The sequence below is a fragment of the Hoplias malabaricus genome, chromosome 11 (assembly GCF_029633855.1).
Source record: "Hoplias malabaricus isolate fHopMal1 chromosome 11, fHopMal1.hap1, whole genome shotgun sequence".
Classification (NCBI taxonomy): Eukaryota; Metazoa; Chordata; class Actinopteri; order Characiformes; family Erythrinidae; genus Hoplias; species Hoplias malabaricus.
This window is the reverse complement of record NC_089810.1, coordinates 10,863,372-11,136,125: the sequence shown is the minus strand read 5'-3', so window position 1 is coordinate 11,136,125 and position 272,754 is coordinate 10,863,372. Positions and strand designations below refer to the sequence as shown.

The 272,754-nt window shown below is 41.1% G+C and overlaps 1 protein-coding gene across 1 annotated transcript; it reads left to right on the top strand.

Annotated features, from left to right (window-relative positions):
- Positions 1-29,487: 29,487 nt before the first annotated feature.
- Positions 29,488-269,414, top strand: si:cabz01090165.1 (uncharacterized protein LOC100333421 homolog). Its single transcript, XM_066685074.1, has 6 exons — positions 29,488-30,182; positions 153,650-153,812; positions 248,134-248,581; positions 250,203-251,140; positions 263,094-263,795; positions 268,360-269,414. The coding sequence occupies exons 3-5, from the start codon at positions 248,144-248,146 to the stop codon at positions 263,647-263,649; spliced, it is 1,932 nt and encodes a 643-aa protein (XP_066541171.1). The 5' UTR covers positions 29,488-30,182; positions 153,650-153,812; positions 248,134-248,143; the 3' UTR covers positions 263,650-263,795; positions 268,360-269,414.
- Positions 269,415-272,754: the final 3,340 nt, after the last annotated feature.

The following is a 272,754-nucleotide window of genomic DNA, read 5'->3' as shown; positions in this document are numbered from 1 at the left end:
TTCAGGCTTAGAGACAAATTATCTCTTCATACAATGCTTTAGGTCACATGGGCATCTTTTAATGAGTGAGCTGAGATTGTTCTGAATGTTTTGATATGAAACATGTGGGCAATATAATTATAATCCATGTATTTTAATGGTGAATTTCAGAAAATTTGCAAAAAGTTGAGAAAATTTCCTTAGACCCCAGAGGGTTAAAGTCAATGCTTCCAAGCATTATCATCTTTTCCTATGAATTGATTATTAAAAATATATATATTGAAAATCTTAACCTCAATTGGGAGAATTGGTTTGATTTGGTCAATGACCTGCTCAGTGTCACGCCCTCGTCCCGTCTGGTCTGTTTTCTCAGCACATGGCTTTGTTTTGTTGTTGCTTTACTGTAACACTCAGTAAATTGTTCACCGATGCCAACCATTCAAAAATGTCAGTATTGTACATGCCTCAGTTTTTGATTTCCGGATTTTATTTATTTATTTTTTTTTATGTCCATAAAGTCTCCAGCCTGAAGAATATTGAGTATTGTTTGTAGAGACAAATCATTACCTTTGAAGATCTTTTCAAGCTTCTCCATCCTTGTTGTAGTGTCAGCGTGTGTTCTTCCTGACTGTTTCCTGTTAATAATTGATCCAGTGTTTCCCATTGTCATGACTTGCTTCCTAAAGTGCTCGGCAAACGTCTTGAGTGGTGATGTCTTGTTATGATATGTTCTGTGACAACTGTAATTCCAAACGCTATATTGATGTACAAGTAATTGGAAACATAATCAAATGCTAGAAGAAGAGGATGAAGTTGTTTTTTTGTTGTTTTTTTGCTGCTCTCAGTTAACTGATTTGTCACAGAGATTTATTGCCTATTTTAGATTCATAGCTCACCTCCTTTGCAGCATCTGATCCAAGACTTGCTCTGTGATGGACTGGTGCATGTGGGGTTAGGTTCAGGAATATTAGAGTTGTGGAGCAGGATTAAGGCTGATTCAGGATGGATAGAAATCTGCATTTTGCAAACATTGTACTAATCCCAGGAATTGTCTTTTTGTTAAAGAGGTAGTGCATTCAACCGTGGAATTCACCCAGCTGCTGTGTGTGTGTGAGACAGGGTGAGCAATGCCTCTGTGTAATGTCTGCAGTTCTCTTTCTTTCCAATTATTTCATTTTGCCTGCTGAAGTCAAACAAGCATCACCTCTGTAAGATGATGTATGCTGAAGATTTCAGGAGGGCCTTCAGGTCTTCCCGCCTTTCTTCCTACTGCAAATTTCTAAAAATATCTGATTTGAAAGGCTACTGTTTTATCCAACAACCAATCCTGAATCCCTGGTCATTTTTCTCTAGCTCTGTTTCTCTTATTGTTTGTAACAATGTATAATCAGCATGCAGGTTAAACAGGCATGGAGACAGAGGGCAGCCTTGCCTTAACCAGGCCTTTGTTATGAGTCAGTGTTATTTGCTTGGTGTTGATGAGTGTTGCTTGGTGATCTGTGTAGAAGTTCCTCATTCGAACAAACACATGTTCTGCTGTCGTCAATGAAGTGCTTGGAGTTTCTGAATTTTTAAGATAATTTAGCATGCATCAATGATGATGGTTTTTGTTATTTACAGGTTTTTTCTTGCTTGCACATCTGGAAGTTCCCGGTCAATATAATGGTATTTTTTTATTATTATTACTGCATGGTATCTACTCGACTTGGCTTGACTCAACTTTTTTTTCCATTAGGGTAATCTGGAGAGGTACCTGGAGAGGCAGGTAGTGTCGCAGTCACACATCTCCAGGGACCTGGAGTTTGTGGGTTCACGTCCCACTTCAAGTGGCTGTCTCTGAGGAGTTTGGTGTGTTCTCCCCCTGTCAGCATGGTTTCCTCCAACGGTCCAAAAACACACATCGATATGTAGATTGGCGACTCAAAAAAGTGCCCGTAGGTGTGAGTGAATGTGTGTGTGATGCCCTGCGATGGACTGGCGCCCCCTCCAGGGTGTGTTCCTGCCTTGTGCTCAATGATTCTGGGTGGGACCCACTGCGACCCTGAACTGGATAAGTGGTTACAGACAATGAATGAAAGAATGAAGGTGGAAACGGGTACTAATTTAGTTCCTGTGTGCTAGTGGTTTCAACAAGGCAGACATCAAGCAAAAATAGGCATTTGTAAAATCTCCAGTATTTATTAATGATCAATATTTTTGCCATTATCTGAAGAGGTTTAAATGTTCCTTGGATTAGTAGAATACAAAATCTCCAGTGAGAGCCATGAGAATGAAAAGCTACACTGATCTGGAGTGCAGAACCCTGTTCAATCCCACACAAAAACAACAACATGTGGATGCACTGTGAGTAAACAATTCTTAACATTGGCACCACCATTTTTGTAGATTTCAAAGCAGTTCCTATATATTTTTTTATTTATATTTTATTTATATTAATGAGTAACTTATCCATCCATTTTCATTTCACTCTGTCCACAAATTAGTTCTATTTTTCTCTTCTTGTTTGTTTTTAAATATTTTAATCGAAGCCTGCCAAGGACTTTTGGAAAGTTCAGATGGCGAGGATGTGCTCATTACGGCTTTGTTTTCCCTTTGTTTTTCAGTTGAAAGGAGAAATTTGTTGAGCTGTAGACCCTATTGTTTTTCTGCAATCTCTTTGGCACTGGGGTAAAATATAAGGATTTGGGAGGAGAGAGGATGGAGAGGGGTACAGATGTCTTTGTCTGGGGCACAATGGCTTTGTCCAGCAACAGTGGACTCCTCTGGGCCCGGGGTGAGTGTGTGATGATTAGAAGGAAAGATGTGGTCAGTGGAGGGAACAGAGGAGTAGCCCTATCAAACCTGCACAGGCCACACACTGCCTCCTTTGATGAGCCACACAGTGAATGCCCGCAAAACAAAACAGCAAAAGCCTGGCTGAACACACAGCTGTTATCGAACACACCACACACACACACACACACACACACACAAACAGACACATACACGCAAACACACACATACACAAACACAGACACAGACACACACATGAACTGCTCTCAAGTAGGTTCTGCAGACAATGGACATCACTGCCTCTAATGACGTCCTGAGAGAGGAGAGAAGCTAAAGAGTGTGTGTGTGTGTGTGTGTGTGTGTGTGTTTCTTTTCCAGTTTCAGAAAATATAAAATTCATCACAGCTTATGATTACATCTCAAGAGACCTAAAGAATGAAAATGTAGGTTTGGGTTTGTGTATAATTATCTCTTCTAAAGTTCACAAAAATACAGACATGCGCAAATTCATCAAACACTGATGATATATCCACCATCACCCAACGAACAAAGAAACAAACAAGAGGTTTTGAGAATGTTCTCCTTTAGTTTGGTTCTGCTCTTAATTGCTGGCTCTGGTTCACTTTGTATCATGGTTCTTATTGGAAAAATCTGAAGCCATTGGAAAATCAGCTTTTTTTTTTTATTAATGAATCAAAATTTAATGGAGTGTGTGCTAAACACAAAGCAGAACTCATAATGAAGTTATCTTATTTACAATTTTGTTGCCACACCATATGCAAAACCCAGTAAACATTTAGCCGTTGATTCAACGTTGAAATAACGTAACGACTGCCGTCTAATCAACGTTCTCTTAAGGTTGAAAATGAAAGTTGAAAAGACGTCCAAACACAGACATTGAAAAGACGACTATTTGACGTATTTTGGACATCCATTGATGTTATTAATTGGTCCCGAAATAAATTACTTGTATAAAACGCATTTTGGATGATCGATTTGTCACCACTTGATAACTAACTTATTAAGATGGGTGTTGGACGTCCATTGACATTTAAAATATGTCCTTGATGGACAGACTACTATTAGACCTATTTTGAACGTCCAGGGACATTCCTTGTTTACTGGGAAGTTGGTAAAACCGCAGGAATAACAATCCATTTTAATAGGATTTCAGTAGGAATCTGTAGGAGTGCAGGTTTGCAAATATAGGGCGTTTGCACAAGTAATTCATTCAAGTTTGTCAGGTGTGTTCTCCCCGTGTCCATGTGGGTTTCCTCCTGGTGCTCTGGTTTCCTCCCACAGTCCAACAACACACGTTGGTAGGTGGATTGGCGACTCAAAAGTGTCCGTAGGTGTGAGTGTGTGTATGATGCACTGTGAAAGACTGGCACCCCCTCCAGGGTGTGTTCCTGCCTTGTGCCCAGTGATTCCGGGTGGGCTCTGGATCCACCGCAATCCTGAACTCGATAAGCGGTTGCAGACAATGAATGAATGAATGGTTTTACATTGTGGTCATTGTGTATTGATTGGTCATAAATGTTGCAGTTATATTTCTGAATGTAATTTTCCCAAGTGAATGGAAATGGAGATAGGTCTAAGTATCTGAATCAAAGTTAAAAGAATATCAAAAGTGTTCCTACCATTGTGAGATATTCAAGGCCAGTAATCCACAAGAGGATACCTGGTCTCACGCTCTCTGGGGAGGATGGCCTTGCTTCTGCCTTGATCAGAAGGACAGTGTATGCCAATGCATGTGACTATTAGTTGGTTTAACATATCTGCACATGAGCTTTCTCCTCCATGTGTGTTGAGCTATCCAGCTATCCAGTGTTCCAATTCCCATGTGCATTATGTGCTATAATTTAAACAAATTTACCATGAACCAAAACAATTAGAACAAAACTCTGCTTTGTTAAAGTAAGGTTGAAAGGGAAGCAACTGAAACGGGCTCAGTCCCTATGTGTTCACATTGTAAGCACAGGTGCTGGTCATAAAATTAGAATATCATGATTTATTTCAGTAATTCAATTCAAAAAGTGAATCTTTCTTATTATATTAATATTATACTCGTTCATTACACACAGACTGATATATTTTTCAAGTGTTTATTTCTTTAAATTTGATGACGTTGCTGCAGTAATTCAGGCAAAAGGAGCCCCAACTATATATTGAGTGCTGTACATGCTCATACTTTTCATGTTCAGTTGGCCAGCATTTCTAAAAATCCTTTTTATTTTGTACTGGTCTTAAGTAATATTTTAATTCACTGATTTTGGGGTTTTCGTTAGTTGTCAGTTATAATCATCAAATTAAAAGAAATAAACACTTGAAAAATATCAGTCATATAATACATCACTAGTGCTTCACTGTGATCTGTATAAAAAGAGTGATATATGGGAGGATGTAATGACCCAATTTGGTAAAATGGTTATTTAATGTAAAAAAAAAAAAAAAGAATGTTTTTAATTCCTGTGTATGTTAATGTGTTAATATTGATGATAACATCATTGCTGTCCATACTGCGGGCAAGAGTTAAAATTCATTTTATGTGTTACATGGGTTAAATTCCTTGGCTCCTCATTCTCTACATGTAAGTGTCCTTGGGCAAGATTCCTAATTTTATGATAGGCTTCTTTTAAAATTGCTCAGCATACGTTTGTCAAATGGCATGCCAATGTAACTAATAAGCCTTTAGAAACATCTATATTTATCTATATCAGTTGTCATGAAAGTCTTATGTGGGTGCCATGTAGCCATATAAACACTGCCCTAACTTATGGTCATTGCATATGGTCACTCATACTTGTATTTTTAATCTAATCTGAAAACCAAATTTCTGCTCATGTGTGCTGGGCCATGTGTAAATGTCCATGTAAATCACTAGCAGGACAGCATCAGATCTATTGGAGAGCATTAGTCCTGCCAGTACAGCTCCACCCCCTCCACTCCCACTGTAATTGATTGACCCCTGTAGCACTAATTTATACCCATTTCTGGCTCATCAATGGAGGGCCAATATGGTGGTTTTCCACCACTGTGTTTCATGCTGATACTATCTGCAATTATGGCCCTGAGGAGTTCAAGGCTCATCTAATCAGCACAAGAAGGAGCTGCTCCTTCTTGGTGAACTATGAAGTGTAATTACAGCTGAAAGCAATGGCGAGTGAAAGACAACACAGCTGCCATGCTAACCTACTAATGAACGCCCATAATTACCCCCGGTGCCTCACCGAAAAACAGGTGAGCCCGGCGCTGCTTTGGTAATGAGGTGAGGAAGACTCGGGGAGAGGAAACATGGAGAAACATGGAGGCCTCTGACCATCGCAACATGAACAAAGGCTCAAAGAGCACTTCCTAGTCCCTAGCAACATAATTGGCAGCATATTAGTGGTCTTCCCAAGCTTGGCACAAGGATGCAGGCTTCGAAGAACAATGCTGAGGTTGGCAGCACTTGGCGGAAAGTGCTTCAACACATGCTTTCTCCAAAGTATGGCCTGCCTAGTTACCTTAATTGATCTTGTCTCTCCAAGTCTGATGACTAGAAAGAAAAAATAGGATATCACCATTGCCTCATTATGGCCATCTGTCCCAAATCCAACATCCCACACCCGTCTCTTTCACTGGAAGCCGCTTCAAAGCAGCGGTTGGCGACTTTTCCCTAACAACTCGCTCGCCAACGCTAGGCCTCTTCACACTTCAGCAAATGCTGTCTTCTACAAGCAAATGTTGTGAGATGTCTATTTTTTCATGACAGCCAAATTTTTCTCTCCCCCCCACTTTGCACTACGACTTCTCTGGCAAACCGAGCTCGCGTTACGTTCTATTCAGAAGTGACAAAATGTCACAAGAAGAATGGAAGGAAAAATGGCAGTGAAATCGTTATGACAACAATCTGTTGTTTTCGGCCACTGATCACAAGACGAGCTTTGCTAACCGACGCACTTGTACAAGTGTTTAATTAAAGTTTCCGAATTGTGCCAGCAGAATCTTTGTAAGGTTGACAATTTCTTTTCACACTTTTCTCGTGCGCTGTTTTTTTTTTTTTTTTGTTGTGTTTTTTTTTTTCTTTTTTTTTATATACGATTTTAATGTCATCAGTTATGAGTGTCTCATTCTTACTCCAGGCTTTAACAAACCTTCGCCTGCAAGACATTTCTCCTGTAACTACTCTGAGAGGATTGCAGCAGTCCGAGTTCAGAGGAAAGTCCTTCAGTGCTTTGCAGTGTGTTATTGATTACACCAACATATTTCCACAGGATTGTTTTACTTCTCATGTTTACAAACAGATCTGAAAGACCATAGTCAGAATTAAATATTTATTAGACAAAGGGAAATGTTACGAGGGAAGTATGGTGAAAATGTAAAGAAATATTCAGAGCATTGTATTAAATGGCATTTTTATCATCTTACTAGTTCATTACCCCTATGATATTAGGCATTACTCATCATTAATTCATGTTGTTACCATGATACAAAAATAATATTAATAGGTTTATGTATAAACCCTGTCTCACATATATATATGTTTTTCTGTTAAATTCGGATCAACATTGTTTACTTTTGATTATTTATATTTAAACTTTTTAATTTCATCACCACAAATTGGCTAAGACTACGATCCCAGCTTCGGTGAGAAATAAGATATGTGGAGCTTGCCATGGCTTCTTTTTGAGCTACCGCTAACACAATGGGGCGGCACGGTGGCTTAGTGGTTAGCACGTTTGCCTCCCAGTGCTGGGATCTTGGGTTCAAGTCCCATCTGGGTGGCGTTTCCATGTTCTCCCTGTGTCTGCTTGGGTTTCCTCCGGGGTCTCCGGTTTCCTCCCACAGTCCAAAAACATGGAGGGTAGGTGAATTGGCTTCTGTCTAATAACTGTCCTGCTGTTGGATTGGATTGGCACTCTGTCCTGGGTGAAATCCTAGTGCCCGATGCAGTCCTCCAGGTGGACGGTCGTTCCTGGTCGAGAGTACACTGTGCAGTTTGGCTGCCGCTTCTCGCCAGTGTGTGGATTGAGTGTTCTGAGCGTTCTGAGCAGTGTGGATTGTAAAGCGTCCTTGGGTATCTAGAAAGGCGCTATATAAGTGTAACGATAGATAGAATGATATTGAACAGCAAAACATGCTGCCCAGATTTGTCATGTTAGCTAGGAGACACCTGCATTGGTTAGCATGATGTTGTTTGATGGGGGATTAAGAAGTCCCCCCTACCCTCCCAGAGAGATTGTGGCCAACTCTGCCCTCTTATGAACACTCTGCCACTGATGACTAAGGAATCCTGGTGTTCAAACAGCAAACAGCCATGTGTATAACTTGTGCACTTTAGCTGCTGCGGTGTAAAATATGCTAACCTATGAGAAAGATATGCCAACACTACAAGAAGCTAAACATGCAGAAAGATACTAAAAAATGAACTCACTAGACACTTGCTGAATGGTATAAATATACTTAATTATTTATATTATATACTTCTGATGATAAATATTACATTTTGTCATGCCTACTTATACAACTGCATAGGTGTTGACAATGGTTATTTGTACACTACAATTTGCCGAAACATGACAGTTCCTAACACTTTGAGGATTGCTTTGACTTATTAAGAATAAACAAATACATCATTTGACCCTGGGTTTCCTCAGGCCTGTATATTAAGATGGTATTATATAAGAGTTCATCATAATGCTCAAATATTGATGGACGATACCCACACAGCACTCCTGACCATTAGTCTATAATAAGGGTCCACTCCTTAAGCCCCCTTGTGCTGAGTCAGGCACTAGGTGATAAAGGTAAAGCTCTGAATGTTCCACAGTATCTGTCAGCAAGCAGCTCTAACACAGCATTAGTCACAGTGGAAATGGCATGAGAAAGTGGAGATTCTGTTTCTATTAACCTCAAAAATGCCAGCAACATACACATACACACACACATACACGCCCACACACACACACACACACACACACATTCAGCTGCTGTTGTTCTAAACGCTCACCCACTCAAATCCAGGATCCACTGATAAACGGCAGACTTCAATAGCACCCAGATGCTGTGCTTTGAACTGAGAGCAGGCATTTGAGATGGTCATTCAGAACCGGCCCTCATTCAGCCGGCCTTAGATTGGAAATTCTTCTTTTCTTCTCTCTCTCTTTTTTTTATTTTGTGTTTATTTTCATCTCAGTACTGCTTCTCAAAATCAATCTGACAGCCTCTTCTTCTGTTCTTCCCCACAATGAGATGCTGAAGGAGAGCTCGTAAAAAACAACAAAAAAAAAGAAAACAGTCAGATGAAACAGCTTGTTAGTGAGCTTCTTTACAAGACCCATATTATAAAAAAAATAAATAAAAAATCCTGGTGTGGCATGTCAAAGCAGTTAGAACACATGCCGTTCATCCTCTGATTCATACACGGAAGCTTCAGACACTACCTTTTTTTTTGTTTAATTCATTGTTTACTGGAGCAAACACATTCACGTGTATTCAGCTTATAACAGTTAAACCCTGCCCATTCACACTGACTTTTTCTTATCGTTCTTATTTGAGCATTCATTCATTCATTCATTCATTCATTATCTATAACCACTTTTCTTATTCATTTTATATTATTATTTTTTTGTATTTACTGTGATTATATATACATTTTTACAAGCACCACACTGACTGAGAAGGCATTAATTTAAATATATATAATTATCTTTGGTGCCTAAGACCTCTGCACAGTACTGTGTATATGTATGTGTATATATATTCAGTATATAAATGTATGTGTGTGTGTGTGTGTGTGTGTGTGTGTGTGTGTGTGTTGATGCTAAAAATAAGGTTAAGTTTGAGTGAGGTGTTGCTTTGAGGTTTGTTCGAAAAACTCTCTGCTTGAAAGGGAGGCATTTTTATCAATAAACATGATGACAAAGGCAAAAAAGAACAATTTGTAATAAAAAATAAAAAGGGAAAAAGTGCCAGCATAATGAGGAAGAAAGTAATTCTCCAGGGGTAAGATTGCTCTTCTCTGCCTGAAATTTTATTATTCATTTTCTTCTTTTTTTTTCTTCAGTTTTAGTAATTCACCACTTTTTTAAGGTCAGGACATTCCTTCATTCATTCATTGTCTGTAACCACATATCCAGTTCAGGGTCACTGAGGGGTCTGGAGCCTACCCAGAATTACTGGGCGCAAAGCAGGAACACACCCTGGAAGGGGCAACCGTCCTTCACAGGGCGACACATTCACTCACACCTATGGACACTTTTGAGTTGCCAATCCACCTACCAATGTGTGTTTTTGGACCATGGGAGGATACCGGAGCACCCGGAGGAAACCCATGCAGACAGGGTAAGAACACACCAATAGTCAGGACAATAAATAAATAAATAAATAAATAAATAAATAAATGCTGTTAAAATAGTTAAAACCAATGCCTTCGTATGATAAATATACAGCACCATGTAACTCCTAAGCTCATAAAATTATTATTATTTAAAATCATTTATTTTTAGATGTGAGCAGCACGGTGGCACAGCAGGTAGGTGTCCCAGTCACACAGCTCCAGGGACCTGGAGGTTGTGGGTTCAATTCCCGCTCCGGGTGACTGTCTGTGAGGAGTTTGGTGTGTTCTCCCTGTGTCCATGTGGGTTTCCTCCAGGTGACTGTCTGTGAGGAGTGTGGTGTGTTCTCCCTGTGTCTGCGTGGGTTTCCTCCGGGTGACTGTCTGTGAGGAGTTGGTGTGTTCTCCCTGTGTCTGCGTGGGTTTCCTCCGGGTGCTCCGGTTTCCTCCCACAGTCCAAAAACACAAATTGCAGGTGGATTGGTGACTCAAAAGGGACCGTAGGTGTGAGTGAATGTGTGTGTGTTGCCCTGTGAAGGACTGGAGCCCCCTCCAGGGTGTATTCCTGCCTTGTGCCCAATGATTCCAGGTAGGCTCTGGACCCACCACGACCCTGAATTGGATAAGCGCTTACAGATGGATGGATGGATGGATTTATTTTTAGATACCACCACCACAAACAATATGATGATATATTCTTTACCATCTAAATGTTTTCCTGAATATGAGATGATCTATAATTTCAAGGACAACGAACACAAAGATCATTAAAATTAGACCAATTATACAAAGTCTACATTACTAAAAAGTAGTAGAAGTGTTGTGAGCTGGTGTCATGAACAAAGCTTGGTTTTCCAGATGTTCTCCTTGATCGTATGAATTTGTTAAATCAGCAGCACACTTCATTTAACATAATGAAGTGTTTATTTACTGGTAAAATTAAGTATTTGATAATATCCTCAGATATTACTGGACTGCCATGAGGGGAGATTTGGAAAAGTTTAAACCAATATATTCACTCACATAATATTACTACTTACTGAAATAGTGGTGTATGTTTTTATTTGGTTGTTGTTTTGTTTGTTTGTTTAGGGTAAACATATTTGTATTTTTCAGATAACTAAAGACTTTTCAGACTTTTTTTAAACTCGTTTGTCCAGGGGCCTAAAACGTTTGCACAAACAGCTGATATCTTCCATTTGGTAAAGAATATATGCTGTCTGCTGAGCATTTATAGCAGACCTTCAGAAGATGGACAGAAGTCCTAGCATATGAGATAAGCCACTAGCACAGTTAGAAATGAAAAAAGAAATCAACCAGTGTTTAATACAATGGTTAAAACCAATGCATTTATATTTAAGAGTTAATATGAAAAAGAAGAACAAAGAAAAGCTTTTGGAATTCTCCCCATATTTGGAAATGTGCTATGATGATGCTGCTCTGAAAATGCTCATGCTGGTAGAATATTCACTGTCTGCTCAGCATTTATTTTTCCTCTCTGTGTGGTCATATATTTGAGGTGATAGACTGGAAGCTGCATGAATAAACTGACTTCATCTGAATCTTCATGCATTCCTCACTGACTTTCCCATTACTGTCATGAATGCATGTTACAGCATAATGATATGGAGGCTAGGGTTTGAGTCCAGGGCCAAAAAGGATTCTGGCAGCAAATGTACTGAGAGAAACAGCCTCTACACATTATACACTTCTGTGAGTGTAACTAATTATACAAGCAGTAAACAAACTTAGCTGTTTGATTTATAACAAGTGATACAGCGAGGCCAGATGCATGGGCAGGAGACGATTTTAATGAAGGCGAGGTCAGAAATACGAGTTTAGAAATGACATAAACAAGCAACTGTCAATAACACAAGAGAAACAGAATGGCTCAGACAGTGCTATATTTCTGAGAAAAACATTTCAGTCAATATATTTTATTATTAAAACCTTATTGCATAGCCGTTACACTAACAACAGCCAACTTTGAAATCTTGGATTTCAAAATGTGTCCATACTTCTGTCCATGTATGAATCATGAATCTCCTGTAGGTTGATTTGCAGGTCCTTTATAGGCCTTCAGGGGTTCAACAGAAGGCCTCACATGTCGGATCATCCTTTGGCATAACTGCGGAATAGCAAAAGAAATTAGCAAACCATGTTTTGGTTTGCAAATTTGCTTACTTAATTTGAAACACCTCGTGGTTCTGTAGGTACTAGATACATCACTGCAAACGTTAACTATCAGTCAATCGTTATATATAAAAAAAACTGAAGTAGTTATACTGGATAATATCATTTCATAGAAACATTCAGAGCATGTTAAATTAACTTTAATCCTGTTCCACCTTTTAACAGTAAAAAGAGCTTTGTTTCCCAAACAGATCTTAACTGATCAATAAGGGTTTCTTTGGCAGAAATATCACTTTAAATGTACTTGAAAATTTGAAAACATATTAAACAGATTTGGCACTATTCCACTTCACGGTACTGACACTCTTTTCATTAGGTAAATTTGGTACATGAAACCATGGCTCTGATTGAGCTAATTAGAGACTAAAATATGACATGTGAACCTTGCAGAGCGCTGACTGACAATCTAAGCAGTCTAAATCTCTAAAATACATTTTTACCCGAATCACAAGGACAGCTTGTAAAACTACACCATGATATTTTGAAGAGGGTCAAATGCTCCTTGGAATTGGCAGACAGACAAAAGATTCCAGCAGGAGCTGGACAGTGCACCAAGGACAAAAATCTATACTTATTTGTCTGAACTGCCCTTAAGCTTTGTTCAATCCCAAAACACAACAATAACACACAAATACACAATGCTTGCCATTGTTGTGTTTTTTCCGAAGCTCACTCTTCCTGTTAGTGATGGTATTTTTAAACACAATAAGCTATATTTTGGGGTGTGCTGTATTAAACCCACCAGGTACAGAATACCAACAAGCAAGTAGAGTCGAGTAGTATTGTAGGTACCATAGGGTGGAAAAGCACCAGGAAGCTGTAATATTTAGGTTCACTGGTAATCAGTCTTAGAGTGATGCAGAATACACTCCTTTAAATCAAGCCCCACTGTCAGTTATTGAGCACTATTTTGAGCTCCAGTCAGCATGGCTGCTTACTCGTAGGCAAACACAGTCACATTCAATCATTAACTCACCTAGCGCAGAGTTTTCTCCCAGTGTAATTAAAGTGGAGGTTGAGTAAAGAGGGTTTTGAGCATGTGCAGTCAAACTGCCAGTCAGCACTGCTGTGCTTACCTGGGCCTCCACAGCCCCCTTTTATTCATAAGCCATCAAACCATGAGAAGCATTTTTTTTTTCTATTTTCAAGAACTGTATTCCCTGATGGTAGAAATGTGTGGATTAGTCTAGATGTAACTCAATCTACGCTTGGCTGCCTGTGAGCTGTGGCAGAGGGAGGTTTACTTTATCTTCTTTACTTTCTGCAGGAGCAAAAAATAAACAAGCTGCACCAATCAAACCACTTCACAGCAATGTTTCTGTTATATAAACTCTCAGCATCCAGACTTGACCACTCAAACATGTGCTGACATGCAGAAATGCATTAGTAGTTTTTTTCCTCCAATCGTTACTGCACCAACACCACTCCAGCACACACCCCACCCTCTCTTTTCTCAGAATGAGCTCACGCCATCCCATCACCCATAATGGACAAGATCGCCTTAAAAGACTTCACAGAATGGAGAGCTGACGAGTCTGTAAGTAATCTCCTGGGAGGCCATGTTGCTGAAGCACATTTTCAAGGGCAGAGTGGGGAACTTGTTAAACAGTAGTATGATGAACAAGAGCCGGCATGCGGTGGAAATTATTTGTCTGCTGTGCTCGGTTTTGTGGAGTGGACATAGTTTTTCCTTCCACCTTTGCAATGATTTCAGATAGTCCCCAAGGCCCAGCTAACAGGAGGTGTAATTAACTCATGGTGGGGGAAGCACCGTTGATCAATGGGAGTGATGGATTTTTAATGATTTCTGTGCGAGTGTGAATGGAAAACAAGGCAGAGTACGTTTTTATTAATGAACTCAGACTCAAACAGGTCAGGTATCACCTCGATCTAGCACCTTGAAATGCAGAACAAATGAAAGCAGGGGTGGGGGGGTTTAATTTAGCTTTTGGTGAGCTAGCCACTTTTCTCTGCTAATGAGACCCCATTCCCAAATGATCTGACTTTTCTGTTGTGAGAAATCAATGGCTTTGTCCTACAGTTTTCTACTCAGACAATTCTGCAATTAATATTACAATAGACTGATTTCAAATTACTTTCATAATCTCTCCCTATCCCTCTATTATTATTGCCCGCATGGACATAAATTCTCTTTGTGTTTTCCCCACCAGGTTTCATTGAGTGGGACACAATATGTCAATGTAATCTTTACACAGATTAAGACATGCCTCAGAGGGCACCCTGTAACCCTGAAACTGAGCCTGCTTCATTCATAACGTTCTTCATGTGAACAAGTCTTTCCTCATGCTTCCCTCATGCTGTCAGGTATGACTGTCTTAGACTGTGTTTCCCCAGCGGTGGCCATTTGCTAAAGTGGCTCTGCAGACACCAACAAACATCTGCCACACCTTGCAGAAAAGTGGCGACTAAGGGAATTGCAATTACGCTGAGAGCTGTCAAGAAATCAAGGAAGAAAATTGAATGGAAAGAAAGGGACTTCAGGGGTAATTTTACTGACGTTCACTTTAATCTAATGGCCAAAGCCTTGTGAATAATTGGTTGCTCCTTCATCTCTTTCGATTTCATTAGCAGGAAAAGAAAACTAAGTAACTGTTTTTTTTTTGTAGCTAATAATGGGTAGCGGGGCAGAAAACAAAACAACATTTTTGTTTCTACCTTAATTAAAACCACACTTTGGAACGGTGAGAAGGTCTAAGGTGAGGCATACTTAGCCTGTTTAATGACGTTATCTAAAAATGCACAAACTTGGCCTGGAGCGACCAATTATTCTAGAGACTTCATGAAATGGGGGACTTGAATTAACATACTGTGGATGGTGGTGGTGCATATTAAAAAAGGAGGGTAACCGTTAAATGCTATGGGAATGCTGATGATACAGGATATTTGTGTGAACATATGTGCTTTACATGTCATAATAAGAAAATGATTTAGGCCCTTGGAGGCTAAAGTTCTGCCAAGTCCTAGGAGACTAATTCATTTGTTATATGTTTAGTAAAAATGCTGCAACCAAAATGAAAGATGTGCAAGAGGTAAGTTATCCCCAAGCTTGCTGCACTGTGGGCTGACGGCAATGTCCAAGCCAGGCTTGGATCAGTATCGCAAAAGGAGGAGACAGTAAAGCACAGATCGCTGTCCAAAAATGGAGATAGATGAAGAATTGGTGTTTTTCTTTGGACAGTGATGATGTGCTTGAGTCATAAACTAAAATTTAATCAAGTTCTCACAATGGGAAGGACACAGACGCCATGCTCTAAATCTGTTTTTGCTGCTTGCTGTATGTAACACCAACAGTCTGCCATTTCTTTTCCCATTCCAGCTCAACTGACTGATATGCCAAGATCAAAACGTTAAAAGCAGCCTGATAAACACTACTCTTCTTGTGATTCTTAGCATGATGATGTTCAAGAAGTTTTGCTCTATATATTGCCCCAGGAATGTTCTTTAACAGAGCAAAAATAGTTAATTTCATGGCTTCATTCCATCTATTTCCATTGCAACTTTCTGAAAATGCCAGCTGCCCTTTACATTGTGATGAATGGACCAATAGAAACTGTCCAAAATGACTTGGTATAAATCCTGTTACATTAGCGCACATAATGATATTTCCCTGCTCCTATAAAGCCACATTTTGGAGGAAGATGATTTTTTATGACGACAGCGGTACGAGACGCGCTGAATGCTGTAAGGGGGGATGGTTTGAAGTGAAAGTCTGAAAAGTTTGACCTTTTAACAACTTAACGGCCTGGCAGGGAGCTCAGGAGATTACGGCAGGCCGAAGAGGGGAGAAGGAGCGAGCGAGCGAGGGTGAGGGAGAGCGAGAGAGAGAGGGATCATCCCTCTCTTTAAGGTCCCCCACTTCATCCAATCTGTAATCCTCACAGTGCTCTCTCTCCCTCCACTTCACTAGCTCTGGGCCTTTAGCCCAAGCATGGCCAAGACCCCTGCGTCCAATAGTGTCAGAGGGGCAGCCTGCAGATGCTGAGTCTTTGCACAGTCCAGAGTGCTCCCTTTAAAGCAGCTATATGAGGGCCTTCTACCCTTCTAACGCTGGGCATGGAGCTGAAGACTAAAAGAGTCTTATAGGATGTCACTGGGGATTGGACAGAGGAATTGGCAGCAGCCCCAGAGCTGACCAGCAATGACTGAAGGAAGTAAGTATAGCTGATTATGGCTTCTCCAGACTTTTTCAAGCACCATCACTGCCCAATTTAAGGATAAACCAATATAAACTGAGCTGGATACTGACATACATAATGGCTTGCAGTGCCAGTATTGTGTGACTTAATAATGTCAGGGTCTATAATGTATGACAGCATGTATAAAATGGCATAGTTAGCATTATAAAACACTACAACACAGTTCTGAACTATAATTTTCTCCTGCTCATGTTATAAAATGTTATGAAACCTGCTTTTAAAAGCCCATATGCCTTGTTTTATGAAGTGTTATGCAATGTGACCTGCAGCACAACTGGAGAGGTTTGAAAGAACTGTGTGACTGCAGGCATCCAGCAACCTAAGAATCTACTGGCACCCTCTAATCAAGATACTCATTCAGCCATAATGACAGCTGAACCATCAAACAAACTGGAAGACCAAATTATAAAGCGAAGTGGCTCTACACATAGCACAAAAGGCTTACTTTTACTTACTTTTCTTTTGCAGCAGGAGGATTCAACATTATCAGAGCGTGTTTGATGGAAATGTGGGAGGTATTTCCTTTACTTTACAGAAGAGTTTATTAAAAGTAAGAGAACACCCAAGGTCTTGTGTCACTGTGAATAAGATCACGATTGAGATGATCTTACATTTGAATTGTATCTGTGGCAGAATCATTTTTGTGATGATTTTTGATGTTCTAAGGGTTAAAAGGCAACCTACATTTGTGCTCAGTAGGTTACTTGTGGTATCCTATGTATAACCTATGTATGTAGATAAATTCATGGTTGACCTAAATGTCCTGAAGTGCTCTTACTTAGGCACCTAACCCCCAGCTGGTCCCCTGGTGCCATGGCTAGGTCTGCCCGCTCCGGACAGGTGTGCTCAATGCCCCCTAGTGTTCACTATTGTTTGTGCAAATGTGTATTTCACTGCACGGATTGGGTTAAATGCGGAGAAGAAATTCCACTGTGTGCAAGCACTGTGGCCAATAAAGTGAGTCTGATTCTGATTCTAATCATGTCTGTTATAACATGAGAATGTATTACATTTTCAAATTGTGTGTTTATTACTGGTCTTAATATATATAATACTGCATATTAATAAATCAGTAACCAAAAATCTTCCATTACCTGCAAATAACTCACAGCTCACTGATGATTCATGTTTTGATTTTTCACTACTGGTTGCCAAGTACAGACATTTCATGGTGTTTGTTTTTAGGCAGGGGGTTGCACTTTGAGGCCAGAAAGGCAGAGACGTCTGAAACAGATTCATACCTTTTTCATGTTTTAATAGAGAAAACGTTCCAGAGTCCTAACCTTTCTCTCACCTTCCATCAGGGGTAACCTTCTATCGACCGTGTGGACCTCAACCTCCATATAAGAAAAAATAAAAATAAAAATCCATTCGCCCTTCCAACAACTTTCCCTTCAGAAAACGGCAGCTATCGTCCCACTGCTCGGCCTTCAATCTCAGCGCTATTAAAGGGAAGGGAGCGTGGGTTTGCCGCACTGAGCCGCAGAAAGCAGTGGGCTCAGCGACTGTTACCTGACATTTTTGTTTGCCCTCAGCTTGGAGCGGGAAAAGAGGGAAATATCATTAAGGTCACATTTGAGCACTGATGCAGAGCTCGTGGGTTTAAGCCTACCTGGCTCGCTTTGAGGAAGCCCAGAGGGGCAGGAAAGTGCTGACGGCTTCAGTGAAGAGGCAGAAGTGAAGAAGGGCCAGCTTCAGAAACCTGCCAGAACTTGCACATAGTGAGGCATAGACTCTTATATGGGATCAGATTGGGATTCTAGTCATATGAGTGGGGCTTCCATCAGAAGAGTCATTATAGGGTTATTATATTGCTTGATTGAACAGGACATTTCTGAAAATTAAGTTTTTTTTGTTGTTTTTTTAAGTGAATTCAGTCAATTCTGGATTTTCCAAAGGTTCCCAATAATGAAACATAAAAGACCAGTGATTGAATGTCTTTTATATTTAATATTGATAACATATGGTGGTAAAGCTGTAACAAAAAGCTTATTCTTGGAATCATTTAGCTTAAGAATGCCTAGTCTCCCAGTACCTGACATGAACTTGTAACAAAAACATCTATCCGATAACAGTCATTCATTAGCTTGCTGATTTTGCTTTTGCTTTTAGAAGAGCTGAGGTTAGAAGAACCTGGGGATGAGGTGTCAAAAGAGAGGCACCCACACTTCGGCCAGGTTTCGCCTCAGTCCAGCACGGGAAGTTTAACAAGTTGTCCCAACAAGCTGATCTATTATGGAAAACAGACATGGCGTCCTGGCATTTGAGAAAGAGAGGCTTTAGAGTATTATGTAGTGCTTTTTAAGGCATGGCCCTTCATCCTGTGTATTTGCAGAATAAGCAGAGTATGTTATCATGCTGTAATGGCTGACTATGTGAAAATGTTATGCTGAGTTGACTTTACAGGAGGGGCTCTGCTGGCACTGGTAAATGGTAGAACAAAAAAAAGAAAAGAAAACAATGCTCTCATTTCACCCCTTCCCCCCCTCCTTTTTTTTAAGCTAACCTTTTATTGTCTGAGTGAAGAAGCCGATCTGTTTCATCTCACCTTTCAAGGCCCGAACAAGAGCTCCCTCTGAAATGCCAGGTGCACTCCTCTCGCTATGAGCCAATGGAGTTTGACATTTCTAACCACACTTCCTGTGCTAGACTGCCTCCAGTGCAGGAGTTTAATTCAAGACTTAACTGTGTATATAGAGTTTAGAGTGTGGTCCCTCAACTGAGAAGTGAACCCACTATTTACTCCTATGTTTACGTGTTGTAAGAAGATGGTCAGTGGCAAAACTGATGTTCCATTTTTCTCACTCATAGCAATATATAGCTTTGAACATTGATTACAGTGGACATCATATATATCTGAATATCTATGTATTTATCTTTTATTATATTTATTTATTTTCTGGATATACACAAATGCTTAGAAATGCTTAGCACAACAGTGATCCAATTCCAACAAAAGCTGGTTTAAATCATTAAAAATGAACTATTCAAAATATTTTAGTATAAAATAGTAGCTGAAAGCAGGCACTAAAGCCGTATTTGCACAGGGTTAAATTTTCCCAAGCCCCTCAGTCTTTACTCCCATCAGGTTGAGTTATTAACTCTTTCTTTACAAACTCAGCAGTACTCAGTGATTCTAGTCCTGTCTGAAAACACACCCCTGTGTTTTACCTGTGGAAATTATTTTGTGCTCATGATGAAAGACATTGTCACTGATGGCTCCTCTGAAAATGAATCCTGTCCACCATGGCACCGTTTACAGGGCTGCATGCCACTGCTGGCTGTGTACGGTCTTGAATCCTACTGTGAGCTGTGTAATAGCATTTTTACCCATGGAAACATGGAGACCCCGTTTAAAGCATGCATCAACATCTGCAGCAGCACCTCCTCAGTCTCTGGTCATCTCATTTAGAGGGAGCGCCCAGCTGCTGGCCCCATTAACTCCTTGCTCTTCCCCCCATCTGTCAAACCTCGCAGAGTCACTGGGCACAAATATTCAGAGTTTATAGTGACAGCTGCACTTGCCCGGCCTGCTGCTAACCTCAGTTTAACCTTGGGCTCACCTCTTATCTCCAGTGCTCTGCCTTGTCACAGCTAAGAGGCCTTCACTCGCTCACTTTCCCATTTTCTCCCGCTGTGTATTCACCTCACTCGACCGTTCCCCACCTCTGTCCAGCTACACTGTCCTTAAGGCAATGCTCTTAAAAATACAAAGGTGACCAAAGGCTCTGCTGGAATGATGCCACAGAACTGGCATGGGGAACTTTTATAAAAGTGAATTTCAGCAGGTTTCCAAAACATCTGTTATGTCAGAAAAGCAAGCAAAGTCATTCAGAGTTTTGTTGTGAGTGTGTGAGTGAATGTGTGTCACCCTGCCAAGGACTGGCACCCCCTCTAGGTTCCTGCCTTGCTCCCAGTGATTCCAGGTAGGACTCTGAAGTGTATAAAAGCTTGCAGACAATTAATGAATGAATTTCTGCGCTTTAGACTCAAAAAAGACCCCAAAAGACATCATATGACCGACTGATACCGTGGAGATATCTTTTCTTGCAGTGCATTGCTTTAAGTAAGTATCAATTGAAAGGTTTTATAGTGAACCATAGGTGGCTCTCCTCTGGCATCACTTCAGAAAAAAAACTTCTAGGCACCATTCCTGGGTAAAGTGGATCAGTCACTGCAAAGTGAATTCCTCTCATTACACACTGAGGCGTTTTGCAGGACGACAGAATGAAAGTGTGGTGTCAGCGTTAAGATCGGGCCGCTGTGGTCAGGAAGAGACTTAGTGATTGCTTCAAAAGCCCCTGTTTTATATTCTTAAGTAAAGAATGAGATGTGAGAAAGAGATGTGTTCTGTCTGTGTCAGCACACTTTCATTATCTCTCTGTTTCTATCTCCCTTATTCTTTATCTATCTTGCATTTCAGTTCTCTCTCTTTCTCTCTTTCACACATACACACACTCTTTCATACATTCTCTCTTCCACATTTCCCCTCTTTATCTCCCACTATCTCTCCCTCTCTCTCTCTCTCTCTCTCTCTCTCTGGTGTCAGGTTACAGGACTCTGCCCTGTGTGTCTCTCCTTTGCTCTCTCCGATAACTCCTCAGCTCCAGTGTGGTGAGGGGAAGAAGATTAGTCAGCCATATCTCTGAACGCTGTAATTACCCATCATCGGCTACTGTAACACTTTCTTTATCACTTCTGCACTTCGAAAAGGGACTTTTATTATGTTAAGTGTGATATAATTTCACATGGGACAAGGGTATGATATTAATTATAATATAAACTGAAGACAGCTAAGGGAGTACCTGCTATAGTGCTTTAATAAGACTTTAGACTTTGGTCCAAACCTGAACACAGCTCACAATTTTTTGTTTTACTGAGCCCAACCCAACCGGTACCACACTCACACAAGTCCAATCTGACCTGGGCCTGTCAGTTCTGACCAAGCTTGACCCAAGCTAAACCACAGTCTCACATTTTGCCTCTGAATCTGATCTGAGTCTCACAAGATTCAGTCAGTTCTGGAATCCGATCAAACCGAAACAACACTGTCGAGTCCCAAGCAGACCTGAGCTCATTATAATTCTGTGTGAATTTGACCCAGCCTAACCACATTATTAGTTTGGAACCCAAAAATGAACAAACTCGTTATAATTCCGTCCAAAACTGAAGTAAGCTCATCTAAATTCTGACCCGTAGTCCCAGTACAAACATGTGAGACATCCAAACATGTAAGAAATTAATTCTAGGCATGCTCTTTGCAATTTGAGTCTGTCACATTTGAGCAAACATTTCAAGCTCTTACTTTCTGGAATGTGTAAGTGTGGAAGGGGGGTGTTCATTTAGTATGTTAATATAGGTCAGTGATGGTCAGTACTGAGTGGTAAGATGTGCAGTTTGATTAGCCCAATACCACTTCAACCCAGTGTATTGTATTCAGGACTTGTAGTAAAACATGAAGACATATAAAATCAATGTAAATTTCAGCATGGGATCAAGAGAATTTGACCTGGATGTCACTTTATTTTATACCCAAGTGAAACATGGCATCTTTCAGTCATTAGACAATGTTCATTTATTTGTTCTTAAGACAAACTAAGGGTATTGTTTGCCAGTTTACATTGATCTGAAAAAGAGACTAATTTAATACTTTCAAAAACCAAATAAAACCTCACTGAAAGCTTGGTTTTATCACAAATTTTCACAGCTTGTTTACCATAGATGGCAATAATACCAGAGGGCAATGTTTTGGGTTCATAAGCCCTATGTGCCATAGTTTAACTGACATACAGTTTTAGAAGAGACAGTTTGCCCAAAAGAGACAAAAACTGTTTAAAAATGCATAGAGCGGTTTACCCTTGGGGGTATTCAGAAATTCAAATCAAGGGAATATATTAAAATATATATTTCACTTGGTGAAGAAGTCATACTTTTTTCACTATTGCAAAAAAACCGAGAGTAATGTCTGAGGGTAATGTCCAAGTTCTGGAAGCTGTTGGAACGAGATTTTGATAATGAGGGGTCTTTCTGCCGGTGAGAAATTTGACATTTTAATTTGTTAACCTTTACAGCAGAGCAGCGGAGCAGTCTGGATATTTTTGAATGGTGTTATATTAGTGTATGATGTAATGGGGAAGTCTGGGTGTATGAGCTGAAATTTCTAGGTTCCCAAATAGCAAGTAGATTTAGTATGAAGGGCACTCAGGTTCTTTGTTCAAGGGCACAGCAGCAGCTGTTTGAATCAGAGGGTCTCAGTCCTGGGGGCTTGGGCTCCACAAATATTTGTCTTTTCCATACTCCAGTGCACCTGATAGAACTCATTATCAAATGCTTCATGAGCTGGGTCAGGTCAAAGCAGTGCAAAGCACCAAAAGCGTGAAGAGCGTACAGTCACCGAGGCTGGAAAAACTCTGTTTATTATGTCAAGGTGTAATTTATGACCAGATGATTGTGGTCATCCCAAATGTCTTCTAAGATCAGGGGTGTTAATTGTTTGTTGTCCCCTTTATCTTCTGAGGTAGCTTTACACTAGATTTTGAAGCATTTCTGTGAGAACTTTATGGCGTTAATAAGACCAGGTGATGCTGCATGATTAGTTCTGGATCAGAAAATCTACTCAAGCTCCCCCTATAGAGACGGAATGGTGCTCCATCACTCCGGTGAATGCAGTCAAAGAGACCAGTGCTAGGAGGACTAACACCCCTTTAACTAATGTTTGGCATTGAGTCTGTGACCAGAAGCCCATGTGTGGCTGCTGCCCAGCAACCCATATCACTTATGATTTACTATGGGCATTAACAGTTGAACATTTGTGTGTGTAACACTAAAATAGCTTTAGTCAAGGCAGGTGTTTAGTGATCATTCAGATTATAGATAAGCGTTTAATCTTTGTGGAAATGATACATGTAACAACAAATGTGAATGCAGTTTCCAGCGTGTAAAGGAGCCAGTTTACATTTCCTCAGCAGATTATATCAATAAATAGATTTTCCCTGATGTTTGCCTGCGATACACAAATCATTAACTGAAAGCAAAAGTGCTTATAGGCTTGGATTAACCACGTTCTGCATTAAACCTGTTAATGAAGTCAAGTGGCCTGTTTCTGTTAGCACTGGCGTTCAGTACAGTGTCCCAAGAGCTCTAGCTCACACTTCCACTGTTTTTTAACAAAGACTTTTTTTCACAGGCGATTTTTGGATCCCGGTGTGGCTCCCTGGAGAGTTTGTGAGAGTTCTACTGAACAGAGTTGGCAACCCTCCTTTCCGAGATGGGCTCAAAAAATACAAATATATATATAAAACATTTAATATTTCCTCAACGTAGGCCATTGTACCACTGCCCACTTCTTCAGCCCTAAATCCCAGATTATTCCTTGTCCTCAACAGATGGCGAGATTCAGTTAGGCATGTTTGCCCATTGGTGAATTGCGAGGCTTTTATCAGCAGTTCAGTCTGTAACATGCTCTGATTTTACGCTACCACAAAAAGCCCAGAGATGCTATAGTTTTGAAAATCATTTCACACTCTCCATTACAAGCTCTAGTTTTAATTAATCTGTTAAAGAGAAATTCGATAGAATTGTTTGAAATAATATGCACAATATTCTGCACAAATCAATCATCGGGTTTATTTCGAGTGGTGAGTCAGAGTGGCCCAACTGTTTAACTCTTCTCCCTATTACCAGGAGACTGCAAGTTCAACATTGATGAAGCCTCACCATCTGAGGCCACGAGCCCAAGAGTCTCTCTCTCTGTGTGGAAAGGCTGGTCCTCCCTTTTCCAGCACTCAGCTGTTAGCCAAAATGGTTGTACAGTATCCAAAGCCAGCTTCTGTTCACTGCTAGTTAGATGCTATAAAGATAACATAACTATCCCAATAGAGTTCTTATCCAAGCATGTTAAGCTGTCAGTTAGGGGTGTAAAGGTGGGTAAAGGGAGGTAAAAACAAGCCGTCTTTTGGAGGAGGGTAAGAAACAACCCCCCATGAATTCAGAACAGTGCCAAATCTTACCTAGTGTTGCTTTAAGTAGAATATTTGGACAAGCAAGTGTTTGGAAGCATTTGACCATCTTAAGGAGGCTATATAACAGTAGAACCAACTGTATTCTACACACTGCTCTTTTTGAATTAAATGAAAAGAAACCTAGGTTACTCTTGTGTTGTTGTTGTTGGTTTTGTTCCCGTTGTACTAAACTGGTGCAAACCTGAATCAATAGAAATAACTTTGTTTATTGGAATATACAAGAATATAAAGTGGAAATAGTTGATGTAGTTGAATAGTTCTTTACAGAACCAAAATGGCTCTCTCTAATCTTTTAGAGAGTTTCTCACACCATGTTCCTTCAGTGACTTAATGGATGTCTAAAATAAGGACATTTGGATGAACTCACGCCTTCTATTATTCAAAGTTATGCTGTACACTGAAAAAAATAAAATCATTTTCCTTTCTTAGGCTGGTAAACCATCTGTGGCAGCACTAGGATGAAAATAATGTACATGTAGATTTCAGGTGAAAATGTTGACAAGTTATAGACACTGTCTTTTCTGTAGATATTTATGATTTTTTTATTTATTTATTGATTTATTTTTTTGTTAATTTGTGCCTGACAGTCTAACTTCCAATTTGCCTCACTCCAAAGACAGGGATAAGGATGCGAGTCACGTTTAAAAAAGAAAGAAAAAAACAAAAAAAACAAGGATCCATTCCATTCACGCACTGTATTGGCACTAATTTAAATTCAAGAACACCACCTCTCCTAACACATGCACACACACACATACACACACACACACATGCACACTTTACACACAGTGAGCCATCCCCTTCTCTCTTTCTCTCTCTCCCATCTCTTTTTCACTCTCCTTCTCTCACTTTTTTGTCTTTACCCTTCTCCATATCTCCCTTTCCAGCCTCTCTCTCTCTCTCTCTCTCTCTCTCTCTCTCTCTCTCTCTCTCTCTCTCTCTCAGATGTGGGCACAATGAAGTTTTTAATGAGTTTGTGACCGTAGGCCACAGTACTCTGGTGCTAGCTGATACTAGAATATACTGGTTAAACAGTTTACTCATGAACATGTTCAGACATAAACTAAGCTTTTATATATGGAAGATAAAGTGGCAGTGAATGTGCATCTCTCTCTCTCTCTCTCCCCCCATCTCTCTTGCTCGCTCTTTCTGTAAATATCCAAGTTTGGAGCCTCAGCTGAAGCTCGTTTATGGTTTGCACTTATAGAATTTCTGCGCCTGAATGAGCGTTTCGAAATGAAACCGGTTTCACTGACACAGTGAGCCGCACAGCTCCCTCCACACTGTCGCTGGGCAGAGCTTAGGCTCCGCCCCCTGCGCTGCGATTGGCCGGTAGAGTTTCCTTTCTGCTCTATGATTGTTTTTGTGTCACACTTCTGCTTGACTATTGGCTAATAGCTGATACTCACCCGTGCGTGCATTTGAACTACTGGCCAATCGTAGCGCAGGAAATGAGACCTTTCTAGCCAACGACAGCTCAGCAAGGGGCACCACATGAAGGGAAACACATAACAGCAACAAATAAGTTACAATTAAATTAATTAAAAATAAATTACTGTACAAAAAAGATTGCTTGAACGCTCTTGTTCGTGTACGTTTTCACTGTCATTTTTATTAAAGGAATACTTTGTAAATATTATTATTTTTTTTTTATTCTGGACCTCCCCCTAGTGTAATTCATTTCTACCTCACTGTACTAAAAGGGAAGGGAAGGGGAGTTCCATAGTGCAGGTTCTGCTATGCTGAAGCCAGAATAGCAACAACAGAGGCTGTTTTCAGATTACAGGTCAGTGAAGCATCAGAATGAATATGAAACATTTTAATTTTTAACTACCAAAAATATCACAATGAAATGAAGTCTTGCTTTAATCAAAGGTAAATAATATTTCATTAAGTTTTAAGAGTAATACATTGGACATAGTGTATAATTTAATTCTACAGCATCCTGTAGTGTGTTTAGTTTGAGAATAAGTTTAATGTTAAAACAATAATCATTCATTTATTCATTGTCTGTCCAGTTCAGAGTTGCGGTGGATCTGGAGTCCACCCGGAATTATTGGGTACAAGGCAGGAACACACCCTGAAGGGGTCGCCAGCTCTTCACAGTGCGACACATACACATTCACACCTGTGGACACTTTTGAGTAGCCAGTCCTTCTACCAACGTTTGTTTTTGGATTGTAGGAGGAAACCAGGACATCCGGAGGAAACTCACACGGACACTGAGACACTACCTGCTGTGATATATATATATATATATATATATATATATATATATATATATATATATATATATATATATATATATATATATATATATATATATATATATATATATATATATAAGACCATGAGTTCACCAGAAGCATACTTCTGTAAAAATTATATATATATATATATATATATATATATATATATATATATTTCACTACTCTCTCCTGCTTCTTGTTTTGTTACTCTTAGCTGCCTCTCAGATTTCCTGCTCTTCCTGAATCAAAAGGTTTGGCATTATTCTGAGTTTCAGCCTCCTCTCTCCTACTCTCTTAGAATCCCACATGAAATTTAGACCTCCCATGCTGCACTCTTTCATTCTAGCAACATCTTCAGCATCATTTTACACTTTGAAGCAATGTTCCCATATCTCTCAATTTCTCAGTCTCTCTCTCTCTCTCTCTCTCTCTCTCTCTCTCTCTCTCTCTCTCTCTCTCTCAGGGCTCAAAATATTATTATTCTTTTACAAAATCACACAAACAGTTCAGTGACATCACATCCATGGGTTTATTACTTTTATTTACTACTCTGTCTGCATCCTACATACTCCCACACGCACCACACTCCCTACATAGTGCACCTCACAGATAATTAAACTAATAATACTGCACTCAGACAGTAATGAGACACTAATGTGACAGGGAAATGTGGACCATATATCAGACCAAAAAACATTTTTGACAAAAACACACAATGTAAGTGCACAAACCTTTATTTTATGACTGTTATTGTGCCCTACGAAGGGTGGAATTTGGTCTTGGCTTCACTGAGGCCTGGACACATCTCTTGCTGATCACTCATAATTTCAGAAAAGGAAAAAGACTTTATTAAACTTTAGACAAAAACAGAGAAATAATTTAGACAGACAGTTGTGATGAAATATCTTCCTCTAATAATCTGTTCTATTTTCAGGAAGCGGAGGCCAAAAGAAAAAAAATAAAATAAATAAATGTATTTATCATCTGTAACCGCTTATCCAGTTCAGGGTCATGGTGGGTCTGGAGCCTACACGGAATCACTGGGCGCAAGGCAGGAATCACAGGGTCACACATGCACTCACACCGTGGGAGGAAACACACCGAACTCCTCACAGACAGTCACCCGGAGCTGGACTCGAACTCCCAACCCCTAGATCCCTGGAGCTGTGACTGTGACACAACCTGCTGCACCAACATTTATATATATATATATATATATGTGTGTGTGTGTGTGTGTGTGTGTGTGTGTGTGTGTGTGTGTGTGTGTGTGTGTGTGTGTGTGTGTGCATACTAACACCCAGTACATCTGAGCTCAGACAGTGTCAGACCAAACTGACATTTCCAGCTCCGCTCGTGGCAAAGAGTGTGTAACTGAACCGTATTGCTGCTAAAAAAAAAGAGTGATTCCGGGTAGACTCCAGACCCACCGCAACTTGAAATGGATACGCACTTCCAGACAATGAATGAACAAATAATATTCAAAATAATATTTTAAAGTATGTCCAATATTTATAGGAAATTGAAAAAGTCATTGTTAAAAATATTTCATTTCAAGTCATTTTAGAGCATTTCCATTGGTCCATTCCTGATGACATTTACACACAGTGTGAAGGACAGCTGCTGATTTCAGATGATGTAATAAACTAAAAATAGACCAAAATGGACATGCATATTTTTCTTTGGACAGCAACAAAATGAATACTTATTGTTGTAATGAGGGGTGTATGCACTCTAACCCTTCTGTAATATCACTGTGTGGAACTGTGGATGGATTATTCATGCTGACAATGTCTGCTGACAGTCTTATACTGAGCATAGACTTTCCCAGACACTGCTCACATAATGCCCTGCTGTCTGTCAAACTCATGCTACATCCTAATTTATCCGCACTAAATAAAGCCTATAATCACTGTACTTTCTGTACTGTTCTCCTTTTAAAACATCAGTGAACTGAGCAGGTTTACATTTCTGTTTATGCATGGAATAGTGCATTTAAAAAAGATACTGAGTAATTATAAGCACTGTTTTTCGTCAATTAGTTTCCCAATATTAAGGTGGGATTTGAGCAACACAAGGTGTTCTAAATGTGTGTTGTTATGGCTTTTCTGTCAGTGTTATTGCTATCTCAGTCATTATAAAATCACCTAGCCTTCCCAAGGGCAGAGTAGCATCATATAGAAAAGACAAATGCTCGTCGACACCTGCTCACCCAAGCTTTCTACTAAAAGTAACACTAGGTAAGATTTGAATTTTTTGCTCCTGGGCTCCCCCTACAGTTGCAGAGTGTATTTTGTTTTACAACACTTTCCTGAAAGCAAGGGAATGGGGTGGTTTCCGGTCCGTCTCCAAAAGTCACATTTGGAGTGTAGTTTCTGCAGTGCTGAGCCTGGAGTTGCAGCGGCAGAGGCTCTGTTCTCCCAGGTCAGTGGAGCATCACAATGATTTTAAAGCTATAGTTTAAATGAACGAATACGTCCTAGTGTTATACACCTTTAATGTATATCTCTAACTTTTTGGAGGTCTGGAGTTGAAGCACCAGCCAATCGTAGCGCAGCAGGTGAGAAACTACCAGCCAATCCTGGCGTGGGTAGGCAGCAAACTCCTAGCCAATGCTAGCGTAGGAGGTGCCAAAACTACCATCCAATCCCGGCGAGGGAGGGCGGGGTTTTCTGGATTCTGAACCTGGAGCAGAAGCGCTGCAGCCCCGCAGAGGAACCGTGGGTGTGTGTGTGTGTTTTTTAGCGTGTTCCGCGCCCTCACAGCGGAATCACTGCGGACTGTCTGTTCAGCGCGAGCCCGGTCTGCGCCCCTGCTCTGGAGGTTATTTCGGGCGCACGTGAAGGCGCGTGGACATGCGACCACTGGACTCCGTCTGGTTCCGTGCGGCTGAGCGGCGCACGTGCGCGGATGTGTGTGCTCCGGACCGCGTCGTCTAGGAGCTTTCCTCCGTCTGATGCTGTGGATTCTCGTCAAGGGCGTCGTGCGGGTGCGCGCGGGGCTGTGAGCGTGTGAGATTGTGGAAGAGGGTGTGAGTGTGTCTGTGTGTGTGCGCGTGCATGTGTGTGTGAGTGTTTGAGAGCCGTTCAGCCTTCAGCAATGACTCAGAGCTAGCTTAGCTCGTGCTCACTTCAGCAACACACTTTTTCCTTCACATATATTTTTTTTTTGACAGACGTCGCTTGCTCGTGCGCGTCTTTGTGTGTGCGTGTGCGCGTGAGAGTGATTTCGGGTGCGTGTGAGTGTGTGTGTATAAGTGGCAGACTTGGGGCTGGTGAATCTGCTACACGGTGTGTGTGCGTGCGTGTGTGTCTGTGTGTGTGTGCGTGTGTGTGTGTGTGTTGGGACGGGAACTAGCTGAACAAGAGGAAAGTTACCACAAAAACCTCGAACATCGTGGAAACGTAGGGGAAACGCTAAGAAAACGCAAAGCAAGGTAAGAAAACGGTTGCGGTTTTTTTTCCGTGTTCCTGTTTTGTCATCATTTGCTAGTTCTGCATGCCAGATGATGCACTTGTCAGCATCCCCAGGTGTGTGTGTGTGTGTGTATGAGTGTGTCTTCGTGGCTCGTGCCAATGGGTGGGTGCGCGCGCGTGCATGTGCGAATAATTTTGCGACTTATTCTTATCACTGACACCCTCTTTTTTCTTTTTAGCGGCGGTACAGTTCAGTTACACGCTCTTAGCCACGAGCGGAGCTGGAAATGTCCGTTTGGTCTGACACTGTCTGAGCTCAGATGTACTGGGTGTTAGTAGGCGCGCGCACACACACACACACACTATCATGAAATATCTGTGGAAATCGCGCGGATTAACGAAGGGACGTGACTGAAGAAACGATGACAGAGCCGTTTGCCTGCAGTCTTGACTGCACTGACCATAACCAATGCCCTGTTTAACGTTTTATTACGCGCTGGACTTGTATTTCAAGATGATTGGGCGCTGTTTCAGCACTGCCTCAGTAAGTAATGGGATTCAGCACCATGGACAGCTCCCAATCCTCTCTCTCTCTCTCTCTCTCTCTCTCTCTCTCTCTCTCTCTCTGTGTGTGTGTGTGTCTCTATGTGTCTCTCTGTCTCTCTCTCTCTTCTTGGGGTGCGTGTTCTTGTTCAGAAAGTAGCTGCTTGGACCTCCTAGGGATTTTGTTCCACTTTTGCCGTTTGCCCCCCCAAGGTATTACTTAAGAAGTGCTGCTGCTGATAGTGGGATATATATTGAGCAGGTGAATGGTAATACATTACTGCTGGCTGCTGGCATTAATAAATGCTCTACCTATAGGACATAGATCATTTTAATGTAGGGATACACCATCTCTGTATTAATCTCTTTTATTGCCTTGTAAGCCCTCTCTCTCTCTCTCTCTCTCTCTCTCTCTCTCTCTCTCTCTCTCTCTCTCTCTCTCTCTGTATGTTGTATGTAGGCACAGGGAGGAGATCTCATGTGGCCTTCAGCATGAAATAAAAAAGCCCAGCAATTCAATTTAAAGTGGACAGCACTAGACACATTAGGAAATATGAGTTAATGATTAAATTATATTTCGCTCAGTGCTTCGACGCTAAATAAACCTCTCTCTCGTGGCAGCCGATATTCTGAATTCAATACGAAAATCTGGATTCTACTGCACACGATTAAGGGACTATGATGACACATTGAAGGTCATATCCGGTGGAAATCTGACAGCCTTTTACATATACGCCCGTGCTGCAAACAGCCAGCAATTAGCTGTGTTGTCAGGAGCATGACGGCCTCTCTACTGAGACGCTCAATAGTGGGATGGGTTGCCAAATATTGACAGACTGGCACATGGAGAAAAAGCAAAGGGAGGCTACATTTGTTAGGGCACAGCATGGAGTGTAACACATTAGGGATCTGTGTCTTTGTGCTTGAGTGGTTTGGATTCCTTCAAGTGTGGACTGGGTAGATTAGTGCCACACCCGTATGTGTCTGTGTCAAATTGAACATTCAGAAAGGAGTGATGACGAAAATGGGAACATCTACTGGTGCTAGTCGTAATAACCCTAATGAATGGTTTAACTGAACTGCTGTGTCTGATGGTCATAGTTAGCTGGGTGTAAGCAGTTGTATCGGTCTCAGTAGTGCTGATTTGAAATGAAATACTATGCCATTCAGGACTTTTGAGTCACATGATGTATACAGTGCAAAGTAATAACAGACACCAGTCCAGCTGACAGTCTGGGGACCTTATCCTCACCTGGACAGGTAAGAGTTCTTCAACTGAGTTGGCTTTAGCTCCAAATGTTGCCAAAGTCAGAGGTGAGCACCCTGGAGGACCCTTTACCACGAGTACTGAGCAGACACTTTCAGCACTGCATCAATGACCAGGGGGAAAGAGCCCAGCTCTAGCTTCAGGTGCTATGTGTGCAGTGGAAAGATGCTGTACACAGCTGTGTCTGTGTCTCAGAGACTTAACTAGTTCACTTCATTTCAGATGTCCACAGCCAGTTGGGTTTTACTGCTCTCTCTCTCTCTCTCTCTCTCTCTCTCTCTCTCTCTCTCTCTCTCTATCTCTCTGTCTGTCTGTGTGTGTCTGTGTGCCTTAAAGCAGAACATTTTTGGGGTTTGTGCTGGAGGTAGCATATTTGAAGAAGCCCTTAGATTTACCACTCTTTTTGCCCCTATAATGAGTTTTTGAGCTTTCAGCATCTTTCTTTCTTTCTTTCTTTCTTTCTTTCTTTCTTTCTCTCTCTCTCTCTCTCTCTCTCTCTCTCTCTCTCTCTCTCTCTCTCTCTCTCTCTCTCTCTGTGTGTTTGTGTGTAGTATTTCATTCTTCTTATTTCTGTTTTTTTCATTTTCTTTCTATATTATTCTTTTTCTATTTTTTTTCCAGATTTCTCTCTGTGTGTCTGTGTATCTCTCTTTGTGTATTGTTGTATTGTTCTGTTGTTCTCTCACTCTCTGACTCTCTCTCTGTTTTCCTGATTTCTCTTTCTCTCTGGCTCTTTCTTCTCTCTCAGTGAGCTCTCTTTCTCTCTCTCCCATTTCTGTTTCACTCTCCTTCTCTCACTTTTTTGATTTTCCCCTTCTCCATATCTCCCTTTCCAGCCTCTCTCTCTCTCTCTCTCTCTCTCTCTCTCTCTCTCTCTCTCTCTCTCTCTCTCTCAGTATGACCCATCCCTTCAGACAGCACACAGGGAATTAGAAAGTGGGAGTCAATTACTGAGCATGTGGTGACCACGAGGCACAGTCGCCAGCACAATCTCCCACTGTCTCCCGACAACGCCACAGCATCCGCTCCAGCGTGTCGGCCCGGCGCAGACGGTTACGCAGCCGCCCTGGCCTCGTCCTGCTGAGAGCTGATGATATATTGTCACTGTCATAACAAAACCTAGCATTTACCAAATAGCAGCTTCATAGGAGGAAATATATTCTTAAACCCTTAAACCCTAGGGGTCCGTATACAAACCCACACTTCAGTTTCTCACAACATACCTTACACACTATATGTTCAGAGCTTTGTGTATACAAGCCGTATCATGTATATTTAATGAACTCCACAGTTGTAAGATGCACCTATTTTGAACGCAGATGTATAATAATAATACAAAAGCACAATGCAATATATGATGACAATTATCAGTTAGAGAAGTGTAAAAACAACCAACGTTTTGGGTGGATACTTATGTGTTAGAGTTTGTGATGCAGAACTAACCCTGAGAAATCAGTACTGGAGCTCAATAGGCCCCATGTGGCTGAATACCTTCAAATGCTCACAGCAATGTAAGGTTTTTGACCCATATCTTCCATCGAGCTGCACATTTTGCACATTTAAAAAATAAATACATCAAAGTGAACACCTCAGAGCAATGCTGCAGAATAATATTATTTTTTTCCAATATATACTAAAGTAATCAATTATAATAAAAAATAGTGCTTTTTTTTACAAACAATGAACTCAAAGTCATTCATGGAAAATGGGAACAAACTGAACAATGGGAATAATTAGAAATGGCTGTAGGAGTCAAATGCTACAGTCAGTAGATCATATTAATGGTATTTGATTATTGGCTTTTTAGGAAAGAGTAGTTTCCAATCACATCACGGACCAATCAGAATCATTTCCCAAATAAATGACCACAGGTTAATGGGCGTTGAGAAATTCAGGGGTGAAACGGCACCATGTGCCTTAAGAAACACATAAAACCTCGTAAGCAGAAAGTGAGAGAAATCAATCATTTGAAATTGGGTTTTGGGCTAAGCTTCAGCTTCAGAGCTTCAGTTTTTGACAGCGGCCAAATACCACATACACATTTCGTTTGGGAGAAAAACTCAGAGCTCTCCTGAAGACATTTTACACAGCTCAGGAGGAGGATAAATCTTTTTACCACCAAAAATAGCCAACCGTATTTAGTTATGAATGTGATTATGGTTTGAGTTTGTTTATTAAGCGCAGATACCATTAGCAAAGTCACTACTTTAAACTAGTTAGTCACATATTGAAGTAGATTATGGTCCATAGAATGGGTCCCTCACATGTGAATGGCAAGGGGACATATTATACCCTTTTTCCCATAGGGTTATACAATAGGTTCTTAATGAAATGTCAGTGACTTGCTTTGGTCAAAACAGCACAAGCACATTTCTCCCCTGACTTAACAGCCCTGTTCAGAACAGTTTCTGCACTTATTCCTTTACATGAGAATGAGCCTCTGTTTAATCAAAGCATAAGGCACCCAGGAGAAGCTAGGAGCAGGTGTGCTGTTTTTCAGTCTTTTTCCGTTTGTTCTCTATACTCATTTTAAATATTTTATCAAAATACAACTATTCTTTGCAATCGTTGCCCTTGTTTTGCTCTGTTTTATATAAATGTGAGGCCAGCGCTGTGATTGGAAATACTCACACATGGAGGTTGGACAATGTTGAAGTGTCTGCTGTTTACATCAGCTAATACACAGCACAAAATCTGAACGACTTTTCAGACCACAAAACAAAGAAACTGACCGAACGATTTTATTTCACAGTCTGAGGTTTTGTAGGATTTCCACATCTAGAACTCGGTGGGGAAATGCACACAAAAGTAATGCTTTTTATAACATGCTTCACCAGATCTCAGACCCAGATAGTTTACACATGAAAGAAATTCAATGCCATGGCTAACACAAGCACAAGGTCATGCTGCAGAAACCTCAAACAAGTGACAGAGAACCCCAGGGTGAGGTCCTGCTGTTCATAATGTCCATCTTCGTGAGTATGCCATAAATAAATATTGAAGAATCCTGGTGTTCATGGGAGGTCACTCCAGAGGTGTCCAGTGAGAGGTTGCTGCACTGCCTCAAGGCCTGGATGGCTTGCAATCATTCTCTTTGTAGCAAGACCCTCTACTCTCTATAATTTGATGCCCAGACAAAAACCATAACCCTGGCTGTGAAACAAAATAGTCCTGAACTATCACAGTATAACTCTATGGCAAATGAAATACCCACCCACCAAAACATAGTAGTTTGTCAAAATGTATATTAGAAGCTGGTTATAAAAAAAAAGTATATTTTACTTACTATAGTATAGTTTGCTTACCAGACACTTTTAGCCAGAGTGATATCAGTTCTTATATATTTTAATCCAAAGATGTAGGCGAATATAATTTTTGGAGTTTTGCAGAAGGACTTTTATTTGTATAATATTGTGTAGTTACCTGAGGAAAAAAATTGAAATGCATTCTTCTGCAATCAGGCAGCAGTATATTCTATATTTTTTTTAATCTTAAATACTATACTAAAACACAAGTTATTGATAAGATAAATTTTAAATGTAATTTTTTTGCATTTTGGTATAATAAACTCCATCCAGACAATGTTTATGAGCAGATGAACGACCTCTGTAGTGATCTGAGTTGGTCTGATCTTCTCAGTCAGTGATTGGACAAATGGAGTTCAAATGGATTGGCTTTCAGAACCGGCGAGTGGAGCTTATTATCTTATGGCGCTTTTAACGCCATTAGTTTGGCTTTGGATCGGCTTAAATACGGCGTCCTGGAGGTTCAAAATGACGTTTTTTACGGTGGTATTTTAACGGCGTAAAAACAGCGGTATTTATACATCTACGGCGTAATTAATGGCGCCACACCGGAAAAACCCTGTATTTTTCGACATTTTAAAACGTAAATGCTTCTTTTAGATGCCAGTTTTGACCCTTTTGGCGTTCCATACATTTGTCCACCCAACCACGGAAAGTAAGAAGAACACCACAGGATTTGAATTCACGATGACTTTACGTCAGGATCGAAACGTTGGTTACTGTGACGTGGTGAACGAGTGATTACGGAGCTTTGCAGATGATTTAGGAGCTTTTTACCGGGGCAGTACCTCTCACGTGATGGTAAATCATTTTTAAATATGAAGTCTTAAGTGATCTTTTGTCTTTATGATGTTTTAGAAGGGCGAGTTTTAAAGGACGGTGTCCTCCAGAAGTGAGCACTCAAGACAGAGTAGTGAGTGTTGAGTGTTTACCGAGCCAGGGCTGCATACAAACACTGGAGTTTTTTTTTTTCCAACATGCAGACAGACCAGAGAGGCACCAAATGGCAAGGAAACATCCTTGAACTGTTTTAGAATAAAATCCCCCAAATTGCTTTTAATGTCTGTTTTGACAGGAACCTGAACGCACAAAGAGCTCCGTACACATTGCACTGTATTTTGAAGTAAGTTAGTAGTATAGCGAGAGGGAGTTCTTCACATAAACTAGCATCTTCCAGCAGGCGTGATAATGGAGCTGGGCGAGGATTGTGTGTTGCGTAATTAGAGGTTTGGGAAGTCGTATTCTGACCACATGAGGCTGAGTTGCAGCAGGATTTCGCAGGTAATTTAGTCGACACATCACATGTGTGTCTCAGCTCATTTCATCCAGACTGGGAACAGATTCTCAGCAGAGTGAGTGAGACATGCACTAATCAGATTTGGAGGAATTAGATCCTCCTTCAGAGACGGAAATGTCAGTCTTTGTACTCATATTAGCTCAATCGCCTTACCTTGTTTTAAGCCAGAAGTTTGTAGACACCCGCTCGCCCCAAATATTCTTCTTAAATTAAAGGTGTTGACTGACAGTTTGTTCCACTTTGATTTAATAAGAGTTTTTACCCTTGTTTAGTTATTAGCAGCATAAACCACACACCACAAACTGTGTGAACAACTGAACACATGCTTCAGCAATGTGTGCACATTTAAAGCCCCTGAATTCAGTCATTAGGAGTGTCCCTAAATGTTTGTAAAAGTATTCCTTTTCTGTAGAGGAACCAATCATATTTATTAGCATTACAGTGAAATGAGGAACCATTATGACATATCAACATTGTTCTAAATATAATCTTATGTGGGAGTCTAAAGACTAGAGGACCTCAAACGCCGAGCTTAAACAGCGATTTGACACCGACTGAAATACTTCACTCAGCCCTCACACTTCAGCCTTTCCCTCTTTTCTCATCACACCTCTGCTCTCCTCCTCTCTCCTCTCACCCATATCAAGCTACATCTTGCCTAATGTGCTTTTTTGACCTTTTTCAATTTTCTCTGTCCCTTATTCATCCTCTTTTTCATCTGAATTACGAGTTTCATTACGCTCCCTCCCTTCCATTTTACCTCCCTCTTGCCTCCTAACTTTACTGATTCTCTCTCTCTCTCTCTCTCTCTCTCTCTCTCTCTCTCTCTCTCTCATACGGCTTTTTACTCTCAAACACACTCTAATCTCCATACATCAGCAACATAAACACACAGTCCATATTTCAGAGAGGCTTAGTTTTTCTCTCTGAGAGTGTGAACGTTCAGCAGCTAATGTCCGTGGATGGAACCCCCTAGTGTTTCCTAATGCCAGTGGGGCACAAGACAAGGCCATGTGAAGAGTGGCAGGCTTTTGAATGACTCCTCAGCTAAACACACGCCAAATTATCTCAATCACTGTTGTGTGAACAGTGGGGAGGGCTGTTTGTTGGCAGGATGTAAAAATAGAGCCGTCTCCTAGCGCAAGAGACAACTGTGGACCCGCTTTGTAATTGGTTTGTGTGTTTTTGATACCTCTGCCTCATGCTCGTGTGTTAGAATGCCGAGGATGTCTCACACAGACTTGAAGATAAAAAAACAAAATAAAGTGAGGAAAAATGCAGTGATCACAGAGAGGTAGGTTAAAGAATGCGTCGCTGTTTTCGTAGTTACATGGTTTCTCTTTGGATAATTTGTTCCTAAGTAAGGCACAAAATGTAATATATTGAAAGTTCTACAATGTATTCACTGTAGTGTTTGGAAGATTAGGACTGAACTGATTAGATCTAGTCTTACGCCTGTTTACCCAACTTCCATCTGTTTATTCTAGAGGTTATATCCAGACAGATATTATCCAGTTGTGAATATAAATAAAGCTCACTTTTAAAAAAGATTACAGTTATTTAAGGCTATAAATATATAATATATAAAGATTCTGAAGTTTCAGCTGGATGTTACACAAGTGTAAAATCCATCTCTCCAATCTACAGTCAGTCACCAAAAGCCTTTCACAAGGTTGTGAGGGTAGCATAGTGGATAACAGTTTCCCTCTAAACAGCAGCCATTGCTGGTTCAAAACACTGACCGTTTGATTGATGTTTTCTGTGCTTTTAGTCTTATTCAGTCTTACCACAATACATTAGCACACATTATATGATGGCAGTGACTATTATGGGAGTAATTCAAACAGTCATCTTCTGGTAAGCACTGACTGCAGCTGTAAGGAAACTTGAATAAATATGTAATGTTGGCCTCATTCATCGTTTGAAGAAGAGTACAATAACAAGCCAGATAATATTTTGGATTGTTTTTTGCATGTGAGTGGAATATACACCGTACAGCAGTCATTTAGGCTTAGTGTCCTCATGAAGCCCATGTGCCGTTTAAACCCACTTTCAGATTTAAAGTTCAATTAAATAAAGAGATTAACAATTAGTGATATTCATTGTTTTAAACCAATCCAGTAATATGATTCTTTCATGTCAGTTTTTAAACACCAATCACGTTTGAACAATGTTGAATTAGAAATTCAACAGTTTTTTTTTTCTCCCCCACAATTAGTCACTGTGGAGCAATTTAAACCATAGGCACTCAGTATAATCCAAACTCTGTTTCAGTGAGGAGTTCCAATCAGTTATAATTTTCAGAATTGGCCCAGAGATTCCGGGTTGGCTCCGGACCCACCGCGACCCTGAATTGGATGAGTTGTTACAGACAATTAATGAAAGGATTCGTAATTTCACCGCACTCGTCTGTGACAGTAATCTTTTATATTCTTTTATGTTACTGACCTTGTTTACAACTATAATTACATACATATAACATAAACTACACAATGTTTTGAACCATTATATTAGCCTCAGCACATCTGCAACTTTGGTTTTCAATTAGAAAAACGACAACAACAAGACTATAGGAAAAACCTTAGACCAACTGAAATAGTTAAGTAATAAAATATCTGCATGAAATGAAATTACATTAATACTTTGTTCATGAGAGGTTCTGTGTGAGTCATTGGTACAGATGATGGAATAGACCACCGCAACCTTGTCCAACCCCCCAACTATATATATATATATATATATATATATATATATATATATATATATATAGTTTTATTTTGTAAATAAATCACGATGAGGGTTTATTTGGAACACACATGGTGCCACAGTACCAATTAAGACCATATCAGACTTTGACATATTTTATAAAAACATTTCTTGTATACTGAAATGTACATGCATACAACTCTTGCATACATTTTCAAATGAGATATTAATCTTGCATTTTTTCAACAAATATACTTTATAAATGAGCCTTCTTTACCGCCTATCTCCTTTCTTTTTGTGTAGCCATAGTACGTGCACTTTTCTCTGCCATATGCATGGGGCAGAGTGTCGTAGACAGGCAGGTAATTCATCCAGTCATTTCATTCATTTTGTGTGTTTTTACAGTCCTGTGGTCTATACAGAGAATATATTTGTCATCAGAGCATTTTATTTACTGATTGCTATTGAGCTGTAAAGTGTATTCCAAGAAATATGGCAAAGTATTTTTAAGACAAATCACCTACTCCACATTTAAATCCTACAGGCAAATGGAAATGCTGTGTAAAATACAATCAGATCACAACCGTATTGTCTGCTAAAAGGACATCTACGAATTGCTGTGCCATTGGACATAATTTAACTGGTTTGTGACATTTACTGCAACATTGTTTTTACTTTCACATGGTAATTTTTTATGGCAGAGTTTTCAGTGGAAATTTAAAGCCCAAAAGATACTAGCATTTTAAAGAGCAATGATGGATGATAATGCACTGTAGTGTGAGTGCTGGGTTTTGGAGTCATTTGGAGCTACTGACCGTTCTTCTGCAAGGATGCATGTATAACATTTCCAACATACATCTCCACATTCACGGGCAACACATGGCTCATTCATTATGGAAAGCTGTCTGTTAATCATTTGCAGATCCCACAGATGTACGTGGGAAAGCTTATAAGCATGGACTCCTCCAGGGACGTAGGGGCTGGTTGACACAGCGGTTGGTGTCAAGGGGGATGATGTTCTGGAGCTTGGTTTTCACACTGCAATCTTCTGTTACACCCAGGAGGGAGGTCCAGAAATGCTGTTATTGAAATATGAAATCAAGTCCTATACCCATGCATATTTGGTTGATCTGACAGAGATTATATCACATATGAATGTTTTGTTTTTTCACATCACAGCATAAAATCTTTGATTAAAAATGTATTGTGAACAAAAATGTATTCTAAATTTCCAATATAAATGCAAAGGGTAGAGTTGTTGTTCTCTCGCTCTCTCTCTCATGTTATTATAGTTATTGTCACTGTTGTTATTATTAAGTTTTAGAACTTTTTAATACTGATTTTGGTAAATTACATGTAATGTGTACAAATTAAATGAAATGGCCTTGAAATGCTCTTTTTATTATCTGCTCTTTAATGGAAAACTAAATTCGGCATGCCCTAGGTTTCGGGTCCAGACCAAAGTAGATAATGATTATATTATGGTAAATAAATCTGGGTTGGTTTAGGTTTCACACTGACATGCCAGACATTGACATGTGGAACTGAGCACAGTTGGGCATCCATATTTAAAATTACTCTAATCTCAAACCTTCCAGGTGTGAACATTCCTTAAAATGCAGTGTTAAAGTAAGGGTTGTATGGACATGAACCATTCAGAAGCTGATATTCTTGTCTGCACAATGTATATTTAAAAATATCTAATCGCACTAAAGAAATTGTTGCATAGTGCTTCACTGATTTCATGCAGGTCACCTTCTGGCTTAAATCGCTTGTTTATATTTTGGAGGGAAAAAAAATGAAAGTATGACAACCGACTATTGTGGTTTCCCTCAGCCCTCATGTTATCAGTCGGCAGAGACGGACAGCTCATTAACCAAAAGCAATGCACATTTAGCTCGCAGGTAGGGAACAGTGTGATGCCACGTTTTATTAAATGAATATGTCATTGTATATATTCAGCAACCGAAGTCTCACAGTTTTTCCCCCCACACTTCAGTAACTCCAAATTCCCATCGCTCTGAAATATTCCTCTTTCAGCTGAAGGCAAATGCTGCCTGGTGTAAATAGACTGGCTTAAATTATTGGGTCTGTCTGAGTCTCTGGCCTGAAGTAATGAGATGCTGTATAAGGGTGTTACGGGGAGACATTTACAATGCATGACAAACCAGTCCCTAAACGGAAGGTTTTCATGGTACCAAAGTTTTAAACAAGTAACTTTTATTTAAATGTTGAAGAATGTGTGTAAAATGGAAGATGTACTCAGAAAATGTGAACATACACATGATTTTAATATTGTGGCCCTTTTGAAGATCATCCATTATTCTTGATTTATGAGAAATGTTCACTTCTTGTGCAGAGTACAGATACTATTGTGTGTAAATGTGTGTAAAACAAACTAAAGGAAATAAAGACACCATCCTACTTTATAATGTAGTTACCTGAAACTACAGATAGTAACTCTCAACAGGACTTGCTCTTCTGTAGACTTGATTTTGGAACTTAAATATGATGACCTTCAGCCACAAGTACATTTACTGAGGTCAGGACCTGATGTTGCAGGATCACGAATGCTGGTCCAGCTCATTACAAAGCTATTGGATGGTGCTACATGACTCCAGAAAATGCAGAACAACTGGTACACAGACCAGAACTGCAGGACTGTATACTCCCTTAGCTGATGTTTGGCATTGAGCATGAGGGCCTTATGCAGTTTCTCAAATAAAGACAATGGTTTGTTTTGAATAGAACCCTTTCCTAGGTGGTTGTTTCTTCTCATGGTAGATTGGTTGGAGAATGTTTGCTATATAATTGTTTATAACACATTTCTGAAAATGATTCTATGTAGTTGTAAAAAGTATTAAACTGTGATGATGTTAAGATCGTTACCACAGAGGAACCCTTCTAATGCTTTTATAGAACTATTTTAAAATAAGTTGCTTTATAGGAACATATCTTCTTCGCCTTTCAGCTGCTCCCCCGTGGGGTCGCCGCAGCAGACCAACCGCGATCCACACACTGATCTGGCACAGTTTTTACGCTGGATGCCCTTCCTGATGCAACCCTCCCTATTTTTTTATCCGGGCTTTGGGACCGGCACTGAAGCGCAATGCATTCCAGTGCTTTATAGGAACATATAAAACACATTAATAGTTAATCTGTAGAAACGGATGAATCAAGAATCATTTCATCATTGCTTCAGCTCTGTCCTAATACTTCACTCTCCTGCAACTGAGAGGCAGAGTTACTAGAGTAGGTGAAGTGCAGAGGTTAGTTTAGCTGGAACTGATTGAGTGTAATCCGGATGATTGCTAAGGAGAGATGTTTTTGATGTTAAAGTGCAATGGTGCGTCCTACAGTGAGTAGCTGACTAAACTGGAGCTGGGTGATGGACAGGTCTATTTGGAGAAACAGTATATCCATCCCCTCACACCTCTGTAGTCCATCATGGTGACATCTGGGAGCAGCTTGGGAAGTAGTCTTGCGTGGCCAGATGCTGTATTTTGGAGTCTTCTAGTGCCTGGAGTTCTTTGATTTTTTTTCCATTTGGAGATTCAATGCGGTCCAAGTGCTTTATGTAAATTTAACAAATTCCTGCCAATTTCTTTGGCCCAAATGTTTATTCAGAGGCCACTTTTTCCACTTCAGAAAATCTGCAAAAATCCAATCTGTGTGGATGTAACGGCATCTTCCTCTGGCTGATCAGAGAGTTTTACAGGCTTATGGCTCTGGCATGCTGTTTGATACTGGTTGCTTTCAAAAACATTTAAAAAACATCTTAGTAAATGGCCTGAGTTCTTCCAGGTTATTAGAGAGACCTTGAACGCTGGCCAGCAAAATGATAAATGAAGCGACACCTCAAAGCACCACCTCATTATGAAACTATAATTAGTGGCTGCTAGTCACCGTGCAGTCCATTTATTAAATATAATGCATAAGTAAATGGACACGCTCACTTATCTTATGGAAGCATAATATAAGCCTCTCTAAGGCGTCCAGAATGAACACCATTTTGTTTATTGTGGACTCATTGTTGTTTACAGGTGAAGCTGCATATGTAAATATCACTTTACCATATGTTTCCCCCTTGAGCACCATTCTTTCTGCATTAATTATAATTCAGCACATATGCACTATTTTAAAACGCCACGCTCTCATTAATTTGTCACATTCACCTGGGTCTTTATTACAGAATTTTAACTTTGGTCCTGTTGGTTCTTAAAAGCTGTGTGAAAGGTTCAAACACAAATGTTCAAACACATTTTGTTTTACTCAAGAAAACAAAGTGGAATGAGTTGTATGTCTTTGTTTATCCAATTTTGTTTTAAAAACAATATATACATTGAAATTTTTATGTTTGATATGGCTGACCTCATGAATCTGTTTATTTATTTATTTATTTATTGTTCTTTTCTTTATCTTATTTAGTTGTTTGCTTGTCTACCTTTTCCTTTCTCTTTTTTTCATTATTATTGATGTATGTTTGGAAGAAAATACAATAAAATAAGTAATAAAAAAAATGTTCAAACACAAACAAATCACCAAAAAACAATTGTCTTAGGAATAATTAACTCTTGGTTGCACACACTACTCCAACTCATCCCTTGGTTGCTCACACTACTCCAAGTTAGCCTAGACTGCCTTAAAATTTAAACTCCTTTGAGCTCAAATGATAAACTGAGAATAAGAATGTGGGGTTCTTCACCTTTAGTAGTTCATTTAATGTAAAATTTGAAAGAAGCGCAGTAGTTTTGACATAAAGCATATATTATTATTTGTTTGTTTCAGTGTGTCATAACCCCTGACCCCTAATAATCTCTGTATCCTGCGAACAGCCCCTCGCTCACTGTTGTGTAATTAGTTTGCGTGAACTGTTGATGTAAATAAGCAGTTAATCTTGTCATCCCCTTCAGTGACCTCACGTCCCGTCTTAGTGGCTGACTGATGAAATCACTCTTCTGCTCAGACTTTTTTCATCTCCTTCAACTCTGACCCTGTCGCCACATGAAGCCTCTGCTGCTGGGTTACAGCCAAATACCAATCTGTCAATCTGTGTGGATGTGTGTATGTGTGTGTGTCCCTTTTTCTCACTTTCATACTTTAATATCTCCCATTCCTCTGTCATCTCCTCTCCTGCTCTCATCTTTCTTTTTAAGGGATACACTTTAGAGATGCTCTGTCAAGTATGACTCATCTTTTCATATTAGTGTTTAACCTTATTGTGCTTAACATTGTGTGTGATGACATCACCAGCTTGAAAAGCCAGAGTTTTTTTTTTTTCCTAAACATTTTGCTGCCACTTTAAACTATTATTAATAAGCTGCTGACACAACAAAGTAAGGGAAGCTTTCTAAAATGCATTTTTTTAACCTAAACCTTAATTTTACCAACAAAAGCACAAATGTTTTTCAGTTTTAAGAACTAACTAACCCTACCTTTATTCTGTTTGTTTAAAAAGTTGGAAAGTCATTGAACATTTGTCACTTTTCTGAAGCATTAACATTGCGAGGCGTTTAAAAGGAAAATGCATCTGTCCAAGAAAAATGAGGTCTTTGCTCATCACTGTATGCCAAATATTTTTGACACCATTGTCAGTCAGTTACAACAAACCTTTTCAATGCAAGGTTCCAAATAATTTAGTTCTTTCCCAATCTGCAGTTCATTATATAATGAAATGATTCAGGGAGTCCTCAGTTGGTACTGTTTGAGAGACCATCATGCTACGGTGATGGATGGTCTGCCAGGCATGCCAAAGATGAAAAAGACCATCCAGATTGTTTCCAATAAAAGTTGCAAAAAAAATGGCCTCCGTGATGGCATCCATTTTTAGTGCATTTTGGGGTGTGTCTAACTGGAGTACACATCTACAGATGTAAAACAGCTGCATAGTTACGTTTGTGTTTTTGTTTTTTTCTTCTCCCCTTTCCATCTCATATGTCTGAGACTGGCTCAAAGATTACATTGCCCATCTGTCAGTTGTAGGCCAAATCTGCCCCAGACCAGTTGGACTGCAGGATGCTTTTATTGTTTAACTCTGAGCAAGGGCACACACATTCAGAACCAAATTACATGGCCATGAACATGCTTTTCACTGATTTATTTGATCAGATTAACAGTAGAAGTGTCTATGTTCATTTGTTAGACAAAATAATAATAATAATAATGATGATAATAATTATAATGTTCAAACTTTGGGTCATGTATTTTACATATCCAATCAAATCCAGTGGTACATTGGGATATCTTGCTATTAAAGCACTCGAGTAGATTAACAGGCAGAAATAGGCCATTTCTTTGGATCAGAATTAAAAAGGTTAATGAGAGAACACCTTTCTATTGCACAGGGAGGAAAACAATGCTGTAAAAGATGATGAGGATGTAAACAGTTACGATGTGATAGCCATTGGCTTGTGGTAATGAGGATTCTTATGAGAACATGGAGGATGTTTGGAATCGTTGCAGAGAAAGAAAGGTGACTGTGTAAATCTTTATGATGTTGATAGTTAACATGATGAATAAGATAACGATCATAGAGGCAATAAATCTTTTATATCTAATTTGTTTCTGTCTTTTAGTAGTCCAGTGATTTTGCTTGAGTGTTTGTCCTTGACTCAAAGACCTCTCAAGGTAGATAGGAAATTTGACACTCCACTCCAAATTATTGCTGCGTTTAGAATTGTTTGGAAGCCATGTTCACATTACCAGATGGAAGTGTGTCAAATCAGATTTTTTTTTCCTCCCTCCTTCAAGATCAGATTTATTTTAATTGCTGTATGTCAATTTTTTTTTAATATGTGAACATGTGAAAATTGATAGATCAGGTTTAAGATCAGGTTTTTTTTTGGCCTGTACGCATGTGCTTAGTGCTGTCGTCATCAGCCAGCACTGGCACTGACATGAAGGCTGTGTCCCAAATAACTCTGTGCTTCCTACATTGTGAGTTATTTTGGTGCAGTAGTCATAGTTTCATCACATGCAGAGTGCACCAAATCCAAAGGAACCATGCATGAGATGGCTGAAAAATAGAAATGGGTTTTGGTCAGACATATTGTGCAGTACTTTGGCGTAGAAGCTGTTATTTAAGGGCACTACACAGGCAAAATCAGACTTTTATTGTGAACTAGAGTGGTTGTGATCCAGAACTAACCACCCATCATCAGTACCTGGACCTCACTAATCTTCAAGTGTCTAATTGCAGTTAAATCCTCAAAGCAATGTTCTAGTATCTAATGCAAAGATTTCTCAGAAGAGTAGGAGCTGTTGCTGCAGCATGAGGATGAAATTAATATCCTTCATTTCAGTAGAAATGCTAGATGAACAGCTGCTCCACAGTGACCCCCATTTCATTTCACGCTTTTCTATGGAGATTATACAAGCTTTACACAAGTGAACATCTGTGTCTACAATGGATTATACAACCAAACCCTTTCTTGATTGCACCTGGATGAGACAGATTTGTATTTGTAGAAAGGTTCAGGAGAAAAACAGTGCTTCGACCAACTCTTAAGTGAGGTGTAACCAAAAATCAAATCCTCAGTCTTCATGAAGAAAAGTTCAGAGCTCACTCTATACCATGGGAAGTGTCTTTACTTAATTTAAAACATAATGTTTCAGCCCAGGCTTCAAGGAATTCTTCATGAAGGCTTTGAAGCATGGGATGAATCATCATGGTATAGCATGCATTGGTAGAAAAGTTCCCAGAGAAACACATGGCACAATGACAACCACAAACTGACTGTAGTTCATCTGTAGCTCTGGATACTTTGTTAGCCTCCTTTGCCCCTGTCCTCCAGTAGTCAGCATGATGACAAGAGCAGGTATGATTTGGGTGGTGGATCATTCTCAGCACTGCAGTGACACTGATGTGGTAGTGTATGCTGTGCTGTTATGAGTGGATCAGACACAGCAGTGCTGCTAGAGGCCTCAGTGTCACTCCCAAACTGAGTCCAATAAAATGGCAATATGTGCTGGATTAGTGGTAGTAGGAATTGGGGGGAGGGGGGGGACCTAACTCTTACAAAGATCAAGAGGCTCTTCCAGATTAGAGTTTGTAACAAGTCATTCAGATAGCTATTAATAACTATTATAATTTAAGACAGAGGGCATCAAATCTTGGCCTTTGATCCAAGTTCCAGGCCAAGATTTTAAAAGGGTTGACTGGTATGACACTATAGTTGCAACTATTAATACATCTGACTGGCAAGGTATAGCTAGTCATACCAGCTGGCCACTGTCAAATCTCAGCCTGGATCAAAGTTCCTATTTGATGACCTCCTTAGGTAGGACATGAATACAAAAGGGAATCTTGAGATTTGTTTTAAATATTTTTTTTGTTTTTATAACGTTAGATCATCACTGATTTCACTGACTAGTGTTTATGTGAAGTAAGCTATTGTCGTCATGCTCCTCATCATAATCTTTTGTTCTGCTTAGTTCATTTCAGGGTCATGGTGGCAGTGGCTAAGCGTATATACTCTCCAGGGTGTCTATAACTCACCCGAATGGGGAAAATCCTCCACCCTATAGTTTCTGCATCACTGGACCAGGGATCTTTTAAAAGCACCCAAGCACAGAGCATACATCTTCAGAGAGTACCTTAAAGGAGCTGAGTTGACTTGTTATTAGGGGTGTCTATAAACATGTCTTACATTGTATCATAGAAGCTAAGGTCAATGCTTGGAGTGTTTTTTTTTTTTTTTTTTTTTAATCACCACAGTAATACGCAAGGATGACTCTCAAAATCAACATGAGTGTGTGGGGGGTGGGTAAGGATTATATTTGTTGAAAGGTTGCCAGATTACACAAGGCTCAACAAATAAGGAGGCGAGATTTACATGTCATTAGCATGTGCTGAGTGAAAAGGGGCAGTAAACAGAATGATGTGGGATGCGCCTGAGCTTTAAGTTTCTCTCCACTTGCTCTTTATTCTGGGATGTTTCGAGAGGATGTCTCGCTGGCAGATGCGTGACTAGCAAATATCCTCAAGCTTGAGTTACTGTAGACTGCAAACATTTGTGTTCCAGCTGAGTTTGCTGGGCTTGGACTCACTCAGGATTGGAAAATGGCATAGGAAGATTTATTGATTTACTTTTTAATAACATAATCCGAGGTGGACAGTAACTAGATGCATTTAATTATGTACAGGGTGGGCCATTTATATGGATACACCTTAATAAAATGGGAATGGTTGGTGATGTTAACTTCCTGTTTGTGGCACATTAGTTTATGGGAGGGGGAAAAATTTTCAAGATGTGTGGTGACCATGGTGGCCATTTTGAAGTCAGCCATTTTGGATCCAACTTTTGGTTTTTCAATGGGAAGAGGGTCATGTGACACATCAAACTTATTGGGAATTTCACAAGAAAAACTTAATTCTTTCATGTGTTATTTACAAGTTTCTGACCACTTTTATAATGTGTTCAAAGTGCTGCCCATTGTGTTGGATTGTCAATGCAACCCTCTTCTCCCACTCTTCACACACTGATAGCAACACTGCAGGAGAAATGCTAACACAGGCTTCCAGTATCCATAGTTCAGGTGCTGCACATCTTGATGGTATGGTGTGGTATATGGGGTACAGAGATAGTGGGGCCATTCTTCATCAATGGAAACCTGAAGGCCACTAATGCACTGAAGCTGGCACGTTCCCTGAGTTTTTCCAGCAAGATGGTGCACCACCGCATTATGGGTGTCATGTCCAAACATTCCTAGATGAATAGTTTCCTGAAAAGTGGATTGGTCGTCGTGGGCCAGTTGAATGGCCCCCAAGGGCTCCCGATCTGACCCCCTTAGACTTTTATCTTTGAGGTCATCTGAAGGTGTGAAGAATGATGTGAAGATACGAGATGTGCAGCACCTGAAACTACGGATACTGGAAGCCTGTGTTAGCATTTCTCCTGCTGTGTTGATTTCAGTGTGTGAAGAGTGGGAGAAGATGGTTGCATTGACAATCCAACACAATGGGCAGCACTTTGAACACATTACAAAAGTGGTCAGAAACTTGTAAATAACACATGAAAGAATAAAGTTATGTTAAAATGACAAGCACACCATTGTTTTTCTTGTGAAATTCCCAATATGTTTGATGTGTCACATGACCCTCTTCCCACTGAAAAAACAAAAGTTGGATCCAAAATGGCCGCCATGGTCACCACGCATCTTGAAAGTTTCCCCCCTCCAATATACTAATGTGCCACAAACAGGAAGTTAACATCACCAACCATTCCCATTTTATTAAGGTGTATCCATAAGTGGCCCACCCTGTACATTATATGAACATCTGCTTATCCAACTTTTTTTTTTCTGAAAGCAAGGATACCTATACACTAGGACTTTGGATTATGTGTTGGAATATTTCAGTGAGGATTTGATGGCAGTCAGTCAGGAGAGAATGTGTGAGCATTAGTCAAATAATGATGTTGGATGATGATTTCTGGATCACAGACACTATTCATCCCAGAGCTATTGGATAGAGCTTCAGAGAACATAGTTCCTCAGCCAGGTGCTGGGAATTTATACTGCTCTAGAGCTGACACTTGGCATTTGACATGGTCGCCTCAGCAGCTTGTCACATTTCATTTCACACCCCCACCCACCTACACTTTTCTTCTTTTGTGTGTGTGTGTGTGTGTGTGTGCACAGATTGACACGATTTAATGCTTTGCTGCACTATTTAACTGAGTATGTTTTTTGGCTTGTCTACCCACCTCTGGCTATAACTGCCCCTGGTTCAAAGGCTCGTGTTTGAACTAATCTGGGCAATATTTCTGTAAGATGATTTTGGGTTGAGGTGTCCTAATTGAGCTAACCTGTGCTAATGATCCTTTTTACCCCAGTCACTTTATGGTCGCTGCCTGTGCAGAGGTCAAACGGGTCCATGTAGAAATATAGCCAATTAAATACAAGCTCTGCTTAAAATATTATATTATTTATGCGTGTTTTTTTTTTTTTCTTTTTTTTTTTAATCTTTTTTTTTCCCACCCAACCTGTCCATACAACCTGTTCGTAAACATCATTAGCATTTTAACTGTGCTGGTGACGCAGAGAGACAAATGCTCACATTAATTATCCAGTTGTACATTGCTTTTCTGAAACAGCTGCTGTGTCAGCAGCATTTGCTCCTCATTGAACACAAGTCTAATAAGAGTGTATAAATATCAAATGATTTTAATGCAGTCCTTTTGAGGCTGGTTTGGAAGTTACAGGTGCTGTGAATGCATTCTCTTTTTTTTTTTTTTTTTTTTTTTGATGATGACACATTTTAAAGACACGTTATGCAAGTTGCTTTTAAAAATGCATGTAATTACATAAAAACGACATGTGTATTACAGAGGTGTATGATTTTATATTGAAATCATATTACCATCAAACACTTGATGTCCTAAATTTAATGATTATATATACATTTCTGTTTAGTCTTTAAAAACAAGGCCAGAGTTAATTCAGGTGCATTTTAGAGAGCCAAATGGTGGGGGCGCTGTGGGAGCTCACTGAATCTTGATGTCACAGTCTGAAAACGAGTGAAGAAAAAACACAAGCCCGACAGCTCGATGCAGTTGTGAGTTTAGCACCAAGTTTGGGTTAAAAGAGAAAGAAATGTAGCTGAGAACAGACAAATTACTCAGAAGACCCTTCACTCGCCCTTGTGCTCTCAGGTATGAGGCTTTATCCTTTAAATATTTATGATTTGAACTGGAGTTCATTGAAAAACAAAACGCACATGCCTGTTAGCTGCTGAGCTCTGCTTCTAAACAGTGTTAGAACCACCTTATTTCTTATTTCCGAAGTTGTTTGTTCTCTCCAGCATCTGTCGCTGAACTTTGCTCTCTCAAACAGGGTTTTATTGTCTGTGTGCACTGTTGGGTGCTGGAACCCTTCACTTGACCCACACCCTTAGATGAGGATCACGCATCCGAACAGTGCACAACCCTCCCACCCCACACACAGTAAAACTGTATACAGTGATGATATAAAAAAATGTGGATACCTCCCATTCCTATTAACACTCCAGGCCAGCACCTCACTGGCCCAGCCCACCATGCCCAGTGCCAATTGTTGGCCTGTTGGAGGTGTCTATAGTTGCCCAGCATTTGGATTTGGTGCATCGTGCTCGAGGATAGGAGAATCGACCCGACCCTTGCAGTGAGGGAGGCCATTTTGTGTTTTATCTCCTCATGACAAGACTGATTCATAGCTGGAGATTTTTCCCCTCTTTTTAAATATATATTAAATTCAACTTAGTTAAATAAAGTGAAAGTTAGTTGAACACTTTCTGTGGCTTGTTCTTGTTCATCCTAAAACCACATTACAAGGATGACTCCCTGCAGCTGCACAGATGACAACAGTGCTTCTATAATGATATACTGTAAAAGGCAAAGATTGCTTGGAGACATATTTCACAAACCTAGCCACATTCAGGGAGCACTCATGTTAATAAGCAGCTCTGGCCACCTGTGGGTTTTTTTTTTCCTGCTCCATCATTATTAACGCTGGAAGAATTACACACGGGTGGATCTGGCTTCTGCTGACAAGCCACTTTTGAAAAATTCAGAGAAGTCTCTTCTCAGCTGGAGATAAAGGTGCTGGTTCTCTCCCTTGTGAATGAAGTGGTTAATGGCCTCCTCTCGTCTGCCTCTGGTGTTAAACGTGTAAGAGCATTGAATGGCGAGCAGATAGAAGGGTCTCTAGCTAGAGTTTTTTTTTTTCTCTCGCTCTGAAATCATCACCACTAATTCAGCCTTTCATCACTTTTTCTCCCTTTGTAGCTCTTCTCACTGCCAAATGGCCCTAGATTGCGCCACATTTCATAACCCTGTAATTCTGCTCCAACACAAAAGGGGAAAGCAGACAGGCCAAGAGAAAAAAAGATACAAGATGCAGTAGGTTCTTAGAATCCTTCATTAAAGTTCTGCCTCCATTAAAAAGTATAGCCCAGACTTTACCCATATCCTTTGCACATAAAAATCATTTTTTTTTAATCTAGCAGATTCATAATACAGTTATTAAACCTCTAATGCACCCTGTAGGAAATTATTATTGGTTTAATTACCCTCCGTATCAATTTACGCATTCCCCTAATAACAGTGAGTACCCCTCAGAATGCCTGTCCGCCATAATATGCCCAAAGTAATTAAGAATGACTTTTCCTTGGCCTTCCATGCTAATGAAATGTTGAACTCTGAATGGAGTACAAGCCTTTACTTACCCCACCCCTTCTATTAGGGCTGAACTGAGGGATCCACGTGACACTGGAAAGCAGATGAAGCCAAAAACATGTATATAATATTTGTGTGTGTGTGTGTGTGTGTGTGTGTGTGTCCATGTATAGGAGTGTTTCTGTTATTTAGCTGCTGATGCATTCCCTCAGAAGGAGATCTTCATGCATTTTTCATCCAAGATGAACTAGCGCATGCTGGGGGATGATGTCAGGGGGAGAGTGCTGGCATGGTGCAGCTGAACCCATTTGGCACTAATTGCTGAGATTGATCAAAGGATTGATCTGTTATCAGTAAATTTTCAGAACCTCAATAAGCCTGAGGCCATTTCTATAGCTCGTTTCCATTGCCCCATTAGACCGTAGTGTTATCACGCAGCGCTCTCCTACTGCACACACAGTATGTGTCATATATAATCAGATCTAACTGGAGTTGTCCTCACACTCAATGTTTTGAAAGAGTACTGCAAACAATATTAATACAGAAAATTACTCTAAAATGATCTATAAAGGATAAGACACTGAAGGAACTAATACGAAAACGACAGACATCAGAAAGGTAAGTAACCTTAAAACTACAAAAGAACAGAGTCAGAAACTACCAGAGACTACAGATATCCAGGCAAAGAGACAGACTGAAGAAGCTAAGAAACACAAACTATAAATGAGTGACACATTTAAGGACTAGGGAGAGGGTTTATAAACACTTGGTCAAAACAGGAACACTAGTGAGAATAACATGAAGGGCAAAGGGTAACGTGGATCAGAGACATGGACAAGAACATGCAGAGATAAACAAAACCTTTTTTGTGGTCTGTTCTGAAAGACTATTGATAGTCTATTGAGCTTGATAATGGCTACACTACCTGTCTAATGTTATTGAGAACAGTAACACATTTCTCAACTAGACAACAAACTCACAAACCTCAAACACAAACACGCTACATATTCTTCCTGTAGTTTAATAAAACGTAAACCCACCATACTTCTAGCCTCCACTCTGTGGACCCTGTGAAATAGTTCCTTTGTTGCTGCAAGCACGTACAGAGGACATGCACACATGTTCACACTCTTTTCATCGATCAGGTGAATTGCAGCAGTGGCTGGGCTGGGGGTCTGTTGGCCTGAAGAGATTGAACACATGCTTGTATTGCTCCAGTGATTAGATTGCTTTGGGCTTTTTAGCTGCCCCACTTTACCCTTTGCCAACTAAGACAAATGTACCCCTGGGCCCATCATGGGAGGGCCAAAAAAATAATCACACTATAAAAGCCACCAATGCTTATACAGTTATAGAGCTTAGAGGTTCAGCATTTTTGCCCATTGCAGTGCTTTCATAACCACAGTCCTCTTCAGGGAATGATGAATGAACCATAACCCAGTAAACTACCAAAATTTGGGAATCAATACCTCTTCTACACTATATATTTAGGCTATGTCCAGTCAGAATAAATCTGAGTTTACCTCAGGTTTAGTTGTCATCCTTCTAAAGTACTGGGAGTTTGCTGTTTGTGTTAATAATTTATAATTAGATTTTGAAAAATGCCACAGGCTGAAGCTGGTTGTTTCAGTGTTGAAACTGAAAGTGTAAATGCAGGGTTTGAATCCCAAACATCATCCATGAGACTGGCTGTGTCTAATCCCATTGGCGGGACAAAATTGCCACAGGTGAACCCCTTAAGAATGAATGGAATCAGTAGAATACTGTGGGGAATCAACAAGAAAATGTCACATTTTATGGAAATGTAATGAATGAGTTGAACTGAGTTTGTGGTGGAACTGTCTAATATTAAGAAAATATAAAAATACTTGAAATCACTGAATCCAAGATATTAGAATAGTTTTTCTTTGCTGTATGGCAACCTTCACAGGAACCAAGGACACTTTAAAATTTGTGAGGAGAGAAAAAAAAACATTCATTACATGAAATAGGGAAAATGTCAGAAAAAAAAGAGTAAAGAAAAAAGGGATTGGTTGGAGGGAGGGAGCTCCAAAGGGAAGGGACAACCACACTAAGCCCCAATGGAGAGCCTGAACAGATGAACCTCTAAAAGACCTGAATCAGAGGACTACATTCCATGAAATTGCATGATGGGAAGTGAGGATGAAGTAGAGAAGATGGTTATAAAGGTACAAGGCCATGCAAGGTTTTGAATTTATGAAGAGCTTTAGGCAAAAGGCCAAATAATAAACAATTACAATAAACGTATCTAGAAGTGAAAGTAGGAATGAGGACCTCTACAGCTTTAGGGGTGAGTATGGCACTTAGTCAGGCGATATTCTGAGTGTGAAGGAATTCAGATTTCTTCAGAGGTTTAATATGAGAAGCAAAGGAGAGGCTGGAGTCAAATATGACACCACAATTGCACACAGAAGAGGGTGGGCTGAGTAGTGTTATCGACTGTAAGGATGTGGTTCAGAAAGGGAGAGGTGGTTTGGTGCCAACAATGAACAATCAATCAATATATATATATATAAAAAATTACACACCAGTCCTTTGCAGGGTGACATACACTCACTCACACAACCCCATGAACACTCTTTGTAGCCAATCCAACTACCAATGTGTGTTGTTTGAACCGTGGGAGAAAACCAGAGCACCTGGAGGAGACCCATGCCAACAAGGGGAAAACACACCAAACTTCTCACAGTCAGTCTCACGGAGCAGGGCTTGAGCCCATAAGGACAGGACCCTGGCGCTATGCAACAGCGGCACTGCCTGTAGTTTTAAAAGGATCTCCATTAAAAACACAGTCCCACTGCTCCACAGTTTTACGGCCTAATGCTGGTGGGCTTTAGACCCCTTCAGCCAAAACGTTGCACTGGACATGATGACCTTAGGCTCTGATTCTATTGGCAAAGCTGCTGAATGGAGATTATTCAAAGTGAGTGTAGCTGTAGTGACTAATTCTGTGCAAAAAAACACTGATTCCCAGTTTGTGGATGGTGGTGTGTATGTATGTGATTACGTTGTGGATGTATCAGTATTCTAATCTCGGTTCCCTCAAAACCACCAAAGACTAAATAATCAATGTGGTGAGAGGCTGAAGCACTAATGCTATTGTTTGCTTGTCTGCTATGGATTAGGAAAAGGCTTTAAATGACTGGACCCAGGGGACCAGGTGTTTGTGTACAGTCAAATTAACACCATGCCCTGTTTGGGTTTATTTTTTCCTAAAGCCTGACATTTTAGCCACAAAAATAACACCAGGTGGAAAATTGTTTACTTGTGCATTAGCTTTCATGGGAAAGCCGCTAAAACATTCACAAAATCGGCAAATCTGATTTTCACCACAAAATGACATTACTCAAGGTTGACGCCTTTCGTTTCATCCTCTGAAATTATGCATGACGATACTGCAGTGACTGCCACGTAAACAGAGCAATAAGCGTCCCCTGCTAATGTGGCTTATTGTGCCTTTTAATTTAGCACGCCTTGTGTTTGTTTCAAGGAAGAAAAAAAAATAACGACCCTGTTTTTCAAGAGGTCTGACGATTTGAAATCTGATCCACACATACAGAGGCAGACCTTTTACAAAAGAGCTGACGATTCTTCATTTGATCCAGACTTCCGATAATTCTCTACCTCTACACCGCTCTCTCTCCCTCTCCCTTTAGCTCAGGTTCATCTGAGCGTTTTTCACACATGGAAATCAATTTCAATGTACCTCGTGATGAAAAACAATATGAGTTCTCCTTGTCATGGTCATATTCTCCTCTCTTCACTGTGTAGGTGAGAGCATGGGGACTTCTGGATTTCTAACAATTATTATATATATATATATTTTTTTTTTAAACTAGCATTCAAAAGTTCTGAGGTCAGTGGTGAGGAACTACTTTGCTAAATTAATTATGAATCTATTTTTACATCAAATATTTACTAAAGGTTTTTTGGCAAAAAAGCTTTACTAATCCTTTTTTCATTCATTATCTGTAAGCGCTTATCCAGTTCAGGGTCGCAGTGTGTCCAGAGGCTACCTGGAATCATTGGGCGCAAGGCGGGAATACACCCTGGAGGGGGCACCAGTCCTTCACAGGGCAACACACACACTCACACATTCACTCACACATTAGGTCACATTTTGAGTCGCCAATCCACCTACCGACATGTGTTTTTGGAAAGTGGGAGGAACCCGGAGCACCCAGAGGAAACCCATGCGGACACAGGGAGAACACATCACACTCCTCACAGACAGTCACCCGGAGCGGGAATCAAACCCACAACCTCCTGGTCCCTGGAGCTGTGTGACTGCGACACTACCTGCTGCGCCACCGTGCCGCCACTTTACTAATCCAACTGACATTATAAACTGTTTACCAGTAACTTACTGAGTCAGACACATGTTCATCACACGTATGGGGGCTACCTACATCTATTAGCAACATCCCTCCTTTTTTTTAGGTTGTTTTGTGGATTTAAATGCAGCATGTCATCCAGCAGCTGAGTTTAACTTGTACATGAACCATACATAGCATCATTTAACAACACCTCCAGCTCCTCCATTCTCGAGAAAACCCACTAAAAACTCCTTTACCCTGGGGTATGATGGTATGCTTGGGGGATTATTTACCCACATCAATTGGGACAGGATTAATATCACCTGAGGTCATTTTTACTGTAGTTAGATGGCTCCAGAATCTTTCCTGAAATGAGAACGTGCACTATGGAACATTTACTGAAAAAACGTCTGTTTGGACACGATTAAAACTGCTGGGATACTCCGGAAATAAATATTTTACCCCATGTCCACAAGCAAAACTAATCCTGTCCAAATTGTATATATTTTGTACAACAATCGACATCTAATATACGCCCAGCAACCTTTAGACATTTTAATGACTGACTTATTTTATTGTAAGGGGCAAATATCATTAACACATGCTCAGCAAAATTGACCTCACGCACCACTGCTTCAAAGCTATGTTCAGGGCCCAACACTAAATATTGTTTACAGGGTTATAAAGACCCCCAATAATGGGCTGGTATACAGTGGAACAGCAGAGAATGGAGACAAGCTTCGTTTCAGTTCCCTTGATTTCAGGAGAAACATTTTGAGTGTTGGTGTTTTATTTAAAGCCGGCTATGCTCCCAAATCTTGAAATCAAGAGCAATTAAGAGCAAGAGTTAAGAGTTTTATGTATTAGCGTCGAAGAAGCCTGCAGTCCTGGGGTTCTGATGACAGCGAAAGTGAATTCACAGTGAGATGTTTTTTCTTCTTCTCTACGTGAAGGATCATGGATTTTGAGGCAGTTAGAGTAGCTCTTATTTATTTATTTCTTTATTCACTCTGAGCTGTGAGCCATGCAGCACTCACTTTTAATGCCTATGCATGCGTGAAAGTTCATTGCACTGGGTGCAATCAATCTACCTGACAGCACTGTAAAAATCCCCCTATAGCTCAGCCCAGGACCTGAAAACTCATTGGGGAGTTCTATTACCGCAAGTTTCTCAGGCCAGGCTTCTGATTATGAGCTGATACTTCTGATTCGGTCGCTCTAGTCGCTCAGAGTTTCCAAGAACTAGAAGAGGCCTTTTGACTGACATGAAAATTAAATGGAACCAAAACATTAACACTAATGGGAAAATCTAACAGAGGTTAGACGTGTTTGAGGCTACATTGTCAGATATATTTAAAGTATTAAAGTTAAGATTTCCATTTTCTTAATGCGCAAAGTCTGTTTAAGAGTTCACTAATCCACAAGCTCTAATCTATCTTTTGAAAAGAAGTATGACTGAAATAACTGTGATTGAATGGCCTTATTGTTTAGTCAGTTTGATTTCAAAATTGATTGACTATTATCAAACATGTCCCGCAGCCTTTTTCACAACTCTCGGGATCAGTACAAAGTCCTTAATACTGAAATAGCACTACTGGCATTCGATACTGATTAGTTTTATAGGCAATTTTCAAAATGGTGCTGCAAGCAAAACACACCCACAGGAAGCAAAGCACTATGCCTGCTGGCATCACACAGCAACATCTCATTAATGTTCTGAATAACATTTGGAAACATGGTTTTGATGTGTATCATTCTGTTTATCACATTGCTTTATCCCAAAAATAAACATTTTACTACTTTCTGTGGTTATTGTTGATGCTTATGGCATTTGTGGAAAGCTCCATGTGCAATAAATATCTGATGGTCATTGTGTGTGTGTGTGTGTGTGTGTGTAGAGTCTTAGGCCATTACTTTATTTACATTGTTGCTGTCAGAAGAAAGCTTCTTATCTTCTTAAAACAACGACTGTAAAGCAGTAGATAAAACAAATAAACACACACCTGATACCACTTTTAAAATTAAACTCCGCTTATAAATGTTTATAGTGTGCTTTTAGTGTGTTTATGACACAATAACCAGAATTTTCCCAAGAATAAAACTTCAAGTGTAGTTTATTAATAATATATTTGTTGTAATGTGAATTGAAGTTAATATTTACAACTTAAAAGAACATCAAATGAGAAATCTGATGATGTAAGGAATTATCCAGAGAAACTGTATCAGTATATTGATCCCTTGACCTTGCATGGCTCTATGATGATGAGGCCAGGAGAACATTACTGTGTTAGTCTGTGTAATGCTGCATTACGCTGGGGAATGTATTGCTGTATTATGATAGTATCACTGAAATTGGAGTAAAGGGCAGGTATTTATAGTAGTGCACTACTTTGTTTAGGGTCATATTGAATAGTAAGCTGCTTTGGCTCTTAGCATTCTGCGGAAAGGCTCACTCCTCCGACTGAAGGTTTGAGTTGTGTTTCTGTCTGATGCTAAATGAGCCATTCACGCCGATTATTTCAGACACTCCATGATACCGCAAGCCTCAGATTTTTTTTTTTTCCAATTTGTTCTTTTTTTGAACTTGTTTTGTTTCAAAGAGCCATGAATCAGAGCTGTCAGAATGACACACACACACACACACACACATACTCATACATACATGCGAACACACTTCAGATCAGTCGTCAATGTCTCAGAGATTGGGTGCAAAAATTGCCCAGGGTTTTTGCATGCACTTCATTTGCATACTTGCAGAGATTGCAATAGGGGGCTGATATGAGAGGTTATGACAAGTCTTAAGCAAATAGTGGTTGATGCAAACTAGTCGGAGCTACTTGAGCATGGTATCTGAAGCGTTAATGCCTCTCCTAAATATGATCCCTTGCCCAATCAGATACAGTGGTGCTGCCTTTGCTGATAATAAGAAGGGGTCATTACTTCAGATGCACTGTAAAATTACTAGTAAAAATGAAACGTTTCGGAAGCTAGAGATCGCAGCACAATCTGTTAATAAAGTGAAAGCACATAAATACTGAAAATATACTGTATTTTTAGATTTATGTATTTATTCACAGTACATATTGTCTCTGTACAAAGAAAATATTTCTATTTGTTTTCCATTTTTGTGGATTGTAGCTTACTAAATTGTGTCTGTGTGTCCTTCATGTTGAATGGTCCAATAAAAATATTCCAAAATTACTTTGATGATGTTTTTACATCAGCTTCCATTCAAAATTAAGCAGGTTTTTCCCTTCTCCAGTTACTAAGTTACTATTCTTAAGATGCATGTTTTCTTTGTACAGCGACGATATTTAGATTCTATATTTAGTTCTTATCAAAGCATAATATTACTCTTTTTAGTAAATTTGATATTTATGTGCTGTTTTCTGGTAAATATGGTAAATGTTTTTTTTTTTTTTTTTTTCCTCTCCCCCACAAGTCGCACCTCTTGGGTCCAGCTTGTTGCTGAAGTGTAGCTCGCCTCCGGGAGGACTAAGGTCAGTAGAGAAAGGATTTAAAGCAGCTCCTCAAAGATGTGGCCGATAAAATCAACAGCACATTAATCTAGAGCTCCGTCAGACGAGTGCATTTTGCTCGGGGCCTGATAGACTGAACCCCCTGGGTACCATTCTCCATTAATGCGTTTTCTGTGTCGCTACCGTGCTGCAGGAGCCTGAATGGAAAGATATCCCTCCTGTTATTCTCGGCACTCTCTCCTTTTATAACACACGCTTTTTATGAGCTGTGATTTCTGGATGAGGAAAATGTTACACATGGAAGTGTGCACCTGACTCCACTGATGGCAAACTGCCACACTGCCTCACCATGCTTTCCATCAGGACCGCGAGAGCCATGCCCCAGCTAAGAACATGGTTGGCTTTATTTTTTTTTTTTAAGTACACATCACTATCCATCCTTCTTGGGCTGAAAAAAATGTAAGGATGGCACTTCTCCACTGTCAAGGCATATCATGTCATGTCATGCCAGCCAATGCCAATGTACCTTAGCTAACATAGCAGACCTGGGCACTCATTCTTCTCCTCTATACGTAATGAGCTGCCTTATAATGTTAGTGTCTTAGTGGCAGTTCAAAATTGGTGGTTAGTTTCAAATGTGTCAATGGAAGCATGAGTTAGTCTCACACTTGTCATACAGGTGCAAAATGGGTGGGAAAGTAACTTTCCTTCATCAAATCATCTCTTTTAAATCAGAACATGAAAGAAACAGTGTTTATGGTCTCCAAGCCAAGTTTAGCTCCTGATTTTTGATGATTGGCATTGGATCACAAACTCCAACTCCAAAGGAAATGGCTCTGATGTGGAGGAATTTGCTCCAAAAAAAAGGGGGAGTGACTTCAGTCGAGTAGAGGTGATTTATTTACAAAATATCAGATGTACAATAAACCATGGTATTTTGTGAGAAATGAAAGGAGCCATTAATATTATTAATATATATCAAATATATTACATTTATTTAAAAGAAAAAAAGACAAAAAAGATGTACCTGAGGCATTCAGAATTGTTGGCTTCTTATAAAAGCAAGTACCACACCATAATGTGCCATAAAAAATGACAAAATGATGCTTAATTAAAAAAAAATGAACAATCATTATTTAGTAAAATAGACAGCAGTTGGTTTATTATAAGGGAAACATATAATGTTATGTTAGCCCACCAAGAGGTTAATACATTTGGAGGGTTTATCGTATTTGAAGCTGAAGTTGAACTGCGGTAAAGGGGAGAAAGTATTTGTAGTGCTCATATTTAATCTACTACAGATTTTGAACTGTGTCCACACTAGGAGTTTTTTGACATTCTGTGGTACAGCGCAGTTTTTTTGGCTTTGCTCATCAGTGTTTGGTGCTTTTGAAGGACAGAGGCAAATGAACAGTACGTTCAGTAAAAGAAAACATTGCTTACTTTTATTTGGACCTTTCTCTTACAGTTTTAACTGTATTTAACAGTGCATCTCCCCCATCTCTCCCCAATTTTGGAACATTTGCTATTAGCATTTGATTGCATTCAACAGCATAATTATTAGTGAGGTCAGTTGATGTTGGATGATTAATTTCAAATCACAAGCACCACTATATTGGATGGCATTCCACTGCCCCGAAAACAGTGCGAGTGCTCCACGCTTCTGTTCTGGGTGGCTGTGCATCCCTCTAGTTGACACTTGACATTGGGTATGGTGATCTAAGTTTTCTATTAAGAAATTACAAGCTCGGCTGACACTGGTATTCTGCTGAGCACAAAATGGCCGTCCTTTAAAGTTAACTGGAAATATTCATTACGTGCAGTATTGGGGTGTTTACTCAAAAAAATAAAAAGTAATCCATTACTGATTACTCAACACTTAACTAAAATTGTAATGGGATTCCTTTACTAATTACATCCTGGAAAAATGTAATCTCAAACCTCATTCCTTTTACTTTTAAGTTGCATTCTAAAACCCACACAAGCACAATCAATAAAATCGTTTCCAGATCAAACAAATCTGGAAAGTGCAAAAATTATAGTGAATATGTATTTCCATTGTTTATTTAGGAACATATAGCAGTAGCAGCAACATTATATTACACAAAAAAATGACATAGGAAATTATAATAATCTTATTAAAATTATACTTTTTAGCAAAATCAGAGAAACTAAGTAATTTGGAACTGTAATGTGACTACAGAAAAAAGTAATCACATTATTGTAAAGCGTTACCCCCAACATTGATTATGAAATGTTTGGACATGTGCCCGCATTCTCCTCCACAAACTGTATCCTCTAGACACATCAGAGAAAATCCTGTCCCTTAGAAATGTCAAAACCAGGAAAGTGAAGGGGTCCTTGTTGTTCAAAGTGAAGCTAAGCCAGTGTTCTCCCCCTCCCTTCTCTTTCAAGTGAGTAGAGGTGAGAGAACCCCATGTAGCCTGTGGATCAATACCCAAGGCTACATTCTAAATCACATCTCCGGCATCTGGCCAGGCTCCACCATGTAGTAAAGGAGGTTTAGTCTTAACCACTGTCCTTGAGAAAATACTGCCCAAATAGTGGTCGAACAAGGGCAGTTCTGCCCTTTTTTATTATTCCCTGTCAGCTTTGTGTGTTTTTCATGACCGTCTAGTGATTTGATAAAGAAATTTGCTGCCATTAGGTGGGTTCCCAGTTAGAAATAAGACGATCTCTCAGTCCCTCTTGTGCTTGGGCGAAACAACATTAGCAATGCAAATTAGGAAACATCAGGGTTACGGCTGCTGTCATTGAAAAAGAAAAATTAAAAGCTTGTTTAACCTATCAACATTTCTAAGTGCTGCACTAAGCTTGAGTTTGGCTTTGTTTTCTGAGGCTGTGCATTGCATGATGCCTCATTTTTGTGTTAATACTTCCCTCTGACAACATCATTAATCACATTGATCAAACGTGGCGTTTCTCTAATCAAACTGCACTCACATCCCCCTAATGCCCTCTCTCTCTGGATCCTCAGTGTAGCATTTTGGCGTGCTTGCTCTATTTAAGGAGGACCCCCCAACCCCCCCCCCACCCCTACCTGCAGCAAGACCACTCAACTCCACCACACCAACACTGGACAAAAATAACAATGAGGCAGTGGTTAGAGTAACCTGAATCCAGACTCAAATAAAATATTTTTATCCCTCTCCCACCCTCACTGTGTGACGCTAGCCTGTGGAGACACCTCTTAGCTCATGGTCTCAACATGAATACATATATATTTGACTAAAAGAGCATTCCTAGGATTCATACACTGGCTTCATACACAATTATAGTATGCCTTTTGTGTATATACGTTTCTGACAATTACCTAATGTTTAAAAAAAACAGGTTAAACTTTGTCTTTAAACCTATGACTTTAAACCTTTGAGCTCCAGTGACGTTAAGTCAACAGCAGTTTGCAAAGAGACAATGACTGCCTTCACATTCCTCAGAGGAAGCATGCGCTATTCTTAACCCTCCTGCAATGACAATAACTGGGCCATCCCTTTAACCCCCTCCAGATATGTAAATGAGATATGAGTGTGAAGTGCCTTTTTAACATTTGAAAAGCCTCACAATATAAATGTTCTAGGATGAACTAATAAATTGGGTTTATGCTGGGTTTATGTAAAAAATGTGTATGATTTTAAGGCTCTTCACTCATATCATATACTGATTGATTGTTTTATAATCACTCTAAAATCATAACTCTTATCACTGTCCAAAGAAAAGCATGCAGAAAAAAAAAAAAGAATGGGTTTGGACCTGGCAAGGCCAGTAATATCACTGCATGGTCTCGGCTGTTTTGACTAACAGCTAGTGATGTTCAGAATGATGTCTTTTGGCTCAGAGCTGTGGAAAAGCAGTGGAACAGTGGAATGCTTCAGTGTTGTCAGTGCTGCTGACTACTTTCTGCATTAGAATCTCCCCAGAGAATTGATATGGGAGTTGTACCTTCGTGTTTCCTGATGACTGCAACTGCTGCAACTTTGAAAGAATCAATAATTTATTTCAGCAATTTGCATTTACATTGGCCAGACCTTGTAATGCCAAAGAAGCTTGAAAAAGTGCCAACAAGTGAGAATGTAACAGAATAAAGGTGTGTTGTGTTCTGCTGAACAATTCAAATACACACACACACACACACACACACACACTGAAATTAACTACGTTTCCTTCTGTTGTATTAAAAATGCTGTGATAGCATATCCTATGTGTATTATGTATGTAATGATCTGTATGTGTTTCTGTGTCAAATATGTGTTGCATACATTGGTGGTAGAACCCTGGGTAGTGTACAGTTTGAAAAAAATGGTGCCACTAATCAATTAATTATTTTCAAACCACTTTTAGTTCTTTAAATGAATGGGTGTATGATTTTGTTCATTTTTGCTGAAGCATTTTATGTTAATGACATATTAACTGATGTGGTGGTGATCTGTTAGTGTGTGTTGTGCTGGTACAAGTGTATCAGACACAGCAATGCTGCAGCAGTTTTTAAAAACTTGTCTGGCTGAATATTTTTGGCTGGTGACTATTTTCAATCAAGCAGTGACACTGAGGTTTTTAACTCCAGCAGCACTGCTGTGTCAGAGCCATCCGTACCAGCTGAACACAGTTGTGTTCTGACACCCAGATCACACCTGCTCTGTGGACGTCCTGTGGGGGTCCTGATCACTTTAGAACTGGGTGAAATGAGGATAAAGCAGGAAGCGTAATAGAAGGACTACAGTCTGTATGTGTAGAACTACAGAGTGCTAATGTATGGACAGTGGAGCTCCAAAAATAAAAAAAAGACAATGAATGCAGATAAAAGGTGGGTGTTCCTAATCCAGTGATCATTCCGTGTATAAAGTAAGCACTTTGCATGGGACATTACTTCATCTTTTGGTTCTTTTGTTCTTTTCTCTGGTGATTTGAAGACAGGCAGACATTATCCTGGATTGATAAGAAACAAACCACACAGACTATTTTAAATACACAAGGCCATGTCATATTTCTATTTCCAATCCACTGCATTCTGTCACTGTATATTTTAATCAGCAGCTATTCAGAGTTCTGTATGAATACCTCATTTGTGGGATGTGCTGAAGTTCTTGATTTCTGCAGAACACAAGAAGAGTGATGTATCCTTCCAGTAGATTTCTTTATTCCCAGGCCCCTCTGAGTTAGATGATGGATGGTGCTGTGCTGTTTTAAAGAAAACAGTTCAGTGTATTTAAAAAATCCACACATTATTCGGTGCTTGACACAGTGTTTTGAAGCTGAGCAGATGCTAACCTTTTGCAGAGCTTTGGGCTGAAGAAGAGCTGTATTTGTATTAGCTCTTTGTGGATGTGATCTCCTCCAGGTTCCTCAGGCTCTCTCCCAGTGCTTCTCTGAAATGCTAATGAATTCAACCTTTGGGAGCATCAGCATTTTTGCTGTTTTGGAAAATTGGAGGCGTGTGTGTGTGCATGTGATGATGGTTGGAGGTGGGGGGAACTTATTTTCTGCACTTTTAAAAACCAATGATTCCTTGTTAATAAAGGCATAGGTTCTCTGTAGATCCCAGTTCCGTTAAAGGCCTATTTGAATATATAAATGGTTCTTTGCTTTAGTGAAATATTCTGAAGATGAAATAATATTTTGAATTAAACCCTTGCCCTGTGAAGAACTGGCGCCCCCTCCAGGGTGTATTCCTGCATTGCGCCCAATGATCCCAGGTAGGCTCTGGACCCACCGCAACCCTGAATTGGATAAGCGCTTACAGATAATGAATGAATGAATGAATGAATGAATTAAACCCTTGATAATGAATTTGTCTCCTAGATGTTTAGGACATGTATTTAAACAGAAATGACTTCACAACCTTTTTTAAAATACCAGTAAACGTCAATTTCTACTTTAATGTCATAAAGCCATGGTCGCTTTGTTTGTTGGTATGCATTATATAACCCTCTGAAATCCCAGGACAGATCTACACTGCTGTAGGTGGGTTTGGCGTTGGTGGTTAGCTGGTTTATTGCCTTCTAGTTCATGCTTGGCAGAGTACAATGTCTGCATTTATAATGAAAGCACCTTTAAAATAAGAGATGTCCACAAATGTATGTCCAGGAAGCCACTAGTTAAAGAACGTCGGTAACATGGTTCTTAAAGAGAACCAAAAAGAGTTCTAGGAGGTTTTTTTTCCCCCTCCCCTCCCCTCTCCCCCTCCCCCCCTCCCCTTCCACATATGGAAAGTATATATCCCTTAAGGCTGTACATTGCTATGTAGCTGGAAATAGTGTGTCCTAGTTCTGCAGACTACACCATCTCCTTTTATTTGGCTGTAATGATGGCACTTCCGTTGACAAGCACATGTATGGCAGCCTTTTTTTTCTCTCTGGGTGTCTGACGAGATTACATCCTGTTGTACAGTGAATTTGCATCAAATTAAAGCTATGATGACTGGTAGGGAGAAAGGACTGATACACACAGCTACTGGCAGCTCGTTAAAACCGACATGACAAAAAACGGCAGATCAAAGGTTGGCTGAGGTTTTTAATACCTCCAGTAGAGAGGGGGAGAGGGTGAGAGATGGAGGATGACTCTTTTTGATAAAATGCAGTGGTGTCAAAGATTTGTGCATCACTGGGTTCTGCAGCCACAAGCTCAAGGAACCAGGATTCATCCAAAACGAAAACCTATGGATAGGAATTCACACTTTTATATTTTTAGCCACTCAAAATTCACCACCACCAATGGGCAGCATTCAAGCTACATAATTGAGGCCAGAAGTGGCCACAGTGTCCAGTCGCACACTAAGGTAACACACCATCCTTTTTCTGAGGAAATGTCCCGGGATCTTTTAATACCTCAAAGTCAGGACCTCCTTTTTGTCTCCGCTAAAGCACAGTGCCATTTATTCAGTACAGTGTCCCTGTCACTGCAGTCGGACTTTGGGTTCCACACAGACCACAGGGATGGTGCCCAAGGCGACCCCAACAGCGCTACCTCCGGTAGCCGCCTAAGATTTTCTAGGTGTCCCATGGGAATACAGGCCTGGCCCAAACTTGCTTAGTCTCACCGGATTTGCATATTCTGATGTTCAGGTGCAAACCACAGTCCATTCCTTCCCACCTGAAACAACAACTCAAGACAAGCAGTCAAATAAGCAATTGGAGCAGTCACAGTATTTACTTTTTATTTATATGGAGTATTTCATATTTACTTCTGTTCTTCAAAGTACTGTGCCGGAAAAGTAGATGATATTCCAGAAATATTAATATATTAACAAGACAGAATACACACACAAAATAAACACCAACTATCCTAATATAAAGGTGCCAGAAAGATGTATTTTCCTTAGAATTTAAAAATATTATTTTTCATTTTCGGTTGCCTAAAAAACCCTTTCTATGCAAATTTATTTTAAATACATATTTTTTTGCTTTTTCCTTAATATAATCTATTTGTGCTCTTTTTGTGCCTTTTGAAAGCTACTGTGAAGAGTGTAAAACCCTCATTCCCCACACAAATAGGCGGACCATGGTCCAAGTCTGGACCCAGACCCTGTCCTATTTGGACCTGGACCTTTAACTGATAAGCTATTAAGAGTTGTTTAATTTTGAACAGTGTGTTTGGAAATGGTGTGACTCTTCTAGTCATTAGGGTTTAGTGCTCCAGGAAACTGGACTAATCATATGTGTTTCTGCATATCACATGTTGAGCCAATCAGATTTAGAGGACATTATGATGAGCACTGTGACTCAGATCAGGGTTAGTAAAAATAGCCCAAGAGATATGATACAAGCTCTTTTGGTACATTTTTGCAACAGAGTTAGTGTGTGAAGAAGTGTGAAGTTAAAAAAAAAAATTAAAGAAACTTTAATAAGAAGGGAACGATTACCAGGTAAAATTCTCATAACCCTGAACATGGATTCCCGTCCTTGCTGTTAACAGATGAAGTCCTACCCTTCAGCAATAAGGAAAAGCAGTAAAGTCAACTTCAATGGCTAAAATCATTAGGGACTTTATTTAAAATATGCATTTTAAACCACATTAATATAGCCTTATAGCAACATTTTATGTACAGGATATGGCATTGTTCATAATGTCATAATCATAAAGTTATACATTACGTTCCGGAACTTGGCTTTAGAACATTGTGTTATAATAAATGACCCCTGTGCTAGAGAAACAAGTGTTGGGGTGAAGGTTAAGGGGTGTGGTCACTATCCAAATCTAAACAGCTCAGTAATAACTGGAGCTTGGGAGAGTGTAGAGAGGTTATTCAAGTTATTAATGCTTGTTTACTCTAAGTGCCAGAAAGAGCAGGAACTCATTATACAACAGCATTCAAGGCAGAAACCTTGAAATTCCTTTTCTAAGCAGCTTGTGTTCAACTGGTAAACTAATGCTAACCCCCACTAGCCTGCTAAAGTTTTTGTCTTTGTTACATTAGCACCAATTCAACCAGGCAAATTTGCACATTCTTGCAGTTCTTCACATAAAACCCAGACTCTAATACTTTTAATATATTCAGGTTTTAAAGTATTTCCTAGAGCTGTTTTCATTACCCCCAGTAGTTTATCTGTGTACTTTCTTTTTGGGATGTTCGTATTCATGAGTTGCAAGTGATATCAATATGTATTGTAGCCTACATATTGCGGAGTGTGATGTGAATTCAGAGTGTGATGTTTAAATTGTTTTATTGTTTCAACATTTCAACATCCTTCAACATTTTTAGTCTTTTTAAAGGCCAAATATGGATCCCCGACAGTAGAGGATCTTGGGATTTGTCCCAGTTAGCACCATACTCCCTATATAGTGCACATCACAGATAATACAATTCAAAATACTGCACTTTGCAATTTGACAGGGAAGCCTCAACCTTACTAGCAAACAAAAATGTAGTTTTCAACATACAAAATGCTATATGAGTGCAGAAACTGTTATTTCATTACAGACACTATGCCCTACAGAGGGTGTAGAGAGATATTTTGGGGTTTGGTCTCAGATTCGCTGTGTCATGGGAGCATCTCTTACTGGTCACTCACACTTTCAGACAAGAAGAACTATTTTATTAAACTTAATTTAAGCTAAACCAGAAAGATTATTTAGGCAGACAATCAAGATAAACCATCTCAGGGACAGCAGGTCAGATTTAACCTGTAAACAAGGGTAAAACAATGAGACAAAAGAACACATAGCTTGTGCTTGTAGTCTCTTAAACACAAGGGAAAAACACAATTAATGAAGCTTGTTAATGATCTGTGTATGAATAAAACACTCAGATTGTGACAGAAGAACAGAAAAAATGCATTGGAGTCTGAGAGAGCTAACAGTTTTCTTTAAGATGAAAATGCTAATATGGCTACCAAATGATAATGGTTCTTCTCTTTGAATTATGTAGCAATGTGGGACATTTTAAACGGTGGACTTTAGCGTTTTAAAATGTTGTGAGACTCTTTCCAGAGAGAGGAGCTATGTATGAGACAAATGTATCTCATATTCACACCATATTTCTCATGTCATCATTAGGCCTGCCCATGCCAAAAAAATGTATACTTATATATAAATATATATATATATATATATATATATATATATATATATATATATATATATATATTCATCCAAGCCAACATCCATATAGAATTTTTTATTATTGAGAGTGTAGCAGCTGCAGTTTGCTCCACACACTGTCAATGAGGTTTTTTTTAGTGTGGTACTAAAAAAAAGGGATAAAGCTTTGTAGCAGAAGCATATATCCAAGCTTGGAAGCATTTATGAATCTTCATTTTACACCAGAGCTCAAACAGCGCTGTTTCTATAACATTCAGTAGCTTTTCATTACCTTTATCTCTGTACTTTTCATTAGCTGCCCACAAACAGGTTCTAGACAAGATTTCTTTCTCACACATTTATACACTGATGGGCCATAACTTTACAGCCACATCCTTGTTTCTACACTCTCTGTACACTGTAATTGTACAATTACAAATTGCTTGTGTACAGCCAGACCGTACCTGTTGCTCCACCCTCTTGTTCTTCAAATGTCAGGACCCCCACAAGACCACAACAGAAAAGGTATTATTTGGGTTGTATATATGCTTGGTTGCTCAAAGATTCTCAGTCCAGTACTGACAATGGGGTGTTTAAAACCTTCAGCAGCACTGCTGTGTCTGATCCACTTGTGCCAACACAATACACACTAACAATACCACCACATCAGTGTCACGGCAGTGCTGAGAACGATCCACCACCCAAATCATACCTGCTTTTGTGGTCTTGACCATTTAGAGAACAGGGTGAAATGGGGCAAATAAAGTATGCAGAGCAACAGGTGTACTACAGTCTGTTGTAGAGTTACAAGGTCAGTGGAGCTGAGAACAAAGACAGGGAGTGTAGAAACAAGGAGGTGGTAGTAATGTTATGGTTGATTAATGTACATCCAAGCAAAGAACCATATGGTACATTTTTTTTTTATGAGCATGTTGTGACAGAAACATTCCTCGAACTGAGCTGCTTGCATTTTCTTTGGAGCTAGGTCTGCGCTCCTCTTTAACTGCTGTTATAACAGCACTCACAAAGGTAACAATTCCTCTTGAGAGAGAGAGAGAGAGTGGTCTGCAGTTTTGAAGTTCACCAGTGTTTTGATGCAGAGGGAGAACACTGAGGTCTATGGTAAAATGAGTAGGAGGAGAAAAGGCTGCGAAAACCATGCACACTTTTTATAACCCCAACCCAGCTTTATTTTTTCGTGCTGTTTTTGTTAGTCCGTCTTATGAACTTTAAAATAAACAGGTATCAAGAGGCACTTATGAAAAGCCGCTTTCAAAGAAAGCCTGAGCCCTGGAAATAAATGTCATTCTTTGACTCTCGTAATGATTACAGCTGATTTGTTGTGACTTCTTAAGAGGTTTTTGAAAATCCTGACCTCCTTCACCCAAGAGTATAAAGCATTCATTAACACTGCAGTACAAATGTAAATCCAATTTGTTTGATAGAGAAAAATGTGTATTATTTAATGGTGGTATGGAAGATGTGTGCTGTCATAATTAGAGCTGTATTGTTATGGATTTGAAAATGCAGGATATATTGCTGATATCTGTGTACATCTCTCAGTAAAGGCTATCTAAACAGGTTATGCTAATGTTGATAATGTAATGATTGTGACCTTTGGGGGATGGAGGGGAGGTTTGTGTAAAAAGGGATCATTAAGAACATTTCTGCATTTCAAACTGAAAATATGAGAAATGGCTCATATATCATCATAGTAATATACATGTAAAAATGTAGATATTTTTTTCATTCATTCATTATCTGTAAGCCCTTGTTCAGTTCAGGGTCACGGTGGGTCCAGAGCCTACCTGGAATCATTGGGCACAAGGCGGGAATACACCCTGGAGGGGGCGCCAGTCCTCCAGAACACACACTCACACATTCACTCACACACTCACACCTATGGACACTTTTGAGTCGCCAATCCACCTACCAACATGTGTTTTTGGACACTCACACAGGGAGAACACACCACACTCCTCACAGTCACCCGGAGGAAACCCACGCAGACACAGGGAGAACACACCACACTCCTCACAGACAGTCACCCGGAGGAAACCCACGCAGACACAGAGAGAACACACCACACTCCTCACAGACAGTCACCTGGAGGAAACCCACACAGGGAGAACACACCACACTCCTCACAGACAGTCACGCGGAGCAGGAACTGAACCCACAACTTCCAGGCCCCTGGAGCTGTGTGACTGCGACACTACCTGCTGCGCCACTGGGCCGCCCTGTAGATATTTTTTCTTAAGAATAAATGGTGCTATGTTAAGATAAGATAAAATAAGATAGCCTTTTATTATCCCACAAAGGGGGTGGAGGTTGTATTGTCAAAAGTCAATAAGGGGCAGTAGTAGACAAAGTGAACATTATACAAATATGATACGGTGTAGAAATAAATAATATATAAATAAACATCTATTAGAAGGATAATAATATAGAAACCAAACAAATACACAAGTTTACAAGTTTCTTAAACTGATACTGACTGGCTATTGCACATACATTGTAGAATAAGATATGGGTCCCTATAGTCCATTTGTGATGAGGTAAGATGTAGGTCCACAGTGTTTGGGCCATGTTGTTGTTGTTATATCTGTTATTATGGCTTATTGCTAGCTCAAGTGTTCAGTTCGTCACACAGTGACAGGTTCTAGAATATGGACCTGCTCTGGAGCAGCTGCACATGAGACTGGTGTTACAATGCTCAAGGTCAACTAAGGTTTAGATACGGGGGTTGTATGTGGTTTTAGACACAGCCATGGGGAATGTCATTTCATATTTATACCCTAGAGAAATAGAAAGACGTGGATAACGGCTTAGCTTTTGAAAATATTGATATTTTATTTATTTAGATGGTGATTTAATTTTAGATATTAAAAAAAATGTTAGATATGTTTTCAGAAAGAAATTGAGCTAAAAGACAAAAAGCCCACATTTAGGAAGCTAATAAACTCCTTATTACTGTTTTAAATATGGAAGTCACTATCTGTACTGTCAGTCTCATAGAAGCCCTAAATTATCCCGTCTCTGTTTATAGATTTAATTGTAAGCTTTTAAGACATTTCACACAGTGTTGATAAGACAAATGGTAAAAGCAGAGCTAATGCTAGAGATTTTTCATGTTGTAAACAGTCTAAAACTAAGATAAAGCCCTGAGTTACAGAGGATAGGAAAACAGCAGGGAATGGCAGTCACTGGCTGACTACTGCTTTGGCATGGTCGCGTGTGAGATTTATAGGTACCTGGATGCATTTTCCTCACCAATGCATTAGTCACAGTACTGTAACTAATCTTTGATATGGTGTGGGATTTCAATTTTACTAGAATAAAAATAATACAGGGTACCAGTTGCATACTAAATCAGCGCCCAGCTGGGGTTATAGCAGTGGGTCGGTGGAGGGAGGGGTGGGGGGGGCTGGTCCTTGTTTCAAACCTGCATCTTTTTCCACTTCATTCTATCACAGCTGCCTTGAAAAGAGGCAATCCTTCTCAAAGGTTCTTCCATGACTGAAAAATAAATAAATAAAAAAAACGAAGAAGGAAAAAAGAGAAAAGGAGCGACCGATAGAGCCGAAAGCCTTTAATCAAACAGCTATAATCCATGTCCAAATGGTGGGGGAGGCGTCAGTGCCACAAATTAATTTTCCACAAATTACAACGTTTCCAAGGCCGCTCGTATTCAAGAGTCTTGACTAGATGCATCCAGGAGGAGCCTGGGACAAAACAAATAAAACCAAAAGCATATATAGCTTTTTGTGAGCGGCAAGCTGATTTCACGAGCCATGAAAGGCATGAGAGAGAGGAAGGCAGAGAGAGAGAGTGAGAGAGAGATGGCAGGGAATTTAATGAAGCTGTAGGGCTGACCTTCAGCCATCTTCCCTACAGAAGCACAGAAGGCTCGGCTCGCAGCAGAGAACAAAGCCCTAATGCTCCTGTGGTGATTGTGGGAGGGACGGGGGAGCCTCGCTGGTTTTGTTACTGCAAAACAATCCTCCCCTATGCTACCATCCAGCTGAATCTCATGTTTATGAATACCTTGTCAGGGATTACTCTATCTTACACCTAGCGTGTAACGTATTACTCTTCACATTCTGAGATTCAGTTTGTTGGAGGTAAGTGTGTCCTTGTTTTTGGTCATTTTCCAATGAAGTTACACAAATTATAGAAGTAAAGTTTTATTTATTCATTTATTTATTTATTTATTTATTTATTTATTTATTTCCCATTGTTTCATATGAAGTGTTCAATCTCAAGGAACGATTCATTCTTTGGGCAAACAAACACAGCACACAACAATGCCTTTTCCTTTACAGTCCTCATAAAATATACATTCATACTTGCAATATCTCCAAATGTTTATATGTTGATAGTAATCTTATTAAGGTGCACACATTTTGGAAACAGTTGGCAAGCAGCTGCACCTAGTTTAATTTCGACATGTTCAGTGCTCTGTGTACAAACATACTCTGACACGCTTGAATCTGGTGAGGTTTCTGCAGCATTACTCTTTCAGTGAGTTCTGAGTGATAACTAGCTTCTAAAGTTTAACCTCCAAAACAATGGAGCATATTTCAACTCTGGAAGTTTCAGTAGGAAATCTGTTGATGAGCCACTCACCCTGTTATTTCATAGGAACTCTACTCTCCTTTCTTTTGAGAGCAGTATTAGTATTCACCTCTGCATTGTAAATCTACCACACACGTCTACTGGTCTCCAAGGTGCAACCCACACCAGTGATTATCCTCCCACTAATTAATAATTACCATACATATCCCTTTGCTGAGGAATAACCTTCTTCAGGCTGAACACTCAAACCTGCAATTCTCCAGTGCACACCTCTCTCAGGTGGACTGATTTCAGACCTTTATGCAACAATGTTATTCATAATTCATGGCCAAACAGTAGAGATTTTTTCCCTGGCAATGGCACACAAACAAAGATCATGTGGCTTTATTAGTACCACATTATCTCAGCCTCAAAGATAAAGCTTGTGCATATGAGCAGCTCATTTGTAATTTTGTTTTCATTCCAGATGATTTAAGAGGTGACTCAGATGGAGAAATTAACCATAATTCATACAGCTTCTTGTTTATTGGGGTAGTAGGAAAAAGGACAAGCCTGTTACTTAACTAATTGTCTGTCAGCAGTAAGTGGTCAGTATGAGTGCTATGGTTTTAAACGGTGCAGTGATGGAAGCATGGTGACAAGATTCACGTGCAGATTAGCCATATTGTGGGCTTAAAAACCATTTATCCAAATTCTAAAATCAGAAAAAGTCTGAACTTGTAACCAGATCGAATTAAAACCAAGAACAAGATAACTACAAAACTCATAACTCATAAAAGACACTGACAAACCGAGGGATATTTGTAGGGGTGAGTTAATGAGGCCAGGCCAACTGCAGGTGTGTGGGGAGGGAGTGAGTGTCCTAGTCTAAACCCTCTAGAGAGGAGAGTTAATCACACAAGATAGAACTATTAAGAGAATGTAGATAAGATAATAAATAGACAAACTAATATTAGCTATTAATCCTAGTATTACACTGTAACAACTAACGTACATGATGTTTATTTTACTGAACTGTTCAACAAATGGTTTCTTGGAGTTCAAACAGCTATTAACCATCTACTTTTGGGAGCTTACCTTGTCTCATGTTCCGCTGCACCAGAAGATGAAAAGGTGTTTGTTCTTTCTTCCTTCTGGAACTAACATTGTGCAGTGGACCAGTAAACTGCTGGGTGGAGGCTAACTTTGTTGGTATATGAAGCCGAATCACAGTCTGTTGTACAAAAATGACTGCTGCACTGAATGATATTCCTGTGTTTCCAGCTTGTCCTGTATATTGATGACTGCAAATATTGTGTGTTAGCTTTCAGTAATACAGCAAATTTACTGTTTGGGCCACTTCCAGCTCACCTGTTTTCTGAGGGAAATATGTCTCTCTCACTCCCCACTCTGTACATTGTTGAAAGCCTGGTTTGTGGTTTCATTTCAGCCAGGGCTTCACCGCTAACAACTCCCAACCACACATTTATAACAACTGACTACTGATAAACAACGTATCATGACAGAGCCTGGTGTAAATTAGAAAACCAAATTTGAAGGTATAAAATGGAGAACTTATGTATGAAATTCTGTATTAACTTTTGTACAGGTTTCCTCCAGGTTTCTCCCACAGTCCAAAAACACACATTGGTAGGAGGATTGGCTACGTAAGTATCCATAGTTGTGAGTGTGTGTCGTCCTGTGAAGGACTGGCACCCCCTGCAGGGTGTGTTCCCGCCTAGCACCCAGTGATTCCAGGTAGGCTCCGGACCCACCATGACCCTGAACTGGATGAGCAGTTACAGACAATGAATGAAAGAGTGGATTACATGTAATGTAATGTAACGTAACGTAATATAACATTTTGTAGTGCACTCTGTCCAACACATGGAGGCTTAATCCTGTTAATTCTATTAGAGTTCATGTTGTTGATCTGATTTATCGGCAAACACCACTACCCTCCACACTACAGGCTAGAGTGTGATTCCCAGCTCATGCAGGAACTCTATTACATTAATGCGTATCCTTGGGCAAGACTCCGAATCTCTAATAGGATTTACAAACTGTCACTGTGAAAAAGGTTGTCTGCCAAATGCCATGAACATGGATCTAAATCTCACTCTCCAAACTCTACATTGTGTTGCATGAACACAGTGTATATTTGTGTGAGGGTGTGTGTGTTTTAGATAGCTGTGGCTCACCTGTACCCGTGCATGCACTTTTGTCCAGGTGAGCCAATGCCAGGGAGAGAGATAGTAATTTATCCTTGCTGTAATATTACCAGCCGTGGCACTAGGAGCTCACTCTGTTTCTAATTTCCATCACTGTCACACATTCCATTTGTGTGATAATACACCCTTCATAATTTATGAGGGGCCGATTCTCTGGCCATGTTGCGGATAGAGGGGCTGATAGGGGCTGATAAAGCCAGACAATCCTCTTTTTTTTTTTGGCCTCGTACGTGGCTCAGCTCTGCTCGGCTCATCGGTTATTGCCCGCGCCCATCATTTTCAAATACCTGAGAAGCGAGGATCAGGCGGCTGCGAGAGAGCGGGAGTCGCTTCGTGAGGAATTAGGAACCATTAGGCTGAGGCTCAGATGCAGCCGGGATTAAAAAAGCATTTCGAGCACACGAGGCATGGAGCCACAAATTGCTGTAATTCAGCTGAAAAGTCAAGAAAGGAGAGGCCTCCCCATTCAGGAGATGACAGGCCAGCCCATTGCTTGTCTGACAAATATTTGTGCGGCAAGATGATATTTGATGACTGCCAAGGCCCCGGGACGTGGGAGGTGTTTGCCTGTAATAAGAGTTAATGGGAGCAGACGGGCCGTACAAATGGTAGGGAAAATACCCAGTGTCTAACCCCCTCCTCCACCTAGGTACCCTTCATCTGGAAGAAACCTTATCTCCCAGCCTCCGCAGTGTCAAGATAAGCATGACAAGCGTAATGACGACATGACGGCAATGAAGCCAGGCAGCTCACAAACGCTCAGCTAATTGAAAGAAAGAGGAGATAATTAGGCAGGTTGGAGCCTGAAGGATGGCACAAGGAGGTCTCCACTCACCTGGAGACATCTATGTGGCTCAGGTGTTTATTTGCAGGTTATTAATTTCCTGCCTTATGCCCGCGTTTAGGGTGAAACATTAGCCACCTTTTCAGAGTGAGAATGATGACTTCCCGATAAGTTAACGACTCCAGATCCTGAGCGCTTTAATTATGTTATGCGTCAGTTTTATGAGCTAGGCACGCTTCTCCTGCTGAACCGGGCCTGAACCGTAAACACGTGGAATGAGGTCATTACCTATAGAGGGTGTGTGTGGGCTGCGCTCCATCAGAGGGTTTTCAAGCCTCGTTTGTTGTGATCATTACTGAAATCTACCAGCATTTGGGATTTGCCAATTGCCCAGCATTTCATCTGAAGATGACTAAAAAGTCTGAGGAGAACTGGAAAAGCTGTTTATCACTTAAGGTATGGCTCAGTGAATTCCTTAATCCCTTAAAGTGATCGTTATGGCAAAATATGGAGCGCACATTATTTTTCACTTTAACCCAAGTGTGTTACTTTTTTCTAAATGTGGACGCGCATACAAAAAGGCTTTAAGATGCCGGCTTCTATGTTCAGATATAGACCTGTGCTAAAATCACACAGTCCGTGTGTGTGTGTGTATTTAGTCAAAATGGCTGTTCATCAGAAAGAAAGCAGATGCTGGAGTAGGTGGTTAGTGTCTCAAAGGTCTGAGACAGTGCATAGAACTGAGAGACAACCCTAAATACACAATTTTACGACCGTACATGGACGTTGTCGTAAAACATGACAAAGACAGGGTGTGAAATAAATTCCCCTATCCTAGAGATGACCATCTGTCTGACAGACACTATTTAGATGTGAGGTTAGGGAGTGTGTGATGCTCCAAACTGTGTTAGATGTTAAGAGGAGTGGTTTAATCTAACTAAAGAAATAAAAATCATTTACAACACTATGTACTCTGGCTTTGCTCAACAACAAACATGGCAATAGTGGATGATGTGGTGACTAATGTTACTTATTATAAAAAAATTAGATGCAGTGGTGTAAAACAGCAGCGGTCTGAGGCTGTTAAATACTTCTTAGCAGGTTGACAGGTTTTTTTAAACCAGAGGTTGTATTTCACTTGAACTATCGGCTGCACCGCCCCTACAGCTTCCAGTGGTGCTTCTCTATTCCATTCACATCCTTAAACTTTCACAGAATGTGTACAAATGTGGGTGAAATGAATGCAGAGTACAGACCGAATGCTTCATGAATATCCGTATATGTATTTGCTATTGAGAATAAGCCTTTACATGAGTAAGACATGATGTAGGTGGATGGTATTGAAAGGTGAAGCATTGTGCTCCTCTCTGTGTGACTTATCAAGCCATGCGCATGCTCTTGTTTTAGAGGAGTTGGTTTGGAATGAGGGCTGATATGTTGGTGGGACATTTTCTGTTGGATTTTTTTCAAAAACTGGTTTAAACACAATCACCTTTTCCTGATTTAACTTAATATTACAGATGAGTCACAAAACCATTGTTTCTGTTTTACTTTGATTCCCCAAACACCCCCCCCCCCCCCCACACACACACACACACACACTTTTCTGAAGCAAGTAGATGATCTCATAATTATTATTATTATTAAAAAATATCTTCTGAAATACGTGACTTGTGACTTGTAACTCGGTCCACTTTATAGATGTGTCACTCAGTTTGAGAAGCCACATAAGCAAGTCTATTAGCAAATACTAAACAACCTGATGAGGTAAATGTGTAATGACAGGCATGCTAATTGGTGGGGAATAATCTTACATTACCCCTACAGCTCAAAAAGGAATATGCTAAACTAAAAGTGCTAAACATCTGATAGCATTTGCACTAGTTTATCTGATCACAAAGGTCTCTCAAAGGTCATGTACGGTGGTTATAGTTATGAGTTATGTACATAGACAAAGCCCTATAACTGTGTATGCACTTGGCTATTGACATGGAACTGCCAATAAATACACTTTCCATCCCCTCCCCTCTCCTGCTCTGTCCCTGTCACTCTTTCAGTGAGCAGTGATGGATAGAGGTAGGTACAGTGGCCATGTGAATGTTAAACGTGTGAAAAAGCACCACAGCCATGTTGGATGCGGTGTGCTGTCAGGAATCATGGCTTTCTGCCTCAGTGACAAGCGCTGCCTCGGTCCTCTGAGCCTCTGGGTGCCTTGCACTCTGTTAATGTTTATTGTTGGAGTCAAACACCCTGAGTCAGCTCCGATTAGACATGCTTGCATTACTCCATACCCACGTTTCCATACCAGTGCTCACTGCTCATCCCCTGCCTCTACCTGTCATCCCAGCAGGAGTGTGTCATTCAACAGCCGAGAGGAGACGTCCACCAAAGCCCCGCAGCAGCTCTGACGGCTGGAATTAAAAGATGTATTAATTGCATTTTACAATTTATTTATTGTAGTGACGTTATCCTATAGAAAAGGAAAAGTGTATGCAGCTAATTTCAAACTTTACACACTAAATAGCTGGTGTTTTTTCAATCCTTTTGTTGTCAAATTAAACTATGAAAGCTTTAAACCCCCCAAAGAGATGATAAATCTTAGGATAACTTTCTCATGTTTAGATTTATTGCTCCAATAAATTTATAAAATGTAATTCAATTTGAATCCAATAGCTTTAATAACTAACCAATTAATTGATTGATTTTTTTTTTTTTTTTTTCCCTTGAGCAAGGATAGCACCATTCAACTCACTGCTGTGTGGCTTGGATGGATGTTTCCGGGCCCTTGCTCAGCAGGTGTGGAGGTCAGCACAGCTCGTGGCTCAGACTTGACTTTTTCAGAAATGAATCTTGATTGTGATCTAAAAGCTCCTGTTTGGCTCAGCCAGTTGTTGACTTGTGAATTCGTCTGAGAATTTATTGACAATAAACTCAACAGAGCTATGCTCTTGCGAGGAGAGAGACTTGGAGTAATTGGGGGGGACAGAGATGTTACCAGGTCACCATTTCTTTCAAGCTCTTGCACCGTGAGTGGGAGTGTACACAGATTATAGCAAGTTTATCACCCTCAATTTTTCCAAAAACAACCTCCCCCTGCCCCACCCCAAAGCGTCAAGGTTATAAACCAGTGATGAACAGCAGAGAAGAGACAAACAGCTCCACTTTCTAAATCCATTATCCGTTTATACAGTAAGTAGTGACTTGATCTATATGCAAATTAGTTTGGTTTAGTTTAACCCTTTCCAAATCCTTGTGGTAGTCCTGTATTTGAGATTATCATTCATTTATTCATCATCTGTTATCCAGTTCAGGGTCACGGTGGGTCCAGAGCCTACCTGGAATCTTTGGGCGCAAGGCGGGAAAACACCCTGTAGGGGGTGCCATTCCTTCAAAGGGCAACACACACACTCACTCCTACGGACACACTTTTGGGTGTGTTTTTAGAGCAGCATGTAGTGCATCATGTAGTGTCGCAGTCTCACAGCTCCAGGGACCTGGAGGTTGTGGGTTCAAGTCCCGCTCCGGGTGACTGTCTGTGAGGAGTTGGTGTGTTCTCCCTGTGTCTGCGTGGGTTTCCTCCGGGTGCTCCAGTTTGTTGGTAGGTGGATTGGTGACTCAAAAGTGTCCATAGGTATGTGTGAGTGTGTGTTTTGCCCTGTGAAGTACTGGCACCCCCTCCAGTGTGTATTCTTGCTTTGCGCCCAATGATTCCAGGTAGGCTCTGGACCCACTGCGACCCTGAACTGGATAAGCGCTTACAGATAATGAATGAATGAATGATCATCATCATCATAGGTGCCTAAAAACATTGCACAGTACACTACATGCAGTAGACATAAATGTAGTTACTGAAGTACCTGAACAAGTCTTATTATTTAACTGATTACCCACCTGTATTATGACGAAGCATTTTGTTTAATTGATGTTGGAGTTTTTGGTTTTGTAACCATTGCAAGGTCTTGTGTGCAGGTCTTGTTTGTTTCAAGGCCTTGAAAGTGTTCTAAATGTGTTCTTACTCCAATGAGTCAATAGTGTAGCTGTGGCGTCCCTCAGAACTGACAAGTTTGGCAATGCACAGAAAGAAGAAAGCACCGGTAAAGTGTTAAATCTGTATTCAGGGTGTACATTGGATGCTCCTTATTTCAGATCCTGCATGGGCTCCTCTTGGTTTGTGGTGTCTTCAGAACTCTGCTGGTAGGCCGATCAGGCCCGGGGCCTTACTGAGATTATTTTGTTAGATTGCACGATCGATTCTCTGCCTGAAAGAATGACTCAGTGCACATTTTGATGTTTGGGGAGCTTGATGCAGACTTCAGAAGGTTTAGACAGGAGACTTGAAGCACATGAAGATTTTCATTCCAGGCTTCCAAATACCTGGAGGACAATAAATAAATAAATAAATAAATACAATAAAATAAATAAATCCCAACGGTTGCTGTATTTATTGGTGGGTTTTTACTGTTCTTCATTAGAATTCATAGTTAGTCCTGTGTTTCCATGACAAATATGTGCATGGGTGTTTCCTGCTGAATCAGAGGCAGTTTTTCATGCGCAATAAACCTCCACCCAGCCTTTTAACAGAAGGATATTATTTACTCGGAGCAATCAAGGTGAAAAACACTGTTTGTCAATAATGGACACTAGTTTTACATCCCTGCTTGCTGAAGGAGTCAATTTAATATTTTATGATTGTTTTTTATGACTGTCCATTTAAGAAGTCCCCATATTGTCATAGGCGCAAATTCATGTCTGTCAATCAGTTATAAAAAGCTCATTGCCCAGTGTAGTCAGATCAAATAACCAGAGCCAAAAGACGCGCTGAATGCATTTTCTTACTGGTAATTAGCCGGCGTGTATCATACCTCTTTAACACTGCCGTGCTGAGTGTTTAATGGAGGCTTTCGCCAAGATTAAAACGTCCTTCAACGTCTGCTTGTTGCGTGCATGTCTGAAAGCGTTCTTAATTACTAAAAGCCTCTTGCTTCTATTTGTGGCGAATCAGACAGCAATGAGGCTAATGCTCTGTTTAATTGTCTGGTGACAAAACCCAGCACAGGGCTTGCCCCTAAGTCGCAGGATAAGGGCGGCACATCGCTGATGGCAGAGCACTGGGGCCTGCTGGAAACCCAGCAGTGATTTCAAGTCTGCATTTTAACTAGGCTACCAAATAGACCTATTTGTGCTCAGTGAGCTACACTTAGTATCAGTTGGGAGACTATTTGACTTTAATCAGTTTACGACCCTGCCTCTCCGTAGCTTCCAGCAGAGAGGCCAGGGGGTGTTGCCGTTTAAGAGTTTATGCCGCAGGAAGCCCACTGCCAGCTCAATTATGCAGCGGTCAATTGAATTCCACCACTCCTCAGCACCCTGCTTGTGCTACACCACCATTATTCATGTTTGGAGTGACCTAGTTTTGGTAAAGCTTGTGACATGGCCACTTTCTTCCCATTGAATGTTACAAAATAGTCAACCTTTATCAACCGTCACCTGGCCGCTACGCAAACGCAGTGCATCACCCCGTCCCAAAGGCTTCTCCTCAAAAGGTCAGTCAGCTCCCCGCACCTCTGAATCATTGACGAGCATTGTGGCTGGCTCAAAGTTGTTCAGCTCCCCAAACTAAAAATAAAAGCAGTTGTCTCTGGGAAGACAATAAAAGGACGACACTCACTGAGAAGGCTGTTAATGTTTTATTTTGCCCGAGTCTGTTAGGACGGAGGGAAGATTCACTGGGCTTTATTTTTACCACCTGAATCAAAGGCAGAATTCAGAGAGCAGCATCTATCTATGTTTATCCTTTTTTTTTGTTCCCAATTTTGTCTCGCTCTAATTTCACACCGATGCTCTTGTTTGAGGAAATGGTGAAGAACAATAAACTTATGGATCGCAATGTTTGTCACAGTCTGCTTTATTGATGATGCTTATTGTAATGCTGGGTGCAAGTTTGTAGACACCTGCAAGCTCAATCAACATTTCAACTATTCTGCTTCTTTTTTTTCATCCTGAGTGAATGCAAGCCTCCTCTTTAATCTTGGAGCGCTGAACATCAATTACTTGATGAATTGCCCTAATATTAGGATGGACTTGCAGTACATTCCGCATGATTGTTCATTTTCATTTTGTAATAAAACCATGCCATGGTAGCTCTCGGAGCCTGTGCATAACACTGCAAACACATCAGCCTGTCCTTAATGACTAATTCTGTTTGTTTGTTTGATTGCTCTGACAATCACTGCGCAGTGACTGAGATGGAGCACGCTAAAGCCTCTGAGGCATGTTCGGTAAATGGGTGGCTATTAGACCGTCGCTGTCCTCATTGCCTCTTTTAGGGAGAATGGCCGGCTTTGGAGGAGACAGCATAAACAGGCAACTGCTGGAGGAAGAATAGACTTCAGTCCAGGGTGAAGGGGGTGAAGAAGAAGGGAAGACAACCATTCATTAAGGTCAGGAAGGTCAAGACGGTCCTCATCCCTGAGAATTACCATAGCTTTTCTCTGCTCGCACCTACAATGGTGGGATCACCATCACAGATTCTATACGTGCTGTCCTTGCTGTTAGAAATGTACTACTTGCCTTATGCACTAAAGGCCAATTTTTGCTTCTGCATCGAATCTACATTGTAAGCAACATGTAGGTCCCACATAGACATGATCACTACACCATAGCCTGAACTGCACCTCCCAGAAATGTAAACGTGTCTCATCAATTCAGATCAAACCAATCCCATTCGGAAGAACATGAATGCTTCCATACTACAGGGACATGACGAGAGCTTTCTTCAGACCCTGGCTTGGACGTCAAAGTCCAAAAAAAAGTGGAACAACGGAAAAAAATGGATTTCTCTAGCGAAGAATCTCATTACTACATAGAGTTCAGGACGATATTTGTAATTCAGGCCTAGTAGTTTGGTGGTGTCACTGCAGAGTGACGCAGACATTAATGCACAAGTATAGATGCCCACTAAGGTGTAGGGCACTTGCGCAGGTTATGGCATAGGTGCTGCGCTAAGTCAATGCAGAAGCATAAAACAGCCTTTAGTGGAGACGAGCTACTAGACTTGCTCATCCAGGACTACTGAAATCCACGATATTAATTAATAGTTTGCTCCTTATTTGCCATGGTAAAAACCTATCTGTTTCCATTCAGCTACCTAAAAAAGAATCCAGACAGGTAGATAGAGATGAACTGGACGGCGCTGCATCACTCCAGAAAGTGCAGTTGCACTGCTCCACAGCCCAATGATAAGGGGTAAAATACTTAGGAAGCTGAAGCTTGGCATTGATTTGTGTGGCTGCTCCACAGTGACCTATTCTGTTGATTGGACCACACATTGTGCATCAATAAATGAGCTACGTCCTCTAGCTGTACACGAGCAAGGTGGGTGATACTGCTTCTGTCCAATACACTGACCATTGGGAATGTGTTGTTGACAAAAATGACATGCTTTCGGTTTCAACGTTCCTAATAATTATAATGGAATGTGTTGTGCTGTCTTGTAATACAACGGATGCAGCTATGAAGGCCAAATTGTTTGGTCACTAACAGCTTGAAACCTAGCGTTTACTGCTGTGTGCTTAGATGCCTACTGTTTCATTAGCAATGAATGAAATGCTGTAAGGGTACTCGGCTGAATCCATCCACGACCGCACTGTCCACAAATATTAGTTCCTACCATGCACCACAACACCACAACACCCCACTAATTAGGTTCTCCTCGTCTCTGCTAAAGGGAGGAAGCTCATTAGACGGCTCCACCAGTGATGTGCAGGTTTTGGTAAAAGAACCGTGGACAGGGCTGAGGTTTACAGCAAAAGAAATTAACGGCCTTCACCGAGCCATGAGTAGAGGCAGCGTCTACTCCATCACGATACAACAGATGCTGTTTATTTTACTCTGCGCCGATCACCAGGCATCCAAGCACAATCCCAATAGCTCACTGTAATGGGCCATTTAACGGGGGGGCTTTTTATTTTCTCTTCCAGCAACTCTTTTCCCTGTGAAATAATGATTACACAGGCAGTGAAGCTTGGGTATAGGCCTCTGCCAGGGTTGATGGACTGCTTGACAGATTGACCATCCTCAGACAAATGGCAGTCCAGAATTTCTGTGAGCAAAGTAGGGGTAAGGGACAGCAATATAAAGAGCAGGATTGCTGGAGTTGAGGATGATCGTTATTCACCTTCTCTTTTTATTTCCTCCAGTGTCTTGCGCTCGGGTGCCTATCAGAGAGATTGATGAGACCTCAGACACGGATGTAGATGTCCAAAGGTTGGTAGACATCATCTCGCTCTGTGCTGCTGAAATAGTAGTTTCAATTCTTCTGGACAAGTTTTACATTCGATTTTGGCACAGTGAGGTGAGGAACATTATGGTCAGGTGCTGATGTTGGATGATATGACCTTGGATTCAATGTCTTACAAAAGTACTGGATAATAGGCCTGTCCCAAATGGCAATTCTAGGGCTTTGGATCTTCAGCTGTGATGCTCCAATATTTGGAGGTGTGTTTGCAGTGTTAGGGGGAGCCCGTGGGGTGGATTCCAGAGTTTGATTGTTTGTTTATTTATTTATTTTTAAACCACTGGAGTGTCTGAATACAACTGGAGTGGAGTGTTGCATTTATTCATCGAATACATTTATCTGAATCTGAAAATTTAAAACCCAATACCTGCCCAAAGAATGAATATTTGGGGTTAGCCCTAAAGGACAGTAATAGATGGACCTTTTTCTCTGTCATGTAGTGGCTGCTACTGCATCAAAAAAAGAAGATACCATTTTTTTTTAGGACGAAACATTGACTAAACATTTGTCTCCAAGCTTTCATACATCTTCATCCATGTTTAGGCTTCTATCATATTGAGAGACACAGAAAGGGAAAGAGCCACTAGAGTGAGTGCACTCCAGAACCCCTTTCACTCCACTCCAGAACCTACTGTCACAAATAAGTTGTGCAACAACATGATTATAGTCATGTTTCATCGTTCAGATTTATTCAGATTGTGAACTTTCTGAATCATTAACCAGTTATTGTGAACTGAATCAATTTGTACTGTCAGTAAGTGGAGGAAAAAATACAATATACAGGTGATGTAAAACATCCAAAAATAAAGTTTCCATTGAATTCTAAACTGATTTACTCTTGATTTTAAAAGGGTTTGTGGAAGACGTGAACCATCAGTAGAACATTTACGTTTAGCAAATTCTCCTATTCAGAGAGAATTAAAATGCTTTGTCAACCACTTCTATAGTGGATCTAACCAGTGCCAATAGTTTAACTTCAAAAAACCCTTCAGCTGAGATAAAGAATACTGTGCTGATGCAGAGAGAGAGAGAGAGAGAAGCATTACAGTCAAACAGTAGTCAGTGCTGATACCTGTGTTAGGGAAATGCAGCTGTAAAATTTCAAGATATTTTCTGTATTTCATTTATATACTGCCCAAAGAGATCTGTATTTAAACACACTGATGGACAGTAAAGGCCAGTGGAAATGGGTTCCAACATCCAGGATTCAGGACAGAAGAATCTTGAAGATTTTCTTTCACACAACATGAAGGATTTCAATTCAAAGCGCATGCCACACTTGAAATGTGAAGGGTTTGAAGCAGAGTTTAGGGTTAGGCCATTGCCATCCAGTAGGGTGAGACCGGCCCATTTTTGGTATGGGATCACCAAGGCTTTAAATCTGATGTGAGCAGTAGTAATGTCAACATTGTGAAGTTTCAAGACTTGAAGGAAATACATCAAGGTACAACTATATTCAAAATGTGCTCCTCTTGTATGATTTAAGTGAGTAATATATAGAAAAAGAACACACCAGGAGGTTAGCAATAAAACCTGCAGTTAGCACACTTGGAGTAATAAATTCTCCAAAGGTCATCAGGTAGGCTGTTTGTGCTACACAAACCTGGACTGAAGAAAAAAGAAATAATGAAAATGTCAATATTTGACCTGGACTTTGCCTTTAATCGATTTTGGTGTTAATAAAATTGCGTGATATTGTAAATGTTAAGGGTTAGGCACCAGAAACAGGGGATGCCAAGATACCCAGGGGAGTTATTGATATTAATGATTCAAGGCTTATCTGTTTACCAATAATAGCTTCTATTTAATTTTATTAACCTCATCGTCATGGGTCAATATTTCCTTTACCTGTCACCACCTGTTGTGTATCTCTGGATCTATTAAAATCATGCCTTGTGTAAGACCTCTTTTTGGTGACTTTCCTTTCAGTTAAAGATTAATAGAATGGATCCCATATGGGGGCAGACAGTTTAAAATTAAGTCTTTTAATTATTGTTTCTTTAAAACACAGAATCTCTGATACATCTAGACCAGGCCAGTTTGTTTTATAACCTGAAGATGAATCACTGGAGAAGATGACTCACTGAACCTTTGAGGTACTCTTCTTTTAAAGTTACACTTAATCATGATCATTATTCACACAGCATATGCATTGAGTCTGGGGATTAGGTGAAAGTGAAGAAGGAGAGAAAGGGTGAAAGTGTATCTACATCAGTAGAATATGTGGTAGAGGAATGAAATAATCCCCTGCTGTGTGAAGTGACGGCCCACTTCTCTGTCAGGTTTTTGGGAGACAAGCTTGAACCGGCGACGTTAAGCCCTTTCCTCATATGTGTTATTACATTAGCATATTACCAGGGATTTCTGATCCCAACTTTTATTCTGATGACTATCTTTCTCGGCGTCGTATAGATTAGTTCCAGAGTGGCATGAACTGACTTATATAATGGAGCAAGTGGGTGTCGTGTTTAGATATTTGGTGCCACTGGAACTGTTATATATGGAGACTGCAAAGATCAAAAATATGACTTGAGTGTACTGGTACCCCAAATTATACTGGCAGCTTAAAACAAACATTCTGTAAATAGGTCCTTATTAAAAATACCCCAACAGTCATGAAAACAGTGGTTGGAAACCAAGCAAAGTATCACTGTAGAGACTGTTACACTATGTGTTCTGAAAATGGAACTATACTGTAATATAATATCCATTTAATTATGCACAAAAAAGTTAAAAATGATTCTACTGCATCATTTAAGATAATTCAGTATAAAAAATTTAACTGTTTTTAGTTGGATTTTGAAAATATTTTAAAGTCAACTGACCTGATGTCACAATGCTAGAAATTTAGTGGTCAGTACCAATACCATTTAATTCCTACAATTGTTGATACCAATTCCAATACTACAATTTAAAAAAAAGCATATTTAAATGCATTTATGCAAAATATTTTTTTCAGCCACAGAAGTGTGATTTGGTTAAACAAAAGTGATTTTTTTTTTCAATTAATTAAATCTATTCCTTTTGTCTGTGCCCTGCTGCCTCAAATATAAAGACATTAATACAAACGTATAGCCTTATTTAATAAAGAAGACAATATTAATATTGTAAAATCAGTGTATTTAAAACAAACTACTGTGTTAAGGAATGCACTTAACTGGTGTTAGAGTCTGGACATTACAAACAGAGAAGTAAACATCCATCCATCCATCCATTATCCACCGCTTATCCGGGTCCGGGTCGCGGGGGAAGCAGTCGGAGCAAAGAAACCCAGACCTCCCTCTCCCCAGCCACCGACTCTAGCTCCTCCGGGGGTATACCGAGGCGTTCCCAGGCCAGTCGAGACATATAGTCTCTCCAGCGTGTTCTTGGTCTGCCCCGGGGCCTCCTCCCCGTTGGACATGCCCGGAACACCTCTCCAGGAAGGCGTCCAGGAGGCATCCGAACCAGATGCCCGAACCATCTCAGCTGGCTCCTCTCGACGTGGAGGAGCAGCGGCTCCACTCCGAGTCTCTCCCGGATGTCCGAGCTCCTAACCCTGTCTCTAAGGGAGAGTCCAGACATCCTGCGGAGAAAACTCATTTCAGCCGCTTGTACCCACGATCTCGTTCTTTCGGTCACTACCCAAAGCTCGTGACCATAGGTGAGGGTTGGGACGTAGATTGAACGGTAAATCGAGAGCTTTGCTTTTCTGCTCAGCTCTCTCTTCACCACAACGGACCGGTACAGAGCCCGCATTACTGCTGACGCTGCACCGATCCGCCTGTTAATCTCACGCTCCATCTTTCCCTCACTCGTGAACAAGACCCCGAGGTATTTAAACTCCTCCACTTGAGGCAGGATCTCACTTCCAACCTGGAGAGAGCACTCCACCCTTTTCCGGCTGAGTACCATGGACTCGGACTTAGAGGTGCTGATCCTCATCCCTACCGCTTCACACTCGGCTGCAAACTGGTCCAGCAAGAGCTGGAGGTCCCGGCATCATCCACATCATCTGCAAAAAGCAGACATGGAATCCTGAGACCACCAAACCGGACACCCTCCGCCACTTGGCCTACGCCGAGAAATTCTGTCCATAAAAATTATGAACAGAACCGGTGACAACGGGCAGCCCTGACGGAGTCCAACTCTGACTGGAAACCAGTCGGATTTACTGCCAGCCATACGAACCAGTAACAAAGAGCCCAGTACCCCATACTCCCTGAGCACCCCCCACAGAATACCCCGAGGGACACGGTCGAATGCCTTCTCCAGATCCACAAAACACATGTAGACTGGTTGAGCAAACTCCCATGCACCCTCCAGGATCCTAGCGAGGGTAAAGAGCTGGTCCTGTGTTCCACGACCGGGGCGGAATCCGCATTGTTCCTCCTGGATCCGAGGTTCAACTATCAGTCGGACTCTCTTCTCCAGTACCCCCGCATAGACCTTACCGGGGAGGCTGAGGAGTGTGATCCCCCTATAGTTGGAACACACCCTCCGATCCCCCTTTTTGAAAAGGGGAACCACCACCCCAGTCTGCCAGTCCAGAGGCACTGCCCCCGATGTCCACACGATGTTGCAAAGACGTGTCAACCAGGACAGCCCCACAACATCCAGAGCCTTGAGGAACCCGGGGTGAACCTCATCCACCCCCGGGGCCCTACCGCCAGGGAGTTTCCCTACCACCTTGGCCACCTTGGAGAAGTAAACATTTTGATTAGAACAAGGCCACTTATTTCTAGAAAATGTTCAGCATTGACATAGAGCAATACAACTCATAAAGTCCAACTATATGTTTATTAACAACAATTCTGAGGAGAGTTTCTTGAATTATTTTAGAATTAGTATGGAATTATTTTTGTTGCTTTTTGTGTTGTATTCTTTACCATTTGAGCACATTCCATGTTTTCCATGGTTTCCTATCCGAAGACTATTGGTTACTCAAATTATTTAACCACTTGAGGTTTAAATGCTAACTGATGTTTGATACATTTGTGAAACTGGCTGAATTATTTATATATTTATTTATTTATTTATTTATTGTGATATTCTCAGCTCTAGTGTTCAAGACTGATAGTCACAGCAGGCCAAGCCTTTGAGTATGGCCAAAAACCCAACTAATAAAAACTGTTAGATATATGCTGTCAGCTGCTTATTATAGTAACATATTATTATGAGTCTTTTCAAAATATGGTGAAATAAATACTTTATTTAGAAAACACACGGAGAGAAAGTCCTCAAGCTTTTCATTTTATATTTGGTGATTAAATATTATTTGATTTGAAACCTTTTACAAGTGTTTAAGAAACAGGACGTATATAATAGTAGACTAAATAAAGAGAAATGCACATTTTTTATGCTGAAGAACCTGTTATTTTCAATCCGTTAACTCAAAATGAAGCTGAAAGTAAACAAGTTGATCATGTGTTTTGAGAAAAACATTGTTGTAATAGCACAATGTAAGATGCTTTTTAAAGTAGACTATGACTTTAAAGTGACTATGATTTTAGGTGCTTTTTTCCACACTGGATTACTCCTAGAGGCTTCACACCTCGATGACAATGCAATCTTTAGAAACAGTTTGCATATTGACTTTACGCTGTTGATTACCTGACCTGGTCTTCAGACTCAAACCCAAAATATTTCCAAACATGGCTTTTGGGATTTTTTTTTTTTCCTCCAAATTGCTGCAACTGACCTGTTGCTTCTCCTGCTTTAGCTAACGACATTCCTTGTTTAGTAGTTGCAGCGTTCTTATTCTCTTTGCATGTACATGTGTACCATTATGCTGCCCTCCTGTGGTCTGTAAGACCTGTGAAACCTTTGATACCACATGGAAAATAACCATAATTGTCTGAAATTTGCAATCGACTTGACACCCAAATATCAGTTCTTGTAATGTCTCTGACATGACCTCAGTTATTTAAGCTGACCATTGACCGTTACTTTCATTGTAACTAACAATGGGAATCGAGTGTGTTAATTGGTTTGGCAAATGCCTGTAAACTAAGAAATAATTGCAAAATGCAATTAAACAGGAGCTTTAACATGGTACTTTTGCTGTGTTACTTTTAGAGGGCAGTATGGAGTAGTTTTTGTTTATTTGAAGTTGAGTAGCGAATGTCGTTTGAGTGCTACAAATATTAAAATAATTCAGCCTGTTTGCCCAGTTTCGATGTGTATATTAATAGTTGCATAAAACTAAAAATATAATCATACAATTCAATTGTTAATTTCAGATATTTATATGCGAATCATGCCTCAGTTTCAGGATTCCGATAGACCTACATAAAGCACGCGCTGGATAAAGGCTGGATCGTCATGGAAGCTTGAGACATGATCTCTAAATCAAACTTTTCATAGTTTGAAGCTGAAGGTGCAGAGTGATGGGGATCCGGTGCAGAACTCTTGGACTGCAGGACTTTTGTTAAAAGAGTCTGTCCAAGAACTCCAGCGGCATTGTTCTCATTCAGTTCCAAGAGAATACAGGCAGAGTTTCACCTGATAGCATGTGACAGGTGTCCTGTTCCTGCTCCTCACTGTCTGACACTCTCCACAAAGGAGCATCAGTCCGATTGGCAGCGATGAAAAATCTGTAGTGGGACCAAGTCCCATTGCTGCAGCCCCGAACAGTTGTTTAAACAGACAAGTAATGTGAGATGACATGAATATGTTTAAGCAAATGTGCTCCATCAGCTTAGGACTCCAGGCTCTTTTACAGTGACACTTTGTGTTTTCCGTTTGTTTTGTCCAAATTGGGATGTCACACAATTATGCCCCATAATGTTGCTCTGTGCATTAACACAGATGGATGGGATATTAAAGCAGGAATTAAGCTCTAAACAACTGAGATTGTATATTTATTTATTTATTTTGGTCTGAAATGGAAACATTAGTTGCTCTGCACGGTTGAAAGCCAGTTTTTTCTCTTTCAATGGCTTTAATGATCTTACTTCAGTTGTGTCCTGAAAAATTTAAAAGTGCTGAATGTCCAATGATGTAACTCAGACTCTCACTAAAATCCAATAAAAAAAGATTCTAAAATTAACCATCCATTATGAAATCAATTTGTATTAGAGCTGTGTGTGGATTGTTGGAGATCTGCGAGGCTGCCCATGCAGAAAAATAGGGGGATTGAAGATTGGATGAGGTAAAAGAAAAAAAAAACTGGGGGAAAAGTAAAGTGGCAGGGGAGGTTAAGGATGGCAGGATGTCTCCTCTTGTATCCTTGTATCCCGCCCACAGACCACGAAACAGGTTCTTGTAAAGTCAGCTTAAGGGAGGCTACTCTAAAGAGAAATGTGCTGTGTCATAGTGAAAGAGCTGGTCTAGAAGAAAAACCCTCCAAGATGTAGCTTATGACAGTACACTGGAGGCTTATTAATATTTAGCCAGTCTATGCACACCAAGCCTACACACTGTGAATCACAATGCAAGTAACGCTATCATAAAGGCAGTGGATTCTATTTACCAAGTAATAACTGTCACCAGCCCTGATTTGAATATCATGAACTGCCTTGTTTCTTTGGGTGGAAATGAGCTTCAGCTCAATTGGAGCTTTTTCATAAAAGTGCTTTCATCAATTCTTTGCGTACAGTTGCATAAATTTGAGTGCAGATGATTTCCATTGTCCTCTTAGGTTCTTTAAGATGGTGTATTTGAAAAATCAATTCTGCTTCCCTTATGGCTCCTTCAGTGGGTGGTTCTGTAAAGAACCATTCTTGTGAAAGAGATTTTGAAGAACCTCCACGTTATATAAAGTAGGGTCCAACGAAATTACTTCATTTGGGGAAATGTTACTGCCACAAAAATGTCCTTTTTTGAAATGATGGTCTTTTATTCAAAAGCAGGCATGAATTGTAATTATACACAAGATAAGATATATACAAGATCAAATATCCTATGACAGTCCATTAGTTTTTCACTTTGGGCCCAGCCCATTCTCTTCCTACCATCCACCACAATATTTCTGTTAGCCTCTAATATTTAAATGTAATAGTATCCTACACCTAACCACTAAGGTTTCTGTGGCCATGTTTGACCTGATCAGCAACCAGCTACACCTAAAAACTAAGGTTTCTCTTTGGGCCAAGATCATTCTTTTCATCCATATTTAAAACACTGACTACATTGCTAGCTCTGTACAGGGGTCATCAGGATGTCATGTCCACAGTTCAGTGTATTGTTGAATTAAGCCCACAACACCTCCAGAAGGCTCTAGAGTAAAGTGTCATCTACAGCCCTACTATACTCTTATGTAGAACAACACTGGCCTCCCTGGTGACTTTGGCTGTACCAAGCCCAATGGCACCGTTAATGCATACTCAGTGCCACCAGTTCCATGTAAACTTTACACACTATATCAACGGCCTGCACTTACCTCAACTATAAATTCCAGTTTTAAATATGTGGTCCTAAATCAGGTATCTATCGGATTCGTGAGCATGTGATTTGAATGTGAACAGCCAGATCTGAATACATGTGCATTTTTTGTCTGTATGCATGCATCTTGAGCTTGAGCTCAGCCAGCACTGGCAACACAGCAAAACAAAGAAGACACAGGGTGCTTACATTTATTAATGTGAAGACAGCCAAATCCAATCTGAGAAAAAATCAGAATTGATGAATTAGGCTTATAATGTGTGTGCATCGCCTAAGGCTGTACCTAACCCCATGGGCACTGTTAGTGTGTGCAGTTGCTGAACACTTTATTAGAAACACTTGTGCACTTACACATTCCCTCAATTATCTGAATTATCTCTTAAGCCAATACAAGAAATCATACAAGTATGGCCCAGCAACTTTGAGTAATGTTCAAATTACTGGTGCATTTCAGGTTCATCAGTGTAGAGATTACTTGACAGTTATATAATAAATATAATAGTAATAAACTGACTTATTGAAGAGAGGTCAACAGAGACTATGGTAACTCAGACAACTGTCCAGCACTGCTGGGGTAAACAAAAAAAAGCATCTTAGAATGCACAAGACATTGAACCATGTGCAGGATGGGATACAACAGCAGAAGACCACATCAGGTTTCACTTCTGTCAGCCAAGACCAAAAAGCTGAGGTCACAGTGGACACAGGCTCACCAAAACTGGACAGCTGAAGACAGGAAAAAATGTAGTCTGGCCTGAATCTTTTGTTTCTGCTGAGGCACACTGATGATAGGGTCAGAATTTGCAGCAGACAGCATGAAGACATTATACAACAGTTGAGCTGTACCATGAAAGTGCACCTGAAAAAATCTGCAGGAATCTGAATCTCAAAAAATGTTTCCAATATCTCATGCAATAGAATGCCAAGAACAATTGAGGCTGTTTTTCATCACTGAAAAATGCAAATATCACCAGACTAGGTTAAATAACTCAGTGCAGTAAAACACTACTGAGAGATTGATTATAAAACAAGGATAAGCATTCATTGTGCCGTCTCTCAAAAATTCTTAGCCAGCTGATCTGCATTTAAACAGTCACTAGCATAAAATCACATAGTGGTACTAATCATGGTTCATGTTACCCCTGTCACAGGCTCTGCAGTACATTTTGGAAACATAAATACTCTGTAGTAGCAGCATGTATCTTCTATTGTGCTTATACATTCCAGTACCAGCAGATGTTGACTGTAGAACAATGTTTTAAGGTTTGTGTTTTTTTACTTCACATCATTTGAATAGAACTGAAAAATACATTTTGAGGGTGAGGGGAAACTTGCTTAAGGGCCGGATCTGACCCTCATGCTATTTAATGATGCCAAATGAAAAAGAATCCATTATAATTTAAGTTTTCTCTACAGCTTTATGCCCAAGACAAGAACCATTTGGGAACTATTTTTGAGAGTAACCTTAAAGCTCAGAGTTCAGCTATTACGTTGCCCTAGAAATTCTCTGAAGAAAATTGCTTGCACTTCGGTTTTGTGGCTCCAAACCAAGCGAACCTTTTCATGGAAGAGGCTTTCTCCTGAAAGCAATGAATCATATCAGTCTGTAGCTGGAGGCTGCAAGTCGTCAAAGTGATAAGAGATAAGGTGATAAGAGGGAAGACACGAGCATTGAGTGGAGTCACACTAGCCGCCAGTGTGTCATCCTTCCTGCTGTTGATAGTGTCTAAGGGGCCTTTTTTACATTTCGATGAGTGCATCATCCAAACACACTTCTTCTAAATTCAGGCTCTGATTGATCTTCCAAATATCGGTATGTCTTTGGCTCTCTTTATCTCTCTGTCTCTCCCCTCTCTCCTCCTCCTCTTGTTTGTCAGAAGATCCATTTATAGATCTTTCCCTCCATGCCTCGGCTGTTATCTGAAGCGCAGCTTCAGGAGCGTTGAAGATGTACCGGAGAAGGCACAACTCCCAGGTGCCGCTCAGCACTCCTGTTAGACTCTTGTCGTCTCCCATCAAAGCTTGAATAATCCCAAACAATTACTCCACCAAGGTTCACCCAAAGCTTGAAATAGTCCCTCCATTGTATTAGAGAACAAAGCCATGAAGGGGAGCAAACCCAAAAACCCCTCTACTTAACTTACGAGGTGCTGCTCATTTCACAGTACGTATGTGAACATTATGTTCCTACCAAGGGTATAATGAGTAATCGACACAAAGCAGTGGATGGTTTTGGTGATGTGATCTGATGTGATGTGTGGAAACAGTATTATTTCCTACATTTTAATAGAACACTCCGGGCCAGAGGTACACACTTCTGAAGGCACAAACTGTGCCCTGATGTGCTACAGCTAAAGCTAACAATGCTTCTGGTAAGAACGTTCAATTAACTGAGGCTGGAGCTAATCATGCAGACTACACCTACTAATTGCACTTCTGTTGTGTGGTGATTATGTTGTGCAGAGTTTAATAGCTGCAGCGGAACAGTGGAAAATCTCAGGACAACAAACAAAATGCAGTTCAGTAATGAGGAGGAAGAGGTGCTAATAAAGTTCTTACATTGTCCAAAATTAAAGCTTTTGGTTTCAGCTTCTTGGTTACTTTGTTATAGGCAAAACTCCTGATCATTTCTGAGAGGTGTAGTAGTATGTTGAAACTGATAAATATCCAGTTGGTATCCATGGGTTACAGGCACATGTTTTATATAATTATTCTTTAGCACCATATTGGGGACCGATTATCTGGGTTCAGAGCACAGTGCTAATGTAAACAGGTGGGAGAGATGGATACATTTATTTCACTGCGGAGAAAGTCTCACAACTATAAAGCTTACGACGTGTGTTTGTCAGGGGCGTAAACTATCCCACAGTGTAGAATAATGTGAAGACAGTTATCATCTGTTAGCCACATTAGCATTATTGCCAGAGGATCTAATGGAAAACTGTTAGCAAGTCAGACTTGAAAACATTTCTCTGCTCCTCCGTCCAAATCGGAGTGAGTTATTTATACACAGATGATATTCAAGCTTCGGTAATTATTTCCCTCGTGTTTGTTTTTGTGTGTAAGAAGCTACAAATGCATGCCATGTGTTATTTGTCTAATTCGTTTCTGCCTGTTTACAGGGTAAATTATGTGATCCCTGTCTCCATGTGTAAAAAGATTTTTGCATTGTAATGTTTTATCATGACTGTCTGCCTAAATAATTTCTCTGATTTGGCTTAAAGCTTAATAAAGTAGTTCTCCTTGTCTGACCTTTGTTAAGGGCATGAAATAATCAAATGAGAGAATCTCAAGAAAAATTCAGTTGTTTCCTGTATTCTTTAATCAAGACATTTATATAGATCACCTCTAAAATGTCCTTTGATTTTTAATTATATATTGGACCATAGGCTAGGGAGTTAAATATAAACCAATAATAAAATCCTTACCCTCCCTGCTTGTGAATAATAGAAGGCACTTGTCTAGGTCAGAGATGCTCTCTGATATGGGGCTTTTCTTAGAAAGACATCATGCATATAACGAAAACATCTATTGATTAACATTAGTTAATCACAATGCATTACATTACAATTCATTTAATTCCAAAAAAGCAAATTATGTGCAAAAGCCATTGTAGTTTGAATGGAATAAATGGACTATGGAGAGCTTAATTTCCAATATATTCAGCCATTTTCTGCATGAACTTCCCTATAGAAATGCATATGGGTTATGCAGATATGCACATAGCCTTTTTAATGTAAATGAAACATGAATTCATTGCATGCCAAATTCATCCTTAATGCGTGGGCAGATTGTGTCCTGTTTGCTCGTGAAAGTGCCTCAAAAAGGCTCCACTCATCTGGGGCTGTGTTAGTGGCTCTCCGCTGTGGCATGCTCTTTCAGTATTTACCTAAGTAAACACACAGAGGCTCGCGATCTTCTGCACAGCTTGTAAATACTTCATACAGAAACACAGGTCACAATAGGCATCTCTAAATATAGAAGCCGGGAGCCTATATATCTACAGAACTTTCATAGCTTACTGACAATATACTGTGATGAATAATAAAACAATGCTAAGCAAGAATAACACAGGCTTACAGTGTACCCCATGTCTACACTAAAAGAATGCTTTGTCCCTGGGGTGGAACATAAAAGTTCAGATGGATTGAAGTTCAGATTCAGATCTCAAAATCCAAATATGTATTTTTTGGGCGCTATAGTTTTACTCTGTTCTAAAGAGTGTGAAGCAAAGCTTATTAAACAGACACCAGCTTTAACTTAGAGCTGCTTTAACCAATGGGAAATTACTTAGCAGCACACTCCTGCTATTGTCCCTTGCAATGAGTATAGTGTGAAAGTAGAAAAGTTTCATATTCTCCTAAGAAAGTGGGGATTCAGTCTCGTTGTTCATTCTGCTTCATGTAATTGTTGTTTTTTGGTCTAGTTTCTCCTTATTCACTTGTTTCCTATTCAATTTTTAGTTATATGAATAAATAAAGGGGATCATGTTGTCAATTTCAGCTTAATCAAATTTAAACTTGGTTAGCAGAATGTTTCTGTTGTCCTTTCATTTGTTCATTCATTCATTTATTTCATGTAACTGCTTTATCCAGTTTATGGACAACTGGAATTCACTGGAGCCGACCTTGGAAGGGCCACCAGTCTTTCCTGACTCTTTCAGCTTTTATAGGTTTGGAGACTTGTAATGTCATATAGAATCCAAAAAAACACTTATGTATACTCCAGCAGCAAAGCACGATGCTAATGCTCATCTGTTTAGTTATTACTCATAATGGTGTAGTTTTTTATAGGGATTGCAACAATAATGATCAAAATGCACTGATGTATTTTTGATATATCCACAGATATAAAATTATCTTCATACAGAGAACTTAATGAATGCCTCACACACACACACACACACATTTGAAGTATACCCTGGCCTGTTCGTAGCTTAAACAGAATTAATCTCAGGACAAATATAAATGTAACGTACCTTCATTCTGACCTTTTTCAGAACAGGAATACTGGTAAGTGTTATTTACCTTGACTGAGATAGGGCTGGGGATTATGTGTCATTTGTTACCTTTTGACATGATATTTACTTTCACAATGGCACTAAGTTGAGTAATCCATTTGTTTGATAACAGCTCTTGACTTCTTACGGTTGCACTTTTCTTCGTAATGCACTGATTCTTCTTTTCTATGTATTTAATAATTTTATTATTTTTTGTATTTCACTTATTCCTTGGCTATATATCAAACAATTACAACAAGCAAAAACCGCTCAGCACCGGTTCTTCGTCACAAAATGAGTCACTGTGAACACGTCCAAAATAATATAAGCGCAATAGATTTTGAACGCTTTAATATGGAGGTTTTAAGGGTCAACTGGGAAAAGAAAAGAAAAAAGCAGGTGAAAAAAAGCAGTGCCACCACTTTAGACTTTTCACCAATGAGAATTTATTGCCGATGCCCTTTTCTTCTTAACCTTAAAATCTTAGGCGTCACTTCGAATGCAATTATAATAGCAGCAAGAAAGGAGCTCTGCAATTTGTCATGAAATAATACAGTGATTAATATCGTACAGTGTGCCGTAGGTGGCTATTCAGCAGTATGGAAATATCACGTAGTTGATGATGGCAACAGCTGCTCTCCCCCTTTCTGGAACTGTGTAATATCTTGACCTGACCTGGAATTTAAGACAGCTCCATTGTGCTTCTAAGGAAAGTGGCATGGGTAGAAGATTGTAGAGGTTAACTTTTAGTCGATTTCATTTCCATTGTCTGCCAGTACTGGTGAGTCAAAGAACATATTGTGCAGATCACGGTTTTCTGCATTTAATTAAAACTTAATGAAATTATGACTGGGCTTTTTTGATTGCGAGCTGTGAGCCACCAATTAAATCCAAATCACCCAGAATTACTTTAACCTTTTGAATGCTGTGTGTTTGACTGTCTTTGGCTCTTCCCCTTAAAGATAGCAATCCATACTCAGCCACTCTAATCACGCTTCTGGACAAGAAGTCAGTCGAGGAGTCTGTCACACTTAATTAAGCCATGATAGACCATATTATCATTAGTCAAAAAATTCTAATCCGCTGTGTGTGTCTGATTGTGTATACTATGGTTAATCAGCTATCATGATAAGCTGCCTGTTAGCTGTTATCACAGTACTATCCTTTGCAGTTTTGTTATCAATACTAAATGAGAATCATGATGTGAAGAATGCTTTTTTTGCAGCTTTTAAGATCTCTATCATACACACACACAGAGCAAGAGCGAAAACAGCCACTTTATTAGGAACACCTACCTTGTATCTAAAGCTCTGCTGGCCATACAGGAGCACCTAGTAGTTCTGCAGTTACAGACCACCATGTTCTTTAATGGTCAGCAGGTATGTTTTATGATGTCAGTGTCTGCTCCAGGTGGGTCCTGTGGATAATATATGTTCATCCCATTCAGGGTCATGGTGTGTCTGGAGGAGAAAACCTGGTTGTGTGTGTAAAGTTCTCATGCTACAGTGGGATTCTCACTGCAGGTTCATTTGCGCGTGGCTGAATTTGGATGCACACCTATTTATAGATCACGTTTAGTATCATGCCAACTTACAACTTATATATGCTCCTTTTATCTGCTTCTCTTTCTGGCTCAAGGATTTTGTGCCTTCAAAAAAAAAAAATGCTTCTCACCATTAGCTGAGAGCAGAACATAAGGGTGCAGCGAGCACGATATATTTAGACGGCTCAAATAGCTCGTGTGTATTGGCACGCTCAAATGTCTTCTCTTTCCCTCTAATAAGGCTTTTTTTTTTTTTCCAGGAAAATCAATCGATACTGTTTTTCCGCAGACACACTTCACACAGGGCCATGTGTTCTGAGCCTCCTGCACGACATGCCTTTGTAAAGCAACACCTCTGCTCCGGGGTTAATTGCCAATAACTATGATGGAATCGTCACAGCGTAATAACAAAGCACATACATCAGACATGAAGGATGCTGCGAATTCAGCGCCTAATTATTTTAGGCATGGGGGGAAAATGGGGTATTAGTCATGCTCTTCTACAGCATTCAAAGTTCAGGAACCTTGGCAGGGAATTGAAGGCTATTTTCAGCAAAATTTGTCACATTAGTCACCATGGATTATCCACCAGACTACTGTAGATAACATCCAAACAGACAGAATGATCTGTTTCAGGCACAAGATTGGTAATATTGAGAGAAAAGAGAAATATAACCTTTGTCCTGTATTGTAGTGCCAGAGTGTTGATTTTCTACCAGGGCTTCACAATATACATTATGAGCAAACATGTAGATCCCTGATCATCCAAAAGTTCTTCTGTAATACTGTGGTATTGCACAGTAGTTTTCCACGTTTTACTGCTGTAACTGGTCCTGGAATACTTTACACCAGATTTGTGGACACTGATGTGGGGATTTAAATGCATTGGAGTGAAGGGGACACTGGAGAATTCAGGTATTGATGTTGGAAGGTCAGTTCTGGATCATACTCCAGAAGTCCACTCCACTCCAGAGAACACAGTTCCAATGGCAGATCCTTCAAGCCAAAGCTTGGCTTTGAGCACTGCTCATACGCACCTGCTCCAGGCCATTAGTAGACAGCTTAACATACTTAGAGGAGAACCCTAACTTCCAATTCTGCTCATTCAAATGTGAGAGAGAGATGGATAGATATAAATTTGAAAGTGGCCATGAGCTCCAAGGCTTGGATGCAAAACATGCACATATTAAAATTAAATTGTCATGCAGTTGGATGGTAAACATGAGCAGAAATTTACAATTCTAATTCTATGTGCCGTAAGAGAGTTGCTCAAAAAATGGTTAGTGACCTCTAAAAAGAAGTTTAAAACCAGTAAAAGGAATAATGAAAGCAGCAAATTTAGAAAAGGTAATTAGTGTAATCCCATTATTGATTTGGCAAACAGTGATGAAGTATGAAAGACCATTTTGTTTGTTTGTTTGTATCTGAACATAATGAGAAAAGCCATGTGTTAGTGGTATTCCCACAGCGAAGGCAAGATCTACAGCAGAGTAAAACCACTGTAATGCACAGCCAAAAATATATTACTACTTTCATAAATGGACACAAAATGGGCTCTGGTAAATTACACTGTGGCAATGACCTTCAGGCCAATTATTCACAGGCATGCATCAAACTTTATATAATAAGCCTGTTGGCTCAGCAAACAGTCCTCCTTTCTTCAATCACAGCTCTGTCCAGCTCTTTATACCCATTAATGTGTGTTGGCCAGGTGTTTCTTACTGAGCCTGTACCAACGGTTATTGAATGAGAGTCATGTGGCCACAGACTCTACTCAGTCCATGTTGTTCATGGCTTGGATCCAAGCTCCAGCTCATCCCAAATACTAATGCCAGTGCACCACACCTCCAGTGATTGTGGTGGTGGTGGTGTGTGGGAGTTCGTGGATGTGATTTTGAAGATTGTGCACTTGTTCCAGAACAGGTTTTTTTTAAATCTGTGTTTTTCTATAGCAAATACACAAGCTAAGAGTGCACAGCTGAATGCATGCACTCATACAGGGAGTCTAAGAACATTTGTGTATGCCAGTCAATGTTCAAAGAATGAGGAGATTCTGTACCAGACTTGGCACTATGGAACTTAATGTCCTAGTCAAGAACCCTTCAGGAAGTTTTTCTTTTTAATGGTGTACGCTGCACCGGCTCTGTGAGGGTTTTAAGGCAGTGGAGAGACTTGGCTGCTGGAGGCTCCTATCACCTTCAACCTTAGGTGCCCCTTTCTGAGCTGCACATATGATGAATTTGCTGTGGGCTGCTTCAGCCTCTCGGGCAGTGAGCAAACGCGGTGCTTAATTAAGCTATAAAACTGCTAGTGTTGAATAATTCACATCTTTCTAACCTGCACTGTGCACAATCTGCAGTCAGGAGTTGCCCTGGAGTTCTGGCCGAAAGAGTAGCAGGGATATTCTCCCATATTAGTGATGGTGTTAAGAGACCCAGCAAATAAATAAATGCAGTGAATGTAAAAAATAAACAGCGAATCTCTTCAATCGGCCTTAGAATCTACTACTAAAACACGTCACTTCAGAGACAATCCACTTTAAAAAGGAAGGTAGGTGTAAAGAAAAGTGGTACGTTTGTGAACAGCAACACACAGGGGAATAGAATGAAATTACACAAAGAAGTGCAATTATATTAAATGAGGATCTAGCTGAGTGTAAGAATGCCTCTCTGATGAACAGTGTCGTGATGGCAGAGCAACAGAATGCACCATAAAAGCCTGCAGTTACTAAGGAGATTCTGTTCTCTGTAGCAGTTTGCCTCTCTAGTAACTGTCCTCCAAGAAGAACCCAGCCACTGGCAGCATGTGCTCACTCCCTGTGATTTATTACAGACTCTTTACATGTTAACTCTAAAAAGATGGTTCCATATGAGTGGAGCTTTGAATCATAGATTTTTTTTCTTTCACAATTCACCATCTATGTATCCCTTTATTCATTCATCCATCTTCTGTGACCATTCCTCACCAGTCTGCCCTAGGGCGTTATACACTCACACATTACCTCACGTGTGTACACACCTACCATCATGTGTTATTGGATTGAGAGAGGACCCTGATGCACCTGGAGGAAACCCATGCAGACACTGGGAAACTCATCAGAGAGTGACCTGAGGCAAGGCATAAACCCACAACCCTCTAGGCCCTGGAGCTGTATTTGCCATTGTTTTGTAGCCACTGGTAAAATGGGGGATGACGAAGAGTAGTTTTATAACTTAAAACACTGGTTTCCAAAATTGCCCCCATTTTGTAAATGAGAACATTTTCGAGCACCCCACTCCAACAAACATACAAAACATGTACATATCTTTGGCTTCCAAACTCTACTAACATTTTATTTTAAATATTGTATTTCATACAAAATGGCACATTTTTATTGAACAAAACAAATGAAGAGAGAACTCACCTTTATGTTGGAAAGTCAGAAGAGTTGCTGTGGTGGTATGCTCAGAGGTGCATTTTCAGTCCTATTTTTAGGGAACATAATGAGATTTCTAACTTGTTTTAATTTCATACGGCCCATTTAATCTCCGTTCATATCTTATATATATATATATGAACTCTGTTAGGGGTTGGTGTGTTCTCCCTGTGTCCGCGTGGGTTTCCTCTGGGTGCTCCGGTTTCCTCCCACAGTCCAAAAACACACGTTGGTAGGTGGATTGGTGACTCCAAAGTGTCCATAGGTGTGAGTGTGTGAGTGAATGTGTGAGTGTGTGTTGCCCTGTGAAGGACTGGCGCCCCCTCCAGGGTGTATTCCTGCCTTGCGCCCAATGATTCCAGGTAGGCTCTGGACCAACCGCGACCCTGAACTGGATAAGCGGTTACAGATAATGAATGAATGAATGGTTTTAAACTCCAGCTGTGTTATCTAGTAGGGAACACAAACAGACTTTTAAAAACACTGTTGTACCTTCTAAAGCTACATTTACACTGGTTGTACCTTTGGTGACAATAATGTACTGGTACGGTATCTTTTTTCTGACAGTATACTTATTCAATTGCCTTGCTGCACACCCCCCACCCCCCACCCCCAGTAAAAAGCTCCCTCATTTTCTGAACCACTGCCCTAAAATATGATGTTTGCTGTGGTGCAGAGCAGAGAGAGGTTTGAGTATTGCAAAGATAAGAATGGATTTGAAATTGAAAAATCAGAGGATGACTGATGCAAGATTTCTCTTGGAAGGAAGCTGACGATGGGGCGAGTGAGGGCTCTGTATAAAAACTTGTTATTTTTGTGTTGCTGTTTCAGGTAATGTCTTGTAGCTGTATGTTGATTTGTTCATGGTGATGTTTACATCATGTTTGTCTTAAAGCTATATGTGTCATGAATGGTCCTGTTCAGTGTATTTCTGCCTCGTCCCTTGCTTATCATTGCTTAGGAGCACATGGCTCTTTGTTTCGTTTTGTTTTGTTCTTGTTCTCATCCCTTGTCTCTGCTTTAGCCCCACCTTGGTCCTTAGCTCTACCCTCTTGTCAGTGTCTCCACCTGTGTCCCCTTTTTCCACCTGTGCCCTCTTCTTTCCCCTCACAGGTGTTCCTTGTCTGTGTTATAGTTTAAGCCCTGCCCTGAGTGTTAGCATTCGGCCACCATTTGACATTCCAGGTCCCTCAGTCTAATGTATCTCTCTGTATAAAGCATCTCTGCCTAGGTTTGGCTTTAGCTTTCCTGGTCTCAGTGTTTAGCTTTAGCTTTCCTGGTCTCAGTGTTTAGCTTTAGTTTTCTTGGTCTCTCTGTTTAACTGTATATCTGTGTTTAGGTTTGGATTTAGCTCTCTGCGTTTAGACTTAGATTTGGCTATCTGTGTTTAGTTCAGCTAGCCAGGTCTCTGTGTTTGTCTAGTCTTGAAATTCTGAGTTTGGTTTAGGTCTACATAGTGTCTTAGTCTTCAGGTCTGTATCTAATGTTTTGTTAATGTTTTACGTTCTTTTGATTAGTCGTTTGTAGTTAGTTTATTCTTTGTTTGTTTCCCTTTTGTCCTTTTCATTGAATAAATACATTCTCAACTTCCTGTGACAATAGCCCACGATTATAATAAAAAAAAAAACACTTCTTATAAAATTCAGATGTTTCACAACCATTTGCTGCTCTCCAGTCTGTTGGTGTCTGTAAATGCGTATAAAAACAAAATGGCTCAGTCCGTTATGCTAGGCTTTCTCCACCGAAAGTGCTACAAAACTAAATAACACAAGTTACAAATGAGTTTTTGTGGTAATTCAAACAGTGAATGCAAACTTACAAGTTAAACTTCATCCACATGCAAACAACTGTCATTAAAAAAAAAAAAAAAAGCTTAGAACTGCACTGCCCCACAATTGTAGATGTTCCCTTTAAACCAATGCAGAAATATGGCTTAGCTTTCACATTTAAAGAACTCTACTCTTAGGAGTGATATACTGTTGTCTTACCTACTTAGGGAAACAATGTCAAGTAAAGCAATGGTGGCCTTTAGAATTAGTGACATTGCCTCTTTCTGCCTGTGTGGTCTTTATCAGTCAGAGGTAATGGAGATTGGATAGTGCACTGATGCTCTTGCAGGAGTGAAAATCCATCTAGATGCCAGTTGAAGCTGAAGGGATACTTTGTTTGCATGTGGTGGACTATTTTTCCCGCCCACAGTGTGTCTGAAGTGCGGCACTAATTAAGTAGTGTTTCTCCTTGTTCTTGGACAGAACACAACCTCACTATCTTCATTGTCATACATGCAGATGTCTGCCTTTTTTCCCCCTATACCACAGGTTTTTTGCTTCAGGCTTGGAACAAACGAACCTGATTCAGCTAATCAGCGTCCAGATGAACATCTGTTTAATAAAATTAAGTGTGTTGGATTAGGCCTGGTTGGAGTATCAGCAGGTTGGGAGCTTTCCAAAGGGAGGGATTTTGCAACCCTAATTTAGAGGATGAAAAATGTTAACTGGGTTTAAATGCTATTTAAAAGGGCTTAAGGACTTTATATGACCCTCACTGCACTTGAGTCTGCCTCTGTCCAGCTTAAGTCAGTGTGAATAATTATGTGTAAGAAGCAGAGCACTGTGTCATACTCCATCCGACTCTTCCAGACATCTGCCCTTCTCCTGTCGAGAGATTCCTGGCCTTCCTGCTCCACTGGAACACCTGTTTACACTCGGCTAATCTGGATCAGGTGGGCCCTACCTGTGGGGTACACCTGTCACATCTCTGATGGACCCTGGAAGTACTGTCGACAAAGCAATACATGATATTAGTGTATGAAATAAAGTTCAGCCGTAATAATGGGCTCATTTTGAACTGGACTTAACAAACCATGATCCAGGGCTTAAATGAAATAAGATGGGATGCTTTGAAGCACCTGCACATGTGTAATAGTTCTGCTCAATGCCAAGTGTGGACTAGAGGAATATAAAGCCCCAGGTATTGGATACTGTACAAAGGAGTGGCTGAGCTTCATTTATTACCTTTCAGGTCAGTTTTAGTGGTGTCTGTAAATGAGAATTAAACACACAACATTAGTAACTAACCTTAGAGCCAGTCACTCTCACGCTCACATCTGCGGACACTGTTGGATGTCAAAATGCTTTAAAATAATCCTCACGCTATACACTATGTATAAATTTTGCAAAGCTCGAATGGCTAGTATCAAAACATAAGAAAAATAAAGAAAAACTGTTCTGTTTGCCATTGTCATGTAAGTGTAGAGTTATAATGAGTGATGGTTACTTCTTTAATCACTAAATATAGATATATCATGCATGGCTTTTCATTTTTTCTCCATTAAATCATTCATTTTCTGTAAGTGCCTCGGCCTGATCAGGGTCGCGGTGCGTCCGGAGCCTACTCTGAATCATAGAGTGCAATGCAGGACCACCCCCTGGACAGAGCCCTAGTACATCACATTAATTTTTGCTACTCTAAATTGTGCCCCATTTTCTGAACATGATTTTCATGGTTGCTGTTACTTGCATTGTATAAAAAATGAGTGCACTGCCCTTCTTCTATGTCCTTTCCATTTTTATTTTGTTTTTATTTAGATGTAAAGTGGGTCTAGGCTCCCGAGAAACACTTAAATAACCTTGCAGTTGGAAATAGATGTTTGGAAATAGAACTGAATACTGAGAGGACAATGAAAAGCCTTTATAATACAACAGCAGAATAGGAACACTCCTGTACAAATCAGCATCTAATCCTTTACTGTTTATTTCTCTATCCATTTCTTTCTTTATTTTTTACAAGATTCTTCCTAATGATCTTCTGGAAACAAGCAATGTGCATTATGCAAACTAAACTCGGTGTACTCACAAACAACCGAGCAAATTAGGATTTTTGGAGCAAACATACCATGTTTTTTGCTCATTTGAAGATTTATGTTCAAAATAAATTCCATAAATTCTGAAAGAGTTCAAAAGGAAGCTGTAGGATCTGAAACATCACAGATAACTCAACATGTGGCATCTGCTTCATCTCTGAAAGTTAAAGAAAAGTGTTCCTTGGCCTCCCGGAATTGGGCAGTGCTGTCTGATGAGGGATTACCACTATCAAATCCTCAGTGCAATGTTCCAATGCGTAATGAGTTCCCAGAATAGTTTAGGCTGTAACTTATGTGAAACAGGAACACACTACATATTAATGGTCTTGATTTCAGAATAATTTTGGGGGGAGTTGGAGTCAGCAAACTTGTGTGTGTGTAGTGAAAATGTAGTTATTGAAGCTCCCTCCTGCAGCGATTTGCTTCTTGCCCTCGGGAGGTTTGCCCATCGGTGTGGGGGGGATTGTGCCTCCTGACATTCTTTTGATGCTTGTGCCAGCACATTCCGAATAATTGCCTATGAATCAACACCCATCTGTGTGTGAGGCTCAAACTGAGGCTCCAGGTCTGTCAGTCTGTAACTGAAAAGGAATGGAGGGATGGGGTAAAGGAGGCGAGCAAATGAGAGGACTGATGGTTATAATGCCGGCAACATTATGCATTCTTTCTCATTTCAAAAAGTCATCCTTGATTTGCAAATAAAAGGCTCGGCTTTGACGTAGGAATGAGGGCTTTTCTCGTTCCGTGTCAGGAACATGGCGTTCTTTTTCTCTCCCTCCGCTCAAGTGGATCATGTTTCTTAGTCTTTGTGACACAGGGCCTCATCAATATGTCCTAATATGATTACATGCTATTAGAATGTTTACTGGAAGCCTTGTATGAAACCAGGCACCATTAAAAACGTATCAACATTTGTCTTTCTGCCTTCATAATACCATCAAAGGCCTCTCTGAGGAACAGGGGAGGGTTGTTGCTAGATGACACTTATGACCGATGAACAGCAACATGCTGATTTTGACTGAGTGCCTTTCATTTCTCTTGTTGCACATGCTGCTGTTTCCTTTCACCTCACTCTATCTCTCTGCTCTGCGGTTTATGACATTAGTCTGGAAGGCTGAGTCAGGGTTGGCATGCACAAAGGGCATGAATGAATGAATGAATAAATGAGTGAGTGAATGTATTAACAAACTTCTGTAGACAGTGCCAGGCCTGTATGGAATATTTAGATGGTGATGTATGTCTACAAGTGTGGAGAAGTGTGCTGTCTCTTGTTTGTTTACTTTCAGAAACAACAGATCTTTTAAGGTGGAACGTTATTGGGGTGGGAAGGGGATTTATGCTGTCTCTAAGTGGCTGAAATTTAACTTGTCTAAGTTTTATTCACTGTTTAATAAGTAATTTGTAACTTGAGGAGCTGTTTTATAGTACATTCTGTCTATGTTTACTTTAATGAAGTTAGCGTTCTTCTGAATTTAGAGTCAGTTCCATCTACAGCAAAAATAGGTCAATTTTACCCACCTATGGAGCAGGAATAGGGCAATATCCTCATGTCAGTTAATGCATTTCAACATTTGGAATTATCTTCATTGTCTAATAGCGCCATTTCTGTGCCATGTTCAAAGAGAGATCTCAAAACAGTGTTCATTCATTCATTCATTATCTGTAACCGCTTATCCAATTCACGGTGGGTCCAGAGCCTACCTGGAATCATTGGGTGCAAGGTGGGAATACACCCTGGAGGGGGCGCCAATCCTTCACAGGGCAACACAGACACACACACAGATTCACTCACACCTACGGACACTTTTTGAGTCGCCAATCCACCTACCACTGTGTTTTTGGACTGTGGGAGGAAACCGGAGCACCCGGAGGAAACCCACGCGGACACGGGGAGAACACACCAACTCCTCACAGACAGTCACCCGGAGCGGGAATCGACCCCACAACCTCCAGGCCCCTGGAGCTGTATGATTGTGACACTACCTGCTGCACTACCGTGCCGCCCTCAAAACAGTATTGTGCAGCTTAATTTTTATTTATGACTTAAGGTAAGGGATCAAGGTTTAGCAATGTTTATAACCAAAATAATATTCTTTTATTTCTATAAAATGGGAGACATCTAAGTTCAGACCTCTAAAACTCTTATCACAAGAGCCCTGAAATGTGCACAACTCTGGTTAATGAATGCCTTATATTTGGACCATGATGCTAAATTCATCTGATTTGTCACAGCTGCTGGCCTTCAGTGGCAGTGGAAAAATTAGCAGGCCATCTAAGCACAAATAAACGCTGCTGTAACAGTGAGTTAATTTGAGTCTTTGTCACAACAAAAATTCCACTCAGTGTTTTGCCATTTATAGGCGTAGGGGTTACTTTTTATTGTGTGTCTCCAGTTGTTTGTAAATCATGTAAATCATTAATTTCAGCAACCTGTCATTTAACAGTGTACAAAAGTATCTAATAATTAAAAAACAAATCCTTATAGTTTTACTGTATTGGTGTATTTTTCTTATATTGCAATGATATATTGATTTTATACAAGCACCAGAGTATAAAGTACTTTAAATTATAATATGTTTAGACAGTACTGTATAGTATCCAGTCTTTTGATGATACTTTCCATTTTTCAAAGTAATCTGCTGTAATAATTTTCCACACCTCCAAAGTTTTTATTCTTTTCCTGATGCATGTATTAATAACTGCTCAGGGGCGGACAGACAGGTAGTTAGCATTCTCGTTTTCTCTATATCTTCATGTCTTTTTTTGGAACTCCTTATCATTCATCTTCCTAATGCAAGTGAATTATTTTATATCTGATCTCCTCAGAAACATCTTTTGAATATGAATGACTATCTTGTATGTCTTGGTCACTTTGACTGGAAATAAAATAAATGAAGGGTGACCTCTGACTTTTGCACAATGCTTTACAATACTGGGTTCTCTTTGGCAGGCAGCCTGGGAACGATCTGACGAGACAAGTTGATTGCCTTTGTTTCGGCTTAAAAGCATTTTACAAAAAGAATAATGGCTTTGGGAAACTGACAGACACACATTTGCATGGCATGCATTACTTTTTTCCTCTGAAAACCAAGAAAGGAGGAGAGGGAGGGGAACGCTGGCCCTCAGTGTCGGTGGGTCCGACACCAGAGTGCCGAGGAGAAAACAGAGTAATGAAATTCATCCCGTGTGGTTCCATAAATAGATGAGCAGCAGGGAGTCACCAGAAAGAGAGAGAGAAAATCTGAATTAGCCATGCGGTATTAGCATACAGCTAATGGTGCTTCTCTCCACTGAGGATCCCTGAGAACATTTACAGTGTGATTAAAGACACTGAGCAATGAGATTCAAGAGCGGAAATGAATGATGGGAGCTGAGCAGACCCAGCATTGTCTTTGAAGCCTATAAATCTTGGGTTTTCAAAAGTTGCTTAGCATTATGTGGCTGGGACTCATTCCAGCACATTGCAGGCTTATGCGACTCTAGACTGTGCTTTGTGGTATTCTTATATTTCCTATTAGAAATTCAACCATGTTTTAATCTTCATAGTGATGTTCACTTGCTTCATTTGGATGTTTATTGTAAAAGGCCAATATCCAAAAAGTAAACTATATTTGTGTGTGCATTGTTTGCAGCAAAATCCACAGTACATGGTTTTATGACAGCACAAACCCTTTTGATTCAAATCATTTACATATAAAGAGATGAGCAGACTCAGTATTGTCCTTGAAGCCTGTAACTCCAGGCTTTTCAAAAGTTGCCCAACATTGTTATGCTGGGCCTCATTCCAGCGCGTTGCAGTCTTGCATTATTATAGACTTGGACTTGATGTTGTTCTCATATTTCCTATTACATATTCAACCATGTTCTAATCTCCATAGTGAGGTTCACTTGTTGATTATGCTGCACCCAAAAGAACTGAACCCAGCATATGTTGAGACTCTGTGGCATTTCTACACTAATGAGAAACGTTGTACCCTCCTCTGAATAACATGAGCTCAGAAGACATGTATTGATGTGAATATTGCATTTGACATGTATTATTTTAATATCAGAGAACTTTCTTCAGGGTGAGACGAGAGGAGATAAACAACACGAGTGGAGTTTGAAGATGCACCATGTTTCTGTTTACAGATTACAGCAAACTAACATCAAAACCACATCTCGGAAAACAATGCTTTACTACCTGCTTATTTTAGCAGTGTCGCCTCCATAGGTGCTTGTTCAAAAATAGATGCAAATTGTATGTGTGTCTGTCCTGTTTGCATCAGTTCCTCAGATGTACAGTGTGCATTTGCATAAACAAGTTTAGTTTAGATCATTCTGATAAAAAACTAAAAACATGAAACTTTAAAAAAAATATGATCTATTACTAAAATCTTCCAAGCATAAATATGAAATATATGCATGTTATTATTTTGCAGTGTTTACTGTTTCATAGCGGCACGGTGGTGCAGCAGGTAGTGTGGCAGTCACACAGCTCCAGGGACCTGGAGGTTGTGGGTTCGAGTCCCGCTCCAGGTGACTGTCTGTGAGGAGTGTTGTGTGTTCTCCCTGTGTCTGCATGGGTTTCCTCCGGGTGACTGTCTGTGAGGAGTGTGGTGTGTTCTCCCTGTGTCTGCATAGGTTTCCTCCAGGTGACTGTCTGTGAGGAGTGTGGTGTGTTCTCCCTGTGTCTGCGTGGGTTTCCTCCGGGTGACTGTCTGTGAGGATTTGGTGGGTTATCCCTGTGTCTGCGTGGGTTTCCTCCAGGTGACTGTCTGTGGGGAGTGTGGTGTGTTCTCCCTGTGTCCGTGTGGGTTTCCTCCGGGTGCTCCGGTTTCCTCCCACAGTCCAAAACCACACGTTGGTACGTGGATTGGCGACTCAAAAGTGTCCGTAGGTGTGTGTGTGTGTCTATGTTGCCCTGTGAAGGACTGGCACCCCCTCCAGGGTGTATTCCCACCTTGCGCCCAATGATTCCAGGTAGCCTCTGAAACCACCGTGACCCTGAACTGGATAAGTGCTTACAGATAATGAATGAATGAATACTGTTTCATAAGAATCCCACAAAATGGCAAACCAAAGACATGTCAGAGTCAAGACCAAAGGGGTGTCCTGCAATTTTCTGCATGTTACACCTTCACACTCTGCCTGAAATATCAAGCTTTTCAAAGTAGGGCTGAGTTCTTTTGGGGAAATGTGGACAATTGTTGGACTCCTTACAGTTAAATTAACCCTCATTTCTGCTCAAATGTGATAAAATTTATAGCAATTTTCACTTTATTTAAATGCCTTTGGAATGTCAGAGTAAGAAAAGCCAGTGTGAAAAATTACAGCTTGGTCTACAATGATATCCCACAATGGCCTGGACTGACTTGTTGGTGCCCAGAGAAAATATTATAAGTGGATTATAGTAATATTTCAAGCTGTTTTCTTTTGTTAGTATCACATGTCTTCAATCTCATAATCAGCCATGCACTCTATTTACATGGAGAAAAGTAGTCACTCTGCAGATTGGTATCACGGTGTGCACCTCAATGAACCCGGACCAGAAAAAGAAAGGAGAGCGTTGTCTGAGGGGATCAGAAAAAATATATTCTGCACAAGTAAAGGCTGTACAGCCATCTCAAAGGAGCCTGATGTCCCTGTGATGTTTACAGTGCATGAGACTCTAGGTAGGCACATGTTCCAAAGACATTCAAGCTAAACTCCAAGGCCAGGGTTCCTCGTTGTCTGATCACACATCCATTAAATTTTGATCGACAGTGGGCTCCGTGGAAGACCCATGTAGATTCCACTGTTGGAAGAAAAAAAAAAGTCAGACTGCAATATGCTAAAATGCATATTGTCAAACCACAATGCTTGTGGGAAAATGTTCTTTGAACAGATGAGACAAAACTGGAGCTTTTTGGCAAGTCACATCAGCTCTGTGTTCACAGATGAAAAATGAAGTTTTCAAAGCAACGAATGCCATCCCTGCTGTGAAATGTGGGGGAGGCCCAGTTTTATTTTGAGGCTGCTTTGCTGGGTTTGGCATAGAATGCCTTGAGTCTGTGCAGGGCACAAAGAAATCTCAAGACTATCAGGGCATTCTGGGGTGAAATGTACTGCCAAGTGCCAGAAAGCTGTGTCAGTTGCAGGTCATCAGACCTCCAACAAGATACTGTCCCAAAACACACAGCAAAAAGCACTCAAGGATAGCTAAGAACAACACACAGGACTGTTCTAATAAAAAGGCAGTTTTGAGCCCTGATTTGAATCCTATCAAACTTAATGTAATTTTGACTTGGTGTCATTTAAATATGACACATGTTCCACTGTTAAACACATGAAGAAGCACTAATAATTCATAACAAATGCATCTTACAATATTGCCCTTTCAGAAATGGGAGTAACCAACATTAGGGACATGAGCATGGAGACAAGCTGAAGCAGAAAACAAAACCTTTAAGATGAAATCACTGAGCTGTTTATGTACTTCCTTCCAACAAGTTCTAAATAAGTGTGTCTATGTGGCTTTAATAAAAATAAAATTCTATACTCTATACTAATATATACAGGAAATACATAGTTCTATTACAGTATTGTGTTACTTTATAATATTTAACACTGTTTAAATGTTATGTTGCTCTACTGACTTAATGAATTAAATCTGTGAACAAACTGAGAAAAGTGATGGAGGTGGTGGATGTCAGAAAGTAGGAATTTTGGCCATTTACTAACCCCAGATCATGGCGTAGACTTGAACGAGACGCATGGTCTGATGGCTGCTTCTGGGCGTATAGCCTTACAGTCGGCTTTAGGCGGGGAGAAAAAAAAGGAGCCCCATTGCTACACAGTAATAAAGCAGAATCTCACTGATTGCCTTCAAGAAAAAAGATTTGCATCAGGCGTCTCTAATGGAACACAGGTAACGGGCCATTGTGCTTTATTACACTGACAACTCCTCGCTGTCTACAGCCCATAACATTAGCGGCGGAAAGTGAAGGCAGCAGACAGCCTCCTCGTGACTCATCCACACCTGATTGTGCTGTCATCCCGCCCAACCCAACGCAGATCTGGAAGCTAATGAAAAGCTACAGTACATTGGAAAATAATATTACGCACAACTTGTGTTGCAGTAAAATGAGCAGTTTGCTTAGGAAAGCGGTTCAGCCATATGTTGTAGCGTAACAAACTACTACACCATCCCACCACACTACTGTCCTGCTTGGTTTTAACATAAAATATGTAGTGTTTGCACAAGTCTGTGGATGTGAGGGGCATTATGATATGCGACTATAAATCTGCAGCATCCTGTGTGTTGTGTTTCAACTCTCTGGGGATTTCTGACCGAACCTGCTGCCTCCCACACTGCTGTTTTTAGAGTCACTCCAATTTACAGCTTTTACACTGACCACAGAGAATCTCTCTCTCTCTCTCTCTCTCTCTCTCTCTCTCTCTCTCTCTCTCTCTCACCCATTTCTGCCAACGAATGCATACACAGAGAGAGAGTGAGAGAGCAAAATAAAATATTTTGTGGAAGAGAGCCACTCAGAAGGGAGACGGACAGAAAACAGAGACACTGAGTGACAGAGGAGTAGTGAAGGAGAAGCTGGAGAGAAGAGCAAGGGGGTGGGGGTATGTGAGGGAGAGAAACTGTAAGTTTAAGAGTGAGACAGAGGGGAGGTGGGAGGGGGGTTTGTTTGTGTAATGAAGCAGTGATCCTATTTGACCTTAATTTGCAGTCTATGTGTCGTCCAGCACTGTCAGGGATGAATATTTAATCAAGATTAATTTCAGATTCAGGGCCCAGATTGGAGGGAATCAATGTAATTATTGATAAGTGCCCAGTGTCAATTAAATTATGCATTATTTATGTGTTGCTAGCCAGTGTGTCATATTTTTGAAGAGCAATGCCTGTCTTTCTCATGCAGAACATGCCACTGGCTACTGCCAGGAAAAAAAAATGCCTGTGACTACATTTGTTTGTTTAACATTGAAAAAGTATATTGTTGAACTGTTGGGTACCAGAGGCATAGCTATGGGGAGGTAAAATATGAAACATAAACTGATTTGCTGCATAGAGCTGTATACATATACGTGGGCACCCTTTGGTCAAAGAAGGTTTTATTGATTTCTAGGAGAGACTAAAGCCCTATTCAGACAGGATTAGTTTTACCTGTGGACATGGGGTAAAGTAATTATTACAGGAGTATCTCAGTAGTTTTAATCCCGTAAGAATAAACCATTTAAGTCATTTTCCCAAAGTGTGCACTCCTGTTTCAGAGAAGATTCCTGAGCCTTTTACCTACTGTAAAACCAGCAGTTAAAATAAGCCCAGGTTATTAATCACATCTGAACTGACACGTGGGGGAATATTCCGTCATATTCCCGGGGAAAATTTGATTTTTGAGAATGCAGGAGCTGCAAGCTTAACAAAGCACCAAAATCAAATTCACAAAACAACATATAATTTCATACATAGCCTCCATATGTATGAAATTATGTCTTACTCTTTAAGTTACTATTAAACTGTTTATAATATCAGTTCTAAAAACAGTTTGAAGGGTTAGTAAAGGCCTTCTTGCCCGTTATCTGTTATGAAAACTAGATGATAAGGTCATCGAGGGCTGGACATTTAAAGGCAGTTCTCAGAACATTTGTGACAGTCAAAAAACTCCAGTAGCTCTGATGTGAAATGAGTAGCCCCGCCCATCTCTGTTATTTTCATCAGGAAAATCCAGGATAAACATTACTGACGTCTTGTGGAAAAATTGTTACCCCAGCTCCCCACGTAAGTTGTATCCCCTCACATATCCCCAATGACTCTTATTTGTTTTTAAAAAATTGCTGAATATAGTTTATTTAAAGGATATAGTATACCCCTTTACACAAGTGTAAACTGACATGCTTTGACACACCACAAGGACTGAACAACACAGCATTTCCCCCCTGTCAGGAACATCCAGGTTCAGCACCTGTTCCTTTAGGTGATGATAAATCACACACAGCTCACAACCAAGCTCTTGGTTTGTTTATATCTCGTCTAATTTTCCATTGATTGTCTTATGACTCTGCATTTGCCCATTTCAGTCAGGTCTGGCTTGTGGTTGGAGATGGTGATCAGTCAGTACATATCTAATTGTAAACTCATACTCAGTGTCTCATGTTTTCTGATTTAGTTAGCCGACAAAAAACTGCCAGAACTGCATTTTTAAGTTTCATAGTTTGTGGGTTGGTAGGAAATTTACATCTCAAAGTGATCTTGTCATAATAAGTCCTCTTTCAAAAATGTTCCTCTACAAAAATAATAGCACCTTTTCCCTCAATATGTTAAACTTGGCAAAAAAAACACATGGAGTACCTGGATTAGCAGAAAATAATTATCCAACTGCAGTTTTCCCCTCACAGAGACCCCTGAAACCTACATTTAAACCAACAAAACATATATTTTGCCCAGTGTGTCTCCAATCTTTTGTACACAACTGTATGTTGTTCCACTGAAAGGAAGAATGTAGCATATATATTTTTAAGCAATGCTATTGCGAAAAAACTGTGTTTCCTCCTCCCACTTCTCACTGTAGCTTCTCACCTGTTTCTGCCGATTCTGAACGCTTTGCTGAGGTGAGGAACTGTGGGATTGCGTCCAGCACATTTTGCTGTTTTCTCTGTTCTGACACAACAACAGAAGCTGGTCATTAAGTGCTGAGTTAAATCAGGTGTGTTTGAGCTGGAAAATCACCCAAGTCTGCAAAAGCCCACCATCTAGAGCAGAGTTGTCCACCCCTGTGTCCTATCATGCTAACTGCCCAGCTATTAGTCATCAACAGAGATAAAGGCAAAAAAAGTTCAATATTTCTTTGAGTTTTGATACACACTGCACCAAAAGGCAGACTTGTGAATGTGTGAATACTTGTACACCTTAGGATCCAGGGACTCATATTCATTATAATGATGTTACATTATATTACTTATAACTTCTTAGAACTTAATTTTAGACACCTTCCTCATACTGTATTTTCCACAAGGATGGTATAAAATGTGGGAATTGTGTTTTTCAATTCAGTAAAAAAATTTTCGTTGCCTGTAACCCCTTGACCACTTCAGGGTGGCGGTGGGTCCGGAGCCTACCCAGAATCACTGAGCGCAAGGCAGGAACACACCCTGGAGGGGCGCCAGTCCTTCACAGGGTGACACACATTCACTCATACACTCACACCTATGGACACTTTTTGAGTCGCCAATCCACTTACCAACGTGTGTTTTTGGACCATGGGAGGAAACCGTAGCACCCAGAGGAAACCCATGTGGACACGGGGAGAACACACCATACTCCTCACAGACAGTCACCCAGCGTGGGACTCAAACCCAGGTCCCTGTAGCTGTGTGACTGCGACACTACCTGCTGCGCCACCGTGCCCTTAAATATATTGTTGTTGTAAAAAAAATTGTATCTCAATTTTTGTGGATTTTTAGCTTATGACGTGAACTCAGCAGCTATACTTCACATTGTGTAAAAAAAAAATCCATGATTAATGCACTAATAGAAATGCTAGAAAAAGATTTGAAATAAAACAATTATACATTGGATTTTATCCCAAGTTAAAGTGTCTCTTTCCTTCTCCTGTAAAGTTACTATTTTGGGGATACATGTTTTCCTTTAGACAGTGCTATTTAGTTTGCCGAATGAAACTTACGGCATTCCCTGTCCATGTGGGCTCCTCTGTGTAGGTGGAATCTCGAGTGATCTCCACAAATGCCCATATACGAAAAAAGAAGTGTTATTTCATCATAAAGATCATTCTAGTCTGGCTACAGAGCACTTCATAAAAGGATGACGTGGTTTGTCTGAATTGTTCTATTGTGTCTGTTATTGCTCCTTTTTTCCTTTTATTCCTCTTTCCACTGGGACACAGTAGTGTGTCTCTTAGACGGAGACTCTGAACTGCTGTGGGGATGGGTCTTCATCTCTGGCCTTCCACTCTTTCCACCAACTGTATGTTGAATCTCTGACCATGTGCCTATAGGGTATTGTTAACTGTGTTAATAGTTGATGTTTGTTACCTCTTTGGGTAAACAAAGCATCTTTAAAAGATGAGGAGCAAGTCTTGCTTCCCTTTTTTTTCTCGACTCATTAAGTCCTGGATCACACTACACGAATATAGCTCGATTATTACACAATTTTGTGGTATCCGACAAATTTACAACATTTGGATTGAACATGAGCGTCCAGGATTAAGAACAGTCGTGTAGTGTGACTTAATTAAAGACGTTCCTTGTTGATGACCAATAGGAGGAAGGAGTGCTCTCTGGCACACTGATGTAAAAGGGAGGCTGCTGCTGCAGCTGTCAGGTGGAAAAACTAAACTGAGGAAATTCTCTTGACATGTTAACACATTACCTCAAGTTCTCTTCGCCAAACAGTCCATACTGTCCTTTTCGTAACACCCAGGACCATGTCCACAATCAATCTTCTTTTTCTTTTCAGAACACAGAACCACCACCATCTCACACAGTGGGTCTGTAGCATTATTGACACTTTATTGACCTGCCTCCCCAATGATTTCTGAACTCATGCAATGATGCGAACGAAGAATGGTCTGTGTCAAACATGTAGTGTTGCCAGTCTCCAGACCAAGACATGGCTAATCTGACAGTGAACATCATAAAAGACAAAAATATGGTGTAGTCTGATCCCAGCATAAGGACAAGTAGGCTGAGACATCAAGTTGTTACAGCCTGTTTTCTGCTTCTAAGGCCTTGGAACTACAATGAGATTATTTCAGTCTTCAACACTGACTCTTCACATCCATGCTTGTTGTACAACTGTAAGTTTATGGTATAATAACTAATAGACACGATGTGTGTTGTTACAGTACAAAACAGCAAGCAGATGGATGTTAGGTTTAATATAATGATACTTTAAAATAAGTTCCCTGTGGATACTGAGTGGGAGAGTGTTGGCTGCGGTTCTAACAAGGGTCTAAACAGATTACACATTTTCTACTTCACAATTGGAGAAATTCTGGAGTTCATTTTCAGTCTCATTGTGATGTGATCTATAGAATCGAAGGTGTTGATTCCAGTAGTGATACAAAGCCATTTCCGATATGCACTTTTGTGTGTTTGACTGTGTGGTAAAACTTGGAGCATTAATGTATGAAATTGATTCAAATCTTTGGAATGGCCTGTTGATTCCCACACCAGGATTCAGTACATATTACTCTCTGAAGTCCATTCAGATCTTTGGGAGAATCTCTGGGCTGTAGAAGTTGGTAAAGCATCCAGGTCTTAATGCTCACTAGCGAGGTCCCCACCTTCTAATTAAGAAGAACTGAGCATACAGAGAGAGTGGAGAAGCCTAGTTAATGTTGTGCTGTCAGTACCAAACAGACACCTAACAACAGAGAACTTGAAAACCCTAAGCTACTGAAGTGCTTTTGCTGTCTGTAAGTGTTTAAACCTGTCAGACGTTCCATCCGGCGTGATGGTATTTCTGTTTCCTTTACCAGCCTCATTTGAGTGATGACCCTCCTGTGACAGTCAAACTTTTATTCAACTTTACTCCTTCGGTTGTTGTGGGTACCTTCATATTCACAGCCTTAGCCAAAGTAACACTACACTTTCTACAGCTAATGAATGAGCTTCCATAGTTTAATTGCTCAAATTATATCATAGCTAAAAGCCAGAAAGCACAGTCCTTTTTACCATTCATCACGTCTCATAAACAGACTGCTCTGATGAATGTGGTCCTTTTGAAAGTCAGTATTCTTTATCTAAGGGAATGAGCTTCATTAGTATGACTTTCCAGTTCTATTGACATGTCATACTTCTCATTCTTCTTTTTCTACCAGTATGATTCCTTCCCACACAACGCCTTTTTGAGTGTTATTTTCCATCATCGCTGCATTTGGTCCCTAGATTAAATGCCTGTGCTCTATAGGCAGCCGTGACTTCACTCGACGCTCTTTTGCTGATAGTGTGCTAAATATTTCGCCATCACAAGTGGCCTCTGGGATAATTGGCTGAAATGAATCTGGTATTGTATGTTTTTTCTTGCTTGTTCAAAATTGGCAAGGGATATTTTTATTGCAGCCACCTGCTCTGGAAGTGTTATCCGAAGGGTAGTGTCACAGGTGTTGGAAAGAATCCTCACAGCCGCTGTGTGCATTGACTTTAGCAATTAGATTTTAGTAAACAGCCAAACAACAACTAAAAACAAACAGATTCCAGTCAAACTTGTAATTACTTGGGAATGATTTCAGCTTGGAATCTTGGAACGCTTGGAGCTTAGCTTTAAAGCTACTCTGTATATCAGTCTATTTGTGTACACTCCATTTTAATATTTGATTTTAGCAATCTTAAGCTACAACTAATGATGACCCACAAACCCACACAGCTTCGATAACATCCACAGAAAAGAGCATTGTCAATAAAATGGTCACCATGCCCAGTGTCAGTTGGGTCCCAGTGGAACTGCATTCTCTGATTTGATGAATCTTTAACAAACCTGTCTCAAAAAGCAGGTGACCACAAACTTTCAGCAGTATCGAGAATACGTTTTTAGGTGTACAAATAAACATAGCACAATAATAAGGAAATTTGTGTTTGTTAGATTCTTTTTTTGATGTAACAATGCTTCTTGGCAATAAATCTTATACTGTTGGAAAGTCTGTTCATTCCTTTTTTAAATGGTGCCACATTTGTAAGGATCATGCATTTGTGGGATGAGCAGTAGAGCTGAGTATGTGGGTTGTGCCCATGAAAAATTTGCCAAATTCTCTCTGCCGATGCTAGCTTATCCTGCAATTGATTCATTTGGTGTTTTATGGACTGGATGGTCCATGTTTGAAGAAACAAGACATACTGGCAATTTAACAATTTATTCATTTAACAAACAGGAGCATCACTAACACAGTCTTCTCCTGCTGGTCACCAGCCTGGTCACCTACTGCTTTGGGATGGCATCCCATTTTTCAACCAGCATTTGTCGCAAGTCAGTCAACATGTTTGTGTTGGTCACTCTGGCGCACACAGCACGCCCAAGCTGATTCCACAAGTGTTCAATGGGATTGAGGTCAGGACGCTGGAAGGCCATTCCACCCTCTCCACTCGCAAATTCTGTTGGTAGTCTCTAATAAACTCTGCTCTGCGGGGCGAGCTTTGTCCTCTTAGAGGATAGAGTTCGGTCCCAAACTGTGGAGATATGGGATTGCCACTGGTTGCAGAATTTCATCTCGATATCCCTCTGCATTGAGAAGAAGCATTGTTACAACAAATAAATAATCTACCAAACATATATTTCCTTACTTTTTGTGCTATGTTTAAGTTTTAAATTCAAACATACTCCTTCTTTTCTATCATTTTTATGGAAACTTTTGGCTGGTATTAAAAATGGCAACTGAACGTATTATGAATGCAATGATAAATAAATTGTTTTCAACTGCCATTTAATTATTACTTTAATTTACTCAATTTTAAATTCTATGAAACTGTTATCATAAAATGGACGGCACAGTGATGCAGCAGGTAGTGTCGCAGTCACACAGCTCCAGGGGCCTGGAGGTTGTGGGTTCGATTCCCTCTCCAGGTGACTGTCTGTGAGGAGTGTGGTGTGTTCTCCCCGTGTCCGCATGGGTTTCCTCCGGGTGCTCCGGTTTCCTCCCACAGTCCAAAAGTGGATTGGTGACTCAAAAGTGTCCGTAGGTGTGAGTGTGTGAGTGAATGTGTGTTTGTGTGTGTCTGTGTTGCCCTGTGAAGGACTGGCACCCCCTCCAGGGTGTATTCCTGCCTTACGCCCAGTGATTCCAGGTAGGCTCTGGACCCACCGCGACCCTGAACTGGATAAGCGCTTACAGATAATGAATGAATGAATGAATGTTATCATAAAATGACAAAAGATCCAGAGAATACACACAAAAAATAATATATATCAAAATCTTTCAAATGTATTTGTATAGATAATCTATTCCTGTTTCTGATTTTGATTAGGTGAACTGCTAGCTTTGAGGAGCAAATCTCAAGAGGTGGAAAGCTCTGTGCTGCTTTCAGTGGGTGAACTGAAGAAACAGAGCTCACTAATTACATGGCAGAAATTTCATTTTGATTAGCAGTAATTTATTCCATTTTGAAGATATGAGCTGTGGATAAAAAAGGCCTAAGGACAGCGAGTCACTTTGGTCTTTGTTCTCCAATTACATTACACTCAGAAAAGCCATGCCGATGTCACCTTAAGTGATCCGCACTACATGAACAGAATGGCTATAAAATCACTGGACTTCAGTGGACACGTGATGAGCCTGACTAACCGATGTGACTGAAAAAGTCACGCTTTATAGCCAGTGAAGTAGGAGATTTAGTCTGAGACATGAAAGGTCCATTTGTGGTTGCATGGGTGTTGAGTGTATTCCTTTTAACTATTTACAGCTGAACTTCTGAGGGGCGGATTGTCAGGATTCACGGAGCGGACTGACGGAGGCGGACGCATTTGCTAAAACACGGTATTTTAATTATAATGAAAGAAATAACAAAACAATGACAGGAAACAGTAGTTACAACACAACACGAAATGAAACTAAACTAACACTTAGACAGACTAGACTGGGGAGCGAAACGACGACGAGAGAAACTACGGAGACAGACAGATAACATGACTGACATGAGAAAGGATAAATGAGAATGTGAAAGGTAAACCAACGCGACTGAACAAAGGTGAAATGAACGACAAACTGGACGCGAGACAAGAGGGCTTAAGTACTTACACAAACGAGAAACACCTGGACAGATAACGAGGAGGACGGGTGAACAGATGACACGGACGAGGAGGCGGGACGAAGGCGGAGACAAGGACATAAACAAAACAGAGCCATGTGCAATTAAAGCACATGGCGGGGACAACAAACTGACAGGACGAAGGCGTGACAGATGCCCCCCCCAAGAACGCGCAACTCCCGGGCGCGTACTCCTAAACCCCCCAGGAGCTGACGCAGGAGAGGGCACGAAAAACGAGACAGGACAACAAACCAACAGATGACAGGACTCAGGACAGGACGGGGACAGACACAGGAGCTGGGGACACGACATGACCGAATATACGAGACGGGACATGGGACATGACAGGAGACTGACAAAGGGGGGTAACAAGAGACGAGAACGGACTGGACAGGACAGGAGTGGACACATGGGAATTGACAGGATTTTTGACATTGGACATGACACTGGATGGAAACAGGGACTGGACGGAAGACGGGACAGGTGACAGGACTTGGTGCTGGGACTGGACGGGAGCAGAGACTGGTGACAAGACACTGGACTGGACAGGGGTACGTGACTGGACAGAAGACAGGACAGGTGACATGACACTAGACGGATACGGTGACTGGACACGTTTGGGGACAGAAGACTGGACATGAACAGGTGACAAAACAGGGGACTGGAATGGAGACGGGACTGATGACAGGACTGGGTGCTGGTAATGGACGGGAGCAGAGACTGGTGACGAGACAGGGGACAAGACACTGGACAGGATAGGAACATTAGACTGGACAGGGGTATGTGACTGGACAGAAGACAGGACAGGTGACATGACACTAGACGGATACGGAGACTGGACATGACTAACAGGGGACTGAACCTGAGACCGGACAGAGGGTTGGAACGGGGACTGGACAGGGGTCTGAAACAGAGACTGGACAGGACTAACAGGGGACTGGACATGTGACGAGACTGAGGGTTGAAACATAGACTGGACAGGGCTGACAGGGGACTGGACAGGACTCGGTAGGGGAACAGGGACCAAGACGTTTACGGGGACTGACACAAACACAGTGACCGGGACAGGGACAGAGACAAAGGCAGACACGGGTACAGGGACTAGGACAGAGACAGGAACCAGGACAGGGACAGACAGGGGAATCAAAACAACAGGTGGGTGCCCAGGGCTGGCAAATGTCTGTGGGGCAGTCCGAGGAACCAGCCTGGGCACAGTTCTGGGGATCGGCCTCGAAGTCTTTCGGGCCGACCTACGGACATGGACAGGAGCGGCCGTAGCCACAGTCACGGGGACAGGAGAGGCCGTAGCCACAGTCACGGGGACAGGAGAGGCCGTAGCCACAGTCACGGGGACAGGAGCGGCGGGTGCCGCCATCACCGACACAGGAGCGGCGGGTGCCGCCATCACCGACACAGGAGCGGCGGGTGCCGCCATCACCGACACAGGAGCGGCGGGTGCCGCCATCACCGACACTGGAGCGGCGGGTGCCGCCATCACCGAGACAGGAGCGGCGGGTGCCGCCATCACGGACACTGGAGCGGCGGGTGCCGCCATCACTGAGACAGGAGCGGCGGGTGCCGCCATCACGGACACTGGAGCGGCGGGTGCCGCCATCACGGACACTGGAGCGGCGGGTGCCGCCATCACGGACACTGGAGCGGCGGGTGCCGCCATCACGGACACTGGAGCGGCGGGTGCCGCCATCACGGACACTGGAGCGGCGGGTGCCGCCATCACGGACACTGGAGCGGCGGGTGCCGCCATCACCGAGACAGGAGAACCTGCAACGTCCTCCTCGGAGGCAGGGGAACCTGCAGCGACGTCGTCCTCGGAGGCAGGGGAGCCTGCAGCGACGTCGTCCTCGGAGGCAGGGGAGCCTGCAGCGACGTCGTCCTCGGAGGCAGGGGAGCCTGCAGCGACGTCGTCCTCGGAGGCAGGGGAGCCTGCAGCGACGTCGTCCTCGGAGGCAGGGGAGCCTGCAGCGACGTCGTCCTCGGAGGCAGGGGAGCCTGCAGCGACGTCGTCCTCGGAGGCAGGGGAGCCTGCAGCGACGTCGTCCTCGGAGGCAGGGGAGCCTGCAGCGACGTCGTCCTCGGAGGCAGGGGAGCCTGCAACGACGTCGTCCTCGGAGGCAGGGGAGCCTGCAACGACGTCGTCCTCGGAGGCAGGGGAACCTGCAGCGACGTCCATGAAGACTGAAGAACGTGCGACGACGTCCACGGAGGCAGATGAATCTGCGACGTCGTCCACGAAGACTGGAGAGGCGCGTGTCGCGCTCACGAAGATAGGCGCGGCTGGAGGTGCCGCGCTCTCGAGGACAGGCGCAGCTGGAGGCGCCGCGTTAACTAAGACAGGCGCGGCAGGAGGCGCCGCGTTAACGAAGACAGGCGCGGCAGGAGGCGCCGCGTTAACGAAGACAGGCGCGGCAGGAGGAGCCGCGTTAACGAAGACAGGCGCGGCAGGAGGAGCCGCGTTAACGAAGACAGGCGCGGCAGGAGGAGCCGCGCTCTCGAGGACAGGAGTTCGTGCTGCTCGCCGGGCTCGCGCTGGAGCTGTAAAGGGTTTAGGGGGTTTCACAGGCGCACCCATCAGATCACCTCGAGGTGCGCCCCTGTTAGCCTCAGACCTCGGAGTTACGGAGGTGAGGCTAACAGCCCCTACCCTTAACGCCCCCCCAAAAATTTCCCCGGACCTGAGGGGGTAATCCTCCAGCGAGGGGGGAACTCCAGCACGCTTCTTCCGCCGGCTCCTACGACTCGCGCTGGAGCAATCACTCGACTCATGAATTGACTCATGAATCGATTCCTCCCGAAGGCGTTGAGCCACTGTGGCATGCATTTGTCGGAGCCGGCTATTCCACATCGCAGCCCTGTCGAACATAGAGTCTGTGCTAGCTGCGTCCTGGTGGTCGTTCATTCTGTCAGGATTCACGGAGCGGACTGACGGAGGCGGACGCATTTGCTAAAACACGGTATTTTAATTATAATGAAAGAAATAACAAAACAATGACAGGAAACAGTAGTTACAACACAACACGAAATGAAACTAAACTAACACTTAGACAGACTAGACTGGGGAGCGAAACGACGACGAGAGAAACTACGGAGACAGACAGATAACATGACTGACATGAGAAAGGATAAATGAGAATGTGAAAGGTAAACCAACGCGACTGAACAAAGGTGAAATGAACGACAAACTGGACGCGAGACAAGAGGGCTTAAGTACTTACACAAACGAGAAACACCTGGACAGATAACGAGGAGGACGGGTGAACAGATGACACGGACGAGGAGGCGGGACGAAGGCGGAGACAAGGACATAAACAAAACAGAGCCATGTGCAATTAAAGCACATGGCGGGGACAACAAACTGACAGGACGAAGGCGTGACACGGATGATACCAAATCCACAGTTGGTGAGTTCAAAAAACTTGAAAATTCTTCAAAATGCTCTGAGATGTTTGAGGCAGGATTAAGTCAAGAATATACAAACAAATTAAAGGGGAAAAAAAAACAACATAAAAGTGCCTTACTGGGGTGCGGGCCACTACATGCTGTCAAAACAGCTTCAGTGTTCCTTGGCAAAGATTCTGCAAGTCTTGGAAATGTGCTGGAAGATTCTGAAAGGTACACTAGATGTCGAAATGTTGTAAACACCCTTTATAATTAGTGGATTCAGCTGCTTAAAAATGCACTCACTGATGGTACAGATGCTCAAATAAAGAGATATAAAGCCTTAAGCATCTTCTTGGGTTGCATGCTTTGGGTTGAGTTGGAGTTTATGTTACAATCCATCAGTACATCACCACACTACTGTGAGTATTTGATTGCAGGCAGCCACAAGAGTAGCAATGTTAGAATCTTTCTTCTGCTTTGCAGTGACACTTCACTATACTGAGATAAGGACACAGACCTCATCAGCAGATTGCTACTCCATAGCGTAAAGAGCCACTGCTACCCTTCATTATAGGGGTCAAGCATTTATTACATTCTCTTGGTGTAACCTTAACATCCACTTGCTCATATGTAAAGTACGTCTCATCTACTCATATCACTTTTTTCCACATCTGTGGAGATCAGAGCCTACTTTGCATCAATGAACTCTCAAATGTGCATTTATCTTCGTAATGAGGAGTTTATCTGCAGTCCTACTATTATACCCCCATCTATGTAACTGCAGAAGATCTGCTCTTGCTGACACACTCTGATCACATCTTGCTCTGATTTCAGTCACTTGCAGAGCAGTAATGTATGAAAATCACGGTCATGAAACGCTCGCTTTCAGCCTCAACTACCAGCCTATTTACTGATGTCTTTCCCAAGATCTAAAGGCAGATATTACTTCAGTCCCTCATTCTGTTGAACACTCTCCATGCCCCAATGATGGACCCCTTTTCAAAGTCACTTAGATCTATTCCCCTTGCCATCTTGATCTAAAATTGGGGTCAGCTGGGCCTGCTCTGAGCTTGATGGGCTGCTCATTACATAATTATATCATGCAGGCAATATACCTGTCTAAAAACACCTGCACTCATTATGTTTCTCCCTTCAATTATTCATGCTGTTCCTGTAATTTGTCATGCCTGCATGTATGATCTGGAATACATACTGGAACATTTTTGTGAGGATTTGGTGACAGTTACTGAGGTTCGCCATTCCAAACAATCAAGGTATTGGAGGATGTCAGTCGCACCAGACAAGGCAGTTCCACTGCTCCACATGGGGACTTCATATACCTCTAACCACACTTGGCATTGAGCGTAGGCTCATGAGTAGCTGCTCTAGAGCTTATCTTTTCATTTATTTTTGCTGCGATAAATACACAAAGAATTATGGCCAGTATCTGAAGCCGGGATCCAGATAATATTTGAAATATTCTGCCCGAGAAAATCCAATTGATGGATACAGCATGAGCTAATTGATTCCACCTGTTAAATCCACTTCAGCCAGATGAGTATGAAGTGCAGATGAAGGAGAGGAACCAGGTTAAACAAGGATTTTAAAGGCTGAAAGTGGTTGGAAAAATGGATTGTGGACATGAGAGAGAATGGGCAAAGAAAAAAACACTTGAAGTGCCTCTGATGGGGTGTGATAGTGGGTGTGCTGGTTTTTTGAGTGTGTCAGGAACTGCAAAGCTGCTGGGTTTTTCAAGCTCCACAGCATCCTGTGTGTTTCTGGAGTGGTCCACATCCAGCCAACAGTAAACGAGTGGTAAAAATAGCTCCTTAATGAAAGAGGAAGAAAGAGGCTGACACAAATTTTTGAGCATCAACAAACTGTCTACAGCCGTTCAGCTGAAAACAAAATGGAATGGAATGGGATATTACTATTGTGCCTGAAAGTTTGTTAATACCTTTTTAATTAGTGAATATCAGTTTTAATGTATTTTTTATTTAATTATTCTTTAAGGCTCCAGTTTTGGACCTAGATGGCCAACTTTGCACACACAGCTTTTATATTTAGTGTAGAAAAGCAAGGCTACACTTTAGTGCAGATGCATATGATGCAGAACTTAAGGTCACAATACCCAAAGCTAGCAGTGTGCCCAATAGGTATAAAGCCTTCCTGTATTGGACGGTGTAGAACAGTCAATCAGCCTTCTGTTGGAATGGTGTTATTTAACTAATGTAGTCTTAAGCTAAAGCTAAAGTGGTTTATGTACCAATGCTAATTCGTAAGATTTCTGTAACTAAAGAATATGGTTATGCTAACACTTTACGTTACTGTACAGGGAGTTAGATAAAGCTTAAGTTTCCTACAACTGTAAAATAATGTTTATGCTGATACTCTGAACTGCAGAAAGTGCTTCTGTAAACTCTTTCAGATGGAAGGGCCTATGCTAATTCTTTAGATCACTTTAACCACACAAGATCGGCATTGCCAGAGATCAAAACATGGAGATGATAGTTTCCCTGGTACATGGGTAAACATGTTTGCATTGTTTTAGTGTGCATCACTGTTCCTTTAATCCTGTACTTAGACAGTGCTCTGTGCTTCTCAATCCTGTTCAACCCCTGCTGCCATTATGGGATTATAGCATTATTATCCATTTAAATGGAGGACAAAAGGGAATCCATTTGGAGCATTTCAGCTGTTCAGGCATTGCTTTAGATGTTTGTCAGTATGCAGTTTGACTGTATGAAGGGAGAGGAGAAGGGCGAACTGAGGGTACTGAAGTCGTGAGAAAAGAGAAGACTAAATTGCCTCCAGCGTCAAAGGCTCACAAAGTCCCAGCACCATTCTCTCTCTCCAGTAGGCACTGATTGTGTGATGAGAGGCCTTTGTGAGTGTGTGCAAAAGTGTGTGTATGTGTGCGGCTGCCTGATTTTGAGAGGCGTAATTCAAAACAATCCAGCAGAGATGAAAGCCAGAGTATAGGGATTCTCGGGAGGGCGAGAGAGGCCTGAAGCAAAGGTCCCCTCTTCGGGTGGGCGGAGCTTTGTCAGGCTGATTGCTGCTAGCGGATTGTGGAGGACGGTCAGTTGCTCCTCTTATCAGTCTGAGAGGGTTCTGAGGGGTACGCCTGATGATTTTATCATTTTTGAATATCTGTAATATACGGAGAACTCTCATATCTTCATACGATAGCATCTGCCATGTATCAAGAGCTCTCTTCTCTAACTAACTGATTGCTCTTGAGATTGAAGATGAATTATTTGATAGTGCGTTCTGTTCCGCCATGTGATGTCAGCTCAGCTGAAAGGAAGGGAGTGTCTTCACTTTTTTTTTTTTTTCGAAGAAGAGTTAGACAGCCCCAGCTGGGGAGTTTTACTCCCAGGCAGCCATTTTGATCTGCGATCTGCCATTTTCTCTCAGCTCCAGTCTCTGATCAGGGCCTCGGTTGACAAAACTGATTCTCGTTTTCGTGTAATAATTGGTGATGTTCAATGTTTTATACATGGAGGGCAGGAGCATTAAATAAACAATTATTTGAATTTGACTTATATCATGAAAACTCAAATACTCTTTATATTATTTAAAATAAGGAGTTCATGTATTATACAAACGTACTCTTTCACTGCAAAGTTTGAACGCAATGCTGTCAGAACAGTCTATTGTTTTTGTGATGTCTTATTAATACACGGTATAGATGAACATTTGCATAGACACACACACACACACTCATCGGTTCAACTATACACACAACATTCCTAGACATATTGATTACTGTAGATAATTAATACTACTCTAACTCCTGACTCTATTCTCAGTAACCAAAAAGAAAATGTGTGAGACTCATGCTTTGGTATAAAAGAAAAGTCAGGGCTTGCTTTTTGACCCGACATTTCACCAAAACTGAACATTGTCCTGAGAAGAAAGTGTGTGTTTCCCAAACTAATGTGTTTACCTCATGAGGGGGGTCAGACCCACCCAGTTCCCCCTGTAATTTGAATCTTTAAATGGCATTTGTGGCACAAAACTAGTCATTCACCATCAGATGTTGATTTAGCTAACGCTCTAATGACTATTACATTATGTTTTATACATTATATACTCTAATGAATATTACAATATGTTTCCCATCAAGCCTGGTAATGTGATTTAAGACATCCCTAAAGTCTGCCTGCCTCAGTCCAGTCATGTGTCCCTCAGTTAAAGTCTTGAGTAATGTTGCCATTGTGCAGACAGAGAATTTACTGTTTGTTATCGTAAACTGCTAACTAACTTGTGAATTCGATTGTATCAAGTGCATATGGTTGAATGCAAACATCCGCTAGATTACTGTAAGGCTTGTAGGACTTCAGTTCACCTAAGCAGGCGCCTCTGCTGTACTGGTTTCCCTTTATGTCTCCACCCAAATTTGTCACTGCATAATTCACACTCTGCATTGCTGCTCATCAAAGCCATACTGAATGGAGGTTCTTCACCCCAGATAGCACAGACTCAGCACTCCACAGCCCAGTTCTGAGGGTTTTTCTACCTGTCTACCACATCTCAACGCCCCCTCAGCTAAGGGACCATATGCTCATGTGCTACAGAGTGGCAATTGGAGGTGTTTTTGAATGAGGAACTTACAGTTTAGCTCCTGTAAGCAATGGGCACAAATGAAACTGTAGCATGAATTCACTGTATATCGGCCTATTCTGTTTATAAAATAAATAAATAAAATAAAATAATGAAGCAGCCAACAAGGCAACAAGGGACAGTCTGTTTAGTTCTGAGGGTTGGAAAATTGATATGAAAAATGTATTAAAAAAGAAAAAAAAAAGAAAATATAGTATAAATCTTAGATGTTAAAATATATGAATACAAAGTCCAAAAGATTAGTCCAATACAAGCAGGGGTCAAGCACAGAGAGCAAAACAGAACCTTAGAGACGTACCAAAAAGCAAAGTCACAAAACAGGCAGAGTCCAAAACCGGAGACGATCAACAATACCAAAGGGAAGAGGCAAGAGACAGAAACCTTAAAGACAAGCAAAAGGTAGGCAATGAGATATCAGACCAGACAGACCACTTTGATGCAAGGATAAACCTCGGCAAGGGACTAGGCAGTGCATAGAGTTTCTATAGGAGTACAAACAGGAGTGCATGATTAGAACTCTGGTGAATCAGACCAGTGTAGTGTCATGTGATCGTCTGGTGCATTCTGGGATATGGTGTTTTGAGAAGCAGGATTAGGCAATGCTGTATTCATAGGAGTAGCAGGTGTGACACAAAAAAAAAAAAAAATAAACACACATTTCACAAGTACATCTGGAATATCTTCATCGATCTGGAGGCTTGCAGAAAACATAAAAATAAAGCGACCTATAATGCAGCATGTCATTGGTGTTGGGCGAGAGTGGCTTTTAGACGACTATATTTTATAAAGTTAATGGAATACATCCAATAACCTGTGCTGAAGTGTCCTCAAATGTCTCTCTAGAGGACAGTAAGGGGGTTTTGTGTCTTCTGTATAAGGCTTGCTTAAGGGATATATTTGCTTTTGTCGCATTTGGGAGAAAATATGAAGGTGGTGGGATATGTGTGTGTTTTCTTCTGTGAGACTTAAAACTAGTAAACCTGGGGCAACTGCTGGAGAGCGTCACAAAGAGAAACAAGCGTCTCCACCAAGGGAAGATGCAACGTTAAAGTGGTGTTTACCCTAAAATAGCACAAAGGTGGGGACATCATCCATGAGCAAAGTAAAATACAATGACTGTGATTCTCAAAAGATCATCATCTGCCATCCACCGCAACTGCTTTTCCCGAGATGAAACTTTTGCTTATTGTGAAGTAATCCGCAGGCTGTTACATGGCTTTATACGTGTCCTGTGGTTTTGTCTTCCGTGGCAGGAATAATATAGATCCTAGGCAGAATAATCATAACCAAAGCCTTGCTTTCCTCAGCAGGACTTTATTTGTTCAGTAAGCACCGGCTGACATAATGATTTGCCTATGGTTTCCAGGGAGATGGATAGAGCCATTCCTGTGGGCTCCCTTTGTTTTTTAATATGAGGCAGGAGGAATGATGCTAGCCCCTGTTTGCTAAATAACGGCACCAGTTGAAATCATTATCAGCCAGACACTCCTGTGTCTTCCTTCCGAAAACTAGAGTGTATTCCTGTTCCTGTTCCATCGCTGCAATGCAATCATCCCTGACAGGCCATCGCAAGATAAAAACACTTTTTCATCCTTTCTGCTCAGCTGATAAAGGGGAAGGCGAAAGAAAATGGCTGGGATGGGGCCCACAGACTCGGCTCTATTAAAGGGAAGACAATTAACCGAAGACGTTTTTGACACTAATTCCATTAAGCGCTCTTTTTTCCCCTTCTTTTTTCAATACAGTAATATTTCTTTGTAATATTTGATGAATAGAGCCAATGAGTAGTCGGGATGAATAAATCAAGGAACTTTCTTCCACGAGTGGGCAAGCTCTGTGAGTGCCGTGTCATAAGAGAGAAGTTTCAGTTTGATGAGCTGCTTGCTATAGAACCTCCAAATTTAATATGACACTTGAACATTGAGAGAGTGGGTTTTAGTCTCAAATGGGGCTCTGTCCCTATCGTTACATGGGGCACTAGGTAGGGAATGCATCTATCCGTCCGAGATTCAGGCAGTATCCCAGGGGACACACAGAAAACCCCTTCAAGTGGAGAGGTCAGAAGTAAATCCCTTCCTTAAACATCATTCCCCAGTTTTTAGTCAGTCATTAGCTGGACCACCGTAGAACAAATGCATCCAAACAGAGAGTGAGAGAAAGGGGAGGGAGAGCCAAAACGAGAGGAAGACGGTGAGTTAGAGTTGAGAATTTGATGGCGTGGCTGTTGTGTTTTATGTGGCACAGGGATTGCATTACAGACACAGCGTCCTGGTCATAATAGAAGTTCAGCTCATGCCTTCGCCGTCACTCAGGAGTTTATTTCATGACTGTTTTGCACTAAATTGCTGGCGTGATAACGGTTTCATTTGAATGGCTCCAACCTCTGCTGCTGTAAACGTTGAGCGGACGCCTTTGTTTGCCTCCATAAAATGATGCATTGACACTTTTTACAATGCTCTTACGCTGAATGTCATAGATTTACTCCCGTGGCTGCTTTCAATAAAAGACAATTTCGTATCATAATGGTTTTCCTGAATTGCTGGTTTCATAAATTCCACTCGAATGGAGGAAGCCCTTGAAACGGAAAGGGTTGTTGCCACATGCCTCGTTCTACGACAAGTTAATGGCTGGGTTCTTACGCTCATCATGTATGAAATATGTCTGTAGTGGCTGTGAAAACCAATGCTAACCACAAGCAGAAGCATAGCGCTTGTCTCCTGGAGGGCTTATACTATGGAAAGAATTAAAAAAAAATAGACCTAAAACAAATATATATATACACACACACACACAAACTAAAACAAAATATTCTGAAACACATCAGTTACTGACACAGTTAAAGTGCAGCACATTTACAGAAACTAAGTTGCAAATGTTGCAAATGTGAATGTAGTCATGGTTATGATGTCAGAGCCATGAATCTAACCCCCCCCCCCCCCCCCCCCCCGGCCCTATTCAGTCTATAGGATTTTACCACCCTCTCCCTTAAGTAACGTGTATGGTTTTGAGTCTGGAAACAGTTCAGAGTTACTAGGGTGAAGGATGGGAAAGCAATTAAATGGTGTACTCTTACTGGCTGTCAGGAAGCAACCGGAGCGTTTCAGCCTTTCAAAACATTTACAAGGAGTGGCTGAAATTAGCCTGTTCTGACATCCCTGAGGAATTCAGTGTGAATTCAGCCATTTGCTCTATAGATTTCAGTGTAGACTGCTCAGTATATGGTCACACATCAGAACAGAGGTCTTACGTTACAGAACATGCATTAAATAGTGTAAAGCTTTTCTTTGATGATGATTGTCATGTTATTGAGTTTTCTAAGGCCACAGTATTATATCATTCAGCTGCTTGGTTAGTGACCGTGTTAACAACTCTATTCTGTTTTCATGCTTTTATTAATGATCTCTCGCTACAATACCCAGCATGCTATATTATATTTTGCAGTGGGAATCCCTGTGGTGCCAACCAGCTCCTGCCTGCTAGATTAGCCAGTGAGCTATAGGTTATGTACAAAGCCTATTGAATACAACTCATGTACCTTGGTACTTTATTCAGTGTATAAATATTAGATTTCTCAGTCTACACCACGTGTAGTGAGGAGTAATTATCTACTGTTTTAATTATATTATTATTATTATTATTATTATTACATATTTATTACATTTAAACCCAAGATAATGCTCTTTACACCACCTCCCTTTAAAAAGATGTCTGGTTCCTAACACCACCAGGGTAAAACATTGTGAATGTCACTCAGATGGAGCATTTCCCATCAGACCCCTCTGAACAACTTTGCTTACATCTTAACCATGGGATTATGCAAAATTTGGGATTCAGCAGATTCTCCTTGAACAGAATCAGAGATGTGTGCCTCCGTCCTACTTGCTCTGCTGGCGTAATTGGACCATAACCTCTCTCTTCACACACTTCCTGGGCTTAGCGGGGTACCAGACATCAGACTCAGACACACACGTACACACAAGTAACCCCCCCCCACACACACTAAAAATAGGGCCAGCAGCATATCGACTAGCCTCATTCCAACCAGGAGCTGCCACATTACCTCCTGGCACAGAAGACGTGACGGGGGGATAGTGGAGCTCCTCACCATTTTCTTTTCCGTCCCTTATTATACCCTTTTCACCCTCCATCTCTTCCAGTCTACCTCCCTCTCTCTTCTTCCCTCTCTCTCCATGTTCTACCCCCACTCTGTAGTCAAGGTAAACAGATAAACCCTGTGTTGTGTGGTAACGTGGTCTATATGAGACTCTGTACACTGCTTTAAAGGACCACCGGGCTAATTGGCTCTGGTCCAGGCTCATGAGTTCACTCCAGGCTCCTCACACTGGGTCTTGCTTGTAATTATGCAATAGTTTGGGTGCTCTTTTCAAATTGTGTATTCTTATTTTCCAATGAACAAATATATGCATGTTTAAATCTTAATTTGCAATTTGTAATGAAGGAGATTAATATTTATTGTTTTTTTTCTTTTCCTTCTGGCCAAAGATTAAGCTCTTTGAAACCTGTTCCACCCTGTTCTTTAAAATGACATCTTAAACATTATTTTCAAGAATAAACCTATGCTTTAAAAGTACCTTTGCCTTCCTTCAGAACACACAGATCTATGAATATGTAATTAGTCCCTGCCTCGATCTATAACCTCCCCTCCCCGACTCTCTCGCGGTCAGCTCAATAGCCCTGCTCTGCAAGTCGACAGGATTGATTCCTTGGGTTTATGACATAATAAATCCTGGCTGTCTGAATTTGCCTGTTTCAGATTGTCCTTGGAAAGCTGCTGTTCCAAATGCTCAGCCATGGCATTGACTGATTTCACACACGGAAAAAAAAATAAAGTTCCAGTAGAACTGTTTTCGCACTGAAAAAAGCTCCAGTGCTTGTGCATGGCCCTGATGGAGGAAACGGTGATGTGAGTTGACTCAGGAGCTCTATCCTTCCTTTGTCTACTTGGCATCTGGAGGCATTTGGAGGCCACCGAACATTTGACAAACATGAAAAGACATGAGGATGCTGCTCTATTTCTGCTTCATACGTGGATAACAAAGATGTATTTTTGCTTTTACAGTTACATCTCTTAAGGTGGAACTGACTTCAAATTCACGAGAGCGCTTACTTTAGACACTTTAAAATCAAGACTGAAAACATTGTTTTTTTTTTTTTTTGTATATATATAATTTTATTTTTTTTAATCATTTTAAGGGTGGCATGGTGCCGCAGCAGGTAGTGTGTGTGTGTGTGTGTGGCAACCCATGAAGGACTGGCGCCCCCTCCAGGGTGTATTCCTGCCTTGCGTTCAATGATTCCGGGTCCCACCGCGACTCTGAACTGGAGAAGCGCTTACAGACAATGAATGAATCTTTTTAATCATTAATTATTTTTAAAGCATTTTATGTTTTTTTTTTCCTATTCTTGCTCTTAATTTAAGTGATTTTTAATGTTTCTTTTGACTCTGTATAGAACTTTGAATCGCCCTTGTCTATTAAACGCGCTCTATAAATAAACATGACCTGCCTGACTGCATGAAAGTAAACCCAGACGTAAAGTGATACAACACTAAATACTTCAGTTCCAAATGACTTTCTGTGGTAATTCAAATAGAAATAAACCTTACAGACAATGTAAACGTCAACAACAAACAAGCTACAGCCTGCTTCTTACACTAAAGTGTCATTCCACCTTAAAATAGGCAGAGCTTCTGATTGAGCACAAATGGCTATGATCATGAGAAATTGTTTTAGGAACACAAAACCACATATGATTTGTGTGAACATCAGTAGAATAACAGAAATGTATTGTTGTGGACCTCTTTAGAGGGGCATTTCACCTGCAGAACACAGCTACAACAGCTCCATCCATCTTGAGGCTTACCGAACACATTCAAACACATGATCCATAAAACAGCATGACCTATGCATCCAGTCACGGTGCTGAAACTTTTGCTCATGACATACTGCTCTTCACATCCTCAGACAACTGCCCCTGCCTTGCCTCGCCTCGTCTCGCCATAACAAGGACGTTTCTGAGACGGTAATTGCCCAGACGCCGTGTGTCATGTTTGACACATAGAAATGTAATGACCTCAGAGATAGGAATTCCATACATGGCTTTAGAGCATCCTCCTTTCAGACGCGCCATTGTGCGCCGCGTGCATTTACGCTTTATCGGCCGCTCAACCAGGGACGAGGCCAGGCTGAAGTAATCATCTAGAGAAGAATGAACGCTCGGGTTTGGTGCATGACTGGCAGCTGGAGATGAATTGGACTCTAACCTCTGTCAGCCACCCCCACCCCCCAACCCCCCTAAAAATTCCTTTCTCATTTAGATGCTTGGCATTGAAGAAAATGTGCAGCAATGAGCAGAAGAGAGCAACCCTCCGGAGCCCAGCGATGCTACACAGACCCTCCACTGTGTTCAAGAGCACTATCAAGGTTCCATAAATACGTTTAAGTGGTCAAAGTCATGCTCTTAGATCTGGTGGATGTTCTTTACTCTTCAAACAGATGCATTTTGAACAATCTTGTATGATTTTGGTGAAGTTTAACTATTTTGGTTTATTCATGGTCTTAAACCCTCAGTCTCTCACACTGTCTATCTCTCTCTCTTTCTCTCTCTCTCTCTCTCTCTCTCTCTCTCTCTCTCTCTCTCTCTCACTCTCTCTCTCTCCCCTCCTTCTGGAGCAGCTGTGCATGAGCTCAAACCAATGCTATGTATTATTTTTCCTTTAAAACGACAGCTTGAAAATCATTGTGATGTCCCACTGAAATGTAAGAGGGAAAATAGCATTACTGTTGTTGCTATTCCAGGCTCAGTGCTTTAGAAACTGCACTATGTCACTTCTGAAGGTGGGTGGGAACACCCCCCCTCTACCACACACACACACACACACACACACACCCCACAACCTAACAGCAAAGACGCCTAATTTTACCTAGTGTTACTTTAAAGTAAAAGAGGTCCAAAGCCCCTCCGTGTTGGAGCAGTTCTTTGGAGTTGTGAACCCCATGTAATACAATAATACCTTTTGTGAAGAGTTAGATGGCATTTGAGGCCCAGAACTACTCACCCCAAAACCTCTTCCTGACTTCACTGATGCTCTTGTGGCTGAATGCAATCAAATCCTCACAGCAGTGAGCCAAAATCTAGTGTAAAGAGACTCAGGGAGTGTGTGTGTGTGTGTGTGTGTGTGTGTGTGTGTGTGAGAGAGAGAGAGAGAGAGAGAGAGAGAGAGAGAGAGAGAGTGAGGACCGACTGGAAGATGAGTGGTCATTTTGTGGTCAGCCTTGTCTTCTGTGGAGAAGGGCCCCGGGGTCCCACCTGCTCCTCGGCTTTATAACACTGACAAAATTACTTTGTGGACAGAAAGGCTTCAGAATGGAAGGAACCCTTCCTTTAGCTACAAATCCTGAAATAGGGATTAGATCTCTCTCTCTCTCTCTCTCTCTCTCTCTCTCTCTCTCTCTCTCTCTCACTCTCTGTCTCTCTCTCTCTCTGACTCTCTGTCTCTCTCTCTCTCTCTCTCTCTCTGACTCTCTCTGTCTCTCTCTCTCTCTCTCTCTGCCTCTCTCTCTCTCTGCTCCCTCCTCTCCTTGTACCCTCCCTGCTCAGCTGTTTTTTTCTGATAGCTGTAAAAAGGAACACTAGGGGCATGGCTGTTGACTGTGGAGTATTCTGGCTGATTTTGTGTTTCTGCCTCCATCCCTCTCTGTTTTTTCTGTGTCTTATATCTGTGTGTAGCCCTCTTTTGTCTCGCTGTCATGCTATGTGCTTTAATTCTTCTGTTCTTTATCAAAGTCAAAATATTGTCGCATTTTGCAATGTCAAGGATGAGAGGGGGGGCAGGAAGAAAGAATCCAACAACATCTCTTGAGCTCCTAGGATTGAAGTGTCATGTTCAAGGGCACAGTGGTGCCCTGCTTAAGATTAATGTCTCTCTCTCTCTCTCTCTCTCTCTCTCTCTCTCTCTCTCTCTCTTTCTCTCTCTCTCTCTCTCTCTCCACCTTTCCTGGATCTTTTTCTGTTGCCAACATAATATGCTTAAGCAGGATCCCTAGGTTGGTTCCATGGCTCGCTGAGATTATAAATACTCAGAGAAAGCTCCCCTCTCTCGGTGGCGACTCAAATGGACACGCTGAAAGCTTGTCCTGGCTCTGAGGGCTCTTAAGACTTCAGACTCTGTTTCATCTACTCTAGAGGAAAGCTCTCAGAAAACCCTCTGAATAACAATTCATCACTGTTGTATAAAGAACAGGTGAACCAACCAAAATACATCAGCTGGAGCAATGACACAGTGTCGGGGTGGAGGGGGGATACCTGGGGTTTTGTGCTGTGTGTAAATGAATCACCTTTGATAATTTGATTTGTTTTCTTACTTGGTTGGGCATCTATACTCTACAAAATAGACACGGTCCCAACAGATCCCTGAAACACATAGAATTTTACACTTAACCTTAACTTGGTTGATTTTTTTTATTTTTAATTAATAATAATAATAATATATTTTATTTGAAAAAGCGCCATTCAAGACACCCAATGACACTGTACAATAAATTATAAAAGAAGTGCAAAGAGAAAATAAGTTAACTTCAGTTATAAAATGTAATTTAAAATGCTTGTATTTTAATGAATGTAAATGCAAAGATTTTTTTGTAATCTCAGATTGTAATTTGTTTTTGTTTTTGTTTTTTGTTTTTTTTTACTATTATTATTAGATTTTATTATTTTTTCAATATAGCTGGTTATGGGGAAAAATAGCATGGACAAAAAAAACATGGTGACCATGGCAGCCACATCCCACTCTTCACACCCTGATAGCAACATTGCAGGAGAAATGCTAGCACAGACTTCCAGTATCCATAGTTTCAGGTGCTGCACATCTCGTATCTTCACAGCATAGACAATTGCCTTCAGATGGCCCCAAAGATAAAAGTCTAAGGGGGTCAGATCTGGAGACCTTGGGGGCCATTCAACTGGCCCACGACGACCAATCCACTTTCCAGGAAACTGTTCATCTAGGAATGCTCGGACCTGACACCCATAATGTGGTGGTGCACCATTGTGCTGGAAAAACTCAGGGAACGTGCCAGCTTCAGTGCATAAAGAGAGAAACACATCATCATGTAGCAATTTCACATATCCAGTGACCTTGAGGTTTCCATTGATGAAGAATGGCCCCACTATCTTTGTACCCCATATACCACACCATACCATCAAGATGTGCAGCACCTGAAACTATGGATACTGGAAGTCTGTGCTAGCATTTCTCCTGTGGTGTTGCTATCAGTGTGTGAAGAGTGGGAGAAGAGGGTTGCATTGACAATCCAACACAATAAGTTTGATGTGTCACATGACCCTCTTCCCATTGAAAAAACAAAAGTTGGATCCAAAATGGCCGACTTCAAAATGGCCACCATGGTCACCACCCATCTTGAAAAGTTTCCCCCCTCCCATATACTAATGTGCCACAAACATGAAGTTAATATCACCAACCATTCCCATTTTATTAAGGTGTATCCATATAAATGGCCCACCCTGTATAACACAAGTAACCAGTCATTTTCATCAGTAGTTTAGCTCCTAGTGAATTAATAATAAATATCAGGACCAGAAACAGTATTCAAGGTCACATCTCACACGTAATGAGTTCCTTCTCCGACGAATCTCTCAAAATCCCAAATCTCTGTGAAATGTGTCGGAAGTAGAAAATCAGGGTTAAATCTGGGAGACAAAATCTGGTACTGGGGTCTACTACGAAGAGACAGCTCTGAGAAATTCACTGCACAGAGTGAAATAATTCATTTTCAGATGTAAATTCTCTGTGACAGCTTAGCATACCATCTTCTTCACAGGGTTCATGAACGTATTCTACCCCTCAGTTTACCTGTGCATTTTAGACATTAGAGGTATTTTAGCTGAGGAATGCATGACAGAAAGTGTTCCTGCATCGGCTGTGGTGATTACCGTACGTTTGTTCCGGACAGCCTTTTCTAAACCCCCCTGGAGACTGAGTTTATTTCTGTGTCATTGCAGTTCTCAGGGAACAAATTGATTTGCGCATTCTCATTGATTTTTCTCTTTTTTTCCTTCTTCTTTCTTTTTTAATTTTAACAGGGGAAGCAGATTTCACTCATGGCTTTCTAACCTGCCTTCTTTTGCCTCACGCTTCCTTTTGTCTTCACCTTATCCTCTCTGGCAGTTTCTCTGGTAGCAGCTGCAGTGTCTCAGGTCAGAGGTTTGTGTTCCTCTGCCTGATCGCAGCCTTATTAGCACCTCATCCTTGAAACACTGGCTTTGCTGGTTCTCCTGCCACAGCGGCTCTCGTCAGTTAACCATCCATCTGGGTCGTAATGAGCATCTCTGCAGTTCAGAGTGCTTTGAGGAACATGTGCAAACCGCAGGATGGCTTCATTAACAATAGATAGACAGGTGTAAATGAATCTGATATCAGATGAACTTGGGATCAGATGAACTGTAATGTCAGGCATTGCATGAAATTTTTATTGAACGTCAGTGGTTGTTGGGAGCCCATTTCATGCAGAAAAAAATGAATATATATTTTCCGCTACTACATCTAATTCCACTGAGGTGCAGAATAAATCTAGAGATGTACAAAGTACAGATAAAATTCAGTGATTCCTGTTGAAGGCAAGTTTATTTTGTTTGAATAACTCCTACACTGATACCTCAGTTCAGAAGGGAGCAGTCTTGGAGGTGCCACAGTGAATCAAGTGCACAAGACTTGTCACCCAGTTGATCAGAGAAGCTCAGGAACATGTCTTACAACGTAACCTGTGACCCTGATAATCTGCAAGGCTTCACTGACTGCTGTAGGAGTTTTAGAAGGAAGGTCATCATAGGTGGTTGGGCCTAGTGTGAAGGCCAATAAGGCATCAACAACTTGTAGGAGCAGAACAATGTCCAGGTTCAGCTTTAGCTGCTTGACTAAGTGCATGGTTATTCGTGCAAGAGAGCTGCTGAGAAACAGAAAGGCAGGTACGATATAGAGGGCACAGGTTGAAGGTGAGCACGGTAGATCTCTAAAACACCAAGGAAGTATGAAAAGTGGTCCAGGAGGGGATTCAAGCAAACAAAGAAAAAGGCTACTCACAGTAGGGTTATCGGAAAGTGGTAGCAGGGTTTTCAGATTTCTTGTTTTTGAAGACAGGCAGTAGTTTTTTTCTAGTCTATCCATCGGCCCATCCATGTTTTTGGAGTCGGTTTAAACCTCCCACTGTGCCCAAAAGAAGTTTCCTTGAACACATCTTCAACTGTTGCCTCAAGGCCACAGAAATCAGTTGTTAGCATCATGACTAAATATAGGTAATTGCAAAATAGCTAGGAAATCTTATGGCGATTTTCCACTGCATGGAAAGCTACATGTCTCAGTTCTTTGGCTTTTCCACTGGCCATGCCTGGTCCTGTTCCCTAGAACCAGGTATGTTTTTAGGCCCTGCTCGCCCCTGGTACCAAACGAGCCAACAAGATACTAAATCATGATGTGTAAACCTTACAAAGCACTGACTAGCCAGAGAGACCATGAAATGCAAAGCTCCAGCACAAACTCGCCGCTTGTAAAATCTCTGAAGTTACAGCAGATTTCATATTAGTTTTTATTTGACTCACAACAGCAGCTCATAACATTACCCCATGGTGTTTTGAAGAGGTTCAAACACTTCTTGGGTCGGTGGCCAACAAAAATCTCCAGCGAAAGCAGGATTTGCAACAAGGAAAACTGATCTGTGAGAATGGGGGCAAAGAGTCATGTTCAGTCCAAAAAAACCCAATGCAAATACACAATGAGTAAACATCACCTGACTTTACCACCAGTGTCAAAGCCTGTGGTCCCCGTTAGAGAATGTCACCACCTCCATTTTGTGGGGTAGCTGTGCTAGTGAAAAAGTGACCTATCAAAAAGAAAGTAGAACTGTGCCCATCCCCTGCAGGGTAGAAGCACCAATATATGTGTATCCTCTTACCCCAATGCAACTCATTACAGCAAGCTGACCTGGGTAAGGGTCACAAGTCCCAAGTTTCCAGACTCCATCCCAGCGCCCACACTTAGGCTAGGTATAATATCAGAGCAAGGGAAAACCAGCTGGATCAAGTGTATGTGGTGAAGAAGAAGGACCTGGTAGCCAAATGACAAAGCAAGGGTAGAGTGCACAGTGTGTATTTTCAGATCAGCAACACAAAATTCGGAGGCCTTTAAAGGTCTTTGGCATCACAAGATTGCACAGCAAGGAAGCCATTAACAACATCAGAAAGAGCCTCGAGCTGTCTGTGGATCAAAAGAGGCCATCCATCCATGGGCCGCATATTACACTTGGCTTTAACGGCTCCAGTTGTGTCACTAGGATGAGATGTATGACTGTTGACTCTTGAGCAATGCCATACAAGAAGCACATTTGGTTCCATAAAGAACCATGTTTGTTAAAGCATGAAGAGCATGAAGAAACTTTTAAAGGTTTAAAAATGCCTCACTTGATCTTACAGTTCTTTACCCATTTAAATCTATTAGCCAATATGGATCTTCAAGGAAGCAAAGGTGGTTATTTTATGGAATCCCTCAAAGAACCTTTTATAGCACCTTTGTACTTAAGAGTGCACAGTTCCAATCAGGGTCTGTTCATGTGCTCACAGAAGTCTACTTAAGATCACTTATTTAGTCATGCAGTTTCAATCATACTAATTGTTTGAGTAAAAGCTTCCATTAGTTGTTACATTAGCCGTGTAGGTCCAGTGCACGACTAAAAATGTGTCTGGATTGAGCAACATTTTCAGTTTCATCAGGTGAGAATCATGCACATTGAATGTATTCTCTTAATTTAGCTTCTGGTCTTCCCTGCACTGCTGTTTGAATTAGTACCCTCCTCTAAATACCATTGGGCAAGGGCAAATAAGTTAGAGGCAAGACTGGAGCATTCTAATCTGTAGTCCTTGGTACTGGGTCACTGTCCTGGACTGAGGTAGCCTACCATTAACCCTCTCTGGCCCTTAGGCCCTGATTACGTACATGGTCATATCGCACCCAGCAATGACTACTGTCTGTTTTCATATTACTAACAAATATGAATAAATATACCTAATGACTGGCTTCTTACAAATGGGTAGTGACATCTGTTGGTAATTATGAGCTATGGGGCCATCCAGTCTATTACGGCATATTAGCGAAAGCATAAGGAGTCGCTTAGAGATGCCTTGTTGATTCAGGGGTGGCTTGACACATGCATCCCGTGATACGTCTGGGCGGCTTGATTGTTTTGAATATGAGAGATCACTGATGCTGAAAGTGTCTCCACCTCACCTCTTTGCCCTCACCCACCTATATATTCCCCTCTCACTTGCTTGGGTTGCCAGATTGAACTGATTTGTATGAGCGTCTCGTTTTTATCAAAGTGGAAAGATTTTATATGAAGTGCTGCCTCAATGTCATGCCTGAGGAGATAAGCAATGCCATGAGTAAATGTGTGTGTGTGTGTGTGTGTGTGTGTGTGTGTGTGTGTGTGCGTGTGCGTGTGTGTGCGTGTACATTTATGTGCACTCTCGCGTGGTCTTTCTCTCATGTGTTGGCTCTCAGCTCACTGGCTGTGTCTGATGAAAGAGTGTGACATATTCTCAGATGTGACTCTTCAGGCCAAATAGGGCAAGAAGGGAGTGAGCGAGGGAGGGAACGACAAAGGGAGAATCACACACTCGATAATTCACTCTTCACCTCGTGTCCTCAAAATCACATCCACTTAGGACTCAATGGTCCTCCTTAGGCCCCATGTTTGCTTGTGTGTAGTGTGTGTGGGTGTGTGTGTGTGTCACTGTGTGTGCAGGTAAATGAGGAAAAAACTTGAATCACACGTCATATTTGGTAACTCTTGTTGACCACAATCTTAACCCAATCTTTGTGTGTGTGTATGTGTAAATAATAAAATAATAAAGATTTAAGAGAGGGTGCATTTCCTGGCAGGCAGACAGCCCTAACCTGCATCCCCTTATAACTTACATACTGTAGACACAAATATGAAACGTTTCTGGTAATAGAGCCTTAGGGTATTAAAAAATACTTGTATAAATATCATGATTATAATAATAATGTAGCCAGATTTAAGAGGGAGGGCATTTCATTCTGTGTATAAGTTAAATAAACGATATATAGTACAGTATTCACTGCCGTGTAGCAATGCTATTGAAATATTAGTTGATATTGATACTCCTAGCGTTTTTCTATTCCATAAATAGGCAATTTGCTTTAGTGTTAATTGAAATAAATGTGATATTTTACAGAAAAACATAATTCTTTTTCCCTCATTGATGTTAGTAACCTAAAACGTGAACTAACCTCTCCTTTAAGCAAAAGGGGTCTAAAGCCAACCAGCACAGAGCTGTGGAGCAGTAGCTCTATCCAATTTCTTTAGATTGAGCTGGGGTGACCCAGTCCAACATCTGTACCTGACCTCACTAATGCTCTAGTTGCTAAATGCAATGTAATCCTCACAGCCATGCAATCAGTGTGAGTATTGCTCAATAATATTGAGTACCTGATAGTGTCAAGTCAATAAGGAGCAAAACCAGTGTCACAATAGCATCCGCTATAGACACACATTCATAGCATATGGATATAAATAATTAAATAATGGATTTTTTTGTGGAGCATTTGTGTAAAAATACTAAAACAATGTGTTGTCAGCCTCTCCTACATCCCTAGTAATCGCCATAGGCAAAATACCCTTTTCGTATATTGTTTCCATAATCCTGCATAACAATCATGTGTAAAAAAAAAAATTCTCTGCATTCGCCCCTAATGAGCTAACTATCCATGTCCCAGCTCTTTCTGCAGGAGCCGTCTTGGCATAAACATGTCAGAGTAGGTTTCAGCACTTCCTATTCGGAGCTGTGGAGCTAAAATGAGCCGTAGCAGGAAATGAGCTTTTGATTGTGTTCGGCTTCTACATGCAAAGTGAGTTTTGTCTTTCGCAATCCTGCAAGTGCTGAAAAGGGGTTTTGCACAAGCTTTGGAAAGGAGAAAAAAAAAATCACAGCTCGCACCATCACACCCAAGCTCCGCCGATTCTGTCAGTGGGAGACGCACTCTGAGTGTAATGAAACCTCAACAACTGTTTTTTAGCTGAAAAAAATTGCAGTCAATTCTGTGCTATTGTGCTAACACCAACTAACAGTGTGTGGTGGCCCATTTAGGACAAATTTGCATTAAAATCTCTGACCAAGATGGAGTCATTTTTATTAGAGTCAATATTTCTGGGATTATAAACTACATTGACATCCATGCTATTTATGCAGTTCAAATATTTAACACAGTAATTCCAGAACAAATTAAAATATCGTGGCAAATGTTTCTTCTGAAATTAGGGTACAAGTTGGTTCCTGGGCGGCACGGTGTCGCAGCAGGTAGTGTCGCAGTCACACAGCTCCAGGGGCCTGGAGGTTGTGGGTTCGATTCCCGCTCCGGGTGACTGTCTGTGAGGAGTTGGTGTGTTCTCCCCGTGTCCGCGTGGGTTTCCTCCGGGTGCTCCGGTTTCCACACGTTGCAGGTGGATTGGCGACTCGAAAGTGTCCGTAGGTGTGAATGTGTGTGTGTCTGTGTTGCCCTGTGAAGGACTGGCGTCCCCTCCAGGGTGTATTCCCGCCTTGCGCCCAATGATTCCAGGTAGGCTCTGGACCCCTCGCGACCCTAAATTGGATAAGGGTTACAGATAATGGATGGATGGATGGATGGATGGTTCTAAATCAAAATCAAATCAAATTTATTTATATAGCGCTTTTCACAACTGATGTTGTCACAAAGCAGCTTCACAGAATTCCAGTAAGACAAGATTTGACATGAAATGTAAAGACAAATGTAAAACCCTCAAGTGAGCAAGCCAGGGGCGACAGTGGCAAGGAAAAACTCCCCCAGCTGAGGAAGAAACCTTGGGAGGAACCAAGGCTCACAAGGGGTGACCCATCCTCCTCTGGTCAATCTACTGGTGATGATAGTTAGTAGTCCATGAGAACTTCAGTGTAGGGACAGCTTCAAGGCACTTGGTGGTTGCTGGAGCGTGGGCAGCTGGTCTGAAGCGTGGAGGAGGATCTCGACAGTCATCCATCAGTGTCCAGACAGACAGGTGGGCAGTCGTTTACTCGGAAAGATGTAAAGGGATGGAATTAGTTTTGAACTGTTTTGTGTTTGTAAAGTAGAAAATATGAAAATTTCCAGAGTGTGGCTAATGACTCCGGCAGATCTGACTATGACAGCATTAACTAAAAGGAGAGAACCAGAAGGACACACAGACACGGGAGCATCCTGAAACACTGGCATCCCTCCGCTCCACCGTCAACAAACCTGAGTGATCGCGAGAAGCGGCGGGACGACAGCACCAGCGTCTCAGTATACTATAATTCCCTGTGTCCATGGACCCCCCGGATCTGCCGCCTTTATCTATGGGGGAGCATTAGCTACCAAATGATAAACTAAACAAATGAGTTTTTAGCCTACATTTGAAGATTGCGACTGTGTCTGAGTCCCGAACATTTTTTGGAAGATCATTCCAGAGTTGGGGGGCTTTATAAGAAAAGGCTCTTCCCCCAGCTGAGGCCTTCTGAATTCTGGGAACATTTAAAAATCCAGTATTCTGTGATCTGAGTGAACGTGGAGGCTCATAATAGGAAATTGTATCTTGAAGATATTCAGGAGCAAGCCCATGTAGAGCTTTATATGTTAATAACAAAATTTTGTAGTCAATGCGGAATTTAACAGGCAGCCAATGAAGTGATGATAAAACTGGGCTGATATGTTCAAATTTTCTAGTTTTAGTGAGGACCCTAGCTGCAGCATTTTGAACTAGTTGAAGTTTTCTTAAATTGCTGCTGGTGCATCCTGACAGTAGTGCGTTACAGTAGTCAAGCCTTGAAGTAATAAAGGCATGTACTAATGTTTCTGCGTCCTGGAGGGATAAGGCATTTCTAATCTTAGCAATATTGCGAAGATGTAAAAAAGCTGTCCTAGTGATACTACCTATGTGTTGATCAAATGATAAATCCGGGTCAATTATGACACCAAGATTTTTTGCTGCTGAACCAGGTTTAACTGGAAAGTTAGCTAGATCTAAAATTAAATCTGATAATTTATTTCTTGTCACTTTTGGACCCAAAAGCAGGACCTCTGTTTTGTTGCTGTTTAGAAGGAGGAAGTTACGCAACATCCAGCCTTTCACGTCTTTTACACAGTCCTCTATTTTCTTTAATCTGTGTTTGTCATCGGGCTTGGCTGAAATATACAATTGTGTGTCGTCTGCGTAACAGTGAAAGTTAATGTCATGGTTTCTTATAACTGTGCCTAGCGGTAACATGTATAATGTAAATAATAATGGTCCTAAAATAGAGCCTTGTGGAATTCCAAATCTTACTTTAGAATAATTTGAATTTAGATTGTTTACTTTTACGAATTGATAACGTTCCGTTAAGTAAGATTTGAACCATAATAGGGCTGTCCCTGTGATTCCAACCATGTTTTCTAACCTTTCTATGAGAATATTGTGGTCTATTGTATCGAAGGCTGCGCTTAGGTCAAGAAGCACCAACAGGGATACGTGGCCTTGATCAGAGGCAAGAAGAAGATCATTTGTTATCTTGACTAGAGCTGTCTCTGTACTATGATGTTGCCTGAATCCAGATTGGAATTTTTCATATATATGATTCTTATGTAGATATGAACTAAGTTGTTGGGCCACAGCTCTTTCTAAGATCTTAGACAGAAATGGCAAATTAGAAATAGGCCTGTAATTAGACAGTGTACTAGCATCAAGATTTGGTTTCTTGATCATAGGTTTAATAACTGCTAGTTTAAAAGCTTTGGGTACATGGCCCAGACTAAGCGATGAGTTTACTATAGTTAAAAGAGGATCAATAATAGCTGGTAGTACTTCTTTGAGCAACTTTGTGGGAATTGCGTCAAGTGTGCAAGTTGTACAGTTTGCGGAGGTGATAATCTTCTCTAGTTCTAATTGTGGAAGTGGGTAAAAGGTTTCAAGTCTTTCTTTTACAGTTATATTATGTTTTATTTCATTCACATCAGGTGGCAGCCAGGATGGATTTGATCCTGTGGCTAGAGTTTGTTGTCTAATATTCTCAATTTTATTATTAAAAAAGTCCAAAAAATCTTTACTGGTGAGAGTTGCTGGAATTAGTTGTTCAGAACCTGCTTGATTTTTTGTAATTCTAGAAAACACACTAAACAGTGCTCTCGGATTATTTTTATTATTGGAGATCAGCGAGGCCAGATATGCTGAGCGAGCTTTAGTGAGGGCATTTCTATACTCTATAAGGCTGTCCTTCCAGGCAGAATGAAACACTTCAAGCTTGGTTGATCGCCATTTCCGCTCTAGTTTTCGTAATGTTTGTTTTAAAGTACGGGTCTTATCGTTATACCATGGTGCGAGCTTTTTCTGTCTTATACTTTTATGTTTAAGTGGTGCTACCTTTTCTAAAGTAGATCGACAGGTATTTTCTAGGTAGTCAGTTAGTACATCTAGGTCCATTGGGTCTGATGGAGTTGGAACTGGGGTCGATAGTTCTGGTAGGTTTTCTATAAATTGTAGGGCGGTAGATGGTTTTATTATACGCCTTGTAGAATAGCGAGGGTTCTTACATATATTATGGCTAAAACGTAGCTCATATGAAATTAAGTAATGATCGGAGATTGCTGAGGATTGCGGTAAGATATTAATTTTGTCAATGTTAAGACCTAGTGTCAGAACTAAGTCTAAAGTGTGGCTGCAGTAGTGTGTAGGCCCTGTTACATTTTGAGTAATACCAATAGAGTCTAAGATTGAGGTAAATGCCTTTTTTAGTGGGTCACTTTCCTTCTCGAAATGGATATTGAAATCTCCTACAATTATAACTTTATGATTGCACACCGCTAGGTTTGTAGCAAAATCGCTGAATTCTTTCAGAAATTCTAAGTAAGGCCCTGGTGGTCTGTAAATGTTGCATAATAAAAATGCGTCCTTTTTTGTGACCGGATTTGTAATAATAGTGGAGAGAACCTCAAAAGAAGAAAAGGTGTCACATTGTTTAAGACTAATTTCTAGGGTATTTTGGTAAATTACACATACTCCACCTCCTTTGCCTGATATTCTTGGGCTATGTGCATAATTATAGCCTAGGGGGGTGGCTTCATTTAGTGCTAAATATTCATTTGGTTTAACCCACGTTTCCGTGAGACAGAAAACATTGAATTTATGATCACTTATAATATCATTTACGATGAGTGCTTTTGAGTTTAGCGATCTTATGTTGAGTAACCCAAATTTTAGTTCTGAGGTGTTGCTGCTAGGTGTTGTGTATGATTTAATATTGATTAGGTTGCTGAAACAGGCTGATTTTGTTTTTCTACTTTTACATTTAGTTCGGGGGAAAGACACAGTCTCAATACAGTTGAACCTGGGTGACGCCTCAAGATAGTTCGCAGACGGTCGGTTTAGCCTGTCTGTCTGCGGCCTGGTCCCGGCTCTGGATTGTCAGCAGCTATCTACACTACTCTGCCGACTAACTAAAAGACTATGTGCTATACTGCAAGAAAGTAAGGCAGCACCCTCCCGCGTGGGGTGGATACCATCCCTACCTATAAGACCAGGCTTGCCCTCAAAACGTAACCAATTGTCTATAAAGCCCACTTGATTTTCGGAACACCACTTGGACATCCAGCAGTTTAACGCCCAAAGTCTGCTGTAAGCTTCGTCGCCACGCCGCATTGGTATGGGACCAGAGCAGATTACGGCATCGGACATCGTCTGGGCCAGTTTAATCACCTCTGTAATATTACCCTTAGTTACCTCAGACTGCCGCAGACGAATATCATTGGCCCCTACATGAATGACTACCCTCGAATATCTCCTATTAGCTAACAGTCTAAGGTTGCCACTAATATCCGGCGCTCTGGCTCCCGATAAACAGCTAACTGTTACTGCCGGCGCCCCTAAAGGAGTAGCAATTTCACGTGCCGAACAATAGAGTCTCCTATAACCAGAGCACTCTTAACAGGCTCCTCAGCGGGTGCTTCGCTGAGCGGGGCAAACCTGTTTGACACGCGAATCGGAGGAGCGTGGTGTCCCGGTGGGCTAGCTTTGGCCTCAGCGTTAGCATCAGCCTTAGCTCTCCGGCTATGACGCCGAGACGTCACCCATTCACCCCGCTGTGAGGGCTCTAACGCCGGAGTCGTGGGGGTGCTAACTCTCCCTAAGGCACCCGGAGTTGCTAACACTGAATCTCGCTGTTTATCCCTCAACAATAATAAGCTCCGGATGCGCACTTCTAGCTGGTCCACTTTATCCACCAGAGAGCTAACTAGCTGACACTTACTACAAATACAACCACTATATTTATCGCTAGAGGTGGAAAAGGGCGTTAAACTAAACATGCCACACTCTGAACAGGCAAAACAGCCAGTAGTAGCCATGGAATTGCAGGTACTTACCGCTTTTAGTGAATTTTAGTAACTTACACCAAGAACGTTACTCCAGGGTCCGGTGGCAGTTTTAGTGCCTCTGTAATGAATATTCCTGCGGAGACAATCTAAAAGATAGATCTATGGATGGTTAGTAGGTTATAAAAACAGATATAAATATAGAAATAACAATGGAAACGATTAAACAGGAAAACCCGAGCGATCAAAACAGCTTCCAAACGGGTACAGAAACAGCCAAACGGGTTGCCAGATCTGCGCTCACGAACGGTTCTACAATGGCAGAGCACAAATGGGGGGTGATCTTAAGCTCAGGTGAAGTTGCACCAGTGCACCCCATTCCCTTCCATGCTTTTATACAGAGATTACACAAGCTGTGTCTTTTGTGAATCAGGAAAAACACTGTGTACCTTTATTATAAACAATTTTCAAGTCGTTTTTCAGTACATATTTGTGAATATTATTAAAGTTCAAAAGAATGATGCATACATACATGCATGTTTTCAGTGATAATATCTATATTTACTGTTCCTTATCTGGTCTGAGCTGGCCATGTCTCTGAAAGTTGATATAACTCCAAATAGACATAACTGATTAAATAATATATTTCTGATGAGTTTTGTATTGGTCTCTGATTACGGTTCAGGAGACAGCATTATACAGAAGCAGCCTGACAAAACTTGAAAAATACTGACAAGTGTAATATGTGCTTTTATCATTACTGCACGGACTCATTGTGTTTAACTGTGGCAATGAGCACACACAAACACACTAGTGATTATGGGCTGTCAACTCAGACAACACCAGAGCAGCAGGCAGCCACCTCAGAACACAGTGAGCAGTTTACTGTAAGGCGACTTACTCAAGGGCACTTCGGCCATGGATATTGAGAGAGGAGAAGGCACTGTTCCTTCACTCCCCAAGCCTCTTTTCCTGCTAGTCCAGGAACCTTGGGTCCTTGGCCATTTCTTCCCATAATATCTTTACCTGGGCATTATTTTTTGTCGTTGGTTGGTTTGTTTTGACTCATTTGGTTTGAATTCTAATGCTCATGTGAATCTCTTTGGCCCAATTTGTAGAAAATGTACAGACATTTAGTCCTGAATTGACCAGTCAAGATGCCTTAGAAGCAGCATTAATGGACAAGTCTGCTGGAATAGGCCTCAAATTCATTTTAATGGTGATTTTAGCACTTCCTTTGAGTCCTGGCAGGTTTCATGGAAGGTTGCAGGGTACAGGGTTTCAGACTTTGATTTGTAGCCCCACTCTCCCTATTTTATTCACATGCTACTGAATGTTAGATAACTTTCTTTCTCTGTGGAGGCTGGGGAAAGACCCATCATTCATCTCCAACTCTGCTGATGAATGTAAAACAACCTGCACTTTCTGCTTCTCTTTCTTTCGGCGCCGTGGAGTGGAGGCACTTCCCTTAGTCAGGGCTTTTTGGGCTTGATTAGAATCAATTGCCCTCGGGTGGGTAAATAAATATGAAGCGGAGGGAAACTCCTATTCAAATGCCTAGACAATCGCTTTATCTTAATGCTAATTCTCCCTCGTTCAATCTCTCTCTCTGTCTCTCTCTCCCTCTCTCAGGTTGCTGTATGACTGATCGACTGTGAGCAGATGACTGTACTGCTGAGGGATCAGCCACAGTAAAATCGAGGCAGCCCCAGCTGTCCTGTGGGGAGAAGAATAGAACAAGAGTGAGAGCGAGATTGAAAGAACTGCAGCTTGAGTCACTCATCCCTTCTCACAGGTATGACCGATTTCGATTGTCAAATATCAGGCCTTCTCTGATGGTTTTCTGGTGGCATTTACAGGAAATTGTATTTTTGACCCCGTTGTTGACAACCTGAACCTCTGAAAAAAAATTTACACCACTGATAACAAATAGAATTCTATATGAAGCACACCCTGCTTGTAGCTCAATAAAAACAAACCTATCCACCCACGCTACGCCTATGAATACATTCACCTTGTGAAGCCAGATGCACTTTTGGCCATGAAAAGTCAGGGTGTGATTGGTAGCAAATAGATGGTAGCAGACATAATTGACCAGTAATGGCATGCAGCCACATAAACGTTGCTATGGTAACAGCATTTTTTGAAATCGAGGTGGTTTGCCTGGGTATGGTTTAACAATAAACCATTGTCTTAAAAGAACACAACGTAATATTTTTATCTAAAATGTACAGCTTCAAAATCATTGTGGTCCTTCACTGACCTGTAATATGGAGAGTAGAGCATCTGTTGTCCCTACTATGGACTATGTAACTTTTGGAAGAGGGTAGAAAACCACCCCGTCCCCAATGAATTACACTAAGGGGGAGCTCCAGGAGCAAAAAACCCAAACCTGGTGTTCCTTTAAGTGTTTTAGTTGTTTTTGTTGTTTTAGCTGTAGTAAGCTGTATTTATTTCTCACTCTGCCTTTCATTTAAAGCATCCTTGGATTTCTGGACAGCAGTACAGAAATAGACCATATTACCTGTATTATTCAATATCAGGCACAGTTCATAGAGGCTGTTTCACCGCAGTCTGCTTTGGCATTTTTCTTCCTCCATTTCTTGTTACATTCTGAGACTAAGCAACAGCATTTCCAGCAGTTTTGACATCATTGTAGCGCCGCAGGAGTGTGTGGGACAGCTGTGTCGTAAAGCTCTCACCTGGGATGGGTTCTGGGAGAGTGGGGGCTTTCGGGGGTTGTTCAGGAGCGCCAGACAGAGGCACGGTAGGGCGGCCACGACCTTTTGATACAGCTCCATTTCTGCAGCGACTCCATCGATCCGCAGCTCCGGCACCGGGGCCTTAGAGTCCCCAGGGGCCCACACACTCACACAATGGGACACTGCTCTTAACCCTGGATGTGAGAAAGCTTTCTAAGAAGCGCAAATGCCTGTGTGTGCAAGGCTTCACACAAGAGCTGCTCTTTTCTGCTCAGGCCGCCACCAGATTCCTATAAAATTTATAGGGTTTGCAGTGGTAGGACTGGACGATGGGTGGCCAAACAGATGTGAAGAGAGACCATTTAGGCTCACTCGTGTGTGCTTTTATTATAGTCCACTTTTCAAAATAGTTTTTTGCACCTTCTGCCCATTGATCAGTGGTCAAGACTGGAGAGTACCACCACTGAGCAGGTGGTCTTTGGGTGGGGGATTGTTCTCAGCACTGCTGTGACACTGAATACTGTCCACTCTTTAACACACATTCACCTTGTTGGTCCAACTTGTAGAGGCAAATTTCAGTTTCTGACCACAGGACATTGTCGGCTGGTTATGTTTGGGTTGAGCGTCTGGAACACGAATCTATTTGGATGTACTCTGATAGATCTGTTTTATTATTAGAATTTCCATAATGTTCTAAATGAATGTTCACACATCGTTCAGAAATGATTGCACTACAGACAGCAATAAAGGCAACAGGAGCTTCTTTTTTATTGCAGGAGACAACGATAACACAGGAGATAACACAGAATGTGTCACATACATGGCAACTATCAATTTTACTGTCATTCAAACCAGTTACTTTGGTAGCGAGTTTCAGTAATGTAAAGGAGACAAACTCTGTAGTGTTCCTGGTGAGAGAATCTTCTAAATATAGGATATGCAATTAGTTTGAGTTCATTTATTAGACATACTGCCAGTAGAATTAGTTATTTTAACAATGGAAAAAAAAAAGTTTGGCTTTTTCAATTATTATTTGAGTTCATTTATTATACATACTGAAATTAAAAGTAGATATTTGTTTGATGGGTTACGTTTGCGTTTATAATAAGAATGGCACAATAAATAGCTGCATTTTGTTAATTGCTTATTATTTTTTTTATATAATTTTACATTTTAACGTTACCAAATTATCATATTTCCAGGTCTATATTATGTAGTTGGCAGCATACTCTCATTATTAATGAGAAAAAGACACTACTGTGAACAATTTTTCAGACTTTTTCAGAAAACAGGAAATTAAAAATTGCAAAATCAGAGCAAACAGTTAGTGCTGAGTGAGTGTTCAGAACTCGACTGGGTTATGACATCTCTGTCTCATTTGTGATGCAAAGTAGCACAGTTGCTGGGAGACAAATGACGTGTGTGTGTGAGAGAGTACATGCATGTGTGTGTGTTTGTGTACAATGCTGCTCAGATTCTGTGATGGCACGTTATAGTTTGATGTATCCACAGACTGTTTATCGGCTTGTCCTTGCCTAGGCTGGTGTGTGTATGTGTGTGTGTCTGTGTTTGGGCTTGTGTGTGTGTGTGTGTGTTTTCTGACTAAGCCTTATCTAAACCTCCTTTATTAATTTCTGTCTTAAACCTCTGATTACTCCGTCCATTAGCGATTCCTCTCACATCAGAGGTACACCCTAAGGCCCGAAGTGTCCTAATAAACTAGCTGTGACTTGTCTCTTTGCACAGTTTGGACCATTCACTGCATCATACCGTCATCATACGGTCACTGAGCCACTCATCTCCTTGTGAAGTAGCCAAGGGAATTTATCCCCGGATGGAATACACAACAACACAGCGATAATCTCATTATTGATGTCAGTTGGTTTGAAATATAGCATTTTAAATGTGTTTAACTGGCAAACGGAAAAGCTGAAATCGATGCTAACTACTGTCTTAACCATAAAAAATTGTTTCTTTAAAATGGAACTTTACAGGACAAGAACAAAAGGTACTTAGCTTTATTGTACCTTAATGTAATGAGAGACATTTGCAACCCATTTTCTGCCTTTTCTGTTGGGCCATTCTACTTGAATTGTTATATAATGTAAAGAGCTCTTTCACTGGCCTGAACCTTCCATTAGGGGCAGAAGACTGACACAATATATCACCAATACAATTAAGGTTCAGCTGGTCACATTTTGATTTACGATGGATGGGACCAATTTTGTGAGAACACAACATCACTCTAGACCCGCGGTAATTAATTATAATTCATTAAGGTCTAGTTAGAGAAAACTTTCTCAAGCCAAGTTCCGGGGCATTATGTAGAACATGCATATGATCAGAGCCATATCCTGCATATTGAAGTAGCCTTGTGGTTATTGAAACATTTATGTAGTTAACAACAGATTTCAAATCATTATCCTTTCAATCACATTTCAATATATTTCTACAATATTAATAACATTTTCACATTTCAGGTCAATTTTACAAATAAAAGAATGATTTAGAAAAAAAAATGCACATGTATATAAAGTCTGTGAGGAGTTGGTGTGTTCTCCGCGTGTCCGCATGGGTTTCCTCCCACAGTCCAAAAACACACATTGGTAGGTGGATTGGCGACTCAAAAGTGTCCGTAGGTGTGAGTGAATGTGTGTGTGTCTGTGTTGCCCTGTGAAGGACTGGCGCCCCCTCCAGGGTGTATTCCCGCCTTGTGCCCAATGATTCCAGGTAGGCTCTGGACCCACCGCGACCCTGAATTGGATAAGCGGTTACAGATAATGAATGAATGAATGTATATAAAGTCCCTAATGAGTTTTGCCGTTGCATTTGACTTACTCTTTACTCCTGTGTGTGTCACTCATTCATTCATAATGCACAGATCTGATTGGCTGAGTAGCCTCACGTGTGATATGCGATTAGTCTGGTAATTTCCTGGAGTGCTAAACCTGAACCGTAATGACTAGAAGAGTCACATCATTTTAAAACAAACTGTTAAAAATGAAACCGCTCTTAATAGTTTATCTTTTACAGGTCCAGGTCCAGATAGGACATTGTCTGGGTCCAAACTCAGACCGCGGGTAGCCTATTCATGACCCCTGCTCTAGACCCTCTGTAAGTCCTAGAGATGTCAGACTTTATACAGTTAAAGGTAACATAATCCATTTTCAGTCAGTTATTAGAAATTGAAACAGCTGTTTACCGAAGGACTCACTGTAAAACTGCCAGAAAGGGCAAACAGCTCCAGAACTCCTCTGACACTTGCTAGTTTTAGAAGGCAATTAGACCGACATCCTGGAATGTATTTTTTAGTTAAAATTGTACTCTTGCCACCTCTGTGTAAGACACAATATATTTTAATGTCTGTTTCTAGCCTGAAGATATATATTTTATAAGTTAACCTACAGAAATCTCATAAAAGGACTCTTCAGATGGTTTATGTTTGGTGTTTTCCAACTGAATTTTGACATCTAGGTCCTGACCTGAAAGCAAAGCTGTAATAGTCATGATTTTCCATGGCTGGATGTGCAATCCTGTACTTTCACGGCCACCTGCATGCAGAGGCTCACACACCCACACACACACATACAGAGAGAGAGAGAGGGGAGAGAGAGAGGGAGGGAGAGAGAGAGAGAGAGAGAGAGAGAGAGAGAGAGAGAGAGAGAGAGAGAGAGAGAGAGAGAGAGAGAGAGAGAGAGAGAGAGAGAAGCTCATTTGCAAGATGCAGAAGGCTGTATCTGCCAGTGCGCAGCTGGAGCAGATTTGTGAAAGCCACACTGCACAGGACAGCAGCTTTTTGGCAGCAGAGATGGTCAGTGGCTGGGGGTTTGGGGTGGCACTGGGGGGGTTTATAAGCTTTTTTTCTGGGGGGGGGGGCATGGGGGTGGTTGGCTGTTGGCAGTTTGCAGTTTTTATACTTGGCAGTTGCCCTGCATGACTGTGTGTCCTTGCTGCCCACCAGCAGGTGCCCCCTGAGGTGCTCTCTGATGCCAGCTGTGCCCCCTGGTGGCAAGGGGCAGCGTAGGAGGAGGCAAGCAGCACGACGACACAGTGCTAATTAAGCACTGGACACACAGAGATAATCCCTGACAAATGCGTCCGTCTGGAATTGTAATGAAAGCGATGCTCCTCGCCGCTTGCAACACGCTCACCATGTTGTATTCAGGCTTCCTTACAATGTCTTTTGTGCTTTCATTCTTTCTGTTTTAGCTTTCCTTTTTCCTCATTTGACCACTTTGTTTTTGTCTTTCTCCTGAGTTTCTGTGTAATTTGGTCATGGGGATGGAAAAATATTTATATTCATAGTGGTTTATTGTGAAATGGTGAATTGTAGGGAAACATGGATTTCTTGATGGTTTTAGCGACAGGAAGCAGAATCAAAGCTCATACAGGTCTTTTTAGGCCCCAGTGACTTTATAAGTGTCTTCTCTTTTTTATGTAGAAAGCTGGTATTGGCAAAATAGCAATGAATCTAAAGACATGAGTTCACCGAGGGCTATTTATCTTTGAAAGGCCTTGTTAGATTTAATATCTATCTCAGACAATTTTTAAAATATGTATTTTAGACCAAAACTACTGTAAACAGTGTCTCAGGCTCCAGGCAGAGCTCTCTAGTGCTCATGTAATAAGATTCTGTAAGGGAATGTCCAGAGGCATTAAACTCTTCAGATCATTGACTTTGAATCAAACCCCTCCAGAGTATTTTGTTTAATTCTAATTTCATTATTTAAAAAAAAAGTCACTTCCCATTAAATCATGATATCCCTAAATGACTTTTACTGAACGTCCTGGACACAAGACCTCATTTACAGGACATTTCTGTTTCTAAAAAAGTATGTTCCAACCATTTCATTTTAACAATGCAGATGCTTTAGTACCCTGTACTATGTTACATACGACCCATTCTTATCCTATTTTCTAGAACAAAATTTTGAAATACAAGTTACACATATGCATTGTAAATATATTTTCCTTTTGCTAGTACGGACCACGCCTGTAGAGGCTGAAACTAGGAGGTGAACTCAGAAGTCTTTGGGGAGGAGTTCAGGGTGGCCCAGAAAGGGTGGAGATGGGGTGGAGGTGGGAGCAAGTTTAAAACTGCAGGCTCGGTGGGTTTAATAATGGCCGAACGCTCTGAATATGGGAATCAGCAGAAATGACCCAGCACGGAGGAGCGAGCTGACATAGTGAAGCAGTCGAGTCGAGATCCATCTCCTGAACTAAATGAAACAAGTTTGTCCAACGCAGAAATGACGTGAATTTGCAGGGTATTTAAAGGGCTGAGAGGAGGAGTTCGGTCATGGTCCTACTCCCAAAATTATGTTATAACATAACTTCAATTATACTGTTTACACTACGTTTAGTTATTTAAATGTATTTAGATTTAATTATGTATTATTTTTTTTTTTTAATTCAAGCTGAGCAATGAGCCCCACTCCAGGACACTATGAGGTCTTTGATGTGTTCTCTCAGTGTCTGCGTGGGTTTCCTCCGGGTGCTCCGGTTTCGTTCCACGGTCCAAAAAGACACGTTGGCAGGTGGATTGGCGACTCAAAATTTTCCATATGTGTGAGTGTGTGTCACCAGTGAGTCCAGGTAGGCTCCGGACCAACCACAAATCGGTTACAGACAATGAGTGAATATTTGAGATTACATAACATTACAATTAATTTCAGGGTAACCCTCTGTGAACTGTGAACCTGTCTTTAAATTTACAGCAAATGTGTCAATACCAGAATTCTGTGTTTATTTGTTTATATACATTAGAACACCCCTACATTTATTACTGTTTAAAATGTCTACATTGAGAATCAGATGCACCACATCAGCAGCAAATGATTAGACCATCATTAAAGAGGACATTGGAGGAGGCTCTTATTTAAACCTGAGTCATTAGTTTGATTTGCCCTTGGTCGCTGAAGTGAGTGGTATCACCATGGCAAGATCTACAGAGATCTCTGAGGCCTTCAGAAAGACGATTATACATGTATGAGTCTGGGAATAGATGTAAAAAGATCTCAAAACAATTGTCAGTTATTTTGTGGATAGTAGAATGCCTGATTTATAAGTGGAGAAAAATTTAAACCACCTGCCAGCATGGCCAGGTTAGCCCATCCTAACAAGTTCAGTCCAAGAGCAGACCACAAGATGCATAAAGAAGCCTCCAACAATCCTAAAATGTCATCACAGCACCTACAAGTGGCTCTAGCCACAGTTGATGTCAAGGTGCATGCATCTACCATCAGGAAACGACTGCACAAGGAGGAAACCCTTGCTGTCAAAAAGACAACAGGGCAAGACTAAAGTTTGCCAGAAAGCACACAGACAAAGACCAGGACATCTGGAACAATGTGAATCCAAAGCTGAATTATTTGGGCACAGTTACAGAAGATGACCAGCACTGCATTTGAGCACAAGAACACCATACCAACCGTGAAGGAGGTGGAAATGTCATCGCACCAGGTCCTGGCAAGCTGTCCATCATAGAATCTACTATGAATTCTTCACTATATCAGAGGGTGCCTGAGGAAAATGTGAGAATATCTTTCCAAAAACTGAAGATGAAGTGGATGTGGACATTCCAGTAAATTCACAAGGAATGGCTCAAAAGTAAGTAATGGAGAGTTTTGGAATGGCCCAATCAGAGCCCGGATCTTAATCCTACTGAGATGCTGTGGGGTGATCTGTGCAGTGAAGAAACGCCTCAAATATCACACAGCTGAAAGAATTCTTGGAGGAATGGAAAAAAACACCTCACAGTTGATGTCGAAGACTGGCAGATGGCTACGGGAAACGTCAAATTGAGGTTATTTCAGCCAAAGCAGAAATACCAGCTATTAGGGCAAAGGGTGTCCTAACGTTTTCCGCTCATGAAATGTACATCTTTGTTCATTTCATTTTACAGCTTATGTTTATATATAATTTCTTCAGTTTTATTTATTTAATTAAATAAGCTTCATCTCTCAGTATTGTTCAAATGAAGCTCAAATGTTGATATGTTTAAATATGTTCAAAAAGACAAAGATTATCATGGAGTGTCCTAACTTTTTCACATGACTGTATATATATATTGCCTTTAACCTATAGGCCTCTTGTACAAATGATAATTTTACTGCAGAACTATATAATAAGCTGTGTATTATAGAACATGCAATAATATTAATCAAACATATGTTAATTTTACATTCTGTTTGAACAGCATTGAGCCTGACCCTTTTCTGTTTTGTTTCTGACAGTGAGAAATGATAAAAACTTTGATATTTTTGTATGCACTGATCAAGGATGAATAATGAAACAAATGACCTTTTCACATTAAAGTCACAATAAAAGTTCTCCAAATAGTGTGGAACGAAAAGAAATCTGCACTTTCAACAGAACCTATTTGCTTTAATGAGCTGTGAGAGACAAAGTCCTGACATAATATTCCATCCTGCTATTGCCAGTCATCACTATATGTGTCTTCTAAGGGTCCTTTCTTCCTCATCATCTTTCTTTCTCTTTCTGCTTATGCTAATAGCCTCTTCTTGCTCCCTCTCGTATGCCTGGAATATTGCTGCCATCCTCCTCGTTTTTATTGCTTTATTCATGCGGAGGTAAAGCCGGTGACAGAGCCTTAGTCTCGTAGGTGGAGAGGATGATAAGACGTTGAATTAGCTGAAAGTGGCTTTGAGGAGGTGTCCTCTGTCTGCCCTCAGGGTTCTGAGACACAGGACCACCTTTTTTTTTGTCAGCCCCCCACCCACTTCCCCACCTCCAAACACACAGCCACAGCGGGTCACAGGTGGTAAACACAAAGGCATCAGGAGTCCATTCACAGTCCACTCACTGTCCACTCGCAGCCCTGTCCGTGTGGCGTCCAGACTCAGGCTTCCCTCAGAATTAAATTAGACACATTAGCATCTGGAGGGAAGGACTGCAGGGTCCCTGATTGTGCTGTTAGCATCCACCCAAAGTCACGATGTGAGGTCAGGGGCTTCACAACAGATGCACATCAGTGTTTAACCACTGATAACCCTTTTGGGGGTTTTTCTAAGCATTTGTATATGCAGTGATTGGCGAAAGGTCCCCTTACCAAATTTCCACAGAGCTAAAGGTCCAGAGAGATCAAAGGAAGAAGAGTGAACACATTTTTTCAGTCGATTCATCTTTAAACAGGTGTTTTTCACTGTCAGCTTTTCTTTGTATACAGAGCAATTTTAAAGATGCCAGTTTAGTTTTTGGATGTGGTTTTAGCCGACCTTCATCGATTTGCTCAGTGACTTTAGACTACAAGCTGACAAGCAAACTGCCTGTGGAGTGATGTAGCTGTTGTCATGAAAACTGTTTTACAAGCTTCATGATTGGCCGACAAGAACCGAAAGGAGACTGCTCAACATCTAGATTGATTGCGATTTGTCTCCCGTCTCTGATGTTTTGTCATTGGTCCAAAATGAATTCCATTTAGTTCCAAAACTGGACCAGTGTCCAGCTGTAAGTGTCACTGTTCTAAAATCTGACATAACTTTTGCACAGATCACACGGGTTTTATACTTTTTACATCTAACAAATGTACAAATGTACAAACTGCCGTTTAGTGATAAAATAAACTTTACATATATTAGACTTTAATTGTAATTCATTTCCAAGTGTTATTTTCTAGATAGATAGATAGATAGATAGATAGATAGATAGATACTTTATTGATCCCCAGGGGAAATTCAAGAATTTCTATGACTTACTCTTCTTTCCTCTAAGTAGATTAGAATAGCCCTGGATATCTCACCCTTTTCTGACCATGTTTTGCAGTTATTTGGTGATCCTTTGTGTGATCCTGAAGAAAACACAGCAAACTACATGTGATCACACACACAACTGGAAAGTCATTACTGAACCACACTGGTTCGCTTGTTATTTGGAGGTGAAAAAAACTACATACATGCTTGAGTTTTTTTTGTCTTCCCTGCTGCTGTTTGGACTAAAATTATAAAGTACAACCAATTAAAACACATTTTGTTGAAGGTTATGGTGAGAGAGTAGCATGAGAATGTTTATACTTTTTAATGTGTACAGGCAGCTGATTAAACTCAGTAGCCAGAATAATGTGCTGTAATTCCTTTATAAAAGGGAGGAGTCATTTCAGTTTGAGTCTTTGACCAGTATACACTAAAATGCAGAACACAGAACCAGTGTCAAAAGGATTAAAGGATATGTCTATGATTGTGGGGAAACACAGCTCTAAGCTTTAAGTCTTTTAAGGTGGGACTCATTGGTAGCACTTTCAGTATTACAGTTAGCTGTCTGGAGTCATCTCCACCTTAAGTGATCCAAAACAAACAAAGCCAAAATAAATCTAAATTACCCAACTATAGAGCAGGAGTAGAGCAATATTCTCATTTCGGTTCATGCTTTTCAATGTTTGGAGGTATCTCTGTTGTCTAAAACAACTCTAGGTGCTTCTGCTCCTAGCAGAGAGAGAGAAACTAGCATATCGGACTGTATGGTTTTTTTTTTTTTTTCATTCATTTACAGACACTGAGTCTTTGTAAACACATTAGACTGGTTTCCAACATGCAAACAGATTTGAGATCTAGCAAAAAAAATTTGACTACAATCTTGAACTACGCCTGCAAACCACAGAGAGACAAAAACACAGGGTTATACAACAAAGACAGATGTCTTTTAGCTTTTAGCACACATGGACAAGATGTAGAACAAGGATCACCTGTGGACCATCAGTCACAAGGCAACAGATGAGTGGGTGGGAAAAGAGAAGACAACACGAGGAAAGACAGAGACAAGGGCAGCGACAAAAACATAAACACAAGAGCATGTGGAACTGAAAGAGACCTGAGGGACACAGAAATAAAACAGAAAACACATAAGACCGGGGCAGAATGTGACAATCAGATTATGTCCAGAGTTAGGTCAAAAAATCTAATTTGATATACTCCAACTGGTCTGAAACTCAATCTAGAGCCCGTGCCCCTCACACACTACTCCATTTTCTCTCCCAGCTACAGACACCAACTGCCCCTGAATCTGCTAAATCTGACTAGAGCCAACCAGCACAGGCTTGGTCTGAAAGAGGGTGAGGGCTAAAATCAGGGTAAATACTGTGTAGTATTAATTGGCTGTGCAAAGGTGTCAAAAGGTGTGTGAGTGTGTGACGCCCTGTGATGGATTGGTGTTCTGTCCAGTGTGTGTTCCTGTCTTGTGCCCAGTGATTCTAGGTAGGATCCCGACACACCGTGACCCTGAACAGAATTAAATGATTACAGATATTAATGAAGGTGGCACGGTGGTGCAGCAGGTAGTGTTGCAGTCACACAGCTCCAGGGACCTGGAGGTTGGGGGTTCAATTCCCACTATGGGTGACTGTCTGTGAGGAGTTGGTGTGTTCTCCCTGTGTCCGTGTGGGTTTCCTCCGGGTGCTCCGGTTTCCTCCCACAGTCCAAAAAAAAAAAACACACGTTGGTAGGTGGATTGGTGACTCGAGTGTGTGAGTGAATGTGTGTGTCCGTGTTGCCCTGTGAAGGACTGGCGCCCCCTCCAGGGTGTATTCCCTCCTTGCGCCCAATGATTCCAGGTAGACTCTGGACCCACCGTGACCCTGAACTGAATAAGCGGTTATAGATAATGAATGAAAAAAAGATATTAATGAATTAGTTCATTTTTCTGTATCAGTGAATTTGTGTATTTCTGAACAAAAAATAAATTGGACATCCATTTTATAAAGAAATGAAAGAAAAGCTTATTGCAAAGCACTAGATTTAGTTCCAGAAATTATTGTTTGTTTGATACACTGGAATGTGGTAAAGAAAATTAACGTTTAATTGCTGGCAAACCAGTTTCAGATCAGAGCTGAGACTGATCTGATATGAGATTGATTCTCACTTTCCAAAGTGGAAGACATCTGATATGCTCATGTATCTGTGGTAAAAAAAAAAAAACAGAAGCCACTTGGAAATGTTCCACTTTGCTGATCATGCTGTTACAGTCATGACTGCTCAAGGGGAAGAATATGCTGCTTCTCTAAAGTGATACGCCACAACGAAGCAAACTCCAGTGATGTTTTCCACTTATAAACCCTAAAAAATCCTAAACTGTAGAAACAAAAGCACCACAGAAACATTCAGCTTCGCCGGCTGTAATCAAGACGTCATTGTTTTCTGGCTAATTAATCTGCTTCTGTTCATGCATGCGCCCTTTGTGGGAATTGTAGTCAATTATGTCTCTTGCAGGTGCTGAGTCAATCTGACTGACGATTCAACTCCAGCTTGCGTGCTTAGTTAACCCTTTGTGTTTTATTATCATAAAGCCATTTAAGTAATAATGCGTTTAAGAAAAGGTTTAAACCTTGTGGACACCTAATTGTCCAAAATGTCACCTAAATAGCCACTGCTCTGGGGTTTGTGCTCCTTTGTTTCAGTAATAGCTTCCACTCTTCTGTAAGGCTGTGATGGTACTGTATCAGTAACCAATGATGGGTGATTAGTGGTGGATCACAAATGCCTCTTCAACTTATCCTAGAAATATGTTATGAATGACTTCCCTTTAGAGAGCTCTCGCTTCATAGTCTGATGTTAGGGGGCTTTATACTCCTTTAACTCATGCTTTGCATGGCACACACTGATCTCAGGCTCATGTGCAGCTGCTCCAGAGCCTCTCGTTTCATTTCTTTCTTCCCTATGGAGACTGAACAAGCACGGTAGAACTGAGCATCTGTATCCACAGTGGGTGCACAGAACATAAGGAGGACATTCAAAAATACAGGGTGTAATAAATTGTCATTTAATGAGCCGTTCTTGAGTTTTCATCCTCGGGTTATTTGATCAGCCACTGCAGAGCTGTCTTTTCAGCTGCAGTATCGCAAAAAAGAGTTAAAACTAAGGGTATGAATAATAAATAAATAGAAGGTAATAATAATTGATGAGTCCTCATATTAACCAGTTAATAAAGCCATGACAACGACAGCCTTTCTTCTAAACGTATAGGCAGTTCCAAAACAAAGTGACAACTATTGATGTTCATTTCCATGCATTTGTCTGTTTCCTGTTAGAACCTGAATAACCACATTCTAACATTATAATGGCTATGAATTCTGACTGGGCAGTGTCCCAAATCATCCACTAGATTAATCTGGTGCTCTCCCCGAAGTGGTGTGGATGCTTATGGGATTTGCTTGTCTGCTCTTGTGATCGGTGATTGAGCAGCTAGGTTGGAATCTGGCTGTGTCAGTGTTCATTTGCATAATGGTCATTGATAAATGCGTTTCTAATTCGGGTATATCTGTTGACAGGGACATCGCCATGGTGTCACTTTCTGCCACGTTTGATAAATGTTCCCCTTAGCATTCCGCGGTGTTGGACGTTGGTGTGTGGCCAGCGGGTCAATAAAACTTTGAAACTTTGAGGGCCGCTACTCCCAAGGCCTTTTTTTTTATGGAGTTTCTGACACTGTGTGAGGTGGACAAAAGTACGGACAAAACTCAGCAGGGCTGCTATTGCTGCTGTACTATTTTTAGCCATGCAGCATACTTTAGTCCAGTGTGTGTCTTACAGTGCCATAAATTAAAAGCAAGTCTATCTAAGATTACTTAAAGGAACATGAGGTAAGATTTGTGTGGGGTTTGCTCCTGGGCCTCCCCCTTGTGCAAGTAATATTTAAAGCACTATACTTAAATCTGTAGGCAACCACCCCCCAACTTCCGCCTCCAAAAGGCAGTTTCTGCAGTGCTGAGCCCAGAGTAGTGATGACGGATGCTCTATTCTCCGTATTAAAAGTCAGTGGAGCATCAATTTTTTTTTTGAAATTGCTCTGCCCTGTGGCAGTTGATCTACATAATTAGCCTCTGAAATTATGCACTTGAGCTATGAGGATAATTTTGTTAACATTCATTCATATTCACTTCAAAAGTAGAGAATTGTGCAAATGTATTAATATATCTCGTAATTTTTGACAGATATTGTAGCAAGTATAGCAATGTTAATTGGTAATTGGTATTCATATACATTGGTATTTATATTTATATACATTCATAATCTATGGATGTAGCTCCATATCTATGGACTCAGCTCTAGTCCATGTTTAGGCATTAATCTTTAGTCAGTAAATATATCCTGGTTGATAGATATATTGGGATTAGGTGAATATTTACCAAGCGAATATTTGGCATTGAAGAGAAGTGAAAAGTGAAGGGCCGTGTCACACTCCAATTTCGAAAGTCATGAGGAAACATGCAGGAGATTGCAGTCTACCTGGAGAACACACCTTCTTTCTTTCTTTTTTTATACACCTTCTTTCCTTGGAAATGCACTGCACAGTGTTCAAGGGTGTTGATGCTGACTGACTGACCACAGTGACGTGGACAAAGGTGAATCAAGGACACAAACAGGAATGAAATATGTGTTATTTAATGCAAACTGAAAATGAAAGGAGATTACATTAAAAAAGAAAAAACAAGATGATTAAAACTGAGAAATTCTTGGTGAACACTTGATGGACAGTGTTCCACTAACACCCCAAACAACTCATCAGTGTTTTAATATTAGATTAGATTACACAAGTCTAAATCTGGGATAAAATCTAGGTCATCATAAAGATCAGTGGAAGGAGAAGTACAGTCAAACTCACAATGAATGGTGTTCCACTAAAACACCCTGCCTTTCAAGCTCCCTTTTTCATCACTTTATTTGTTTACGCTGGTTCTGTCTGAAAAGCTGCTAGAGTTTCAAGAAAAAAAAACTTGAAAAACTAAATAAAAAATGTTACAAAAACGTTACAGAATTGTATAAACCTTGGTGGCATAGTTCACTCACAAAACCTAAATATACAACACTGCAAAAGAATATGTATTCTGTTTTGCTCACCAGACTTAAAACATCAGTTTTTTCCAGGTAATGAATTGTCTTCTGGGTGTTTACGTGGGAATTATGTTTGGTCTTGTGCATGTAAATTAGATCAGTCTTTTTTGATTTTGGTTTGCATTTACACTTTCAGTTTTTTCTTTTGTTTGTTTTTTGGACTGTAAACATATAGTGACAATGTTAAACATTGTTATATCTATGAATGCCTTTATACTGACATCTAAATATCTAAAGGCTGGTTTATCAGACAGGGATTAAACCTAGTCCTGGACTGTATCCTCCTTTTAATGGAAATACACAGTTCACAATTCAAAATGCTGTGTAGTCTAGGACCAGGCTTAATCCCTGGCAGGGAAATGATCCCATAATGGGTTTGTTTGTTTTTATTCTTATTATTTAAATACATTTGTAAATGAATCGATGTGATTGTCTGTAGTTGTACAGTTTAAAAGAAAAGACATGTTATCTTAAACTGTTAAATAGGTCACTTTTATTGCATTGGAAATGTCCCAGTCTTGATAGCTTTATCATGGACTAGACATCAATGTCAGTGATGAATCACCACTGAGTTGTTTGTTCAACCCACTTTACGTCTGGACTTCGGCTAAATGTGGGTTTGAATAAGCAACACTATGGGCCAGATGCAGATTAAGCCCAAGACTAAGCTAAAAATATTTCCAAATTGCAATATATGCAAAGACTAGTTCCACCCCATGAATAAGGACCAGTTTTACTTTAAAATCTGGAATACTTCCGTTCCCCTGCTAAGACCTGGTGTTAAGTTAGAAGCTAAGAGTTCATTTTAAGTTGTTGCTCTTTCTATTAATCTGTTTCCCACCATGTATTTAGTGCAGCAGTTTTGCTTAATGTTCCAGAGCCTCCTCTCCCCTGTCCCTTGCTTCATGTTATTGGTGTGTGTCTTGTCGCTTTGCACTAATGGACTCACTCCATTGGACAATAGTTACTTACTAGTATCCCACTGGGCACAATCAGAACACATTGCAACTTGGGGGGGAAGGGAAAAAGAGGGGAAACAGGCTTGCATTGCCATATACTCTGAAGACTCTTAGAAGGCCATTGAAAGCTGAGGCGAATGGTGGGAACTTTTATCATTCATTGCTGTAGCTTGTGGATTTCACACAGTTTGTTGCTTCACTGGTCCCCATTGGGCTTACCGTTTGAAAGCAATAAGTGTGTATGATGTTTTTAGCCACCTGCTCCTCTTACATTTCAAGAGCATTAAGAGAGAGTTTGTCCCCGTTTGTTGCAGTAAAAGAGCATTAGCAGGTTCAAAAATTCATATCATTTTTTTGTCGAAGCACATACAAAGGACCTACAGCTGCGCTTCTACCTGCAAGCGCTGCCCTCTGATACTGATGTTGGATGATTTGGCTCTGGATTATAAGTCATCCCAAACATGCTGAATGTCTCCAGAGAATGTGGGTCCAGTACTTTAAAGCCATATGCTGGGGACTGTTTACCCCTGTAGGAGATGCTTAAACTCTTGTGCTGCTCCAGATTGCTCCATTCTACCGATAATCCTTTGCAGTGGAGATTATACAAGCTGCATAACGGTGACTGGATATTTTTGGACAGGCATGTAAAAGGTCTGTAACTAAGAGGGGATATCTGGTAATCATAATCATCTTGACACTGCGGAAAAATGTTGTTGACATGTAGTCCATACGCCATATTTGGATTGGATTCGTTGTTTAGGGGAACATATGAAACGAAACAGTTTACTCAAGTGGTTCCTCAGTACAGTATTGAGGCATGTGGTGGGGTGGAGGGGCCTGTAGTTTTCTCTGGGGGAGGAAGAAAAAAACGGCAACAATAATGATTCCGATAGATACAAAAAACAGAGGAGCATTTGTAAAAACAGAAATTACCCCAGGACCCCATGTAAATTTAATCCTGTCCAAATAGGCCAATAAACCATAACCTCCTGAGCAAACAATCAATAAATATGAAAAGATAAATTTAATACATCAATGTGAGTGTCACTCTGGCTGTAATAAATCACTTTGAAGATCATTTGCCCCTGATCTTGACCTGACAGCAGGAGCGTGCTTGTTCATAAATAAAATGAAGCGCTACGTTATACACAAACCTACTGCAAATACACCATACGCTAAATGGTTTTACACCCCGGCTCATGCAAAATGTCAAGGGTATTAAGCCGAGGTTTGTCCTCGTCTTCCAACAATAACAATACCTGCTAATTTGGGAAGGTTTTGGACTAGATACTGTGATATTGCAGTAAGGATTTGATTGCATTCAGCCAGGTAAACACTAGTGAGATGTGGGTTGATCCTGGGTGATACCATTCTAAAGAACACTCTGGAAAATGCAGACAGCTGGGGGATTTATACCCCTCTAGTGGATGGTTGGGCATTTTGAACTTATGCTTATGTGCTGCTGCTCCATTGCATCACATTCTGTTGGGGACTATATCTCTATGGAGATTATTCATGCTACAATGGGTGTAGACCCTAGTCATAAGTAGTAGAGCTATTGTCCTGGCAAATATCCATGTTATAATTTAAACATGGTTGAAACAGGATCTATTTTTTCCACTGCCAACAGGTCCAGCACACCTATGCAGACTTGAGGCTTGATTGCTTTTCAAATGCTTCGTGTAATTAGGTTAAATTTCCTCCTATAAAACAAGTTGAATAAACATGGATCACATTAAAAATACAGGACCTGAGATTTGAACATTTCAAATTAGAATTATGGATATAATCACGATTAATTATTCAGCCATAATAAGCAAATATTCGCGTTGGGAAAGCCCCAGTGTTAATATCTATACATCTCACTCTCCACTTAGGATAGAAAAGAAGAAGAAAAAGAATTACCTTTATTAATGCTCGTAGGGAAATGTATTAACCCATCCGTGGTAGTGAGCAGACACTAGTGAACACTCGAGGCAGTGAACACACACAACCAGAGAAGTGGGCTGCCAACCACTTCAGCGCATGGGGAGGTGCCTTGGGGTTAGTCGCCCTGCTCAAAGGCACTTCAGCTGTTGATTTCTTTTTTTTTTTTTTCTTTTGTCGGTCCCAGAACTGAACCAGTGACCCTTTGGTCTCAAGCTCACTTCTCTAACTTTAAGGCCATGGCTACCCTGTTAGCAAGTGTTAATCACTCGAGGAGCTGGTGGAGAACAAAGGTTTCAACTCTTGAAGGAATGTGTTGAAGCACTTTAGCCATAAAATAAAATAATTTTATAAAATAATTCACGGTAACACACAGTCTACAGTAATACACCATGGAAACAACCCACAAAAACAGGAAAACAAAGTCTTGTGTGTTTGTGTGTGTGTTATTTGAACAGCATCCCACACACACACTACCTCACAATGAGTGTTAGAGCTCTGTTTACTGCACAAGACTTAATTCTCCTATGCTCTATCTGTACGACAGGTATTTCACAGACATCCCGCAGCGAAGAGAAAAGGAGAATCAGCAGGTTTTGCGATCACTGCGATGCCTTTAAGGAGAACAGAGTGAGTGGGAGAGAGCTATATGATGCTATCTAGAGAATGTGAAGTATTGACTCTGAAGTATCCCCTGAGGGGCTGGCTGTGTCACCTGATCCACACACATGCTGCCACACACTCTTCAGTACACTCCAACATTGGCTTTGGTTTTCAGTCAAACCCGACGTCAGCTTTGTTCACGCTTTCAGTTTTGATGCTGTGAAGCTTGAACTTATTGTGCTTTGAAAGGGCCGATGATTTCAGACGGTTTGTGAAAGGACTTGTTTATTTGTTCATTAATATTCATCTCCTTTCTCTCTTTCTCTCTCTCTCACACACACTCACACACACACAATCTCTCTGTAACCCCCCCCCCCCCCCCCCCATTACATTCTAAGAATTATTTTAATTTTTAAAAGCTTTTTATCTTGTGTTATTGGTTTTTTATGAGGTGTGTGTGCGCCATTTTAAAATCCTCTTCAAATCCCCTGTTATTTGTTTCAACCAGAAATGAAAAAATGTCTTTTAAGCCACTATCTGAAATACCTCTGTGTTGAAACACAGGAAGTTGATGAGTAAGTTAAATATCTCATGAACAAAAATCAGGAAACCTGAGTTGAATAAATCATAACCAAGGCTTGTTATTAATTCTGGTATTTTTTCTCCATCATATTCATACGTCAACATAAATTAAATGTTGTATTTAGAGAGATAGAGAGTTGGGGAGTGGGTGGGATGTGTATGGTATTAGAGACAGAGAAGGGAGGGGGAGGGATATTGTTAAAATGGGGGCAAGAAAGAAAGAAGGGAGCTGGAGAAAGATAATGGGAACAGGGACAGAGATAAGACAAAGAACATGAGAGAATATGGAAAAACAAGCACGGAGTTAATGATAGACAGGAATATGACAGAGATAAAAGGAGAGATGGAGTGAAAGAAAGGAGAAAAAAAGAAAATGATGGCAAGAGAAAGATCGATTATATAGCAAAGCACTCTCTGTCACACCATCTGTCCCTGTACTGCCCGGCTGGTGGTCAATCCTCCTCTTGGGAAGTCCCGTGAAGTCCCCTGCTGCTCTGCCTCACGATTGGCTCATCCAGCAGGTCGCTGCAGAGATGTGATGTCATGGAAGCTCGTGGGAGCGTTTGGTTTACCCCCTCAGGACACAGTGTCTGGACAGCAGGACTGAGAGACAGCACACATCGGTTCAGAGTAGGGCTGTGAGGATCCGACCTCGGGGGGATTCAAAGTTAACAGACTGTTATGGTACAGTACATGGACAACAGTTTCTGGACACCTGTCTGTGCACCAGTTCTTCTGAAATAAGGGTTATCAGTAGAGCTTTTGTTCTTTGTTTGCTTCAGCAATAGCCTCTACTCTTTTGAGAAGGCTATAGACTGGAAACTGCTGTGAGTTTTTGGTGGCAAAGGAGTATTACAGTTTTTCTCAGTCGATTTGGTACATTTCTCACATCATGATTTACATTGGCATCACAACAAATGCATTTCTCAAAACAGCAAAACTCAATGGAATACCTGCAAAAGCACGTACCTCGCTCAGTATTCTTTGTTTTTGCCTCAAAAGCAAATGTTTATGTCAATCAACTTGTCAGTGCCATCACTCTGTGTGTCATTGCCTATGAACAAGGCAGTCAATATACTTAGACATGTTGTCAGTGCAGTGTACACTGTAAGTATGTTCTAATGTAAATTAAATAAGCTTTTGATTAAAGAACGCAGTTGAAATGGTACATGCTACACACAAAATACAAACTTACACAGAACACACATTTATACATGAGTGTATGTGGGAGACTGACTGCAGGAAATTGGACTGGAGTTTTGTTCACACTGCAATTTATTGACAAAATATCAGACAGAAATTCAGAAAAGCGACGACTGTTTGACAGCACTCGATAACACAAAAGAAAAATAAGACATTTATTTTTACACATTTGTAAATAAGACACACTCTAAACATTCAAAACAACCTCAGACAACAACTTTAGGAATTATAGCGCTTTCTTTTCTGTACGTCCAGATGCTCCTTTCTGTTGGGCCACGTTTTCATTCACGTCACACTGAACTTTCCTACCTCTTCCTCTGTTTTGTCCCCTCAGCCTTCCTCCACGTAACCTTACCCCCCTTCTCGGCTGTTCACCTGCTCACGGCCTTGTCTTTCCATTGTGAGACTTTGTGACACTGCAATGTTTGGTGTCTATATATATATATATATATATATATATATATATATATATATGGGGCGGCACGGTGGCGCAGCAGGTAGTGTCGCAGTCACACAGCTCCAGGGGCCTGGAGGTTGTGGGTTCGATTCCAGCTCCGGGTTACTGTCTGTGAGGAGTTGGTGTGTTCTCCCCGTGTCCGCGTGGGTTTCCTCCGGGAGCTCCGGTTTCCTCCCACAGTCCAAAAACACACGTTGCAGGTGGATTGGCGACTCGAAAGTGTCCGTAGGTGTGAATGTGTGTGTGTCTGTGTTGCCCTGTGAAGGACTGGCGTCCCCTCCAGGGTGTATTCCCGCCTTGCGCCCAATGATTCCAGGTAGGCTCTGGACCCCCCGCGACCCTAAATTGGATAAGCGGTTACAGATAATGGATGGATGGATGGATGGATATATATATATGTTTGTTAATTGAAGGTTCATGAGATGCACCTCTAACCTATTGTTTGAGCATTGGGTGATCTAAACCTTCACAAATCCCCCTTCTTCACTTTTCACAATTTAGGATAAATTGCCAAAATTTACCAAAAAGATTTCATAGAAATGTACAGATTATGCCTGAGAGATAATGACATGTTCAGCACTTTTGCATGTAATGACCTAGGCAACGACCTAAAGCCTAAATGTATTGGAGGGTAAGACGATTCAACAGACAATCATTCATTCATTCATTCATTCATTATCTGTAAACGCTTATCCAGTTCAGGATCACGGTGGGTCCAGAGCCTACCTGAAATCATTGGGCGCAAGGCGGGAATACACTCTGGAGGGGGCGCCAGTCCTTCACAGGGCAACACAGACACACACGCATTCACTCACACCTATGGACACTTTTGAGTCACCCACGCAGACACGGGGAGAACACACCAACTCCTCACAGACCCGGAGTGGGAATCGAACCCACAACCTCCAGGTCCCTGGAGCCGTGTGACTGCGACGCCTACCTGCTGTGCCACCGTGCCGCCCAACAGACAATCAGTAGAACACATTTTGATGAACATAAGCAATTGATAATGCAAAAAAAACAGCCGACAATTGTACATTACCATTTGCATGAATGTACAAAAGCATTTGCAAAATTTGAAACACAATGGGAAATGCTATTATGATGTGCACAACTGACAAGGAGATGTGAAGATTGAATGAACAGTTTTAAGAATTCCAATTATGATCAAAGAAAAGAACCAAATTGACTTAGAAAACCTGTAATGAGGCTCCACTGGTCATCTTGAATAGCCAGTAAAAAGGTTGTATTTTGCTTTGTAGACATTGACCCTTAGTTCCTCTCATTCATTCATTGTCTTTAAGTGCTTATCCAGTTCAGGGTCACGGTGGGTCCAGAGCCTACCTGGAATCATTGGGCACAAGGCGGGAATACACCCTGGAGGGGGTGCCAGTCCTTCACAGGGCAACACACACACATTCACGGACACTTTTGAGTCACCAATCCACCTACCAACATGTGTTTTTGGACTGTGGGAGGAAACCGGAGCACCCAGAGGAAACCCACGCAGACACGGGGAGAACACACCAACTCCTCACAGACAGTCACCCGGAGCAGGAATCGAACCCACAACCTCCAGGTCCCTGGAGCTGTGTGATTGCGACACTACCTGCTGTGCCACCGTAGGTGGACTTTCCCTTGAAAACTGAATATGACTGGTGTTTCCACACTTTTGAACTTTAGCGTAGGAGAAGTTCCTCCATGAGTCTGGAGCTCCAGCGTTGCCGTCAGCCAATCACACCTCACTTTCTGCTTTGATCAGTGTTTTCCGCTTTTGTCTCCCTTTAGTCTGACACACACCGCAGCTCCGTGTCTCACTGTGAAGGCACTTCCTGATGCCAGAGCTTTGGCAGCGCTGATGGTGTGCAGATGAGGGGCTCCACCCCCTCCCCTCCCTTTGTCCCACTGTCCCGTTTGAGTGATACTTCACTAAGAATTTCCCTGCCGCACATCTGCCATATGATCCTAATCACTGCCACAGCCTTACACACGCAGCGGCCAGCTGTTCTGCCTCAGCCCAAAATTATTTACATACAGAAATGCTGATAAATTTCTCTGGATGCTGGCCAGTCATTCATATAACTAACTAGCTACATAACAACAGCTTTATTGCAATATGGTGATGGGTTGAAACGCAGAATGAGAACATCAAAACATGTGCTTGGTTTTATTTCATTGTGGCTGTCAAAGCAGAGTGTTATACTTCTCTCTGACATTGTGGCTTGTAAGATATTTAGTTTGTATATTAGGTTATTAGCCAAGTGATTCTTTAATTGGCTTGTTCATTAATTACATAATTAGTCCATTTAACAGTCAGTAAGTAATCAGGTAATTACTTAGTTTGTCAAACAGCTCGTTATTGACCACCTCCTTGTTTCTACACTCACTGTCCATTGTCTCAGCTCCATTATTCACAGGAGCACTTTATATTTCTACAGTTACACACTGGAGTCCATCTGCTGCTCTGTATACATTGTTTGCCCCCTTTCACACTGTTCTTCAATGGTCAGGACCTCAACAGGACCACCCCAGTGAATTTTTCTCAGCGCTGCAAGGTTAACTGATGTGGTGGTGGTGGTGGTGTTTTTGTGTGCTGTGCTAATACAAATGGATCAGACACAGCAGTGCTGCTAGAGTTTTTAAATTGCTGTGTCACTGCTGGACTGAGAACAGTCCAACAACCAAAAACAGCCAGCCAATAGTGTCCTGTGTCCACAGATGAAGGACTAGAGGATGACCAACACAGATAAATGGTGCAGCATCAGATGAGCTACTGTTTCTGACTTTACATCTACATTATGGGTAGTGTGGTAGGTGTTTCTCAGACTGGACAGAGTGTTAAAAATACTCAAGCAGCACTGCTGTGCCTGATCCACCTGTACCAGCACAGCATCAGTGTCACAGCAGCGCTGAGAATGATCTCATCCAAACCTTACCTCCTCTGTGGTGGTCCTGGTGGGGTCTTGACCATTGAGGAAGAGGGTGAAAGGGGGAAAAAATAAAGTACACATCAACAAATGGACTACGGTCTTTAATTATAAAACTACAAAGCTCCCCTGTGTGGTCAGTGGAGCTCAGAGAACAGTGAGTGTAGAAACAAGGAGGTGGTCATTAAGTTAGGAACTGATGGATGGATTCTCTAACTACTCAGTAAAAGTCTAATTGATTTGCTGTTATCACAATTTAATTTACCTGGAAAGCATATTTCTTCAAAAAACATGAACATATCCATACAAATGTACGCATATACAGTAGGTTTGTATAAGATTACTGATGTCAGTGCCACTGACTGGAATAGATAGCCTTCTTTTTGAGGCATGGCTCTTCATAGTATTTCTTCCTCATGCTCATAGGGATATTTTCTTTCACATCTTGTTTTCTCCCTGATGATGTTGCCCTCAGCGATTCTCATTAGGGGAAAGAACCTGAATTTTGGGCCCTTATTTATTTTTGGTTTAATTAAGGATTTTTTTTTCTGGAAAATGTGAGAAGTTCTAAAATTTTCAGTGAACTTGAGAAACGTTTGCAAATGTTTTATTTGAATGGTTTTGCTTCAGCTCCGTGGTCTGTGAAGGTCCTGGTGGTCTGTGAAATGCTGGGGATCTTGGAGAAGAGCTGAGTTATAAAGACACTGAAGCTCGGGACATGATTGTACAGCTGCAAGAGGGAAATACAGCCATAAAAAGAGAGCGTGATACAGTGTGCGTGACGTGTGGAGACTGCTCTTGATTATTCTGCAGGTAGAGCACATGGCTGCTTTTCAAATATACATAGATACTCCATCTTAGATATTCCTGCTGAACTGAACACACACACAGAGAGAGAGAGAGAGAGAGAGAGAGAGAGAGAGAGAGAGAGAGAGTTTGGTTGCTGCAAGTCAAATGAAATATCCCTGTTGTAATACTAAATCCGCAGTAAATCCTCTCCAGCCTATTTTCACAGTCAAAACAGCACTTTCCTGTCAACGTTGGCAGTTTTGGAAACGTTTATAGACTTTGGATAAATCTGGAGTTCGGTTCTGAACAGTTCAGTGCAATTTAACTCTGTTCAGCTCTGTTCAGTGCAGTTCAGTTGAATTGAGGGCAGTGTGAACGATTTTGGGGACCTACTGGTCTCTCAGCAGAACACAAGCTCCCGTTTGTGTTTATTCAGAAGCTCCACAACTTTTAGTGTGGAATAGTATTTCTGTGTGAGAAGCGGAAATAGAGTCCTTTAGTTTCTGTTTCTGTAATGTATCCAGGACACGGTGCTAACATTAGCCTGGTGCTAACATCTGAAAGCAGAGATTAGCGCCGCTGCAAAACAAAAACAACCCCCTGTAGCAGGGACTGTGACTCCATTGGCTGTAGCACAGAATAATAGACAGATTACTCTGGCGGCTGATTGGCTAAAAAGGTGACGACCAATGAAAAGCGCGTTCTCTGTTTAGGAGCGGTGGAGAATCTGCCCCTCGCTCTATGGAGAGAGATTAGTCTCAAAATACTTTACAAATGCGTAAATGTTAATCCACAAATTAAACACAAGTCACAAATATGTTTCACTGCTCACGAATGAATATAACCCAATCTGTGTCTCACAGTCTGCAGTTTGTACAAATACATGAGTGACTTGATCCACAAATGCAGATCCAACAATTTACAAATACATTTTAAATTCGAGACTTAGATTTTACAAATATATTCAATGTAAATTTAAACAAATGTATTTTTTTCTTGCATACAATTATGCTTTATCTATGAAAACCAAAAACATGTATTTATGAATTTAACTGTGTTTGTACAAACTGCAGACTGTGAGACACAGATTGGGCTGTATTCATTTGTGAACTGTGAAACATATCTGTGACTTGTGTTTAATTTTTGGATTAACATTTACGCATTTGTAAAGTATTTTGAGACAAATCTCTCTCCATGTCGCTTCAGCTGAGAGAGAGCTGCGTGTTTCTGTCTCAAACCATCGCCTTAACAGTGTGACCTCAGAAGGTCAGCACCGTATTGGTTCAAAATGGAGCTCATCTTTTAGTGTCTAAATACAGGACAATTCCATATTTTATGGGACGGTTGGCAACACGTTATTACAGTCTATAAAACAAGTTTGTATCTCTCTCACCAAGATATGAGTTGTGCTCCAGAAACTCCAGGGGAAGGACAGCTAAGCTTAACCTAAATAGATTGTATGTGAGGTGGTCCATTTTAAAAGTGCTGCTATTGTGACCAGATAGTGTTAAATTATCTGTTAAAATCTTTTTTATTTTTTTTATGGAGAGTCATCAGGCAGGCTCTCTCTCTCTCTCTCTCTCTCTCTCTCTCTCTCTCTCTCTCTCTCTCTCTCTCTCTCTCTCTCGCTCGCTCACACACACATGCGCACACACACACACACACATACATACACACACACTAACTGCTTTGTCCAATCTGTCTCTATATGTCCCCGTCTTCATCTCTCTGTCTCTAGCCTGTCATCACTTCCTCCAACTCTGTCAACCTCTTTCTCTTGCTCTATCTCCCTCCCTCTTTCTCTCCTTCTCACTGTTACAATTCAGTTTGCCTCAGTATGTTCTCCACCTCCTCTCTCTGTTCCTACCCCATCATCCTATCTCTCTCTCACTCAGTCCCTCTCTCACACGCTCTCGCACTTTCACCCTCTCCTTCAACACTCTTTCTGTCACTGCCAGTGTCTCTCATGTAGAACCTCGAAGGGCATTTTCCTTTCCTCCCTGCCACTTTTTCTCATTTAATAGTGTGTGTGTTTGTGTGTATGTGTGTGTGTGTGTGTGTCCGTGTTTGTCTGTCTGAGCCGAAAGGCCCATCTGTTTAAACACTGTAAAGAGCCAGGCAGGATCACTCCCACAATCCTCTCTGCTGTGCACTGATGGGGGTGGGGGTGTAGTAGTGGGGGTTAATGGTGTACTCAAACACACACCAAGTAGATACACACAAACACACACACACACTGCCTGCAGCTCAAACTCCTGCGGCTCAAACGCCGGCTCTTAACACTAAAGCCTCAGTCCTAATTGCAGAAAATATAAAGGTCACACTCTTGTTGTCATGCCTTTGGTCGCAGAGCCCTGTGTACTAGTGATTAAACTGCTCCAGCCTAATGTCCTCTGTAATGTTGAATAATGCCCTACTGCACTGGGTCCCTTTGTGTCCTATTGGCCAGTATCTCACAGCTTGTTGTTCTTATAATAATAGTTCAATTGCCTTTATGCCCTTCTGTCTAACGTAGTTATTCCCAGGCATCCAGACGCTTCTGTTCTCGCGAGCTATTCTGTTTTCACTCATACACCATAATCCCACTGCCTCTCTAATATGAGTGCCAGAGGCAGCTGGATGTAAGCGCCAGTCTATTTTATTTGGCTTTTTTTTTTTTTTTACTTTCCCAAAAGCAAAAGAGTCACTTTTAGAGTGCATAGCAGGACTCCAGAGTGTGACCAGATTGAAAACACATTTAAATGCTAGCAAACCAGGGATGGAATACTGTACAGAATATGATATAAAACTTGGGCAGTGTTTATTGTTTCATAAAGTAATGGTTAATAATTTTATCACACAAGCAGACGAAAAATTACGTCATGTTAAAAACTCGAGCAGCACTGTTGTGTCTGATCCAACTGTACCAGTGCAACACGCACTAACACACCACCACTATGCCAGTGTCACTGCAGCACTGGGAATGATCCATCACCCAAATCATACTTGCTCTGTGGTGGTCCTCTGAGGGTTCTGATCATTGAAGAACAGGGTGGTTGGAGGCTATAACTATAACTATAAAATGTACGTGTATGTTCAGTGGAGCTGAGAGAATAGACAGTGAGTGTAGAAACAAGGGTCAGAAAAGATGGTCATGAAGTATAACAAGTGACAGTTGTCAATGTATATACATTTTTTTTAAACAAAGTATTAAAATGCTATCACTGAATCAGTTTAGCAATCTCTAAACCGAGGTGCAGCAGGTAGGTGTCGCAGTCACACAGCTCCAGGGTCTGGGGGTTGTGGGATTCAAGTCCCGCTGTGAGTGGAGTGTTCTCTCAGTGTCTGCATGGGTTTCCTCCAGATGCCCTGGTTTCCTTCACAGTCCAAAAACACACATTGGTAGGTGGATTGGCGACTCAAAAGTGTCCGTGTGTGTGTGTGTGTGTCCCCTACAGGGTGTCTTCCTGCCTTACACCGAGCAATTCCAGGTAGGCTCCTGACCCACTGTGACCTTGAACTCGATAAGTGGTTACAGACAATGAATGAATGAATGAATGAATCTATTAACTGTCTAAACCAAAGCTCTCATATTTTGTATACAGCATTAATCTAAAAAAATTATGCACATTCTTTAGTAGTGCTTTTTCATTGATAGAACTCAAATGAAGTGACAAATATGTTTTTTCTAACTTTTTTCATTCATTCATTATCTGTAAGCACTTATCCAGTTCAGGGTTGCAGTGGGTCCAGAGCCTACCTGGAATCATTGGGCGCAAGGCGGGAATACACCCTGGAGGGGGCGCCAGTCCTTCACAGGGCAACACACACTCACACACACATTCACACCTACGAACACTTATGAGTCGTCAATTCACCTACCAACGTGTGTTTTTGGACTGTAGGAGGAAACCGGAGCACCCGGAGGAAACTCACGCAGACACAGGGAGAACACACCACACTCCTCACAGACAGTCACCCGGAGGAAACCCACACAGATACAGGGAGAACACACCAAACTCCTCACAGACAGTCACCCGGAGCGGGAATCAAACCCACAACCTCTGGAGCTGTGTGACTGCGACACTACCTGCTGTGCCACCGTGCCGCCCTCTAACTTTTTTAGTTTACTAATTTTACTAAGTTTATTACATTTTTAGGTCATTTTTTTGTTAAATAAAAGACAAATATCTTTTTTAATACTGCACAACTGTTAACACATAATGAGGTGTGAGTGTGCGTCACCCTATGAAGGACGGTCGCCCCCTCCAGGGTGTGTTCCAGCCTTGTGCCCAGTGTTTCAGGACAAGCACCAGACCCACCACGACCCTGAACCGGATAAGCGGCTACAGACAATGGATGAATGAATAAATGATTGAATAATCAGAGTTAATGTCACTGGCTAGTGTAAGATTTTGTAGGGACAATCAAATCATCCATTTCTACAGCTCACCTAGTGACAGAATGGAAACTGAATGAGAAATATTTAAACACTATAATGAAATAAAATCATCAGATTAACTAGACCCTTTATGGTGCTCACTGTGTGAACTGCTATTGTGAATGTGTTGGGCTCTTAGTGAGAAAAAAGAGTCTAAAAGAGAGCAATGAGAACCTCCTGCAGTGAAAACAGTTCACACATTTTCAGCACGATGGCCATGCTGAGATAAAACATATATAATGTGTGATCAGCAGGTCAGGTTTGGGTCAGGAGGAGGTCAGAGTGGAGAAAGGAGTAAATCCAAGACAGGGATTTCATGACAGCACAGGGACGTGTCGCCCAATGCCAACCTTTACAAACAGCACCCGAGGGCCCATAACATCATGCCTTACTTTACCAAATGAATCTAATGATACGCCCGTGAGTTCCCCAGAGTCCTCTTTGCTGCTGTAATGACTTGCTAATGACAGCATGCCTCGCTAGCTTCACCTCTCCTTGACACCACCTCCGTACCATTCCCTCACCACCGCAGAGACCTACGAAACGCCACCCATCAGCAGATCGATGTGGGTCACTGCTCTGGTGTTCTAGATGGGGCCAAGGTTAGCCTGAAATCCCCATCCCGCAGGGGCTCAAGACCATTCTTAACACAATGATTACACCAACTGGTCTTCCACCACAGAGGGATTTACCAGGAATGCAGTGCCACTGAAGGGCAATGGAAGAGATAACTGTGATGAGATTTGTCCTTTGTAGAGGACATGCCATATGTATTATGCTTAGTTTACAGGAGCAAGTTGAAACTTTAGAATGCTGTGTTGAGTTTGTTGATAACTAACGTGTATTTTATTGAAGTTATTTGCTTTCTCACTGGATGAAGGCAATGTATAAATAATGAATAAAATATGATCAAGATCTGGTCAATTATTTCATTCTTCTAAACATTCCGAAGGACATTGTATGGCATCTTAGTGTTAGTTAAGATGTATTGAGCTCATATGCCTTTTTTAACATTAATAAATTATTTAAAATCTCATTTTGAATGTTGGGACATCAAGGTGGGGCAAACAAGTAGTGTCGCAGTCACACAGCTCCAGGGACCTAGAGGTTGTGGGTTCGAGGTCCACTCCAGGTGGCTGTCGGTGAGGAGTTTGGTGTGTTCTCCCTGTATCCACATAGGTATCTACCGGTTACTCTGGTTTCCTCCCACGGTCCAAAAAACAGGTTGGTAGGTGGATTGGCAACTCAGAAGTGTGTTGCCTGCGAAAGACTGGCACCACTTCCAGGGTGTGTTCCCACCTTGCACCCATTGATTCCAGGTAGGCTCCGGGCCCACCGCGACCCCGAACTGGATAATCAGGTACATATAATGAATACATGCATTACAATAGAAAGTTAGACAATAAATCATATTTTATTCATAAAAATATTCACAAAGCAGCTTTACAGAGATCCAGGTCCAAGCCTCCTATGAGCAAGCCAAGGGCGACAGTGGCAAGGAAACCTCCCCCCAAGTGCATGAAGAAGGAACCTTGAGAGGAATCAGGACTCATAAATGGGGGAGCCAGGGCACAACAAATTATAGCACAGCAGTAAAAACGAGCTGGTAGAAATAATGACTTGTAGGTAACGTGAAGGTGAAATATAAGTTATAAACTCATCGTGCAGGCAGATTTAGTTGACTTTTTTCTGATGTGGTATTTATTTACAGAATTGTAAGGGTCTGTCAATATAAGAATTTAATGGGAATGTCAATCGTATTACATAACAAATGAATTATGATTATACATAATTGCATATTGCCCAGCACAAGGGCAGTAACAACCCCGGACGTCTAGTAGTGTTTTCAAAGATATGAGTAGTATTTATATCTGAAATATTGCTATCTGAGCTACGGAAAGAGAGCTCATCCTCAATAAAACATGATGAAAGTAACATTTCTTTAGAAATTAAATCTATGTTAAGAATAGTCATGTTAAGTTAACAGCTGAGTTCAAAGGACAGAACATAGCTAACAGCTTAGTTCAGAAGATGAAATGATGTAGACTATGCCCTACAGCTCAGAGACGTTCTAAAATTAACCGTATGTGTGTTAATTACATGAACCGAAAGGAGATGTGGAGTATCAGCTGCTTAAGCCCTCAGGACATCTGATAGAAACTCATATATGTGAGGCTATGTAAAGTATTAGGAAAGTGATGGTGCTCAAAGCACCAGGAAGAAAGGCAAGGAATTTTCCCCAGCATTTGACTTTAATAAATTAGCACCCCTATGGAATATCGCAGCTCCGAGCGGATCGTAAAAGGGATAAAATTGATCCTGCTCAGTTCTGCTCTGGGTTCTTTCACAGCCAAACCCTGTGAAAGCACCTGAAGTGTGAAGGAACAAGCAGGTTGTTGGAAGATTAACGTCTAGAACCATGACCGGGTCTTCCCTCAGCTCATCGCCAAGACATTCCTACATGGTTTTCTTTTTATTATTATTTTATCTTTTTATCTCCTTTTGTCCCTCATCCTCAATCTCCTTTCATGAGTGAAGGTTACCATTCAATTCCGTCCTTGTTATAGGTGAACCCGGGTGACTGGTGGAGTGAGGCAAAGATGCTGGGGTTAGCAGGGGGGTGACTCAATAACACTTTCAGCCGGTTTCATCCCACTCAGACTACCTTCGCCCTCGGGCGCTTCGGGGGTCTCTGCATTTTGTGCCCAAGCATGAGCCTCAATCAATAACTGGCAGGACAGACCTACACTTTCACTTTTAATCTGCAACAGGGGCACCAGGTCCCCCCTCTTTTAGAATGGCTTCAGATGTGTTTTTGTTGCACCCACTCTCCAGATCAAATCCATCTTCTGCTGAAAAGAAGAGCAGAAAATGGCACTCTGAATTTACCTGATTCATACATGGAATCTTCACGAGTGGGATCTCAGTTATGACTTTTATGTTTACTATGATATCTCTGCTGGAAATACCCAGCTATTAAATGGTTTCTGTCAGTTTACACTGGTCTTTTATGGTACAGGTAACAAGCTCTGCATCTAATGTTTTTTCTAATGGCTTTTGTGTTTTGTATTGTTATTGTAATTTTTTTACTGTAATTGTGTCTTGTAATTTGACTCTTTATCATTTTATTTAACCAAAACTAACCTAAAATTTAAGTAGCTTGAAAATGGCAAGTTAGAAGAATATATTCTCACTGCATTCGAGTTCCATTAATGAAAAAGCGCCACAATAATACTGTATCCACACAATGTGAGGTTTGGTTTAGACAGTTTATAGATTCATTAATTTACTCATTGTCTGTAATCAGTTATCCAGTTCAGGGTCGCGGTGGGTCTGGAGCCTACCTGGAATCACTGGGTGCAAGGCAGGAACACACCCTGGAGGGGGCTCCAATACTTTGCAGGGCGACACACACTCACACATTCACTCACACCTATGGACATGTTTGAGTGGCAAATCAACCCTGTGAGGGAACCAGAGCACTGGAGGAAACCAAACACATAGTCACCCCGAGCGGGATCCTGGAGCTTTGTGACAGAAACATCATTAGTTGCTCAACCAGGCCACCCCTAGTCTATAGATTGATTGATTGATTGATTTCAATTTTAGCGATCAATGTCACAAACAGTTTCACAATACACTCTCAGAAATAGTATTTTCTGGCTGTTTTGAAGGGGTTAATGTCTAGCAGCATGATGCACCTGCCTTGTAGAGGGCGACAGGAGAATGAAGGTGTGTTTATGAGCGAGTGTCAGAGCTCAGTGTCCTGGGCCTCGTTTATGAGATGATCTTGTGGGGGGGCGATGCTTTTGCCAGACACTGTAACTAAGAGAAATGTTTCAGTGCATAGAGAGGTTAATACAGATGCCAGCGCTTTGTACACAATGCTGAGGAAGATGAAATTGATTCAGCGATGCTTCATGGGCAATATAGCACGGTTCGATATGTGTGGGGCATGGCGGACGTATTAGGAAACTAATGCCTTTAATGCATTTATGAGAGATCTTCTGAGAGCGTGGAGATGCACCTGAGTGATTGGAGTTAAGGCTTAATCACTTTGCTGCGAGTCGGACTCTGGCAGATACATCTTGCCGGAGATGGTATTGGCTATATTTCCTGATGTATTTAGCTGTCTCACCGCCGCGCTTCTCATCTAACTTTGAGGAGAGCAAATACATCCACATGATATATAACCTGTCAGCAGCAAGCCCATCCCAGCCAATTTATCTTTAACCATGCGCCACAGCAACATGCGGCAAGTTTGACTCCAGCTACCAGCTCTATTGACCAGAGATTGTGTCGGAATAGAGTGAAGGAGAGGAAGAGAGGGAAGAGGGGAAGATATATAGAGTGAGAGAGAAAGGGAAAAACATGATTGATGCCCAAAGCTGCTTTTTTTTTCTTGTTCTTCTTTGGAAAACCATGGTGACAAGGGCCTGTCTTTTCTTTGTTCTGTTCCTGCTGTTAGTTTTAAAGGAATGAACTTGCTCGGCCGTAGAAAATAAAACAGATGAATGAGGGGGTGATGGCATGGCTTTAAGGGGTCTTTGAATGATCTGGCTTAGCCTACATTAGCCCATCATCAGTATACACACACACACAAACAGAAATACACACTGCCCAGGTGATGAGAACAGGAGGAGTTTTCATTATGCCGGGGCTATTAAGGTGGTAATGTTGACTCTGCTCACCATAGCGAGGATGCTCTGTAGTGTGTGTGTGTTTGCCACATTAGATGATGTTTTCACCTCGCATAAGTGATAAGAGCGCAAGCAATCAGAAGCTTTCAGATAACACCCTCATAAAATTCTACCGCACTGCATTTGATGGGTTAAACACTACCCAGGGCAGCGGAATGGTATAAGATTGCAGAAACAGAACGATTTTTAGGCTTTATCACACATACTCAAAAAGGGTAGTTATGCTATATGACCGAGAAATCTGTGGACAACACCTCACCCAGCATTCCTTCTGAAATAAAGTTGTTTTTTTGGAAGAACTTGAGTGAGGTATTGGTGATGAATGATTTGTTTTGGATCACTAATGCAACTCCAACTTGTTCCAAACGTATTGCATGGAGCTATCTTTTCAACAATGCATCCATCTTTGCATGAATCTGCCATCCATCTACCATGCCATCTGGACGTGGAGTCCATCATTAATAAATGACTCATAGCAAACCTGGACTAAAAGCGATAAATTGGATTACAGGGAGGGAGTCAAGAGTTTGTCTCCAATGAAGACAGACACAGCAGTTGCTAGGAACATTTGTTTTACATTGTAGATGGACTGTGTCCAATTTATGTAGGGGCCCATACATAAATCCAGTGATAGACGTGGTGAGCTAGTACTGGTAAATGGAGTGCACTCAATTATATAAAATCATAACCCCATGTTCAAATCATGGAATATACAAATTAAACTGAGTTTAAACTGGGTTTGTAGGAACATTGTAAATCTATTTGTGAGAAAGAACGTTAGTCCAGTCCAGGGTGTCCGCAGATCCTTAAAAAGTCTTAAGCCTTAAATTAGTTTTTCTAAACATAAGGCTTTAGTTTGTTTTAAATTCATCTCGGGGCGGCACGGTGGCGCAGCAGGTAGTGTCACAGTCACACAGCTCTAGGGACCTGGAGGTTGTGGGTTCGATTCCCACTTCGGGTGACTGTGAGGAGTTGGTGTGGTCTGCGTGGGTTTCCTCCGGGTGCTCCGGTTTCCTCCCACAGTCCAAAAACACATGTTGCAAGTGGATTGACGACTCAAAAGTGTCTGTAGGTGTGAGTGAATGTGTCTGTGTTGCCCTGTGAAGGACTGGCGCCCCCTCCAGGGTGTATTCCCACCTTGCGCCCAATGATTCCAGGTAGGCTCTGGACCCACCGCGACCCTAAACTGGATAAGGGTTACAGATAATGAATGAATGAATAAATTCATCTCCCAAATTTCTATAAAATATGCCATGGACAGTAAACATGACTTTTTTTTTATCTGATTTTGCACATAGCCTTTCTCAAGTTACAGATTGTTTATATATGTTAGCTTACTGTTTAAATGGTAATTAAAAGGAACCCACAGTATTATTTATAGCTCTGAAGGGTACTACTTTCTGCTACATTCACTTCTTCCGTTTAGCCAGTGGAGATGGTACTGAATGCACAGGGGGAGTGTACATTTAACAAAAAACTATTTGGATAACCCCAATTTTGCACCGATTCTGAACCCAGACAGAACTCCTCTCTTATGCCTGGCCCACACTGCAGGATTTTAAAATTCCTAACCGATGTTGAAAATGTGAGAGAACCCACACATAAAGACATTTTTCACAAACGTATCTGTGCTTGATCGCTGTTAGTCCTCAAAGTCCCCACTCTACGCGATCCACCCTGAATGAAACACCACAATCTTCCCGATTATACACACACAGACAAAAGATAGCTCCACTCGTCAATACCTCATGGGAGTTTCTCCTAAAATGCTACATCCCGAGAACTCACAGGAGTTCCTCACAAACTAGGGCTGTGTCCGAAACAGAAAGCAACAGATACCCAACTGATAACCCCAGTTCAATTCTCATCAGTTTACAGGCTCTCAGAACTGACGTTAATGTGTCGTTTCACACCCGATAATCGCCATTCACCTCAGACTACAGGATTCTGAATTGTAAATACGGAATATTTAGTATGTATAATTTACAATCATAATTTGATATAACTAAAATCAGATCTCTTACGATTGTTGGGAGGAGCAAATCGGTCTCAGAATCGGACCCATTATCCTGTAGTGTGGGCCAGGCTTTAGAGTTCAATTCAACTGTCCCAGATTTAGCTGTGGATGTCATCCCTGTGGAAAATCACTGTAAATATGGCTTCTGCTAAAGAATGCACTGCTAGTCACAGCTGGTAGCTATTTGCTTATTTCCTGTTACAAATAATTTCAATGTTATTTTTACCCACTTGCTAGAAATCCACCATTCACACGATGTGAGCATGCTGAGAGAGAGAGAGAAGGCTAGCACATGCTTCCTCTGAAACATGTGAAGCCAGCCACCAAATGTTTTCAAACTGCTACTAACTTAATGTCATTGAATAGCTCAGCACACTCGGAGGATTGCACTAATTGCTCAGTTCTGTGATGTCCACTAACAGACGTCGAGATCAGCTAGTATCACACTGAATGATGGAGAGAGAATGAGCAAACCTTGGAAAGGCCACTCAGGAGCTCTAGCTCTGGACACGCCAATGGACTTTTCTATATTCAAATCTGTGCTTTCTTCCTGAAATACAACAGATAATTGATTTTAGAATATTATTCTTACAATCCCAAAGGCAAGCAGTGCGATGTGCCAGCCTTGAAAAGGACAAGCCGAGAACGGAGGTGTTTTTATGAGTGAGTATTGGAGCGTGGCGTCCTGGGCCTGCATTATGAGATGATCTTTGTGGTTGTTAGCTTTGTTTTACCGTGCGTGACTCACCTCGGTTTTGGAGGATATGACTCTGTGAGGCCAGCGGTTCAGTTCATCTCAAGCCGGCCGTAATTCCCGCTGTAATTTTCAATCAGAGACGAGATGGGGTAAGGGCACTACGGCGAGATGACTTTCTATTGCCGTAATTACAGCAGATTAATGGAGGAAGTGCTGAGTCACAATGGGAGCTAGTCGACCCTGCAGTCCAGCAAAGGGACAAAAAAGAAAAACGCTTAGTCATTCCCATCACACTCTCGCACACACACCTCCACCTCGACTCTTTTACTGTCACAAATGGAACGCAAGACACAGGTTCAGCTTTATTACACCTGAAATGAGACAGCCACAGAATAACAACTTCAGATTTGAAAAAAAAAAAAAACACTGTGACACTACACTGTGGACAGTCACAATGACTTTTTTCTAATGGGCTTTTAATCAGTGTGCTATGTCCTTGGCCATTAAACTCTTAACTCTTGCTGTTTTAATGCTGCTCTGAATCACTATAAATGACTTCCTTTGCACAAACTCCATCTGAAAAAATCGCACAGAAGGAAAGTCATTCAGCGTTTAATGAAAATGTCGCTTTTAATTAGAGACTTCTAACAGAGTTAATGTAAGTGAAAGTAATAAAATTTGAAATCCAATGTTGAATAATGGATCAAACTCATTTTTATTTTCTGTCCTCCCTTTCTTTCTTGTATTGTTGTCATGCATTTATATTTTCATTCATTTGTGCTTATTTATTTTAGTAAAACACATCAGTCTGGCAATTTACGCACCACCGAGTTGGAGAAATTGCAGGGTTTTATTACTTTTTTTGTTGTTCTTTTATGCTGTTAAGAGGGTTCCACTTAAAATACGATAATCTCCATATTTATTGGATAAGATGGGGATAAAAATTCTTTATCTGAAGTAAATTAAGAGTAATATTCTTTATCTTTTACATATAAAAAAATGTCACATTTACTGCCACCCCTGCATTTATTACTTTGTGCCAGCCTCCATGTAATAATTAATTCCGTAATTCCATAATGCTTATTAAGTTTGGGAAATACAGAGCAAAGAATCTTTTTTCTCCCCACTCACTATTTACACTGCACTAACAGCTTGGAGGTGAAATTAACCCCAGTTACCCACTGCCCTAAAAGCAGCCTGGTCTCAGTGTGAACTTGTACAAATTTGACTACAAGGACATTCCCAGGATTCCTACAATGTGTACAAAATGTACACGCGAACTTCTGATGCTTACCCATCGTGAAAAATCAGCTTAAACCTTCACTTCACCCCACCCAAGCCCTAACCTTTACCCTAAGCCTGACTTCTGTATAATGTTCTTCCACAACAGTTTTTAGCAACAGAACAGAAGCGTGTTTTCCATCCACCAAGTTTTTTGAGAAATATGAAAATATGCACTAAAAAACCTAAATGGAATAGGCCCAAAATTAGCAAAAAAACCCCAAATATTGTCAAAATACGAGGAAAAGTTAGACCAATGAAAAAGGCGTTTTCATATAAAAACACACCCATAAGAGCCCCGAACTGACCCCGCGACCGCAGGCTTTTAATGGACTCCCCCCCGACTCTCCTTCCTCTTCTCTCCTCTCCATGTATTAGGACTGCTCTGTTTTCACACCACAACCCAAGCTTCTTATTTTAGTGCATGTGCTGATTACAGTACACACATACAGCACTGCGCAAAAGTCAGAGACCACACAGCACTTTGCACTCAGAACATTAAGAACAAGCTCTAAACCACAGAAAAGTCACAGACGCCCCAACAAATAAATATTAAATCAAACCACTGTAAGAGCAATTCTGATCAAAGCAAGAACCAACTCAGATCCCACCCTCTCCCTCCTTCCGGTGCTTCCCCTGGTGACGGAAAGCCTACGCCATCTGAAGTTTATTTGCAAAAATGTAACAGATGGAAAAACGACTTGTTTCACTTTTTTTCTGTTGATATTTATTTAATGTGCGTTACATTAGCGAATGTTAGAGAGCAAGAGAGATTGTAGATTTAGCAAAACAGCCCCAACAGTGGATGGAGGCTTAATATAGATAATATTGTCAAGATATATAAATACAATGAATATCTGTGATGCTTCTTTTCTTTGTACTAATTTTGGACAGAATTCTACCATCTTCTGCTAATCTCCATTAATGATCTCTCAACTATTGATTTCCACTTTAATATTCCTCCTCATTGTGTTTAAGCATGCCTCCTCTTCCAGGCTGATTCACCACAGCTCTGGTTGTTTTAATCTTCTCATTTATTTCTGTTTGTCAGTCAATAACTGTGACACTCATGAGATTGTTAGAAATGTTCTTGATAAAAGGTTTTATTTAGTTAGACTACACACAATTTTTGTCATCTTTTCAGTGTGAGGTTGGGCTCGTTGTGACAACACTTCTTCTATGACCATCTTCACACATCTTTACGGAAGATGCCAGTATCTAGCCAGCTGTAATGATAATGAGAACACCATGCTCTATCTAGACATAACATCACAAAACGGCATGAAGCTAATGCAGAGAAATGTTTTGCTTTTGAAGTGCTTTGTCATGTGTGTGCAGGCATGGATGTAGCTCACATGTATAATTTCATTCTCGTTCCCAGTGGAGTAGTGACATGTGGCATGATTAATTTCATGGCTTTGTAGAGCCTCTAGAGTTTTGACAACTGCGTCTGGCAATGAAAGCAATATATTGGTGAACGCAGAGGTGACAGTGAACTGAGTTTGAGAGGGAGGGAGAGAGGGAGAGAGTTAGAGAGAGAGTTATCTCTGTCCAAAGCTGAAAGTAATAGAAGTAGTTTCTATAATGGGATTCTTCACCGACATTAGAGTCTGAAGTAATTAAATTGTTCAGACTTACAAACGATCCAGACATATGACATTTACAGTAATTTGTCTCTCTGAGTCAAACCGTGTTGCTTTCACTTCAGTACGTGTGCACCTGCTCATCCTTTTCTACTGATACTAAAAGCATTTGTAATTATTTTGACTCCTGGTGCACTTTGAGGTAACTATTTTTAACACAAAACACTGACCTGAATATGTGAGGGGGAATCTGTGGATGTGGGGTGGGTGGGTGCTTTTGGAAATCTACAGAGTGGGTGATTTTGGAAATCTGTGGGTGTAGTGTGAGTGGTTTTGGATATCTTCTGGTTTGGGGTGGGTGGTTTGGAGATCTTTGTATTTGGGGTGGGTGGCTTTAGAGATCTGCCGATGTAGGGTGGCTGATTTTGGAGATCTGTGGGTATGGAGTGGATGGTTTTGGAGATCTGTGGTTTTGGGGTGGGTGGTTTTGCCAATCTGTGTGTTTGGGGTGGGTGGTTTTGGAGATCTGTCGTTTTGGGGTGGGTGGTTTTGGAGATCTGTGAATGTTGGACGGGTGATTTTGGAGATCTGTGGGTGTTGGGCGGGTGATTTTGGAGATCTGTGGGTGTTGGGCGGGTGATTTTGGAGATCTGTGGGTGTTGGGCGGGTGATTTTGGAGATCTGTGGGTATGGAGTGGATGATTTTGGAGATCTGTGGTTTTGGGGTGGGTGGTTTTGCCGATCTGTGTGTTTGGGGTGGGTGGTTTTGGAGATCTGTGGGTGTTGGGCGGGTGATTTTAGAGATCTGTGGGTATGGAGTGGGTGGTTTTGGAGATCTGTTGTTTTGGGGTGGGTGGTTTTGCCAATCTGTGTGTTTGGGGTGGGTGGTTTTGGAGATCTGCGGGTGTTGGGCGGGTGATTTTGGAGATCTGTGGGTATGGGGCGGGTGGTTTGGGAGATCTGCAGGTGTGGGGTGGGTGAGCAGCTCAGTGGCAGATGCTGGTCTTTCAAGGAGGGGAAGCTCAATTTCGGCCTACATCATAAAATGTGTCGGATTATTTATAAGTAAATTCTACCCTCCGTTTCTTTTTAAGAAAATGATCTGTGACCCTGTCGTACCAACAAGGCGTCTTTTCCAGGGACTTGACTAGTGTCCTCTCAATGGCCAGCAGAGCTAGGCTGCTTAAACGGCCTTGGCCCATGTGAAGTGTGTCCGCCTGTGCTCCCACGGATCTTTACACCAAAGGATCGCTGATTCACTCATTTCGCTGTCAATCAAAAAGGGATTCAGCCTCAGACAGATCATCCAATCATCATGCAGAAGCTGAGCGTCCGGGCCAGCCGAGGCCAGCCCACTGCCCCATAGACCCCCAGAGATGCGGAGCGTCCGATGGGCGGGACAAAGCCCAGCATTTATCCAATGACTCGTCTCGTTTCGCTGCACTTCGCTGCTTCGCAATTGAACACTGCGGACGCTCAGCGTCCTCACTGTTTAAATCACTGTGAGGCTGCGGGAATGATTGAGAGGAAAGCCGCGTCTTTACCAGTGATAAGAAGCTGATTCTGAACAAAAAATAATCGCGTTGTAGTGCATATTTATTCAATGACATGTACACACAACAGTATATATTTGATCACTTATTTTTTACATTTTAGGGGAAGCTGAGCTTCCCTTGCAGTCTTAGAGCAATCGCCACTGGAGCAGCTGGATTAACCATGGATTTTGGGTAGGCAATCTTTGGGTTTTGAGTGGGTGAGCAATTCGTTTATACACTGCCATGCCTATGACAGTCAAGTAATTTTATTTTGTCTCACTGATGTCTCATCATGGACGGCAGCCCATCACCTGAAACTCAACCAATGAAACAACAGGTCTTCACCACAATCTCGCCACAGAATCTCCTTAAAGACCCACTGGTCACTCCACCTACAGAAGCACAAAGTCTTGGTGTGGTTATGGATGACCACTTATGGTTCATGGCTAGGGTATATAAATCAGCATTTATCTTGCACTTATTAAACGCCTACAGTTATACTTAGGTCTCACTTGATTTGACATTCAGGTGTGTACTGCGAAATCCCTAGCTAGGGATTTGTAGTGATTTTTGCATTTGGCAGCTTCAATTTGAAGGTTTTTTTTTGGACTGTGGCCTCTGTAAACTAAACTAGCTGAGGACATTTTCTGAATGCATAGAGAAATTCTGTAAATGTAAATGAGAAACCATGGCTTTTGAGTGGTGAATGCCAGAGTTTGAATAGTCGGGTGTGTGAGTTGGAAATTTGTCTGCTCGAATGGGTGGGAAACACCAAAGCACTTTTCCCACTCAGTCGAACTTCACAATCAGATATTCCAACAAAGAGGAATGCTTTTGTGATTGAAGAAGACAGATCCGTCTGTCTACGGCTTGTTAAACCTGTGTTCATTTCTGGCTAAAAATGCTTGGCATGAAGATATGAGGTCATTAGATAAACTGGTGAAATGAAGACCACAGTTAGAGAGAGAGAGAGAGCAGAGACATTTGTCAGGTACTAATCTGAAGGCAGGGACTTCCTGGCTGGTTCTGGGTGAAGATTTTTGGCCCTTTTTGCCGGCCCCTCCCTGTAGAGGGACGTGCTCCAGCTCCGTCCATCTGCTGCTCCAACACTGAGCCAAATAGCCAGAGCAACCTAACCCACTTCATTCCATCTCCCTCAGAGTGAGAGGCAGTAATTGGCTTTATGTTTTTGAGCATGTGCTCAACAAAAGGGTGTCCCTTTGTTTTGTTTCTGTTTAGTTTTTTTCGCTTCACCCAATCCTCATGCATTGTTAAAGTCTGTTCAGGATTTCAGGATGCTCTTTATTTTGATGTGCCAGATTATTTTTTTGGCCATGTTGTATTATTATTATTATTATTATTATTATTATTATATTATATTTTTTTGCTTTATGTTGTGAGCCGAGATCTGAGTTACGAGAGAGCGATCACTTGGTTATCTTGCCACATAAATATCTCTGTTGTATCACTGTTTTTTTTTTTTGTAAGCATTGTAGCATTAACTGTGTAGCGAGTAAATTAACCTTCCTCTTGTGCTAGCTTTCTGTTACCATCTCTTATATTAATGGGTCTTGACCCATGTCTTAAATCAGCCATAAGACCCCCCAAAAAACAATTAATTATCAACCAACTTGTTTCTTACCTTTTGTTTACCTTGTTATTCTTCCTTATCCATGAAAGGATTGGTTTTAATTGTTCATTGTTGCTCACTGTAAACTGGGGGTACTGTATATTCTACAAAACACAAACTCTAAACTGACTGGGCCTTACATGTCTGGACATGTCTGTCCTTCCTTGTTTTATGAAACAGACAAAGATAGAAGCCCCTATCTGAAGCTCGAGTGGTTGTAGGAGGAGCCAGCTGTAGGCTGGTGGTGTATAGTGTGTTTATGATTCCAGATGGGGCACTTGTTTTTGTTTTCTGATTTGAAATTGTACCTGGGTCGAAATTGACCCTAACAACAGAAAAGCCATAGTTTTAACAAGAGCATTTTATAATTTAGTAAAAAAATGTTTTATTATTTTGTTTAAATAGAAGTTCCTGACAAAGTCACAAAGTCTTGATTCAATAAACAAATTTATGGAGCACTTGTATGCATTTAAAACCTAAAACAGGTCGGTCAAAGCCCTAACACAAGAGAAAAGTTAAGCGACAGAGCATGAAAAAAAAAAAATTCCCCCCAAAAAATCTCCGCCAATCTCCTCCACCTCCGCCAGCATCTTCATCTTAGCTTCAAGGTAAATACACTTAATAGAACCAGTTTATTTCTTCACATTTACTTTTATTATATATTATATTATGCATTTTTATACATGTTTTGTTATTTTTGTCATTAGTACATTTTTCTTATTTAAAAAAATGTAACAAAAAATCGGTGTGGTTTTTGAGGACTGGAAGGGATTAATAGCATTTCGATTCATTTTTATGTGGAAATGTAACATTTTTTACGATCAAATTGAGTTACAAGCTCGGTCACAGAACGAATTAAACTTGTAGGTCAAGGTATCACTGTAATGTATTCTTCAGTACCTGGTCCTTTTATTTTCAAAATTAATTCTTCTTCCTTAACAGACAGTTCCAGACTGTTGTGTCTCACACTGTTTGTACTGCTACATATTTCAGAAGCTTTGGACACAAAATGGATATGTACACTTTAGAGCTCATGGTTCTATCAGTGAAGACATATTCACTGACATTACAGTCCAATAGCAAATCTTAATGTCAAGTATCTATATTTAACAGGTGCAGCAGGAAAACAAAAAAAATAGCTTAAGGTCTAACTTATGGCCGACTTCCCAGTAACGAAAAAAACAACAACAAAAATCACTGCTGCTGAGCCAGCAGAGGAGAGCCTTAGCCTTCTGAGAGAGACGGGGGGGGGGGGGGGGGGTTGGCATGGAGGGAAGGTGGTAGAGTAGGAGGAAATGAGGAAGCAGTAAGTGTGATAAAGTTTGTGTGTGTATGTGTGTGTCTAACTGATAAGTGTGATAGTTATCAGTGATTGCTACAGTGGTGATCAGGAGGGTGAAGGCTGAGCAGACAGAAAGTTTGTCATGTGTGTACCCTTTTTCATATATTTTAAAGGCAAAAGGTTCCTGAGGTTTTTTTTTTAATCTTTTATCAAAATCGGTTAAAGATGTACAATAAAAACATAAATATAAACATAAATATCACAGTTTGGCAGTTATCACAGTTTGGTCAAAGTCACTCAGACTTTAAAGATTCCTCATTTTTCTTGCTTCCAACTAAAAACACTGTTGATTTACTGCCTAATGTCTCAACTCTTGACAGGTGGCACTGAACTGAGATAATCAGTGGTCTTTAACAGCCAGTGGCTTTAGTCTTGTGACTGATGTATGTGTGTGTGTCTCTAATGGTATCTACTAGCACATGTCCAGACACTATATAAATACATGTGTGTGTGTGTATGTGTGTGTGTGTGTGTGTATACACACTCTCAGTGCAGAGGGACTGTGATTCAGCTGCAATCCTGATGGCAGTTGCTGGCAGTAAGAAACTCTCCCAGTCTTATCTCTGAGCCTCTGATTGATTTGAGCTCTTTGATGCTCTCAGGTTTCTGCTCCAGTCTGATCTGATAGAGAGTCTCTGGTAGGACAGCACAGGGACACTGCACTGGGGCCGGCGTTTGGCCTGCAGGGATGGGGGCAATCATATCAGCTCTTCAGGCCTTAGGGGGTGCTGAAAATGAACTCCACATGGGCAATTACCCCTTCACACTCACAGATGTCCACATGCGTAGGCTTGGTGTGCTACAGCTACACAGCACACAGTGACAAATGACTGATATTTTTAAGTTATTTGAAAAAAATAATAAGTAAATGACAGTCTGTTCACATCAACATGTCTGTGTGCATTTCCAGAAACGTCTTCGGGCCAAGTCTTTTTCCGTCAACAATGTTTTTATAATAATGTCATCATCCAATGCTGTAGGGGCTCTTATTTTGAAATGGAAAAATATGTTGAGAAGAAGTGTTGAGTGTTTGTCTTATGAAATAGTTGATGTAATACATATTTATACTTAATGAATACAATAATACAGCAACTGCTGTCACTGTGTATTGTAGCTGCCATATTGGGGAGCTACTGTTACTCAAAAAGTCCTCGTATAGAAGTTAAAATTAAAGAAAAATTAATATAGGTCCCAGACCCATTCATTTATGTCACATTTGTAAACAGAGTTTTGTTCGTTTAGTTTGTCACAGTGGAGGAGCTGCCCCCAGAAAGTAATTAGACAATGTTTCGACAGGGAAACATGAACCTTATAACTCACTAAAAATACTTTTTCAATATACAGTGCACTATGTGAGTGCAGAAACCGTTATTTTATGATGGAAATTGTGCTCTACAGAGGGTGTATTGGAATATTTTCAGTCTCTGTTTCGCTGTGGCATGGAAATATCTCTCACTAATCACTCACAATTTTAGAAAAGAAGAATTTACTTTATAAAATTGTAAACCAAAACAGAGAAATAATTAAGCAGACAGTCACGATAAAAACATATTCTGAAAGAATCTGGGACAGTGGGATCAGATTATTTACCCTGTAAACAGGGGGAAAAGACTGATACAAAGGAATACATTGCTGGCACTTGTAGTCTCTTACACACTAAAACAAAACACTAGTAAAATAAGACTGTTACTGAAGCTCATATATAATCTGTGTATGAATAACTCACTCAGATTCAGACAGAAGAGTGGAGAAATGCGTTAGAGCCTGACGTGCTAACAGTTTTCCATTGGATCCTATGACAAAAATGCTAATGTGGCTAACAGAATAGAATGGTCATTTTCTCCTCATTACATTACGTTGCCTCATTGAGGCAAAGAGGCAGTTTGTGTCTATGCTTCTGAGTGTTGTGAGACCCTCTCCAGCCCAGGGAGAGGAACTGTGTATGAGATAAATTTAGTCACTTTCCCATTTGTTTACATTAGTGCTGTGCTCTGAAACCAGATAATCCGTCCCCAATGTGGCACCCATGCCAAACAAAAACAATGTGGCTGCAACCCATGGATACAATCTAATTGACACTCAGTTAAACACTCAGTCCCGGTGCATCCAATAGTACAGGCAGCATGCAAGTTCTTTTATATGAGACACAGAAGATACAGTAACATAGAGAGAGCTGCAGTTCCAAATTCTGCTTAATTGAACTATAACAGCTGAGTTAAAACGAAGGCAGGAGGGAGATGTAATTTCTCATCAGATGCGTAGATGACCAGGGAGCCATCAGATACCCCCGCCTTGGTTTTGGCTCTGGTAGCTGTTCCTTCTCTCTACTCCCTGATTGGTTAGAGAGAGTTCATTTCTGGTTAAGGGGAGGGGCGGAGTCCTGCAGCTCTCTCAGGCTGGCTGAAACAAAAGCCAAAAAGTCACGCCAGCGGAAGAAAGAGCAGGCTCTGAACCAGCTCAGCACTGAGACAATTTAAGGTGTTAATTTGTCAAAACACACATTTGCACAGTTTGCTGTTAAATATTTGTTAACTCTTTATAGAACTTTATCAGGACCTACATCTCATAAGACTTCATCATACAGCAATGTATGGCTTCATATAAATTATAATGTGTTCAAATACCTGTTTGTAAGAACACTGTAGGGCAGAGCATTTTTAAAGTTGTATATATTTAATATAAACCGATTATTATTATTATTATTATTATACACATTAGCCACAGCCTAATGTCACCACACCCAATGCCAAGGTCTGGCTGGAGAGGTGTAAAGTCCAGAGCATTCAGCTGTGGATCAGTGGAACTGCAATCTGTGGAATGCTGAACCTCCATCAAAAGATTGGGAAAATGATTTTTACATCAACAACTAATCATTAACCGTTAACACCTGAGCTTAGTAATGCTCTTGTAGATGTCTGTCGTCAAATGTCTCAGTGTATAATATAAGGCCTTCCTTATAGAGTAGAAGCCGTCTGTGCAGCTTCAGCCTAAACTGAAGAAGCAAATATCTTGGAAGAAGGATTTGGAGTAAGGAGGTGGTGGTGAGGTGGGGAGTGCTGTAAATGAGACATTTTTTTGCCAAAATGCCCCCTATTACTTTAAGGGAAAGAAATTTGGGCATGGAAATCACTTCAGCAGTTCAGCAAGGAGATGAAGAGATGGGTATTCTGAGAGAGAGAGAGAGAGAGAGAGAGAGAGAGAGAGAGAGAGAGAGAGAAACATTTGTGGTGGCAGGTTCATGGATTTATTTTGTTTGGAGAGAGCATTTGATGGGCTCAGCCATGCTGAGAGAGAGAGAGAGAGAGAGAGAGAGAGAGAGAGAGAGAGAGAGAGAGCACACTGGCTTCCTGTTTGTTTTAAGCCCCTCTCAATTCACACTCACACATGAACACACACACAAACACACACACGCACACACGCCCCCACACATACTCATTCCTGAACCTCCACCCTTTCCCCCACGCTCTCATGCTGCTCCTGTCTCTATTCTTAGTGTGGAGCCATGCCACATGCATATTATCTACATATCCAGGACAGACGAGTGGAGCAAGAAGCTATTATAATTATTAGCATTAGAGAGATGGGAGCAAGACATGAGTCACCCTCCAAACGAGTGAGTGAGTGAGTGAGTGAGCGAGCGAGCGACTGAGTGAGTGACTGAGTGAGTGACTGAGTGACTGAGTGAGTGAGTGAGCGAGTGAGTGAGCGAGTGAGTGACTGAGTGAGTGAGTGAGTGAGTGAGCGAGTGAGTGAGCGAGTGAGTGACTGAGTCAGTGAGTTAGTGAGTGACTGAGTGACTGAGTGAGTGACTGACTGAGTGAGTGAGTGAATGAGTGAGTGAGCGAGTGAATGAGTGAGTGACTGAGTGACTGCGTGAGTGAGTGAGTGAGTGAGAGAGTGAGTGAGTGAGCGAGCGAGTGAGTGAGTGAGTGAATTAGTTAGTTCCCACTGTACGCATAATTCTGAGGTGTAAAGCAATGCTACTTTATGAAATATTAATGTGGTATTTACAACACTGCAATGTGATTGGCTGAGAGACATTCCATGAGTGCCAATATTGCACCATAATGGCGCTGCAACCAAAGCTCTTCAGTTATTACTCCACAAAATACACACAACTGATGCTAGCTCTTACAAGACAGCAGTGGGGTACCTAGAACTTATGAATGAGCTTCAAAAGACTGACAAAAGAATTATGTCCCCCATAAAGTACATTTTAAGGTTAAGATGTGTTTTAAGGTTAGGACTGAGTGTGTGTGTGTGTGTGTGTGTGTGTGTGTGTGTGTGTGTGTGTGTGTGTGTGTGTGTGTGGTGTTGGTGCAGTTAAGCCAGCTCCAAATCACAACTTTTCCCTCTTTCCACCGCACCTTACGCATATTTTACCCAGACAGCTAGGAAGAGCCCCCCACCACCACCCCCCAGCAAACCCTGCACTCCCATGGGGAGAGTAAAAGAATGGCTAATAAAAGAGCACTCTCCAGCACTACTTTCCTGCTAGTGCCATCAAAAAGCATTCATAAGTCACCAGGGGAGCCCCCCTTGAACCTGAAATATACAGAATTACAGAATAAACAGAAATTGAATGTAGGACATAAGCCAGAAGCACATATAGAGGTTTTTTCTTGATTAAAAATAAAAAAAACTTTTAAAGTGATAATTTAGCAAAATATTAAATTTGCATAATTTTCCCCCTGAACTCAGATGATCAGTGATCAGCCAATGTGTCTGTAGTTTGCTTCTTTAGTTTTGTACTTGAGCTACAAAATTCATGTAAAAGTTAATGAAGGAGCTGATACCCCAGCAATAGATCTGGCTTTTAACAAGAAAGGGTATTTGAATTAATTTACTGTAACATTAACACATTTTGATCTAGACAAGCAATTTTCGCATTGTTAATTGATGAAATTTAATTTTCATTTTGTTAGCTTTGTTTGCCTTAGATCCAGTACAGAGTTCAAAAGACCTGACCTGGCCAATCCAGACACGACCACTCCAGAGAGAAAATGCAAAATAATTCAACAATTCCTGTAGCAGGCAGGGGCTGCTCCTGATAAATCTTTTTGGTTGAGATGACAGCTGAAGCCCAATTTATGTTTCTGCGTCAAACCTATGCTGTAGGCAACGCTTCGACACAAACCCTACGCCATAGCCTTCAGTGTAGCATGATGTGCACCTCTGTAGAAATGTAACTATGTGTCGTGTCAGCACAGACTGCAATGACTGTGGTTGGTCAGTAGTCGGACAGACATTAAGCCGAACCAAAGAAGCCTGGAAACACGAACTCCTCACTGCAGAGACTGCTGATAGTAGCAAATACATGGTGAGAGTTTTCCTCACACATCGTGTGGACATCAGGGATGAATAAAAAGGTTGAAGGTAGGAAAAACCACGGACGTCTTGATAGTGCCATGTAACACTAAGAATTTAGTTTTTCCGGTCACCTCATATAACAGTACCACAGGTAAACACTAGTAAACCTACTCTCCTGAATTTAGTTCGGTATAGTGATGCACTCTATAGTGAGGAGTGTAGTTAATAATGAATAGGGGCCCATTTCAAACATGCCTCAGTTTACATACTGTATGATGAAACCACGGTAGGGCTAGCACTCCCAGAACCCATAAAGATTGCACTGCAGAACAGAAAAGAGAAATACTGAAAGAAGTGGTAATGTATGGAACAAAACTTGACACTGAATTAACTCAATCACCTAGACAAACCGTCTAGAACAAGCCCAGCTAGTATAATATTGTGGTAGAATGTGATAGGGAAAAAATTCCTCCTTTTCCCATTGTTACATTGTGTTGCATTGCACAGTCGCCCTAATGAACAAACAGTCCCTGGCAGCAGGGATATAGCTTCCAATCAGTGGTTCTGAACCATGTTTACATGAAGCTTCAGCACCTTGGAGAGCATCCAGTGGCTCTTATATGGCTCTGTTCATGGGCTTCAAGGCTGATGGTCAGGCCTGCTGCAACAAACAATAAAGAAGCAAGCTTCAGAGAGCAGAACTGGCCCGACTGACTGACAATGTCTTGGAAAAACTGTAGGTCAACTGACATGAGTAGACTATTCTAGTTTACATTCTACTGCACTTAATGTCTACTGCACTAGCAAGGTTTGTTGACTTTGCCCTCACTTGGAAGTGTCTCGAATTTGTTGAATTATGGTTAGCTTCAAGAGTTGCCAAAGACAGAGGAGGACATCACTGAGTATCACGAAGACCTTGTGTCTTCTGGTACCAAAAAACAAAAAACCGGAAACCTTCAGAACTGGAGACAATAAGCACAGTTCCAGTTTTCTGATATTAGAAATTGCAGTAGAAAAAAATAATTCTTTTTTTTTTTTTGCAGATCATAGCCACTGTGACCATGGGAAACCAAGGATTCAAGCTGAGATTTATGTCTCGTAAATGGCTCCTAAGTGCACCACTTGTTTGCAATACAAACACAGCGTGGCTGGTAGATTAAGCTTTTAGTGCAGACCTGCTCACACTTCTCTTCTGGAAAAACAACAATGCACAGCAACCTTAAACAAAGGTGCTGAATGTCTTTAATTAAGAATGTCTAGTAGATTCCTTTTAGAAAAACAGTCTTAAATAGAGAAGCTGAACCTCTTTAATTAAGTTGAATGAATGAGCACACCTTGGGAAGGACAGACTCAAATTCATTCTGCAATGCACATCATTGTTAGGAAATATAATAGAATAGACACCGTAGCTTTGTTGCGTCTGCAGTAAGATTATTGAACTTACACTTTCTCCAGGGTCTTCTAGGAGTTAACACACTGTCTGCAGGTTTAAGAGGCAGATTTAAGCCATATTTGACAACCAAATGCCACACTGATAACACTTCCTATAATTCCATTATACTTTTTAATATAATGCTTTCACAGTGCATTTATTAAGGATTATATGGCAAATAAAAGACATTGTAATGTCTAGCGTAAATCTCTATATCCGCATATAAATTAATATAATTGCAAGTTTATGAAACTAGAGTTTGTCTTTTCCTAAGAACCACATCCTCTGAAACCTGTATTTATAAGATTTTATACATGTTTCTGTAAGGCATTGTATGGCACATATTATACCTTATATTGAGTTGAACTACTCTTCAGTAGTGTGACTTCTGTTACTGTGATATTGTAAAGTTCATAACTTAATTTGTTCATTCATTTTCTGTAACCTCTTAATTCGATTCAGGTTGTAGTAGGGCTTGGGCAAAATGCAGGAGCACGCCTTCAACAAGGTGCCAGTCCATCACTGGGCATCATTACTCACTCAGTCATTCACATACTCACAAGTATAGACGTTTTAAACAGCAAATCCACCCATTAGCATGTGTTTTTGGACTGTGGGAGGAAACCCATGCAGACACTGAGAGAACACACCAAACTCCCCAAGGCAGGGTTTGAACCCTCAACCATAAGAAATATAATAACCGACAGTCATGTCAGGCAGTATAATATATCATCAGTGTTATATAGTGCCTTATAAATGAATGTATATTGCAGGGTTTATTCAAAATGTTATAAGAATTTTCCTGTATCTAAAGAGGTCAAGATGTATGATGGATGGAGAAGGAAATTTTGGTATGTCATAAAACATTCATATATATGCATGAATAAATGCATTTATAAAGCCTTGAATCCAGGATTCCTGAAGTGTTCCCACATCGTTCAGTAACTAGACACCAAGAGGTAAGGGAGATAAAGTGGGATTGTTTTTAGAGCTTAAGAGATGTCTATTTTTGATTGATCACCACAAACGAGGATATTGAACAAGAACAAAAAATGAATTGAATAAAGTCATAGAAATCTGGCAATAGACCGAGAATTGGAGAGAGCTATGGGAAGGGCACGCATGCACAATGCCTGCTCTGACATCACGCTGATATTTATGAATATAATTCTGTTCTTATCCAGCCGCATGAGCCTGGCTGACAGACTCATCTCAGACACGGCTCCAGAAAAGGTTTCCAAGGAGATTTTTGGATTTGTGTGTTTCTTTCTGTGTGTGTGTGTGTGTGTGTGTGAGTGTGTGTGTGTGTGTCTTTACACTGTCACAGCCTCAACTGCCGGCCGACAAAAAGAATAAGAGAAAACAATGAAGGCAGATGGTGAAGGGAAGTGTATATATATATATATATATATATACACTTTGTATATACACTTATATACTTTATATACATTTTATATATATAAATATATATACAACACAGATACAGATCCTTATTACCCCACCCCTGGGGTGGCCATCACTCTCCCAATGGGATACCATCACACATACTAATTACCTCTCCCCCACTTTCAACCTCAAACACACACTGCACCATGAAGCAGCATATATAAACAAACTCCCCCTCCACACACTATCTCTCTCTCTCTCGCTCTCTCTTTCTCTCGCTCTCTTTCTCTTACTCTCTCTCTCTCTCTCTCTCTCTCTCTCTCTCTCTCTCTCTCTCTCTCTCTCTGTGTTTGATAAGCCCTCATTGTGCTGAATAACCTGCTCTATAACCCTGTAAATCCATGTGTTCCTCAGTTTAGAGCCTCAGAGTCTTAACTGCATTCATCTCACACTCCTCCTGCATCCGTCTCTGCGGCGCTGTGAGAAAAATCTATACCCACACCATGCTGGAAAGAAGCTGTCTCCTTACCAACATCCTCTTAACCTTGTTTTTCCTAACAAATCATCGACATATTCAGCCTTTGTTTTTGTCCTCTTTAACTGATTACAATATGCTCCAGGGATCGGCGCGTGGAATTGATCTCTTCTGCGTGCCACCCTTTTTTTTCCCTATCACTGTATAAAAGAAGCTCAGTCATGGATACACTTTGATCACTTGCATTTGTTTCTTGCTTGAACTGGCCAGTACATATTTTAGCTTCCATCATGTAATTAGGCTTCCAGATCAAGTCAGTTTTTAGTGTATTGTCTTTGAGTGTAACTGTGTTAACCTGTGAGGGGCGTGGCTTTGGATTGAAGCACTGAGGGAAATTTCTCATGTCATAAGCATGAGCTTTTTTAACATTCATTTTCTATTCACAATAATGAACCCTAAATGACAGACTGCAGGGTACAAGATCAGCCAGGTGTCACAACAGTTACCTTCTTTCATTTTCTATCTTTCAGCTACTATATATCAGTTAATAGCATTGGTTATTGGTGTATCTTCAGAATAATGAGTGTAATCAGTGTGCACTGGTGTAGTTTGTTCAGCTGCTGCTTTTATACAGAAAACTAATACATAAATCTGTAAGAACTAATGACTAGAGTTTGAATAGAGTAAGAAAAGGTGTTGTCAGCTGAACTGTGATGCAGTTGTGTGTCCTTAATACTGTACCATTTAAAGACATTACAAACGAACAAAGTCAATCAGTATTTAAAATATATTCCATGGGCGACACAGTGGCGCATTCACACAGCTCCAGGGACCTGGAGGTTGCAGGTTGCTCTGTTTTCCTCCCACGGTCCAAAACCGCACGCTGGTAGGTAGATTGGTGATTCAAAAGTGTTCATGGGTGTGAGTGTGTGCCGTCCTGCGAAAGACTGGTGCCCCCTTAGAGTCATGACCCATATATTACAAAACTGGTGCAATAACTTGTTAATTAGCAAGTGCTAGGAAACATACATGTAGTATATAGGTAAATACAGTTTGTTACAATAACATTAGTATATTTTTGATGTGTATTTTCAGCATGTGACTCAAACTGAAGGGCTCTGGTGTGATTTTGTGCTTAACACATCTACGTACATGTGGAAACGGGAATAAGATCTCATGGCAGTAAAGGAGATATCTGTGATAATGACAGACTGAATTACATCAGCTTGGTCATTAAAGAGTTAAAACATGCTGTCACTGCAGAACATGGCACATTATGTGAGGGGACATGAGCTGTGAAATCACAAGAGAATGTCTGTTTTACATTGGAGATGGAGAGCTAGCACACCAAGATGAGCATTGTGCATAAACGTGTACCTATGTGTGTTTTTGTGTGTGTGTGTTTGTGTTTGGTGTGTTTTAATTAGCTACCGATAATAATTTGTTTCACAGGTTGAGCACATAACACGTGCCCCCGCCCTTTGCTGCTGTGCTGTCTTTTCTGCTTCCCTTTTTTACTGCAATGGAATTTCAAACACACACTCGTCTGTCTTATTATCGTCACCACGCATTCAGAAGCTCTAAAGTCCTCCCTCAGGGCCCAGCCTCGATCAACAGCACCGTGTAGCATAAAACACACAGAGCCATGCTACAAATCATGTCGCAATCATCTGGAGTAGGAGCCATGTAACCAAGGCAAGAGACTCTGACTGCGGTTCTGTGATGATTACTATGGTGTCCTTACCCACAACACTATAAACACATTGGCCACTTTATCAGAAACACCCTCAGGATACATCAAATGTCAGAGACAATCTGCTGTTCATATAACGTCCTGTCAAAACAGCCAAGAGACATGTCAGAAGAGATCGGGCGTATTCAATGTTCAAATGGTTGTAGACATCAGCTCACATTAGAACCTGACCTCCCTAATTCTCTCAGAAAAATGTGTCAACACTTAGTGTCCCTGCAAAAAGCAGTTCCTGCAGTAAACAAGTACTAACTACTAATTATTAGCCTTAATGTCAATGGGAATGTTAGGTAAGTGAGTGCCCACCATGTTGGGAATATAGTGAATATACTGCGTCTACCAAGTGACATAAATGTAAATGTAAATTTCTGTTCACGTTTTTGGTAAGTGCTCGTTTTTCTGGGTTTCTCCATCGTATCACTGAATTCCTTTCTTTTTCATGGCCTCCAAATTTTGGGATGCACTCCTTTAATTTGTCAAAGACTGCTCAGACATTACTCCTGTCAGATTGGTCCTCTGTCTTTTGGTTTCTAAAACCTGACGGCTTGATGTTTTTATACTTATATTTTCAGATGCAAACCTTCGGTAGGAGAAATGTAGTAAACTGAACAAAGGACAGGATAAAATGAACATTTAATTTATAACAGACCACAGGGCTACAGTCTGTAACTGTAAACCTAAACTCATAAAAAAAAATAAAGGATAATAATGATTTTGGGCGGCACGGTGGCGCAGCAGGTAGTGTCACAGTCACACAGCTCCAGGGACCTGGAGGTTGTGGGTTCGATTCCCGCTCCGGGTGACTGTCTGTGAGGAGTTGGTGTGTTCTCTCTGTGTCTGCGTGGGTTTCCTCCGGGTGCTCCGGTTTCCTCCCACAGTCCAAAAACACACGTTGGTAGGTGGATTGTCGACTCAAATGTGTCCGTGAATGTGAGTGTGTGTGTTGCCCTGTGAAGCACTAGCGCCCCCTCCAGGGTGTATTCCCACCTTGTGCCCAATGATTCCAGGTAGGCTCTGGACCCACCGCGTCCCTGAACTGGATAAGGGTTACAGACAATGAATGAATGAATGATTTATTTTAAGTGATGCCATAGAAGAACAACATTTGGTCACAATCTTTTAGTAAATGGATCTATAACAAATCATTTTTGAAAATGAGATGTGAAGAAAAGATTTTACAGAACATCCACATAATGTAGATCTTTCCTCCTGAACTGCACATCTGTCATATCCTCTCCCTGCTCTACTGTGTCCCACGCTTGTTTTCCCCATCTGCTTCTGTTATCTACTTGCTTCTCTTATGTTTTTCTCCCTCTGTCTGTCTGCACAGCAAATTCTTCAGTGTTAAATCAACACTATTAGTGTTAACCTAAAACTGAGAATGTGAAATTATTACACTAACAGTGTTAATTTAACACTAATAGAGTTGATTTAACACTGGTAAATTTGCTGTGTGTTTTTTTCCAGTGTGCTTGTGTATGTCTTCCCAGCCCAAGCCCTCTTGAGATTTCCGCAGCCACACCCACTTCCTCTGCCGTGTGACACTTTTCAGGTGTTTCCTGATGCTGTATAAGTCTGCTTCATTAGCTGCGTTCCAAAGCCTAGGCTGCGGCCAAGCTCAGCTGCATCTCTCGGCTGCTACATCACAGAAGGCTGTTCCAACGTGAAGGATCCTTCATATACAGCTAAGAAATGCAGCCTACGTTTGTAAGCGATTTAAAGAACGCAGCAGATGTATACTTCATGGCCCTCAGTTACACACATTTCTCTGTCCAAGAGTTCTGTCCAAACAGCTTACAGAACCACAGAAAGCATATATTTAGTAGTATGGTATGTTTAATCTCAGTTGAAATCGTTTATAGATGAAGTTTGAGTGTTTATAGGTTACATGTAACTTACAGTCATGTTAGTGCTTCAAGGCAGATAAGACCTTTCTGGTGATGTCACAACGCAGCCTCCGTTTGTTTCGTTTGTGTGATTGGGTTACTGAGGAGGAGTGTTCATAGGACACGTCCTACCTCGGCTGCAGCCTATGCTTTGGAACGCAGCTATTGTCTGAGTCTTAGCCAGTAATTCACGACCTGTGTTACTCTTATGCTTCTTCCTCTGTCTCTAGCTCTAGCTCTCATAGTATTTAGTTCCTTTCCAGCATTAGTTTATGTCTTGGTTTGTCAGTATTTCTCAGGTATTAGTCCACTCTGAATTAGTATATTTTCCTGTTTCTACTGTTTCTATCAGTGTAAACTCTGTTGTTGTTTTATTGTAGGTTTTAGCCCCAATATCTTATATATGTGTTTGTTTATATTAGTTCCCATCTTCTCTTCTGTGAAAGTTTCTTTATAATTTGCACTTTTATGAGTCCTGGTACTTCTCTTTTGGTCTGTCTTGGTCTTAGTCTTTTGTCCTTTCTCTAATCTCTCTCTCTGGTATCTCTTTGTAGCATCCTTTTTGTTGTTTTCCTCTGACTTTTGTTTAAATATTGTTTGTATTTGTCTGTTAACTATGACTGAGTTTTAGGGCCTCAGCATTGAAAATATTAGTTATAAAACCCCGAGAATGAAGTCAGAATGATTCTGAGAATAAAGTCGGAATAATTTGATGCACATGTAATGGGGCAGACACAACCACAGTGTAATTGAGGAATGCAGTGTGTTGCTGAAGTCATAATATAGTACAGATTTCAGAAATAAATATTCAGTTCTCTTCCACATCAGCACCAGATTGTGATTAGAATTTAAACCCTGAATCAGATTTGCAAGCAACTGTTTATTCAGAAGAGGACATGTAGTTTCACAGGATACAATTAATGATCACAAAAATGATTGATCCAGAGCAAGTGGAACTCTGGCATGCCCACGATGGCTATATCACATTACAGCTTATGGACTTGTACAATAAACTAAAGCTGTATGCATCGTAGTCAGGGGCTGCACTGATGGGGGTTAGTCGTCATGTCGTGTGGATGCATTTAATAAATAACTCTGTTCACTTCACTGACTACTTCTTTCACATCTCACTCATGGTGCACAGACTGTGAGTCTGTCTGTCTACACTTTATAATAAATAATAACCCAAAACAGTGTTTCTCTAAATATTCTGACTTTATTCTGAGAATTATTCAGACATTATTCTCAGAATTCCGATGTAATTCTCTGAATCTTTGTTAACAATGTTTTTGGTTTTGGATGTCCTTTTTTATTTCCTTCCCTTTACCCGTGTTGTTTGGCTATTTCAGAGTATTCTTTTGTTTAATAAATCAGCTTCTCAGTAGTTCCATCTCCATGTCACCTTTTACCATGCGTGTCAACATCCAAACATTTGTTATATGGCTCACTTTTTGTGGATAGAAGCTCGTTCAATATTTTTTACTGAAATAAAGCGTACTCAAAAGGAGTTTGTCACTCTTGGCTGCAGTAGACCGTGATCTCCTCAGAGGTCTCCAGCTCATGCCAGAAGTTTGGGATGGTGCTCCATCACTCCAGAAAACACAGTTCTATTGTAGCAAAGCCCAACACTGTGGGCATTTATCACCCCCTAGCCCATGCTTGGCTGTGCTACTGGACAATGCTTTTTTAATAGAGACTGTACATGCTGTGTCTGCACAGTTCAGCACCACAGTTCAGTGGTGACTCCATCAATGAGTTTGAGTGGGCGTACATGATCCTGTTGCCTGCGCACTGGTGCACCCCTGACCCTGCTGCCGGTTGTTCTTTCTTAGACCAATTTTAGTAGTGCTGTTTTGTGATGCTGTGAGCAAAATGTGAAAAATTGGCCTTTGACTCTCCACTTGCTGCTTAATATAACAACATGTGCCACTTTAATGAGATAATCAATACTATAAATATAGTATCTTACAATCAAATACATTTTGGACAACAGACCCTTGGCATTTAGCTAATATGTGGAAATGCTGCTTCTTCTTTCTGCAATGCTCCTGACACACTTGCATCAGACCCATTTGGGAAGCTTCAGATTGCACTACCATCACCGTGCCCCCACACAAACACCACACACACACACAAACACATATCTCACTCTTTCACACACACACTCTTTTTCATGCTTTGCAGAGCAGCAGTTTGGAGCATTATTCCAAGCTGTTTGTGAAGGGTCCACTCTCACACTGCCAGCATGCCTTGGGCGGCTCATGTTTTATTGCAAAAACCATATGAGACCACGTGCATCCTTACAGTGTGAGGACACTCTGTAAACTCTGTAAAGTCATGTGGGTCTGAAAGAATGGGTATCTGTTAAGACACACCTATAGAGACAAATATTGGGGCAAAACATTCCTAAAGATTTTTTTTCATAACTTCACAGTCGTAAAGTGTAGCTGCATTAAAAACTCCACATAAACTGGCCTTGAAATAATTTTTTAAAATGGTGGTTTCTCATTGTTTTTTGCTTTAGCTATCCTCTAGCCTTCAATTTACTGTCAGCTTTTTTTCCACAGAGCTGCAGTCGAGCCTCAGTCTGAGCCTGTTGTGAGGTATCCACTCTCTGGCTCTGTCAGGATGCCTTGGGCTGCTCATGTTTGATTTCAAACACCAAATTAAGGCTTGTGATTAGGATGCGGATGGAGCCGCTGATGTGAAGTGATGCGGATTGAGCGTGTTCAGGCGAAGGCAGAAATCAGCTGAGTTCTTTGGCCTCCTTCGATGAATATTGAGTCTGTGTCTCTGCAAAAGGCTGTAACGAGTGTAGCGTGACTTTGATCGTGATGCTGCAGGAGCATTAACAAGAGCACAAATCTTCTCTGGGGGGCACTGGCTCTCCATGGCCAAGGCCATGATCATGTGCTAGATTGGTTTTGTCTTTATCACGTAGGTAATGCGCTGCACTTTGTGGTCGGCGTGGGCCGTTTATGATGTCTGCCTGATTCTTCTGACATTTAATAGACTACTGATAAATGTCAATTACCTGGAGGTAATGTGACTGCTGCAGTACTGTGTGTCATGAATGTTTAACATGAGCATATGGAGCAGAAGGTGTGAAATTGATGTGTCTGGACTTTAAATATCAAGTCAGTGTTCATATCAAACGCAGACTAGACAAGGTTTTTTTGCGACCTTTGGGTTGTTTGCTGTACGCTCGGAAAAACAGACATTAACCTGTCACTGATGTGGTAGGAACCCTCATGTCACTGGGAGGGTTCCATTAAGGTCTCCATTATTCTCTGTTTGTCTTAAAATTTGTAATTGGTGGAGAGTTTCATTCATTCTTTCTTTATTTTATTCATTTTCTGTAACTGCTTCATCGTGTCCAGGGTCACTGTGGGTCCAGAACCAGCCTGGGATCACTGGGGAGAAGGCAGGAACATGCCCTGGACCAAGTACCAGTCCAGCACAGGGCACCACACAGCCAGTTTCCCTACCAACATGTGTTTATGGACTGTGTGAGGAAACCAGAGAACCTGGAAGAAACTCCTGCAGTGACCTGAGGCCAGAACTGAACCCACAACCCCAGGACACTGGAGCTGTATAACAACCTGTGGTGCGACCTGGCGGCCCAGTTCCTGGACTTGATGGCATTAAGCCATGAGAACAATAGTCAGGTCAGGTACTGATGTTGGATGGTAAGTTCATGTTCAGCAACCCCACTGCAAATCACCCTAAAGCTACTGGCACGAATGGCATCACTTCAGAAAACACAGTTCTACTGCTCCATAGCCCAGTGCTGGGTGGCATTCATACCCCTCTAACACAAATTTACCATTGAACACAATTAACTTAATCCCGTGCAACTGCACCAGAGTGTCTAATTTAATGCTTTCTTATGGAGCGTATAGAAGCTATGCACAAAATATGTGTCCAAAAAGGTGCATTTTACAATATTTGCATTAACAAAGGTCTGTCTGCTATGGAAGCCCGTTTCCACCCCATTAAAAATACATAGAGATAATATCTCATTAAGTCAATATATTGAGATAGTATTTAATTAATTTGATATATTAATTCAAAGAAATGAGATATTATCTAAATATTTTGACTTATCTCAAAATAATGAGAAATAAGAAATAACAAAAAACAAGTTAACAAAAATATTATTTTTAAATTATTATTATATTATGTGGTGAAAGTGAGCTCCCATAATCGACAAACCACTGGAGCTTTAATGTAGTTCAATTAACCAAAATCTAGGTGTCCAGCAGTGCATATTAAACAGAACCCAAAAGATTTATAAAATGTCGGAGATGCTATAGATTAGATAATGAGTGTTTCCAGTGAACTGCATGATACATTTAAGCAGTTAAAATCTTACCAACGTCCTGGGCATGGGTAAAAAACCTGATTTTGGATCAAGATGACAAGAGGAAAAGATCTAAGCGGCTTTGAAAGAGGGTTCATCACATTTCAGCAGGAGCTTCAGTCACAGAGGCTGCTCAACTGGCCAGGGTTTCAAAAGGAACAGTGACTAAAGTGACATCTGCATGTAGATCTATGGGCATCAGAAACTGTGGAAACTGTGGGCAAGCTTGCGCTCTTTGATGGCGGTGCCTTAAATGCTTTATTTAAGAAAAGTGCAACTCCACAAAAAAGTGAGGGGTCTAGTGGTTCCTTTAAGCTGTGTGGATTGGAGGGCATAGTCGTATAGAGGAATTTGGATTTAATTTGGAGGTTATATAAACTTTCCACCACCATCATCTTTGTCAAGGTTTATTAGTAGTAAAGCTCTTTTGGCTGTTATCTTGCCCCTGTCAGATGAAAAGGCTTTGCTACTTTAACTTCACATCATTAGAAATTGTCTGATGCCTTTTACATTGTGTCAAAATTCATGTCAAACTGAGCAATGAAAATAACGCAATACAACAACTTCAATTCCTCCACTAAAATTATAGGATATTAGAGCTGTAAAATACCAAATTACTTCCGTTTGTCTTATTTCTCAGCCACTGCATCATATTTTCAGAATAATCATTCATTCATTTATTATCTGTAACTGCTTATCCAATTCAGGGTCGCGGTGGGTCTAGAGCCTACCTGGAATCATTGGGCGCAAGGCGGGAATACACCCTGGAGGGGACGCCAGTCCTTCACAGGGCAACACAGACACACACACACACATTTACTCACACTTTTTGAGTCACCAATCCACCTGCATCGTGTGTTTTTGGACTGTGGGAGGAAACTGGAGCACCCGGAGGAAACCCACACAGACACGGGGAGAACACACCAACTCCTCACAGACAGTCACCCGGAGGAAACCCACACGGACACGGGGAGAACACACCAACTCCTCACAGACAGTCACCCGGAGGAAACCCACACGGACACAGGGAGAACACACCAACTCCTCACAGACAGTCACCCGGAGCGGGAATCGAACCCACAACCTCCAGGTCCCTGGGGCTGTGTGACTGCGACACCTACCTGCTGCACCACCATGCCGCCCCTCAGAATAATCAGAGCCTTTAATATAGTACATGGTTGGTGTAGTGGCTAAAACTGTAGACTAGGTTTAAAATCTCAGTTCCGCCTGCCACAGACCACTAAGAACTAATGACTAGGGTTCTGTTAGAGCCAGAGAATTAATTACTGAACTACTGCAATTACTGTTTGGTAACAACTAAGGAAAGTGCCATTCAATTTTGTTTAAATGAAAACTTTACCTGTAAAGTGCTACCTCATATTCTTCCAGCATTGCTCACAGATTCCACTTGTGATAAGAACATTAAGCAAAGTGCTTACACAAAATGAGTCTATAACTTTCCCATAAAAATTCTCTCCCAGCCACATAACACATTCATATAAAGATGCATCCCTGCACTAGACTTTCTGCCTTTTAACCTCCAACTGCCACACTGATGTCTTCTATAAGGTCGGAGGTTGTACAGTTAGTTGGTGAGGCTGTATTTTCTACATGTCTAAGACTGCCCTTGAGACGAGTATGAAATTCCTTCAGTTTCTTTTTTCCTATAGCCTTCACTTCTGACTGTCTCGCTGACCCATGCTAAGATGTACATTAGTCTCGGCTCTTCTGAAAGACAAGCTTTTTCCTCCTGTTGCTGTCATATTGACTGTGTAATGCAGACATCGTGAATGTGTTTTAAATCATAACTCTTCATCAGGCTCCCCGTAACATCCATTTACTGACCAGTCCTGCTACTGAGTCACATTTGCATTAATGAAGCCCCAGTGACTGATATAATGAATGGCTTGGTGTAGAAAAGGATAAAAGCTAAAGGGTGGTGGCTTGTCCAAAGTGCTGTGTGGAAGGGATGGGGAAGTGCTCTTAATATTAACCCTTTAATGCTGAGAAATTCTTTCAAAATATAACCTTCAGTTTACACGTGACTCTTCACGTGTATTCTAAATGGTTATCTACCGAATGTTCCTACAAGGGTACAGAATGGGACAGAATGAACAAACTACCTATTAAAGGTGAGGGTTACGACTATAACCAAAAAAACACCTTTATAACATTCTGAAGACGTTTCCTCACCATTTGCTGCACTCCAGTCTGACTGCATGTTCGAAACCAGTCTGATGTGTTTAAGAAGCCCCAGTGTCTGTAAACAAGTAAAACAACAGATGAGGATTTTGCTCTATTCTTTCTCCATATATGGGCAATGTAGACTTTTATTCTGTGGTTTTGAATCACTTGGAGTTGTCCCCAAACTCAGGAGACGGCTAACTGCTTTAGCGAAATCAAACAGTTCAAGTTACAAATGAGGTTCTGTGGTAATTCAAAGAGTGATTCAAAAACTTACAAGTTAAACTACTTTCCTCAAAAGTATCGTTTCACCTTAAAAGACACGAAGCATAGAACTGCATTTTCCCACAATTGTAGACGTTCACTTTAACAGTGCAACCCTAACACACTACTCGTTACTTTAACCCCATCTGTGTGAAGCTGAGCATGTGATCCTGTGCTGTTGTAGACTGTTTTGAGCTTTTCCTTGGAGCTTATGCAAACTGCTTAATTCAATGTCTGTGTCTACAAATCTTGCACCTTAATTCACTCAGGATAGAGTTAATCTACAAACCTTTGGACCTATGGGGGTACACAGCTTTTTAAGACGTGATTTTACCTTGAAAGGAGGATGTAGTCCAAGGCTGGGCTTAATCCCAGTCTGGGAAACCACTGCGTAATGTAATAATGTATACAGGGCTACACTGGAATTACAGTCCCCAAAACATCAAAAAATCAATTCAGAAGAAACACCAGGGATTTGTCTGTTTGTATTTGCTACAGCTTTATATGAATGGCTCGTGATTTATCTCCCCCGTAAGACCACCAACCTGTAGGTTTACATTCTGTTTTGATCAGCCACAAATAATAGCAGTAATAGCCATGAGTTGCTTCGTGAAAAAGAAGCAGAATACTGTGGAGAATCCTGTACTCTATGCCAAACATTTACACTTTTTTACATCACTCTCTTTCTCTCCCTCTCTATCTCTCTCCCCCTCCTCTATCTCTGTGTGTTTCCCAGGTGTGCCATCACACCCAGCATTGTGTATTGATTGTAATTAGCCAAGAATGAGAACACACCCTTTTAATTATATTCTGCATCTTCATCAATTTTCCTCCATTATATTATCTTAGTAATTGATCAAGGGAATGAGAAGCATGGAACCGATTCTGAATAACATGTGAAGGAGGAGGGAAAACACACTTCCCCAATTTCAAGCATTGTATTCAGGCATGAGGAGTGAGCATCTGGACATTACTTGTCACTTTTTTACCCGATGAGGATGACTTGCAGATCCACCGTCCCAACAGGCCCCACTTTTCATTGTGTGTTTCCCACTGGAGTCTGGGTTGGGTACAATTTCACTGTGGAATTGAGGAGCGCCAAATACTGATTGGTTTAGGACGCGATGCGTGAAGGAAGATGGCAGTAAATCCCACCTCGTCACATTCTTGCTTATGTGATCCGCCCGAGGAAAATGGCTGCATTGGGTTTGAAATATGGTCCCCGTCCACCAGAGGCAAGGGTTTATTCCTGGAAATCCAGTTAATAAAACAATAAATTCAAATTGAGTTGATCAGTGCACAGCAATTGGATCACTGATGTCTTCTCTATAAGGATAAATACTCCTTTTATGGCACATCATGCAATCCATACCATAAAGCTAAAAAGAACTCATTGCATTGGTTCTGGTGATTTTCTTTATTGCTGCATTACATCACTGGTTCGGGCCTATTGATGCCTAAGCTCTTTTCAGTACAGCCATAAAATGCAATGTCCACATGGTTTCCTGGTCCCTTAGTTGAACTGTGCAGTTGTTTCCTTCAATAACAGTTATGAAAGAGCCTATAAGTATGTTTACAAGCCAAGTGTGTAACAGGACAGTGTATTTTCATCTCTATAGGTAAACAAACATTACTAATGTCTTTTTCAGTTTGTTTTGTTTTTTTGTGGCAGTACTCAGTTCGGTAATATCAGCTTCAAAAGAAATGCTGTTCTTATTATCCAGCCATCTTTATGCAGAATTGTGAATTGTTTTATAGAGCAGGGAGTTCTCAGCTTTTTTTTTTTACCCCTCATTGCTCATTAACAGCTAAACACAGAATATCTCACCACAAATCCAACAGAGCCTGTGTTTATCTGATAACACTTCGACCAGAAATATGTCATTCGATCAATTTCTCACTCATTGTCATAATGATTACTGTAGGGCCACAAAGACTATAAATAATTTAGTTTAACCTTGTTCTATTAAAATCCTTTCATTGTCCTTTAAAACTTTGCACTTACCTCATATGCAATATGCAGCAAATTTCATTCACCCTTTTTAAAACTCAGTGTACACAGGGGGTGACCCTCATTTACAGTGGAGCTGTTGTAATACATATAATGAAAAGCTAAATTTATATAACATAAGCAAGTAAGCTATAACAGAAAGTATAGTTGTTCAATTCTAGAGGAGAAATCTAATTTAAATAACCATGTAAAATAGTAAATATATATATTCATTCATTCATTCATTATCTGTAAGCACTTATCCAGTTCAGGGTCGCGGTGGGTCCAGAGCCTACCTGGAATCATTGGGTGCAAGGCGGGAATACACCCTGGAGGGGGAGCCAGTCCTTCACAGGGCAACACAGACACACACTCACACCTATGGACACTTTTGAGTCGCCAATCCACCTACCAACGTGTGTTTTTGGACTGTGGGAGGAAACCGTAGCACCCGGAGGAAACCCACGCAGACACAGGGAGAACACACCAAACTCCTCACAGACAGTCACCCGGAGCGGGAATCGAACCCACAACCTCCAGGTCCCTGGAGCTGTGTGACTGTGAAAGCCACCAACATGCATGTATAAAAAAAAACCATAGTTAAAAAAAAATTAATTATTTATAAATTAAAGTGTCATGTGTTTTAAGGAGAAACACTCTCTTTGGTGCATCCTGACTGATCCCTCATACAATACAGTACAAAGATGTTTATCTCCAATGGAATGAACTGCTGTGATCTAGCTGTTAGCGGTTTTGAATGTGTTTATGTGTTTCTGCAGCATTTCCTGATTTATGGCTTTAAAAATATCACAGTGCCATAGAACAAGCCGTGATAACCTTTCTGTCAAAGCCTGCAAAGCCCATAGCAATAGCTTCTGGACTTTGCAGTATTATGTTGGATATCTTAAACAGAGTATTCAGCCACATCTGCGTGTCACTGTGCTGTACTATCCCCAGGAACATAATGCACGGTCTTCTTTCCCTGGTTTCCATTTTAATAAGTCATGTTGGCCTAGCCTCCGGGAGTACAAAAACGAAAAAGGAAATGAGAGATGTAAATAGTATATATGACACCTCTTTCTGTGGTGCGGCAAAATCAGCGAAGTCAGTATCCCTAAGGTGAGGATAAGATTATTATTCAACTTGTACAATATGAGATGTGTTCCTGCCAGATTTAATACGTCCAGTTCGGTCGCTTTTCTTTGAAATCCTTTAATGTGCCGTGACAGAAATAGGAACAGGAGATGACTTTCCTAAGAGAATAGTTTTGCATTTATTCATTTTTCTTCAGAGTAGAAAAGTCACATTTACTAAGTTAACCTCACAATGAAATGTCATATATGGATTTGTGTGGGTATTGTATATATGTTGAGGCTAAGTGGTGGTTTTGAAGCAGCCCTCTTGCCTGGTTCAGTGTTTTTAAAAATAAAATAAAATAAAATAAAATAATATATATATATATATATATATATATATATATATATATACTCCCCCTTTGCCTAGGATTTACTATTCAGAATATATATTTACACTGTATAATATTTTAGATAAACAGTCTGGTGAGGCTTAATTTTAATGTGATTTCATTGCTGCCTCAGCAATATGCTAAACAGGACTGTGTGTGTGTGTGTGTGTGTGTGTTTGTGTGTCTGTGTGTGTGTGTTTTGGATGCTAGTACCAGTCCTCTTGGTTGACAAGTTCAGTAAGCAAACGAGACAGCTGCTTGGGATCGCTGACAATAACATATGCGGTCCCTTTACCCAAGTGAAGGGCTACAGAGGAGCACCAGGAGGCTAGCTGCTAGCTGCTAGCAATGTGTTTGGTGTCATTTCTGGCAGCTTCCCACCACAGAGGCAACCTGTTCCTCCAAGGTCAGGCATCTCCGCCCTGCTGCTGCCTCTGAGGCCTACAATCTGGCCCCCACTCCTCCAGCTTAGGGTGGAGAAGCATGCAGCGGAAAGTTCCAGCATGCCTCTATGCCCTGCTGAGGCTGCTGGGGGATGGCAGAGTGGATGAGTGATTGAGTGTCTGCAGGAGCGTGCTTTGACGGAGAAGTGGAGCGTATGCCAAGGCTGATAGATCTCAATCTCAAGAACTAGGAAGAAGCATGCAACCTGACGACAGGTGCCAAATATTTTTCATATGAATAACCTATTTTCTGGTTGTATACTGTTACAGTGCCAAGCTGCAAAATCCAATCCATGTCCTTAGGCAAGGGGTGTGGATCTCACTTGGGAGATGCAGGGTTCTGGCTTCAGAGCCCTCAGCGTCAGTCAAGAGACTAAGAGCTTCTTCAGGTAGACCTTGAGTATCTGTGGGGTGCAGTCTAGACGTTTGCCAGAAACAAAAATATATATAACCCCTTGTATTAACAGTATTAATATGTATTAATACTTTTTGATACTTCATAATGCTACATAAAACCATACGTATAAGGCTTGTTTAATGCTGTGGACCTTGTCATAGTCCAAACTAATATAGATATTATGTTGGATATCAGTCAGGTTCAAGTCTATCGCTAATCAGTGCTCATTTGGAACAATGGATTTTTGAAAAGATAGGGAATGACATTAAAGATTATTATTTTTAAATTATTTACTTTTTGAGAACATTCCCATTTCACTTTCAAGTTATGAATATTTGCTGCAAGGTGCTGTAAGATAATATCACGCATAAGCACTCTATTTCCCTGTGCTGTCAAGCTGATGTGATTTAGGCACATGTGGGGAAAAATGAAGCCTCCAGGGCACAGTCTTTCTTTGGCAAAGGTTAGAAAAAGTTCCCGTAGTGCCATATCGATGTTATTTCAGTCACAGCCAGACTGTTTTTCCATCATGTTTATGGACCGTCTGGATGCAGGACTTTTGAAAATATATTCAAAGAAAGAATGTGATGATGTATGGTGACAAATGTTGGTCATTTACTCTTAATGTCATCTCCTGCTGTGACTTAATGCACATATAGTGCAAAGAGTGGAGTTTGAAATGTAGTGCTAAAGGAACTTAAGTAATGTACATTTCAGAGCCGTTGTATTCATGTTGGGTCAGTCCTTTAGGAACCACAGTCCTTTACTCACAGAGTCCACCCCCCTAGAGGTCCGGGTGTATTGTATGCTTTGCTAGTCCTGATTTGGGTTTATGCCTCCGTCATTACTTCATAAACAACTGTGCTAACAATGTGTCTATGAGTTTGGGCATTTCCATCAAAAGCAAAGTAGTGCAAATGCCAGTAATGTTGATTATGATGACAGTGAAAAATCAATATGTAGGAAAGCATTTAGGGTCAGTTTCCCAGACCTAGATTATGCTTAAGCCTAGAATAAAGAAAATCTTTAAAAGTGATTCAGCATTGATCTAAGACTAGGCTTAATGCATGTTTAAGAATCCAACTATAAGTGAGTTAAAATCACATTAGGAAGAATAATGCTAAAAAAGCAGGAATGCAATTTGTACTACACCAACTCTAGCAATGAGGGTGTTATAGCAGAGCTCTTTATATGGCAAACTATAGTCTGAGATTGTGTAGGAGCACAATACTATACCAATTAATGTCTTTATTTATTGAATAATGTAGTTGCCAATTTCTTCAGGTATCACAGATATCTCTGATTGATGGCTATTGTTCAGATTTTCATGTCTTAGCTACACCACATCACCCACTCAATAACAATAACAACATCTGCGTGGTAGCATCTATTTTCCGTTTCTGTTTCCAATAACATATGGTGGATTTGAATGATATCACTATTACTGAGTTTTTCTAGGTTCAGCCATTTACCTGAAATGACAGTAACTGCAAAAGCTATTACTCAAAGACTGTGAAACCTACACACACTAGGATTTTTCTAAGTTAAGTGTTCACTCAGATGTCTCACACTGGATTGCAATCACAAATCTTTTCAGTGAGCCCTTAAACTACAGAACTTTCTCTAGTTTATGACCTGATCTGAGATTGAAAGCACTGGGAAATCTCAAAAATAAACAGGCCATGTTGCAGTTTGTTATATAAAACTTATTTAAAACTACCATAAAGGCCTGGGCCTACAGCTAATGGAGGCATAATGGGACTTAATTAATTGATGGAATGAAGAACGGGCACTTCATCATTCAAAAGCAAGCTACTTTATCTAGTGGGCATGTGTCGATGACGGTGGGGGATGAATTACTTCATTGGTGCTGTGACAACCAGTAATAGCACCGGGATAGATTCTGAAAGTCTAGAAGTATGTTCACAGCTCAAATCCCCCTAGATGCCTCCAAATTCAGTGGATGGTGATTCATTCCACAGCAAGGCAATGTCCCGTAACACTTTGGTAAATCAACTCGGGCTGGAAAAAACGTGGAACTGTCCAGCGTTAGGGCAGAGATCAAAGGGACTCGTGATATGCATGAACCGCTATCTTTACTAATGCGCATTTTTTATTATTACTTCGTACAAGCCTGACAGCACTTGGATGTCACCATATTTTCGCACCTTATCTCTAAGAGAGTTTAGATGGCCATAGCTGGGCTTGTGTGCCCTGCAGCATTACTGGCCAGTCCCCACAACTCTGAATTAAACTGTCATCTGTTATTGTGTTACTCTGGTGTATTTACATACCAGGCCTGGTCTTGTTTTTCAGCGTATTGCATCATAAATAATTTGGTGTTCAGAAATGTTAAGGTTCATTTTGTGAATGTTACAGTTTGGTTGTGCAGTAGCGACTGGAGAGGTCTGAATGCAAATCTGGCCAAGTGTGCCAAGAATGATGCTTTCTTGTCACTTATGGATACTCTTTTTCTTGTGGTTATTGCCCTGTTGTTTGAAAGTGCTCTCCTAAATGGCCTTCTGTAAAATCTAGCCTCGGGCATTCTTGAACTGGACGATTGGGCCTATTATATGTTAGAGAATTATATTTCATTTTTAAAAGGTTGGTTTTGCTGTTCTGTTGATTTTTATTCTTGCCTAAATAATACATTTGCTTTATGGCCCAGTGCACCAGGTAAGTGCAGATAGTGTGGTCTTTCCTGTATACTGTACATTGCAGTTTAATAGGCAAAGAGAAAGAAATACCAACTCATCACATTCACTAAATCAAACTGTTAATTTTTGTGGCTATTTTCAACTGGAGCAAACCTCTCACAGGATTCCTCTTCTAAAGTTTTTATATAATCATCCCAGGATTGCAGGGTTTCTGAGCTGGACAAATTGCAGCCTACAGCCATTATGTTTAAAACCATTCTACAACACATAAGAAAAAAGTATCAAATCATTTGCCAATTTGAGAGATTTATTAATTATATTTTTCCATCCATCAGGCCTTGGTTTGGTCAGTAGTATGAGCAGTTGGAGTGGGGTAGAGCATCATTTTTGATTGAAAAAAGTAGTAATAAGTCAATAATATCTGTAAACAAACCTTACTTTTGGTTACTTGATGTATTTTCAATCAACAAAGTGTCAGTGATTCCTGTACAGTGTACTGTTCACTGTCTACTAGGAATTACTCGGTTGGTTCGCATTCAATCCATGTACATACTAAATTAGAAGAAACTGAACTTTCTGTCATGAAGCTCTTAGTGTCATTAAAGGAGACGTATTAGACCATGATTTTTATCAGTTAACACAGTTCCATGGGGTCATGATAAAAACAAAGATCAAACAACACAGCACATTTCTTACCCTGTCCAAACCGCCTTATTCTGAATGACTGGGTTCAGTGTCAGTGGGAAATAAGCCTCTGTTTACTTTCACGTGTGAGAGCCTGGAATTGAGGCCTGTTGTGCAGAACAGCTGGCCTTTAATCCTGTTTTTCCTGTTTCTCTTTTCACATTGTTTAATCGGTCCTTCTTCTATCTTCATGTCTTGTTTTATTTTGTTCAGTTTAACCTCACTTTTGCATCTCAGGTAAATGCAGGTCCAGCGCTGTGATTGGAAGGACCCAGATGGGTCCAGCGCTGTGATTGGAGGGACTGAGATGGGTCCAGTGCTGTGATTGGAGGGACTGAGATGGGTCCAGTGCTGTGATTGGAGAGACTCAGATGGGTCCAGTGCTATGATTGGAGAGACTCAGATGGGTCCAGTACTGTGATTGGAGGGACTCAGATGGGTCCAGTACTGTGATTGGAGGGACTCAGATGGGTCCAGTACTGTGATGGGAGGGACTCAGATTGCTCCGGTGATGTCATTGGGGGGACTCAGATGGGTCCAGTGCTGTGATTAAAGAGACTCAGATGGGTCCAGATATAGACATTTTTCATAATCATAATCATGAGAAATCTATGGAAATCCCTTTTAAGAAGGTATTTTTGCATAGCTTTTATATTCATTTTGATCTAACAAATGTATACAAATGTAGATACAGAGCAGTGTGGACTGTGGTACAATTGTCTATACATTCTTGCGCCACAGTAATGAATACAATCTTAAACATGGCATGGAGTCTCTTTTATACAGTGATAAGAAATGAAGTATTCTGTTTGATACCATAACTCCACATGCTGAGCCACTTTATTACAGCCACCGTTAATGTGCTTGTAGACCAACTGAATTAAGCTGAATTGAAACCTATATTACCTCTAAGGGATTTTTCTAGCACATAATATGCCACATTAAACATTGAATGTCTAAATGACCACCTTTTGTTGAGTAAAACAAGTTTCAAATTGAAGGCTTCTGTTTCATTTCAAATCCTTTGTGCTGGAGCACAGCAGCAAAACAACAAAACATGTGTCACTGTCCAGTTACTTACCAGCTGCAGTGTAAATCCTAATCCTCTAACCCTTTAAAAATGATGTAATACCCCAGTGAGCTGTACATGAACTATAGTCCTTTAAGTCCGACTCAGCCAAGAGAAAAGCAGCCCACCTTGACCTGCCGCTGGGCGGCCTTGTTGCTGTAGAGAAAGTGATTTATCGCTATCTCTCTATCTCTCTCTGTCCCTGTATCTCTCTATCTCTTCGTGCCATGTGCTCATTGCGTGTTGGGCGAGAGACACTGTGTACATGTGAAGAAATTCAATTCCAGTGTCCAGGTTGATTTAGAGCAGCCTAACATCAAGCTAACATGATAGCACCTGGGTCCACTAGGGGGCCGGGTCACTGTTAGTAACATGTTTGTGGGGAGAAAAGGATAACATCTGTGCTCATTGTAGTTGAGTGTAGGTGGTGGTTGATAGTTGGGGGAGACCACACTTCTGAGCATGATTTAGAAAAACAGTTACAAGTTACTGCTGCTAAACAACAGCATGTGGAACTTAAAATAGATCTCCTCTTTACACTTCTTTACTCTTTAGATGCTCAGCTCTGGAATTGTGGAAAGCTAATTTAGAGCATCTGCCAGCACGGCAGCACGGTGGCGCAGCAGGTAGGTGTCGCAGTCACACAGCTTCAGGGACCTGGAGGTTGTGGCTTCGATTCCCGCTCCGGGTGACTGTCTGTGAGGAGTTTGATGTGTTCCCCCCGTGTCTGCGTGGGTTTCCTCCGGGTGACTGTCTGTGAGGAGTGTGGTGTGTTCTCCCCATGCCTGCGTGGGTTTCCTCCGGGTGACTGTCTGTGAGGAGTGTGGTGTGTTATCCCTGTGTCTGCGTGGGTTTCCTCCGGGTGACTGTCTGTGAGGAGTGTGGTGTGTTTTCCCCGTGTCTGCGTGGGTTTCCTCCGGGTGACTGTCTGTGAGGAGTGTGGTGTGTTTTCCCTGTGTCTGCGTGGGTTTCCTCTGGGTGACTGTCTGTGAGCAGTGTGGTGTGTTCTCCCTGTGTCTATGTGGGTTTCCTCCCGGTGCTCCAGCTTCCTCCCACAGTCCAAAAACATGTTGGTAAGTGGACTGGTGATTCAAGTGACCCTGTGAAGGATTGGCGCCCAATGATTCCAGGTAGGCTCTGGACCCACCGTGACCCTGAACTGGATAAGTGCTTACAAATAATGGATTGTTACCCAACAAACATAAGATTGGTTTTACATTTTTATTGTCATCATGCAGGAGTAGGCACAAAAATATTAACCAAAATTAATATTTCACTCACCAAGGAAAAATGATAGTCTTAGATACTAATCCAGTGTAAAACAAACCTAATTGGATTAGTGCTGGAATGTATTTTTGTGTTGAAAACAAAGTAAACACAAACCCAAAAAGTACATGAAGAAAGTTTCTATAGGCCTAATGGAGTTCTGTGGTTTAATGTTTCTGAGTGAAAACATATAAACTCACACCTGCCTGGAAAGGACATGTGCAGACTGTTGGATAAATGCTTCATAATTGACACTTGAAAAATGCTCATATGCAAATCCTGTGCAAAGCAGGCTTAATTTGATTTGTGGCTCAATTTCAAACAGTGGGGAAAACACACACACACACACACCTGAAGGATGTATGAAGAGCGATCATCATTAAATCACCTCCTTGTTTCGACACACATTGCGCATTTTACCCCTGACCATATAGGTTCACGTTGTATTCCTACAATTGCGGACTATAGTTCCTCTGTTGCTCTGCATACTTTATACTTACTACTGTGTTTGATCCACTTGTACAAGGGCAACACACACTAAGACCACCACCATGTCAGTGTAATACTGTGGTGGGTGTGTAAAACACTAGGGTGAAAAGGCACTAAAAGTATGCAGAGCAAACGATTGTAGGAAAACAAAGTGCTGCCACAGGATACTTGGAGCTGATCGTACAGAGATTAGACACATACAGAAAGGTATATGTATAGAGTTAGAAACAGTCTTAATATGTGACTAACCCAGTGCAACATAGGCCTAATTTGAATTGTGGTCTAATTTCTCTCACTAAACACACACACACAATCACAGAAATTATATAGTATAAGTGACACTTGAAAATTATTAATCTCAGATGCAAAACAGGTCTAATTTGATTTGTGACTGAGTGTCTCATTGTGAATAACACACTCCCTGTGTGTTGTCTGCTGTTGTGTTTAAAGGACTTCATTACCACAACCCCCTGAGTGCCATGACTTCCCTGTATGCACTTGGTGTGTGTATGAGAGAGAGAGAGAGAGAGAGAGAGAGAGAGAGAGAAAGAGAGAGGTGTAGGGGTATTTGTTTTTGAGACTTGAGTGTTTGTGTGAGTGGATGGCTGGTTGGTTTTGTGTGTGTGTGTGTGTGTGTGTGCTTGTGTTTGAGGTAGAGTGATTGTGTGGGTGGATGGTTGTTTAGTTGTGTGTGTGTGTGTGTGTGTGTGTGTGAGAGAGAGAGAGAGAGAGAGAGAGAGAGAGAGGAGTGTGTGTCTTTGAGATAGAGTGTTGGTGTGAGTGGACGGCTGGTTTGTTTTGAGTGTGTGTGTGGGGGGGGTGGAATTGTGTGTATGTTTGAGACAGAGTAATGATGTGGGTGGATGGCTGTTTAGTTGTGTTTGTGTGTGTGCGTGTGTGTGTGTGTGTGTGTGAGAGACAGAGAGAGAGAAAGAGAGAGAGAGGTGAGTGTGTGTCTTTGAGACGGAGTGGTGGTGTGGGTGGATGGCTGGTTTGTTGTGAGTGTGTGGGTGGAGGGGTAATGCACTCTGGAATGCTCTGAGGTGTGTGTGGATTGTGATATAAAGTCAGTAGTAGCACTTGATGAGGCAGTTGAGTGTTAGGTGTTATGTTTGACATGATGGAGACAGCAGTGCAGCTGTAGCTCTGGGATGTAATGATGCTTTTAGCAAAGACTGTTTTATCAATACGTCTATTTCGCATCTGAAGATTGTTGTCTGTATAATGAGAAATAAATGCTGATTTGTGGGGGGAGGGGCCTGGGCTAGAACCAGTGTACTCTGTTAAAAATGAATCTTACTAAATATCTTACTATGTACATACATCTCATTAATTAAATCAACCCTGAAGCTAAGCTTTGTATCTACTATATCTCACTGGGAATTTCTGCATGTTCATGTAAATTAGAAAGAGCATATATTTTATTTTTGAAGGCAGGGAATCACTGCATGCAGAGTAGAAAAAACATATAATCCTTTAAATCTATTTAACATGTATAACATTAAGAGATAATTGTGAGAATATTAAAACATAATTTAGATTTTTATTTCAGTCATTTTATTCAGTGAAGTTTTCTTACTTCATTAGCCAATCATTCAGTATTTTTAAGATGCTTATATTTACAGCCTATGCCATTGTTTGCTGTGCAAGTAGGGATTCAAAGCTTTGACTAGTAATGGACAATTAGTTGTCTGTGTAAAGTCTTTTTCACTAGTTACAAGCATTTCAGTCAAAGAAAATAGTGTAGAATTAGTCTAGAAATAAGTCAGAGCCTTATATTTTACAACAAAGTTATTATGATTTTGAATGAAAATTATTTACACTCATTTTTCTGAAGTGTACAGTGGTTCGGAACCAAAGAAACTCTGTATTTATTTCTGATTAACAAGTGTCACTGAATAGCTTTATCATTTCAGTCGTCTAATAAGGAATATTAGATACGTTTCCTAGATTCATTGTTATTAATTAGAGCATGTATTGTTTCTGAACTTAAAAAAAAATATATCTGTATTTATTTTCATTAGCAAGCATGGCTAGCTAGCCTCCCTTGGTGGAGGAGCAGTCATTATCAGCTGCTCACCCCCTGCTCCTTCTGAGCCACCGGCGAGAAAAGAGCAGGAAGAAAAGAGCGGGAAGAGAAGGAGAGGCATTTGTTTGATGTCTGCCAAGAAAAGAGAAGCCAGTGTCCAACATGGCCGCTAACACGCTTCCTCCTCAGCTGTCATGCCAGAAAGACTGGAGGCTAACGCTAACCAAACATTAGCATTCTGCTCCACACTGGCTCAGAGGACAGATAGGGCTCTCTCTCCCGAACTCACTCGCTCACTCTCTCTCTCTCTCTCTCTCTCTCTCTCTCTCTCTCTCTCTCTCTCTCTCACACACTCTCTGTGTGTGTGTGTGTGTGCTGGAGATTTTCAGGATCAAAGCGTTCCCTGTGCTTCACTGCAATTTAACAGATTCTAACGAGCCACACCCGTCATCTTTCTCCTTCACCTGTCTCCTTCTCTGTTTCTGCTTTCTGCTTTCCTTCTTACTTTTCACTTCAGTATACTTGTGTGCTTTCTTTCACTTCATTTCTTGTCCTTCTCTCAGTTGCTTTTTTCTGTCTTTCCTTGTTTCTGATTTATGATCCTGTGTGTGGGTGTGTGTGTGTGTGTGTGTGTGTGAAAGAGAGAGAGAGAGAGAGAGTTCCTTTTCTTCTTATTTTCTCTCATTTTTCTGAAAATTAAGGAGCGGCAGTCAGACACAAACACACACACACACACGCAGGCAGGACAGCATGGTGAATAGCACATGGCTGTATTCATCATGCATTTACTCAATATGACACTGTGTGTTTTGTGTAATGTACTTCAGCTGCACGAAGATAAAACAACCTCTCTCCCTCTTTTTTTTTTTACCTCACTCTCTCTGTCTGTCTTACACACACACACACACACACACACACACACACACACACACACACACACACACACATACAAACACCTGGAAAGGGTACAGAATGTGTAGTATCTACAGTGACCTCCAAAATTATTTAGACACCTATAAAAATTAAGCTCTTTATCTTAAAGAGACAATTCCAAGTCTTTCATTTTCTTTCTATCTGAGAGTTCTTATAGAAGGCGATTGGTGTGTTCCAGAGTGTTACCTTTTAAAAAGTCTTACACTGCATGCCCAAATGTGTGTGTACACCTGCTGATTTAACTTTTTTTAAATAAATACAAGGGTGTTAATAGTGACTATGCTACAGTTGCAATCTCTAGTCTTCTAGAAAGGCATTTAAATCCGGAACATTTCTGTGAGGTTTTGATGGATTTCTGTCATGAAACCATGAGTGAAGTGTAGGTACTGATGGTGGAGGCTTGTGCAGGGCTGTTCCAGCACGTCCAATTTCATTGGTGAACACTTGTGTGCAATAAATCATCCCTATGTTTCGGGATGCTATACTGCTACATGATGACACCAAGATGTCCCTACTCTGACATTGTGATGAGAATAATGGGTGAAAGTGAGGTTAAAAGTGTTGTTTCAGGGATAACTGTTGTTTCATTTATTGACAGTTGTTTTTTATTTTAAAATAATGATTTATTTATACATTGAAACCTGGCTGTGTTCTTAATTCCTGGATGACATTTGTTCCTCTGCTCTTTCTGTGTCCTTCTAACCCCATGTTCTGGTGCAAGCACTCATACACACACACACGCACACATACACGTACGACTCCCAAAGAGCATGTTAGCTCCAGATGCCTTCTCACCCTGAAAACATCATCACCGCTCAAGTATAAAATCCCATAATTCATTTCTACCCAAAATACCCTCCTGCCTCATACGACCCTGTGTGTTATTTGTGTTGTATATATTTACATTTCTGCACGTCTATGTCTTTGTTATGAAATTATGAATGGCTACAAGCACAATTTGTCCCTTGAGAATAAGAGTTACACAGTGGTGAACTGGGACTGTTAAAAAAGCCAGAATTTTGGGGTCAGGGATTTCAAAACATGACTGAAGAATGAGAAAAAACCAACATTTATTCTGATAAAATTCCTTACAGATTTGCAGAGGTGTGTTAGTTACAGGTCAATTAAATACACACAGTTGAAGCTAGACATTAATAGGTACGTGACTTGTAGCCATTTGATGCAATTTTACAGTGTCACCTTCAGTACAGAATCCTCGCATAAAGCTGTTTTCAGTTGTTGAGCAACAGAATGAAAGCTAGTAAAGACTATATCACTGACATATCTCAGAACATTGATAGTAGCGTTATTCCAACATGCAAAGCCTTCTTAGGGAGCACTCGATATACAGAATATTCATTGAATATAAATGTTGTACATTTAAACAGTAGAACAACACTAGTAACTCAGATCCTACCGTAGCAGTGCTCTAAATACAAGCACACAGTCAATTCGTGCCACAGTGCCCTTTCCAGCACCACCTCACACAGACGTCCTGAGGGAAATGGGAGTGAGAGAGGGAGAGTTCATCCCACAGTAGAAATTTGGAACCCATCAGATTTCTCTGGAGATGTCTGACTCAAGGAAGGACACGTACTTTCTCTTTCAAGATCAGAAAAGTTCAGCAGGCTGAGGTTTTTTCTTTTTCTTTTTGTTGTTTTTTTTTTTTTTTTTTTTACTGTGGTGGGTCTTTATTAACCGAAGCTGCTTTGATGCTTTGCAGCTTTTTGATGCTGAGGAAAAACTGTAAGCATCTGTAAAGCTAAACCGTATCTTTATTTTGACGTATATGATGGTGCTACATAAACGTAAGCACAGATAGGGGAAATAAACTGGAAACAGTTTTCAAAGACACAGACACAAAGACAAAAGATAAAGTCTTATAAAGGGACTGCCTGTCCCAGTGGTGCAGTATGTCCTTCTAGGTGCGGTACGAGAGAATAATGCATTCATTTCTCATCTGACTGAAGTTTTACAGAATATATTATTTTTATATTATTTTAGTTTTCACTATTTTTAAAGTATAACAGAGAAAATATAAATTTTGGTGTAAAACAGCACACTAATCACGCAGCAGATTCGTACTGGATTCAAACAGTATTGCGGATTGAACCTGAATCCCATTGTTTGGTTTAACCTCCAGGGTCCTGAAGTCCAGCCCCAAATCAAGCTCCAGTTACATGCAGATTGCACTGTAAATGCCAATCCTGATCTGAAGCAAGGCAGATGTTAGTCGCTCTTTGAAGATCAGTACAGTTCAGGGGGTCTCGGCTCTGTCCATGGTGGGTTTTTATAAAGAAAATCCATTTGAACGTCGTGTGCCTGGTCCACGGCCTCGTCCCATTCCAGCTCTCTTAGACGAGCATCCTCTGGTTTCTGTGGTGCTTGAACAAGGCCAAGTGAAGGCTGCTTTAAAGGTTTATTTGTCTTGTTTTGCTGTGTGCCTTGTTGGCCGGGGTCCTGGTCTTTAGTTCTGCATTGGGATATCTCCTGGTTGGATTTTAGAAGAGGTGGACCCTGAATGACCCCTCAGTAAGAAGGCCTTGCTGTTTGCGATGGTGTGGGCGTGTGAGTGAACTATGAATCTTCTGACTGGAGAGTGTTATTTACCATTAACATCCTTCCAGACAACCACTTTCTCCAGAGGTTTTCCTGCGTGCTCAGTTTTAAAAGCTGTTTTAAAGAAATTTCTTTCATGTTTCCTGTTCTTGTTCTACGTTGATTTCACTGTGATGTATAATGAAATATTATTTATTCATTTGTCCCTTTATTATGTGTAACCACTTCACCCAGTTCAGGGTTGTGCTGGGTCCAGAGACATCCACAGATCACTGGGAGCACCATGTGTTTGAAACAAGAGCATGCAGAGGAAACCCGCACAGACACAGGGAGAACACAAAAATCCTCACAGACAGTGACTCCACAATGTTACAGTGACACATTGAAATATTATAGTCAATAAAATGGGATCTTCATGTTATATTTGATCATTCAAGGACGTGAATCATAAACAGCTTAGAACATTGTTGTGATGATTTGACTGCATTCAGCCACAAGAGCATTGACGAGGCCAGGTACTGAGTTCTGTTGTTTAGTTCTGGATCAAAAACACCAAACCTATTCATCCCAAAGATATTGAATAGGGCTCCCTCACTGAATTATTGAATACCACTCTTCCGGCTGCATTCTCATGCTAGTCCAGTAGAAGGCCATAGTACCTCTTAGTGCTGGGCAATATGAGCGCAAATCAATATCGTGATAAATTTTGAATTTTATGATGATTACGATTAATGTACGATTTTTTTTGACCCGTATAGTTCAGTGTAATATAGAATATTTTTTCCTAATATTTAGAGCTTGTTCCTGCTTGTTCAGCCTCAGAATTTAGGTTGCTTCCATGTGGCAGATAAGGGCAGAATCACAAGACTACAGCTTGGTAGCACAATGGGGACATACAACACACATAACACACAATGGGGACATAACAGAATAAAAATAATCAATTTAACCGATAGAGACAAGATTATGTCACTGAGACGTTCTGAATGTCGATTTTGATTAAATTGTGATTAATTGCCCAGCCCTAGTACCTCTTAAAGAGAGGCATCAAAACACCATGAAGCATGAGAGAAACCCAGAGGTTTAATCCCAAATCACTATATACTCCCTGTGTAGTGCACTATGGAAGTCATGAAATTGATGAATCTAGGCTTTGATAGTGCAATATTCTAATACAGCGTCATATATATTTATTCATATGTGGGAATCTAGTGCAATCTAGTGCTAGCTACATGTACATTTTAGTTTAATGACTTATGTATTTCACTAAATAGAGAGTGAGGAGCTGTTTTAATTTCAGCCAGAGACAGGCACGTTGTGTGATGTCAGAGTTTCAGATAACCTCCGTTTACCTTCTTCCACACAAGAACGGTGAAAAATGTGTTTTCAAAAACCTCTGTTTTCAATTCCTTCAGACGCTATTTTCATGTGGAGGACATGAGGACAAAATGCAGACAAAAATATCTGGTTTTAAAATTGAACGGATCCGTGTGGATGGGGCTGTTATGCCCCCCTTATTTTTATAATCTTAACCAATAGTGGGTGTGGTTTAAACAAGAAATCATCGTGAGAAGCCACCAAGTTCATGGAAGGCCTCTATTTATAGACAGCGACTCATCAGCCCTGGTTTGGAATACTTACTGCTGTCATATATTCAGTTACACAAAAGTTTAATTTTGATGTCGAGCCCTAAACCTGGACATTTAAGTGGTTAATAAATCTGCTCAGTGCATTCGTCCAGTAAGGTGCTCGGGACAGAGGTGATAAACAGTGAGTAGCATCATCTCTGTGTTTATATTGGCTCCCCTCCCGTGTTGTTCCCTCCATTATAGTTTTATCACGTTCCGGGAGCTTGTTTACAGCCTCATAAAGCTGGCAGTGTCAAATGAAGCCACAGTCATCTGCTGTTCTGCTAAAACCTCACTTATTTGACAGAACACATTGAGACTGAGCTCAGAGCCCCTGCTTACTTGCAAGATTATTTATCATCAGAGAGCAGTCTCTGGGCAGTGTGTGGCTCTGTCTGCAGGAGACTGAAACCTTCAATCAGACTCTGTCTGCATAAAGGCCTGGGTCTCATTCTGGTCTGCCATTTATCCCTGGTTATAGCGCAGCATATCCCCAATGGTTTCTGGACACCGGTGTTAAATTCAGTAACAAAACTTTTGAAAAAAATATTTGTTGATGATCTGCAATTCATAACTAAAAACATTCATTCATTCATTCATTATCTGTAACCCTTATCCAGTTCAGGGTCGCGGTGGGTCCAGAGCCTACCTGGAATCATTGGACACAAGGCGGGAATACACCCTGGAGGGGGCGCTTATCCTTTACAGGGCAACACCCACACACACATTCACACACACATTCACACCTACGGACACTATTGAGTCACCAATCCACCCACCAACATGTGTTTTTGGACTGTGGGAGGAACAACTAAAAACAGACGAGATATAAATTAAAAGTTGCGAAATATGACAAAAAAATGAATGAAAATATGGAACACTAATAAATGACCAGTTTTTGTTTTTGTCCTAATTCAGTTTACAGTGCACTTTTTGAACAGTGTTAATGTTAAATAAACGCATCTGAAGAAAAGGTGATCATTTTCATTCCATAATTTTGGTGTTTTAACATTTTAAAACGTATGCTTCTTTAAAAATACATAGCTAAAATTTGTCTTTTTTTATTTAATGCACTAAAACTAGACTAAAACTATCAGTAACTCAATGACTAAAAGTAAATCAAAATCACTGTCAAATGTAACACTGCTGAACGTCTGCTCTTCCAGCTTTAATGGGGAGTTTGTCCTCAGCGGCTTCACACTAGATGTTGGAACATTTCTTTGAGGATTTGATGGCACTCAGCCTCGAGAACTACAGCTACTAATGCTAGATGCCGAATGCCACTCAAACTCTTCAGAATATTGGCTAGAGCTCCATCAGTAATGGGAGCCCAGTGCTGGGGAGCTTTAGACCCCTGTAGCTGAAGCTTGGCTGCATGTACAGCTGGTCCAGATTGTGCCTCATTTCATTTCACGCTTGTCTGTGGAGATTTTACAAGCTGTGTGTGCACAACAGAGCTGTCAGTGTCCATCTTAAAGTATAGACTAGCATGTCTACTTTGGAAACATAATGATGGTCTGATCAGCAGTTTTTAGGATGTCTGTCCAGTTTATTTTTCATTGAAACATTTGAAGTGTCATACAAACATTTTAATATTTCACACAGGGACTGCAAAGCAGATGTAACACTCCTGGGTTTGGGTTTGTGTGTGTTTGTGTGTGTGTGTGTGTAAGCTTGTATGCTGAACTCTAACTGCAGCTTACCCAGCCAAAGGTCAGCTGTGTTAAAAGCACAGGCAGGGGATCATGCAGTAATTACTAGCGCTAATGCCATTTACTCTTTTGCCACTCGGGCTGGATTAACGTTACTGTTGCCGCAGCCCCATTACTGTCAGCTCACACACACTTGACAGTCACACTCCGGGGGGCCAGATATGGGGTCCAAATTGTGGTCCAGTGAGGGCAACACTGAGCAAGTGGGTGTGGGTGTGTGTGTGTGTGTGTGTGTGTGTGCGTGTGTTTAAAATAATGGAGATGACGGGAAGACGCTGGCAGCTATCGTAGCGGTGACTGTGAGGGAGGAGTATGCTGATGGATCTGTCAAGTGAATGTACATAAAGTATGTCGCCATGACAACTCTCCTCCCGTCAGACTCCACGCCTGAGCTGTGTTAAGGCTGATAGGGAGACAGATGAGAATTAACATTAGAAAAAGAGTGGGGAGACAAATGATATATACATATACGTATTTATGTTTACTTTTTTGCATGGGTTTGGAGTGTACAGAGCTTCAAATACATTTTTTTTCCAAGCTATCAATCGGCAAGAGGCAGATACTGTTAAGTGAGCACCAGATACTATCAGGGAACCAGATAGTACAATGTGAGTGCTATATACTATTGATTCAGCATCAGATCTGATCATCTGAAGACCAACAATTGAGCGCCTGAACACCACAAAATATTAAGGAGGCACATGACACAAAGCAATTGGAGGAAACCCATGCAGTCAGGAAGAGAACACTGTTAGGTAAACGCTAATCACATAACATCTACTCTTCTGCTCACTTAGTAATATCTAGTGCTCAGCCAGTGGAGAGTGTTCTCTACATAGTGTTTGCTGTTGATTAATTGTTTTGTTAAAATATTTGCTACTTCCCTGCCTTTTTAATTTTTCATCACATCATGTATTAATAATATTGTTGTGGCAGTGTTGATAAGTTTATGAGGGTGGGTATGGGGTGGGTCTAGGTTGTATTATTCATAAAGTTGGAACCTGATTGAACCTGCTAAACACAGTCCTTATTTTTCTGTGATTAGCGCTGTCTAATGCATCATTTCAGTCACACTGCAGGTAAAGCTAGGATAGAGGTGGCAGAATGTGATATTTTATGCATATGATACAGTAGACAGGTTTGTGTACAATGTGGTGCAATATCACTGAGCTGAGAGTGAGAGAAAGAGACACGTGAATCTATATTAAAAAGATGATAGATTTTAGCAGGAAGTGCTTTTTGAATATTCATGAATGCATAAATATGGAAATGCAAAATCTGTGCTGGTAAATGGACCCCCAGGAATGGTAGGTTTTTCCACGCTTTTTTTCATTATAGAAAATCTCATCCAGGAATAATTCCGACTCTGTCCGCACCCCAAAACACACTCTCAATAAAGAAACTTTATTATGCTAATTGAGATGGGTTATAATGTTTGTGGAGAGAAAAATTACAGTACAACAATGTTCGGTAACCACTGTGAGAATAGCTACACATAGTGCTTGGCTTTTAGGGGTTACAGTGTAATTACTATGTAAGAAACATATAATAGAAGTAGGTATTAATGAATGCCAAAAAACGAGTGGCTGTCCCTTCGGTCACGCGGGTGCGTGTTTCCGAGTGCTGGGTGTATTGTTCATGAGTACTCAGTTGATGGTTGACGCTGGAACAGAGTGGTGTAAACACACAGCTGTGCTATGCTATGTAGCCCCACTTCCACTCACCTTTTATTCTGCTTGAATGTTGAGCTTTGTATAAGCACTGGTTTGGATAATTCATGCAGGTGCGGCTTCTCTCCAGTTAATACACAGTAAAGGCTAATTGCTAACCAAGTGCTTGCCCGACCCGGCCTTTCTCTTAAAACCCCAGCAGCCTGCAATTATTCCCCACTCAAGCGGTCAACGCATGCTAAAGCATGACCATAATCCACCCTCCAACTCCTCCCACCTGCCTGCCTTTGGCCCATTAACCCCTAGCATGCATCTGTCTTCAGTACTTTGTACATAATTGTGTGACAAATTAGCATAAATTGGGGCCTGTGCAAAGGTATGACAGATATTGATGTTTGAACATTTTTATGTGCTTAGTGATGACAAACATAGCAGTTAAATAATAATTGTGTACCTTCATTAAATCAGATTGTATTCCACTGTAAATTCCCTGTAGAATCTTATTTTCAAAAGAACTCACCTAGAGTCATCTAACCTTTACATACAACAGCAATTTAGTGATCTACTTACAAGGAACATTGGTCATTTCGCTGCCTAACTCTGCCCAGCACACCCTCATCAGCAGAGTAGGGTCACCTGGGACACTGAGGGGTTAAGTGCCTTGCCCCATGCCACAATCAGCCACACAGTTCTGGGATTTGAACCCATGACCTTCCCTTTCCTTGGCTCACTTTCCTTACTGTCTGCCACATAATGAGGGCAGAAAATAGCTGGCTAGCATCTCAAGTATCTCGAGTAGTTTGTTTGTTTTTGGCTATGGACACTGTACATATTGTGCAGAAAAACAGTGGACTGTGATTGGTCTGTTTGTATTTATATCAAATTGCCCTCTCTTGTAAATGCAGATCATTGTTGATCATGATGAAATTTACCAGAGTCTGGTGTAAGGCTGAGCCTGTGGTAAAAGGTAAGTAACCACTCCTGAACCTGTTGTTCCACCTGCGCTATGTGTGGGATACAGTGATAAGCGACAAAAACTGGTCCCTCTGAATGTGCAAATGGGTGAAATGGGGATTCTTTGAGCTGGAGTGCACTTAGGGATTGAGAAGAACATATTCTGGAGGCAAATGTGCTTGGACATGTGTGAGAGTGGATGGGGAGTTTGGGTGGATAATTTGGTGAATTATGATAAAGTTATAGCAAGATGGAACACACTGTAACATCAGCTTTGTGTGACAAGTTGAGTTATTGATGAGGACTTCTTAACCTTCCTCTGTGTTAGCTTTCCGTTACCATCTCTTATGTTAATGAGTCAGTTTTGACCCGTGTCTTAAATCAGCCATAAGACCACCCTAAAACAATTAATTATCAACCAATTTGTTTCTTTCCTCTTGTTTACCTTGTTATTCTTTCTTATCCATGAAAGGGTTGGTTTTAATTTTTCATTGTTGCAGACTGTAAACTGGAGATGTACACTCTACAAAACACCAACTCTAAACTGACTGGGCCTTACATGTCTGGACATGTCTGTCTTTCCTTGTTTTGTGAAACAGACAAAGATAGAAGCCCCTAACTGAAGCTCGAGTGGTTGTAGGAGGAGCCAGCTGTAGGCTGATGGTGTATAGTGTGCTTATGATTCCAGATTTCGCACTTGTTTTTGTTTTGTGATTTAAAATTATACCTGGGTCGAAATTGACCCTAACAACAGAAAAGCCATAGTTTTGACAAGAGCATTTTATAATTTAGTAAAAAAAAAATTAATTATTTTGTTGAAATAGTTCCTGACAAAGTCAAAAGGTCTTCATGCAATAAACAAATTCAGTGAGTAATTGTACGCATTTAAAAACTAAAAACAGGTCGGTCAAGACCCTAACACAAGAGGAAGGTTAAATACAACCTTTGGAACTGGATTGTGGCAAAATTCACCACAGCCAAGTTGCAGCTGCTCAAAAACCCATCCTTAAATTCTTCTACACTCCTAAAAATACTGGTGCCCCAAAGGGTCCTTTGAGCGTTGACATAAAAGAGCCACTTTAGGTTCCATAAAGAACCATGTTGGTTTATGAGATGCAAGTGTGAAGAACCTTTTTAAAGGCTTAGAAACCCATCTCTCGCTCGTAAGGTTCTTTATCTATTTAAACATTTTAGCAAAAGTGGTTCTTCTACGGCATAGTTCAAAGAACATTTTGTAGTGCATTTATTTTTAAGAGCGTAGTCTGCCTCAGTTTCAACTTCTTAAGCAATGTGTTCTTCACATTTGACACACCTCTCAACTTGAAGTTAATATGAATAAATATTTGATTAAAAATATTTCCAGAATTTGTATAATTAACTATAGTTCTTCTCACACAGTGTGAACACGTACATTTCTGATGCCTAATTAGAATGAAAAACAAAAATCAGCCTTAATTTTGCTACAAACCGTAACCTTACATCTGATGTGCGTGGAGAATTGAATGTCTGTCCACAATGGGTCCCTTAAATAGCTCTTACATGTATTTTATTCTAGTTGTCTACAATATTTTGGGATGAGCTGCACCTTCTGGAGGCGTTGGAATGGTTTAGAAACTTCACAATTAGTTTTTCCAACATCATAAATCCCTCTCACCTTTAGCCCAAACTTTCTCCGGATCCATCCCGGACGTTCTCAATACAAACCATATCTGGCCTTGAGAGACTGGGTAAACAAAATTGCCTAGTGTGCAACCAAAGTTACCCATAACCAGTCAATTTCTTCTTTTATCAGTGGATTACCAAAGGTTACTAACAGCGAGAGACCTCTGCTTGATCCTTGTGGCGAGGGGCTTGATGCCTGGGGTTGAATTTGATGGACCGCAGCCAGGCTCCTCTGGGATGTCTGTTCTAACTCACAGCGCTCCAAAGGCAGTGGAGTAAGCTCCCCGTATACAAATACCACTGCCCTACTTCTCCTGTTTGCTCTGCTGTGACCAATACAGAGTGAGAACACACAGACATTAACACTCAGGCAAATAGATGTAATGGTAGAGTGTATGTTTTTTCCTGTTCTGGGGGGGGAATCGCAAGTTGAGCATGAGGAAGCTAATGGGGCTACAGTTTCTGCTGTAGTAACTCTGTGGTGCAGTACAAACACACACGCATGCATGAGATTCCCTCCAGATCTTTACACTTCCCTAGACGAGTAATTGGGATGCGCTTACTACTGATCTGATTAAACTAGCTTTCTGTAATGAACAAAACTCTGCTGGTGTTTCTCTCTGGTGTTTCTCAGAAATGGCTTATTTGTGACACTGGAAAATCTGTGCAAATAAAGACAAAGTGATACCCCAGTCCTGGTGTAGGTCCTTGTGTAGTGATTTGAATGCGAGAAGGAGCCTGTAGAGTGCTTGGAAGAGTGTCATGTCTCCTCGCTTACACTCAAGTCTCTGTAGTACAGGAAGTCTCTCATTCTAGGTGCATGAAAGCGGAAAAGCGTACCGCTCATCACCGAAGATTCAGACGAGCAGAGACTGTAGTGAAACTCTCCACGGAAGCAGCTACAGCTCATTCATGTCGGCTGATCGTGCTCTTTGCAGACTTCTGAGGAGCTGGCTCCTCCGGTTCTTTGTGAACACACACACCCTATCAGCTGCCACGAGAGCAGATGAGCACTTTTGCATTTACTTTTTACAGAGTTCAGGACGCGAAATGCGTGCACAAGGCTGTTGCTGGGAGAAAAACTGAGAAATGGTGAATTCATTATTCACACCTCAAAGCTGCACATTGTAATTATTTCAAACCTCTTAGCAATGTTTAGCCTTATGCAGTGACAGTACTTTGAATAACTAAACCCACCATTACAGTAATGCTAATTTCAGCTAGCCCTCTATAGGATTTCTGCTGATTGTTATACCACAGTACTGGGAAGGACTGGCGCCCCCTCCGGGGTGTGGTCCCACCTTGCGCCCAATGATTCCGGGTAGGCTCCGGACCCAATGCGACCCTGAACTGGATAAGCGGTTACAGATATGATCGTGAATGTTAAACGATCTTATTCCGAGTCATTTTTATAGCATTTCTATTGGTCCATTTATCATGAAATTGTCACATAGTGTGAAGACAGCTCCTGGGTTCAAATAATGTAGAAAATCAAATATAGGCAAAAATGGACGGCGATGATATAGGTGTTAGCAGCCTGTGCACTATACCTCCTCTTTCATGCATGTTAACTAACTTCCTAACTGAGAGGAAACGTACACAGTGTTGGGTTTGACACTGCAAGAATTAGCGCTTCTACGCAGCTGTGCCTTTGAATGACAATTTACATTTTCATCTCTAATTTTAACTCGGTTTCACTACAGACATTATCAAAAAAATGAATGGGAGAGTTTGTAGGACTCAACATGGCAGCTGTGTTGTCAACAGGATCTGCAAAAATGAGAACTTATGCAATGGAAAAGACCAACCTGTATTTTTAAAATATTTCTAATAATAATGAATCATAGGTATTTTATGATCATTAAGAAAACTTAAGGTCACTAAATGTCTAGAAGAGGAAGTACAGAAACAGCTGTACACTGTTGTGGGAGAAAATAACTCAGGAGAACATCCTGCCATTTCTAACTTATTTTTAATTAGTCTGGTTAAAGTTTGTAGGGCGGCACGGTGGTGCAGCAGGTAGTGTCACAGTCACACAGCTCCAGGGACCTGGAGGTTGTGGGTTCAAGTCCCGCTCCGGGTGACTGTCTGTGAGGAGTTTGGTGTGTTCTCCCTGTGTTTCCTCCAGGTGCTCCGGTTTCCTCCCATTGTCCAAAAACTCACGTTGGTAGGTGCATTGGCGACTCAAAAGTGTCAGTAGGTGTGAGTGTGTGTGTATCTGTGTTGCCCTGTGAAGGACTGGCGCCCCCTCCAGGGTGTATTCCCACCTTGTGCCCAATGATTCCAGGTAGACTCTGGACCCACCGTGACCCTGAACTGGATAAGGGTTTACAGCAGAGGCAATTGCTCTAAGACTGCAAGGGAAGCTCAGCTTCCCCTAAAATGTAAAAAATAAGTGATCAAATATATACTGTTGTGTGTACATGTCATTGAATAAATATGCACTACAATGCGCTCAACTTTTGTTCAGAATCAGCTTCTTATCACTGGTAAAGACACGGCTTTCCTCTCAATCATTCCTGCAGCTTCACAGTGCTTTAAACAGTGCGGACACTGAGCGTCCACAGAGTTCAATAGCGAAGCAGCGAAGTGCAGCGAAACGAGACGAGTCATTGGATAAATGCTGGGCTTTGTCCCGCCCATCGGACGCTTCGCATCTCTGGGGGTCTATGGGGCAGTGGGCTGGCCCCGGCTGGCCCGGACGCTCAGCTTCTGCATGATGATTGGATGATCTGTCTGAGGCTGAATCCCTTTTTGATTGGCAGCGAAATGAGCAAATCAGCGATCCTTTGGTGTAAAGATCCGTGGGAGCACAGGCGGACACACTTCACATGGGCCAAGGCCTTTTAAGCAGCCTAGCTCTGCTGGCCATTGAGAAGACACTAGTTAAGTCCCTGGAAGAGACGCCTTGTTGGTACGACAGGGTCACAGATAATTTTCTTGAAAAGGAACGGAGGATAGAATTTACGTATAAATAAACCGACACATTTTATGATGTAGGCCAAAATTGAGCTTCCCATCCGCCACTGGTTTACAGATAATGAATGAATGAATAAAGTTTGTAGTAGGGGTTATGGTTACGATTAAGTTTAGGTTTGGCACCAAGTTTATAGCTGACTTTTCACATGTGCACATCATTCATTAAAAATGAACAATAATTTCTTGAAATTTTATGATCGCAAACTATATTTTGTACCCATTGTTTAAACCTTGGGAAAGGTCTTGTAGTCAAACATTTGAACTCTGTTATTATGGGAACTGCCAATTGTCACAGAGATACAGCATGAACAAGTTAACAGCAAATTCAACAGTGTTGATTTACAACTGTTTGCTTTCAATTAACACAGTGTTGATGAGTGTTCCATTCTTACACTCAGTGTTAATAGTGTTGCTTTAGCACTGGTGAATTGGCTGTGTACACGTGTTTTCTGTGTTATTTCATCAGAAGGCTACGATCTATTTATGCTGTTTTCACATATTTTTATGGAACACTCTTTCATTTTTCCGATCTATAGATATTAATCTTTTCCAATACCCAGAGATAGGCACCTGGCCTTTTATGATTGAAAATAACTGTCTAGTGGCATCTTTTTCTACACTCGGAGCATATGCACTTTCTTATTCCACACAAAAGTCTTTGTGGGTGTCTCCATTGAAATGAATGTAGCAATTGGAGAATTGGAGAGTTTTCTAACATACAGCTTAAAACAATCAGTACACAGACACAGTCCCTGAGTCTCGGTCCGAGGTATAATTACTGCACATTTCATTGATTTATTCGAGAAAATTTGGTCGATATGTTGAAGGCTGGCTTTTGAAGCCGTAGACAAAGAATTCGCAATTTAATATACCTCACCCTGGAACATGGAAAAAGGGAGTGTGTCGCTCTCTGCCTAATCCGACTCAATCAATAAAGCTTTCTTACCCTTTCAGACGCTTTGCATATCTGCTTTTAAAGATCTGGATGCTGAGTAATATTGTCTGTGTGTGTAGACTCGCTATAACTGCCGCTCTAGTTTATAGCACTCTGCTTCATCTCCGAGAATGTCCTCATTACGTACCCTCTGTGCCACTCCATTAACAATTCATACAGAAAACAGCGTAATGCCCCAGTTTCACTCGCAGGCCCTCATCCTCCATTGTATATCTGCCACACACTCTGCACGTGGTTTGAGTTGGGCGGCGCTATTAAATATTCACGGATGTTCGCCACATGCTCTTGCTCAGTTTGAAATGCTCTGAGGCCAGAGAGGGGTTAAGTCTTACACAATGTGTCAACCATCCATGCACTTGCTGGCATCCTTTCTGAAATATTAATGCATCTTGTCAATACGGAGAGTGAGGGCGGGGTGTGTGTTGGTGGGGGGCGGTGGGAATGGTGGGACAGAGCAGTTTTGATCCCCTTTAAGAGCTCGTTCTGATTAATCATGTGTTTCATGCTGTCATCTTTGCCTCTGAAGAACTTTGACTCCAATAGAAAACAGTGTAAAAAGCAGCTGTTCTTCTGCAGCGTAAGTGAACCAAACGAGACTTAACCTCATCAGGATGGATTATAGTTTATGGATATTTTGCTCAGCTTTAACACAGGGATTACAGGAGGTTAAAAATAAAAGGACACAATTACCTCTCCTTCTCTTCATTGTTTAATAACTGATGTCTGATGAGAGCGACAGTAGCTGCACATTCCTACTAATGACTTTACAAGGAGCTTCTAATTTGCTGTTGCTTTTGTTGGTTTGTTGCTCATTTATTTACCCTAATTTTACATTATAGTTTAATTTTATGGTGCAATTGCCATCTGCAACACTGAATGCATCAGTAGTAACGGTGTTGTTGCATGCATTGGTGATATAAATCTACACCCATTAATACCCAATGCCATGTGGACCCTGTAAATGGTTATGTAATAGATTTCTATTGGGTTGATTTGTGTTGAGTAAAATATGGCACTGTAGCTGCTAACAGGACCCCTTGCTGTTCTCTAACATGATTTAATTCAATTTGGTCCCTTTTCCCAGCAACTGGAATCAAGAGCAGTGCTGCTAGAGTAGATTCCACTAACTCCTATGGAAAAGCATATGGGACAAAATCCCTTTATGCGTACACTCTTACATGAATTTCCCTGATGCGCCAATCCCTCATATTTCAAAAAAAAAAAAAAAAGAACATGGCAGGTCCAGAGAAGGCTACTGTGCGTAATTCGTCTGCTTTATCCCTCTTATCCGTCCCCATGCTGGGGTTGACTCACTGCCTCATGCTGCGAGAGAAGATGGCAGGTGTGGAAGGATGGTGGAATGGAAGTGTTAAGCCTCCTGTGCTGGAAAAGAGGTGTTTTTTTTTAACATATATATCATACATTCAGTGGTTCTTTCACTATTTTATTTACCCAAAATGTTCAAATTAATAGAATATATGCACTGCAATTTGCATATTCCATTTTCTACTTAAATAATGATCAAATTTGAGTCATTTGAGCAGAGTGTCCAAATTTTGCATACATTTAATGTATTGGTCCAGTAGTCCAAGCCTCAGATACTGCTTGTGCTCTCGCTCTCTCTCTCCTTCCGTGTTTCTCGACCCTCTATTGATTCATGGCACATTATTCTGCTCTTTCACTTCTTCAGTGGAGAGTGCTCTACGCTTCTAAAAATGTTCAAGAGAGAGAGAGAGAGAGAGAGAGGAGGAGGAGGAGGAGGAGGAGAATGCCTTCCTCTGTGTCCCACCTTCTTTCTTGTCTTAGCTAGTAAGTGTGTATAGTCTCTGTGTGTGAAGGCTTTCTATGGTGCTGTGTGTGTGTGTGTGTGTTTGTGTGTGTGATACAGAATCGGAGCTTAAGCTCTAGTCTGGATACATCACAGAATACAACGCCTCTCACTCAGCGCTCGTGCTCCAAACCCCGTTTTCTCTGCCACATCTCTTTTGTGTGCACACAATATGAGCAACTTAATGTTTCCCCCTGCTGGCTGAGCCGAGTATAGCATCTCCTGTGTTCATCTTCTGTTCTCCTTTCTCCTCCTCCTCCTTCTCCTCCTCCTCCTCTGCAGATGACAAGCCTCTTTCATCTCTCCACATGCAAAGCTTCTTGATATTCTGAGAGGGGCTGCGCTAGGCGCCTAAAATAATTACATTTATGTGCTTTTATGTAAAAGTTATTAAAATGGAAGCGAGCAAACAATAAACAAAAGCAGGCCCCAGAATCTGATATTCATTAGCATCTGTGCTGAGCGATGGCACGGAAATAGTGATTCATATTCATACTCCCAAGGATGATAAAAAAAAAGGATCATATATAAATGTGTGTGAGGCAAAGGCAAGTGTCATATTTGACGTGGTGGAGGGCAATTAAAACTAGCACACTGCCAGTGGAGATGGGCTACTGCATGCCCCCCCACACACACACATACACACACACACACACACACATACACACCCTCTCTCTCTCTCACCCTCCACAGCCCCAGTGTTAAAGAAGCCAGTGACACCATAATTTACAATGCTAGATTGCATTAACAGATTCAGAGGCTTTAAATACATCATAGAGACTAATTCAGTGCTTTCATAGCAGCATTTGGGAATTAAATAAATCATCTCTGAATCCCAATGTCATGCTCATTTGCTTGTGGCACTTGATAATTTTTTAATCCACTGGGTCAAGTCTCCATTTTTATATGTGATTAAGCAATTAGATCTATGTTGCCACTGTCATAGCAGCAGAAACGGAGAGTAATTAGAGATTGAAAGAACATTCAATAGCATTAAACAACAAAAACAACAGATGTAATGCTCTTTATTCATATATTTAATAATGTACAGGGTGAGTCAAAAGTCTCAGTACATCCTTTAATTTCAGAAACAAAAGGGAAAATCACATATCTAAACACCCCAGCAAGTATTTGGTGAAGGGGCCTATCTTTTAGGCTATGTCTGGAACATGGCCGCCATCTTGAAAGCCGACATATTGGATCAAGGGCAAGTTTTTTCCAATGGGAAGGTGGTCATGTAGCATTTCAAACATGACCAGAGTTGTCTCAGAGATCAATTGCCACTATCTGATTTGCAGTATCTCTTGTGGTTCAAATGTTATCATCACAGAAAAAACTTTTATTGTTTATTACAGGGTTGACCACACCCTAAATTCTCAGCGCCATCTTTGGTCAGAATGGATGGGAACACTGTTTCCTGTAGCACTGTCAGGTAGCGCTGAGCATTTAGGGTCTGGTCGAGCCTGTAGTGATTTCTGAGACAATTCTGGTCGTTTTTGATATGCTACATGACCACCTTCCCATTGGAAAAACTTGCCCTTGATCCAATATGGCACCTTTCAAGATGGCGGCCATGTTCTGGGCAGAGCCCAAAAGACAGGCCCCTTCACCCAATACTCACTGGGGTATTCAGATATGTGATTTTCCCTTTTGTTTCTAAAATAAAACGGTGTCCTAAGACTTTTGACTCACCCTGTATAGTGTCATGAATATCATGGATTTCTATAATTCTACCTTCTGCTCCTTGTTTTAGTGCAGGTTCTGCTGTGTCATATGTCGCAGAGGGCAATGTCTAAATTAGTTCACATTTCTGCTTGAGTCTCTATGGGGTTTGTAATAGTATGTTAACACTGGGATAAATGTTAACTTTTCTTGCCGTTCTAAATATTTTCTTGCTGATTAAATATTTGAATTTATAAAATATGTGAAGCTTATAAAGGATATATCCTGGGGCTGTGGGTTCATGTCCTGCTCCAGTCTGTGAGATGTTTGGTGTAATCTCCCCGTGTCCGCATGGGTTTCCTCCGGATGCACCGGATTTCTCCTACGGTCTGAAAACACGTTGGTAGGTGGATTGGAGACTCATAATTGTCCATAGCTGTAAGCGAGTGTTGCCCTGTGAAGGACTGGCGCCCCCTCCAGGGTGTGTTCCTGCCTTGCACCCAATGATTCCGGGTAGACTCCGGACCTACCGCGACCCTGAACTGGATAAGTGCTTACAGAAAATGAATTAATGAATGAATATATATATATATATATATATATATATATATATATTGATTGGTCCATATTTCTAGTAATAATAGTCCCATATAAATTTTAAGTGTAGATAGTTGAAATTATACAAACAAATCCAACATTACTAAAATGGATGTAAAATTATTCCTGCTGATGCCTGGATGGCGCCCTCAACTTGACTTGTGCTGAAGAGCCTACCCTAAGTGTGTGTGTGTTTGTGCTAAAGCCTCTCTCTCTTTGTGTTTTCTCCATGTCCTGATTACAGGAGTGCAGTCATGATGAGGACTCTGCTGTGCCTGGTTCTGTTGTGGTTGCCGGTGGTGGCAGCCTCCATGCTGTGTCCGAAACGCTGCACGTGTCAGAACCTGCTGCCCTCCTACACGGTCCTGTGCGCCAAGACCGGCCTCTTGTTCGTCCCTCCCAACATCGACCGGCAGACGGCTGAGCTGAGGCTCATGGACAACTTCATCACCACGCTGAGGCACCGCGACTTCGCCAACATGAGCAGCCTCATACACCTCACGCTGTCCCGCAACACCATCAGCCTCATCCTGCCCTATGCCTTTGCTGACCTGCAGGACCTCCATGCCCTGCACCTGGATGCCAACCGGCTGACCATACTGGACGACACACATCTGCAGGGCCTGGTCAACCTGCGCCACCTCATCCTCGCCAACAACCAGCTCCACAGCATCTCTGATGGAGCCTTCCAGGTATGCAGGGCCATGGCTCCATACAAATGTATGCAAATGTCTGGAAACACTTTAGTGTTTTAACCTATATTAATAAAGTATTTATTAAGGAAATTGCAAGCCCCTAACTAAAGTGTAACTTATTCGCCTTTTATAACTACAGACTTACCCTTGGGAACTGTTTATTCATAGCACAATCACAGTAATGAAGTTGAATACAAACCTGGTCTTTGTAAATGTATTGCTGACTCATAGTGACTTCTGATCAATAGAACACGAGTACTGCAAATGAGTTAATTCACTAGCAATAACTACAGTTTAGATCAGTCGGGATTTGAGTTACTTTTAACCTGTTTATATTCTGGGGTCAACAATGTCCTGTAAAGGAATTTGCACAAAAGTATTACAATGCATAAATATTTAGGACATTTAAAAAAAACGGTTAATAATCAGTTTACATGTTCTTAAAAATACGTTAAATGAATACACTTTATTTTACACATTTATAAGTGTTTACCCCTGGTATTTTACTATGAAGTAAGTAATGGTTAACTGCTTGATAATAGTTTGTCAACTGCTTGCTAAAGTTAATTAACAGTTAAGAAGCCAACCTTAAAATAAAGTGTTACTCATAAATGTAGCCTGTAACCTGGTATTGTCAATTTAACAGTATTTTTCACAAATACAGTTTCACAGTTAATGTGTTTTTATTATTTTTACAACTTTCTAGTTTTCGTTTCTACTCCTCGATCTGAATTTAAGGAAAAATGAAAATGCCTTTCTGTGATTTTTTGATTTTTCATTTTTTGCATCTTTTAATGACATTGGTAGGACTATATCATCAAACTCAGGGAGATTAAAAGGCTGTACCTCTCCTTTAATAACAGAAAAACTTTTTTTTTCTGCAAGAAGCAGGTTTTCTCGCACACATTCTGCTGTAAACTGTTCAAGATATAAGTATTTTATTGCCATGTACACAGTAAATAAGCAGATAAACTTTACAATTAATTTCTTACTTTGCTAGTCCTTTACTAACACACAAGCCATGAGGACATATGTATAAATAAATTATACAACGGAAGACTTTACACATAATTACACTAGATTCATTGTTTACAAAAGTCTGAGTAGGTAAAGAAACTAATCATAACAGAGGTAGATAAATTGCTGTGGGGTATTGTGCTTGTAGACGAGTAGGAAGACGTTAGATGCTCTTTATATTTATTTATGTTTGCATGCAGAGAGGTAAAGCATGTATGTCTCCCCCGCTCTGATTATGTAGTCACTTTCATTATAAGATACTAAAGTGGAAAGATCCCAAGTTTTTTGTTTTAACTGAAACTCAGATTGTGGGAAGTAGAATTGGAAAAACTAGAAAACTGGGGAAAAATAAATTAAATCCATTTTTTTAAATATAAAAAAAATAATAATAATTAAGTTATAAACCCCATTTTGTATTTTTGTATTTCGTACTCGTCAGAATAATGACGGCTGTAGAAAACTGCTTTCATAAATTTGACTGTGCCTTCTTTGTAAGGAAAAATCCTTATGATCATTGTTTTCAGTTTTTCTTAAAAATGTGCTTGTGTATAAAAGTAAAACAAGTTGGACTTTTCTCTCTGTCGCTTTTTCTAACTTCTAGGACTTTCTGGAAACGCTGGAAGACCTGGACTTGTCTTATAACAATCTGGTGGACGTCCCCTGGGATACCATAGGCCTTCTGGTCAGTGTCAACACTCTAAGCCTGGACCACAATCTCATCGAGTTTGTGCCGGAGGGGATTTTCTCCAATCTGCACAAGCTGGCCAGGCTGGACATGACATCCAACAAGCTGAAGAAGATCCCTCCAGACCCACTCTTCCTGCGAATCCCAGTCTATGCTAAAATGAAGGGGTCACCCCTAACTGCCCTGGTGCTGAGTTTTGGAGGCAACCCACTGCATTGTAACTGTGAGCTGGTGTGGCTGAGGAGACTGACCCGAGAGGATGACTTAGAAACGTGTGCTTCTCCCAAGGAGCTGGCCGGCAAGTACTTCTGGACCATCCGTGAGGAGGAGTTTGTATGCGAACCCCCAATGATAACTCGCCACACCTCCAAAATGTTCGTGATGGAAGGTCAGGAGGTCAGCCTGAGGTGCCGTTCGGTGGGTGACCCAGAGCCCACCACACACTGGGTCAGCCCTGATGGAAAACTGATTGGAAACACCTCTCGCACCACCGCCTATGATAACGGCTCCCTGGACATCCTGACCGCTACAGTCAAGGACTCAGGTGTCTTCACCTGCATTGCCTCCAATGCTGCTGGAGAGGCCACTGCCCCAGTGGAGCTGGTGGTCAACCCCTCACCGCATTATGACCCCAAGTTGGAACCTGAGCCTGGACCCTCAGACATGCCCACCTCCATCAAGTCCAACAGCAGCAGCAGCAGTGGCGGGCAGCCTCGGGCTGAGCACAGGGTCAGTGTGAGTGAAATAACGTCCAGTTCAGCCATTGTTCGCTGGCCATCACAAAGCCATATTCCCGGGGTCCGTATGTACCAGATCCAGTACAATAGCTCCACAGATGAAATCCTCATTTACAGGTAAGGGCAAAAAGTCTTCTGCTTTATATATGATTTTTTGTCATCTCAGATTGATTATGATAATTCACCCTATTTCTAGATATTTTATATGTGGTTTAATATCAGCCATAATAATATTATGAACATCTTTCACCTTGTTCTTCAATGGACCCCCGGAGAGCAGGTATGGTTTGAGTGGTGGATCATTCTCAGCGCTGCAGTTAAACTGATATTGTGGTGGTGTGCTATTGCGTGTTGTGCTAGTACAAGTGGATCAGACACAGCAGTGCTGCTGGAGTTTTTAAAGCCCTATGTGTCAGTGCTGGACTGAGAATCAGTGGCAGACCCAGACTGTTTGAAGGGCAAGGGCATTAAAAATAAAAAGGGTGCACCTAGTGCACCAAAACCTATGATACAAGGGCACTTCTTAAGACACATTATGGAGTTTTCTTGCTTTAGAGGGCACAACATCTTATTTTATTGCAAGAAATGGCACCCAAGAGGACACTCAGTTATTTATTTTGCCATATTAAGAGCAGCCAATAGGGCACTTTGTCTTGTTTCTTGCCACTCTAGAAAGCACTTTAGCAATGTTTTTTCAAACATAGGGCAATGTGGGGCAGGGGCATGAGAATAGTCCTCCAAACAGAAAAACCAGCCAACAGTGTCCAGGGCAGCATCCTGTGTCCACACATACTCAAACTATGCAGCGGCAGATGAGCTATCTCTCAGATTTTAGTGGTCATTGAGTGGAAACCTCAAGCAGCACTGCTGTGTCTGATCCTCCGGTTCCAATGCAACCCACACTAACACACCAATTGCACATAAATGCACTTACAATTGTCCATCACACAAATCATACCTGCTGTCTGGTGGTCGTCATCATCGAGGAGCTGGGAAAAAATGGGACAAACAGCATTGCAATAAATGGACTATGGTCTGTAATTGTAGAACTACAAAGTGCTCCTGTATGGTGCAGTGATTGTAGAAACAAGGAGGTGGTCATAATGTTATGGTTGATCAGTGTATATTCTTGGGATCCTGGGTTTAATCTCTGGGTTTAAGATGAGACGTTTAATGTGTTTTCCCTGTGTCTGTGTGGGTGTCCTCCGGGTTGATAAAGCGGTTACAGAAAATGAACGAATTAATGGATTTCAAAGTCAACGCTCTATTTAAAGTCTTTCTAATATCAAAAGGAGGATGAAGCATACATCATAATTTATAGATAAGATCATCTTAATTATTTATATTATAGATATTATAGATTCTATGTGTTATATAAAAAACCTTAATGTGAAATTGTAAATAGATATGTGATCAATATTAAAGAACACTAAACACTGAAGAAGGAAAAAAAAAAGCAAATGAAATTTTTATGGTAACAACCTTTTAAAAATGGTAAGAAAATATACAGACCTTTGCTTTGAAAGACTTTAGCACATCTGCACCTGCAAGACATCACTAGATTCTCACACTGCTCTTTTCTATAGTTTGGTAACTGTAGTGTGTCTCTTAGCCATAACTCTGTCGACAGTGATGTTCCTGGGTTTTTCAGTCAGGTTCAGATCAGGACTTGGCCATTTCATTATTTCAATGTTAACAGCTTCAAGGAAGTGCCAAATCCATTCTGCAGTCTGACAAGGGGCCGAGGGACGAGAGGAGCGCTGCTCAACATTTACAGCCTGTGTAAAGTCTAATCTGTAATTCCCATCTTTCCTCTTGAGAATGCATTTTTAAAATGAGAGTTTTACTAATGATCACATCATAGCTTTACAGTTTCTAGTGTCACATGAGAAACGAACATCTCCATAAAAAGACCAAATATAGATTCGTCTTGTCCATGAACTGTTCAGTTTAATAAACATGTTCTTAGACTAAAATAGGATTTCATGGCATTCTTTATCAAAGCTTGTTATTTGAGTCAAACATGAAGCAGCAGGACATATTTCATTATTTATTCATTTATGTGCTTTTCTTTAAAATCTTTTCAAAAGGCTTTTTTTTTAAGTCTTTTTGTACGATCAAATAATTCCAATTAGATGTTTATCTTGGCCTTGTACTTTTCTCCGAGTGTCTTAAGTAAGATGTGCTTTGTGAGTTCTGAGAGAGGAGCCTAATGAATAAAGTATTACTTTGTTTTATGGAATTATGATCCAAAACACAACACCAGTCAGTGGATGAAAGGGACACATTCGCTACAGTTCTGATGTAAGGAGAGAAGAGGACTTTTACTGTTAATTAGTAAGGCATACCAAACGTGATTCATACAAATAACACAGCTATTAATCATGGGTAAACTTACTTAGCAATTTACTACATACACATTGTGAATTTGATTGCGTTCAGCCACATAAACCTTCGTGAGGTCAGGAACTGTTGGATGATTAGTACTGGATCACAGAAATAACTCCAACTGGGGGTCTTATTTACCCTTCTGTCCTACACTTAGTGTTTGGCATGGAATTATGGAGCTTTAGGAGCCCATTTGAGCATCTGTGTCCAGACAAGTTGCACAAAGTCCATGAATTCACTCATTAAAAATTGTGTCTGCAGCTTTCAGACATATAATCTTAGCTGTTCATGAATTGTAGGGGAGTTAATGAAAGCTTGATTAATATCAGGTGATTTCTGCTACAAACACATGCTCACAGCTCGATGGCTCAAACCAATAAGTGTTTGGCTCAAGCCAATAACCGTGTCCTAATGCTGCACAATATTTTCAAATGATCTGGAAAGCATTCATTTGGACGCTGTGTTTAGCTCCTTTTCCAGCTGAGCATCAGAGCTCATCAGACTATAATGGCTTTCCACATAAATGGCTTTCTAAAGCCTCTATTCTACTATCTGATTAATGAATTGATTCTGTGTATTTTTGTTTTGTTTTGTTTTGTGACAACAAGCTTTAGAGAATGGGCCTGTTGTTTGGCTTTCTGCAGTTTAGGGTAAAACAGCAGAATTGTGTTGATCAGTGTGATCAATGTCAGAGAAAGAGATGGAACAACACGATGAAAGAAAGAGTTTGAAACACAACGATCCAGCAGATATCTTTCTTTATGGGAATGAAAGGAGCGTTCCCAGCAGAACCATTAGTTTTTGAGCTACCTTTGTCCAAGGACAATCGCACCGTATGAGAACGGCGTCAGAAAGCCTGGTCATTTGCATACAGATGAAAGCAGGCCCATGTTAAAGGCAGCGGCTGGCTGATGTTTGTCACAGGGAATTTGTGCGGAACGTTCTCAGAAGCGGGATCACAACGTTCTGCTGGTCTTTCTTTTTGAAATCTAAATATTCGTCCCCCTCACTTTTCAGTTTTTAAGCAGAGCTCTGTGCTGAGGCTCATTATTCTTTAAGCTACATGCTGCGTAGGAAAAAAAAACAGGCTTAAACTTCACGGTTTACCCCACGTTTCTCAAAGGTTACCGGCAGCCATGGTTGTTGCCAACTTCAAAAAGCCGTGAAGACGTTAAACCAATAGGTTCCCAGATTCCAAGGCTTTTTTCTTCCAGATGCTTTGCATTCCCAAAGCCCTTATTACATTGGACTTGTGATTACCAGCGTACAGACAGAACTACATTGGTTTCCCTCTTAATATTCAGTCGCGGACTTTCCGTTGCTAACGCCGCACTGGAGGGGTCTGTAAGGGCATAATTAATTTCCGCCACCTCCCCATGGACAGATTAAGAGTATAAAAAAAGATACATACTAAAAGCAATTTGCTGTTAATTATGCGAAAAGCAAAGGGAGTCCTTTTTGGTTTACGATGGTTAGAGAGTAATCAAAACGCCTTTCGGAATCAATTAAGTATACATGCACCAGACTCCCCACAGACACTTGGAGAGATGTGGGGAGAATAACTCCGAGGTGGAGGTTATGACAAAGAACTGAGGAAAGACCTGGAGGGGAAAGAAAAAGGCTCAGGTTTGTGAAGTGCAACCTTGGCTCAAAGTGAATAGTCAGACACTGAGCTGGGACAGTGTGGGAAGCTGCAAGAGCTGTAGAATACGAAACAGCTGAGAAGAGAAGAGAAGAGAAGAGAAGAGAAGAGAAGAGAAGAGAAGAGAAGAGAAGTCTTGAGTCTCAAAGACATGAATCTTTAAAGGAATAATTTGGCGAAAAATCATATTTTCCGTGATCTCAACGTGGCTAATCAGTCCAGATCTACCTGATGTCTCAAGATCTTTTTTCTGGATAAATGTGATATACAGAACTACAAAAGCATGTCTGTCTGACATTTATTGAACAAGGAATTGCACAAAATAATAATAATAATAATATCTGCTATTCTATCTACACCATTGTAAAGAAACCCCCGCCCCTAAATCTCATTACAGTGATCCGTTTCATAGAAAACTGGTCTGAACGGCATAGGTTACATGCCCGCCATTTAATTATATTGAAAACTAAGCGAAAGTGGAATTTAAATCAATGCCCTGGCCAAAATAATGCACAAAACCTTATTACTTTTGAGGTAAAGAGGGAACATGCATAAATTGGATAAGTGCGGGAGGTGTATCAGTGACGTTAGGAGGGATGCAGTAAGAACAGGGGGCAGAAGTGTTCTGCAGGTGTGTAAACTGGGATAATCCTGAGGGGACATTAGGAGAGACGGCTTTAAAGGTGTTTGGCGGCTGATGCAAATGTCAGCTCTTCAGTGATTACATGAATCATCAGTTGTATTGAAGTGTCACACGGTGGAAGAAGAAGAGGTGTTTTCATTTAGTCTTTTTTTTCTACAAGGTTACATCATGAATTAAATTTGAGTTAATCTCAGTTACATTAAATTTGAGGTAGGTTCTTATTGTTCTAATATAGATTCTCTGTGTGTGTGTGTGTGTGTGTGTGTGTGTGTGTGAGAGAGAGAGAGAGAGAGAATGCTACCTATAACTGCAGACTGCTCAAGTTGAATTTTTATTTAATTATTATTTTTATGTTCTATGTTTTTTTATATGTTCCTAATGTAATCAGAGGTGTGTAGGTTTCAAAGAGTAACTTATAAAAAATGTAATTGATTAATTCCTGATCTCAGGATGTAATCAGACCCATTGAATCCCAGGGAAGTTAGAAATAAGCAACTGGCAATTTTTTTATATTTTACCATTTATGAGTAACAGCCCAACACCATTGAGAATTCATTAAACTAAGATTCATTAAAGTAAGATGAGAAGTTTCAAAGCATATTTCATGGCTGCGTCTAGGAGTGATGTGCCTGTTCTGCAGGGAGTGTGCAAGGGAACAGAAATTTCACAGAGTGAAGAGAGAAAGTGATGAATGTAGATGATGAAGGGAAGACAGAGGTGGTGATTATTAGAGCAGGGGGAGGTGAAGGCCTCATTGGAGAATGTTACTGTCAGCCACCATTATAAAGAGAATTATGGCAGCTCTCTCTCTCTTTCACACACACACACACACACACATTCTCTTTCTCTATTTCTTTCTATCTCTCCCTTATTTCTCACCCTCTCCTTTATCTCTCTCTCTCTCCTCATTAATTTCCCTCTATCTCCTCTGCTGTGTGCTGTAAGTAGGTAATTAAATTGTACTGGTTCTGGTGTGTGTTGATAGAGCAGCGGTTTTCGTGACATGTGTCAGCCTCACTGTGACTGACCACCCTCCTGACCCCATCTTGACCCCCTCCTGAGCCCCCTGACAGCTCAGTGGCAGGACGGGACCACCAGTCGCTTTAAAAAGGGCCTCTCGGCGTCCGAAAACAGAGAGAAGCATCACTCAATAGATGTCCATCAAACCTGGCTTGCTAGCGGCTCTGGAGCCAGCCTACTGTGGGCTTAGTGCAGCAGCTCATTAGAGCCTGACCCTAAGACAGCGCAACTGTCTGAGACACCCAGACATATTTAAATCAGCTTCCGTGGCTTCAAAACCCCTCACACGCTCAACGTCAAAAGTTTCAGGACACCTCACCTGCCTTTTTGGAGTATACATGGGTTTGATTTTCACATGTATTTTAAGTAAATTCAGAATAGAGCACTATTCTAGTATTTCAGGAGGACAACGGGAATGGCTCTGGGAGGAGCTGGAAGCAAGAGAGCTCTCCAGCCAACTGGGATGTCCTGTAAGATGCATTTCTGTCCATTCCAGCCATAGTTTTGTAGTTTTAGAATATTTTTAGTGGTCCCTTTATTTTGACATTCACATATATTGTAAAGAGCCTGAAAGGGATGTGGACCTGGAAGAAACAATGAGCACCACATGCTAGCTAATTAGTTAGCATCCTACTGGACTAGTGCTCACTCACTAGTGTTTACTTGATATAAGGTGACCAGGTCTTAGATGATGATAAAGAAGACACGTCTCCGGTGTGTGTGTGTGGGGGGGGGGGGGCGTGGACGACTACTGATGGGCGGACTGACCAATTAAATGTTTGCAGAGAAGGTTATCTACCAAATAACGGTAGCTCTACGGTCAGACCGTCCAATCAGAAGATTTAAGGCTACTTCACCACGCCCCCTTCTCACTCAAGCGAACCAATCGGAGTAGGCGGGGCGGGACTAGTTTGTGAACGAAACGCTTCTCCAACTTCTATGTAAGCTCTAGAAAAACAAAATCCCGGACGTTTGTGAAATTCCGCCCGGACATTTTTTTAAGTCTAAAAAAGAGGACATGTCCTGGAAAAAAAGGACGTCTGGTCACCCTAACTTAGTATTTACTGTGCACTAACGGTTTCCCACAGTGCTTTACAGTTAGGGCGGTCGCCTTGACAACGTCGTCCACCCCTCCCCCTCCCCCATTGTAAACAGTCAAGAGATCCTTCAAAGTTCCAAAGTACGTTCTGTCACTTTCTGTGCTATTCCTCAATTTTCAGTCACAAACGCGCGTTTTGAAGTATAATCCAGCTTTTAATGCGAGACGTGTGTCGTCTCTGAGCGTGTACACACACGACTGTGTGTACAATGATTTTAATCATTGATTTGAATTTGCACTCCATTCATGAACCGACTCACTCAATGAATCGACTCTACACTCAACACATCGTGTTTGTTCCTCAGAGCGTCCAAAGGCCACACAGAGCACATAATTCACGAAATATCAGTGGATTTATATAACATCGTACGATGACTCGGTTGGTTTCTTGAGCTTTGATTTCCAACAGGAGGGCGCGTGGGGGCGTGGCTAATGTTGTCATAATTTGTATTTTTCTTTTAGATTTTCTGGTTTAAAGAGATGGCGGCACGGTGGCGCAGCAGGTAGTGTCGCAGTCACACAGCTCCAGGGGCCTGGAGGTTGTGGGTTCGATTCCCGCTCCAGGTGACTGTCTGTGAGGAGTTGGTGTGTTCTCCCCGTGTCCGCGTGGGTTTCCTCCGGGTGCTCCGGTTTCCTCCCACAGTCCAAAAACACACGTTGCAGGTGGATTGGCGACTCGAAAGTGTCCGTAGGTGTGAATGTGTGTGTGTCTGTGTTGCCCTGTGAAGGACTGGCGTCCCCTCCAGGGTGTATTCCCGCCTTGCGCCCAATGATTCCAAGTAGGCTCTGGACCCCCCGCGACCCTAAATTGGATAAGCGGTTACAGATAATGGATGGATGGATGGATGGATGGTTTAAAGAGGAAGTTGTTGTAGCACAGTAGAGATGTTATTTGTCATGATGTTGTTTACTAGCATGTATGTTATTGTACCTGTTATTGCCCTTTAACTTTAGCTTTGTTAAAGCCGGTCAACACAGGTACCACCTTGACTAATCGATTTTCTGTGTGGGTTGTGGGTTCGATTCCCGCTCCGGGTGACTGTCTGTGAGCAGTTGGTGTGTTCTCCCTGTGTCTGCATGGGTTTCCTCCAGGTGCTCCGGTTTCCTCCCACAGTCCAAAAACACATGTTGGTAGGTGGATTGGCGACTCAAAAGTGTCCGTCTGTGTTGCCCTGTGAAGGACTGGTGCCTCCTCCAGGGTGTATTCCTGCCTTGCGCCCAATGATTCCCGGTAGGCTCTGGACCCACCGCATTTTGTCATGACATTTACCATGCAACAAAAGAACAGGAGACTGAATTTTGAATTGATAACCAAAAAAAAAATCCTTAAAAATTATTTGTATACCCAGTAGTTTCTAATCATCAATATCTCTTAATCAATAAATAGTATCTAGTTACCTCTAGACAGCCTTTGATGTTCACTTTGCACTTGGTGTTTGATCGATATTATCTACTGCCCACCACTTATTAATAAAGAAAATCTTGTTTTTATTTAATCTAACTATAAGATTAGAGGGGACCGTGCTATTGCTGTAACGGCTCCTAAGTTATGGAACAGTTTGCACCTGGACGTTAGACAGGCATCCACACGGTCTGTCTCTAAATCACTTCTTAAAACCTAACTTTTCTCCTTAGCTTTCGTCACCTAGTTTGTTACACTTTGTCTTTGTTTTATTCTGTAATGTATTATTATATTGTTATGTATTTTATTTTCTGTACAGCACTTTGGTCTTTTGTGAAAGTGTTAAAGTGCTACATAAATAAAGTTGGATTGGACTGGATGTTTAATAGTGAAAGGGCATAGAATCCAGGCCACACTCGAAAGTATCTGGTGCACATTCTCACATTCTCCATAGGTCACATGTCACAATATTTAAAATGATATAAAACTTTAAGAATGTACCAGTACGGGAATGTTTTTGAGAAAATGGCCGGTGACTGAAGACACCTGTAAAACCGATAAACTGTAAACTCCCAGCTAAGTGTCACTGGTCTTTTATGAAAAAGACTAAATCATTCACTGAAATACTGGATGGTCCCTCTGGCTGATCCCAGCTTTTTCTTCATCTTCTCAGGGTGGCTCTATTACACAATAAAGGTCTCTGATCTGAGTGTTTATCACCCATACATTACAGTCTGCACTGGGCAGTATGAATGATGATGTGTGTCGAATGTGACTAAAATACATGACCTCACTCACTCCATTAGCCATGAGTACTTACTTTACACATGATTACCCTCACGGTCAAGCCCTTACACACAAACACACACACACACATATACAACCACCCAGGTTGAGTAGGTCTTCATCTTATCTGGCCAGAACATGGGGGGCACGTTGCAGAAACAGTGATAAACAGAGATGAAGCAGTGGTCAAAAAAGGCTAGACAGGAAAAAAAAAAAACTCCCGCTTTCTGAATAATGCATGACTCACACAACCTCAGCTCGGCCTGCCGTGTAACACACATCAGATTCACACTGCATAGGAGAAGAGAGTGTGTGTGTGTGTGTTGTAATGTGAAGGTCAAAAGTAATTTGACTGTTTCAGGGCTGACCGCTCACCTGTGAAGGCCATGAGTGCTGGAGTTGCCCATGGCCAGTGTAGGTGTCGTCTACAAAGGATGAAAGATAAACAGACAGTGACTTGCAAATCTAAAAGAGAGAGAGAAAGAGAAAGGGAAAACTGCTTCTTGAGGGAAGGTCCCATTATTGTACAAAGCTGTAAGAGGAGAGCGCCTTTAGCTATCCATGGTTTCTCTGGATCTTTGATGTCTCTTATTAATACCATGTGAGAGTCCCGGCTGTTCATTGCTAGGGGTTTCTTCAGTTTGTAGCACTTTGGTGTCTACCGTCTTTGTTTTCCACATGGGAAAGTTCCCTGACAGAAATATAGATTACAGTTTCACTATAGGGTCCAAAACCTTATGGATACTCTTCCTACATAGTACATACTTCAGGTGCACTCACTGCTAACACAGGTCTTTATCTGTGCACATACTGTTTGCACCTATACAATGTGATGCTTTGGAGAAGCACATTAGCCTAAAGCACCTCAGAAAGCTTTGGAGCATTGGCCCTGTATTCTCTGGAGTAATGGATCTCCATTCAATATCAGGATTAATTATTCAACATCAGTATCTGACTTCACTCACACTAATGTGGCTTAATGCTCCTCCCCCCTTCTATATACATAATCAGACGCTTCTATCCCTTGTTTGTACTGGAAAAAAGAAAAAAACTCTCAAGACCACCGCGTCATCACCGTTGGAGGTGAGCAGGCATGTTTACAAGCTTGTAGCTTAAATTCACTCTTTGTTATTTGTTATGAGGGCAGCCATGGCCTGAAGGTTGTAGCAGGCTTGGCACTGAAATGTTGCTGGTTCAATCCCCTGGACTGGCAGGAAAAATGGGGGCTGATGTGCCCCTGAGCAAGGCACCTAACCAACTGCTCCCCGGGCACTGGGATGGATGCCTGCTGCTCCAGATGTGTGTGTGCTCTCTGCCCCTAGTGCAATAGTGTGTGGTACAGTGACAAGAAAGAGCAAGTTTCGTTTTGTTTCACTGAACTAGAATGACCCTAGAGTGTATGGAGGGCGTAAGAATGAATGTTTGAAGGTTTATGTGTATTTCTCTTTGCCCTAGGGTTTCTGTACTCTCTTTAAAAGTAATAAAAACATATTATATGCTACTGGGGGTGGCACGGTGGTGCAGCAGGTAGTGTCACAGTCACACAGCTCCAGGGGCCTGGAGGTTGTGGGTTCGATTCCCGCTCCGGGTGACTGTCTGTGAGGAGTTGGTGCTCCGGTTTCCTCCCACAGTCCAAAAACACACATTTGTAGGTGGATTAGCGACTCAAAAGTGTCCATATATATATGTGTGTGTGTGTGTGTGTTGCCCTGTGAAGGACTGGCGCCCCCTCCAGGGTGTATTCCTGCCTTGAGCCCAATGATTCCAGGTAGGCTCTGGACCCACTGCAGCCCTGAATTGGATAAGTGGTTACAGATAATGAATGAATGATAAATGCTACTGAATATTCTTTTATTTGTTCTAATCCCTATCCTAATAACTGATGAATCACGTTATACAGGCCATTCTCGGACTAATCTTTGATTATTGTTTAACGCACAGCTGTTTTCTCCTGTCATCATGAGGTGTGACTTCCAGTACACGATTTCCTCTCTGGAGTTCACAGTTCTCCTGATATTGTCTGAGCTCTCTCTGTTCTACAGAGACACCAATAAAGACCAGCAAACGCCACTGAATTGATCGCTCCGTCTCACTTTTTTGATCTCTGCGCTCAAAGGCATTTTTCTCTTTACATTTAGGCTCCTCTCATCAATAATACACACAGAGCCTCATGCTTTATGCTTTTATCAAACCTCATCATTTGTTCTCATTCTAGAATGTATTTCTTTCACTGTCCATCTCTCTCTCTCTCTCTCTCTCTCTCTCTCTCTCTCTCTCTCTCTCTCTCACTCTCTCATTTTTAAATTACTACTGTATTGATGATGATGATGATGGTGGTGATGACACTTTAGATTGGTGTGAATATAACAGGCCAGGACTGGAGATTAAAGGCTGATTATTATTATTAGTAGTAGTAGTAGTGATGGTGGTGGTAGTATTTAGGATGATATTAACGTGTGCCTAAACATGGTAAAGTTCTGTATATTTGACATGGCCATAGTTGTTCCTTTATTACATTTTATCAAGGCAGTATGAAGCACCCAACTAAATAAAGCACTAACTGGTCAATAGAGCCCTGCTTATTACTGCATAATTCACCAGGAACAAGAGTGAATTAAGCATTGTTTCCAGAGCACCCATGTTTGTATTAAGCATTATGCAGTTAGTAGCTTGTAATTACCTGTTCCAAAGTTTATTGTGAAGCAGTGAGTGAATAAGATTATATATAAAATGTATGGTACCAATTATTGTATGACCTATGGGTAAAATATTAAATAAATAAATAAATAAATAAATAAATAACTAAATAAATAAATAACGAGGTCTTGAACTCAAAGACTGTTGTAATAAATATAATGTAATAAGCATTACCAGAGCAAATAAATAAATAAATAAGTTCTCAGGAAAATGTTTATTTCACAGTGGTTATAGCTTAATATTTAGTAATAAATAATCGGGTAATGACCACAACAGCTGTTTTGTTAAAGAACATGTTTTCAATTACAAAGGCCTTGTATTTATGAGATATTGCTGTTGTATTATCAGGCATACAACAATAACACTAATAACATCTCTATCTCTCTCCCTCAGGATGATCCCAGCTTCCCATAAGCTCTTCCAGCTCAGTGACCTGGCCTCCTCTCGGGACTACGAGCTGTGCGTGCTGGCCGTTTATGACGACGGTGTTACGGCTTTGACGGCCACTCGCCTGGTGGGCTGCGTGTCCTTCACCACAGAGCGGGATTTCCACCGCTGTCGCTCCCTCCATGACCAGTTTCTGGGCGGCACCATGATCATCGTCATCGGGGGCATTATTGTGGCCTCTGTCCTCGTCTTTATCTTCATTCTGCTCATGAAGTACAAGCTCCATAGCCAGCACTACAAGCAGAAGGCGGCAAGGGTCAGCAACGTCTGCTCCCAGACCAACGGCGGCCAGCAGGGGGCGGCATCTGGCCCCCCGCCACCCACCAGGTCATCTTCGTCCTCTGGTTCGACCAGCAAGCCCTCGGCTCCCCTCAGCCAGGACAGGCCAGAGAGCTGCGGGGGTCCAGATGGAGGCTATGGGGCTCTTAAAGGCACCACAGTGGTGGACTTGAATCCAGAGTATGGAAAATCAGTCAAAGAAGAAGATTCCATATCGCAATAACACAGGATCAGATCTAACACTTTCCCACTCCCTTCTTTTCCACTTCCTCCTCCTCCCCTTCTTCCTCCTCAATCTGCCACCCCCTTCTTTTTTTTTTCTGGTGCTGTGGTCTCGCTGCCTTACTGAGGATTTACCTCCTATCCAAGGTGAGATAGAGCCCTTTCTTCCCTTTATCTGTTAGAAGATTTGTTGCTAAGCAACCACTCGTCAGAGAGATAGCAGTGCTCAAGGTTGCTGATATGGGGATGTTTCTGCATTTGTTAGTTAATAGACACATTACAGTCGTGCTGTCACTTTACTTGCTCTTTGTCTGGGTACTAAACAAGTGGACAGTTCCTTCAGCACCATGCATTATATTCATACATGATACGCTATGTATGGCATCATCTATAACCTGGATTTATTTATTTATTTTATTTTATTTTTTGGGGAAAACAGCATCACCTTCAGTGGAAAAAGCACTCTGCTGTTAAAAGAACTGACAAAATCCCATGCATAACTTCAGCCTAATAATCCAAGCCAATATTAAATGCAACCAAAGCTTGCTTATCCAAAGCTATCTAAAATGGAGGCTAAATTGGTTGGTTGTCTCCAGTTGTGGCAGTAACACCTTTAGCTTTCATACTGGAAACATTTCTCTTTATTTATTTGCAGTCCCCCCACAAAAAATATGTGAGATGGCATGTATCCAGCTCATCCCAAAGGTATTAGTTGGAGATCCTTCACTCTAGAGAATGCAGTTCCTCTGTTTCACAGCCCGAAGATGGTTTGCTTTACACTCCTCCCCCCAGGCTATTTGACAATGCTTTTTTTTTTATGTAGACTACACAAGCTGTAGGTGCAACTGAACACCTGTGTCAGCAGTGAGGGCATGTTAGCAGCTGAAACAGCTGAATTTACAAATTATACAAAGTGTCCAAAATCATTTCGAAAGCGCTGAATCCTGCTCCACTGCACATAACCTAATGCAAATAACATTATGTAGATGTGGCTGCTGAAGGACAAAATCCTCTACATTACGTCTGCGTTCTTCTGGAACCTGTGGGTGTGTTTTTGAAGAGCTGTAGCCTTGTTAACACTGGATTTTAATGCAATCCTGCACCAAAGGCTTTGCAGTTTGTCCCCAGACTGGCGGAATCAAGTCCAAAGCTTTAGAGTCAACTCTCAGTTCCCTAATGCATTGAATTTGAGAGTTTGCTTTTTTCCGGGACCGTGTTCCAGTCCTACTTTTCACTGGCTTGAATTCATCATCCAGATATTAACCGTATAGTACATCTCTTTTCATTCTCCTATATTATCTCCCGTCTCACTTTGGGAGAACTTCGTTTGAGGCACAGGGCATGTCTTCAAAGATTCTCTAATCCCTTAAACTCTAAAAGATGAGGATATGGGTCCAATTCCTCACTGTGATACCTACGTAAATCCTATATTAGTTTCGCAATAGATAGCAAATGCTTTATAGTACTTGCCGAGTCATTTTTTAATTGTTATCCGAAGAGTACACCTGCAATTTTTGGGGTTAATTCACTCTCGGAATGGAACGACTTAGTGCTGCAAATGCTTTGGTGGGATTCTATTTCTGCTGCTCATTTGTAAGAGTAATGAGTCTCCGATGAATGTTTGTAATGGTGAATGTTTACAGTGGAGAGAAAGGAGTTCGCCGGGCGTCTTTGTATACCAACGCGTGCCTCTTTGTTATGGTTATGGCCTGCCGAGGAATAAATGGCATAGACTCATTCTTATTTTTTCTTTGTGCAACGTTAGCGCCGCACATAAGTATCTGTGTGAAGCAGGGGGTGTATTTGAATAACCACTCCACCGCAGCAGTATGACTCCGAAAAGAAAGTGATGAAAATCCCTCCATTTCACCTGCTGCTGCTACCTCGCCCTCCGCCCACGTATCTGAGCACTGGTGAGAATAAGCAATCATCATAAAACTAGAGCAGCGCCTAAACGAGAGGGAGAGAAAGAGAGATTGTAAGTTGCGGAGGGGTGGGGTATAAGTCCACCACTTGGCTTTCCACTCATCCTCCTGCTGACTCTCCTATTTTCCTTTCTGTGAAACCAATCATGGGTGCCCTCAGTGCCATAGACGCATTAGTCTGTATTTTAGTTGTAGCTCTAGTGCGTGTAGAGGGCCAGTCTTTTTCACTTCTTCTGCATTGCTTGGCTATTGATGGTGCTCAAAAATGCTGTGACTACCAGCAACACCAGTAGCCTAATCCTCTCATGATCAACACAAAAATATATGTGGACCATCTACTATGTAATGAATTCTAAGGTAACCATGACTATTAAGTCTTTTGCTGGAGGTATAAGCACATAGCACCTGTAAGAATGAAAGAACCCCTCCCCCCCACCACCACCATGAGAGCAGGTACAGACGTTTTATTTAGGATCACTCTGGAGTTCTGTTCCCGAGAGAATATAGTTCCATTACACTACCGCTAGGGGATATGTTACCCCTTACAGTTGGCTTTGAACATGGTGACCTAGCTTTAAAGTCATTATCCTGTGTACAATTGGATAGAATGAGTGTACACAAACTTTGAACATTCAGTGTTTGTTAATTGACTACTTGCCTACGTTAGCTCCAGCTTTGGTTGAGACGTGGTCAAAGCAAGTAAACATATTACATGCGTTTTTGCTCAGGGAAGTGAATTTCTTTTTCCTAAAACTATTATTTCACCCATAGAATCCTAGTCATGCCTCTGGACATGTGGGAAGCATAAGTCAACAAGGTCAAAAGCCCTTGCTCATGTGAGAAAATAAGTGCTAGCAAAGTTTTTGAGCATCCAGACCTCCCTGTTTTTGAAGCAACAACTGCATTTAACATTGCCACATAACCTGGAAGAGCTATCTTGGACAATTGGTCATGACTGAGCTCTGTGTGCTTCCGAAGACTGAAAATGGAATCTGGTAAACGGGCTTGAAAGGTGGGTTGTTTGATGTGAAAGCACGCCCCCTGCTGGCAGCAAAGAGACAGGTAAAGGATGCTGTGTTGGTCAGGGTCATGGGATGAGGGAAGGAGGACACTTGAAATGGCTGTTTGAGTTCGGTGAGTGTTCACTTTGGAGGAAATTAAGTTCACAGAGATGTATCTTGTGATCAGAGGGATAGAGAATTGAGGGAGTTTCTTTTGCTTTACTTTATTCTTAAGTCACAAGGTCACCAAGTTCAGGGGCTTAAATAAATGCCCTGTTCGGAATTTTGCTGTGCAGCAAAGCTACAAGAAAGATGACCGTCATAAAATAATAGTGTCTTCTTAACACCCGCTCTCTGTATGACTGAGGACCTCTCGGAAGCGGCTGTCACTGGCCCATGAAGCGCTGTCTGAGTAATAATTCTTCTGCTCTCCCTGGGTGTATATTCATCTGGTTAAATGAATCACAAATGGGTGGAAAATCAGTTCCCCTGAGGGTGCCTCCAAATGATCTGCTAGCTTTGAATGCAGAAGAAGAAGAAATGGAAGAAATGAGCAGGGTGTTCTCGAGCTCACCTGGAATAGATTAGTTTTTCACCTCAAACTGGGGGAAAAAGGGAAGCAAGAGATTGCGCTTCTGCGGGGAAAAGACTGACTATGTCTCTGAAGAACTGAGAAGGGGAAAAGGTGCATGAGGGAGGGAAAGGAACAATGGATGATGCAGGAAATGGGATGATGGGAGTGTTAGGATGCGAAGGGATAAAGGCTAGGGAAGAGGGTCGACAGATAGAGACGAAGGGGGTGAAAGCATTAAGTTTGGAGATATAGAGACAAATGGGCTAATCTTTAAGGTGAAGGCTTGCCATGAGACAGTGTTAGCTCCACGGAGCCGGACGGGTAATTACTGTTGTTTGTGTGCTGTCGAAAGTGGGCCACAACCTCTCCGCCGTCTCTCTGCCAACAGCAGTTCCGACCCAGAATCCCTCCTGACTGCGGCAGGGTAGACCACGCTAAAAATAGCTAGCTGAATAGGGCTTAGCGCTAGCCTGCTCGCTGCTGCCTGCAGATAGCTGTAGCCGTCTGCAGAGCGAATGCAAATCTCATCCTCTTGTTGTTAGCTCACCACCATGAAATCTAGCAAAGGCTAAGCTTTTCCCCATGGTCTCTGATGACTGATAGCAGAGGTTTGAGCTAATGAAGTTGTTGGAGGGGGATGTCCAATTAGCATAGGCTTGTTTAGTCATCGTTTTCCTCTCGCATTTCTGCTCGCTCAGCTGCCATCGCCTGGAAGTGTTTATTTAATACAGACTTCTTGCGTTTGCGGATGCTAATGGAGCCACTCAGGCCTCATTGGAAGGCGCACGACTCTGATAGGAGGCAGCCACCTTCTGGAAAGCCAGTCTGTCCTGGAGCTTTTAAACATGCTGAATTTACCTTCCATATGCTTGTCAAGTTCGCAATATGCTGACTCAAGCACATTTCTGGAGAATTCTCTACAATGACAGACTTCTAGCGCAACAGCTAACTTACTGCAGTACATGCAGTAGACACATATTTTAAAATCAAAAGTTGCACTGGACAATTGTGCTGTAGTGAATATACCAGTGACTGGATGAATTTGTTCTCTCTTGCTGTCAGATGCTGTACACTGCACACTTAGCTCTCTGTCACAACTCTACATTTCAACACCACCACCACCACACTTTTTCTGCTTAAGTTGTCTTACAAGTTTGTTTGTTTTTTCAGTAGGCAGCTGGCTCTAACACCTCTGCTTCTGGTTCTTCTAGGCAAACTCAGTCTGGAGGCTAATATAAATTGCCTGGGATTGGAGCCAACACACTACTGGGAGAAGAGGTGGGTGGAAGCCAGTAACAGCAACTGTTTTCACTCCCTTATGCAAGCTTCTCCACAAACAATGGATATTAATGAGCCTGCCTGGAGCATATGGGCCCAATTTTGTCCGTACCAGAGGCCATCAGACTTAGACAAAAATAAATAATAAATAATAATAATAATAATAATAATAAAATAATAATAACCTGACCGTTATTATTGGACAAGAGAAGTGAACCTGTTTCTGTTTGGAATATGTTGCTGTTCTGTCATGAACCTGTGGAAACTGAATAATGACCATGATGGATTTCCAGCACCCGGTCACCACGGGGAGCCCATTGTGTAGAAAAGTGCAAAGCCAAAGGAATAAAACGTTCTGATTCAACGTGAATTGATGGATGGGATCACACTGTAAGCGCTGGTAATGGAAATATTTATGTTACTAACATTGAAGTAACCGTGTGGTGAACTTTTTGAGGGACACTTTATGATATATTCCACTCTTCTATTCTCTCTCAATCACTCTTTTTCCCCTTTTGTCCCCTTCTCGACGGGAGGGATAACTGTACATCTTATTCACTGGATTTTCAGGCATGGTGTGGCTCTGTGTGGGATTCAGGGACTGATTCCAAAAGGTTACAAAAAAAAAAAAGCAAAAAGCAAACCAATAAAAAAAAGAAAAACACATAGATCTCGCCAATGCACTGAAACAACTGAAAAAAAAATACACGTAAGAACAAAACTGAATGCTTGGACATTTCAGACACTGACTCTCATAGACATGAATACAACACATGTTCAGCACTAAACAGATCACACTGAACGTGGGTCTGGTCGAGTAAAATACTGTTCTTTCTTTTTTCTTTTTCTTTTTCTTTTTTTTTCTTCCCTTCAATTGACTGTGTACGTATTTGTATGTGAGGTACACCTTCAGCCATCTCTGATTTGAATTCGACGTGAAAATAATGAAAGTCCCGGGATGGAATTTTATGCTTTCATAGGTACTATATGTGGATTTATAAAGAAATAAAGTATTTTTCTTCAGGGCGTGTGAACGACTGTATTTCTTTTTTAAAAAATGCCTTTTTTGTAAATCCTCATGACTTCCATAAATGATGTGAACATGTAACAATTACACATCACCCCTGAGCAGTCGCTGCATTTGGACAATAATTGTAAATATTGTTAAACTATCCTCTTATTATGCTGTAATTTTTTTAGCAGCACGTTTCTTCTCATTTACTTTTCCATTCTGCTGTAGGTCAGATTAGCCTTTGAGGTCTGTATACTTCTGAAATAAGAGTCTCAGAAGGCCAGGATTCAAATTCCCCCAAAATCCGCCTTATAGGCTCTTTAATCCCTGAAAATACCCTCATCGCATTAGAAAGATTTTAGTGTGTATTTTAATCTTAGTGCGCTGTGAGCATTTCTTAAAGCCATTTACAAATTCATAAGTCACTTGCAGCCAAAGGGAGAAAGGGGGATGTAGTATCTGTGGAATTAAGGGGGCAATGATTGCTTCCACCACATGAGGTCAGTACTTGCCCTGCTCGTAATGCCCACCCTGACCTTACCTCCAGTCCAAACGTGGCAGAAAGTGAAACGAACCACTCTTTTAATTTCTGGTAGAGTGTTGTCTATGACCCGGGACCCGAAGAAACGCACACATTGTACTTTTTTGTTTGGACAGAGCCACGGTTAACTATGTTCCTCTGTTCGGACCATGTTCAAAATGTTTATTTCATTTTTCCTGTCTTCCAGCAATAAGCAATTACTGAGATAAGACCTTTGTATACTCTCTGCACATTGTTGTAGTCTACATGACTGCAAAAGTCGTAAAAACTAGTCATTATCTCAGAGGATGTAGTGTTTCTCATTACGAAGCAAGAACACGTTCTGCTGAAGGTTCTAGAACATAGGGTGATGGGGGGGGGGGTGAGTTCTCTCCCTCGCTGCCGTTGTATGCTTAGCTGAACCTATGTGTACTTTTAAGTGTTTTACACCTATATTTGCTAAACAAAACATGTGAATTTCTTTTCTAATTCATCCGAGAACTTACATTTACGTTTCAGCATAGCTGCTCGAGATGAGGGTGGGTGCATGAGCTTTGCCTGACGTAAACAAGGACTACTGACGTGCAGACTGACCAATTAAATGTTTACAGAGAAGGTTATCGAACAATAACGGTAGCTCTACAGTCAGACCGTCCAATCAGAAGATTTTAGGCTCCTTCACCACGCCCCCTTCTCGCTTAAGCGAACCAAACGGAGTAAGGGAGGGCGGGACTAGTTTGTGAACGAAACGCTCTTGAAATTCTATGTAGGCTCTAGAAAAACAAAATCCCAGACGTTTGTAAAATTCCGCCAGGAGATATTTTTTATAATGCTAAAATATAGGACATGTCCGGGTAAAAGAGGACGTCTGGTCAGCCTATAGAACATCCAGTTCTAAAACGAACAGACATTCATAATAAAGAGAAATGCAGGCCATGGATATACTTTACTAACAGGGAGTTATCATTTGGTGAAGGTTTTCTGACACTTTATGATATTGTTGCTGTTGGAAACAAAGCTTGTATTTTCTTTTTCATTGTTGTATTTTTTTACAGTATTTGTGTTGTTTTTTTTAATTTTTAGCAGAATCTGGAAACACCAGCTGTCCACAAGGATTTAGAATAAAGGATTTTACCATTTACTCCCTACACTTATAAAAATAAACATAAACACAATAAAACATTTTACTTATTATTTATTTAGTAATTTAGCATTTTATTTGGACGGTAGTCATATATTATGATTCACTCCCCCTGTTACTTTGTGTAAAACTAATTATTATTACTATCTGAAAGACTGCATTTAAAGTTCTTGTTCTGAAAAAAAACAAAACAAACAATGCGTATATTCAAAGCCGGTACCTCATTCTAGATGCATTTTTTTGTGTTAAATACCCATTGACTGACTGAAGCTCTTAAGACAAATCCCCCATATTTGCATGGGCCCTTTCCCAGCTTGAGCATAATGCAGCTCTTTAGCATTGTGAGAGCTAAATAAGCAAGTTCATGACATCCCATCTAGGCCAAGTACCGCACAGGCCTCTGGAGCAGAATACATTAAGGAGCTAATTTGATTCTGGCTTGGTGTGCCACCGAATCACAGATGGTCAAACAGTCAATTTGGCAAAATTCAAACACGTATTTGTTGTGTCAGCTCAGCTGTGCGTTCCTCCCTCACGTCAATGTTTCTCGTTTTCCTCCATTCCTTATCCGTGACTCGAGTGAGAAGACCAAGGGACGACAAGAAATAAATGATGTACGTGTTTTGTCTTCTGGACTTTTTTTTTTTGGACAGGATAATGACCCTGCCTCTGGTTTAATAACGATCTCTCTGCAGTTGTGGAGTCTACTGCACTGCGAGAGTCATAAAACTAGGTGCTGTCATTATCACAGATGCTGCATTGATTCTCATTATGAGGAAGGAAAACAGATCTGCTGGAGGATCTAAAACACTGGGATCCGAGGCTAATGAACACTCATGCTGAAATTGTGCCACATATCTCTATGGTAAAAGTAACGGAATGCTGAAAGTGACAGGAAAAGCTAATGGCTTTGTATTCCTTTGTTTATTTTAGCTTCTTTGGGCCTGCAAACTGTGCACTAAAGTCTTTAGTTTATTCAGTTACAAATAATTTATTGAGTTCAAATCACACAGAATGGAACACTGGTGATTAATTAATGAAATAATGCTCACAGGCTCACGCAGGCATGCCCCTTGCTAGTTTGTTTGTGAATAATTGCTGTTGACTCCCACACATACCCTTGGATTACAATGCAATCTAGTTAGCATCTGAACATGTCAGCATAAAGAAGCGTATTTGCTTTTGCTGCACAGCCTGTGCATCTAATACTCTATTCACACTTGGGGGGGAGAGGATGGGGGGGTTACGTAATTTCCATGGATGTGAGCAATGATGACCCACTTAGCTCGCTCATATGCATCCTCACCCTGCCCTATCTTGTCTTCAGCAGAAACATAGCCTATGGCTAGCTTAGCATCTACATCTGCCAGTGCACACCAGAGAACATTAGTATGACAAAACCACTCACTGGTTTAACTCAGAAAATGGTGCATGTGCTTTTAAAATGGTAATAACATTGATAGAGATATGATGGCTGTTCATAGTATTCAAGAACATTGCAGACTAATGGAGCTAACACATGACGTGCAGTCATTTGAGCATATTTCGTTTGCATGATATTTTAAAGAGGGGTCCACGCTTCTTAAAACCCACCCCATATAACACTACCCTTCACAGCACGCAAGAAATGCTGCAGTATGCTTCAGTGTGTTCTG

What these genes read in the sequence shown, in the direction of transcription:
- si:cabz01090165.1 (XM_066685074.1), top strand. Translation starts at nt 248,144, where the DNA reads ATGATGAGGACTCTGCTGTGCCTGGTTCTGTTGTGGTTGCCGGTGGTG. An exon ending in TCTCTGATGGAGCCTTCCAG is followed by an intron (nt 248,582 to 250,202) that starts GTATGCAGGGCC and finishes TCTAACTTCTAG; the next exon opens with GACTTTCTGGAAACGCTGGA. An exon ending in GATGAAATCCTCATTTACAG is followed by an intron (nt 251,141 to 263,093) that starts GTAAGGGCAAAA and finishes TCTCTCCCTCAG; the next exon opens with GATGATCCCAGCTTCCCATA.